This window comes from Melospiza melodia, chromosome 11, assembly GCF_035770615.1.
Source record: "Melospiza melodia melodia isolate bMelMel2 chromosome 11, bMelMel2.pri, whole genome shotgun sequence".
In the NCBI taxonomy this organism is placed as follows: Eukaryota; Metazoa; Chordata; class Aves; order Passeriformes; family Passerellidae; genus Melospiza; species Melospiza melodia.
In genome coordinates, this window is record NC_086204.1 from 22,050,593 (window position 1) to 22,284,550 (window position 233,958).

At 47.2% G+C, this 233,958-nt stretch overlaps 5 protein-coding genes across 6 annotated transcripts; 1 reads left to right on the top strand and 4 right to left on the bottom strand.

Annotated features, from left to right (window-relative positions):
• Positions 1–3,908: 3,908 nt before the first annotated feature.
• On the bottom strand, positions 3,909–99,168 carry EIF2B3 (eukaryotic translation initiation factor 2B subunit gamma). 2 transcript variants are annotated; one of them, XM_063165979.1, is made up of 11 exons: positions 98,926–99,168; positions 95,382–95,521; positions 80,553–80,712; positions 75,015–75,126; positions 52,064–52,153; positions 33,869–33,999; positions 33,015–33,208; positions 29,140–29,217; positions 28,281–28,429; positions 14,482–14,585; positions 3,909–4,125 (listed from the first exon to the last, which is right to left on the bottom strand). In XM_063165979.1, the coding sequence occupies exons 1-11, from the start codon at positions 99,071–99,073 to the stop codon at positions 4,073–4,075; spliced, it is 1,359 nt and encodes a 452-aa protein (XP_063022049.1). In that variant the 5' UTR covers positions 99,074–99,168; the 3' UTR covers positions 3,909–4,072. The 2 variants fall into 2 exon arrangements, with proteins under 2 accessions (XP_063022049.1, XP_063022050.1); XM_063165980.1 differs by lacking the exon at positions 98,926–99,168 and adding an exon at positions 96,431–96,526.
• A 746-nt stretch (positions 99,169–99,914) lies between these two features.
• Positions 99,915–108,706, bottom strand: LOC134423180 (E3 ubiquitin-protein ligase HECTD3-like). Its single transcript, XM_063165981.1, has 21 exons — positions 108,398–108,706; positions 108,160–108,320; positions 107,525–107,617; positions 106,335–106,470; positions 105,859–105,974; positions 105,483–105,596; positions 104,325–104,407; positions 103,922–104,087; positions 103,499–103,580; positions 103,060–103,242; positions 102,918–102,967; positions 102,733–102,797; positions 102,388–102,491; positions 102,027–102,146; positions 101,808–101,897; positions 101,509–101,715; positions 101,146–101,275; positions 100,734–100,808; positions 100,404–100,485; positions 100,238–100,309; positions 99,915–100,069 (listed from the first exon to the last, which is right to left on the bottom strand). Exons 1-21 carry the CDS (start codon positions 108,704–108,706, stop codon positions 99,994–99,996), a joined length of 2,514 nt encoding a protein of 837 aa, XP_063022051.1. The 3' UTR covers positions 99,915–99,993.
• Positions 108,707–113,638: 4,932 nt separating this feature from the next.
• Positions 113,639–123,375, bottom strand: LOC134423182 (E3 ubiquitin-protein ligase HECTD3-like). Its single transcript, XM_063165983.1, has 21 exons — positions 123,034–123,375; positions 122,806–122,966; positions 122,318–122,410; positions 121,925–122,060; positions 121,377–121,492; positions 121,001–121,114; positions 120,558–120,640; positions 120,010–120,175; positions 119,498–119,579; positions 118,411–118,593; positions 117,819–117,871; positions 117,451–117,515; positions 116,913–117,016; positions 116,481–116,600; positions 116,054–116,143; positions 115,506–115,712; positions 114,991–115,120; positions 114,518–114,592; positions 114,285–114,366; positions 114,094–114,165; positions 113,639–113,836 (listed from the first exon to the last, which is right to left on the bottom strand). Exons 1-21 carry the CDS (start codon positions 123,358–123,360, stop codon positions 113,752–113,754), a joined length of 2,544 nt encoding a protein of 847 aa, XP_063022053.1. The 5' UTR covers positions 123,361–123,375; the 3' UTR covers positions 113,639–113,751.
• A 69-nt stretch (positions 123,376–123,444) lies between these two features.
• Positions 123,445–127,247, top strand: UROD (uroporphyrinogen decarboxylase). Its single transcript, XM_063165985.1, is given in 11 exon segments — positions 123,445–123,552; positions 123,555–123,712; positions 124,599–124,711; positions 124,789–124,868; positions 125,067–125,129; positions 125,228–125,425; positions 125,668–125,829; positions 126,104–126,241; positions 126,384–126,484; positions 126,741–126,807; positions 126,975–127,247. Coding segments are annotated over 11 exon segments (1,338 nt in total). The 5' UTR covers positions 123,445–123,459; the 3' UTR covers positions 127,140–127,247.
• Positions 127,248–128,225: 978 nt separating this feature from the next.
• On the bottom strand, positions 128,226–225,817 carry ZSWIM5 (zinc finger SWIM-type containing 5). Its single transcript, XM_063165982.1, has 14 exons — positions 225,124–225,817; positions 159,309–159,665; positions 151,393–151,541; positions 150,612–150,762; positions 145,147–145,326; positions 142,725–142,901; positions 139,902–140,048; positions 136,869–137,006; positions 136,147–136,407; positions 135,614–135,749; positions 133,725–133,882; positions 131,447–131,610; positions 131,061–131,142; positions 128,226–130,641 (listed from the first exon to the last, which is right to left on the bottom strand). Exons 1-14 carry the CDS (start codon positions 225,800–225,802, stop codon positions 129,779–129,781), a joined length of 3,642 nt encoding a protein of 1,213 aa, XP_063022052.1. The 5' UTR covers positions 225,803–225,817; the 3' UTR covers positions 128,226–129,778.
• Between the last annotated feature and the right edge of the window lie 8,141 nt (positions 225,818–233,958).

Genomic DNA, 233,958 nt, shown 5'->3' on the forward strand with positions numbered 1-233,958 from the left:
ATTTATATACACACGTATTTTAACGTATATAAAATGTCTGTCTATAGGAGCTGGAGGAAGTTCCCGTCTGCCGGCCCGTCTGGGAGGCACAGGCGCGGCTGTGGACCTTGGCTCCTGGGAGATGGAGTGAAAACCGACAGGATCCAGAAATCAGCCTCCTGCCAGAGAGGGAGCGAGCCTCGGTGGGCTGGGTGCTGCTGAGGGAATCTCCACATCCCCAAATTAACTCTGCAGGTGACCAGTGAGAGGGCCCCGTGCTCTGCGCTCCCCCATGGCTCTGGGATGCGCCACGTCAGTGCACAGTGGGCAGCCTGCAATGCCAAAGGCCCCAGCCCCAACTGCCCACTGCAGTAATCAATCCTTTAAAACAGATAACCAAAGGCCACCACAGGAGTGCTGTGTGTGACGGGAGGGCGGCACTGCGGTGTCCTGGGGCTGGATTACACCACACACTGTGCAACGTGCGTCTGTCACAGCACTGCCGCCGGCACAGGCGGCTCCTCTGCGAGCCCCACGTGGGGCTCCATCTCACTCTGCCTTGGGCAAGGACCACGGCAGCCACTACTGGCCCTCACTGGGGACTTGGGCCAGTGTGAAGGCAGTAAGGCACCTCTGGAAAACAATGGTGCTCCCCAGGCCTGTGAGGCTTTATAAGGAAAATACTCATCTCTGGACCAGCGAAGTCCAAAGGGTGCCCGGGGCATGGTGAAAAGCACTCTTCCCAGGCAGCCAGAGGAAGGACAGTGGGGTGCAGAGACCAGCAAGGAAGGCAGCAGGAGCATGGCTATGCACAATCAACCTTGGAGACTGATGGCAGTAAAAGATTGTCAAGTCCTTGTGATCCCAACCCTGAGAGGTCCAGGAGAATCCTATTGCAAGGGCTGCCCACACAGTGTCACCTGGAGAGGTGACCAGGGGAGCCAGACCTCTGTACCTGAGACAATATGACTGCTCAGGCTCTGCTCCCCCCTTCCTGCCCACAAGCCAAAAACCTGTCCTAAAAGCAAGATCAGAGCTAGGTGCAAAGTTTTTGTGTCCATTTGAACACCATGGGGGTGGGAAGCCCACCATCCCTGGGAATGGCTGCCCTGTTTGCCTTCACCTCATGTGGCTCTCTTCCAGGGCTGCCAGGAAGATGAGAGCCATCTGCTTTGGTTTGACTGCAGAAGGGATCAGATGAGCTGCTGCTTCTTGCAAGATCCCAACAGCCACCTACAAAAGCAAACACAAACTGCTGAGGGAGGTGAGCCACGGCTCTGGGTGCGTGCAACTGCCCAACACATGCTCTTCCTAAATCTGCGTCTTACAAATGAGCTTGGCTGCAAAAATCTTGGCAAGCACTTGGCTGCAGAGCTGCTGCCAGTTGCACCCAGCTCTCACAGGAGCCAGAGTGAGGGGTCAGAGCTTCAGGTGCCTCTGCCATGGCGTGCCAGCAGGGCAGGACCCACAGGAAGAAGTGTGGCCAGGTGTACACACACACCAACCCAGCTGCCCTGGTGACAGGAAAAGCCTTTTGGGAGCAGCTGGCAAGACACCACTCAGGAAAGCCAGTGGTCCTGCTGGCCATCAGGACATCAGGTAAACCTCTGATTTACCCCATGCATATCCAGCATGTGACAAGCCACTGCAAGAACCTTTTCAGAGCAACCTGGCGTTACATCTGCCAAAGAAGTGTTCAGGACGAGTCTGTCAAGAAAGAGCCAGTGCCTACAGAGCTGGAGAACTTCCATCTCTTTCAGAGAAGTGTTGCCTATATAGCACCACCTTGACACCAGTAACACTGTGATGGGCAAGAGCCGTAATGCTCAGCTGCCTGGGGGTGACAGAGCAGCTTATTTGTGTCTGAGAGGTGCCCCATTCCTCAAAGTTGGAGAGCAGCCTGTACTAGTAACACCTTCCAGAATGTCTCTGTGACCTGGGACCAAACAGTCACATCCAAAACTACCTGGGAACAGAACCTGATGTCCTCAGTCACCTCCACAATTTTCTCAATGACTCTAACATCACTCGGTTTGTGAAGTTGCCTGACCCAACCCATCACATGCTCACCTGATGATGACAGCAGTGTGGAGGCCAGGTTAGATGAGGAAGGGTTAACCTCCCAGTGCCTGTCTTGGGATTCCTGAAGGCCCTATTATCCTGAACTATTTTTCATAATTACTGCCACACACGTAGACTACATCAAGAGTGAATCTTCACTTTGATAATTTGTGCTGTGAAATCTCACTTTGGGATCTACTTTTATCTCACACCAAACACCTGCAGGTTGTAAAAGGCGAAAAGGAAAAGAAAATGCCTCAAATCCTAGCCAGGTTTTCAAGTGTCAGAGAACACTAAATTAATGCTAAATTCTAACCGACACAGTAAAGAGCCCCCCACCCTCTTCTTAAATTAGCTAAACAAAAGGACTGAGACTTTAACATATAATTAAGGCACAAGGAGGTAAAGCTGTAGCTGCTAAAGAAGGCAATGCAGACCTTTCAGAAGTTAAGATGTATCCTAAAAACAGAAGAGGAGAAGGCTTTGTGTTTCAGCAAAAGGACTGTGAGTCAAAGTCCCTGCAAACCTCTCAAGGCTTTGCCAGCCTTCTGGTAAAATGCAAAGCCAGGTAATTACACTCCACTCTGCTTCTGCTTCTACACACCCAAAATGGAGCCTCTCTCCCTTGCCGCACACAGAGACAAGAACTCTCTTTAATTAACCTCTGTAAAACCTCTGCGATCCTTGGATGAAAAAGGCTTCGTACCTTAGGAACATGTTTGCGCACATACACGAGACAAAACCTCCAGCACAAAGCTGGAGCTGAACTGCAGTGCATTTCTTCTCTGCAGCTTGTCACAGACCTTGAAGCTCGTCCTTACCCATAGTTTCCATTCCAATCTCGTCCTTTAGAAGAAGGATTTTGTTTATGAAACTCAGGGAATGTCTGGATTATAATCTCTCTCCTGTCAAATTAACTAGGAAATGGTAACTCTCCTCAGGGGTCACAGATGCCCATGAAGCACACATTTAACATTTATCACTTCAGTTAATGAAATACCATCCCCGCCAGTTGCTGTAAGCACCTCTGGATGTCAAACTGCCAGGGGCAGATAAATGTCCTGTTCAATCCTACTACATTCTAATAAACAGCTTTTAGGTAGGAACTTGTGTCCAATTTATAAACATTAAAGAACAGTTTGTGTTTCAATCCCATCCAGGTGCTTTACAATCCTGGCACAGGCCCTGACCACAAGGCTGTGCGTTTCACATTAACACAAGCGACTCATCTGAGAGACACAGGTACAGTCATCCACGGATCATCCAAGTGTGGGGAGAGACCTCTTGTCTGGGATTAGGAACAGTGGACTGACAGGAAGAACCATCAAAATAAGGCAGGGAGTACCCACTGTTTACACCTCATGCCTCCTTCATGCACCAGCTCTGACATACTTGCTCTTGGGCAGAATTTCAAAGTATCAGACCAAACTCAGCCCTGATGGAAATGGGTGCCAAACTCTTTGACTGCATTACAGAGGGGAAGAGGCACAGATTAAATGCTTCTGTGTGGTGGGGCAGCATCATGAGAGACAGTGAGGAGGAGGAGGAGGCCGGCGAAGCTGCCGGGCTGCAAAGAGCAGCCGGCACGGCCGCTGTTCTCACTGTCCGCCCGCTGTGCTGATGAGATGCACGAGCAGCATCCTGAGCAGTTTCTCCCAGGCTCAGGGACGGTGGTGCAGGACTGCAGGGACGTGATTTACGCCGCAGGGAGGGCGGCTAAGTCATTCTTTGGAGTGGGCACAGTCTGTGTGGTCCCCGCTCTCCCTTCTGCTGGAAAAGTACAGTGCGCTGGCCGGGCAGGAGCGATCTCACCCGGCACCAACCCGCGCGCATCCCAATGAGGGGGGAGGGGCCCACGGACACTCCGCTCTGCAAACACTCCTTTATTAAGACATAAATATAAAGCTGAACAGGAAAGGAGCAATGACAGGGTAAACCATGCCAGTACTGATCTGTACGGATGATCTTACGATGCTTGAACATCTGGTTCTGCTGCTGGCTTCCATAAAATCATCTTTAAAAGCTACTCGGGTTATATCTCCATCAGCTGTTCGGTGCCCACAATGACTTCATTAACATGTTTGGCTGAAAAGAGAGAGGGAGGAAAAGAAGAGCAATTGAGTTTTGCAGCAGAGCTTCAGACCTTGCATTTTTTAAATCTGCAACTTTAAAACAAATGAGAAAAGCAGATTCTGGAGAACTGAAACAGAGATTTGCTGAACTCCAGCGTCTCTCCGACAGTATCCCACACACATGGTGAAAGCCTAAACAACTGACTAAACATCAGGAGATTTCTCTAATGAGAGTTTTCACATGTATGTGTCACTAATAAACAAGAGAGGCCCTACGGAAGTCACAGCTGCTACTGACAGGTGTACACCTAGGTCAAGGCAAGGAACCATCAACATCTAACATGGAGATTGGACATAAAATTAAAGAAAGTGATCCACCCTGGCCCTAAAGAGCACTGTCTACCCCAAATTGCTTGGATGCTGGGGGGGAAAAGGGCTGCTCAGCACCAGGGGGCCATCACCAAGGCAGTGTGAGATCCTCTCAGCAATCTCAACTCAGCCCTGGCAGCTTAAAAACAAGAGTTTTTTTGTGTTTTATTTTCTTTTATTCTTTTTTAAATTTAAATCTGACCCTCAGGAGCAAATTTGTTGGAGGGGCAATTTCTGCAAGGTCACTCCTTTGCCTGTTCCCAGGAGCTTTGCACAGCCCCAGTGGACACATTAATGTGCCAGTCCCTGCCCCAGCACTGTTAATGCACTGTACTGAAAGAGCCTTCCCTTTAAAATGCAAAAGCAGCTTGTCAGGGAAGGACTGCAAATAAAGGATCTAAAGCCAAAATAATAAAAACACGCAACTGAAAGCCCAGTGCCTAAAAAACCCAAGCATGTGGCCTCAGAGCATGACACAAAGCTGGTGTGCTCAAAGTAGGTGTCCTCGGGGTACTGTGGGGGAGGTGGTGAATCTAAACTGCTCTCCAGGAGCTGGACACCTATCCAGGTGGAGCTCAGGTGGTGTGTCCCATGCCCTTAGGCTCTTCATCTTACCTCCTGCAATTAGGAATAACAATTGTCTCTGGAGCCTGGGATAAAGTGTCAAGGCCTGTGAGGGGTTGGGATACACCAATGGAGGCTCTGGTGTCTCCCACACCTTACACAGCAGCGGGGGTAGATAGCCAAGGATGATGGAAATGATGAGCTGTGTTTTATTTACCTACAAAACTCCTCCCCTCAGGGGAGTGGATCCTGCAAGATTGCTGCAAAACAACAAATATCCCACCTTTGGCTAAAGGAAGAAATTCCTGGCAATTCCCAAAGTGGCTGGGCCAACATGGTGCTTCTCTTGGTTTAAAATTCAAGATGCAACCTTTTGTGCCATGCAAACCATTGCTCCAGTAAAGGTTTGATCAAATTGTGCTCTATAAACCTCTGCACTGTGGCAAGATAATTTCTCACTGCAACCTGAACCCCACAATCATATGGATCATATGCAATCTTCTCAGCCCGAGGGACAGAATGAGTGAGCCACATCACTTCCTTTCAGAGACCCTTCTTGAAGGCTAAAATAAGGAGACCAGAGGTTTACCTGCAGCATCAGATTGAGACATTCAGCTCTTTGCTCAGGGTATTTATTGTAAACTGGTAATTAGTCCTGGAGCCTCACATTAACATCCTGGAGCTCAGTCTCCAGCACTTTGGGCAGGATGAGCAGAGGTGGATGCAATGCTCAGGAAAATGAGGGGCTGACTGTACAAGTGCCAGGTGCAAGCATGATGTAGGTAGCACCACACAACTTCTCCAGGACAGCTCTTGCCAATAGCCCCAAGTCCAGCCTTCAGCACCTCTCTCCTCCCGTCCTGGACCCCACACAGCCTTGCCAAGGTACCTCAAATCCAACCTGCAGCATTTCTTGCTATAACATTCCTCACCCCCAACAACTTTCCCAATATATCTCAACAGGCCCTGTAGCAACTCCTGTGACTCCATTCCTGAACCTCCTCCAAGCAGACTATCTATCATGTTGATTTCTGTGATGTGAATAAGACCCTGGCTACCATCCAGTGAGAGTAATTATATTATGCCTCTGCAGATTAAACATGCCTTCATCTAGGCTTATAGAGAGCCATGTCAATTTATGGTTCTATATATAGGTTATCTGTAGCAATACTTTTTAATAAGGAACTTCTTGCTTCATTTCAGACAGCATCCTCCACAGTCCTAAATGTGCAGAGCTGGGATGGGTCCTGTCAGATACCTTGCTGCAGAGGTGGTACAGACTATTTGTATTTTGCACTGACATGCTTGCAGCAGCCTTATGGTGTCTTGTATTTTACACCTGATGAGTTCAAAATGCTTTTTGAGAACGGGTGAGTAAGAGCATTCCTGTTTTACAGACAGGGAAACTGAGGCAGCAGTGAGTTTAGGGAGCTTCAGCACCAAAGCCACATGGGAAATTGGAGCCTGCATTCCCTCATCTCTCACCCCTGTGCCTGTTTGATCTACTCCTTGATCCCCGTGGCCCAGATTCCCCAAAGTGGGCACACATGGTATGTCACTGCTACTTCAGACTCATATCACCAAACGTATATCTTCTTGTAAAGGCTTACAGAAAACACATGAATCTGCCTGCCTAAAATCCGCGAGAAAGTTTTTAAGCGATAAAGGGAATGGTTTTGCTAGAAACAAAGCCCCATTCCGCACCCCAAGGGGATGTGGTAGGCAGATAAGGATTCACCCTGCTTTCCTCTTCCATTCCCAAAGCCCTTCTTGAGGAGGGAAGGGAATTCAGACTCCAGTGTGAGTGCCAGAGAGCTGAGCTGTGGATAGTGTTTCATTATCAGACGTGGCTGCCAGTTGCCAGTGGCTCTGGCTGGTACCAGCAAGCTCAGTTCCCGCAGAAACTCAGCCTGAAACTCTGGGGGAGGAGGGAGAAGTACCTCACATGCTTTGCTGTTCAGCTCCCTTTCTCCTTCCCCAGCTCCCCATTACGGATTTCTTACCAGGCTGCCTTTTATCTGACACTGGCAGGGTTACAGATGCATTCAGCCCGCAGAGAAAGAAGACAGATTAGAGAAAGAACTTTGAGAAAGCTGTAAGAGTTGGACTCTTCAACCTTAAATCATGTTCAACTAGATCTTCTCAGATTGGGAGCATCTGGTGCTAAGCAAATCCAGAGCTGATCAACACATTCAACCTCCTGATTAGCACTTTGCTTCAAGTTGCTGACGCAGCCCAGCCTGAAGTCTGCCTGGGTGCTTGAACCGAGTGTCCACGGAGACTTTAGTGAGTGTAAATCAAAAACCTGTCACTCGTTATATACGCGTTCCTGCTTGGGAAGACATTTGTTTACACATACTGTACACTAGCCCCTTAAAAACATACGCACAAGGCGAGCTAGAGAGCAGAGCAGCTTTTGGTGCTTGGCTAAAAACAAATTGTAATGCAAATAAACAGAGGGGCGGAAATGACTGCGCAGCCCAGCACAAACCCCAGCAGCAGGCTGGGGGCCGGGGACCCAGCGCTCCCCAGCCTTCCTGGCAGGTTCCTGCCAAGCCACTCACAGAAAGGGGATGCCGGAGCATTCCTTTAAAAGCCATGTGAAAGCATCTCCTTGTTGTTTGCTCAATTAGCCCCAGACAGATTGCTGCTGCTGCTGCTGGTGGCAACGCCGGGTTGTAAAGGAGGAGGGGAAGGAGGGGAAAGGGAGGAAAAAAAAAAAAAAGAGAGGAAAAAAAAGGGTTAGGGCCTAGGCCCAGGACCACCACGAAGTTTCAGCCCTCAGGGGCTCCAGAAAACGTTCAGTTTACTCACTCAATTACATACACTGTTTTATAAACCCTTTAAAATAAAATAGAAAACAGTCCCTGGCACAGAATTACTGCTCTATTATACAGCAGTGATGAAAGCCACTGCTGTGTATTTGCTCTCTTTAAAGCAAGAGATAGTTTAACTTAAAAAACTAGGTGGGGGGGAGGGGTGGCTGCAGAAACGCATGCACGAAAACACGCTGTGGGTGGTTCCCACCACATTCACCCAGGACAGAAAGGATCAGAGAGTGGGAGAGAAGAGCAACTTGTCTCTGCAGTGATGGTTGGCTCTGGAAAAGCAGCCAGGTTAGGGGGGGGAGAGGAACTAAAGGGGCTTAAGGGGATGGGAAGCAGCTGAAGCTTGACTTTGGGAGGCTGGAGGGTGTTTTAAATTACATGTACAGATAAAGAAGGGAAGCAGGTGATGGGGGCTGATTTGTTTGTGTTTACAGAGCAGTGGGACTTTCCAGTCAAGGCCTGTTCTCTCCACAGCCAAGCTTTTCTTACATGATCACTGGAGACCAGGGTGACCACACTGTGGCCCCAAAGGCCAGGCGTGTCTCACGATTTCTCCCAAGTGCCAGGTCCGCCCCAATGTGCGGGCATCAGCTGAGCCCATGGGTCTCCAGCAATGATGATCCCCATGAGTTGAGTGTTCCAGCTGCTCCCAGGATTCCTTTATGCAGGGAATGAGGGATGTGCAGCTCACCCCAGGGGGGTTAGTGGTAGCTTCAGGCAGATCAGTTCTGGCCCACAGCTGGGGCCTCCAGCCCACAGAACAGACAGGCAGCAGGGAATCTTACTTCTGCCTTACATCCAACAACCACCAGTTCTCAGTGCTGGTGGCCCCATGGATGAGGATTTTTTCATAGTTCAACCAGAATTAATCCCTTTGCTCTCAACCCTTCTTGAGATGTGTCTTGAGAGTGTGAAGGTAAGAGTGATTCAGTGCCCAATGAGAGATGACTTTACTGTGGCTTGGAGCAGATAGATTGAGGGAGTGAAGGTAAAGGATAGAGCTGTACAGGGAACTGATCACACAGGGTCTTAGAAGAAAGGTTAGTAAAGGATAAAGGAGACCCAGAGCTCAGGATGCAACTAAGACAGCAAGCTCCTTGGGGAGGGGGACATGCTTGATGTCCTCATACTGGGACAGAGTCCTAGCAAAGTGTGTGAGAAGGGACTGGATTACATCCATCAGTGCTCCCATGGGCTATCACTCCCTCACAGCAAATGCAAGCAGGGATCTCAAAAACAGCAGTCTGACTGTCTACAACTTAATTTCCTGATATGATGGCAGAGGTGCCATATTTGCCTGGAGCACTGGACACAAGCCTTGTCCTTTCTCAGCATCTATTGGGTGTTCTTCCTGGCTCTTCCATGTGCCTGAGCTCTACCAGAGCAGAAGTAGTTATTTTCTCTGCGTGGAGCATGTAAAAATATTTCCACAAGGTTATGAACTGCTGCCTTCTGGGTAGACTTCAATATCAGCATGCTGTGAATGTGGCAGCACATTTAACCCGCTCACTCAGGAAGCCTGAACTTCCCTGGCTGGGAATGACAGTATGCACAAGTGTGGCAGTCCCCAGCAGCAGAAGGGAGGCCAAAGCATCGCTGGATGGATATTCTAATATTCTAAGGAAGTTTTGCGCCACTGCTAAGGCCAGAACTCATAAACCATTTTTATACAACTTGGAAAGGAGGCTTATTAGGATTAGTTAGCAGTATAGTCACTGCATAGTCACTGCAACAAAAATGTCAACTATTTAAGGGATGCCTGTTTTAACTGCCAACAATATCTTTGTCATGGGCATTCAGTAGTTAAACTACTTCAGGGAGAAATCTTACCAATCTCTCAGTTTTGCTATAAATTCACACCATTCCTACATCACCTCCAGCTCATTTTGCACCCCTGTGCACAATATACATGTGTGCACTGTTTAGTCTGTGTCTGTTCTTCATGAGATTTCCTAACTCCCATCTGCACAGCAGCATGCCTTCTGATCCCAACCCTGTGTCGTGCTAAGTGTTTTCAGTTCCTGAAGACTGCACCAGGAGGTACTCAGCATCTTGCAAGAGCAGATGCTTGCCCTTACTTGAATGTAATGAGAGCATCAGAAAGTCTCTCAATTCCTTTCTGTCCCTACCCTGTTAAATCTTGGCTCATGTGAAGCCTCCTCACAAGCAGGGAACCATTCACATGTGGAGGTTTCATAAAATGTACCTGCCTTTAGAGGATGACATTAGAAAAAATGTGCTCTTCGGCCCTCATTAAAATAAAACAATCTTATTCTGTTTCATTGAGAAGTCCTGGGACTCCAAGCTTGGAACAGGACTTGGAAAATGATTGGAAACGGGAGCCAGTCCTTACTGGATATGTGCCTTTTTCTCTTCTTGTGAGAAACCACACAGTTTTGGCTATGTGATAAGCCTTTGAAAAAAATCTGAAGTTTGCACATGTTCTCAGGAGGACAGCTAAAAGCTCCAGAGATTGCAGTGACCACTCCTGACCATGGAAGTGCAGGAGGAAGGCAGGGCTTCCTCCAAGCTGTATGGACCAGTGGAGCACTTGGCACAGAACCACCCCCCTCCTGTGCCCAGTATGAGCCCGCCTGGGCATGAGAGAAAGGGATGCATTCCAACTGAAAGCAGTCAGGGAATGAATGCTAGATGAAAAAAGGAGCATGGGACTGGAAATAGCAGCTATGGTCAGACCAGAGGAGGTGTCAGGTGGGTGTCTGGGAATAACCAAGTAAGAGAGAAAAACAAAAGTCTCTATGGGAGAAACACTAGGAGAAAAACCAAAGAGAAGGCAAGGACTGGGATGAGCCTGGTGCTCAGACAGAGCCATAATGGAGAGCTGGAGTGAAGCAGGAGTCAGGATCAGGTAGGACACAGATCTAGTTGGAGCCCCATGTATGATGCTAGAAATATGCAAATAAAACATCCCTGCCTCAATGACAACAGAGATGAAAGCAAGGGATAAGGTAGTGAATTTTATACCAATTTTGCCAGTTTTATACTTTGTGTGAATGTTTACTGCCTCTGCTCCTGGGTGTTGCTTTGAAGAACGGTTAGGCCACTTTACCTTGAAGAAGGGTTAGGCTGCTTTACCATACATGCTTGTCCCTGGCTAACTCATACCAGATGTACAATGCTCTCCCTGCTGAATCTGGCTGAGAAACTCCTTTGGGAGCTGTACTTGGTGACTCCAGGCTCATCTGACTCCTCGACTGGCCCATCACCAACACACCCTCTCTCTAGTCCTACTTCACTGAGCACATGCTGCTTTTGAGCTCCTCAGTAAAACCAGGTTTATCAAAAAGGCTGCAGTGTAATCTTAATAACTGTCTTCAAAACAGTGATTGAATGCTCTGTGCCAATAATGTTCTTTCAGAATGCTGTCTGCCATTTCCTATTCTTCTAAGAATTACTGCCTTTTTCTTAGGTACCAACATGTTTTTCAAACTGCTACCTGGTGAGGTAGCTTTCACAAAGCCCATCTGTTAATTCTCTGCTAGCAAATTCCTTTAACTATTAAAGAGAAAGGAAAGTGGATGCTTCCAAGGCATGGTAATAAAAGCAGTAGGAGAATAGCTGGGCTCTCAGGAGGCATGGCTTGCAAATCCAGAAGTTAAATAAAACTCCATACCTTGACTTCAACAGAGACATTTAAAAATACTGTCTCTGGCAGTGCTGTGACAGGGTGGAAGTCAATGCAGGACTGGGTCAACACTGCTAACAGTTGCCAGCACTCCTGGGTCTGCAATTTTCTTTTTAGTTTGAAAGTACCAGGTTGCCTCTGATCTACCCCTGTAACCAGTGGTGGAGTATTCCCTCTATTTAGGTGTCAAGAGATTTGCCAAGCCCATTATTAAGTGATGAGGTCTCCTACCATGTCCCCAGGGAGATTATCCCACAGCCTACCAGACCACATCGTTAAGAAAATGCTCCAGATAGCCAACCTAAATTGTGTTTAATTCAATCCCATTACTCCCAGCTGTACCATTTGGACCTCCCTAAACATACCCATATTATTCTGCAGAAGGAGAAGGATGAGAGCTGGTTTAAGTTACGTTTGCCTATCATTTGTGGTAGCTGTTCTCCTGCCATCCTCCTTGCATGGGACTGGAATTCATTTTATGAAAGGAGGTCAGTGCACCTCTGGCTCAAAGAGCTCTTGTACCCCAAGCTGCCTGGGCAGTGTGGCCAGGACTCATATGGTAGAGCAGGGAGCATACAGCCAGTTCTGCAGCAAAGTCAACTGTGGGATCTGCTTGGGGCTGTGTAGGATGATTCAGGGATATTTCTACCTTTGATGAATCCTGGCTGATGTTCTGGAATAAGGGACTGCTATATTTTTATTTTTTTACTGTTTCTGGGAAGGTGTATGGAGTTTTGCTGAGGAGGTTTCTACTCCCAGAAACTGGAATGTGTAACTCCCAGACTAGGGTCAGCAGCCAGCAGCTACTGCTTATGTCTGCTGAAGGGTGATCAGCTTGCAAGAAAAGGTGGCTCCTACCCAAGAGAACTAGGTTTTTTCTTTACCCAGCCATGGAAGCTCAAGTTTGAAGAAGGAAAAGTTACCAAACAGAAAAACACAGCCAAAGTCTTGATGAAGGGTGCAATATGGAAACAGACTTACAGGGCCACACCAAAAGCTTGGCACAAGATACAGGAAGTCTTGGGCAGGGGAAAGGAAGTCATGACATGCTTTCCCAGTGAAAAAGAGAAGACCCAGTCTACTATGGGATCAGTCAAGGTCAGAAGAGACATGCTGGGCTGGAAAGACTCCATGGTGCAGGAAGTAAGTCATGAACTTCATAGACAGATCCCAGACCACCAAGGCAAACCTGACCCCCAGCCCAAAGAAATTCTAGAATGGTTAGGAAACTGAGGCAGGAAAATGAACTGAGGCTTTACTATTTTTTCTTGCTCAGCATAATGGTGTATTTATAATCTACCTGAATATGTCTCTGCTAATGTCAATCATGCATTTCGAAACAGTCTCTAGTTAACCCAAGAAGTGGGTTTAAACTTTGGGGAGGGGAGCAGTAGACTCTCAAGAATAGGCAAATGATCCATGGGTACAGCTCTGTTATTCTCCCTGCAAATACATCTACAGACCCTAAAAAATATTTAGACAAGGATGACAAAGACAATCAAGAAGAAAAGACTCGTTTTCATACTACAATCAATCACCCTGGAAGATACTTCTGAAGTGGGTGTGATCAAGGTCAAAGGGGGATATTTCTGTCTGGTATCATCTACCAAAGAAATCAAATATATTCCTGTTTCCTAAAATATTAGCTAAATCTACACCTGGTGTCCTCACAGTTCACAATACAGGTTAACCAAACATGACCCAATTAATCTCTCCTGGTGATTCATGCAGATGTGTAGATGCAGCACTCAGGGACATGGTAGTTTAATGGTAGACTTGGCAGCGTTGGGTTTATGGTTAGACTTCATGATATGAAAAGGACTTTTCCAGCCTAAATGATTCTATGACAGGGGGCAATGAAACAAAGGACACCAATTCAGACTGGTGTGATGGGCAAAGCTATGAGTAGACACAGCCACACAGAGACCAAGACCACAGTGAACTCAACATATTACCTACAGTATCAGAGACTTGCAACTGCAAGATCAAGACTTTGTTTTCATGAGTCCTTTGTACTTTTAGTTTAAATTTAAAATTTGTCATATGCAAAGCTGACAACAGGTTATGCTGTACTACATTAAGTGCAAACCCTGCTCTGTATCAAGACACTTAGAACTGGGAATCCACCCACAAAGACAAAGCAAGCAAATAAATCTTGATCTGACTAAATAACTTCACATGAAGCCTGCAAAGGAACTCACTTTTGTCTTTGGTCTACACACTGGAGCAAGGATCTGCCAAACCCCAACCATAAATATTCATTAAAAAGCCTCTGCTTGGGATGCAGTCACTGAAACAGCCATTTCCTGCCCATTATCTCTTAGGGCAGGAAATCAACAGTTCCACTCATGCGGTTACCACCGAGCCCTCACCACGAGCACTCCCACTGGACAGCTGAACTTTGTATAAATGAGGGCCACGTAGCTGTGACTTCTCTGAAGCCCCAAAATAGTACTTCATGGCAGTGAAGCAGATCTGAATGTCTTTGAGCACATCAGGTCCTAATATGATGTTCCACCTCGAGTTTTTCCTTGGAGCAAAGTGAACACACTGGCACTGTGGGCTGGGAGCATCTACAAAGAAGGATGTTTGTGTGTTCAACAGATTTGCTTGCTTTGCCCCCGCCACTGACAAAGATTACTAGTCAAAATAATGGCCCCTTCTGCTGAGGACAACCTCAGGCTGATCTAATTGTGGTCTCTGGGAAAAGACTGTCTCAGCACCCAATCTTATTCCTTATAAGAAAAACAGAGCTTTTCTGCCAACTTCAGAGGAGCAATCCACTGAACTTATGCCAAGAAGCTGTACTGTCCATGAAAAAAAGTCCTGATATTATAGGACATCCCACTGTAGAACTGCCATAGTTTATACTATCATTTCATGAAGAAGCAGGAGGAAAATCTCAAGGAAAAAGTTCTGAAAATTATGACAAATGCACAGTAAACACAGCTTTTGTACTTACCTTTGGTTTCCAGCCTCTGATCACTTCCAATCAAACAGTCCTTGATGTCTGCACCCTTCTCTATCACAGCATTATGACAAATAACACTGCCCTGAAGACAGCATCTACAACATAAACACAAGCAAAGCAAGAAAATAATTTAAATGACAGATACAAAACAAAGGTATCCACTGGAATATCTAATGACTCTGTGACATGATCCTGTAAGTAGGTTCAGTTCAGCTCCTTTCTCAAAAACTCCATTTTTCTCTTGATCCTCACACCCAGTTGCTGGAAAAACTTAAATGCCAGGTGTCAGATTGGCTTTGCAAAAAAGAGTTTGCAGTTTTACCTCCTGCTAGAACAGCTTTCCTCTACATTTCCTCAACAGAATAAATACTTAACTGAATAAATAAAGACTTGGGACCTGGATCAAGTCTTGTATTTTCCACAGACAGTCTGGGTAACTGCAGGGGTGGCTTCTCTGCTCAACTCCCCAGCTAAAAACAGGAGCAGCAGCACAGTCTTTCTCTGCAAATTTTGCTGAGCAGTTTTATGCATTCCAACTTGTCAGGCACGAAGAAAAGGTGGAGAGAAGGGGCAGATCAATAGCTCAGCTGGTTGGCTTTGTTCGTGTTGCATTCAAGCACCCAAACATGATTATTCTGCAGTACTAAACCAATGAAACCCACACTACACCTACACTACCTGCCTTGGGTATCTTCAGCTTCATGTTGCCTTTGACATCACTAAGTCTGAAGTGCTACACAGGATGGAACTTTAGCAAAAGCCACTTTATTCCAAAATGTATTTGAATCTGTAATAATCAGCTTTCAAATCTGCTACTCCCAACGTCCAAAGAGGAGAAGAGATCAGAGTCCAACTGCTGGTTTGTAACTTTTGTGCTGAGAGTTTCTGAGTTACTGCATTTCTCTGAGCCCATTCTTCCAATAAGCTGGAACTTGTCAATCTTAACTAGTATCTGTGATGTGTCCTGAAATGCTATTCTCTCAGCATGATGTGTCGTGTTAAACAGCATTAAATGCAATTTCTTTCAAAGCTACAGAGAAGAATATAGCTGTGAATCAAATTATTTCTTTCCTTATTTTCACATGTGCAAAGGTAGATAGGAGTCACTGAAGGACAGAAAACACAGCTAAGATGTATCTAAAAATACTAACACTCATCAAAACCAGCTGATTGGGAAGAGTGTATAAGTGAGATCTATAACCCTGGAGAGATGCAGGTAATCTGCTCCCTCCAGATAGCTCAGTATTATTCCTACTGTGAACCACAGCATCTCATATCTGCTTCCCAGTATTTCTGTCAATATTAATTACAATAACCATGAATATTATCAGTCCAACAACTGATCTCTGTCAAAACCAGAAGTTTTTGGCTTCAATGACCTTCTGCAGAGTGAGCTGCCCAGTTTAATGACCTGCAGCCATTCCCCACCTTGGTTATGGGCACCACCACTACTCTCTGCCCTAGTGAAACACGGCTGCAGTGCACCATCAAGCTGGCTTGTGGACAGAACTGTTAGCCTGGAGTCTGAATTAACAGAGCAGTTTTGGTATCAGGTCAAAGCCCTGAGCCTCAATTCTGTATTCAATGGAGCAGTAGTCAGCTGAGGTCCTCAGAAGTGCGAAACATCGATCCTCACTCCAGACCGCTGATCCCAAAATTCATTCATAGTATTTTCCTGCTCATACAACACTATTATCTAGAACAAAGAATTTATCATTAAACATATTACAACTCTGTTGCTTGTGTGAGTCAGAGCAGAAACCATCTGCCCCACAAAACCACCATTAATTCTGCAGGAGTAAAGGCAATAAAACTGGACCTCAGTTGCAGTGGTTCACAGTTACAACCCCCCGTGAACAGGCTGTCCCTTCTGAACAATTATTCTTTTAACTCACTTAAACTCCCCCTCTGCTGACCTATAAGGAGGCAATATGAGCAATTATTCTACAAGCAACCAGCTCAGGTTGCTTTGGCATGGTTTTTACTAACATGTTAATAAGATAAAAAGCGGCAAAGATACACAGCAGACCCCTGCCTGTCTTTGCTCTCACACTGTCACGATCTGCTTCCTTTCCAATAGCCTGTGTGCCCACACAGCGGCTCAGGCCATCTCCTGTGCAACAGCAGCTGCTGAGAGCAAGAAAAGCTTGGCATTTGTGCTGGGCTAGGGAAGGGATCACTGGAAGCAGAACTGCCCACCGCTGCCATCCTGACTTAGCTTAGGACTAGCGAAGGGAATGGGAGAAGTTGCTCATTTCCCACAGAAATGGCTCTTATCCAAAACATGCACTCCAGCATACCTCCTCCTCCATTGCTTTGAGCCAGTTAGATGAAAGCTTTCCCCTGAAACTTTCAGGTTCCCACCATCTATCACTACTCCTGAGCATAAGAGCAGCTGTGAGTGCACTACACCTCTCAGCACTATCCTCATGCAGGAGGATATTCCCCAAAAGAGAGAGGATTTAAGCTGTCGGTCTGCGGCTCAGGCTGGAGAATACTGCATGTGTGTTCAGAGCCTACTTGAGCATTGGCTTTCAACTCCCTGAGAAAGAATAGCATTGTAACCAAGAAACTGCTGATGACATTAACATCAAAGATAATGGGGGTTCCTGCCAAACCATTTTTTGGGAGGGACAGGCCAGGGAACCAAGATGAACTTGTCTGTGCCAGGTGCTTGCAAATCAACCCTTCCCTGGTGCCAGGGTAAAACAAAACCCAAGAACTCCACCACCCCAGGAGTTTCTTAAAACTTATAAACCCAACCAACTGCAGAAGTTTTAAAGCCATACTCAATGCTCAGATTACCCCAATCACACAAACCAGCAGCAAATCCGGCTTTTATTGCTCAAGTGGAACAAAACTTCAAGAGATAAAAACACAATTTGTGGGTGTTCCCTTCACCCGCTGACAGATGTAACACAGCCATTTTGAAACCACTTGTAAATGCCTTTTTTCTTTAAAAAAAAAAAAAAGCTATAAAGCCTGCCAAGAGAAGTATTTTGTGTGTTTATTTAATTTTTACTATTTTTTTCAAGTTGAAGAGTAAGGAATAAACTTTTATTCTCTTACAGGGTAAATATCAGATCTCAGGGCACTGCTGTAGTCTCCTTGGCTAAACTGCCACCACAGCTCCTGCCTTCCATAACAATTAGGTGCTATTAGCCCTCAAAGGTGCTCTGACAGCATCCAGCTTCATCAGCTCTGGTGTGTGTGCGCATATGCACACATTGATGTACTGCTTTATAATGCAAACCATATTTATTTTTTCCCCTGAAAATGTAGTATATTTTTAAACTTTTCAGCACGGTGAAAACGGATATCTCCTGACCTTAAAATCCAAAGAGCATGTTCAAACCCACAAGAGGAACTAATTTGGGGCATTTGATTTACGGCTGAAATTTCAATTTGAATTTGTTTTAAGTGTAATCACAAACTGAAAGTCTGGCAGCTGGGTGTTTTTCAGAAAATAAATAAAAATATTCAGTGTACATCTGCATTCTAGAGAGAGCATTTTACAAGCCTAGTCCTGTAGTGGGAACAGATGTAGCTAAAGCATTAATTTGTTCTACAGGTACAACGTGTAAATGGGAGCATATGAGAGAGTGTGTGCCTACGTCTGTGTGTCTGTGTGTCTGCTACGTGCCTGCATCTGAGAGACAGAGCCCGACTTTGGGGTGGGTTTTTTTGAAAGTGAGAGAACAAGAGCAAAAGGAGTAGTGGCCAAGGAGGCATGGGGGGATTACAAGGATTTAGGTCTTTAAACTGCAGACCACCTAACAAGATCACTCTGAAATGCCACTAATTTCAGTTAAGGCCACAGACCTCCCTTCCTCTGCCCTCCCTCTCTCCCCCATTGTAAACAACTAATCCCAGCAGAAAACAACAGAGAGCAAAATGTACACACATTCTGCAACATTCCAGGTCCTTCTTTATCTTTTATTTATTTTTCTAAAAGGTCAGCGTATGTATGGAGGGAGGGGGGAGGGGAAGAAAGCCAAAAAAACCTCAAGTCCATCTCTTGTGTGGGCTTGAAGGAAGCTGGGAGAAAGCAAAGTCCAAGAGCACACAATATGGAGCTTTTATAGCACAGCAATTCCTGGACTCAGCTTACTTTCCCCTCCCTCTATTTGTGGCAAAGTCACATAGCTTTAAACCAAAGGACAGGGTGGTCGATTACATCTGAAAGAAATGTAAAGAATTGAGAAAAAATTCCATCTCCTGTCGAAATTATAAATAAGGAAGTATTAATCCCAGAGACAGGCTGATTTATGCAGCCCTGGAACTGCTGACTTTCAGCCCGAGTATCGGTCTATAAATCAAACTCTTAAATCAAGTGTGTCAATCGCTGCAGCACTGTGATACTCAGGCAAAGCAAGGCACCTACCACTGAAAGCAGGAAGACTGCCAGGGGACTGAGGTGCCGTACCCTTCTTAATTTTCTGAAGTGTAAATCTGAGATCAAACATCCTTTGGGGGAACGGGAAATCAAAATACGCAGTGCTCAGCACACCGGGAGCAGGCAGCAGGAGTCCAAGACACAACCCCCTAATTACAGGCTACCCACTGATTATTTAGGACTCTGTGATTAAAGTGATGAACGCTCCTGGGAGAAAGGGGCTTAAGTAACTGAGGTCAAGACCTCAACTGCAGCTCTCGCCCTGGTTGTGCAAGCTTAGGAAGGTATGAATGTCACAGGTTTGCCTTACAGCAAATCTCCTGAAATGCCAATGGAAGTTATCCAGGCCTGGTACTTTAATCCAATTGTGCCAAAACCCTGACATAATCTCTGTTGGGCAGCAAAGCAAATGAGGTGTCTATAATGCAATGCTTAAAACTGTAGACTCACAAGAAAGCAAGCCTGGAGCACAAAGCCTGGGACAGCCTGTTGGTACCGTTCTGCCCTGCCAAGCAGTCGGGTCTCGTGCGCCTCCAGATGAGCTACGAAACGGAGAGACTGACGCGGGAGTTAAAAGCAAAGGGTGACATGCCTCAGCAGCTACTTTGCTGACTGAGGGGTAACAGATGTGAATTCCCCTGGGAGCAACATCCCCTTCTGCCCCGACCAAGGAGATAACAGCCACCACAGGCACCTTAACAATTCTAAGATGTGGCAAGGAGTCAGGGAGAGTTCTAAAACCTACCAGCAACCCCTGAAGGAATTGCCTGCTAGCTAGTGAGCTGGTGGCTGGGACTCACGATCACAGGGGTGAGGCATAAAGACCATGGAAAAACAGGGGAGAGGCAAAAACACTAATAGAGAACTTGGGAACCTGAAATATTGCCTTTGCCAGCATGCTTTACACACCAATACATTTTTACACACAAACACAAGAACTCCGGGCACTATGAATCTCACGCTATACACTCAAGTAAATACCAAAGCCTACAACAGATGCCAGCAGTACATGCTATAATTTATAGATATATTTCAAAGCAAGCATTCGTAAGTGAATTTGGCCTTTGATCTCCTGTTTTTCCCCTTGGGGGTAACAAAATCATTCTACCCCTCTAAATTCTTCGCCCGTCTCTGAGGGTGTTTTCACTAAGGAACTTGTTTCATGTCTATTTTCTAGCCAAGCTCATCACTGTGGTATGGCTCCTTTACACTTCTTCCCCACACCCTAAACATTTTGCATTACATATTGCATATACTTGCCAGCACTCGTATTTTCCAGTGAAAGTTCAACTGACCTTAAAGGATTGCCTCAAACATACCTTAATGTGTTTTATTAAGTGAAACTTTGGGTGCGGGGGGAGGTCGCCAGGAAGGTCATGCCTCACCTCTGAAACTTCCCTTACATCCAGCTCATCTTGGAACAAACAAATTGGTGGCCTTTTATGTAGCTGTAAGCTCAGGGCTGCACACTTCAGCAAAAGAATGCTGAAAGGAGTTTACACTGGGAAACCCCACACAGAGGAAAACTGATCACCCTCTGGATTCTCTTTTGCAGAGTGGGAGGTGTAGGCCAGGTCACGATTTTACAGACACTTCACTGATGGCCAGGAAAAGCTACTTGTGTCTATGTGAAGGAAACAAAGCAGGAAAATTATATGTTCACTACCACCTCTAGGTTTGCTTCACTTTTCCACCAACTGAGACAGACTGAGCGAGGTAACAGGCACAGTAAAAGGAGACCTTCTCTGGGGTTCTGGAAGCACAGTTCTGAGTTGAGAGCTGTGGCCCTTCATAAGACATTATTGGTTAAGTCAGTTTCCATATCATGTGAGCTAGGTTGACATGGAAAAGGTTTCTGTAAATGTCACCCTTACAACTGAACATGGCTTCTTAGATCCAAGCTGAACTTGTTCAACCCTTGTCTCCTCAGGAACTCAAGAGGCACAATGTGATAATTTCTTTGTCTTCCATACCCAGGTGGGAGAAGATTTTAAAGAGCATCAGAGACATTCATACCCAGATTCTCACCAAAATCCAACAGCAATCAGCTGTTTGAAAAATCTCCATACTCTTTGATTAGACCCATGTGGTTAGCAGGAGACAGAAGCTTATTTATAGCTCTGAAGTCAGACATAACTCTGAAGAAGCAAATCAGCAGAATGAGAGCAGATATTTTAAAATGCCACTTTTCAGGGCTCATCTGTGCTTTAAGTTCAACATTTGATCTACAAGATGTTTCAAAAACTGGGATGAGCTCCCTGCACTATCAGGGAAACATCTGTATCTCAGATTAAAGAACAGGTGATTTATTTAAGACAGATTGATGTACCAGGAAGCTAGCCAGAACAATTTTTTTTTTTGAGGAGCTGCTAGTAATAATGTTTCAGACACAAGATAACAGGTATTATATGAGAAATTTCCTCAATACATTAGATACAGTAGAATCTTCAGTTGAAAGTAATTGAAAACCAGTTCTGCAAGTAGCTCCACTACTTCCTACTTACTAGTTTCCTACTTTGCACTTTCTTCCTCAATTTATCTTCCTGAAAGGAAACTCTGCTGGCCAGAGGTTGTCTCTATTCAGTATCTTACATAGCATGTGCAGTGAATTAAATAGCAGAATGAAAATTGTAATTCCTGACCAAAAATGCTCACAGTTTAAAACCTAGAGGTGTGACAGAAAGGACAGAACTGTTACATAATCAAGAGAAATAAGACCCCTTTTTACAGGTAGGGACTACAATACATATAGTTTTCTTCATGAATTTAATTTTTATCCATATCCATTATATAGTTTATCCATATATTTAAGATGAGCATGTGCTTTTTCTGAATGAAGCTCTCACTTTTCATCTGCTTTCTGCGATATCTATTCTAAACTCATTCTTCATTCCAGGGAGGCAGGGACCCAACTGGCAGTGCAAGATAAAGTGTCCAGGAGACAACAGCCATCTTAAAAAATGGTTCAAGATACAAAATGCTTGGGAATTTCAGCATTAGCAGATCTTTATTTTCAGCTTTGCAAGCTATGGTGCTGGAAACAACTTCACCTCCTCATTCCTTTTCGTGAGGTTAGGTACTGTAAAATATGTTGCCTTGGCAATAGGATCATGCCTTTGTACTGCCAGTGTCCAAGGGGACAAAGACTACTCATGCACTGAACCCCTACAAAGACTCAATTCCACCCTGGTTTTAATTACAACTTTCTTCAAACCACTGACTGTTTCTATGTCAGGTGCTGATTTGGCACTATTGAGGAAACAACCAATAAACTTCACAATCAATCTGCAGTTAGTAGTCAATCCAGCTCGCCCTGCTTGTTGTTTTCTTCCTTTGTACATTTTCTCATACAAAGTAGCAATAAATTGAAGACATGTGGTAAACTAGAGTAGCCTTAACCAGTCACATGTGGTCTCTCTCCAGTGCCCTCACTGAGCAGAATTACATCTGTCCATCTACTTTCACACAGGTAGCCAGAACACCTTTAACAAAATCCAGTGCATAACTTACTGTCTTCACATGACTGAAGAAGGATGATGCTAGTTTTGGCTGAAAAACCATTTTCAGTGCCAGTTCTTTCTTCACATATCTGGGTACTTTAGTCCTTCATACTAATTTTTACTCCAGCCTATTCCTCCTGCCCAGGGAGTCAGAAGCCCAAGGTTTACCACATCTTCCTGTGGTGCTCTTCTAACTCTCCCTCTGTCCTCAACACTCACATCACCTCCCTGCAGTTTGTAACTCAAGAAGCCTTCGGTGTCACCTCCCTCGCATTCCAGGTTTCCTGATGCTGCAACACTTTGTAATTTGCCGGCATCACAGTGCAGCCTGACCCAAAACATATCTGCCTTTTTAACCCCTTCCCTTTCCAAAAGGTGACCTTAGCTGTGTGCCACAAGGGGAACTTCAGCAGTTCAGTTCAGTTCTTTTGGGTAGAATGTTTGTATGTGGTTCCAATAAGATGCTGCAAACTTTACAAGTAAAGATATGAAGGTTTTGTTCAATGATTCCTACCCCTGCACAAACTCAATAACCTCAGTCACACCTGCAGACCCACTCTTACAGTTCCTGTACAAAATGCCCACTGCATCAAGGCTAACTGGCAAATATCTGCTGCAAACTCCTTTCTGGAGGGTACACTCTCCTTTTCCCATTGCTAATCCTGGTTTGGGATACAGTTTTTCTGGTAAAACTACAGGTGAGACAGGTTTAGCTTCCTTGGTTTCTCTGTGAAGATCTGGTATTTTCTTGCTGTGGAGGTGAAATCTAGAAGCAAATCTTGGGCCATTTGCTCTCTCTGATAATCAGAGCAGCCTATTTATGATTTCCATAAAAACATCATTTGAAGCAGAATGCTTTCCTGTATTTCCATGAAAAAAGCAAAGCAGCTAAATACTTAATTTCAGACTATATCTACCACAGAGTCCTTATGGTACTGACCATATCAACAAGACCTTTTCAAAGCATGGCTTACAGCAGACTCAGTATTTATCTGAGCTTTTCATGCTTGCCTTCTCAACTAACCTCTAAGTAGTCCAAAGACCAGATTTTTTTCTCTACTAAAGAGTCCCTTCTCCTGAATCTTTACCAGGGAAACATTAATTTTCCACGACCAAGGAAAAAGGATATAATGTGCACATAAAATGGCCAAGCTCCTTCCCGTAAGTGTATACAGTGGGATGGTTTTACTAACAAACAAGAGATTTCGAAATATTTATCTGCAGGGATGGAATAAAGGATTCAACATGTTTTTCCTGTTAATATTATTTGTAACGCTCAGAGCGCTTCAGCACAAGGTCCTGTATGACCAGAGCAATTAGATGTTCCTGCTGCCAGAAGGTAGCAAACTAAGTAAAACAACAAGACTGGTAAAAATAAAGCCAGTGTTTGATAAAAACCAACAAACCAACCACTGAATGCTAAAACAAAAGCCAGAACAGGAACCTGAAACTAAATGAATCCATCCATATCTAGGTCTCATTTCAAAACAGCTAAGTGTGTCCAAGTCTACCAAATGAAACAACATTATAGAACCATAGTGTAATTTGGGTTGGAAGGGATCCTTAAATGATATGCAGTCCACACCCCCTAAATGAGCAGGGACATCTTTAGCTAGACCAGGTTGATCAGGCCCCATTCAGCCTGGCCTTGAACATTTTCAGGCATGGGGCAGTCCCAGCTCCTCTGGGCAACTTGTGCAAATGCCTCAAAACCCTCACAGTAAACAATTGCTTCCTTATATCTAGTCTATATTCTTTTAGTTTAAAGCCATTAGCCCTTGTCCTGTTGCAGCAGGCCAGGCTGAAGTTGAAGTAAGCATCAATTTTATAAGCACCCTTTAAGTTCTGAAAGGCCACAATGAGGTGTCCCTGGAGTCTTCTCTTCTGATGAACCCCGACTCTTTCAGTTTTCACAGGAGAAGTGCTTCAGCCCTCTGATCAGTATAATATCTGATCATATATGTTGTGGTCCATAGAGTTGAGAGGTGTGGGAAGAGAGACTGACAGTGAAGAATGAGGCAAAAAAAGTGGCTGAGTACCTCAGCCTTCTCCTCATCTGCTGTGACCAGCTTGCCAGCCATGCTTATCAGGGGGTTAAATCTACCAGGCATTACTTTTCATTTGCCAAATGGCACAATCCCCTGGGCAACCAAGCTTCAGTCAAGTCTGTGGGTGTTACACACTGTCCCTTTGCAAGAGAGCTACAATGAGGAGACTCCTGCCCCAAAGGTGCAGCAATCCAGGGACCCTCTTGTGCTGCTCCACCCCTGATGAAAACAGAGCAAAGAGAAGGGGCAGTCCTGAGCCACTACAGGGACTAAGGACACACACAGCTACTGCAGGAACATCCACACAGACAAGGTTTTCAAGCAACCTATGATTTTAACTCGATTAGTAGATTTTTTCCAACTATGTTACTCAGTGTAGTCGTTTGTCACTGAGCTCTAGGGAGCCATCCAGAGGGAAAAAAAGAAGTGTTTTGCCACTGCAGCCTGCCACCTGGGCAGCCAGCATCTCTCAGCACTCGTGCTGTTGTATAAATTACATCCCTCCCAGCTTGGTCAAGTATGTCCATCATTCAGCACATATGTAATCTTTGCTATTTTATTGTCTCATTGATGGAAGAATTAGCTGCACAGTGGGAAACACATTAAGAAAGGACTACCAATTATTTTGCCCTGTTACTAGCTTCTTTAATCCCCTGTAATCTCTTCTAAGGGGGAATTCATATCTACTCAAATCACTTCACAGGAGACATATATAATGTAATAGAAGCCCTACACACCAAAGCAAACAAACTCAGCTTCTGGTACTCCAGAGTATCAAATGCACCAGCCATTGCTAGAGGACAGATCATAATTTGCAAACAGTATGCAATGGACTGTCCAAACTAACCCCAGTTACTTGATCCATTCAGTTGGGAAAGTTATCATCACCTAGGCCATGACCTCTGTTCCTCCAGTAACGAGATACCTGCCTAAGAAGAGATACCTGGTTTTGTTCTAAGCACCTTATGGTGTTCCCACCTACACAGCAAGAATTTATCCTTTTCAGAAGCTGGTGTTGAATACCAGCTGTGAAGTTATTCAAAACCTTTCTTCTGGTTTGGAGATATAATTTGTGGATCTTGATGCTGCAGCAATTACGGCACAGGACCCTCAATCGGATAGGAGAACTACCAAGAAACAAACATTTTAAATTTTGGTTTTGGTGAGTTTTGTTTGTTTGTTTATTTTGTTTTGCTTTTCCTATATTGACATAATGAACTGAAGCTGCTGATCACTTTTGCAGCTCAGACAGGAAGAAAAAGAAAGATTCAACCCAGAGAAGCTAGAGGTCAAAGAAGAGGCAAGGGAAATACTAAGGCAGTGCCATGTAGCTCTTGATAAATGAACTTAGAATGCAGAGCAATTTTTGCATTTGGTTGTTCCCACTATCCCAACTTTAAAAGATTTATCTGATCTTCCTTTCTTCTGAGTTATATATACACCTTTGTCTTTTCCAGAAGTGTCTCACTGCAGTCCTCTCAGCCTACTGCTTCAAGCTGGTGTTACTGCAATGAACACTCCTGGGAATGGCTTTCAGTTACCACTCACATTTGACTTGGGCACTTTTATACTAGACCATTAGTCTGGCTGAGCTGCTCATGTCAGTATAAAAAATGTATATTCTTTAAATGACCCAGTTTTTATCCACTTCTCAATGCAATTTCAGAAATTTCTAATATACAACATCTTAGTTGGTAAAACTGCCTTACTTGTAGGAAATCTGCTGTGCAATATAAAAATGAGTTAGATCTGTCAAGGCACTTTATTATGCTCATTTTGACCCATATCAGACAACACATATTGACTTTCCAATTAAAGATGAAGACATTTTCTGAAGTTGTGATTAGATAAAGCCTAAGTTGTTTTAGAGACACTTGGGAGAAGAGGTGTTTATAAGGAGTTGTCCACTGTGGACAGTTTAGAGCAAAACCACATATAATTTATCCACCTGTTCCAAATGGATCCATCAACACGAGTAAGAATGATTAGCATTTTAACAAAAATCCATCAAATTTAACCAATGTAATGAAAGAGAGTCAAAATACATTGAAAAATACATAGAAATCCTTCAGTGCAAGCAAGGCTTCTTTCAACAAAACTCAGCAGCTAGAGTACTTCTGTTTCTCACTACCTGTGTATGCATGACTTCATGCCCCTCTAATCTTAAGACATATCATGATGCAATAAGAAATAATTTATCAGCTCAGTATCTGTGCAGATCTACATAATATTAATTAGAGTATGCTTTGCAATAAAGATCCAGGGTCTATAGTCTTAATTCTGTCTGGAGAGGAATATTACAAATCTGACTCCAGTGCATCAGTGTTCAGTAACCACAGAGCAGCTAAAGGGGGTAAAACCCCTGGGACTGTGAGGTTTTTCACTCTTTGGTGGCTATATTGTTTTCACCAAGAGTGACTAGGGATCACATTGCTTTCTAGAACTCACAAAAATGTCACCCCAAAAGTCAGTTTATCTCTCTTAAAAATAATATATCACCAACTTTACAATGCTTGTGGAATTTTGCGAAATGCTTAACATAACAGCTCTGGGACCGATTTAGGATTTAGAGCACTACTAAATGCCAATGCAGACAAATACAAGATGATTTGAGACTCTTCATAAAAAAATAGTGCTATTTATACACTTAGCTGCCTCTGCTATTTAATGGTAGAGCTGCTGACCTCACATGCAAAACTAAACCATTATGATTGTGGCATCAATTCATTAATCAAAATGACAGAGGGTCTCATGATCAAATGAGAGAGGTTCCTTTACTTTTTATGACAGTAGTGCTTGTGATACAGCCATACTGGATCCATCTGTGATTGAACTGGAAACCAGCTATTTTCTATACTCAATGGAATTCTGATTTATGATGTGCTTGAAATTACTGTGGATTTCTATTAAAGACAAACACTTTGTGGTAAGGTACCATACTTACCTGTAATTTAGTTATGTAACAGTAGTATCCTCCATAGACCCCACATCCTTTGGGGTTTTATGTTTTTCAGATATGCAACTTTCAGAGCCAACTTGGCATTTTTTAAGAGTTTGGCCTTTTTCCTGAGGCCATAAGCAAACCTCAAGCCATGAAGGAGCAGAGAATTTATACAGGTCTGCACAGACTCAATCAGCAGTTTCCTTTCCACTGACATCCACAGGAAGCCAGCATGTATGGAAAGATGGGGGCATGCAGACATCAACAATTACAGACAGGCCACTTTTCCCACATTTGGAAATGTACAGCTCAAGGCTAACTATTTAGTCAGTGTCTTTAGTGCATGAGAAACCGCTACTAGTTCGCAGATTTTCTCTTTGAAAAGTTTATTAATTTATTCTATTACTCAGCATAGGCAACGGTAAAGTAAAGGCTGCAGGATGACAAAAGAAGGGCCAAAGAAAATGACATTTTAGGTGAAGCTGTAATGTTCAAATGTGAGAAGAATATTTCTAGCTGGCAAGCATACCACTTTAAAATATGCTTTGTGCCTCAAAATATTTTAGGGATACTCACTGATCCAGCCACTAAAATAACACTTGGAAGAATGACACACAAGCTCATACAGACTCATACATCCACTTAACTTACTTACACATTCTGAAGATGACAGGGTCTACTGTAAAAATAAGACATTTATGTTCCAAGACTCTTTTAGTTCATTTCACTTGTGCTCTTCTGGACTGCTTATAGAGACTTATTTATGACTTGGTCTTTGGAAACACACCCCCTGGTATCATCTCTTCTGGCTGAGGATTCTTTACAGGACAAAAATTACTCACTCAGGATCTATCTAGAAAAAGAAACTGCAAATTTAGGGAAGTAAGGTACAAAAGGTAACTTACCCTTCCTCAATTGTAACAGAATTCATGATGATACAGTTTGTTATCTTAACTCTGTCTTTTATGGTACACATGCTGCCGATGATGGAGTGTTTGATGGATGTCTTCTCTCCAATTTGTGTGGATGACCCAATGATACTGTCTGACCCAATCTAGGGAAGAAAAGAACAGAAACTAGCAAAAGTACATGGAGCTCTCTGATATGTGTTCTCCAAACACCTCTCCCAAAGCACGTCTTAAGCACTCATCAATAAAATTTACCCTGCTCTACCCTGAAGGATCCTTGGCAGAGGAAAGATCTGAAAATTTAGGGCCCATTCCGCAGACAGACAGTCTTCCCAAGGTCTGTTAGCCTGGTAAAACTCCTAAAAAAATCCAGTGGATCTGGCGTTGTAGGCTTCATGCAGAAAGGTAAGCACGGTAGGCACGTTCCTGCTGGTACTCACTGGTTTCACTCAGGTTTGCCCTGTGAGACCTGTTAAAGGGAGGCTTGAAGCTGGCATTCAACCAAAACACATTAGCAAGAAGCAAAGCTAAAATACTGATCCTTTCTGGGTTTGGTGTCCTCAGGGAGGCAAACTGCTCAACTACCAGGAACTGCCACGAGGGAACAAGAGGCTGCAGTGTCTGACGTGGCAGTAAGACAGACTTTTACCAAACATTTTAAAAGAGAGAGACTGAAGGGCAGGAACCCATGGGTGAGCCTATAGAAGACTCTGGGCTGCATCACCTACGTTCCACCATTCCACACTTCAGAACTTGGCTTCACTTCCAACAATGGGACTGAATTTTAGCAAGCAGTTCGTGAAACAAATGGCTGCAGACTACTGAAAGAACAGAGATGGGAAAAGGCAACACTTACCATGCCTCTGTCAGTGATCTGTGCAGACCCATGAACCAGTGACTCTTCCAGTCCCAGATTAAGCAATAATTTGGGAACCTACATGAAAAAACCCACATCACAAATTAACATGATAGTGCTGTACCCACAAGTTACATAAACAGCTCAAAGATGGCTTTGGTTTCCATTGCACAAGGGTATTTGCCACAAACATTTTAAATTATGGGGAAAGGTAGGTCACTGCACTTCAAATGTCCACCAGTTATGTGTGATTTATCATCTCTCACTTCTGTAAAGGACACAGGTACACTACTATCACAGTGCACTACATGTCTCCTTTCAGCTCAGCTTCCCACCTGTGGAGAAGCAGTGGCTCAGCAGCAGCAAGCAGGCTGGCTCCAGGTGAGCACAGTGACATCCTGTACATCACCACAATATCCAGCATCTGCCATTCCTAATGCAGCTCAGCTTGTTTTACACTGTCCAGTAAAGCCAGGGAGGGAAGCAAGTAATAACAAATATAAACCAGTAAACTGGCATAAAAAGATGACTGTGTCCAGCCCACTCCATAAGATAGCACTCTGAGGCATGGGCAACAAAATTGTATTTTGGATATTTAAGTAGAAAGAAACTAAAGATGATCAAGTGGCTATTCCAGATGATGGAAAGCTGCACAAGAAAAGGCTCTTGACAGGGAGAAGGCAGGTGTTAGATAAGCAGACAGAGCAGCAGTAGGTAATAAAGAGAGACACAGCCCATGAGGTAGCCAAGAACAAATCCATGGAGAGCAATTCTGAACTGGCTCCTGAAAGGAAGGGGAACTAGCATTGTAGGAGATGGGATATCACTCCATCATTCCTTCTTTTGTGGGTGAAAGAGCAGCCTGAGGCATTCTGCATCTCCTGGCTGAAGTCAAGGTCACACAGCACAGAAGAAATGATGACAGCAGGGATGGGGATGTCAGGGGTGATGCTGTGTATCATGTCTCTTGGTAGGACAGGAAGACAGCGATGTGGAACTCTGCACATGCTGCTTGGCCATCCACGATGTGGGCACTCACTGTCCATCTGGGAGGTCATCTGGAGTCTCAGCACAGTGATGGTGAAACTGAGTTTGTCTCAAGGGAGGAAGCAGCACTCATTAAGTCTTCCTTTTCTCTACCCAAGCACCTATTTTTACAAAACTCTTAGAAAAGCTTCTCTCTGAGATGTCTATTGCTCTGTTAAATTTGGCTGAATGTTGCCAGCAATTTCCAAAGCTGCTATTAAGGAACTGCTATACAGTACAGTTGTGTAAAATTATTTCCTTAGAAAGCTGGGATAACAAGAGCTGGTGGCTAAGGAATGAACCTCAAAAAGCAAATCTCACAGATCTGAAGAAGATGGGATCAGATGAGCTCAGATTTCTGAGCTATAATTTCAATTTGCTTGTTGCCCCAGTAGACATTTTCACATCTGTAGCTCTTTATACCTTGAAGTTGGCCCTTCCCACTAGACTTGGATTTTGTTTATTTTTTAAATGCAAGAGTAGATTAGAGCCTTCAGTCCAAGGTGCAGGCACTGCAGAAAACCACCAGGTTACCAGAACACCACAAACTAGGCAAATCCACCTGGATGATGCTGGCTGGGTGAAGAGATGTCCCAACATGTCACCTGACACAAAGATCCAGGACAGGAACACACACTAAAGCACACCTACAGCATAGGTTGGAAAGATTCCTACTGTCCAGTGTTGATCTGCAGGAAGGGAAAAAATGAAGAAAGGCTCTTGACCTCCCCAGTGGAAAGGTGCTGGGGTGAAATAAATAAAGGATTTTACTGGCCAGAGCAAAGGCCTTATTAGAATCAGTCAGTGGTAGTGCAGCCTGAGGGGTAACCCACAAAAGCTACAAGCTCAAGCATTTTGCTCTGAAAAGAAAGGTTAGACTGGGGGCAGGAGTCAGAGGGAGTGCCTGGGTCAAGGGAAGGTTTAAGATGTGTTTGGATTTAATTCATCTTACAAAGAAACTATTTCCTGCTATTGAAGATAACTCCCTCCTGAACCCACCTGCCCACACACAGGCTGCAGGCATCCAGAAACCCAGCTGGAAGTGAAATGATGTGAGCAGTGTTTCCTCACCAGAAGGGCAATGGGTTAGGATGCCATTCCTACACAGCTACTGGACTGGACTGCTACTGCTATGTGAGTCTGTCCTTTGGGATCTCAGAGTTATAGGTCCCGACTTTGCAGCAAGGGGACCAGAATCTGGTCTGTGAAGGCCAAGACAAGAGCAAACTAAACACCCAAAATCTTCCTTAGAGACCAACAAAACAGGTAACCCTGCAACCTCCCCCACCCCCCCAATCAAATTAAATGTGCATCTTTTATGAGGATTAGCAAGAGAAACAAAATGCAGTGGCACTGAAAAAAGGAACTGCTTTCTCACAACTCCTCATTAAGCTCCATTTTATGTTTTACCTCCACATAGTTGCCTTAGAAATTTTACCATCCTGAAAAAGTTCAAAATTCAAAGAAATCCTTTCCAATGTTGAAGGCCCCAATGTGACTTCAAAACACTAATTCTTTGTACCACCCAGGAGCAAATATATTTCCTGAACTAACCAAAATGTAGAATATTTAGGTTAAAAAAAAACCCAACCAAAAACAAAAAACCAACACAAAAAATCCCACACGGAGTCTGACTGGCTTAACTCAATAACTTTTTACTGAAGTGGCTGCTGCCAAATGTACACGCACACTTCCCTTAGCTAGTGGTATTCTCCCTTAACCCTTTGGACACACTTGCTCCTGCTATTTTTGGGGAAGTTTTCTCTGACAGCAGTGCTGCCTTTCTTCCTCATCTCCCTAACAACAAAGCAAATCACTTTAGTTATGTGTTCCTCTACAAACATCAAGGAGAAGGAGCTCCAGTGTGTAAACTCATGCTGCCATTCCACAATTCTGATTTGCATGAATTAATCCATTAATGTTGTCAAAAAGAAAGCAACTCAGTCTGAAAGCAAGTGCAAGGCAGTGACCACTTCCAGAATTCCCAAAACAACTTTTTCATCTTTCCAGCCCCACTTCGAGAAATACTGAGTCTTTCCTTACTGGTCTTTCAAACCTAGAGGAAACTGTCCATTCATGACAGCAATGAAGTTCATCACTACCAGAGCAAAGTACAGAGAACTTGTATATTGCATCAGCCAGTGTAGTAAAAAAACCCCCACAACCCTGCCCCACAAAGATATTAAGAGCTTTTAATCACCAGCTTGTTAGGTAGTACAGGATTTCCCTAATTCTCATCTGTTATTTTTTTCTTTTATGAATTCTCAGTAGTGTGAAAGTGAAAGCTGCAACAGATGCTGCCTCAGATCAAGAGTTCACCTCTGTGTGTACCTGGAGTCCCACAGTAGGAAAACCTGTTCATAAAAGAGTCCTTTTATAATGGAAATCATTAGGCAAATGAAATGAAAGGGTAGATTACATCGCTTTTCAAATTGTTAATAATCTTTGCTATTATCACAAACAAACATCTGCTAGAAAGAGTCCAGTCAGAACTGACCTTGCTTTTAGGGCATGGAGGACATTGATTAAATGAGCTATCAAAGTTACTTCCATTCTTATTTTCCACACTTTGTGGCTCTTTGGCTGCAGGTCTTGCCGCTCCCAAAAACCCACAAGAGTGTGCACGGTGAGGGTTTTCTCAGCCAAATCAAATCTAGAGTAAATCAGTGACAGAACTGTTTCCTGGCCTCACGTCCTATCCAGCCAGCAGCAGGATGATGTGTGCCTGGATAACATGGCTCTGGTTCAATTCTCACATTCTCCTCAGCTGTGTCACAGGCAGTCACTCCTGCAGGGTGAAATGTCCTGTACTGCTGGATTCCCAGGTGGAACCTCTGTATTTTCCTCACCTGTCTGTTGGCTTCAATGTAGAGCCCAAGAGTGTTCACTCGGTAGCACAGCCCCTCCTTCATGATATGGACGTAGCAGCGCACCTTCCCTTCGTGGAGAGTTTCATTCATATCTCCTCTCTGATCATTCCAACAAGAGTTATCTGGAGCAGGTTTCAGCAAGCTATTATCTTCCTTTATGAAACTATAAATGTCTGGAGAACACACACATGCATGAAGTTAGACAGGATTTAATGAAATACCTTCTGAAGAGGAATACTATTAAAATACTGTTGGTGAAGGGAAATATTCACCTCACCTCATCTCCATGGCTAGATACTCAGCAATCATTAACAGATTTTATCACATGTAGTGAGTAAGTGCTTATTTTTATTCTGCAGGTGTGAATTAAGGAATCAGGACAGATGCAATGTTTTGCCCAAGGTCACACAAGGAGACAGCAGAAATACTAGAAATAAAATCCAGAATCTGAGATCCTGTTGAGTTCCCAGTACAGGGTGGTTAAGGCTTAGTCTGTTGTCCTACCCAATTTTAGGAACTCCCTCCTAAAATTACATTTTCAATAATGCATCTAACTTTTTTCCAGGAAAAAACCCCCAAACAAACTAGAGCTCCTAGCTGATTTGCTAATGGTTTACACCAAAATAAGGGAGGACAAAAAATGCATATAGTACACAATACTATTTGAAAAAGAAATCCACTAGAATATTTGCTAGGGAAAAAAGGTTCTGAGGAAAAAAAGCTGAGTGTCTAAAATAGTGTTTCAGGCTAGTTTTGTACTCTACTCCATAGCTCAGCTGTAGCATATGGGCTTTAAAACTTCCATAAACCCAAATCCTTGATATTGTACTGACCTAGGGATGCTTGCTCTTTTTTCTTTTGGTCCTCTTCTTTGTTGTCTAGTCCTTGCTGCAATGATGCAGGAGAAGAAAACTGTTTCCTAACCAGATGTGGAATCAGTTCACTCCGGAGAGATGTGATTGTCCTGGGGAAAGAGACACGTGAGGTCTGTGAATGCTAAAAATTATGTCTTCATTTTCTTTGCATAACATCATCAGACATTTTGCACACTTCATGAGGATGAACCAAAATAGCAAGACATTAAGACAATGTCCACTAGTCACCTGCTTCCTTAATGCATTAAAATATAAAGAAATATTCAAAATGAGGAAAAAGCTTCATTTTCAGAACTATGTCCCCTATAGTTTAACAGATGTGACTATAATTTAATATGCCATTATCCTACAATTCATACTTCTGTGCAGATGGAATGCAGAAAGTACCAACATTGTAATGACAAAAACTGAAGTCACTTTATATGGCTTAAAAAGGGCATCAATTGACTGGAAAAGAGAGAATAAAGCACCCACAGAGGGAAAACCTAAGTAGCTCCTCTTCTCTGTGATAAAACTATGGAAATGCTCAAGAATATATGAAATATCAGATCGCTGAAGTAAAATTTTTATGATGCATTAATGATATTCCTGTTCAAATGACAGATCCAGAACATTTTAAAGACTCAATCCATTAACAAGAGAAATTAAGACATTTCAGTTTAGGTCCCAAGACCTTAATTTTCTTTAGATGCTCCAATATAAAAGGTGTAAGTGAACAGAAAGCTTCCAGAGGCTTCAGCTGACAATACACCCATCTTCTCCTTGTACAGAATTCCACTTTTATGGTATCCATTCTGATACCCCAATACTAGGAGGTGGGGAAATCAGGAGGAGTTTTATCCCAAATCACCTATGCCTTAAACAAGGGTCCCAATCACTAGTGTATCTCTACTCTTACATTGATTTATACATTGCAATGAATCAACAAAAAACTCTCCCAAAAGAGAAATATCAATGTAGAAAGTCTATTGTACCATGGGATTATAACCCTGCAAATTTAATTTTGACTATGAGAAGAAAATTTTATTTTTCAATAAAGTATGTGGGGAAAAAAACCAAATCAACAGTTTTTACAGTTGGAGTGCAGTCTTAAAATAGCTTTATTGTTGTTGTTTCATTATTTTAACAATCTCCATTTAGTTACTGAATTGTGGATTATTTAAAGTAGTACTTGGGAAAATCATGCGGAAAATGAACTCAAACTTGGCATGTGTAAGAGGAAGTGCTAAACTTCAGAGGAAGGGTTGGAGAACTAACACAGTGAATTTGGCTAGAGGAACTCAACAAATAGCAACCCACAAAGAAAGAGGAGTTGTTTAGAATAGAAGACAGCAAAACTAGGAACTAACTAACAGATTAAATTATGAAAGGCAAGTACTAGAATGAGTACAGTGAAAATTATTTTGGTTGGCAAAATCTCTAGCAAAGGGGGATCTTACACAGTTCAAACTTTAAGACCAGCTCAAAGCCCACCCAGGCCCCTGTTCAGGTCAATGATAGTGAAGCAGACCTAAGGACCAAAACAGCTTTTCCTGTCTCTAGCTTTGAAGGGAAGATTCAGATGTGATTGCCAGTTCAGCCCTATGAACAAATACAGAATGTTTCTTTTCCTTGACAAACTTTTTCTTCAGCCCTCAGTGCAGGTTGTGTCACATCCTCTCTCCTGCAGCCCACCTCTGAAACTTTGCTTTTATGTTTTATTACAGTCAAGGAAAAGCTCTAGCCTTTAGTCTCTCCTCCTGCTCGAAAATAAGATTATAATCACCTTCAGATAGCTGTATTTCAGGAACTAACCAAGTGAAACACTTCACTCCCTAATCACCGAATTTCTGCCTGCTAACCACTCCCAGGCGCGCTGGGCCGCGGCCGCGCCGCGCTCCCACACACGTGGGGCTGTGCAGATGGGCAGTTTACTAGCTCCCAGTGTTTGCCTGCAGCTGTGCCATTCAGCAAGGATTTCCTGCTTGGGTTTTATACTGCATCCAAAACCGACAATCCTCTGTTTCCCTCAGAGGCTGGCTATGGCATTTATAAGATATATTACCTATAAAATACCCAAGTATTTGGCAGTCTTAAATAGTCTGATGCAGAGGACAACACAACACGGTAGGAAATGAAAGCAGTGGAAAGGGGAAAAGACAAAGTTTCGCAGTTTTGCCTGGTTTTTGATGGTTTAATCTTTCTTGGCCAAACTCCTGAAGCTTTCCTGCAATTCTCTGAAGTGCTAGCCACATTCCTTTACCAAAGGTGGAGCAAATCTCTGGGTCATCCATAAGATGTGGCTCAGAAACACATCCTTCTTACTGGAAAAGGAAAACCAAGAAGGTTTGCCTCTGCTTGCTGTTGAAGCAATTTATATGCAACATTAAAGGAATTTGCCTTTGGAAAGTAATAAAAATACACAGTAAGGCCCTCTGTGAGAAAGATTTGGGAATTTTTCGCAACATATCTTGCAAATGAAGATATACAAAGTGATAGCATGAGACTATTATCTGACTGTCAACAGTGGGAGAAACCAAACATCTTGCTGGAACTAGGAAAGGAATTGAAATCAAAGGAAATGCAGAGGGACTGAAGATCCTTCATCAAAAAAGACAAAAATTAGCAGGAGTTTGGAAGAACCAACTGGCCTGTAACCTAGTGACTAAAGAAGACAAACCAAAAAGGTTTTTGATCTAGTGTATTTAAAATTCTTACAACTAAATCCCAAACTTCACATGACTATATTAAGAAGAAATAAATATAAGACTGTATAAGCTGAAGAAAGCACCGTTTTTATTCTCTTCAGGTTTTAAAACTTGGAGCACCCTGGTTTCTAAAGCTCCTTGTTTTCATTAGCACCAAGTGAAAATGAAATATGCACTGAGATCCACAGAAGGAAAAATCTGCTACAACCAGGAAAAAGAAAGTAAAAGGGTGAGTGGAAGAAGAGGAGGGCACACAAAATTTTGGCAGAAATCCAATTCTAAGCCAAGGTGGAGTAAGCATGCTCTTGACACCTCAGAGCAAACTCCAGAGGGTAGAGAGCATAAACATGAACCTGCCTTTGAGAAACATTTGCCAAAATAAATATGTTTTCATAAAATCTAGCCCAAGTGACAGGCCCTTTTTCATGACTTTTCATTCCCTAAACTTTGATTTTTGAAGTTCTATCTGTCTGTTTTCACCTCAACAGAAAGTTGCAGGTTTTTAATGAAACCACCAAAGATGGAGAGTGCTGTTAGATGTCTTCTTGTAAATGAAGAGAGGGGGACACACTAATCCCTGAAGCACCTTATGTGGCTCCAGAATCCCGAGAACAAGAGTTGGCAGCAATTTTGAAACAGGCTGAGACTGATCATATTTTAAGCATGCAAAAAGAAGTATCATCCCTGCCATTCATGCAGCAGGTCACAACTACAGGGGATGCTGGCAAGAGATGGTGCATAAATGGGGGAAATGAAGACAACTGGGCAGTTGAAATTCATGGTGCAAGTGCAAGAAAAAAAAGTAGGAATTCAAGTGAAGATGAAATAGTTAAATATCAAAAGAACCTCCTGGAAAATTCAATATTAAATGTATCTAAGAGATTAGAGCACACATCAGTTACTTGCAGTCAGCTATGTGGATTGCAGACTCAGACTCACACAATATAAACTTAGAATATTCAAGGTCAATTTTACTTAAAATCTAAAACATTAAGGGACAAAAATGGCTATTTGGTCAGAGAACTGTTATTTTACCAGCAAGACATAATTATACCTTTAGAATCCCTTTATCCCTGGTCCCTGTGCACTCTCTGTATTCCCAGTGTTTCTGGGATTTTTACATCTCATTAAAGGCACAGATAAGGTTCATGCTAAATTAAAAAGTTTTACTTGTGAAAGAACTTTGGGTGAAAACACCTCACCTAGGTCAATAAGCTTAACATTTAAACACAGCTATGCAGAGTGTTTCAGAAACTTTTAACTATAAATAAACTTAAAACAATCTACAGCATGGCAGAATTCAGTTTGTATCTATGTATGTTATATTATATTACATTACATTATGACCCACAGAGGGCCAACTTTTACTTGTTGCTGAAAAGCAATTGCCTCTGGGATGAAGCTTATTGAAACTTCAGCAAGAAATTAAGAACAATGTAGCCAACTGAAACACAAGAAGAATTTTGGGGGGAAAAACTCATACTGTCCCCTTAAAAAAAGACCCAAAAAAAGGACAAAAAAAGATTTCACAATTATGCTTTAATGGGCTATGATTTCTGTTCTTTGATATATGTATTGCTGGAGACTCTGTCATAAGACATAGAAAATAATGGTTCTGACCAATGAAGATAAGGAAAGGAATCTCATAAAATATTTTACAATACAAGAGTCTATTTGAATCTAAGTTTAGGTGACCTTGCACAAGTCTAGGTAACTGTAAGTGCTTTTTGGCTTGATCCACAGCAGGAATAGGAGCATCCACAGCAGGAACAGGAGCATCCACAGCTTCTGCTTCCTGCAGCTAATTCTCACCAGCTTCAGACCCTGAACACAACTGTCAGTTCCATTTACCGGCTGTCATTCATTTTCATTTTCCATGTTTAATGTTAAACACCATAAAATAGTATTAATGAGTATTAGCATTCTAATATCCTCCCTGTTTTATTAATCTGTGATGAAGCATGAAATCTACTCTTGCTGCCAGCACCCACCTGTGAAATCTGCTGTTACCCACCATGGGTAGCTGCAGGGGGCTTCCCTTGCTATCACTGTCAGCACAATCAGCTACATCTACAGGTGCAGATAGTGTTTGTGATTCCCCACTACAAACAAGCAGATCATTAGCCCTTTCATACCTATTTGTATCCTTTTTTTTTTTTTAAACAGGCAAATGTTAGCTCTTGTACAGCTATGCAAGTGTACACTGGGTTGGGTTCTGATCTTAGCTCCATGGCCTTCAACAGAGATTCTTCAGATCACATCAAAAGAACATGAGGCTGTATTTCAGACTGGTGCTCATAATTAATGTTAGAAATGTACACATAAATACAACTAAACAAATCCTAAGGCAACTTACAGTTTTGGCCAGAAAGGAGTTGCATGTTTATACAGAACAATAAAGATGTAAGAAAAAGGGAGGGAAGAATGAAAAAAAAAGAGGGTGTGTTGGACGAAAAAGAAAAGTTAATTCTGAACCCTGTAGGTACATAGTTCATGGTTCTCATCGTTTAAAGGATAAAGCCAAATAACATTTAAAAATTCCATGTAAGCTGGGAGCTCTCTTGTTGAATCTCAACGTTATTTTCTCCTGATCCTTTGATGGAGATTAAAAATTTCCATGTGAATACAAAGAAAGAAACAACAGTTACTCTGAGATTTTTTTCCCTGAGCATTTAATGCTCCAAACTAGAGCAGCCAGCCACCATTCCCATCTCCTCCCCCTTCCTTCAAGAAAAAAAAGTCAACTCACTTTGAAGAAAAGACAAAACAGACAAAACAGGGTCAGGGCAAGGGGGATTAGGGAAATGATATTTATATCATGGACCAAATTAAAATGTCAATGCAAGAGGCAGGCAAACAGCCCATGCCACATATATACACCAGGCATGTTTCCTCAAGGAAACAGGAAAGAGATTTGAAAAGAGTTAATGCAGTCCTGAGTTAATACCACCTGCCTCAGACTCAACACCACTTAAAAGACAGTGTTTGGGTCCATTTCCCACAACGCCGTTTTAACAAGCACAATGGAAAAAGGAATTACAGGACTTTTCCCCTTCTTCTCACTGATTCATTACTAAAAATGCTGGAATTTCTGAGACATGCTAAGAATGTGGAGAAAGCAGAGAAGGACTACATTAAAAAGGGAAAAAAAAAATCAAGTGATAAATCTCAAGGGTGTGCCACATCTCTGCAGAAGGCTAATTCTGCCCTTACATCTTGCAATAATCCTTTTGCCTTTGTTTGGTGTAACCAAGACCAATTATAATAAAGGAAAATTCCAAAGTAACCAGACAAGCCAATAAATTATCAGGCAATTAATTGTGCCTAATTTAATAACCTGCAGCACTTGTCACAGCATTAAACATCTGTTATATCTTGCTATGTTCTATTTCTCCTGTTCTACTCTCAAAATCTGGACCACAAAAAGAGCAAATACATTTCTCACACCCTGCCATAATTTCATATTAATTGTCAGTGTCTCCTATTTTTGAAGTTAAAAGCCTAGGGAGAAGACAAGGAAACTTTGAGAAATGTTCTACTAAAAGGTAATTCCACATGACTGCATTTGTGCTTCATTTGTCTTTCCATACTATTTTCTAACTAAAACCTTCAAGTCTGACAGCAACATACTCCCAAAGCTCACAAGAACGTGCATGACTCATTCAAAAGCCATTACACAGCAAGCCAGTAAAACTGCACAGCTTTGCAGGCTCAAGTTTATGAATGACTTCCCAAAACTGCAGAATCACCACCAAAACCCCACATTCTGGACGATGGAGGGAAAGCAGAAGACACGCAAGTGACAGTCACAGGCACCATAACACGGAGAGAAACCAGATCAAAGTATGAAAGGGATGGTATGGATGCAAACCACATAAAAGCTGTTCTCAAGTTCCACCAAGTCTGGATGCAGTTAAAGGAGCAGGGATCTAACTTCCACTTCTGCCAAAAAGCCCTTTGGGAAACAAGGCAGCTTTCTGAAAAATTGACCACAGAAATTAAAACTCCTCAATTACATACTCAAATCCTTTGAAAGCGTGTGCACACTCAGCTCAGGTCATCTAAGTAACCTTAACTCTGCCCACTTGCCAAACAGCCAGCAACACCCCACAGCTCCCAGCTAACACAGCTTTTGCACAGGAATGCCAGCAAGTTTAGACATTTTTAGAACTTCGCTCTGACCAAAAGTCTCTGAGGCCGTCGGAGGCCACCCAGGGTGTTTGGCAGGTTGTACACACTGCTGAGGAATGGATCCCATTCATTCCCAGACAGCATCCCATTCTTCTGAAACAAGCGCACCTGCAACAAATGGGACTCCTTGCCAGAACTCATCTTTCCCGTTTCTCTCCCACCTCTGCCTTTGCAGCCATCTGTGTCTGACTTACCAACTTTTTTCTAAGTGCCTTTGAAATTAGGCTCCTTTTCTGAAAAAGAAACAGGCATTCTGACAATTTGCCTAAACAAACACATATATATGATGCATTTGATAAGGCTGACATGTATCCATAAACTGATGAGTTATGTAAACTTTAGGTGCATAATTATGTATTTAAACACTTCAGACTCGTATAAAACATGTAAGTGTCAGAAAATCCAGACATGGCTGTAGCTTCTCCTGGGCAACCTCTTCCACCCCACACCACTATTGCATCACAGGCACTGGAGATGCCCACGTGACTTTACTCATTCTCCATGCAGATACTGTGTTTGGTGGTCTGCAATCAGACAGACCTATCCTCAGTTTGACTAATTTCTCTCAGCAGTCTGGGAAATAAACTGGAAGCTCTGATGTGGAATTCAATCCTGCTTCCACCTATACAAGTACCATTTCTATACCATTCTCCCCAGCAATCACTCTGCCTTAACTCCCATCCTCTATACTCATTGCTAATCTTTGCTCCCCGCCTCCCTGCAGGACAACTCTTCCGTTCTTTTTACCATGGCTTTTGCAACATGATCTTCTGTCTGTGATAAGACTAAACTTTTTTTTTGTCTTTACTTTATCCTTTCTTGGAAACTTTGAAAGCTTTTTGGCCAATGAATCCCATCTCCTCTTTTTCACAAGACAGCTTTTATTCATAATGTTCTTTCCAGGTGGCATTAATCCATAAAAGTTTGGTGTAAAATGCTGTAGGAGCTACAGTTCATCTCTGCATCTTTGATTTAGGGGAAATATCACTCCTTCTTCTCCATTCAGCTCTTAGACTTCTTCAAAACCAGTAGCTCAACTAGACAGCATTCAGCATTTCCCATAGACTATTGAAAATGTTATACTCCTTTCTTTTTTTCCGTTTTTTTCACTTTAAGTAAAGAAATTCACAATTGCTCCTCTTTGATTCAAGATTGTTCTAAGATCAATCCTTACCTCATGCTCTAGGTTCCTTATCATTCAAAATGGAACTCAAGAGTACCATTACTGATTGAATGATGGTTCACTAACTTAAGGAAGACACTTCTTAGCTACTCTATTCATGTATGAGTGCTCTATCATCAGTGGTAGCATTTACTGTCCCATCTATAGGCAGGAAGTTAGATGCCTAACTAGGCAGGAAGAGTGCTAGAGACATATTTATGATTGTTCATGCTTCATTTGCCTTGCTAAGGCACAATGAAATTTAACACTGAACACCCAGAATAAAAAAAAAAACAAACTATAAGAAAAAGCAGAATACTAGTAAGACAATAATTGTTTTCTCTCTTTACCCAAAATTCAACCTGTCAGTAAAAGGGGACTCAGCATTTCAGAAGGATATATCAGTGACTGAGGAGTTGTGGAAGAAGAGATTTAGACGCAAAACAGAGAGGGACAGAAAAGAAAACATTATCTTGAAAATTGTACATTCAGATCACCTGAGTGAAGAATACAAGGGCATTATATTTTTCACTGCAAGAGACACATATATGATATCATAGTATAAGGATTGTATCCTCACAGGGAGATGCCCAGTAAGGCAAGATAGTAACTTTACCCAAAGTATTACCTTACATGCAAGTAGTGCTGGGTACAGAAAATGTACTGCATTGATAAAAGGAATGTTTAGGGTGATACTGCCCAAGTGGCAATGATTTAAGAAGAAAAAAATCAATGGGAAAAAAAGCACACAAAGATGGGTAAACTAATTACTTCTTGGCTCTGAAATCACATCTTGTGTGAAGACAGAAGTCAGCTTGACTGAAGGTTACCCAAGGAAACTGAAACTGCATCAAACAGTGGAAAAATAGTTAACCATTTTTAATGTTTATTATCAGATCAGAACAAGCCCAGCTGAGGCCACCAAGAGGGCCAAGAGCACATGACACAGGAGGAGAAGCTGGGGGAGCTGGGTTTGTTCAGCCTGGAGAAGAGAGGGCTGTGAGGGAATCTGATTACATTTTCCACTACCACAAGTGAAGTGATACAGAAGACAGACAGAGTCTTCCAAGAGGTGCACAGTGAGAGAGCAAGAGGCAACAGATGCAAGCTGCAACAAGGGAAATTCCAGCTGGGACATAAAGAAAATAACTTTTCAGTGAGTGGTACAGTCCTGGGACAAGGCCCAGTTTCCATCCTCAGAGATTTTCAAAACTCCACTGCAAAAAAAACCCTGAGCAACACACGAGTTAGACTTGAGCAGGAGGCTGGACTAGATCTTGCTAGACATTCCTCTCCAATCTAAATATTTCTATGATTCTATAATTGAATGACATCTTTCATGGCCTTCCTATATTTACCTTTTTTACAGAATCCAAAGGGTCATAATATGATGGTTTAAGTCACAGTTAGAGAACAAAACTGACATATTTTAACATTTACCTTAGAAAAAGTGTGCATTAGGAGCAGCATTAGCTCCAATGCAGCATATCCAAAGATATGTCTACTCCCAGGTAGTCTGCCAACAGGAAAAGGAATTGTATGTCTTACAGAAGGCATTTGCTGAAAATCATAATGTGTTTAAATCTAGTTTGGATCATTAGGGCTTTTCCCCCTGAGGTTTCACGAGTAAGCTTGATTGGTACCATGGAAAGATGATAGCAGTAATGACACCCTGGGGGATGAGGACATCAACAAATTTTAAATGCTGGCATTTCTAGTAAGGAGCAGGGAAAGCTCCAACAGCTGGATATGTTTGACAAGGAAAGGAAATGGGGAAGATGAATTGCCATTTCACACTGTAATAGATTAAATGCACTAAGGAGGAGCCTGGGCTGGGTTGATTGCGGGGTGTTTTTCCCCCTTTCTCTCTTCCTTGTTTGAAAAGCTACAATCTATTTGCCCTGACTTCACACAGTATACTTCCTGTAGGAGCTATTTGTTTATTTATCCGTTTTAATCACAAGGAAAGTATTCATTATAAAATCTCTCCTTACAGCAAAGGAGAAACCTTCCAGCCACACGGCTGACACATGTTAACTTGCAGGTATTCACAGAGCAGGTTCTGTTTTAAGCCATCTTTCAGGCAGCCACACAAAGACCACCAAAGCTGGGTGTTCAGCTCTGCCAGACCTCCCCCAGCCAGCAGCCCTTGCCAGGAAACACAGGTGACAGCCTGAATGATAAAAAGGCATTTAGAGGGGAAAAAGAAAAAAATGCACTGGTTTAGTCTGGGCAGTACCTTAATATAAACCTGCAGGGGCCTTTGTGTACAGCAGAGCACACAGCCATCCAAGCAGGAGCTCCAGAGACAGACACTCACACCTCCAGTTTCCAAAGATCTCACACTGCCCTGCCCTTTAGCGAGGGAGGAGAAGGGTGGCTCTACTGCAGCTCTTTTCATGGCCACAGATCTCCCAACACAGCACTGAGACAGCAAACCCTCCTCTCCCCTCCTGGTGCTGGCCCAGCAGAGGCTCTCTGTACACAGCAGAGGAGAGCTGAGCAGAGAAGTGTGCTCTGGGATTGCAGCTGAAGCAGTTTGGAAAGGCAGAGCACTATGACCTCACACAATTTGCTCTTATTTAGTTTAAAAAAAAAATACCAACCCAAACCCCAGTGTTTAACTTTGTAAACAAATCATACTGACTTTGGCTATAAAGTTTACTGCAAATTTGCTCAGTTCAGAAAAGAGTTTCTCTACTGGCAGATTCTGGCAGGCGGCTCTCCAGCGCTGGAAGAACTGCAGAAATCTGATTTGTTTTCTTAGCTACAGCTCAGACTCTCACAGGGTGCACCCTGAGAGGAGGGCTCCCCAGGGAAAGCGGGTTTCCCTGGTGGCAGGCAAGATGGTAGCAGTCAGCATTCCCAGGATAAGGCACTGTGAATTGCTAACTCAGACGTTTTGACCTGAGCACAGTGCTGCTGTTTGTCATTCTTGCCTTTCCAGTACCACAATTGATCCTTCTGGCCACAGGAAGAGCTGCCCACTTCCCAGGTGACTGTACCTGGGAAACTGTGGCATTTTCTACATCCAAAACTTCAGAAGGACTAGATTCTGGACAAAATGGTGATTTTCAAAACACATTACTAAACACAATAAAATTTTACGTGGTTTTAGGAGGAAGAGGGGTGGGGGAAAAAGGGGGAAGGACACCATAAAAGTATGTGAAATGTCCTAATATGTAAGAGGAATACATGTGTTGTCAATTTTGTTTTACGTATGCCTACACAGTCTTTAGAAATGAAGCCTGAAGATCTTATGTCACAAAGTGCATGTGGCACTCAGGTGGAGAACAGAGAACCCAGAACATCTCAGCAAACACACAGTGGCATCTGCCTCCACCAAATCTGAAATGACCACCATTCAGAGGTGGTGCAACTAGGGTGCCTGAAGAAAAATTGCCCAGAATTTCCTATTTTAAGTTTCTGTTTTCATCTGTTTGTAAATTTTGCCAAACTGTAACTGTTTTGGCTGAAATTACCCATGCCAGGTGTTTCCCTCAAGCTGATTATTTTTTGGATAGCGTCATCAAAAATATCTCAGCTATTTCCAAGAACAAAATTATGGAAAAACCCCTTTGTTTTGATCATGTTAAAAATATTTCATCTGCTGTGCTGAAAAGCTCTTGCATTTCCAAGCTTAGAATTTGGCACAGCACAGGGTTGTCTTTTCGTCTGGGCATTACATTTGTAAACAGGAAAAGTGCCCATACTACACCAGGCTCAGTCTGAAAAAACACTGTTTGCACAAGCTTGGAAGAGACCTGTTTGGTTTGGGGTTTTTTTACCTCTAAAAGGTAGAAGTACTTCTACCTTGGGCATGCTCCATTCTCTCTTTTCTGCAAGGCAACTGAAGTACTTGTGCTCTGTTCCACAGAGAAACAGATATGCTCTGGGCCAAGGTTATAAATGCTGAGATGGATATTCTTTGAAGTGTAGAGCATCCCATCTCCTTCTGGTGGCTGACCTGAAAGGTGATAAATCTATGCTGATAACAACTAGTCCGTTAGCAAGAGTCACAGCAGACTCACTGATTAATTCTAGAAGTGTCACATACATAAATACATATACACACACTTAAAGAATATCATGGTAACAGTCTGGGCACTCAAATTAAGAAAAGCAAGAAGCACGTTGTTTATACCTCAATTAAGACCCTGTGTGTTCACATTATGATACAACCCTTAAACACACCTACTTTTCCTCTCTCACCAATCTCAATCTCTTCTTCAACAAATGCAAAGATGGACTATGCCCTGGGGATGGATCACCTTTGTGTAATGAGGCAGAAGAATGCCTCATTTGTTAGAACATGTGTGTTAAATGTACAAGGCAGAGGGCTGCAAAAGGAGAAAAGAACTGCTAAGATGTAAGACAAATGAATGATGCCTGAAGAACTGATTTTTATTTTTTTCTGTAATTCCCTTCTGTCAGAGGATTTTATGGATGGTGCTGCATGCAGAACATAAATCTGCAGGTTGCCACTGATTATTACCCTGCAACAGCTATCATCAATGGAAAAGACTTTTTCAACATTACAAGCTCCCTGTATAACATTAATAAGTGAAAAATGGCATACTTAAGACAAAGATGCTTCAAACCTCAGCTCTTGTGTACCCTGGTTTCCCACTTTCAGAAGGGGAAAGCCACAGCTTCACTAATAGATGTGTTGAAAAGAGTTAATGGGCATTATAGAATCAGTGATGAGCACCAAGAGGAATGTATTTACTTTTACCTTTCCAAAAAAAGTATTTGACTTATCTTCAGAACATGGTTTAAACAGGGATTAAGGCTGGTGGCCTTCACCTGAACTACAGAAGTTATGTAAAACACTGAACAGTGTCTCCTTCAGTAAACATCTCAGGCAATAAACGATGCAATGGTCACATATAGGAAAAAAAAAACCCAAACAAGGTACAAAGTCATGTAACTGAGGCTGTAACGTAATATGTGGGGAAAAAAAGCAAAAAGTTGCAAAGGGAGCCTCAGCTGTGGCATTTATTAATTGGCAAGTGCTACAATTAACAAAGTTAGTATTTTTAAATGTGGCTTTTTGTATGCTCAACCTGTAACTTAGGTTTGATTAGTATATTCCTAATATACTAGATAAACTCTGCACTGATGAAATTTGAGAAAAGTATTTTGGGGACCTTATTGATTAGGACCACATACTGCTTTGCTTTAGGCAGCCTTGATCTGGCTTTGGACTTTGTGGTCTACCTCAATGAGGGGTGAATTCAGCAGTCCCATATGCCTACAGGTTTCAGCTGTGAGCATGGTAAAATTCTAACAAATATAACAAATGCTGCCATGTGTACCTGCACAACTGACTTTGGGCACAGTGCCATTCATATATATATGTATTATAAAAGCATATTAGGTATGTTCTTAAGCATATTCATAGCATATGTAGAGACATATCTTCAAGACTTAAATTTCCAAAGCAACTTTGAATTTTCCATGTTAAAACTTCACAAGGAAAGGGGCTGCTCTATACCTATCTCCCCTCTGCCCTCCTCTCAATTATGTATCTTACTTCACCAGACCAAAGCTTTAGAAATTTTCAGGAAAAGCAGAACACAAGCTACCATGCAACTTCCCTTTGATCACATTTCTCCTGGTAGCAGCTTTGCTGGGATTGCTAGCAAGCCAACTGTCAGCACACAGCAAAGAAACAGCAGCACATGTCAGTGCAGCACGCAGGCTCACACAGCACATCCTGCCCTCTGCTCCTCGTGAACTTCAGGGGAAAGGGAATAAGGACTCTCTTCTTCCATCTGCTCCGAATGCAGCAGCGAGGCAGGATTCCAACCTAGCACTCAGGAGAGTGCCAAAAAAGGGACTGGCTACTGTGCTGGCTGCCACTGCAGGGCCCCAGGGGTGTGAGGCCCGCCAGCTGTGGGGTGGAGCCGTGCCCCCAGCCAGCTACAGCCTCTGCTGCTGTCTCGCTGCTGGCTCGGCGCGAGCAACGAGCGCTTTAAGAAAAGCAATATTGTGCAGTTCACCGTGTGGTGCAGGTGTTCACCTTCCACTGTCCCTGCCCTGGGCTGCCAGAGCAGCTCCAGCAGCACACACAGCCTCTGCTTGCCTGTCTTCCCACGCCACAAAGTGTGGCAGCTATGAGATCCCTGCGCTGGCTTTGCTCTGAAAGAGAAAATGCTGCGGAAAGGAAAGCTCTCACCTAAATACAAACAGCTCATGTTTTTAACTGACTTCCCTCCCATGTGGAGGTGTGATACAACTCCACACTCTCCACCAATAGCAACCTCAGCAAGTCTAATTTCACTGATGAAGAAAGCAACCTGGTAAAGAATCAAAGGCCTCCGCTGAAATAAACCCCGGGGCCAGGTACCACCAGCAGAAAATTCAGCCAAACAAGAGCTGCTTCACACTGAGGTCACAGATCCTGTTCAGACAGCATAAATCCAGCTGGTAGCAGGGTATGGTCTGTGACCTGTTGTGAATCTCATGTGGACTGCCCCAGCAGTCAGCAGTGACTGGGTACCCACTGCAGATGCAGGGATGGAGATGCTCACCCCAGTCCCATACTGGCATCCCTGTGCAGAGGCTGCCAGTGCACTGCAGCTGATTAAAGAGCATCTTTTAATCAACCTACCCTCGTGAAGCAGAAGTATGGAAAGAAGAGGAGGAACAAATTGCAGCTGCAGGAAATAAACTGCTATGGGCAACAATTTCTTCAGCTGTTGCCCAAGCCAGCATGGAACCACGAGTGTTTGAGCTTGGTAGATTTGGACAGGGTAGGACCCTTGCACACTTGACTTCACTAGGATCCAATGCTGAACTAGAGGATGAGTGATAGATGGAGATTTAACTGCCAAAATGCATTTTTTCCTCCTAGGAGAGGAAAGAAAAAGTATTTTCATTCCTGAAAAATAAATTCCCCAGGTTTAAATTACATTGGGAGCATGGTATTTTTTATTTTTGTCTGGACATACATATTTGAGGGTGTTCTAATAAACAGAATATTTCCTCTGACTTTTATTCAAAGGCACAAGCAAGTTCTGCCTTTTAAAACTCAAGAATTTGATTTGCTGTAGAGCAGTAAAACTTCAAGCAGGATAATCATAAATTCAGGCCTTTAAAAATAGTTCATAAAAATGTATTAAAGGACTACAAACTGAGTTACAGGCTACCAAACAGTATTTTGACCTCTCCTAACATCTCTCATCATAGAATCTCACTGCTGCCAAACAAATACTGATTATTTTGCAAACAATCCCACCCAGAAGAGGAAACAAGTGCATAGAAAAATCAAAGGGTCTGTCTAGTACCACAAAGCAAGACAGTGATAAAGCTAATGAAAAACCCTTGGTATCATGACTTCATCTTGTAGTTGAATATTCAGCCTTTTTCCAAAGCAGCCACTCAACAAAGTTGTTCCAAATCCTAAAGCAAGATTTTTATAGTTAGACAGAACCAAGGTTTAGCCATTTCATGTTTTTTTCCCCTCTGTTTTTATATTAGTTGCTCGTGACTTTTTACTTTATTTACAGCACATATATTAATCTGAATGCCAATTATTCTTACAGGTACAGCTATAAACAAATTAGATTCACCCAGGCAGAGCTTGTTCTTGCCATATCTTTGCAGCTAAGCTGGGACTCACTGAAGAAGAAACAGATCCCACACAGATAACCACATCAGTTTTCACATAATGCTTCAACCTGGAAGTAATCATAATTTTCCTCTACAAAAGCCAGTTGTAGCAACTGAATTTTTTACTGCTGGGCAACATCTTTTCAACTTTTGTATGTCAAAAAAACATTTGAAAAAATGTAAATGCTTCACTGAGCTACAAACAATGAAAAAAGGTGTTCTGCCTGCCATCAAACCCCGCTGTTAAAATATTAACACAATGTAAATATTGTAATATTGAGGAAGTACACTGTGTCAGTACTTCCTGGCACTGTACAAGAGCTTCACTGTTCCCTTCAGTCCCTGCTGTTAGTTTTAAACACGCACAACTTAAACAAGGCATCTGAGCTTCTCCAGTCCTACTGCAGAATTGCAGAGAGGCAAAATCTTACTGTAGGTTCTTTCTGGACTAAAAACCAAAGTATTAAAAAAGAATCCTTAAACCCAAACAATTCTGTAGATGTCAGTACTTTTGAGGCAAAAAAAAGAAATCCCGAAAGTCTTTCAAAAGTCTTGGCATATTGCTGCCAAACATGGAAAGATCCTTGGGTATGCACTGTCCTCCCCTTCCTCAGAGAAGAAAAACAAGCTGCAAATGCCCACCAGTGCCAGAAGTCTGAAAGCTGAAGTTATTCCTCATGGCAAAAGTCCCATTCCCCAGATTTGCCAGTTAAGCACATTACTTGCAATTGACTCTCTCAATTGACTGAATAAGCAGCATTTGTGTAATAAAGAGAATGAAGCAGCTATCTACCATCAGTAAGCCAGATGTTGCTATCAGGTCTTAAGAAATGCTGTCTAGCTGCTGTAATGATCTATTTGTCATGAAGTGTCACAGAAAAGCAGCACTGCTTCAAAAAATAGTGAAAAAAGAGAATAACCTCGCTATAAAAACAACAAAAAAACCCTCCTAGTCATACCTGCAAAAAGTCAGTAGTTTTCTTCTATGGGGATCTGAGGGCAACTAGTAAAGTTTTACTCTACTGGCTTTGGTTAATACAAGGCAAAATCCTGACTGATAAAGTCAAAAGTCTCACCAGTTTCCACTGAAATAGCATTAAAAAAATTGAAATCTGAAGTTACTGCTATTTACACCTCTCTGAGTAGCATATCTGACAAGGACCATCCTTGTCCCACAGATCTAAATTCAAAACCAGGGAAAAATAACTGAATGTGTGAAATGTCTAATATTCCAGATATGTCTAATCCCAGCAAAACTCGGTGCTAGGATTTCAAGAAATGAGTCCTACATGCTGTATTATGACAAAAGAAAGTTGCAAACACTGCTTCATGCTACCACAGGAAGAACGAGAATTCCAAACCCTCAACAACTTTCTAAAATACACTAAATAAATGGTTTATTCCAGGTTTAAAGCATCTGCTGCTCCTGAGCTCTTACCTTTCACAAGTTTCTGTACACAAGTGGGAACTAAAATAACTTGTACAATGCCCCTGTGTACCAAAGTGTTGGCTAAGCCTTATTCTTATGCGTGGTAAGGAACTGCCCTCAGGGTTAACACAGATTTTCCACTTAATTTTAACTCACTCACAGACCCTTATTCTGGAAGAGCTCCTTCAAGCATGTATCCAGCTGTATCACCAGATTTGTATATGGTCAAGACTAACATAAATCTCCCACCCTCAATGTTTTTTCACATGTCAGTTTATCTGCTAAGAAAATGTACTATGAACACAACACTTAGCCCCTGTATCTTTTATCTTACTTAAAAGGGTAGAAAAACTCTTGAGAACCCAGTGAGCATTCAGTATATGTAATGGGCATGAGAGGGCTATAAAAAGTCTAGGAACAGGACATAATTCCAAAACTGAACTACTTACTGTGAGGGGGAGTGTTCATTTGTTTGTTTTTAAAAGACAAACAGGGTTTTTTTTTGTCTGTTTCATGAAATATTATAGCTAAGATCCTTCTCCGCTTCCATAAATGGATGTTTTTCTTACTCTCAGTGGGTGGTCTCAGAGTTTTGACAGAGGAATATCACAAGCTAAAACATAGGATGCTACAGAGATAGCCCACCTGCAGTGGTGGTGGATGTGAAGGGGCAGAGGGAAGGTGATTGCAAAAGACCAAAACAGACTGTGGTGGGGGAAATCAAAGGTCAGAAATGTATTCACAAGCCTAACAATAGGGAAGCCCTGGTAAAATGAGCAGCCAAAAAGAACAGATACATTAGAAAAAGAAGGAATGCATAAAAGAGACAAAAATGTTACTGTTCACTTTTGCTGGGATTTTTGTTTTGTTTTTTCAAAAAGATCATAATAAGAGACTCAGACATAATTCTTGGCACTTCTTTTAGTATAGTTAAAATATTTTAAAAACTGGTTTCTTTTATATTTCTATTTTATGCTAGCTGATTTAATAGAAAAAATTTCCTCTGGTGTAAATCATGGGTCAATGCAAACTCCTGCTACTACCTTGTGTGTTGCTTGGTTTCTTACCTGTTTTCTACCAGAAAGTCTACCACATATTTCTTCAGACAGTAGAGATGGGCATCCATCAGCCCTGTTCTGATGTGCATTCTGGGGTGCCTGGAAAAGAATGAAAAAGGGAAATCATGGAGCTTTTGCATGGCTGTTTACAAGAACTTGACTTTGCAATGAGGTCAGAGGATAGTGACAAGTGTGCAAAGGTTTGTTCCTTCCCATGGAACAGGATTGCTGGAACAGAAGAGCTCAGGCTGCCATTATTGGGCTGTGTCTATAAACTTACACCTGCTGGCCCTGGGCTGATCTGCTGCAAAAGAAAACACCTCCTCCAAGGAGTCATTACTCCTGCTACATCTTCTCATGTAAGTGGAAATTGCACATTACTGGGCAGGAAGCCAAAGTAATGGGCCCAGAGTGCTAAAAGTTACAGTGGGTAATGTCAGGGTACAATAATTCAAAGCTTCTGGCTAAGTGCCTGCCTTAATATATATGCAAGGCTGGGCATGTTCTGCTAGCAAACACAACAACACTACTGTATTTTCTCCAACACTTCCTGGAGGGGAAGAGGGGAAGGAGATGGGGTCTGCTCACTTTTCTTACACTAAACATTACAAATGATTGCCACAGCTCAATTACAAAGCACCTGGCTATCCAGCCCAGTAAGGTGGGAAAGATCAGTAAAACTCCCACTCATTATAAGCCAAACAGGGAAGTCTTTGCTTTTGGAGCAGTGTCAGGTTAATATTTCAGAACCTCAGGAATCTCTGGTAGCTTCAAAATTTTAAGAACAAAGTTTAAACCATAAAGACTCATTGACTGCTTCTATTGCTTCTCTTTATGCTTTCTCTGTTCTTGGGTAATGGAAACCCTTTTTAGAACCTGTTTCAAACCAGCTAGATATTTTAGGCCAATATTACTTTCCCTTCCACAAATCTGTGGCCTCATTTGAGACCATTTTGGCTGCCTGAACATTTGCCACTGTTCTCAGAACAAAAAAGCCACAAGAATATTTAGCCTGCAGATTAAAAAAGACAAAACATAACAACAGTCAGGGACTATGCTGAGCTGTTCAAGACATCCATAACTGCACTCACGGTCAGAGGCTATTAAGGAGAGAAATTTCAATCCACACCTGAAATTGTCTTTGTTTTCATTTTGCTTCCTTTGATGTCTGGATTTCATAATTAAGCTTGAATGAACATATTTATCAGTGTACTCTATCCAACTTGGTTTGCTTATTCCAGAACATGCTAAAGTCAGATGTTTGTGATCATGATCACTTTCATTATGCAGTTAGCTCAGCAGAAGGATCACTCACAAATTGGGCATGCACATAAGTATAAACAGTAAACCAACACCACCACACCAAATATTTCTTAATACCAAAGTTACCAAGAACATCAGGTGTTCTAGTAAGACATTTTTCAGTGTATTTCTCAATTAATTCCTTGAACTACCAAAGTATTTAAGTCTTAACATTTCATTACTTTTGTGGCATTTCTCAAGCATGCCATTCAAGCTACGCATATTTTTAACTATAACAAAATTCTTGAAGTCCCATTTGCAAAAGGAAAGCTCCTATAATAGCAGTACAACACTTTGCAGTGAAGTATGTGGTACTAGAAAATGATATATGCACTTTCAGTAGATTACTTCATTAACAAAACATGAGCTCACCTAGCAATGCTCCAGTACTGATGTTATCAGTGGCCCAGATGTTGCTGTGGAAGGCAGCCCAAATAGCAATGTTCCTTATGCAAAGAGGATAGGGAATCCACTAATTTTAATGAGATCTTGTAGTTGGAAGTCAGCAGATTCCCTCCTGCTCTGCATCCTGAGAATGGTTTCCTCTTTTTGCGTATGTGTGAAAGGGACAAATTTCCTATCTTCTCTGAGAAAGGTCCCTTTGTATTTATGTATGAATATAATAGTTTACTGGGAAACTGAATAAATCAATGGAACAGGCAATAAACATGCAAACATAAAAAAGGAGAGGCAAAAATGGGAGGAAAAAATCCAATTCCTAACCTGAAGATGACAAACAAGACAAAATTTCTTTAGTGCCAGAATGCCAGTTTTTTTCTCTTTCTATTCAAGATTTTTCATACACTCCCCCTTAAACACCAGGCAGAGGAAGGCTGCAGGGGCTAGGCATCAAGCAATGCTGTAAAACAGGAATTCCCCAGTAAATGCTGGTTCTGTGGCCAGTGTCTGTGTGGCTCTCACACATGCAGTCTCCCCACCTGCAAACTGGAATAATGCTATTTATCTACACCACAGGACACTGAGGATTTGTGGGCTGAAGTTTGTGTCTGCATGCAAGCATTGTACCAAGATTTTCTGTAGCTATGCAACTTTGTTATAAAGTTATACAAAATCAGTGGAAGTGGACAAATAGCAGCACAGTGCTATCCCAGCTCCTCAATCCCACACAAAACAGCCCCAACAAAAAGCAGCCAGACAGAAGTAGTACTGAAACACCAGTCTGAGTTAGCTTTCAATGTAGAATATACTAACAATAATGGAACATGATGCTGGACAAGAGGGAGGTCTCACAATGAAATCCTCTAAAATACAGACCACCTAAGTGATTTGCAACAGAATAGTCCCATAGATTAATATTATAATCACAGCTTCAAAGGTCAAACAGGCAAGTTTGGGCACATGCATAAACAAAGCTGTGATTTCTGTAAACCAGGCTCAAGAAGAGAATAGCCACACTAAACCAGACTGATAAGAGCACTCTATCATAACAAGCCACTAAAGATGATGCTCATTTTCATTGACTAGTGCTTAAACCAGTTTATCTTCAGGTAAAAGCAAAGGAGCCAAATAATCTAACAGATAACAGCAAACCCCATCACCATTTCAAATGAGCATCTGGTTACTAATATTGAGAGCCACGCTCCCCATCTCATGCCTCTGGTCTCCCACTCCATCAGCTAATCTTTACAACATATGAAAAATGAGCGTGTCCAAGAACAGCTGATACAGAGAGAATCAAATAACAAACAATGCAGGAGCTGACGCACCTAGACTTATTGCTCCGAGGGAGATAATACAGAAGGCTTTTAATTATATCATCAAAGCCAGAGAGAAGGTACTAGGAGGGGCTGGCTGCAGATGGTTAAGTGTTAATGAATGCCGGGTTGGGTGGTTTATCAAAAGAAAAAGACTGGATATGTATCTGAGAGGGTCACCCTTGAGATGAAAGTTGCAACAGCCATTGTTGGAGCTCTTTAATGAGGGAGGAATGTCAAATGTGTACCCTTTAAGAATCATACCAATTACTAAATGAACTTCAGTTCAATCTAGCAAATGTAATCAAGCACAAGTCATTAAAATACACAGTAAAACTCCCTTTGGTGCTGCCACTATAGTGTCTATTACTGTCTGTGCTCCCATGCAAGGGAGGGGGCTGCTCCCACTTATAAGCTCTGTGTGTTAACTGACAGCAGATTTTAGTCCTAATGATGAGGCAAGGAGGGCTCCCTGGCAGAAAGCTGACAATTAGAAGGCTAGGAGAGATCTGTGGAGAAGTCAGGGAAAGATTAAAAGAGCAATTTCAATGTGTAAAATTAGCTTTTATTAGCACATAATTCCACAAAATCCTGACTCAGGATGAGAGTGCATAAAGGTCTGCAAGAGTCCTTAGAAAAGTCTGTGCCTGTAATTCCTGACACGCCATTGTGAAATAATAAGCAGTACTAACAGGATTGATGCATGCTTCATACATGGCATTGCTTTGAAAGTGGAGCCCAGAGCTTTTCTTTCCCTGATAACCCCCCTCAGGATTTCCTCCCTCAGGGAAATCAACCACTGATAGAGCAAACTTCCCTTGTTTAAAGGGAAGAAGTTGGACAATTGTTTCAACTGTAAACTAATTAAGAGAGATTACCACCAAGAGCTGGAGGTTCCAACCAGCTCCATACTCCCACTGACAGTGTGATAATGCCAGGCTGGGGTCAAAATCATAAATCTGAAGGGAGCACACACAATGCTTAAAGCCAAAAAGCCTCTCTACTAAGCATGGGATATTGCCACATTAACCTCACCACCTCACAAATAAACTAGCTGAGAAAGAGAAATCCCATGGCCTCCCTTTCCCTAACTTCATACAGCTGTTGACGGAAAATATGAAGGTCTTTAAATAAGCTCAAGGACCTGAGGCTGTCCGTACTCTAACACTAATCCAGGCAATGACACAATAAAAATCTAATCATACCTGCTATTAACCTGGCTCCTAAACCTACACCTGAATTACATCAGGTGGGCTCATGGGTATTAGTTAATCTTCCTCCCCATCCTTCCAAAGTAAATAAATAACAGCAAGCTATGTGCAAACTATGCATTCCAGACTTGCATCTTTTCTAACTAATGGCATGTAGCTTACACAGCCCATATAGCCAAACACTCTGTCACATTCTTCCTGTCCCCACACCATGAACTGTGCTCTTGCATGAAGCAGCGTGCGGTCCAGTTCAAACACAGTGCTGACCCCTGCCTGTCTGCGAGAACGCGGTGCTCTCGTGTTGATACAAAGCCAGTGTACAGATCAACATGAAGAGAAGTCTCACAGCAAAAGCTGCCAGACCACCTTTAATGTCTCAAGCATTCCTGCTTTTAAAGGAAAAAAAAATAATCCCTAAATCGCATTGCTCATTTACGGGACAGCTCTTGGCTGTAAACTCACTAATAATAAAAGACCACTGTTACACTGGCTCTTCAAAAATCCCAGACACCTTATGACCTTAATTTTTTTTTTTTTTTTTTTTTTACGCAGTGCTTTTGGCCAAAAAGATCCCAAAGCACTTATCCCCATGAATGTCCCCACTGTGTGCCGGGGCTGCTTTGCCCACCGGTGAAATGCTGCCACCTCTGGGCTGCAGAGCCGCGGTGGCGGGGCCGGCCGGGCCCCTCCCGCTGCTGCAGGGGAGGCTGGGCAGAGGGGAGGCACAGGATGCGACTTCTTGGGTGGGACTGCTCCAGTGCAGGCTGAGGAACACACCAGCAAGGGGGCCCCGAGAGCTCAACACGGCACAGGCTACTATGAGGTGTCTCCCAACACATGCCATGAGCCCTGGACGCCCCTGAGCTCTGTCCCCCTCCCTGTACTTTTGTAACAACCTTATTTAAAAAGGCAAGTGGGCAAAATTTGCTTTGGTCCATGGAGGATCTCGCAAGGGAGGACAGGACACTGCAGTTCTGGTAACAACTACCCACCATTCATCCTCACAGCTGCTGCTGCTAAAGAGACACTGCACCAGAAATGGGAAGTACTTTCCAAATGAAAATGTTTTATTGATCTGGTGACCTAAGTTGCTTGAAAGCCTTCTGAATAATAAATATTTTTCACTTAAAACCTTCACCACATGCCATTTTTCTTTGTTGTATTATGTTATTAATATACCCATGAGACTATAATAAAAACTCTGAACTTACTTTTGACAAAAACATGCTGAAAACTTTTTGGTAAAGAAACTAACCTTCATGGAAAGCCAAAGATTAAATCATTTTCTCTAGTATAAAGAGTATAGGTTAGCAGTCAGAACTCAGGATTAATATTTGCTCAAGGTCAGTAATGGTTTAGAACAAGCCAGTGTGACCTCTCTGTAGAAAAAGTCATTTTCTTGGCAACAACGCTGTGTTTTAAAGTTAACATCTCTTGTGACGTTGATGCTGAAGAGCAAGGGTGCCAACGGCTGCACAGCCACCCCATCACATGAACCTATAAAAAATGTTTTTCTTCATCCTGCTTCAGCTTTCCCATATGAAAACAAGAACAACAGCCACCCCAAGTCAGAGGAGTGCTCCCTGGGGGCTGCACAGCCACATTGCTGGATGTGCACGTGCATCCCCCTGGGAGCACAGCAGACACAGCTGCCTGTGAAAGCACTTCCCTAAATTTGGTTCCAAGGGTCTTCTCCACCATACTGAGTGTGAACAGCTGTAGGAAACAACGCAGGGGCCAGGCTGCCCACAACACTACCACCCCTTTTCTCTTTCCCTGTCACTGGAAAAACAGAGTTCATGCAAATATTTTATACTAGACACTTTTATACTAGATACTAGGTATTCTGCTAGAATAGCCTGATTGCTATGTATAAACTGGGAAAGCAAAGAGAGAGACCAAAATGATAATAAGCCTGGAGTTTGGTGTGAACAGAAGAGAATACACTGTGAAGGAGGGCGGGGACTGCCAGAGACATTATTAATAGGTTTTACCCTTGAGCTCTGGCAGCTACTTGTTCTATACACAGAGGAAAAGGATTAATCAAGCCTTGCACGTAAAGGTTCTTTCTATGGTCTGCCAAAATATTTAAAGGGCTATATACAAAGTGTAAGCCTTATTATTATACACATTCAATGTAATCATCTTATGCTACAGTTAAGGCCAGGATGACAATAAAGTAGATTATTGTGTGCTATAACCAATTCAATTCCAACACAACGGGACATGGCTTAGGCACTTCGTTCAGATCTGGTGTTTGAGCTTATTTTTCTTATGCTGGGCTAAACTGTGATTTAAGAGATTTAATCGAGCTTTGGGAAATGCTTTCTTTGCTGAAGAAGGAGAAAGAGCTAGAAGTCTGCACCTGGCAACCCTAATCATTTCCAATTTTCAGCCCATTTTACTTTCTGCTTCATGGAAATTCACCTTAGTAAATAATTGCTCCCTAAAATCACCAGGGCTGAAAGGATGACAACACTTCAGAGGAACAAGTTTTAAGAAAACAATTGAAGCTGGAGGATTGTATAGAGACTACTGAAGAACAGCAGCTCCTGCTGATCCCTCCTACATCAGTTCCCTAAGGGCTAAGCAGCAGACATATGATATATTTTTTTAAATCAAATAATTACAGTAAATGCATGGGAAACCGAATACTAAGTCAAAGCTGCAGGTCACTAGCAATATGGAGCTTAAACACAGCAAGGCTGACACAATTTCTTCGTGCCACTGGCCTGGACTCAAAGGCAAATAAAACTGTACTTGCAGCATGAGCCTTGCATAACAAGGCTCTAAAGACCTTCTGCACCTCCCAGGTGAGGTGGGTCCTACTTAGAATATACAATCTGCAAAATTTGGAATTTAAGGTAAGGGCGTATCTTTGGGCTACTAAAATACATAGGCAAAAAGAAATTCTTCCTTCCCTAATTTTAAATTGCAAGCAAAACCATAAGCAAAAAAAAGCCTCCAAAGTTGAAATAAGCATAAATGTTTCCCTTGTATTTCACAAGGCCCAGGAGCAGAACAAATTGAAGTTGTCAGACATATCCCTGGTGTTTCCCACTGTGAGTTGCTGTTCAGGTACCTCATGAGAGTCACCTACTTCTGGATCACCAGTTTATTAAAATTAAAAATCTCTCTTTAAACCTGTTGGTATGCACAGGACATAGGCTGATCACTCACTTCCCTTTGCTAGGATCTTCGCCTGACAAGCAAATGGGCTCTTCATGACAGAAGGTGAACCTTTGTGAGTCTTTCTGTAGAACACATTTGCATTCAAGAAAGTTAAATTTCACCAGACTGAAGAAAACCTGACAAGAGCCTGACAGCAGGTCATTAGAGTTGGAAGAAGACTACATATTAGACAAAGCAGCATCTGGCTCCCACCAAAACTTGCAGTCCAGAAAGCAAGAAGACATTGAACTTTGAGTCCAAAGATGGGGAAAATTTAAGTGTTTTTATTACCAAAATCTACTCAAATCCAGCCCAAGTAAATGCAGCCTTTCTGCCTTAAACCTGGCAATGCTAATTAAGTGAATTATACTTTGTTCCTGCTCCTTGATGGTCTGTAGCTTCCTTAGCTGATGCTTTGACCTGTGGGGGTTTTGTTGATTTTTGCAACTTCTGCCTCAGTTTTGGTTCACAGTACGTTTTTAGTACCATATCTACTCACATCTCAATTCCACTGGAACCTCAACACTTTAGCACTTGACATGGTAACCACTCCTCATACTGACTGCAAGTGTCAAAATATTCAATTAGGTAATGAGAACAGCTTTATCTCAGGCAGAATTAAAGTGGGCACAGAACTTGGCTCTGCAGCCACTGTGGAGGGAGTCTGGCTGTGACTGCCAGGGCACAGGCTGCTCCACACCTTGGCAGTGCTGTAAAGGTACATTAAACAAAAATACATGTTGAGGAAATTCTTCTAAGGAATCAGCACTCAGACTTCATGAATCCTGCTTTCCTACAAGAAAACAGAGGGGTTTCCTGACTGGGTTATATGAAGTCATGACTCAGCCTGGGTATTCAGATACACTCTCAGAGACATGATAGCTCAGACTTAAGGCAGCATCAGCCTTGAGCTGTGAGATTTCAGGACAGTGACAGAGCCATCAGAGCCTGGGACATCAACCACTACAGAGTACAGCCCAGTCCTGCTGTGAAACTCCCCGGTGATATGGACATCACAAAAGAAATACAGATATACTTATGCTCTTTTCTAGTTTAAAATAACCTATACATTTTATCAACTAATATTTTGAGAGTATCAGAAAGAACTTAATTAATGCCTTAAAATTAGCAAGTGTAACATTCTTTTTGCAGAGTGACAGCAGAATTGAAAGCCAAAGGAGAACTGAAGTCAGACTGAAGCCACTGACAGACATCACTCATCTTTTCAGCCCAAAAGAACCTTATGATTACTTCTTTTAATAGCTAACTGGCATTTTACAAAATACTATTAGAAATACCATGGAATGAGGAATGTAAGTATCAGAGGGGGAAAAAAACGGAAAAAAGACTAGATACAAGAAAGTATCATCACCACAAGATGACCTTAACATTCACCCAAAGTCTAAACTTGCATTTTTTTTAACAAGTAATTACAGTGGTTACAATCACACTGGATTAGTTTCTGGTTAGACCAGATTACTCATGATTTAAAATTTTCAGACTTGTTAATAGCTATAACAGAAGTTGCTGCTTCTTATTACTACAAGAAACTGAACCTACAACTAAAACACTTTCAGGAAGATGCTAAAGTTGGAGCTCTATAGCATTGAGCCCAGATGAACAAAAACATACTGCACTAAAGACAGAGCTGGATTTCCAAGAATCTCTCTCACCTTTCACCCCCATTAGTAGCACCTGAATAAAAGTTTAAGGTTGAGCTGGATGAATTTTGTTCCTTTGGAACAGTGATCATACAGCAATTAGAATACTGCAGAAGAAAATCCAGGTGAATTCAAAGCAATGAGAAGGTACTTTGAGCAAGTTTCCTTCCTCCTCTGGAGCAGTTATTGCTGACTGAGAAACTTCACATACACTAGAGTGTTCAGCACATGCTAAGGTGGGAGCTGCCTTTATAAATAGTAGGCAAAAAACCTCCAAACAAACAACAAAAAAAACCCCAAAATACATTCTTGAAAGAAAAGTTGTCAGGACAGCTAATAAAACACTGTTCATGTGTGTATTTTCACAATTCCAGTATTAACTTTTGAAATTTTCAGCTGCAGTTTTGAAGTCCAGTTTTTGGCTAGAATTACCACATATTTTATTGCTATCACCCCAGCACATTACTTGTCTGGAGATAGGGTGGCTTCAGCAATTAAATAGATAAGAGAAACATCATTAATCCAGACTTCAGTAGTCCCTCACAGTGAAAGCAGCGGCAGAGAACCATTTTCAGCACAGATCACAAGTTGGTATTGAAAAGCAAGTGAGAAGACAGCAATTGAATCCTCTGTTGTTTATACCACCTGGGGCAGTGAGTTTAAACCTCACAGCCTAGAAGCAATAAACTGGCCATGGCAAGTACCAGAGCTCAGCTGTTCCATCATTTGCTCTTAGAAGAGCTCTCTGTACAAAAAACCAGAGCAGCAACAAATCCAGTCCCTGTCCTTTGCAAGGCTAAACTCATGGTAGGACAATTGCCTCATCTTGAAACATTTAGCCTAACAGAAAGAAATGGGTAGTGGATGACCTGAAGATTATCATTTACAATTTTACATCAACCTCAGATACTATTAAAACAAAACAACTTTTATTCCCTTCTTGCTTGGAAAAGACTGGGACCATTCTGTCTGTGGTTGTAGACTGTTTCAGTATTATCCAACTGCATAAACGAAACTAGTGTCAAAATTAAGTTTTAAATGGCTTGAGGTTTATAGGAATTAAAGAAGGAAAAATTAAATTTGAAACTCTGCTTGTTTACTAGCACTAATTAAATATGCCAGATTTCTGGGCAAGCTTCCTAGCCTGTGGCTACTACGTTACTGGCTTGTAAAACAGTCAACAAGTGCATGAGTACAAAGCACAAATACAATAACAGATTTCGTGTACAGTCCTGCCCTTAGTTTATAAAGAAAAGAATGTATTAGAACCAATCTGTAACTATAAAGCCCTGTGCTAACCCTCTAGACTGTGCTAGTAACATTAAAAAGGCCCAAGTCTACAATGGCTGCTTTTGCAGAGACAGTTAAAAAATGTAAACACAGAGAGAGGTAAGAAGCAATAAATACAACAAAAATTAACAGGAAGCCTTAAAAGACCATGAAGAAGCCAAATTTTTACTTCTAAAAATTCCATGCTTCTGGGCTCTGCTCTCAAAATAATTTGCTATTAAAAATAAAAGGGAGTTTTACTACTGCAACAGAAGAGGTGGGTCAGATTCTTCACACCACAGAAGCTGCACTCTTCACAAATAGATTTTATTATTATATTGGACTTCACTAGCAAATAGCTTTATTCTGGAAAGCTGGAATTGCACATTTAATGGCAGAATGGACCAGATCTTCAAGTGTACAGTCCTTCACGTTCTGTACTTTTAAGACAGGTAATATCTTTGTGTTCTACATTTTAAAGGAACCAGCACAATGAGCTCATAGTCTGTGAGGAAACTACAACAACCAAGAAACAACAAACTGAAGCCAATCTCAGGAAAAAAAGGAGTCTCTGGGAACAGAACAAAATGCAGTGGCAGTTGTATCACCCTTAGGTAGGTAGAGAAGGAAGGAGGGACAGTAAGAGCCCATCAGCTAAACTGTTCTTTGCACACCCTTCTTTCAGAAAAAGCTCCCAATTTACTTTCTGTGCCTGAAGCAGCTGTTTCTACAAAAGCAGCAAACAACTCTTAATAAAAAAAACACTTGTGGACAATTTGCTGCCTTGACAGCTTTAACGTGAAAAGCCTTTCACAGCAACTCAAATTAATGGGTGTTCCCACTGTACAGTAGTCCTGCTCAGCTTTAAGGAAACCAGGAATTATGCTTCAATAAAAATTCAGCCACGCAAATATTCTGCTGTAAAAAGAGGCATAAACATATAAGTCTTCAACTTCCAGAATCACGTACATGAGGCAAAGGGAAATGATATAAAAATAACCAGGCTTTTGTTTACATCTCTGATTTAGAAGAGCAATTCCAGAAACTAAATTGCTTCCACAGAGGCATTGATTTAATTAGTCTGCATAGCATGCTTTATTTGTGTTCAGACCTCTGACGTACATTGATAAAAAAAGAAAAAAAAATACACGGTGGACACACACAAAATAATTGCCTAAACTTTTCTATGCCAGATGCAAGTAGGAATTCTCAAACACACTTTCATGGGCTCTTCCCTACATGCAAATGATCCTTTTTTAATATACACAATCTATGCATGTTTTCAATTAAAAACATGACTGGATTGATTGGATCATATATTTTTGCAAACCAGCCAAAAATCAAACACAAACTGAAGCCATGAAGGAATTTCTGGAAGTACAAACCATTCTACAGTTCTAATTCTGGCAAGGAGAAACACCTCTCATTTTCAAACAATACTAGAACTGACATCAGTGCACAAAAATATGCTGTCATTCAGCAATGAAATAACTACATTAATGAGCAGTGTTCAGAAGCCTAAAAACCCCCAAGTGGTCAAAATCTTAGCTTAGCAAATGATAGCCCACTATGATCAAGTAACAGCAGAACACTGGCTTCTTGCTTTTTGGTAACTCCTAATCTCAATTTTGGGTCCTACTATTCAACAGGATGACAATGGTCCTCAGAGATGTGAACAATGGATTCTCTTCAGGACACAAGCAGTGGCAAGGAGGGTGACAATTTTGTTTAAAGTAACAAAACAGGACTACTGAGAATGGGCTCTCATACACCTTTTTTCCCCCATTGCATTTTGATCCCCATGAGTACAGATATTGCTTATCCTTCCTCATTACAGATGTAAAAGCCAAAATATGCCAGAATTTTGGGAATGAAATTCAGCTATGTATGTAAGTAAGACATTATTCACTTTTAGAGACAATATCCAAGTTCAAGTCAGTGCCTACCTTGAATGAATACTTCTGAATCTCATAAAATTTTCTGCTCTTTATAACCTCATCTAATTTTCCCTATGCACGCAGCAATCAGGGATCAACAATTCTGACACAGAGAAGTCAGATCAGCCTTTGCAAAGACACATCCACAACACCTTTCCCTGGTGTACACTGCAGTTCTCTTCAACTCTCCTGTGTGCACAGCATCCAGCTGGTGCGGCCTCACATCACCTTCCCAAAACCCCTGCTCATTTCAAGCTTTTGGATGCTGAACAATTTGGTTCAGCTTTCACCTCTTCACCATACAATAACTTTTCAGGCACTGCCCAATGATAAAAACATTCACAGGTCAGTGTATCTAGAACTTATGAAACAGCCACATCCTAAGATACCATATCCTAAGACTCTGGGTATTTCCACTGAGACATGCATTAACACTCATGGCCAATTTTTTATTGCCATTGGAAGAGCAGTGAAATCAGCAGTAGATATGCAGACATATGGCAGGTAGCAGACTGAAGCCTTCCAGAAGTCTTGACTGGAACTTGTGAGTCACTTCCACTGTGAACACAAACACGTTTCCATGTACGAAAATTAAGAGGGCAAAGCATAGATATCAAAGTAAAACGAACTTTTAAATTATTGTGCTGCAGTTTGCAATGATCTTTCACTCATACTCAGTACCAGACACTTTTCTCATACTGACAAGTTCATAACCTTTCATCCACTGTGTCCAAGATAGTGAATCAATCAGCTAGAACTTGAAACACTGAAATGAAGGAACAGGTAAAGTGACAGATTTCATTGCAGCAGGCTACTGAACTGCAAGGTTATTTCAGCTCTGGAGTCTGGCATTTCTGCTGTTTGTGGCATTCTTGATTTACTGGTACATTATAACTTTGTTTATGCACACAACCTTAATGAAGCTGCTATTCAGTAGGGCGGTATCACTTTGTTTTATTACCATAAGCTGTCATTCAGAAAGCATTCACTCTTTCTCCTTATGGGTAAAACTGACAAGAGAAGAAGTAGATCATACACAGCTGCCCAAATCAACTGGGAAGGTGTTTTACAACAGATTGCTTGCAAAAATATCTGTCACGTTTTTAAAATGTTTAGGAGAAATGAAAGCAGTTAGTCTTCCAGGCCTTCATATGCAATAGGGGTATGGTCACCCCTATCACATATGAAGGCCTGGAATCTACATAATATCCCTAGCGTTGTAACATTTTTTTCTAACAACTATCAAGGAATACAAAAAAATGCTAAAGTCTGTTTTTTTTTCCAGTATGCTTCCTGCATATAGCAACGTAAATCAGAGAACACATAGAATCCTGTGTTCCAAAGTTACACTACAATGGGAGTACATCTAAAACAAACACATGCAAAGGCCATATTCCTTAAATCTGAAATATATACTATTTTCTCAAAGGGTAAGATATAGAAAAACATACCAGCAAGCACCAATTTGTCTCACTGATCTATCCCCTCAATAGCCAGAGGCTACTTTTAAGTATGCTGACTTAACACAGGAATCTGAATTGTATAAATCAATGTCTCAATTAACATTTTGTTTAGGAAGAGTTACAGAAGAAAAACAGAATGTAATGGTTTGCTAGCATAGTGGCTCCAGAGGTCTGGGACTGTGTGCAAGAAGAATGGAGCTGAATGTGGGAAGGGTCCATTATTCTTTCAATAGTGTCTGGTGCTGCAAAGTATGCACTTGCATACTTTCCTACTGGAAAAGCTTAAGTCTTCAGTAGCTCCTTGGTCTGGGAAAATGGCAGGCACCCAAATGCTAACCCAGGGATCTAGGAACAAGATCTACCTGAAGAACAATATTTTTCAAGTGGCCTTAGAAGTGAAAAATGGCCATAAAAAGAAGTCTCATTTCCCAAGGGATTTTATTCCTTCTGTCTGGCTGCTGTTTGTCAGGTGCCGTTCCCCACACACATCCTCAGCACATTCTAAAGCAAGAATGGAGTGAGGGCCTCTCTAAAAATAATCACACTTGCTGAAAGACCAGCCCTGCATAAATATCTCTAACAACAGTACAAACAGAAATCAGACTTCTTGCCCAATACTTTAGTTGAAATTTATGGCACCACTGGCCATGATTCTGTTATTACTATTCTACCTGGCTAAGGCTCAAAGTCACAGAAGTGGGAATTTCAGAGGTATTTTCAGAAATGATGTAGCTCATCTGGGGAGGGAAAAAAACAACAAAAAAACTTACTTAGTTCTACAAAATGCTGTACCAATGCATCAGTGAACAAAGCTATATATTACACATATATGTATACATATATGAACACATACACCATAAAGATGGGACAGAGAAGTTAAGGACACACACAGCCTCTGAAATTATATTTAATGCTACACCTTGGGAATAATAAAGCAAAAGGGGGGAAATAAAATCAAAGGGAATACTAGAAGACAGTCTCTGGTGCTCTTGCAAATTTCACCAGCTGCCGGATGATTTACATGCAAAAAAACTAGAAGTTGAGCTTTAACTTAAATTTCCCTGCTTTCTTACTGGTTTGCTTCCAACCCTAGGAGTTTAATTAAAGTCCATCAGCCAAATTTTTCTGAAGGACGTAAGTTATTCCTTTTTAAAATCTTCCTGTACTAACTAACCCAGATTTTTTAAACTTTTGAGCTTTCACCAACATAATTATGAATACATACACCCTCATTTTTAAGAAGGTTAAAGAATTTCAAGATGATCAACCCAAGAAATACCAACAGCTGCTGCTGGCCAATATGTAGGTATGCAGGTACATGCAACTTATACTAAAATGAGTAATGGGGCAAGATACAGCATTCTGTATTGCCAGTTCACATGTCAATATCTAACAGCTACCTCCTCTTCATTCTTAACAGAGTACATAGTATTTGGTGACTGGGGAAAGAGAGTTCTACAAGAAATCTCCAGGAAAAGTGGATAAGCAGTTTTACTGCTTGTAAAAGGAATCTCTCTCTCATCTTCTCTAGCTTTCTCTAGGGAAATGGTGCAATAAATTTGATGAAGAAAGGAAGGATTTAAAGCCAGAGAAAATTAGGATTTCTCAAAGCAGAAACATGCTGCCCTTAGGAATAGATCTCCGCTATTTACTTGATCTACTGGAAGAACTCCTGGGGAGCATGACTTAGCAAGAGAAAGGAAAGTTTGCTATGCTCTTCATTTCCTGTGTAATTCCAGAAACTGCCAGCACAATGCTGTTTGGGGAGAACCACACTACAGCTATTCAACGGGGAATTCGGCATTGTATCCTGAATGAATGGAAACTTTCTCAAAGATATATATTTGCTGCAACTAAAGTAGAATGCAAACCCAGTAAGGATGTGAGCCCCTATACACCTTCAATCAGCTAATTGCAAATTGTGACTCTTTCCATTATGACTTTCGCAATTCTTCGCAGTGCGAAACATCACAGTAAATCACCCGGGTTAGAGTTCACAGGAGCCACGAACTAAGTGCAATAAATCAACACTAAAAATATTATGCAACTGCAGTTCAGCTGATACCAAGTGTAGCTAATTTAATGGAGAGGCTATTATTTTTATGTGTCCTTGCAAGTTAGTGATTTGGGTCTCGGTGACCAGGATAAAGGAAAGGCTCTCTGAAATCTGGATTTCTTGGAATAAACTAGATTAATGGTTCCCTGCAAAAATCCCAAGGGTATTTCCCTCCTGCCACTGCAAAAACCTTCTGCTAAGTATGAAAATTTAAAGGACTGAAAATGCATCAGTAACACAGAACAGTAAGAGAACCACAAACTTTGGCTGGGTTCATGAGCCAGAACCTCATCCCCAAGCAGAATCAGACCTTTTAACTGAAGAGGAACAGTCACATGCCTCATTTCACCCTTACTTTGCTTTAAACTAGGCTGTTTCCTCCCCCGCCATATTCCACATTGGCTGATAAATTCCCCAACGGCGGGTGTTAACTAACTCTGCATTCCAGTCTGCTCTGCGTCATGGAGTTCCACATCCCCCTGATGAGGAACACATGGCGGACATGTGCTAGGGGAGAGCCTGACAGCGCTCGCACAAGCAGGGATAACTCCTCTGACCTTTGGCTTTTTCCTCTCTGTACCATCCAACTGCACAATGAGAACTCTGTGCCCCTCTGTCGCCTACTGGTCACTCCAGGATCATGGACACAGCTGAAACCCTGACATTCCAACAGGCAGCTACACTGAATACACGTTGTGGCTGAAAATCTACATTGAAAGCAAGCAATTGATTGTTCTGTGTCTCTGCCCTACACAAACCGTCCAGAGGCATTTTCAACCACACAGGTTACATCTGGATCAACTGGGGTAAGTATTTCACAAAAAGAACTATGGTTATGCTTCCTCATCAACTCTGTGAAATAAGGTAACTCACAGCCTTGCTAAAAAGTAAACAGTGGCAACTGTACTAAAGCATTAAGATGTCTTTCTAAAACGAACAGACCATTTATCATCTTTTTAGGACCTGAGCCTGGCTTAGAGTAACAATGAGCTTCAACTTCAGTGTTGTCCAGACTGAATGACTCATGCAGAGTACTGCATTTACCAAGTCACATGGACTCGAGGGTGTCCAAGCAATACAGTCATCCCTTCCTCCTTCGAAACCTCTGAAAAGTAAAACCCAATCTCAGGCTAAGTGCTGGTCTGAGACCGCAGCAGACAGACAGACAGACAAATGACTAATGGCAATCCATGCAACATACATTTACTGCCGATTAGAAACCAAATGCTGAGCCTCAAGCTCTCTGCTTTTAGTCTTATGTGTACTAGAACACTGGCCAGAATCCTGCAGTAAAATGAAAGCCATTGACAATAAGCCTTTCTATAACTACACTCAACAGAAGCTCCTGCTAATATTCCAGATTCCGTGATTCATGACCTCTTACCTGTCCAAGCTGTCAAGACACAGCATGACCTTTCTTTTAAAAACAGGACCTGGATATGCTGCACCTTCCTTTCAACCCCCCACCAATGTATGAATAAAATAACATGGCAGCAGCAATAACATGGAAGCAACAGTATTAAAATCAGAAACAGCACTATGGTCTTTAAAATATAAAGTGAATGTTTCATGAACTGCTTTTATACTATGTTCACATTCATTGTACAAGTGTAACATATAAAAGCATCAAATTAAAGAGTTTTCATGATACTTTGCTACACTCATTTTAGAAATAGTAAATAATTTTTTTAATACTCCATTCCTGAAATTAAAGGCTACACTCATCCCCAAGAAATTTACAGAAAAAGCAGATGAAGTAGAGTGAAGTTAAATGCATAATAAAAAGGGCAAACTTTCTGAGAAAATGAATGCCTTCTAGCTACAGCAGCTACTCTTAGTGAGCTGAGAAACTAAACAGGCATGGAAATCCTACTCAAGGCATCCTGAGAACATCTACTCCATGCTCAAGTCTCAAACAACAACGACTCTTGTGTCAGTATATTTTTCTGAAGTGCTCAGCAAAACCCTCTTTTCTAAAGAAATATGATTGAACATTTTTAAAGTGTGATTATAGTTTGAGAAGTTAGTGTGTAAAAGTCACACCCTTTTATTCAATAGACTTATTCCCCTGGTTTTGATTCAGTCACATCCATTTGCTTTACTGGCTAAAATAACTTTTTACAGCTTTCTAAATTCCTATTAGTACTGTTAAACCAATTCAATTCTGGGAAGGGGAACCAGATTCTTTTCTGGCTTATGCATCTGTAAAAGGATTATTACCTAAATCAACACATACAATTTCTATTTTTTGATAGAGGAGACAGAAAGAATGTTACTTATTTTCTGGATGATAGTCAGAAAAAATTTATTTTTATTTGCGAGACGACCAGACCTGGACTAACTGAAAGAAGAGATTTGGATCAAAGAAAAGACATCACTCTATAGAGGTCATATTTAGAGAAAATAAGTTATATCCAACAACTTTCTATGGTATTTCTCAAAACACCATTTGAATGCAAAGGAAACTTAGTCAGAAAACTTTGCTAAGAGTGAAAACTCCTGATTTTTCAAAGAGAAGACTGCCACCAAAGCTAGAATGTGTATTCCTTCAGTAGGCAGCTAAGACCAGCAAAGAGTTTTTGCTCCCTGGTCTGTCCTGAACTGCTCCTCAGGATTTTCCTATTGAGTTGCATTTCTGGATCCCCCTCTTCCCTGCCAGTGGCACTGCTTGTGGGGACATCTGCCAACTGCACAAAGAAAACAGAACTGAGTTACCAAAGTCCTGCTATTTAATCTATCAGAAGTCATGAAGTATTTTTGACACATGTGGCTTATGGAGTTCTCAACTGTATGTCCAGCTGGGCATAAGCTCAGGGTGCTGGCCCCCTTCACCAGCACAGCTGGATCTGGTACAGGACATCTGCCCATGATTCAGTTTAGGATGCTTCATACTGTAGAGCATCTGCCTATACCAGCGTCATTCTCAGCTTTTCTAACGGAAATATATTATAAAAGAGAAAATGAACCACCACAGGAGCAGCAGAGTATTTCAGAGATGCCAATTTCCCAAGAACAACAGTTTTAGAGAGCAGAAACATTAAGGAAGTTGCAGCATGCTTATATATGATTCACTTATTTAAAACCAATTATCAGCAGGAAAAAAAAAAAAAAAAAAAAAAAGAGAAAAAGGATGATATCCCAAGGCAGCAGAAAGGAAATCAAGTGTATCAAAGCTGTTTCTGAGCTCCCTTTACCTACCTACTTGGCAATGCTCACTTTCGAAATTATACTACACCATTCATTTTTACTTTCATGATGCAAGGAGAAAAGGAAGAAAAAACTCCCCAGTCTTACCCCCTCTTTTTACTAAATTACCTTAAAAACAGATCTGCATTGTTACTTCAAGGTTACTAATGTTAGTACTGTATATATTTATAGATTCCTTTCTGTCTGAAGCACATGAGGTAATAAGTAGCTGGAATTGTCATGGTGATTTATTAACATATTCTCTGGGAGAAGCCCTGCACCTGCATCTGTGCAGACAGAACACCCACGAAGGCTGAACTCACCCCTACACAGCCCACAAGATCTTAAAAGGAAATGCTCCAAATTTAGACCTGCTCCAACAGGTGTCTTTTACTGTTTCACTTTGCATGACCATAAATATCAGAGGTGGAGCAAAAAGCTCCCTGTCCATTGTAATCGTGCTTTGAAAACAAATACCTTTGCCCCCTCCCAAAGCAGAGGCAGCAGCTATGGAATTCTCATCATTTCCTCACTCCTTCATCCTGTCAAGAACCAAGTCAGAGAGATGTCACCGGCAAAACCAGGCTCCAGGGATGAGCACATAACTTTATTTTTTTCTCTTCAAAGGGCCCTAAGCTGGCTCTGAAACATCCCCAAACTGTATTTCTTTCATTCTAGTATCTCATCTTGCAGCTATTTGCCAAAGTGAATGACATGCACAGGCTGTTCATGGCTTTTTATAAGCTCTCATTACCCAAACAGGGAACCATTTCCTTGAAAATGCTTTCCCCAGCAGCATTAGTCTCTCTAGGCACCACCAATAAATTTGTCTTTTGGCTCAGCCTGTTGCACTCCAAAACGTGCCTGAATAGAAGTATTTGATATTGTTTTCCACTTGTTTACTGAGGGAGGATGCTACCTGTGGGACTTGTCATCAGGGTGATTAACAGCACAGGGAAAATAAAAGATAATTTTACCCGCCAAGTTGAAAGCTTTGCCAGACTTGCTCTGGCAAGCAAAGAGCAAAATCCAGACTCCTTTCTGTGGTGTAACAAGGAGATGCAATCCCAAACCCAAAATGGCTATCCACGACTTACAAAACCACAACACAAATCAAAATAACTAATCTGGAAAAGAAATCCTAACCAAACTGAGAAAGAGAATAATAGGTTACACCATGAGCTTAGAAATTCCACTAAAATGTTTCATTCTGTAACACTTCCACTACAAAACACCCAGGTCAAGAGCAAATAAATATTTAATACTCAAAAGGTACTCAGGAGAAGGTGTGTTTTCCCCTGTCCCTCCTCACCAGCTGCTCTTTTATGGCAGGAAAGTGAAGAGCATGAAATCCAATGATAGGAAGAAGGCAAAGGTCAGGAAAAAGGTTTTTATTCAAGGATTTAAATTAGCCTTCTACAGTTTTGTGTGTTTTGTCAAAACAACTTCCCTCCTGTGAGGAGGGGAAGCCAAAGGGCCTTTGAACCATTTCTGTATGGGGTCTAGATTTTTACCAGTAACAAGATTCCTAGCTTTAAATAAAAGCTCATCTTCCCTCTTCCCATTCCTTTCACCACTCCCTCCCTGTCCCTCCTTCCACTCCCCTCCTTAAAAAGAGACAGGAAAAAGAAAATAGACAAGGGATCTGAAGAACAAAACAAGCACTGGAGGAGTTCTAGAGTTCATGTAACGAGACCACTATAGCCCTTCAAAGGGACCATTAAAAGCAAAACAAACAAAAGCAACACCCTCAAGATGTCTATTGTATTTTACAGAGGAACAAATGAGTGTACTGGAAATTCTCCCACCATCGTGCCACAAAGTCTGTTATTTCATCAAAACAAAGTCCAGAGATCAAGAAACAGCCAACATGGCAGCTGAAAGTCAGTCACATCAAATGATCCATGAAGAAAATGAGATAGGGCTTACTTTTTTCTGCTTTTTTTTCTCTTTCTTTAGTATGATGTATTAAAAAAGACTTCAAAGACTGTTTCAAGAGTTGCTTTTGTTTCTCACATGAGAAAATCAGGGGTTGAGCAGGTCTAGACAACTCAGTGGTTAAAACATCATTAGCTGCCAACACTTTGTCTTCCTAGAGCTCCCACAGTTGTTGTTACCCTGGATTTGCCTGAAATGAAATTACTTGATTTCCATATATATTTTGCTTCCCTCAGAGCTTCCCAAAGATGGCAGCTGCAGGACAGAGAACACACAAACATCCACAGTTGGTGGTTTCAGCTGTCAGAGGCTCATCCACATGGGTATTGACCCAATACTTCTGCTTGATACTTCAAAGCATCATTTTTATTCATTTTTTATTATTTGTAACACTTAGCAGATCTCTTTTTGTTCTTCTACACTATCCTAGCATCTTTGGGCTTTACTTGGAGGGTGGTAAACACTTAACATTTGCTTTCATAGCTGTGCATGTAAGAACTACAGGGAGACAGACAGATTTTTATCCCATCTGTACATCATCAACACTCCATTCACCAAATCCCAAACAGTAATGCTTAAGATCTGCTGAAGACAATATAACTGAACAGGTGCTACTGAGGGCAAAGTTTAGCCTGCAGGATAAAGCCTGATAAATTTAGCTATAGGAATGAGAATCCTCTGGTTAGATGAACCTGTAAAATCAGGGGTCAACTAAGATCACATATGTTACAGCAATTTCTAAGTCATTATACCACAGCCACCCTCTAGTGCCAGGAGGAAGCCATAAAGACAAGCTTGTCACTAACAGTAGATAAAATATTCCTCCCCTAGCCCAAAATAGATCTATTAGTCTTCATGTGCACAAACCCACAGAATGCATCAGTGATGAATTTCCTACTCCATACAAATCAGCTGCTGTGTATGTTCAGAAGGCTTGCCTGCAGCTTGGTCCCTGCCATGCCCAAGATAAGCCCAGGAGAGCACCAGTGGAAACATGCTGGGACAGGCTCCTTCCATTACAACAGCTAACAGAACCCACTCTTGATCACCTTCCTTCTAGGATAATCCTTAAACTCAGGCAGAGGAGGTGTCATCTTTCCATGGGCACAGAGCATCTCCCTCACATCTGGTAGCGGGATGTTCAAGGAAAGACTGAGCTGTGGCCTACAGCACACACCAGAGGCATTTTCACAGCAGAGATTTATCTGAGAGCAGACCCCAGATGTCTGCATCCTTGACTTAAAAGGTCCACATGGATGAATTCCCAGATCTCAAATGGCTGTTCCACAGGTGTCTCATCTCACAGAGGTGAAAGTCTGACTGTCAGCCTGGGACAAACTACAAAGGTTGGCCTCTCAAGGAGCCAATACAGCTCTGCACAGAGCACGTCAGACAACGTGTGCCTGAGAAAACTAAAATCACTGTGCTGGAGAGCATAAAGAACAAGTCATCTTTCCTTCTCCTACTAATGGATATGAATTACACAGTGCAGAAAGCTCAGCTTGTCTGGCATATTTGATAAATTTATCCAAGTCCCCAGTGAAGTTTAATGGTGGCTATAAGCATGGTTTCTGTAATGAATCTTTTGGGGCTGGGAAAGAAAGCTGAGATTTTGTGCCTTAAATGCGTAAGAGGGTCATGAAATCCTGAGAGCCTCTCATGGACACTCTGCAAATCCATTTGGGACTCAACCAATGAGACTAGCATTTCATTTATGGAACAGGACCTATTCCTTTATAGGCCTAACACTTCACAGTCTCTGAATCTAAACTGTATCTGACCTATTGCAATATAGGTTTCATTTCAAGAAGAGTTACCTTTTCATGCATTTTTTTGCTTTCCCTGGATTTTTTCCTAATAAAGGTATAAGACAAGCGTATCAGTTGGTTCCAATGATGTAACAAATAATAAAATACTGCTCCCAGAATATGGCAAAAGTGGCTTTTCCTCTTCCCTTCTCATTCTACTTTGTCTTTAACCATCTCTCCCACTACACAATGATTTTACCTCATCCCAAGTTCAGTTTCTATTACAAGGACCCATGAGCTTACTTCTGAAGGATGGATCTTTTAATGACAAGTTCTTCATCCAAGTCAGCTTCATTAGCCATGAAGAGCAATCTTTTTCCTGTGTCATCCACTCCAATGAAGTCGCGCTGCTCCACTGAAGTAGAAAATCAAACACAATCATTACGTAACCCCATTTTAATGCAGGCTGGAAAGACAAATGGCACCACCAACCACCCCTAAAATACGAAATACAACTACCCCAGCAAATCCATGAATTTAATAAATATTGTTGATAACTTTTTCAACTTCTTGTCAGTTGGGGTAGCTGATATATATCATGACAATCAAAACATTGGCCCTGAAAGGTTTGTGAATCCTTTTCATGAAGATGCAAACTACAGGTCCTGACATGCAAACTCAATTTTGAGCTGTGCTTTCCTTTCCTTTTTTTTTTCTAAATAGGAACCCCTGCTACCTGAATTAAACCAACAACAAATTCAAGGCAAGCAGTGAGTTCTTCAAATCCAACTGCTTCTTCTTATAATGTCACTCCACACTAGAATTAAGGGGTCTGGAGAGGATTATGATTTCAGTTGAGACATAAGCATTTTGCAAGTCATCTATTTTAGACAAATACCAATACATGAATCACAAACACACATAAAAGTATAGATTCTAAGACTTCTACCATGGATGTTTCTGGGTGGATTAACTTGGTTTAAATATCTGTTTCTAAAATTGTCCACCAAGAGAATATCTAGCGCTCACATGTATTATTGTGGCAGTCTGTATCTCCTGCAATCAGTGACTGTGCATCAGCAAGGACTCTGGCCTACTGAAATGTAAAGCTTTTATTTTTTAACAGTTTTCCACAACATCTGAATACAGTGGTGGCAGCTCATTCTAATTTTCACTCTGTAGTTGAGCCATCATTCTGGTGGCAGCCATATACTGATATTTAAAGACACAGGCTGTACAAGTAAGCCATAGCACAATTTAACAAAAATCTTTTTTCTCCCAGTAAATACTGTAATTTTGGGCCAAACTGGTACATATTTGATCTCCTAAGTTCTATGCCTTTAACTATGCTGGAGTAACAACATACCCTACAAGTGGCTAATTCTCTAAGATCATTTTCAGACAAACTACTTTTAACTTTATTTTTCCCAGTTCAGGCCCATCCCTTGTTTTAGCTATATCTGTTCTTTCAGAGTTACCACAGTAATAACTACCATTAAAACAGTCAAATCTATGCAGCTGTTGAAAGTTCTCCTGTGCAATCTTTGATCCAAGTGATCAAGCATACCCTCTTCAGAAAACTCTCAACCCTTCTTAGAAATTCATTACACAGCAAAGAAATATGAAAATAGGCCTGAACATCTAAAACCATGACAAAATAAGTACAATTACAATAAAATTTACTTGCTGTAAAAACTCAGAGTAAGTCTTGAAAGCAGTGCCTATTTTCATTCTGTGGAGGGCTGTGAAGTTTGAGATTAGGGGTGAATGAACCCTCACCTCTGCCACCTAAGGGGGGTGTCCTGACAGGCTGGAAATACAACAGTGACTGACTTTCCTCCATCAAGGCACCAACACTCCCCTACAAATTCAGGTACAGGAACATATCACACTGCTACAGCAAAACTCTATGCAATAGGAAGAAGGGAAAAACCAACTGAGAGCAGGACCAAGCACATGCCTGACACCAAACCTGCTGCTCTTGCTTGTGTGGATGGGTAAGAAACAAACAGTGAAGTCATGAGAGTGCACTGTGGGATTTTTTGAAGCAGATGCAAGGTCAGGTTTCTCCTTGTATACTGGCAATAAAAAATATTACTTCAGTAATTTAAAAAAAGACAAAACTTTTATATTAAAAACAATTATCCAGAGGTACAAGAGTGCTGTTTCAAATCCCACTGGCATCACTGGAAGGAAAAAATAAATGGAAGAGCAAACACATAACTAGCTCACAAAATCCCAGCAAGAAGTATGAGAAAATTGTTAAAGTGACAGAAACTTAAAATCATTTCAAGTATAAAAAAGAAATGCAGGATGTGTTTTGCCTCCTCACAATAGATAAATGAGGACTTGACACTGCTATTGCAATATATTAATTATCTTACAAATTAGATCCCCATCAATTTTAAGGGCTTTAATTATATAAAGAAATTATGACATCATAAGAGAATGTTAAGTACTTTAGTGACACAAAGAAATAAATTTCTGTCATATATTTTAAAATGCTTTATAATCAATCATAATTAACTGAGTCAAGAAAAAGACACCTCTGTTAAAGACTCAGTATCCCCACCCTTTCAATTAAATGGAGAGGATTTCACAGGATGCAGCCTTCAAGACCACCAAGAGGTCTTCTGGCAAACGCAGAGAATACCACTGATGAGATGCTTGCTGCTTTCAAGACAAGAAAAATAAGCAGGAAAGAGTCACCATCCCCATCTTTTCTGCCTTTCTTTATACAAAGAAAAGTTCAGACACTATTTTCCACTCAATCCCTTGCAGGTCATCTTTAAGCACACAGCTCCATTCTGGGTATCTGAATTCCTCTGAATTCCAAACACTCTCTGTTTATTTGGGTTACTACCACTGACTAGCATTTTCATGTGTTTTTTTTTAATTGCCATTGCTCTTACTGCTCAGTTTAAAAAGCCAATGAGATTATTATTGTCACAATATGACCCCCTAAATATAAAACTCAATGAACTAGACCCTGTAATTTGCAGCTGAGTCAAACATTGCAGGAAACCATCAGGATGAATTTATAGCACTTAACACACTGCAATTCTGCTAATTTAAGAACTGTTCTTTATATCACAGTTCTTGAATGTTCAATAATACCCCAAAAGCAACAACTTTGTATCAGATTCCATGACATATGCGAAATAAAATCCTGTTGATACTTCTCAAAAAAAGAATTGCTTTGTAGGAACAGTGAAAAAATAAATCTAGTGGCTTGTCATGGGATCAATTTTCTAATACAAACACTTGAACAGTAGAGTCCAAGTACATGAAAACTTGTATGTGTCACAATTTAGAGAAGGAGATAATAGTGCCACCTACTATGGCAAACTGCCTAACATACTCCACGTTAATATCTTGTCTTTGGGTGCTTATAAGTTTCACCAAGTTTTAAATGTCTGGGATGAAATTTCCAATGCCAAGTGCTTGCTTAAGAGGAACATTTGAAAAACTTCAGCAAAAACCATTCAGCGGGTTCTAAGGCTAAGGAAAAAGAAGAGTTTAGCATAAGCAGAAATGGTTTGGTATCCCTTCCCTTGAAAAGCTCTAACCAATTCCTGGAAAAGTGCAGCTTTACATGCTTTATTCTCCTCTAGTCTTCTATTTTTGCTGCTAATATTTCTGGATATTGAATTCTTAAGGATAGATTGTTCCAATTTCTGAAATAGCAGGTGCTACCTAAGGTTTTCTGTACCATCAGGAGGTAAAAGCAAAGCACACAAGCCACGAGGCTCCACAGCCATGCTGCAATGACTGTTCCAGGGGAAAGAGTTTAATTTGTCTTTTTGTAAGCTGTTTTTTACAAGGAAATCAAAGTCATAAACTCATGGGGGTGAGGTTAAAAAAAAAAAAAAAAACATTAAAAAATGAGGATTCTACAAGACAGGCTGGAAGGGACAGAAAGCAGCTCCTGAAAACTATTGTAAACTGTGACTGCCTGTTAAAGGACATTAGACAGGACAGGAATCAGAAGAGAACAGGTGACTGTAGGTGGATAAATGAACCAGATGAAGACAAGAAGTGAGAAACAGGACAGAAGATGGAACTGGCAGTTCCATCCATCTTCAGTGAAAGAAAAGAGTAATAGATGACAAAGAAAAGCCAGGCTCTCAACAAGGATCCTTGAGGAAGGAAACTAAGGAAAGAGAACAGGAATGGAGGCTGGTGGCAGCAAGAAGCCAGCACAGGCAAAGGAAGATAGATGAGCAAAGATAATGTTCACAGCAATAAGGTAGATTTAGTCAAGCAGGAATGAAAGCCAGGAGGGTCTGGTACTCCCTAAAACACACTTCCCTCCCAGAACCTGGAGAAGAAGCTAAGATTCCTCTCTTGGCCCTCCCCTGCTTTTAACAAATGACTGAAACAGGCCAGGTAGAGTTCACATCTTATCAGAGGCAGTTCACAGGAAACCTGTCACTACTGCTGTCCATGGCAGCTCAAATGGTGCTTTGCATGGGAGATCTGAGCCTCACAGAAAAACACCAGGGGTGACAGAACACTTCTACATAATGGAATTTTAGTCTTTTCAAGTTTGGTCTTTTACAGATCTGAAAAAACACACACAAATTTCAACAAGTCATGTAGGAAGAGATATGCTGCAAAGTCAAGCACGCTAACATAAAAAACAAGCAAAATAAGAATGCATGTACAATCTGATGTGTTTATATTTGAAAAGAGCCTTCAGATAATCTTGTTTATCCTCACAGACCTCCTCACCCCCACCCTGTGTGCTCAGAGCTCACATGCTGGGAAGCTCTATGATGTTTAACCACAGACCCATTAGTTTACAAGTCCTGAATGCTCAACTCTCCGCTGTAGCAGCGCTCTTGACAATGTTTTACGTGCCATTAGCACTTAGATTGCCTTTTCAAAAATAGGGGAGTTAGATCTGTTTGAGAGTCCAAGTACTAAATGCTTTCAGCCCTACTAACCTTACACGTTGCTCCAGAAAAATCTTCATGCAGAGCCTAAGAAGTTTTCTTTTAAAAACATATTTCCTCCGCTTTCAGACAACTGTTGGCTTGCATTTCACTCCTCTCTCAAACAGTTTGAAGCTACATTTTCTTACTTGTAATGCCTCTGAACTTTAATCAAGGACCCACTAAACTGCCAATAGTCAAGGCTCAGCATTTTAAGAGATATCATTAACAGAAAATGAGAGGTATGGTGTGGGAACAACTGTGTGGTATTTAGTACTTTTAGCATATAAGTAAAATGGGTATAATAGCCCTGCTCTGCCTTACAGCAGTGTTGTGAGAACAGACACATTAAAGATTACAAGGCACTAACTAAGATATTATGGTAAAATGGACAAGATAAGCATCTAATCAGCTCCTTGAAATCAGTGGGAGTTTTGCCTAGCAAAAGGCTCCTGGATGTGATTTCAGAAGAGTAATTCACTACATACTATGAGAGGGGAGAATTTCTAGAAGTGCTTGTTACCCACCTAGTGCCGGTCCCTACAGTCAGTGTAAAATTCCCAGCTATAATCTGGCTGATGCTTAGTGCTCTTGAAAAACCTAACGGTTTTAATGCTCATATGTAACAAAAATTCAGGGTTTCATCCAAAACTCACTGAAGTCACCTGGAGCTTTTCCCTTAACTCTTGTGAGCTTTGGATCACAGCCTGCAAGATTACACGAGTCTAATACTTAATTCTGAGCTGGAAAAAACCAAGTCACACCCTCACCAGGGAATCTGAGGAAAAATAGGGTATCTGTGCCTTTTTTATTTCTTTTGCTCTGGGACTGATAACTAAACATATCATACATACCAGTGGTTTCTCGGTAATTTATTAATAAATATGTATTCCTTCCTACATACCTGGCTTTTTTTTCCCTTTCTGTCCTGGTACCCCTTCTGTTGGTTCATGAGCTTTCTTCATTAACATGGAGAGAGAAGCATCATGTGTTCGAAAGAGATCCACAACTTTGTATAAATCAACATCTGTGATCAGATCGCAGCTCAACACCAAGACATCAGTCTGTCAAAGAAGAAAAAAAAACCCATCAAACCTTTCAGAGATACAAATTACCACATATGGACTAGCATTTGAACACCCAAAACCAAATACACACTTTAACCTTTTTCTTATTTTTTAATTTACCACTGCCAAGAATAGCTCCTGGTTTTTACCAGTGTGCTTTTCTTGAGTGCTGCTCTTACTGTTGTTTGGTTAATGCTTATCCAGATCTGCACCATATACAATATGTGACCATCTGAATTTTCTTCATCTGCTCCTAAGGACACAGAAGCCATGGCTTTCAAAACCAACGAGAAATTCTGCAGTTATTTCAACAGCTACTTTTAGTTATATAATGAGGTAGAAAAAAAAAATCTTTCTGAAGAACTCTTTTTAGCTGACTTTGCATCTGGCAACAAAGTGCTGGAAAAGATATTTAAACTATGTTATTTTATTGGGGGACAAAAAAACCAAAGACTATCTAGGATGTGATTTACTCAGTAATTGCACTGCGATGGTGGGCTCAGTTTAGAAATACATTTCCTAAAACCAGCAGTACTCCATATTATAAGGAAAAAAACCAAAAAAGGATGTTAGGTCCTATTTAATAGGAGGCTTGTACTTTATTTTGATCTCAAAGGATTCCAAAATCCCTTATGTAGTTTTTAAGAGAGCTGCTGCACAAGTCACAGGAACATTGTCACATATTGAGCAAGACACAGCAGCTTCATTAACAGTGGACACTATCAATATAATCCACCCAAAAACTCTTATTTAGAAAAAATTTTCTGTATTTCATGTGGGTTCTGAGATAAGCTGCCAAAAACCTATGAGTTCAGCAATTAACTTAATTTAAACTAATCCTAACATAATATTTGTACAGCATGGCTGACACAAAAGTAGCAAATTTCCACTTTTTGTTAATGATCAACCTTCTAAAGGCCTCTCCAGAAGACAGTGTTTCTTTTCTGATAGTTACCATTTTCACTTTCTCTGCTGCCATTTTCCATGCTAAGCCTCCCTGCACTGTGACATGGCTGCCTAATTTTATCTTTTTAAAATACAATATTTAATGAGAAGGGCATTAGACAATACTTAGAAAAAACCTGAGTTAATCCATGGAGGATCGATCAGTAATTCTACTCTTACTTTTGAAAACTAACTTGGTTTAAAGCAAATTGTTTCAGGATTGACCTCTCATTTCAGAAAGGTTGATTAAAGAAAAGCTTGCTTTTTTATCTAACACGAGGAGATTCCACATTGTAATTGAGATTAGCTGAGGTCTGGTATTTACATCATTTGACAGGTTCTCCTATAACTGCTAGGCAGTTTCATGTGTTTACCAATAAGGTGTTGGAATTCATCATGTCACAAACTGTTGGAGATGCTGATTTGGCATGCTGTGCAAAAGGTCAAGCTCTTCCATTTTCATGTGATTTGTCCCCACTTTACTAAGAAACACCTGGCCACTTTACAGGAAGGAACAATCGGCAGGTTGAGAATTTTACACATTCAAAATCTGACTTGCATCACTTCTTTTAACATATTTTCAAAACGTGTATTTTATATTACAGTTTTGCCCAAGGAAAGTGTTTTAATTAGCACTTCTCTAAAAAAACCCAACATGCACACATTGGAAAAAACCCCAACAACCCAAGCCACTAAAGTGAGTTGCCCAGCACTCTGGAGCAGCCCTGCTCCAACATTCCAGAGTGCACATAGAAAATAAGAAAAAAATTCAGCTTGGTGTGGAAGCAAATCTCCCGCTTCACAACTGTAAACTGTGAAGAAACACATATTAAATATCCTGGAAAATCCTGCAAAATTTTCAGATATTCTGTTTTTACAAGAGCACGAATGAATAACAACGTTTACAGAAAAGACCAAAAGGAATTCAAGACCCATATAAATAGACCTGTACTTTTCAAACTCATTTTATAGAAAGAAGAGATTGCCAGCTTCAAATCTAGCTGCATTCGCTCCAATGGTGAAAATAAGAAATAATCAAATGAGAGGGACTGACACCCCAATAGTCTTATACTAAGGAACGACTATCCGGACTTGTAAAACAAACCTTGTAATTATTTCACATTTTACTAAATGCTTTAATCTGTCACTAATGCAAAAACCCAACAAGCATTTCATAGTTCTGAGCAAGCTCCTGGGTTTTTTCTCCTCCCTATAGGACAAGCTTTTTGCAAAAACTGAATGCAAGACCCCTGAGGAGCATACGGGAACAGAACCACCAAATGTCTGGTTGCCATCTGTTCTACCCATTTACTCTCCCAATATGTAAATAAACGTCAGTGAGCGCAGGGACCAGTGAAACACACAGTTGCTCTGTAAAGCCCACATTTCTGCCTCTCCTCCTGATGAGCAGAGCAGTGGCCTCAGAAGCACGCTGAGAATACACCATGAAAGGCTCTTTTGGGACTTGACAGCTTCCCCTTTGAAACACCACCCCCCTCATAAATAAAGCCCTCACTGTCTAATGGATGCACTTTTTTTTCCCAGTGTACAACTCCTGAACGAATAAACTAATGGCTGAATGAAAAAATAAACTATCCTAGAACCTTAGCAGAAGCGTGTGTTTTTCTTTACGTTTTCGAGGTGGGTGTATAAGAAAGAAAATAAATGGTAGAACTTGTGGGTTTTTTACATATATACACACCAAATAAATGCAGTGCACCTTTCCCAATGAACCACTGATACAAAGAAGAGAAGTACATACTTAGTACATGCACTCACAAGGGGTATGTGAACATACTTGACTTCATGAATTATGCAAACGCCTGAGTACACGCACATCTCTTAATGAAATACATGTAACAATGATTACATCAACCCCAAACTATTATACAGATGATAAGAATCAACACGAACTGATTAAAAAAAACCCCAGCAAGCACACACCTCAAGCAGAACAACTGCAAAGGGAAAAAATGCACTCACAAATGCACTCTCCACGCGCATTACAACCACGGGCAGGGCAAGGCAAAGGTCTTAAATCAAGAAGGGCCATCTAATGGATGGAGCATGAGACAAATACTTGGAATATCTGGTATCTTCCAGCTCTGCCAAACTTGACACATTTTGTGTGCCATTTTGTTTCTACTACTTTTATGACAAAGAGCAGGCCTCATCACAGAGCAGGGCTCTGCCACAGAAGCTGCTACACGGAGCAGGTGAAAAGGCCACCAAGCATAAGAGAGCAGCAAAGGATTTTGGGTTGAGGAACACAGGAAAACACTGCATTGCTACTCTGAGGGACAGCAGCCCTGCCCTCCTGGTAGCACAGATCATGTTTTTGTGAGCATCACAAGAGCCACAGCAAAGACAAGGAGAATATAATGCTCCTTGGAAATGTTAACTTGGGCCTTAGCAATCCCTTTTAACCTCAAATTTGCAATTTATTCACTCAAATGAAAAACTGAGACTAAGCTACTGACCAGTGGAGAAAATTGGGATTCTGCAGAGATCATCCCACCTATGATCCAAGTTTCAAGAAGATCCTTCTGCATCCCTACTGACTTCATGAATTATTGTAGCTCTGGCCTTTCAGCCCAACCATCCCTGAATACAGAGTATTCAGTTAAGTCAAGTATGAAAACAGGGCACTAAGGTCCCCACTTCTCCATTCTACCTTTCTAATACTGGCTAACAGCACGTCACCATCAAATGTTATAAACTGTGAAATGGTCAGGTATTAAATAAGTTAAATACTTGATCCAGATAAATAAAACAGGGTAACATAAAACATGAAGAGATTTATACAAAATAGAGAAAACAGTAAGGAAAAAACACTGAAAACCAGTATGTCAACAACTATATTAAATCCAGCACAATATGGAAAATATACACAAAAACAAGGCCAAAAAGCAGATTGTTTCAAGAACTCGGATCAAGACAGCCGATTTAAAAATAGAAAACATGTTTTCAATGGAACTAATTCATACCACAGATCAAAAGATGGATGCAATTATATGGTGTAATATACCAGCATAAATAAAAAGCCTTGGACTTTCTCACACCCTGCATACAAATGCAATGCTAAAAACCCTTTTATATTCAGCAATTATTGTTGGAGCCCTTATGATCAAACAGGAGATGTCAAGGTTACCACAGATAGCTGGCAGCAAATTATGAATTTTACTATTGGTATTTACTATGCTTTTTCTATCAAGTATAGACAAGGACAGGACCTCACAGCCTAAACTGCTGATGGCCTCAAAAACAGCAGACTAGAAAATGAGAAAACATGTGTTGCAAGGAAACTGTAATATGAACAAAATCAGCCTCAAGAGAAAGAGGAAAACAAATGTCAGATTGCATTATAAACAGAAAAGAAGCAAAACATCCACAAGCAGTAGAACCAGCTTCTTAACAGAACTGAAAACAGACAAAACACTGAAGCTAAATGTTAAAAGTTTCTAATTGCAACGTATTACAGCTGAGACTTTGACAGGAAAAGAAAGAAAATCAAGAGATTAGATATACTCAACCTAAGTTAATACATGCACAAACAGAGAACTTTGCATCACTTCCTGCGGTGTCACCAAACAACAGGGGAGAGAGAGAGGAACAAGTTATAATTACTGCTGGAATTAGGACTGAGTTTTATACACAATAGCCTGGAACTTCACCCACATGTTGCATTAACAGTGGGGTTTGTGTGTAATGCTTTTTATTATTCTAAAGAGTGGAAAGGGAAAAAACAGTTTGGCTGTGGGCAAGCATTTTGATTGCTTGTTAGCATTCTCTAGGCAAAGTCAAAGATACCTCCCAGCAATTGCATTACTCACCACTCTTCAGATCAGAAACTTACATCCAAGGCTTTAAATAATCCCTTTTTATCTCAGTCTCCATTAAGAGACCTCCAATTTCCACACCTGTGACCTCTTTGAAGCTCTATGGCTGTTGCTGCAACTGGAGCAGGGAACCTCATTTATTTTTTGATGTCTGTAAGATCTTGTTAGCTACAAACTGAACTGGCCGCCTTTGGCTGGGAATTCCCACTCTCCTTTTGTAATGTCCTTGATGGAGAGATTCAGAGGGAAATCATGATTTAGTACTTTGCTAGCAGACACAAAGCATTTACCTACTCTGCTGTCACCCTGCAGCAGAAGTTTGCTGTAGACCAGCACCTTCTAAACTATTCTGAGGATAGAGGACAGTGGAGGCACAGAATGTCTCTCAATCTGAAATCCAGAAGCAACCTTTCTTCATTAAAGGATGGAAGAATTAATTTTTAAGATCTGTGTAATGTGAAAGGAGCTTCTTAGAGACTTATTTTTCCCTTTAAAAAAAAAAAAAAAAAACAGAAAAGTCTGATGGGGGAGCCAAGGGAGTCTCTTCTAATTTCCTGGATGGCCCTGAATTCATCAGGTGAGGATATCTTAAGGCAATGTGAATGCCTTCACATACGTAACCTGTCAACATCACAGTTTATCTTCCCAAAGAAAGCTGCAAGAAAGATGCCAGAAGCTGGGGAGGAGACTTAACCCCAGTCCCATCATATGGCTCATCCTATGTTTTGTATCAGATGGGACCATACAATGAAAACACCATTTTAGGTTATCTCTTCATCTCACGAGCTACCATCCAAAATCAATATTTTTTAATTTACATACATATAAGCTAGGAACAGGAAAGATATTCAAGCCTAGAAGGCATCCTGTCTCCTCCCAGAAGGAAGTCGTGTTACCTATGCTCAAACTGACATGTGAGTTGGAAAAGTGTAATTTACAGTTCTCAGCAACCAAACCCAGAACTATAGAGATGAACAGAAGTTCATACACTTATTAAAGAAATTTTCAAAGCAGGACATTGATATTATGACACTTACTGAACTGTAAAACTTCTGGTCTGGAACATAAGCTTTGCAATCCACCTTTTTCTCTGGTGTCAACTAAATCAATCTTGTCCTTATACAGTACTCCAAAAGTCATTTTCTCAGCTTATTCCTCTACCCCCATCACCCTTCTTCACTGGTTCTGTTTTCTGTCACATGAACCACAAGCTGTTTACTGTCCTTTTAAAAGCCTATCCCGACCACTTGTCATGCACTTGACAAAACTACGTCTACCGCACTTCAACACAGGATGACAGCCCTAGTATCTATTTGTATCTATTCTAAAGGGTGTGGCTTCAGCCTCTGCTGTCTTTATTTTTTTTTTTAGTAAAAGAAATCCGCTACCCTAACACTTGCAGGACACTGACAGTTGTCATCCTATCAGTATCCTGGGGCACTGGACTGACACAGTTGATTCTGTAATGGTAGGCTCTCTCATCTGTCTGAGATCAGGGTCATCTCCTGGGTTTATGTCCCAGTCCTGAGTGATGTGGTTTTCTCATCTAAAGGCATCCAGAAGTGTGCGCTGTGCCTGCAAAAGCTCAGGGGAGCACCCCAGACCCTGCATTTTCCAGTTCATGGAGGGTAAGCCTGGCAAGGTAAATTCTCTCATGGCTCAATGCAGTGCATGGACAAACCCCTTCTCCACAGGCACAATTCCAGAAACAAATGGCACTCTCCTCATCACTCCTTTCCTGGAAGGCAGGTTTCCAGGACTACCTGGATGGCAGCACTGCCAGACCTGCTGTGCAGCTGATCTGGGACCCTGCTCCCATGAACAGAAAGGAGAACGCAGCAGTCGGGCTCCAACCTCAGCAGCAGCAGCGCAGCAGGAATTGCTGCCAAAGCCCAGAGCTCAAGCCCAGGCTTAACACTTAATGTAAGCAGAGCCTTAGGCAGTCAGGTGCTGCAGTCATACATACAATAAAAATAAAAAGTAGTCCTAATGGAGCTCAACCGGCTCAACTTATTGAAGGGAAAGAAGGCCTTTGCCCACAGCCAGCAAGGAGCCCAACTGCAGATCTCTCAGCAGCACAACAAAAAGCAGGAATGACTGGATTCAAGGGCTAGGAACCAGTGATCAGCAGAGGAACAAAATGCAAAGTGGTTTAAGAGGGAGAATAAGTATAAACTGGAACAAAATATTGAAGTATGTAACAGACAATTCATACATTCTAGTAGAATGTCTAGAAAAGTCTTGCTATATTTCAAAAACGCTTTCACTAATTCACTCCTAAGTTTTGGAGTTAACAGACCCACAAGAGTGGGTGCAAACTCCCATAAAGACTAGAGGATCATAATGGTTCCTTGCAGTCTCAAACTAGAGACTAAATAAAAAACCAAAACATACAAGCATGTGTCCTCAGGAATCATTCTGCCATCCTGCAGCTAGTATCAGCACGATCTTAAATTAAAAAAAAACCCTTTCCAAGGTCAAAACAAGCCATTACACAACACCCAGTTTCAACACTGCTTCAAAAGAAAACCCGAATTCTGATGTACTCTGCAAAGCAGAGGCTCTGTGAGACAGCTCAGTGAAACTGCTGCTGTGCACCAGCCTGCACAGGAGGGGAAACCACCTGCCTGAAACCCCGTCAGCCTTGTTCAAATGTTGGGGCTCTTCTCTAAACACTTTTCATGCTAGGGTAAATAAAAACACTATTATAAACTGTACATCCCTAAACTAATCTTCCACACAGGATCATTTTCTCCTCTAGCACCTTTCCAACTTTTCTAATGGTGTTTGGTCTGCAGCAACTGCTGTTGTAAGAAAAATGTTACGAAAACTTCAAGACCTCCACTGCTTTTTCCAGCACTATTAGTCTACATCCAGAATTTTCATCATCTTCCCAAAGAAGCTGATTGAATTTATACTACAGAAGAATATCTAAATTTGCTTCATGAAAAATCTAAATGCAGATTTGCTTTTCCATTTTCAGCACAGAACCAAGGAAAAATGAGATAACCTGTTTGGGTTTCCCAGTTAAGACAGCATGACAAAAATGCAAAATTAAATTCCAGGCATCCTAAATTCCACTGATCTTTACCATGGCTTTCACCAAATTAAACAGTGACAGAAAACCAGTACTGAGAAGAGTGACATTCTCTGGGATAGCACGTGCTGTTCACAACACCACATTCCTATTATCAGTGTTACACAACTGTACCAAGCTGCAAAACCAGACACAGGGGAAAACCCTCCCCAGCACAATTAAGTCCATGGGCTGACATTTGGCATCTCCTTCCTCCCACATTCCCCAAAAACTGGAACTAGGTACTCAGGCTCCAACAGATCAGCTGTGTCTGATCTGAACAATTCCATTTTCTCTTTCAGGGGAAGAATATCACCTGCAATTATATCTTCTTTGGACATTTCTCTGGAAGAACATTCCTTCCTTGCTGCCTGCAGCCTTTTTTGCTTTGTTTCTAGCCTGTGGGATTTCTACTTGTGTATCTTCCCCATGACTGGATCGTAACAGATCCTCCCTCATACAATGTTTGGGCTTTTCATGGCAATTGTGGGCACTACAGCTGTCACAGTATCATCCTTAAAGCACAGTACGTTATTTACACAGGGCAGCTGTATCTATTTTAAATAGGGAAAATGAATGAGGATTTACCAAAATGAACACTGCTATTTACTCCCCAGAAATGAAAACTAGTAGTGGCTGACAAAACCAGGAAAATATTTTTACCAGGATGCTTTTAAATAAATTACTTCAGCTATATGCCTGTGCAAAGAGCTTGCTGTGTCTGCAAGTAGAATAGGCTGAATTTGTGTAATTCATCAGAAACCACAGAGGCCTAAATGAAAACACACACTGTAATACAGGAAAAGCAATGACCATTAACTTCTACATGGGAACAAGAGGTATTGGTTAACATAATGAGCACAGGCCTGGAGTTCCCAGGAGCATGAAAAGGAAAAGGACATGCAGGGGGAGATGCAACAATTGAAGCTGACAGGCATCTCAGGTCTGTCAATGACTCTTCTTGCAAAACACCTAAGGTTTTGCAATCTCTATAATGGAAGGCATCCTCTTTAGAGGACAATGGGCAGAATAGCAAATGCCCTAATAATCATTCTTGATCCAACTTTCACAACTAATTGCCTTATTCAAACTTCTGGTGTTTAAGCCATTATTCATAGTAAACCTGGGCAGCAAAATAATTTAATTAGCTAGAGTCTTCTAAAGCTGAGTAACATTAGAAAAAATAAAATAACAAACAAACAAAACCCCCTCAACAACTGCTGAATTCTCTCTTACCCTGCCAGAAAAAATAATGATCAGCTGAAAGTCCTGAACACATTCTTCAAGCACAGAGTCAGGCAGTGGTGTATTGTTCCTCCCAGCCACCCAGCCTGAGCACCTGCCCATGTAGCTGCTTTCTACAAAGACCATCAGCTCTGCTTTGGGAATGGGATTTGGGCATGCAAACTGTAATAAGTGTTTACAAAAACAAAAATAATGTTGGCCAGTGCCTTCAGTTGTGGCAGTTTTCAGTATAAGAGGCAGAGAGAGAGAAAAAAGATGCTACATACCCTGTGAACTGCCATCTGATACATCTGCTTTCCTTACTAACAACATTGTTAAAGGCAGAAACAGAAAAACCACCAAGACAGCATTTTTATTTGCTTTTAAACACTTAAGTAAAAAATGTTTGCTGTCAGCTGAGCTGGAAGAAAATTATTAAATTATTTTTACTACTTCAAAACAGATTAACAGAATATTTAGTTCAGCCTTGCTATTATACAGACCTTGTCTCATACAAATGAATTTAATTTGGGTTTATTATTTCCACTGACAGTACAAAAAAATAACTCTATATTATGGAGACCTAAGCTTTTCTTTCCATGCTCACCAAACTCTGCTCAGTCGTACCAAAAGGATTCATATTCCATCTTGCAGCCGTTGCAGCAAGCTTCCTTACATCATGTGTTTGGAAAGGAGATTTTTCAGCAGAGGAAGCCGAGCGCTTCGCCGCGCTGGCCAAGACTCCACGGATCAGTGACCCTCAGCAGCACACGGACCACCACCGTGACATCACACTTTCCACAACACGGATCCCAAGGATGCACATACCAAGAGAATCTGGAGTTTCAAGCTTTGTTTATTTGCTCAAAGAAAGTTGGTTTTCCTTCTTCTTTTTGGTAGCTTTTTAGGGTTTGTTTTGCTTTGCTTTTAAAGAGCTATATTACTTCGTAATCTTACTTTTTGAAACTGAGAAGACCAGGTGGACCACCTGAGATGAAACATTTCTCTCACAAGCACTCAGCAGCGATAGCAGCAGAAGACAAGCTGATTAATTCACACCATATTATTCAGGGCTTCCATTAACACAGCTAAGGGCTCATCAAGGGAGGAAAATACGAAATTGTTCCATTGCTGTTACTCTGCTGGAACGCCACATTTTAATCACTGTCTGGAGTATAGTTGGGTGACACAAGGGAGAGAAATGCTTAATAGAAGATGAAAATAATACAGACACAGTGAAGACAAATGTTTGATCCAGGCACACCCAATCTACCCAAAACACAGATTCATGAGTTAACCAACTTTTTCAACCTGCTGCCTGGAGAGCCCCAGCCTGGGAGGGGTGCCAGACAGCAGCTGTGTGGGTCTGGTAAAATTTGGCACAGGAAACAAAATGGTCAAATATTAGAGATGCCTAAATTTCAGAGGAGCTCTGAAACTACAGTGACACCCCTTGCCATTTATTTTTTTCATCAACAATAATCGACAATCCACAAAAAGGGCTTTAGCAGCCTGATGAATAGTACAAGCAGAAGGTCACAGAAACACAGTCCTCAAAGGGATTTCCTGAGTCAAGAGTTCTGCCTTCTGTCATTTCAGCTATTGATTTATTTAGTTCATTTAAAAGCAAACAAAAATGCAAAAAACCAGATTCTCATTCTAGGAGGAAATTGAGGGATTCTTATCTTGTTTACACCTGGAAAACTGTCTCACAATCATATTCTGCTCTGATTAAAACTTTTCTGCAATTTTCAGCCTGTGTTTTCTCACAGCTAATTTAAACCCATTTATACTCCACTCTGAATATCTTATCTCCTTTTCTAGTGTTTGTCCCACATTTGATACATTTGAGTTCCACACCTGCTCAGTATTCCTGGCAAACCCTTCTCATTGCCTTAAGCAATACAATTAATTTCTCATCTCTACCATAAAGAATACTTTACCTGATACATTCCAGTTTTGTATCAACCTTTCCTTCCTCCATCAGAGTGGCTGCTTATCATCACACTATTTCAACTAGTATATTCTGAGACACTGCAATTTACTCTTGGGCTTCTAGGTCCTACCACAAATTTCTTGTTACTATTCCCCAAAATCACAAGTTCTGTGTTACCAGCCAAACTCTAGGTCCTATAACATGAAGGTCATGGCACACATTTTGCATACTGGTCCTGTGAATCAGCCAAACGAGGTCCACTGAACTGAAAAAGAGAAGGCTTTTAAGAATGGCAGCAGAAGTCAAATAAATGAAGACCTATTTCTGGACTGCAAAAAACCATACTGGATGTATCAGAAGACTTTACAATATGACTTGGAAAAAATCGTGTCCACTAATACCAGCTACAGAGGAAAAGCCTCCCTAAGTGAGCCAGGGGATTTCATTACATAAAATTACAAGGAACATCAAAATAAGTTCACATTTTAAAAGGCTGTTCCCCATAATAACAACAACAACAAAAAATTACCACTGAAAGACAACCTGCCTACAAAACCAAACTGCATCATCTGCTACCACAGCCTGCAGTAGACAGCACTCAATCTTTTCTCTTGCTAGAAAATATTATCACATATCATCACTGAAATGGTCAAGACTTTTATGATTTCCCTATTACCCAGATTCAACTCACCTGAATGCTCCAGCCAGTGCTGCTTACCAATGAAAACCAGAAACAAGGACTAGCAATAGTTATTGAGGAGAAAGCAAGTATATATGATTTTAAAGAAAAGCTGAATCTCTTCACCTAATTATGCCTCAGTTCTCAGTTGGAGAATTGTGAGGCCAAACTGATTAATGGTGTTTGCTATTCAGACCCCAGAACTGAATGTTTAATAAAAACAAACAAAACAACCCACTAAATTACTGGTAAAGAACAGGCCAGACTGACACCCAGGCCTAGGAATACACAAAGTGAAACTTACAGGACCAAGTTTTCTGGTGTTCACTACTTTTCATGCAGGTACCTTAAGGACTCAAGTTTAGCATAATATTTTTATTGTATGAAGGATCCAAGAAAAGGATACATTCAGACTTGTAATGAACATGAAAACCCTAATGAAGCTGCTACCTTGTCAATCAGGTGTAGGCTGAGACAGCCAAAAATAACAGGAAGGCTTCCAATAGAGCAAAGAACTTGCATCTAGTATATCAACTTTCGAAGCAAAATTGTCAAAACCATTATTATGTGTGCAGAGTGGGCAAACAGCAAACCAAAACTTTAATGAGTTTCCTTTGCTCTCATGAACTTCTGAACAACTTGCAAAAAGTAAGACTGGCAGTCAGATGGTTGTTACTGTGAATGAAAAGTCAGTCTTCCCTGCCACCAAAAACACCAGCAACATAAAGAGAGAAAACAATGGAAACTACACTTCCTTAGCCCTTACAGGTTTTGCATGTACATGCTCTCCTGCTACTTCTGAATGCAATTCTGTAAGTCTAATCTTGACATCTAATCTTTAAAGTATCAAGCCTCATTACCCAAGGAGCAAACAACAAAAAGGCCCAAAACTGCAGGCACAGCAAGCAGCAGTGAGACTCCTTCAGTCAGCGCTGGACAAGGCAGCAAGTCATGAAGTGTTATGCTTTAGAGTGTTTTATGCACATCTCAGAATTTGTGATCAGCAGTTCTGCTACCCTTAGACATATTTCTTACTGTGCATTTATAATCTTGGCTCTACTCCCTGTCACTTGCACTGCACACAAGCAAGTTGTCTATGCTGCGCCACGTTACCTCGCTTTCACTGAGCATACTTGCTCTTCTGTCTGTGGGCAATTAACTCAATTTGTGACAACTAAGTTTCAGCAACCAGTTTAAACTTCTCATCAGACTTTTGGCATGGGCTGCAAAAAGCCTGCCAGCAAACTATGGCCACAAGAAGCAGTTGTTTTCACCAGGGAAACTCATTCTTCAACGAGATCACTCTCCCGCTGCACCGCAAACACAGGCAACATACAGCAGCTTTTCAGCTGCCTCTACTGAGGAGTTCTCTCACCTCTATCACACAGGAGAGGGCATACCCTGTAAGAGGTGCACCAGTGGTATGCATTTACTACAGGAATGACTCCAAAGTACACAGTGCAGCAATCTGCTCAAGAACTTAGTATAGGCTTCTTGCAAATAAGAGACCACTTTGTCCTCTGTGCCCAGGCAAGCAGACATGGAATAAAAAGGGCAGAAGCAGCTGCTGCCACTCATACATAGCATCTGACTTAGGAAAGCTTGTGTGGTTTTCAGGACTACCTCACATCTTCTCTAAGCCTTTTTTCTGGAAAATAAACAGAAGATCAACACTGCCGCCTGTGAAGACACACTATTTTCTAACTCACAGACACTCTACTTGCTGCTTCCCAGGGCCACTAAGCAGACCTGGCTGGATTACCAAAAGACAGACACCCCAACATTGATCAGACAATAAAACTGTAAGATCAGGGTTCCAATTTGCAGTGCAGATACTTCCTTATTGCACACATGTATTTAAAACATACTGCCAAACTGAGTTATGACAAAAGTGATTCTCCACATGATAGAAACACTCAGTTTGGTTAAATTAATTTAGTTAATTTTGATTTTCTTTGTTATATACTCTCTTCACCCTCTAAATACTAGTCTGTGCATTAATCCCTTGCCAGATCTGTCTCCTTGTGCCATCTACACATCCATATTTGCCTTGAAGTTTCACCTTGTCTCAAATGAAGTCTTTCTCTTGGGAGTATATAGCCTGTAACATTGCACTTTATTAGCTTCAAAAAGAGCTTCAAAAAGAAACCTCAGGACTTAAGCACTCATTGATGTTCTGTTGCAACATTTATTTAAACAGGCAATTTGGCTAAGATGGCCTAAACAGACAGGGAACAAATCCTATGATTAAGTCTATGACAACAACAAAAACAAAATTCCGTCCCAGATCACAGCAAGAGCTCCAAGCAGCGTTTCTGCCTTACATGGGAGTGTTTTAATTATGCAGCTGGAAATTAAAATTCTGTAAACTGCTGGTTTTATTCAAACAGCAGCCCTTTATCACATCTGGGCACTGTTTACTGAAGAGCTTACTGTAAGACCAAGGGAACAAAAGCAGAGGAAAAGCAGAAAACTGAAGCCCAGCACAAGTCACTGACCCAAGAGTGCAGGCACGCCTGTGTCATGACCAGCAGTGAACACAAACTCTCTGGAGCACCACTGCTCTGCCTCAGGCAGCAAAGAACATTTGTGCACAGCTACTCCCCCAAGCACTAGGTAGACAGACAACAACTATCACACTCTGTATCAAAAATCATAGAAACAAATACAATTTGTTTTAGTTTTTTAATTTTTTCACTTTTAATTCCTTGCCAGAAAGCTAAGAGTGACCAAGACGCAGGCAGAGCCCAGCCTGAACAGGCTCCAGCCTTCCCAGCTCTCAATTCCAGTCATTCAGAGTCTTTGTGTGCGTTCCCTTGTGAGGTGACCTTTACAAAATTCAGCTCTTTTGAAGACCAGGAAGTTCAGTTATTCACAGTATTACTACATAGAACACTCCTTACAACACAACAAAAAAAAATTATAAACAAATAACTTCCAGTTAAGTTCAATAAAAGACAGTAATACCTTAATTTTCTGGTGAATATGCCTCAGTGAATCTGCTGTACCCATGTCCATGTTGTCACTGATGCATACAAAATCAAGCTTCATTTTTGTGTCCAGGTTTAGCATCTTCTGGATTTCCTTCCTTGTAATCACAATGACCTCTAGGACAAAGGAGAGTGAGATGAGACGAAGCAGAAAAAAAATCTAAATAATATTAATCACAAATAGGATACACCCACTTTTTTATTTAGAAAGGCTGATGGAACTGTCAAAAGGCTTGAGCAACATAACTGGGTTCTCCACCCAGTCAAGCTCTTTTGGCAACAGTAACTTTTCAAGAAAAGAATTAAACTCTAATGACTGTGAAAACAATCTCCCCTGCTTTGCTGGGGGGAGGCTGTTACTGAAAGGGACACATGCATGTGTGGCATGAGCTACCAAGACAGAACAGACACTTCTTGTATCACTAACCAGCAACTTCAAACCATATGTCCTCAAACAGACCAGTGAGACCCCGTGCTCATGCCACCAACACTTTAGAGCTTTGTCTTTTGCTGCCCCAATCCTGTGTAATCCTCTGTGGACAACACCAACCACACTATTACAATACAATGGTTAAACTATTTCTCAGCATCAGCTTGGCAAGAAAGTGGAGTAATATATGAGCAACAAATTCATTCCATCTACAAAAGAAAAAGGATAAATGCATATTTGAAGGAAATCAACACTGGCATGAAAGCATATTTTCCAAAATGAAGAATGTGAGAACAGAAGCTCTGCAGAGAAAAGAACTGAGGAAAGAAGATGACAAGAAACCTTTTCCCCCAGTCTTAAGAATGGGAAGGAAAAGCAACAATCAAATTTTCCAGTTAAAATATCCCCTCAAAACACCTCAACACTATAACATTGTATTCCACATGGAATTTTAACAGAGAATTATGGGAAATAATAAATAAGAATGATAATAATTGAATAGGCAAGATGAAAACACAGGAATAAATCTGCATCAATCAAAACTCAACTCATCTTGAATCTATTAAAAAAAGAGAAAGGAACTGTAAATATGGGACCTGTGTGGCATTTTGGTGCCAGAGACATGGCTGCTCTTCCACTCCCATACTGGATGCCAGTGTGAAACCAAAAGAGGCTGAAGAACCTAGAGAAAAGGACTGAAAGCACACCTTGAATTAGGCAAAGAATTAACTGATGAAGGGGGAACTGCTGTCAGGTGCAAGTTGTAAGCTCACACAGTTCAGCATAAACCTGGTGAGCTGGGCAAAGGCCTCCTAAATATTAGGAGAGCTGAAGCACTTGCAGTTAGGGCAAAAGAGACACAGTGAGTCACCCATGGAACACCCACTTACTTCCACAGCAAGTATGAGGAACTAATCCTCCAGGGAGAGAACTGATGCCACTGGATCATTTAATGCAGGGCTGGACAGCTTGGTCACAGAGTGAAGCACAGAAGGAGCAGGAAGGTGGCAGTTTTCTTACTGAAGCTGAATGCATTTGCTGAATACAACCCTGCATGTCCACACTTTCACTGGGGACAGGTAAGCTGAAGCACTACGTGTGAGAAAGGAGAAAGATCTGACTGCAGCAGTGTCACAGAGTCACAGCAGGGTTCAGGGTGGAAGGGACCACACTGGGTCACCTGAGCCAACCTCCCTGCTCAAGCAGGGTCATCTCAAATCACATATGACAGGACTGTGTCCAGATGGCTCTGGGATACCCCCAGTGAGGGAGATCCCACACCCCCTCTGACAGCCTGTCCCAGGGCTCAGTCACCTGCACATTAAAGGAGTTCTTTCCCATGTTCAGGTCAAACCTCCTGGGAATCAGTTTCTGCCTGTTTCCTCTTGTACCATTGCTTGGCACCACTGAACAGAGCCTGGTCCGTCCTCTGGCACCTCCCCTCAGAGAGTGACAGATATTGATTAGGTCCCTTCTCAGTCTTCTCTTTTCACCTCTGACCAGCCCAGCTCCCTCAGCATTTCCTCGTAAGGGAGATGCTCCAGTCCCTCCATCATCTTTGTTGCCCTCCACTGGATCTGCTCCTGGAGCAACGTGTCCCTCCTGTGCTGAGGAGCCCAGGACTGGACACAGCACTCCAGATGTGCCTCACCAGGGCTGGGTAGAGGGGCAGCACCTAGTGCTAGTGGTCAAGAGCATCAAGTGGAAATGGTTATTTCTGAATAAAGAGCCAGAGAAAGCACAATACTGATTACACAGAAGATTTTAGCTATCTAAATTTCCATTGCAGGATAAAAGTATTGGGAGAAAAAAAAAAGGAGACAGGAGAACAGGCAAAGAAGGGAGACATTCAGAATGCAGATTTCAACAAACAAAAAACAAATCCAAGAAACAGAAATTCTTTAGGATCTTCTAATGAAACAGAATAAAGGCAAAGTCTGCTCTTAGTTTTGTTACTTCCCACTGAAATAGTAAGAAGCTAACATGGATAATCATGAACTGATCTTTACATCTCCATAGAATACAGAAGCAGTCAGGGAGAAAGCCACAGACTCAGGATGAAGTGCAGGATAATCACAGAGACAAAATGGAGAAGAAGAAACACAAAAGACAAACATAAACATAAAAACCTGGATGCTTGAAAGGTGTCAGGAAGAAGCTTTAGAAGAAGCTGGGGGGATGCCACAGAAAGATTTGTCCAGCACTCAAAAGGTGAACAAAAGCTTAACCTCAGAAGATACTGAAGAAGCTCACCAGGTACTACACAGCACTTTAGTCCCAGTGTAAACAAAGCCCACAGGGGAGCACCACGAGGGTGCCACTGTCCCCACCCTGCTGTGGCCACACGGACTGAGCGCCTCAGACAGAGCCAGCAACCCTGAGCCTGGGCCAGGCTGAAACAACAAAGCAGCAGGCACCCCCGGGAGATGGCACTCCTCACACTGCTGCCATTAATGACTGAGAAAGGAACACGGGAGACTCAAGGTTAGTGAGCCAGGGAATGACATCAGAGCTGGGAAAGGCCTCGAATCACAGAATCGCTGCAGCGTTGGAAAGGAGCTTGAAGATCATCAAGTCCAACCAACCAGCACCACCACCACGGTCACCACTAAACCACGTCCTCAAGTGTCATACTCTCATGGTTTTTGAACACTTCCAGGGATGGTGACACCACCACTACCCTGGGCAATCCCTTCCAATGCTTTAAAATCCCTTCAGTGAAAAACATTTTCGTAATATCCAATCTAAACCTCCCCTGGTGCAACTTGAGACCATTTCCTCTCGTCCTGCCACTTGTCACCTGGGAGAAAAGACCAACACACCCCGCTCTACAACCTCCTTCCTCGGTGAGACGAGGGGTGCAGGCACAGGGAGCGCAGCCGAGAGGGCCCGAAGGGATGTGACACGGGCCAACAGCACAGCCCCAGCGCAGAGGGGACATGTGCTACAGCACCTGTACCGACAGGGCACCTGCGACACGGCACTGGAGCGGACGGGAGCGGCGGCGGTGCCCGGGGACAGCCCGCGGTGAGGTGAGCAGGGGCAGCCCGCAGTGCCCAGGTCGGCACACCCAGAGCCCGCCGGGCCTCACCTTCGAAGCCGGCGCGCTCCAGCAGGTTCAGCGGGTACCAGAGCAGGGGCCGGTTCCCCACCGGGAGCAGCGGCTTCGGGATGCTGGAGGTCAGGTCCGTCATGCGGGAGCCGCCTCCGGCCGCCATCACCACGGCCTGGAACTCCATCGTGTGGCGGAGTGAGAGGCAGGGCCTCACCGGGACAGGCGGGACGAGGCCGGGTCCCCGCTCCGCTCCCCGCGGCCGCTCCCGGCACTGACAGCGCAGCAATGGCGGCGCGGCCGCGCTGCGCCTGCGCGCGGACAGCCGAGAGCGTCGATGGCGGGCGAGCGCCGATAGAATCGATCCGCCACCCCCGGTGGGCTGCGGGCGGCCTCCACCCAGCCAGGACGGCGAGAGGAACACCGAGCGAAGGGACCCCGCGCTGCCGAGCGCCGAGTCATGGATCCCTGCCCAGCGGCGGGGGGCGCTCGGCGGAACAGCGCCCCCAGGCGGCCGCGGGGAGAACTGCGGGGGGCAATGGGGGACACCGGGGGGACACCGGGGGGACACTGTGGGGTGTACCGGGGACACTGGGGGCTCCGTGTGTGGGGTGTACCGGGGACACTGGAGGGCTCCCTGTGGGGTGTACCGGGGACACTGGGGGCTCCGTGTGTGGGGTGTACCGGGGACACTGGGGGGCTCCCTGTGGGGTGTAACGGGGACACTGGGGGCTCTGTATGTGGGGTGTACTGGGGGCTCTGTGTATGGGGTGTACCAGGGACACTGGGGGCTCCGTGTGTGGGGTGTACTGGGGGCTCTGTGTGTGGGGTGTAGCGGGGACACTGGGGGTCAGTTTGCAGCTGTGCTCCCCACACCATGTCCAGAGAAGGGACAGGACTCACAGCACTCCCTGCCCCCGTGCTCTCCACCCCGCAGGAGCCTGTGTGGGCAGCACCCAGCGTCCAGCGCCATGCTGACCCTTCCAGCTGCAGTCCCAGACCTAGAGAAGCACAGACACAAACAGGGGTAAGACAGCAGGATCTGGGCCTGCTGTTTTATTGAATCCAGCGTCCCTGAGGCTCCCACGGCGTGGGCACAAGGGGGTCTCATTCATCCTTGTCGGTGTCGATGGACATGCAGTTGTACACGGCGTAGCGCAGCATCTCCTCACAGATCTTGGCCCTGGCAGGGGGAATGCCAGGTCACAGCCATGATGGCCACAGAAAACCTCAGGCTTCCCTCCCCACACCTGCCTGGACACCCCCCAGGGGAAGGCCTGGGGAGTCCTGATGGGAACCCCAACACCAGCTCCAGGGAGCGGGGAGCATCCCTATCCCCAAGTCAACTCACGTGGAATAGTTGGGCAAGAAGAAGCTGCAGGAGCATGTGGAGGACTGTGGCATCACGTCCCACGCTTCCGAGCTTGGGAGAAAGGAGAGTCAGACCCCAGCACAGCAACTTGATATCATGTGGGGACTCCAGCACGGCACAGGGACCCCAGGCAGGACGGACTCACTTCGACCTTTCTGGGTAGACGTTGATCTGAACTGGGAGGCGGCTCCGGCCGGTGGCAAACTTGAGGAAATGGCTGAGATCCTCTGAGGGGAAGGACCGAGCACAGGTCTCAGGGACAGGGCTGTCCCAGCAAGATCTGCCTTGCAGAATCACCCCAGGAGCATGGGGCAAAGCTAAGGGATCCTCTCGGAACCCCAGGAACAGGTATGACCCCAGCCGCTTCCCAGGGAAGCACCTGGTGAGCACCCCTGGGGCACAGGGCAAGGGGAACCCCCTACCCTACCCCGTCCTACTGCACATGAAGAGCAGGTAAAGGTTTGGGGTCACTCACCACTGGTGAAGTTGTTGAGTGCCTCGAAGAAATACTTGATACGGGTATCATCAGGGGGGAAGTCCTCAAACTTGACTGCAACAAACAATGTGCAATGAATTAATTAGAAACTGCCAGCAAAGCAAAGGAAAGGAGGAGACCCTCTGCTTCTCAGCAAGCCTATGAGAGCCCCTGGCACCCCTGAGTGGGACCAGCACCTTGTGTCATGGTGGGCAGAGAAACAGTATGCAGAGTGGCCACTCAATTCTGCCCTGAAGCATCCAGGGACCTGAAGCATCCAGGGACCCTCCAACTAATCCTCCCCCAGGCTCTCAGGCATCCCATGACCAGGATGCATGTGCAAGACAAGCATTATCAAGGGGATCCCCTGCCCTTGTGGAGGGCAGGGAGCAGCTCTGGGCCTGTGACTTACTGAACTTGCGCAGCTCAGCCACTGTGATCTCCGGGTCCCCACAGATCCTCCTCTCTATCTGCTGCCAGGTCAGCAGGTCCAGCACGGGCTGGGGCACCACACGGAGCAGCCCAGCACGTATGGCTGCAATCTGGGGACACAGCATGGGCTCCATGTCACCACGGTGGGTCTGAGCCCTGGCAGCCACCTAGAGCTCAGAGGACAGCAACCACAGGACCCCATAAGGGACTCCCCAGGGCACACAGACATCCTGGGCATGAGATGCACAAACAAACCGCCCAGCTGGAGCTGGCAGTCCCACAAGTACCAGGACATCTTGCCACAGGAGCAGGGTCCCCTGTGAGCCCTGGGGGACAGTGTCACCTGCTCCTTGCTCTCCTCCAGCCGAGCCTTTTGCACCAGGCGGATGAACTCCCTGCGGTCCTCGTAGCGCACGGCGGTGTTGCTGCCGTTGGGGATCAGCTCCACCACGCGCTGGTCGCTCAGCACCGTCGTGTAGGTCAGCTCTCTGCCAAACATGAACTCAAAGCCTTCCTTATCCACCCTCTCCAGCACCTCCAGCAGCTTCACCTGCAATCCAAATGAGGAACAGCCACCACAGTGGAGCCAGAGCAGCCATAAGAGAGCACAGCGCTGCCCTGCCAGCACCCGGCCCTGCTCACCAGCTCTGAGTCCACAGTGGCAAAGTCCCTGCTCCAGCTGACCTCTTCCCCTGCCAGCTGCTTCCACACCAGCGCTGGCAAAGACAGGATCTGCCAAAAGGAGCAGACACAAGCATTCTCCTCCTGCCCTCTTCCTCACTCACACGCAGCCCCTCTGCCCAAGACAGGGGGGCCCCTGCCAAGCCCCCTCACTGGCCAGGAAGGCTCTGCTGTGCTCACCAGAAACTCCTTGCTCCTCAGGGCTGCTCCCATCAGCTGCCCGATCCACTCATACTTGGGGAAGTCCTTGCAGGAGGGGTTGGGGACATACCTGTCCCTGGTGTCACTGCTGCTGTTAGCCTGTGTGAGACACTCTTAGGACACAGAGATGTGACAAGCCCAGCACGGTCTCTCCTGCAGCCTCCCCCACATTCACCCCTCCACCTGCCTCTCCTGCCCTTTACACCCCTCCAGGAGATCTCCCAGGTGCAAGCACAGCTCCCCCAGCCAACAGCCCTGCAAGCATTAAGGTAGGGCTGGCACCCCAGGCGCTGCTGACTGACTCCCCCGGCCAGGACAGACAGACTGTGGGATGCCAAACCTGGTTGGAGGTGCGCACAAAGAACGGCAGGGGCACCGGGACATCGCTGGAGCTGGGACACAGTTCCTCCGACACATCTGTCAGGCTGTCCCGAAAGCCACCACCTGCAGGGGGGGCAGAGAATGGTCAGTGCCTGACACACCAGGGCCAGACACGGAGCCACAGTATCTGGCCAAGCTGCTCCCCCGCTTGGGGCATCAGCAGCAGCACTGGTGGGGTAGGGGAGATACAGGAATGATCTCATGTTTGCAGAGCAGGGGGCTGCAGCTCCCAAAGCAGCTGGGACACTGTAGGCACCCACTGAGCTGCACCCCAACACATGAGACACCAGGGGAGAGCTCTCACCACCGTCAATGATGCCCTCAGTGACGAAATCACACTCCCACCACTGGCTGTAGGTCAGGGGCCACCTGTGGGGAAGCAACAGCCCCATGCACATTCTTCCTCTGAGCATACCAGCAGCACCTGGAATCTCCTTGCACCCTGCTCGGGGGAAGTGACACCCCACAAATATGACACTGAACACCTACCTGTAGTCCAGGGGCTGATTGTTCTTGGAAGAGCTGAGGCCTTCATACAGCTGGAGAGTAGCAGAGCAGAAAGGGGATGAGATGGGGGCAAGACAGCTGCTGAAGTGACAGGTACCTGGCACAGGGCACGGCGGTGCCGTACCTGGGTGAAGATGGCGTTCCTGCAGCTGGGGTCCAGCGCGGGGTTGGCACGGTGCTCCCGGGCCAGGAGCCGGTTGATGTAGAGCTTTGGCAGGCAGTCAGGAGCAGAGCTCTCTGAGGACTGCAGGCAGTGGGCAATGAGGGCTTCACTCTGCTTGGACAGCAGCAGGAATGGCTTCATGCTCTAGCAAGGGACAAGCAGGGATGGTTAGAGGTCTGATGCTGCCACCACCTGCTGTCTTTTCCACTCCTCAAGTCTGCCCTGGTGTCACAGGGGATGCTCCTCCATCCCTCAGGCAATGCCAAACATGGCAGCTCTCAGCCCTGAGCTGGTCTGTCCCCACTGGATAAAGAGGAAACACGACAGCCCCCAGAAAACCTGCACTTGTGAGGAGATGCCCCTACTGGCACCATCCCAGGGAAGCCTGGCACATGCTCACCCTGAGTGCATTGAAGGTGCCGATGCTGTCCTCGGAGAGGGGGATCAGGTAACACAGGACACTTTCCAGGAGCTGGACAAACCTGGAGACAGGAGAGAAGCAGTGTGAGGCTGCAGGAGAGCGGCATTTCACCACAACCCCTGGGCACTGTGCTCCCTGCACATGGGTCCCCTCCAGCCCATTGAAAGACATCAGACACCAGGGGAGCACCCACCCTCTGTCCAAGCACTTCACTTCATTTCCCCAAAAAAAATGCTGCAAACAAGAGCAGCCCAAGCCATGCTGCTGCACTGCAGCTGAATCACTGCAGAGGGTCTCTGTGGGGCCAGTGCTGACTCCAGCCTGGGGCTGCCCTGCAGGTCAAGGCACGCTGCCTTTTGGGACTGAGATCACTGTAGGAATTGTGGCCTCCCTGTGCCGTACCTCTGGATGAGCACAGCTCGCCGGTACAGCACGTCAGCTTCCACCCTTTCCAGGAGAGGGTAGCGAACCAGCCGGGCTGGCTGGAACATGCCAGCATTCAGGACCAGGTCCCACTCCCAGAAGGACACGATCTTAATCCCCTGCAGACGGACGTTGTACCCGTGGGCTGCCGAGAAAGAACGGCGACGCTGCGTGTGCTGCAGCCAGCACGGCCCCGATGCTGCAGCGAGAGGCGAGGCGCCCCCAGCACCCGCAGCATTTCATTTGAAGCTCATTCCTCAACCTCCCCACCAATGGATCCCAAAAAGCAGCAAGTGTGGTAGGAAGAGCCGCAGGGTCAGGATTGGCTGTGGGTTTAGGGCCAGGCTGGGCTGGCAGGCACAGTGTGGGTGCACAGGCTCACCCCGGCACTCCAGGAAGCGGATCTCCAGCACGGGCACGTGGGTTTTCATGTCGCGGAGGATGCAGATGTTCTGGTAGCTGTTCCTGCACACGGCATGGAGGGAGATGGCAGAGCCATGAGGCACAGACCATGGTGAGGTGGCCAGCAAGGCACAGGCCACTCTGGCTCCCCAGCCAAGGATGTGCTTCTACCCATGCAAAAGCCCCCACACCTCACCAGGGCTGTGGCAGGAGGTGCCCAAGCAGAGAAGAGGCTGTCAGAGGCACAGAGACGTTCTGGAGGAGGTGGAAGCCGCATCCAAAAAAGCCAGAAAAGAGCACAAATTCAAAGCAGTATAGAAAGACAAGGCGGCTGAGAACATTCACTGTTCTTGGGGGTCCCAGCAAATCTCACAAGGGCAGAACTATCCTTCAAGCAGAGTTGGTCATGCAAGGGTGGTGTGTTTTTGAAAGAAACAGGGATTTGTGGAAATGAGCAATTTACTAAGTGTATTTTCAACGCCTTGTCAAGGTCCCATCAAAGTCCTGTAAGCCCATGGGGAAAAAACACTGCAAGCATTCAGAGGAAGTGAGAAGCTGGCTCCTGCCACTGCAAAGGACACCTCTGCAGTCTCATGGGTGCTTCTTCAGAGACAGATTTCACAGCTCAACCAGAGAACATCAAACAGGCACGTTTTGAGGGAAGGCTAAGGAGACCTTTGCACTCCTATGTAAGCCCCTGGCTGCCTTGAGAAGGGTGTTCAGGGCCCGGGTGAAGATGGAGAGATGAAGCACCCAGGACTTCTTGGCTACAGCATGGCAGAGATGCTCAGGAAGGTGGCAGTGGTGGTGTGTGCTCCAGAAGTGAGGAGGAAGAGGCAGAAAGACCACCAAAGTCACCAGGCAGAAGGAAGCACACTGCAGACCAGCTGCTGCAGCGTGGGTGAGGAGCAGGAGAGGAGATTAAGGCACTTGACTGGCACATGGAAGCAAGGGACCACCACACTGTGGGAGCAGATGTAGCCTGTACTCAGAGAGCTCCAACCCTCGGAGAGCCACTGTCACTGGCAAGTCACTCAGAACTAACCCCAGCCCCATCCTTAATATCTGCTCAAGACATAGAAACAGCTCAGGAGTTTGGCACAAGCTGGGAACAGGCTGCTCCTCACTCATTACTCACTCGTTAATTAGGACTGTTCTCAGGTGCTGCAGTCTGCTTAGTGTTCCCCCATACACAGCCACTCGCCTGGGTATATGGGAGTTGGACTGCCCATTCAGCATCAGCCACAGCCTCCTGGGGGTGAGAAGAGCAAGAAACAGCATTGTCCTCCCCTCATGAGCTGCCTGAGCCCAGAGGTGCCCCCAGAGTTGTCCCAGGCCTGGGGCAAGGTTGTGTCTTCCTGGGGTGCCTTTGGCAGCAGCTGTCCCCCACCTCTACCCCAAACCCCAGGTGCAGCAGGGGGAAAGCTGGGTTGAAGAGGAAGATGGTGCTTTGCCCTGCACTCTGTCCTTCCCTGGCACAGCTGTTGGCATGGAGGGACACCCCGAGGTCTCACTTGACAATGGCTCCTTTCTTCATGTTGAGCCGCACCCAGTGCTGCCCCGGGGGCCCGTTGCTCTCCCAGAAGGTGTGTGTCAGGTTGTCTGTCAGATGGGCTGCAGCACAATCCTCCTGCAAGTGAGCAGAGGGAGGGAGATGAGCATCCTTGGACACGCCATGGCCTCCTCTTAGATGTGTTCTGTGGGTCCAAAGGGGGTCAGGAACAGGCCAGCCCCTTGGTTTGCTAGGCTGTGGGTGGATGGTGGCTCCTTGACATAGCAAACTGGGCATGGCTGTGGACCCCCAGTGCCCCAGAGACACAATGGGGTTTTGATCCCAACTCCCAACAGGTTTGCTAGAGCAGCAAAACCCCCCCACCATGCCCTGCCCCTTGCAGAGGGGACAGCCACAGCTGGCCACTCCACCCACATCTGTGCTGACGCTCACATGTCTTGTGCTGCTTTGAGGCTGCAGAGGAGCCCCACTACGCACCGCGTGTGAGGAGACCTCGATGCTGTTGATGTGTTCCTTGACGCAGTCCACACTCTGCAGGTTCTTCTCGCTGTGATCGTACAGGAAGCGCCCCAGCTCCATGTCGTGCTCATAGGTCCAGCCTGGGGGCACGGACCTGCAGGGAGTCTCTGTGTTAATAGGATGAGAAGACCAGGCTGCACCCCTGTAGGTTTCTCGGCTGTTTTAATGACCTGGAAAGGCCCGGGGTGGCCTTGGGCAGCCCACGCTCCAAAGGACGAAAAGAGACTTCAGGTTTTTCCTCGGTCTTCAGTGTTTATTGGTTATTTATCTAAAAGATTTTCTCTCGGCCCGACAGAGGTCTGCACAGCAAGCCAGCCATGAGCACACTGAGAGCCCCCGGGGCGGTCACTTATCTTTATACTCAAAACTACGTATACAATATTTACCTATTTTCCCCAATACCTTTTACCTTTATTGACCAGTGCACTTTTAGTAATAACCAATCCCAAAATGCCAACATCACCACAGAAGATGGAGGCTAAGAAGAAGAAGAAGAAGGACAGGACACGCCCCAATTCCTCCATCTTACTTCTTTAGACCCCCCTGTACAGAAATCTTAAACCCTGTGTTTCACACTCTAATTAACTTATCCCTTCACCATTTACCCCAGTGAAATCCTCCCATCCTCATACAGGTGTCGTCTCCCATGTAGGATCAAAGTCCAGCCACCAGACACTTCTGGCAACATTCCAGGACCTCCGAGCCCCCCAAGGGTGGTCTCGGTCACTCTGCACATCAGTCCTAAGGTGCTGAGATCCCACACACCCCAAACCTGCCCACCAGCAGTGTGCAGGAGCCCCAGCCCCAGCTGAGACTGGCTGCAGGGTCTCATGGCCACCAAACTGACATGGTGCCAGGTCACTGTGCTGCAGCAGACAGATGGCACAGCTCTATCTCATCATCAGCACACCAGGTATTAATGGCCACTCCAAGCCAGTGGAATAGCAGTACACAGCCACTCCAATAGTCTGTGGAGCAAAGGCCATCTTCACTTGAGCAGTGCTGAGGTACCAATGTCAAAGGCATCTCGTGGCAGTATCCTCCCCCCTCCAGACCCTGAAGCCAGTCTTGGCCCTGCAGGCATGTCCAGGCCCTGGCCAGCAGCCCCTCAGGATGCTGCAATCCCGCTCTAGGAAACGCATTCATACCGAAATTTCTGCACGGCAGCCTCATCCTGCTCTACGAGCCTGGGCATCTCTCCAAGGCATATGGAGTACGTCAGGTCCACCACTTGTTCCCAGCTGGAGCAGCAGAGGCAGAGGAGTCACACAATGGAAAAGATGTGTCAGTGCTCAGTGTGTCCATTACTGCCTTAGCCTGAAGTGTAGTCAGCAGCAGTGGGGCACTGGGGGTGACACCCAGCAACAGCAGTGGGAAGGGTGAGTGTCCCTGCACCCGAGTACAGTCTGGGACAGAGCAGGGGAATCCCGCCGTGCACATGACCTTCCATCAGGAAAATAAAATTTGAGCTCTGATCGCTCCACAACCTCTGTGTCATTTGGGCTCAGCCCAAATTCAAATGACTCAGAAGATTATGACGATACCCCTGGTATCATCTTTATTCTGTGCAGGCGCTGCCACAAGCAAACAGGATTCATCTACAGGGAGGACCCACCTGCCCGCCGGTGCTCGGTGGGGACGGGTCCCACCTGCGCTGGGGCTATAGAGGGGGCTGTGCTGGGCGTGCCCAAGGGATTTGGGATAGTTGGGTTTCATGTCCTCTGTGAGGACCGGCCACACGCGTTTCCAGCGCCCAGAGCCCAGTTCCTGCCCGGGGCCATACCTGACAGCAGGTCTGTAATCCACGCCCAGCGTTTGGTGCTGACACTGGATCCTCTCCACGGAGTCAACCGGGACTAATTTATCTCCTCCCTCTCCGAACCTCTGCGCCAGGACCCAGCCCTCCGCCAAGTGACGGGTGCTCGCGTACTCCTCCAGCTGCTCCTGAAGGCACATCCCGTCCTGTCACCGCCGTGGGGACCCGGCATGCCCGGCTGGTTCCCGGCGCCGCCCCCCGTTACCTTGCTGAGCTTGACCCAGAGCCCGGCGCTGTTGCAGTACTCCTCGCCGCTGGCGCGCAGGCAGCCGCCCTTCCGCACCTCGATCATGGCGGCTCTGCCGCCCCGCGCCGGCCCCGGGCTGTCCCACACGCTGAGCAGGCTGCGGGCGGCGGCGGCCGCGGGGTCCTTGCAGATCTTGTACTGCACCTCCCGCGGCACGTAGCAGAGAGCGGCGGGCAGCGCCCGGGCACGGCGGAAACACTCGCTGCACTGCAGCAGGAACCGCAGCCGGCCCAGCACCTGGTGCGGCGCCTCCCCGCCCGCCTTCATCGCGCTCCGGGCACCGGCTCCGCGCCGCTGCGCTGCGCCCCGGGCTGTGCCCCGACCGTGCCCGCCCGGGAGTGCCCGCCGGGCCGGGGCGCCTCCGGCGGGGCCGCCGTGCCCGCCTCCCTGCGGCGCCGCCCCGCCTCGGGCAGCGCTCACTTCGCAGCTGCCGCCTCCACGCCAGGCAGGCGCCGCTCCGCCCGTGCCCCGGGCACGCCCCAGCGCTTCTTCATCACTCTCGGGCCGCCGGCGCTCCCGTCGCCAGTTCCGGGCCCGCTTTGCCAAAAAGTGACTCTGTTACGCCCACTTCAGTATCTGCTCTCTCCCGGCCTCCAACATCTCTGTCATTGCCTGCATTCCGACAAGCAGAGAGGGAGTCCTGTGCCATCAGGGCACAGGGCTACATCTCCAGCCTGAACAGGGAAAAGAGGTTAGTGGGAATTCTGGTATGGGAGAGCCAGCTTCTGGCTGTTATATCCCTGCCCTGGGCAGGCCTGCAGCAGGTGGAGATGCTCCAAGCACTGCTGGGGAGGAGGACAGGCTTCCCTGCTCAGAACAGCTTTATCCCAGGTGGCAGAGGCATCCTGGCAGCAGGAGTGAGGCCATTACACCCAAAAGCGCCCAACCACACCTCCCCCACCCTGCCCTGAACATGGGGTGTGACACCCCGTGTCATGGCTGCTTGTTGCATTCCACAGCAAGGCGATGGCAGAGAGCAACTCAGCTCCACCCCATGCTACCTTAATTTCTTCAGGTTGGGCACAAAGGGTTGAGTTGAAGGATCATGAAACAAGCAGATGGCAGAGCTCAAAGGTCCCTGGTGCCTGCCTGCTCCTCCTGGCAGGTCAGAGTCCAGCTCCATCCCTGCCTGCAAAGGCACAGCGCAGGAGATCCAACAGCTGTTCATCCCTGCATTGTCACCTGTTGAACAGGCATGACTGTGCCTCACCACAGCAATGGCCATCTGCCTTGCCATGAACCACAATGCAGAAGAAATGCAGACTTGGGCCTTGCTTCTACCTGCAGTAACTATAGCCAGGAGGGTCCTGGGCCCTCCTTCTGCAGCCAGTCACCCTGTACCACTGGTTTGCAGAGCTGCTGTAAAGGGTTAAGCCAGTTAGGATTCTGAGTCACCTATGTGACACTACTTTGTGTGCAAGACATGGCAGGCATTTCTGCTTCACCTCCAGCTGCCTCTCACAACACCAGTCTTCATTGCTGCTTAGAATCACAGAATCATTTAGGCTGGAAAAGACCTCTAAGTTCATAGAGTCCAACTGCTAACCCAGCACTGCCACGTTTATGACTAAACCATGTCCCCAAGTGTCACATCCACTATTTAACCCAACAGAAGGACACAGGAGCCCCAGACAGACCTGAGAAATCATCAGAAGGCCAGGAGCAGTTAGTTCATTCATTTTATTCTGGATCCTACACGAGGCAGGGACAGACAGAACCTGTCAAACTACTAAGGGTTTGTCATACTCCAGGGTAGCAGTAGCATAACAAGAACAGCTAACTACATGTGCGCTATTGATCACCTGACACTATTCTATCACAATCCAGCAGTTGAAGGCAGAAGAGAGTGAGTGGTTACATGGAACCATGATGGCATCACTCCCTCCCCCAGCTCACCCCTACCCACCCTGTAGAGCTGCATTCTGGCACATGGAGATGCTCCTCAGCAGCGCAGAGACACCCGCACCTTCCTTAGGATGGCACTGGCTTGAAAATCAATCTCCACTGAATGAGACTGGTTCTTGGGGTGAGGACACACAGCTGCTGCTTCCTGATAATCAGCACTCTTGCCCCAAGCCACAAGCAGCAGGACTCCAGGGCACTTGATTTGTGCCTCGTCAAACACAACAGAAGACAGTTCCTACCCACAGCTTTAGAGATCAGAGAAGAAACGGGACCCAGCACTGACCTAACACCTATTTTGGGCCCTGAGATTGGCCAGAGTTGAGCCAGGCTGACCTTTTCCACAATTCGCTGGGCTGTCACAGCAGACATTCAGTTTGTGATTGGCTTTAAAATGCTGCAGATGAGAGTATCATGCAGAGGACATCCAGGCCACTCCCAGCTCCTTCTTCCCAGCTTACCTTTGCACAGCAAACTCAACAGCACAATCAGTGCATTATCTTGGCATTGTTCAACAGCTGCCATGTTTTTCCAGACCCTCTGACCATGCACCAAACAAACTCACTGCTGCAATGGGCTCCTCTCCCCTACCAGAGGGGCTTTCACGGGTCTCTCACCCCAGTACACCACCACAGCAGCAACTGCTGCGATTCTCCAACATGTGTATGGTGATAATACAAAATAGACAGTAAAACAATGGTTTATATGGTAAAAAATTGGTTTTCTCAGTATGCTTGTAGGAGTTAAATCCAGACCATCCTGGGTGATTCCCTTTCTGCTAGGGCCAGAGTCCTGTTACTACAAGTATCTTTTAAAGAGAAATCCCTGACACCAGCTAGATCCTCTCCCCAGAGTCCAGCAAGCCCTTGGGCAGGACAGAGTGGCAGGAAGTAAGAGGTCTCAGATGCTAAAAGACCTTGCTGGAAGGAAGAGTAGAGAAATGCAGGAAACGTGGGAAAAATCTAGTTGATAACTCCATAGTCATCAAGTGCTTCAGGTTAGGGAGGGCCTAGATCTAAAGCCAGCAGGATGAAACTGGAAGGTTGATCACAGTGCCCAGGGCTGTAAAAGAAGTCTTGAGCATCTCCAAAGAGAGAGGTGCCACAATGCTTCTAGGGAAGGATTCCACCACTTCAGCCAGGTTCTGCTCTCTGTGTTGCCTTGCACAGCAGCCCTCTCCTCATCATGCAAGGCTGGAGCTGTGTATGTGGATAATGAGAGGGAACAGCGCTGTCTAAACACATCTCAGTGAGAAACCTGAAGTGTTCTGGGTATATGTCTGTAATAGCCTCAGCTACTCTCCTTCAGCTGCAGTTGCTTCCAAGGGTAGGGGAGCCAGAGGTGCTTGTTCCCCTAAAACTGATCACCCCAAGCAGCCCTAGCTGACTCCTAACCTGCCCATTCCAGCAGGTGACATCAGCTCACCCTCCACCACAGACTAGGGCCATCCTATCCATCCCACCCTGAACTACTTATCAACCAACCCCTGCCCAGCAATAAAGAGAGGGGTCTATTTTATTGCTGCTTATAATTCTGCTCAGTTAGTAATGTGGCCTCCTGCTGATGTCCGGTAGAGGTAAGAGGACAAAGTTGGAAAAAGCAGTATAAATTCCATCCCAATGTCTGTCCCTTTTCAGATGGCTTATTTCAAATCCCAGCTCACTGCTGCAGGCTTCTTCCTCAACACTCCTGACTGAGGGCAAGCCAGCAGACCAAAGTCCTTTCACCAGCTTACTCATGCCCATTTAAAACAGACACCCTAGGAAGTGACTCAGCCACCAGCACAGAAAAGTATTGCACTGGTTCCGCTCCTGTTCCCATTCACACTGCTGGTTGAAATCAGCCACAAAGCCACAGAGATCAATTCTGGAACAGCTCTAGGATTTACAGAAGACCTCCTCCAGCAGACAGGACTTCACACCCACCCAGCTGAGCATGGAAGACCCTGCTGTAGGCAAGGGCTGCCATAAACAGCTTCCCTAATTCACCCTATGCTCTCTCCACTCACCACGATGCAGATGGCAGCACATACTCCTTCCTGCTCCTACATCCCTTTTAGTAACAACCCTCCTTGGCAGTTCTGGGAATACATGTTTCAAAAGAAACTCGTGAAGGGAAGGACTTTGTTTACAACTGGAAGTGATCTCTGGATGACAGACTTCTTCTACAGAGAAGAAAAAGCCATGAAACATTAAGACAGGATTGATCTGAACTCACAGCATCAGCCCTGCTCCAGTGCAGCCCCAGTGATTCTGTGACTCACAGTAGTGGAGGTCCAACAGAGCACACAGGCTGAAGATGGAGCTGGAGGTATAAATGCAGACTAACATCGAGCAGCTCCCAGTGCTAGGCAATGACCAGCCCTGCCCAGAGCTGGGAAGATCCACAAACACTTCCAAGTAATTGTGAAGGTTTTATTGCCCACTCCTCACTCACAGAGCATGTGTCCATCTGCTCCAGGAGCTCAACTCTTGGTATCCCGTTTCTGTACTGCCCTAGGGCAAAGGCTTTTCCTATTCACCTGAAACCTCAGTGTCCCTTCCCATGGATGACAGGGGGGAGCAGAGCCTGGCACTGCCATGCCTGCTACCGCTTTAACCTCTGCAGTCTGGAAGATGAATTTGGCCCTGACGGCAGATCTTCATGAGAACTAGAAGAGAGTAGCTGTAATACTGTCATTCAGGGGTAAACTGAGGCTCAAAGAGCCTGGAGAACAGCTGCCAGGCCACCAGCATGCTGGATGCAGAACTAAAGGGAAGCAGACAGTTCCCACTCACTGTGAGGAAGCAGCTTCCCCAGCAGTCGCTGCTGTGTAAGAGGTGCCAGGAATGACAGGGACTCACATTCTGTGTGATGTAAAAGCATGGGAGTCCCTTTGGAATCTCCCACAGTCCTGCTGTGCAGGTCTGTTATGACACCTGGTGGCCAAAGGCACCCCTGCAGCACCTGCCACCAGCCCGCCCCATTCTTCTTAATCCTAGATGAATGATCTAATTTCCATTGACCTCATGTGAGAGTAGGAACAAGGCAACAGAGTATGAGCAGGACACACTGAGCATCTTGGCCACCCCCTAGTCTCAGCAGCCGCTCACAGTTCTCTGTCCTGTGTGCAGCCTGGAAGGAGTGACCATTGTGGAGCTACAAGATGTGGAGAAGAAACTCATTACAGAAGCCTAGCAGCTTTTTGATGCAGGAGGGCTCAGCCAGGGTTCCATCATCACAATCACATTTACAACCCAAGCTAGCTCCCAACCCTGTTGAAGACCCAACCCTTCATGTCAACTGCGGGGAGCCAGGTTTCACACCTATATATTTATTATATATATACACATCCCGTGGGGACAAGGGAATGCTTCCCACTGCATGGTTTTCTTGAACAATTGTCCATGCTGCTTGGTCAGGCTGCAACATCACTCTTCCCACGGACTCATATCTGTGTCAATGGCCACACAGTTATAGGCAGCATAGCGCAACTTCTCTTCACATACCTTGGCTCTAGGGATGGCAGGAAGGAAAAAAAGATAAAGGTAAGGAGGAGCTGCCACTGCTGCATGTTCCAGTTGAGAGGACAAGATGCTTTCTGAAATGGAGGATATGCTTCACCAGGGGCTCACAGAGAGAAACTCAGCAGCCAGGTGGGACAGGCAGGGGATGGAAGTGTGGCAAAGTGATGGGACCCAACAGGTCAGCACCAAGGTTAAGAAGAGACCCCACACACAGTCCTCCAGACACAGGGAAGCACCCAAACTTACGTGGCATAGTTGGGCAAGAAGAGAGTGCTGGAGCAGGTGGATGACTCTGGCAAAGCATCTGTTGTCTCTGAGCTGGGGAGAAGGTGACAAACTGGTTAGAACCACCAGGCCAGTGAGGCAGGGAGCCCAGACAGCCCACCCCTGTGGTGTGGGATCTGTCAGCCCTGCAGCCTACAGAAGAATGGACTTACCCCATCTTGTCTGGATAGATGTAGATCCGTGCTGGAAGGCGACTTCTGCCAGTGACAAATCTGAGGAAGCGGCTGCGATCCTCTGTGAAGGAAAAGCAAAGACATCAGCAAACCCAGCACTAGCGAGCAGTCCCTTCAGCCTAGCTGCTTGCTTTCCTTGAGTGGTTTCCCTCCCAGCCAGCAGGCTGGAGCTGTCATGGCACAAATACACACGGACAGAGAAAATTGCTCACCATTGGTGAAGTTATTGAGTGCTTCCCAGAAGTACTGAACACGGGTATCCTGTGGCTCAAAGTCCTCAAACCGAGCTGTCACAAAAGGAGATAGAAAAGGGTTTAATAAAGATCTGAGCTCCTCCCTCCTTGCAGTAGGTGCCTGCAGGGTGTGACCACACAGACCCAAGGTGCAAGAAGCATAGTTGGTCAGGCCCCTCCCAGGAAGCCCAGCCAGATCCACATCTCAGCTCCACAGGGGCTCAGACACTGGCAGCCAAGGGATGACCCAGCCTCTCCCATGAGGCTCAGGACAGAGTCAAAAGGACACCCCTGTCCTCATCAGCACCCAGCTAAAGGCAAGAAGTACACAGGACCATATTCTCACTGTAAGAAAGGCTAATACTGGCCTCCCACACTTCTCCTTGTGCCAGCACAGACAGAAGACAGTTTTGCTTTCAGGAAGAGAGTTTTCAGCAAAGCCCTTCACTTACTGAGCCTTTTCAGGGCATCCACTGTGACTTCAGGGTCTCCACAGACCTTTTTTTCTAGCTCCTGCCATGTAAGGAGGTCAAGGACAGCTTGGGGCACCACCTTCAGCAGCCCAGCCTGCATGGCCATGATCTGAAAAGGAGACAAGGCAGGTAAGCAGCATGTCTTGCCCATTTCCCTGACTCAAGGTTGAGCCTAGGGACTCTTCAAGCCATGTGACTGCTGAGCACATGCTGCAAGGAACCTGAAGGAACAGGACAGGATCCCAGAGAGATGCACCCACCCGTTCACTGAGAAAGCTTGTGTCAGAGCTGTGAATAAAACCCCAGTATCACCAGTGATCCTAGAAGCCACTTTGCTTCTCAACAGCTCCATAGGCTCCAGGACCCCACTGAAAAGGTTGGATATCATTGCCCTAATGAGCACAGGAACACTAACCACAGTGCATTTTACCAGAAACAGGCTGGGGGCAGGTGTCTGGGAGTCAATGACCAGCCACAGGGTGGGACAGTGTCACCTGCTCCTTGCTCTCCTCCAGCCGAGCCTTTTGCACCAGGCGGATGAACTCCCTGCGGTCCTCGTAGCGCACGGCGGTGTTGCTGCCGTTGGGGATCAGCTCCACCACGCGCTGGTCACTCAGCACCGTCGTGTAGGTCAGCTCATTCCCAAATTTGAACTCAAATGTGTCTTTGTCCATGACTTCCATCACCTCCAGGAGCTTCACCTGTCCAGGCACCAAGTAAGTCCATGTTAGAGAGATGGCCAGAGAGCAGTTATGTGCCCAAGTCCTCATCTTCTCCCTTCCCAGACAAGCGACAATGACACAACATGTTGCCCTAAAGATGTTTAGCAGACCTTGGGCCATTGCATGCTTAAAGCAGCAGTTCAGCATGGCTGCACCTCTGTAAGAGCATTTGGTGCATCCTTATAGCTGAAAGCTGCCCTTTGTTGTGTTTATTTGACACATCATAGGAGGAATCAAGTACATGAGGACAGGGACACAAATCAGCACCTTGCTGAGTGCCACAAGGAATAGGATAGGCACAGCCTCCCAGTCCCTCTCACCAACACGGAGTCCACAGCAGGGAAGTCTTTGCTCCAGCTGACCTCTTCCCCTGTTAACTGTTTCCATACAAAGCCAGGAAGAGCCAGGACCTGAAGAAGAAAAGAGATTTTGAGTCTATGCCAAAATGAGACCTCGCCAAAGATGGAGATAGGACTCAACAATGCAGACACAAAGAGCCTTCCCTACTTCTCCCTCTGCATGCAGAACTCATCATAGCTGAGCAGAGACCAAACACTATCTCCTGAACTCTCAGCATCATCCCCCAAAAATCAGACTGTGAGTTCTCCAAACTAGTTTGCCCCAAATACCTCTTTTCCCAGTATGTGACCACAGAGCCTTTCCATGCTCTGTTAGACAGGCTGCAGGAGAGGGCTATCAACTTGCTTTGTAGCAAATCTTCTTAGAGGGATGGGGCTGAAAACTTACCAGAAACTCCTTGCCCCTCAGAGCTGCTCCCATGATCTGCCCAATCCACTCGTACTTTGCAAAGTCTTTACAAGAGGGGTTGGGGACATACATATCCCTGGCTTCTCCAGTGCCATTACCCTGCAGGAGTGAGAGGCAAAACTCCAAGTCATAATTTCAGCACAGCATGTAACACCACAAACTACTCCTGCCATGCCTCTGGGCACTTCTCACAGCAGGAGTGGGCAAAACCCCCCACCCCCTTGGCAAGATTCCCAGTGACAGACCAGTATCCAGGCACTTGTCAGCATATGCTAAAATGAAATGCCACAAAGCAAACCCCTCACAAAGAAAAGCTTAGAGTAGGTATGTCCCTGGCATGCAAGGGGACAGGGACAGCTCTGCATTGCCAGGCATGGAAGGGTTTGCCCCAAACACCCCAATGCACAGCACCTGGTTGGATGTGCGCACGAAGAAGGGCAGAGGCACAGGGGTGTCTGCTGAGCTGGGGCACAGCTCCTCTGACATGTCTGCTAGGCTGTCCCGAAAACCACCACCTGCAACCCCAAAAGAAGGGCATTCTTAGTGATGTGAATTCCCCATGTGCTGATCTTCAGAGTTATGGAGCAAAGATGAGGATTTCTGGTCCAACCTGGCCCTGGGTTGAGCAGAAGGCTCCTACTAGAGCCTTATGGCACTGGAGAAAGTAAGACAAGAGAAATAACATCCCTGCCTGTCCTGTGGAGAACAGCCAGAAGGATCACTGGCACTGGTAAAGCTGCTGTTAGTGACTAATGGAAATTTGGTCCCTCTCCCAGCAAACAGCACTTTTTATCTGGGACACAGCCAGAGGTGGCAGGACAAGGTAACCTGCCTTCCCTCTCTCATCCACGGGAATTAACACTGTAACCAAACAAAAGCACCTACAGCAACAGTCACCTCATCAGCCCCCGACTGCTCCAGAGGAGCTCTGGCCTCCTGCAGCCCCTACCTTGGTCGATGATGCCCTCTGCGATAAATTTGCACTCCCACCACTGGTCATAACGCAACGGCCACCTGTGGAGAACCAGGCATCACCTGAGGTGCTGCTCAAAGCCAAGGAGGTACTGGGACAGTCACAGCAAGGACATCAAGGGACTAGAGTGGAACAGTCTGAGTTTAGGACAGGACAACATTTTAATCTCCAGAGATAGCTGCATCCTCAGTAAGGAGATGACACCTTGGGGTATGGGCCCTGATCTTGTGGCTCCTGTCCTAGTAAACCCTCTCCAGAGTAGAGCACATGGGCTTCCCAAACACCCTGCTGAAACAGGACACAGCTCCCAGCTCTGCATGGTGCCTCCCCGAGACACTGCTTACCTATAATCCAGAGGCTTTTCAAACTTGTCTGAGGGTTTCAGACCTTCATATACCTGCAACAAGCAGAGACAATCAAGGTTGGTATCCCCTCTCCAGGGGAACTGGTGCCACACGAAGGCAGGTACATCAAACACATCAAATCTCACAGCAGTTTGGGGTGTTTGTGCCTGCACAGAGCCCCAGATCTGCTGGAGGTGGGGAGAGAATGCATACAGGAAGATCAGCATTGCTGTGTGTAAAACCACAACACAGAACTCCATGCAGCTACTTGACTGTTGTCACACAAGAATTCTTTGCTGCCTTTTTAGTGCAACAGGACTGTTACACTCTCCACAAACAACATGCCACAGAGAGCATCCAGGATAGAGTACAGATTTCAACTCAGAGATCCCAAATCCCTCATAGATGTTATTCCTTATGGGACCATCAGCACCTGTAATTACGGAGCCTGTGAGTCACATGAAGAAGCCTTGAAGGCTTGGTCTGTCTCCAGCTCCAAGCTCTCCCTTCCACCCATCCTAATGCAGATAATTTTGATTTTGGGATGCCCCAGTCTCCCCAGACCAGCAGGGACCCTTGCAGGAGGGACTACCTGGGTGAAGACAGCATTCTTGCAGCTGGGGTCCAGGGCAGGGTTGTCCCGGTGCTCCATGGCCAGGCGCCGGTTAATGTAGAGCCTTGGCATGAAGTTGGGCTTGCTGGTCTCCGAGTCCTTCAGACACTGGGTAATGAGAGCCGTGCGCTTCTTGGACAGCAGCAAGAACTGCTTGATGTGCTGCCAACAGGGAGCAAAACATGTCATCTACTTTCTGCCGAAGCCATCACACCTCCCTTTCCCAGGGCCTTCCCACACAGAGATATTCTCACTGACAGTATTTGCTTCCCCTCTGCCTCTGAAAGATTCTGCACTCTGGCCTAAGGGAGATAACAAGCTCAGCCCTCAATCCACCAGCTGTCATCTGATGCTCACACTCCAGTGTTGCTTAGAGTCTCTTTTACCCTCACTCTCACCAGAACACTGGTCTTACTATCCGTTTTAGTTGTAATCAAATCCAGCTCCTCTAAACAAACAAAAACCCCAAATGCTATGGGTCCATGTTGACCTGGCACAGGAATTACAGTCCTTTCTCACTAGGCTTTCTGACACTAGCCCACAGAATAGGGCTATCCTGGTAATGTCCAGCATGTGTATTCTTGGAGAGGATACAAGGAAAACAGACAACTGGAGGGATGAACTCAGCACTATGTAAAGGATGAAAAGCAAAAGCTTATTAAAGCCAGGAAGAATGTTACTGGTAAAAGCCTTGATGTTTGGACAAGCCAGCTCAAAGCTGCTGGCAGGAAGTGCAGGAACAGAGCGTCCTGGGCTGAGATCTTGGAGGGGATGTGGATCCAGCTTGCATGCCCAGCGCTGCTATGATCCAAGTCCCTTGGATTTGAGGGTGAAATGTTCTGGTTTGAATCCACTTGTTAGCCCACAGCTACATGCTTCTACATCAGCAGTTTAGTAGGAAAATAAACAATATCACCTTTCACAGTCTTAGTGACTTGAGCTCAGGAAGGTATTTCCCTCCAGCTGCTTTAAAAGCAACAAGCCCTGGCTGCCTCCCCTACCACAACATGAGCACCATCACCCTGCCAGACTGAGGCCCCAACAAGACACAGGGCCAACTGCTCACCTTGAGCTTGCTGAATGTGCCAACAGTGTGGTCCCAGGCTGGCACCAAGTGATGCAGGACACTGTCAAGGAGTTTGATGAACCTAAATCCCAAAGAAGAAGGTATTGAAACAAGGAGGGATGGGGATCTGCACAGATCTATTCTAGACCATACATCCCTGAACACAAGCAGAAAAATAACTGATCCAAACCAAACCCAGCATAGTTTTTTACCTCATGGAACCTTTGGTACTAAATTCCCACTCCCTGGGCACTGCATCCCTCTGCACATACCTGCCCCCCACACTGCACAGATATATTGTGCTTGTGACACATAAGACACTGTAAACTTGAGCTACAGAACTCCTCTGAAAGCACGAGGGAGCCACCCCAGAGAACCCACTTTGTCCCCAAATGGCTGTCATTTTCTCCAGTGTCCAGGACATGTCTCAAGAGGAGTGTCATAGTTTTATAGCTTCCAGCCATGTACATGCTGGAGATGGCATCAATCCCTGCATGCAGTGGCACCTGTACCTTTGAATGAGCACAGCCCGTCGGTACAGCAGGTCAGGGTCAGTCCCTTCTAGGCGAGGGTAACGCACCAAATTGGGCAGCTGGAACATGTCAGCACTGAGCCCCAAGTCCCTCTGTCGGGAGGATTTGATTTTGATGCCTCGGATACGAACATCAATCCCATCATCTGCCAAGGAAGACCATAAATGATATGCCAAAATCACAAGAAAGCAAGCCTTAAATAAAGTGTAGGAGGTCTATAAGCAAAAACAGTAGGAATGTACCAGCTCCACCAGCTCTGGGGCTGGGCACTGGGAGCTTCAAATACCTCTGTGAAGAAGAAGCAGGGTATTTACAGGAGAAAAATAATTAAATTATTGAAGGCAGGGAAAGATAGGATGAAAGCTGAGAACTTGCAAAACTTCAGATCTCCCAGGAGTTTCCCATGGTTCTTTTGAATCTCATCTAAAACAGCCCACAGGGAGAAGAAGTACAAGTCACAGCACAAACTCTTAATGTACAGTATTTTACAGGTGCATTATGGATGTGGTCACAACAATCAGCCCTACCTCTGCACTCCACAATCCGGATCTCAATGACAGGCAGGTGTGTTGTCATGTCCTCAAGGATGCACACATCCCCAATATAGCTCCTGCAAACACAAAACAGATGAGGATTAAAGGGTTGTTCCCTCACCCATCCTGCTAAAATCCACTTGGATACTTGTACAGGAAGACAGTTTACATCTTTTGAAATGGGAGCCTGTGGCAAGAACTCAGTTCTTGCTTAGTTACACCTGAATGCCTGAATGTGCTGGTGACTCAGATCCAGGTACCATGATTCTGATGTGTCCCACAGTCGGATGAGGAGAGCCCTGATGACTGTACCATGCTCCTGCAGGCAGAGTGAACCCACATCCCAGAGAGCCTGGCTTGTACTGCATGCCTGCTTAAGGCCAGTGTTCAACAGCTTGGGCCCCTGCAAGAGCCACGTGTGCACCTCCACCACTCACTCATCAATGCCGACATCGTTCAGTTTCTTCAGATTGTCCCCCTCGCCCCCATACACAGCGACACGCTTGGGCATGAAGTTCTCATCAGTGGTATCCACTGTCAGCAGCAGCTTCCTGCAGAGGGAAGCAGGACATTAAGAAGGCAATTACATCTGAACACCTGTCACTACTCCCTCTCATCACTTGGTCATGTTGTTACAAGCTGGGATTCCCAAGTACCTGTGACAATGCTAAAACCACCTTCAAGCCCAGAGCCAGTGTAAGGGCAAATTTGGGCCGTGACACTCAGGCAGAAAGGGAGTGGCAAAACTTGCCCCAGTCACTAGCCAGCATGTAGAGCAGAAATGACTCTGTAGGGCAGAGAGAGATGACTCACTTGACAATGGTGCCTTTCTTCATGTTGAGCCGCACCCAGTGCTGGCCCTGGGACCCATCACTCTCCCAGTATGTGTCGGCGTGGCTGTCGGTCAGGCATGACACATTGAAGTCCTCCTGGAAGAGGAGAAGTGAATGGAAGGATGGAAGTGAGTGCAGGATTAACTTCTCATTAGTGGTTACTTTCATCATGAATCTCAGTGTCAGAGGGTATCACATTGGCCTGTTCCCTTTGCTGGGCTGTGGGGAGACACCGGGAGTGCAGAGCACACAGGACACTGGGGTTGACTCTCCGAGGTGCTCTGGGGTCACACACACAGCACAGAGTATCAAACCCTCCCTAACATCAGCTTTGTAGCTAATATTAGCACTGGCTTCTCAAACCACTGTCCCTCCAGGGGCTACATTATACAACATGTTGCATGATACTCCCCAGGTTTTTCTCCCACATGCTCAAACAGAGTGCAGTCCAGGCCAGAGCAGCACAGCAGGCAGTACCCATGCTCCCCAGCACAGCGGGGCTGATGTAGCCCTGTCCCTTTAACCCACCGTGTAGGACGAGACATCGATGCTGTCCACGTACTGCTTAACGCTGCCCAGGTTCTCATCCTCCTTCCCAATGTGGTCATACAGGAAATGCACCAGGTCCTCATCACATTCATAAGTCCATGTTGGGGGCACAAACCTAGCAGGGAAAAAGGATTACTGGGTCTGGAGAGCCAGAAGCAGCCAGGCTAATGGGTCAAAAAAGGAAGGTCCACATCCTGCTTGCCTTGCTCGGTTTCCTGCTTTTTTGCAGGCATATCTAGGACAAGACTGTGCTGTGCAGAGATGCCTGTCTTCCCCCCTCTCCCCTAAGTCTGCAGGAGACAGCTGTGTGGGCAGTCACAAGAGACAGGAGCTTGTCCCCCACCACAGCAGAAGCCAGGAAACAGTTCATACCGAAGCTTCTCTACTGCAGCCTCATCCTGCTCCATGGGCCTGGGCTTCGCTCCGAGGCGCAGAGAGTACGTCAGATCCACCACCTGCTCCCATCTGAAACAACACAGAGAAGTGGAGTGAGAACATCCCAGAGGAACAAGAAATTGGTGATCGAGGAATAGTTGTAAGGGGAAGATTTGCATTTAAAGCCCCACCGTGTTCCATCCTCCATCATCTCCAGCATCATCTGTTGCCCTTTCCTTTCCAACTATGTCTACTCCTTTCACACCCCGCTGGGCATGTGACAAGCACAGCGCCCGAGCCAAACCCATTCCACTCCACATCCGGCATCCCTCTTGCCTCACTTCCATGAAACCTGTCCAAGCAGGCCGGGGGTTCCCTAGCCCAGGGCAGGAGGGGCCGTGGGGAAGCATCCCGAGCCCGCATAGGGGTGAGCGCCTCGGCGCTCCCGGGGAGGGACCCAGCGGGACACCGCGGCGGCCCCGCACCTGATGACGGGTTTGTAATCCACCCCGAACAGCTGCTGCTGTCGCTGGATCCGCTCCGTGGACTCCACGGGCACCAGCCGGTCCCCGCCGTCGGCGTGCTTGCACACCAGCACCCATCCCTCCTCGAGATCGCAGCCGCTCCGGTACTCCTCCAGCTGCTCCTGTGGGGACAGCCGGCGGTCAGGCGAGGCCGGGCCGGGCCCTCCGCGGACCCAGCCCCCCTGTTACCTTGCTGAGCTTGACCCAGAGCCCGGCGCTGTTGCAGTACTCCTCGCCGGTGGCGCGCAGGCAGCCGCCCTTCCGCACCTCGATCGTGGCCCGCGCCGCCCGCTTGCCGCCCCGCGCCGGCCCCGGGCTGTCCCACACGCTGAGCAGGCTGCGGGCGGCGGCGGCCGCGGGGGCCGAGGGGTCCTTGCAGATCTTGTACTGCACCTCCCGCGGCACGTAGCAGAGAGCGGCGGGCAGCGCCCGGGCGCGGCGGAAACACTCGCTGCACTGCAGCAGGAACCGCAGCCGGCCCAGCACCTGGTGCGGCGCCTCCCCGCCCGCCTTCATCGCGCTCCGGGCACCGGCTCCGCGCCCCTCCGGTTTACGGCGAACCCCGCCCGCCGACAGGCAAGATGGCGGCGCCCGGCGGGGCGGACGTAGAGCAAGATGGCGGCGCCCGTGCCACGTACAGAGGAGCTAGCAGCGGGGCAAGATGGCAGCGTACGGAGGGGCGGGGAAAAATGGCGGAGTGAGGAGAGGCGGGACTACGTCGAGATGGCGGCGTGGACGGGGCGGGACGGAGACGGGGGCGGGACGGAGACGGGGGCGGGACGGGGATGGGGGTGGATCGCGCCGCGTCGGGAGGCAACGGAGAGGGCGGGGAGCGGCTTAGGAGCATGGCGGGTGGCGATCGGCTCCTGTGAGTAACCGGGACCGGGCAGGCCTGCGTCCCTTCCTAATGTGGTAACGGGGCCGTGTTCCGGCACTTGCTGGGGGATACCGGTGTGCCTCTAGGAAGGGCGATCTGGCACTGTGGGAGCACTGGGGATTGTGCTTTCGCGCTGAGATCCGGTACTGGGGACACTGGTGTGGCTCTCGGACACCGGCCGAGGCGCTGGAGTGGCTCTGGGATTATGGTGCTGGCACAAGAGTCCGCTACAGGGTCACTGGAGGGGCTTCGGGCAGGGAGGGAGGGAGGTGATCCTGCACTGGGAGGGATCAGCAGGGCCGCTGGTGTGCTAGTTAAGTCCCTGGTCCCAAATGGAGGTTTTGGGGACTTTGTTCCCATAGCTCCTGCGGTTGCCGGGGTCCCCCTCCCCGGTGCAGGCCGGACTCGAGCAGCCGCACAGCCCACGGGGAGCTTGGGGACGGGAGTTTGGGGACGGGGAGGCTGGGGACGGGATTTTGGGGACGGTAAGGCTGGGGACGGGAGTTTGGGGACGGGGAGGTTTGGGACCGGGAGGCTGGGGGCGCGTGGCCTGGCACAGACCGGGGAGAAATGCAGGACTGCCCGCCCCGCTCGTCCCAAATCTCTCCAGGAAGGAACAACTGGTGGCCCCGATAACTTAATCTCGCGGGCCCTGGGCAGACCTCGCCTCTCTCCCGGGGGGCCCACGGTCCTCAGCAGGAAGAAGTCCTGGGCTGTGGTGGGGACAAGTTATCGCACTTGTCGCAGCTGGGCGCAAGCCGCCTCTGCGGTCAGGGAGTGGGGACGAGCCGCTTACTCTGGCACGCAGTCGTGGGGGACTGGCAGGGCTCCCGGACCCCTCGTGGGTGACACCCTGTTCCTGCTCTTTGCTCCGCAGCCCCAAAGGCTTCCCCAAGCTGAAGAACGACACGTTCCTGCGCGCGGCGCGCGGGGAGCAGACGGAGCACACCCCGGTGTGGTGCATGCGGCAGGCGGGGCGCTACCTGCCAGGTTAGCGGTGGAGGCGTGCGGGGGTAGCGAGGGAGCCGCAGCAAGCACCCGGTAACATTTGTGGTGGTCCCTTGTAGAGTTTCGGGAGACACGGGCGTCGCAGGATTTCTTTGCCACTTGCCGGAGCCCAAAATTGTGCTGTGAGCTGACACTGCAGGTAAGCATCACTCAGGGGTCTGTGTGTCCCCTCTGTCTGCCCAGATGGGGATGGGGAGAAACCTTGGTTCTGGTCATCCTGGATGGCCTCAGTAAATTGTGCAGCCCTTGGGGACTCCGCTGCCTCCTGGGCTTGACCATGTCCTCCATGGGAAGGGAGCTGCAACCCCTCACTAACGTTTCCTCTTCCTCTGTGCAGCCACTAAGACGATTCCCCCTGGATGCTGCCATCATCTTCTCTGACATCTTGGTGGTGCCCCAGGTAAGAGCCATGGCCAATGCCACAGGGAACAGCAGCTGGTAACAGGGCAGAATTCAGGGCTGCTCCATTCCTGCTTCTCCATTTTCCCCTGTCCCCAGGCACTGGGTATGGAGATTGTCATGGTCCCTGGCAAAGGACCCACATTCACAGAGCCCCTGAAGGAGGTGGAGGATCTGCTGAAACTGCGACAGAAGGTGGATGTCACTGCAGAGTTAGGTTACGTCTTCCAGGCCATCACACTGACACGGCACAGCCTGGAGGGCAAGGTGCCGCTCATCGGCTTCTCGGGGGCACCGGTAAGGAGTGTGCCTCCTCTCTGTGGGTTTCCCTGATGGGCTCCTGTCCTCTCTTGGGGTCAGATCACCTATGGCACCCCCAGCTGTGGGTGCTACATGGGTATGTAACAGGGGGCATTAAGTGCAGGAACAGCTGTGCCCCAGGCTCTGGGGTGCTCACAGGTCCTACCTTCAGCACCGTGACTGGGACTTTGTGTCTTCTTTCATCTCCATCACTCTCCTCACTTCACTCCTCCCCACAGTGGACACTCATGTCCTACATGATTGAAGGTGGTGGCTCCACTACAATGGCCAAGGCCAAGAGCTGGCTGTACCGTCACCCCGAGGCAAGCCACCGTCTGCTACGCCTGCTGGCTGATGTCATCATCGACTACCTGGTGGGGCAGGTGGCTGCTGGAGCGCAGGTGAGTCCTGGGGCAGTGTGGACAGGGCCAAGAAGGAAGGCAAGGGATAGGGAGAAGAGAGGATCCAGCAACTGGAAGGAGGAGCAGGGACTGAGTTGCTGCTCTCCCAATCCCATGGGAAAGTGGTTGAGTCACCATTCCTGGAAGTATTTGATAGACAAGTAGATGTGGCACCAGGGGACACACTTTACTGCTGGATTTGGCAGTGCTTGCTTGTTAGACTCAATAATCCTAAAGGTCTTTTCCAGCCTAAAGGAATGTGTGTCCCTGGCAGGCACTCCAGCTGTTTGAGTCCCATGCAGGGCACCTGGGCCCAGAGCTGTTTCAGGACTTTGCCCTGCCTTACATCCGGGACATTGCCCAGGCTGTCAAGAGCAAGCTGAAGGAGGAGGCACTGCCCCTGGTGCCCATGGTGAGTCAGGGCTGCCTGGATTGACCCTGACATCTGGGCACTGCTGGAGAGGGGTGCATCCCCTGGTGCTGGCTTCCCTCAGTCCAGTCTGTGGAGAGGGGTCTGAGGCACAACAGTGGGTGCCCATCTCCTCCCTCCGCAGATCATCTTTGCCAAGGATGCACACTATGCCCTGCGCGACCTGGCCTACGCCGGTTACGAGGTCGTTGGTCTCGACTGGACCATCCGGCCCCAGGAAGCTCGGTAAGAGTCTGACTGAGGGCTCAGGTGTCTGGGCAGGATCCCAGACCAGGTACTCTGACTTCCTCGTCTGCCCTGAGACATCCCAGGCCTGGACATTGCTGCTCCAAAGGTGTGGATAGTTGGGCCACCATGCTGCAGCTTCTAAAGGCTGTGCTGAGGGGTCCTAGGTGTCCTGCAGTGCGGGCTGCAGGCACACCTGGCTGCCCTCGGTCTCTCTACCACATGCAGCAACTCACCTGTTTCCTCCCTGCTGCAGTGCGCAGATAGGAAAAGATGTCACCCTGCAAGGGAACCTGGATCCATGTGCTCTCTATGCACCCAAGGTGAGCCTTGGCTAGTCCCAGCAACTAGGGCTAGTTCTAGCCTGTGTTAAAGGCCTTCTACCTCAGCTTTGCCACGTGCAGCACTGGCTCATGTCCCAGCGTCCCCTCAGGCTAGCTGAGATTCGTGTCAGATTGGTCTGACACATGGTTTCCTACCATACCTACAGGAGAAGATTGGCGAGCTGGTGAAGAAGATGTTGGAGAGTTTTGGGACCCAACGCTATATTGCCAACCTGGGCCACGGCCTCTACCCTGACATGAACCCTGAACATGTGGGTGCCTTTGTGGAAGCCGTGCATGCTCATTCCCGTCATATCAACAAGCACAGCTGAGCCTGGGGCCTTGGGGACAGGACTCTGGTTTGGGCACAGTCACCCATGTTGTCACAAGGCTCACTCTAGGCTGGGCTGCAGCATTAAACCAGGACCTTCTGTGCAGCAGCCGTGTGGCTCTGGCTGGGGGATGGGGAACTGGACGGCCCTGAAGGAGATGGGACGTCACGGCAGGCTGCTAGAGGAGCACGTGTGGTGAGGGGGAGCCCCTGAGCCCCATCCTGCAGGTCCAAATGGGGGAACAGGGATGGCAGCAAATTGCGGAGGATGCCTCTCCCTGCCAAGCTGCAGCGTCCATGCTTGCAACAGAGGATGTGAGCCCAGGGCACAACAGCCATCTCCTGAGGATGCATTGCTCAGCCCTGCTAGGGAAGGTGGGTGCCTGAGCCTTGCAGGGTCACAGCCTGGGAGCTTGGGGCTCACAGCCCACCACTGGCAGAGACTCGGCATCAGCTGTCCCACAGTCCTGCTCAGGTTGAAATGGGCAATGTGTCCTCAACCCAGGCTAGTCTCAAGGGGCTGGGAGAGCCAGCAGGACTCACCTGGGAGAGACAAAAATGGCAGGAGAACCTTTGACACAGCACCACCAGCCCCCTACCACACTGGCTGGGATGGCAACAGAGGCACCATGGCCCTCCTCCTCCAGCTCCCAAAGCCTCTTCAGGACCACCCCCCTGGTCCTAGAGTGTTCCCCCATGCACACCTCCCCCTCTTCTCTGATCCTCAGGGCCAAGCTTGCCTGGGGCTTAGCAAACCCTGCAAAAAGCAGCCCAGGAACCCCAAGTTACAACTCCTTGCCACCCCATTCCACACTGTAGCACACTCACTGTGGTCCAAGCTGGCGGCAGGACGGATCAAGACACGGAGAAACGCTGGTCTAGCTGGCATGGATAGGGCAGTGTCTCCAGCAGGGGCAAGGACCTACTAACATTGTACATGGCAGGGAGTTGCACCCAGAAGCAACCAGGGTGCCCTGTCCCTGCTCTGTCCCCCTCTGTGGGAGCTGGCTACCACAGGTGGCTGCAACACTGCACAAGTGTGGTGACCCCCCCCAACTTCAGAGAAAGGCAGGAAAGACACAGGCGGTAACGTTCATCCCTTTTATTATTAAACATCAGATGAAGAGGTCGCACACACACATACACGCACGCACGCAAGAAAAAAAAAAAAGGGAAGGAAAAAAAGAGAAAAACAGACTGGTTGAAGACCGCTATTTCGGTGGCGACACAGACCGAGTACAATTGGGTTCCTGGCCAGAGCGCGGACACAAGTCACTTGCCAAAAAATTAAACCAGACAGCAGATAACTAACGCGCGTTCCCCAACTACAAGTCACCATCCAGGCCGGCCCTGGCCCCCCCCAGCCCTCCCAACCTGCTGGCAAAGAAATGAACCAAAACTGAAGAGCCACTGGCCCGGGGCTGGAGTGTGGCCCCAGCGCCGGGTGAGCTGGGAAGGGCCGAGCCTTGGCTGCACCACGGAGCTGGAATGAGCTGGGAACGGTGCAGGAAGGTGACGCGGCTGCCCCTCCCTCCCCCGGAGCCGCAGCCCCTGTGCCCGCCCAGGCACTCACACCCTGCACCTGCCCTGCGATGGGCCAAGTCCTCCATCGCCAGCATCTGCGTGTGTCCGAGTGAGCATCGCCCCGAGTTCCTTCCTTTGCTGGGCTGCTGCTCCTCCATCCATCTGTCCGTCCGTCTGTCCCAGGGCTGTGAGTCGAGTAGATGTTCGCCTCCCCCCCACACCCTTCTTGCTGCTGACGATGCCATGGGAACCTGAGAAATGTTCGCGTGCCTCCTCCTCTTTTTGTCTGTGGTTTTGTGTGGGTTTTTTAAATAATAGTTTTAATAATAATAACAATAATAATAATAATAGCAATAATAAAAATAATCGCCCCAGCCCACAACAATTTCAAGTATCCCCCAAATAAAAGACAGAATTATAAATAATTATAACTTTACAATTTAATAATTGACACATATACTATAATATTTACAGTATCATAAATGCTTTTTTTTTGTGTTACTTTTAGTAAGCAATCCCTGAGAACAGTTACTTTTACTTGTTTTTATTGAAGTATCTTCACAAATAGAGGAGTTTGCATGTCTCGGGCGGGCGGGAGAAGCGCTCTGCAAAGCCATTGCTTTTGGTGACGCATGAGGTTCTAGTGTCGCAGGTTTCTTTGCTTGCTTTTTTTTCCTTTTTTTTTTTGTTTTGTTTCATTAAATTCCCCACATAATTGTAAAGATTTTTCACTTTGCAACCTTTGTATCCCTCTAGCGACCACATCCTTCAGGAAAGAGGTATTAGATTTCCAGGTTAGCTTTTGGTATTGGCAAGGGAGGGCAGGGGGCTGAGTAAACCATCCTTTTTCCCCGTGGTTGCCTTTTGGTTTGTGCCCAAGGAATCTCTGGATCCTCTCAGTGTGTAAAATGGTTAAATCCAAGAAAGAGTAACACTAAAAGGAAAAAAAAAAAAAAAAAAAAGAAAAGAAAACAAACAAAAAAAAAGAAACAGAAGACCAGAACAGAGCAGCCTCTGCCGATGGGGGGAAGCTGATCTCCACTTTCCTTCCTTCTTCTCTCCCTAGTCCCCGTGCTGCGGCCAGACCCTGCCAGTGAGCATGGCAGGAGCCGGGGCTCACCCAAACCGTTCTCGCACCAGCAGCATCAGTTTTTTCTTGCCTTTGTAGATTTGTTTAAGATTGTCAATGAATTGGGCGAACTGTATGTGCCCGTCCTGTGCCAGGAGGAAGGTCTCCCTGGCCTTGCTGAGGAACTCGATGAACTCCCCATAGTGCCGCGGGCTGATGTGGGTGAGCCGGGAGTGGGTGGTGTTGATGTAGGCGCTTATCGTGGCGTCCAGCAGCTGCCGCAGGGGGGCTTTGTCAGTGGACATCAGCTTCCCCGAGTTCCTGCGCCCAGGGATGCCGGCCAGCCCGGGCGCTGTCATGGTGCAGCGCCGAAGGATGTCCGAGAGCACCGTGGCACAGTGCACGCTCTTCACCACCAGCGGGATGATGGCCGCCAGCTCGTTTTTGCCCAGAGAGTGGCTCAAGGCGCAGGCCCAGAGCACATCATTGATGGCTGGGTGCGTGTCCTGGTTGTAGGCCAGGTTGAGATGTGTCATGGCCAAGGAGGCCAGTTTGAAGGCTCGCAGTGGGTAGCCCCGGTGCTCCATGTAGCGGGCGATGGTGAACAGCTGGGTGTAGGTCATGCCGGTGGAGGCGGCGTCAATGACGATCTGGTAGGCGGTCTCAAAGGCGATGTGGTCCTTCTCGCAGAGGGTCAGGGCAGACAGGGCGCAGTTCTGAGGGTCCTTCATAGCGCACTGCAGGGCCAGAGTGCGGGCACAGCTGGCCAGCTCTTCCCGCTGTGGGTAGTCCAGGCTCAGGCGCAGGATGGTGTTGTGGGACATCACTGTGGCCGCCACAATGCTGGTGGCTTCCGTGGGAGTGAACAGTGAGTACCAGCTCTGCAGGATGCTCACCAGGGCCCTCACTCCTGCAAGAAAAGACCAGGGTCAGAGCATATCCTTGAAACCTGACTGAGTTCATGGGGCACCTCTGCGACCCAGAGACAAGGCAAAAACAGCCCACAGCAGTGCTGAGCTGCTGCCTCTGCCCCAAGAGACAGGGCAGAGGGGGACAGGCAGAAGCCCACCCATACTGCCATGCTGCAGGGCACAGAGACCACCACTGGCCTAGGCCAGGTACAGGGAACCCATCCAAGTCTCAAAACCGGCCACTGCTGCAGTCCCAGCCCTGTCAACTGGTGCTCTGAGGTAAATTCAGTTACCCAAAAAGAAATGAAAGACTCAGGGGAACTCAGATGCTCAGGGCTAGGCATGACCCAAGGATCTCCATGCCCAGCCCTGCTCCCACTGCACGCAGGCCAGATCCCCCAGCGCACATGGAACTCACCCACTTCAGTAGCGCACGTCACCAGCCACCTCACCATCTCCCGCCGCCGCCAGTTGAGCGTGGACAGCGTCATGCGCATCACCTGCGAGGCAAACCTGGGGTGACTGGCTGCCCTGCAGGGCTCTAGTGAGGCCACCCAACAGAGCAGTGCTCCCCAAAAATCCCTCTGGTTCAACTGGCTACCAACTACCTGGCACTGCCTCACCTCCACCCAAACCACAGTGAGCACAGGGGTTTCCCAGGGCTAGGTCCCCTGCTCAGGACCATGCAGGGATCAATTTACTCCATCCACAGGGGACACCCTGCTTGGTGGAAGACCATAACCAGCACAGCTGCCACAGCAAAAGGGGCTGAAGGGCCACAGCATCCCCAGCATCATCCTGTACCTGGAGCCCCAGTTCCAGCGCCACATTGAGCAGGGTCGTGTCAGAGTTGCTGTCTGCTGGCGTAGCAATCTTGAATGCATCCTGAGCCAGCTTGAAGATCAAGGAGGAGGAGTGGATGTTTTTCTGGATGGCCTCCAGCACCGTGCGTAGGCGCAGCATGTCCCCTGGGAGCAAGCAAGAACGGTCAGATGGCTCAGGCACCCTCCAACTTGCCCTGGAGGCCCATGTCTTGCCTGCACCACAGCCAGCCCTCTGGACACACACACAGAGGGACACACAGTGATGCTGGATCAGGCCCTGCAGTCCAACAGTCTAAAATGGAGCACCCTCCCCAGGAAGTGATACAGCAAGCGTCCTCACTCAAGTTCATCCTCTCACATAGAGGACAAACAAACCTGAGTGATCCCAGACACGTCCTGTCTTTAGCAGACATCTCCAGGCACCTGGACGTTCCACCCTGGCTTCAAGTTTGACAGCTGTACAGCAGCTTCTTCCCAGAAAAGGAGGGGTTTGGGGAGATGCCTAGCATTGAATGGCTGCAAAAACATCAGTCTTCATCCAGGAACATTAGGAAGAAGAGGAAAAGCTGTTTGCTGCACACACACTGTCTTGCCCAGCAATTTCCCTCTGCAAGGCTGGGCTGAGGTTACCCAGACTTGCTGCACCTTGGTCCTTGATGTCCCAGGTCAGGCACACAGCACTCACAACTGAGACAGGCTGAGCTATCCCCAAAGAAGGGAGTTCATGACACAATACCCAATGGTGCTGCAGTACTTCTGCTACAGGAGGTTGTGGGTGCTAGGATATATGATGGCACCAGGAGATGGGGCAGGATCTTGGAAGAGGGACACACCAAGGCATATTAATATCATGATCTGCACCTATCCTCCTATCAGTGCCTGTGGGATGCAGAGTGGGGAGTGGGACCTTTGGGATATGTGCACACCAGAGGTGCTAACATGCCACATTAGGTTCCAGCTTCATTTCTACTCCTACTCATAGACTTAGCAGATGAACCTCATGCAAAGACAACCAAATCATGCACAGCAGTGTGAAAAACCCAGTGCTGCACCTGGACACACGGAGACATCTCGGGTGACTCATAGCTAAAGATATCACCTGCCACCCACCACAGCCACTTGCACTGCCACCAAAATCCAAGCCTCCCTAAAATGGCTCGTAGGGGCGTGGGCAAGAGAGGCTGCAGGATCACACTGGGACATGCTGCAGCAGGGGAACACCTGAGGAAGGGGACAGTTGGAAAAACAAATGCAATCCAACAGCCCTACATCCCCAACATAAAAACCTCATCCCATTAGGCACTGGGAGAAAAATACCTGAAGGATAAGCCAAGTACCAGCTCTTCATCTGAGCACTGCAAATCGGGCAGAACACCATCAGCCCTGGTAAAGCAGCCTAGAGGAGGAGGCTGGAAGGAGAGAAGAGGCTGCCAAGGCAGCAAGGTTGGAGCTTTCTGACAGCTCATTTCCCTTCCCTCTCACTAAGAAAAAAAAACATTCCCTGTCAGGCTGGCAGCACCAGGACATCAGAGGGCAGTGGTAACTGCTTGGCTCACTGACCCTCATGGGACACAAGACTCTTGCCACCCTGATGGGGTTGGTTTCTGGTCAGGAGGATGTCTAATGAAAAGCCTGTGCTCTCCTCCGTAACAGTGCCTGGGCAGAAACTGAAGAGGCCCAAGAGACCAGTGAGGTGTTTCATGAGCCCCTTGCAGCTGGGACCAAAGTGTCCTACTCAGCACTGCTGATTACATGTCCAGCAAAAGCCACTTTTGCTTTGGTGCACAGGGAGCCCTTCTCTCTCCCACAGCCTGTGCAGGATCATCACCACAGGGTGGAAGAGACAAACCAGACGTGAAAGGATAAACAGCTTCAAACTAAACCATGGCATGACCTCATGGCATGCCTGGCAGGGACTGCTGGCCTGGCAGCTGGCTGTGCTGCTGAGCAGGCATGGTCCTGCATCACATGGGGCACTACCCAGGACCTGCAGCACCATGGCTTCAAGGCCTGCCTGCACCTCATTGGAAATTCCCATCCTGCCCTGCTGGACCACAAGCCCTTTGGGACAAGAACCCAGAAAGCCCAGATTCTCAAGGCCAGCTCATCATGCCCTGCCCACAGCAGGTTGCTAGTGGGGCACCACTGGGGCCAGTGCCAGCAGAAACAACAGCTCCCTCCTCTCTCCAGGCAAAACTCTTCCATGCTCTTGTGCACCATCATCCCACCAACCCTGTCCCAAACTCCCTGCCACCAACCTTTGGCTGCCGTGAGCATGGTGGAGGCGAGCTCGCACTGCTGTGACTCCAGGTGCCCCAGGGTGAACCAGCGCGGGTACCTGCTGGGCACCACCGACACCAGGTGGTGAGGGTGGGTCACGTCGCCGGATGGGGCCGTGGTCTCCAGGACAGGCAACCTGAAGGGCAAGCAGGAGGAGGTACCATGAGAGCCCAGCCCAGCCCCAGCCTCACCTCCTGTCCCTGAGGTGCTGCCAAGGCGAGGCAGGGGCTGCCTGGAGGCAGCTGCCTGCAGCAATGCCTTTGAACACATCCTGCTGCCGTGCACGTGTGCGGCTCCCCGGGCTGCGTGCTCAGCACATGGGCACGGGGATCAATCTGAGACTGACTTGAAAGGGGGGAGAAAGATCCACGGAGTGATTTATAAACTTGTAAGGAAAAGCACAGACCTCAGAGAAAAATAAAAAGGAAGAAAAAGAAGTAAAATCCCTCCTCCCCTCCTGCTCCTTTCATGTCAAAGCACCCGGCAGAACTCCTGACTGTATCATCTGGTTCTTCTTAAAATGCTTGGTTATGATCAGAAGCAGCAGCACATTTCTCCAGGGCCTCTGCAGCCAGGTTAGGTTGCCTATTTTTGTGGGCACATCCAAAAGCCTGGAAAACCTGGGGGAGAAGCAACCCTGAAGAAAGGGAGCAGGATTCTCAAGTCACCAGCCATGGTGACAAATGCTAAACCCCTGAGTTGGTGCTGGTGTTGCTAACTTGACAGCTAGTTATGCAGAAGGGAAACTGCAGCCTGGACATGAAGAGCATCCAAATGTCTCTGCTATCCTCACTCGCAGGCTTGAGATAACCACAAGGCAGCAGAAGCCCAACTTTTCCAGCCCTGGACACAGATACCCCAAGACAGGGAGTCCTAGCTGGGAGCAGGGGATGGGCATTAACAGATGGCATAGCTGGGGCCCTCAGTCCTGTTCAACAGCCAGAGGTCTCAGGTTTGCCAGGACATGGTGCTTCTACACAACACAGAGGCCCCTGGCTGCTTATTAGGACTGGTTGTCCTCCTGAGCAGCTCTTTCCAGAATACGGGGATTTCAAACTTCCCCCCAGTGCTGGAGAGAGATGACCCATTCCATTTCACTGAGGAAATGCTGAAAAAAGGCAATGCTCTGTGCCAGGACTTATAACAGTGGTAGAAGGAGAGAGCACTGGGATGTTCTGGAGTTGACAGTGCTCCAAGCATTGACTTGTTTAGGAAATTCCAGCTTTTTCAAGACCCACCCAGTCCCTGCCAAAACAATACACAGGGTGATGTTTGAAGTGTGTCATGGACTGGGGAAGGAGATAGGGCAGCTCTCAGCATCAGCTGTTTCCCCAGTCCCCGAGACAGAGATGGGTTTTAATGGAGAACAGGGTGGAACTGTGCTCTCCACCTGGCTCTGTGACACCCTGGAGCCCAGGGCAAACCATCCACCCATCTGTGCCAGGATAACAGCCCTTGTTGCAGGCAGGGAAGGCTGCAGGGTGCCCGAGGCCTGGCAGACAGAAGGCAGATGACAGTCCTGTGTGTGCCTGGGACCTGCTCTGGCAGAGGATGCCCCTGTCACAGGGGCAGGCAGGCCCAGCCTGCAGCGAGTGGCTGGGTGGAGGGCTGGGCCAGCAGACATTATTGGACCCATAAAAATCTGTACAAATGGAATTTATAAACCAGGAATCACCCAAATGGAGAGCAGGAACCTCTCTGCACTGCTGCTGTGCCCAGTAGTCCTACACACTGCAAAAGATCCCATGGACAGCAAGCCTGTCTCCACTCCCATCCCTGCTCTAAAGTTGCAAAGCATCCCAGCTTCCCAACAAGCACAGGAGAGAGGCAAAAAGGGGAGCAGAGACAGAATTAAACATGCACCAACCTCATGGCCCGCAAAGCCAGCTTGTATGCCAGGTCAGCATCATGGGGCAGCAGGGCAGAGAACAGGTATTTGGCAAAGGTGTGCATGGGGACGCTCTCCCGGTGGATGACTTCTCCCAAGCCGCTGAAGGGACCACCTAGGCAGAAGCAGAGCCCATCAGCCATAATTAGCCCAGCAGGATCTGTGGCTGGGGTCTGCACCACCCCAAAGCTCTGAGGATCTGCTGTTCAGCTCCCTGGAGTGTTACTCAAGTTGGATCCAGGGAAGCTCTTTCCTTTTCTAAAAGAAAATAAGAAACTAAAGCCATGTGCTCAGTACCCTTCTCCATATTGCCTCTGACTTGGTCTTTTTCTAGGGATGCCAACAAACCCTTGCTTTTCCAGGTGATGGGGCAGAGCAGCCATCCTACAGGCTCTGCACCACATCCAGAAAGGAAGAATCAGGATGTGCATAAATTTTGAAAAGGGCACCTCAGAGACGTTACCAACACTTGGCTAAGACACAAAAGTCAGCTAGATGAGCCAAGGCCCCACCTTCCAGCAGCAAGATGCACTGCTTCCTCAGGGTCTGCACCAGCACTGGGTCCAGCTCCAGGTCCTGCAGGCGGGCAATGATCTGCTCCTCATTGCGGCACACCTTGTCCTGGGCATAGAGACCTTCGGGCATCACTCTCTGCTGACCCATCCCCATCAGGGCCACCTCTAAGGCCAGGGACAGGTAGGACTCGTCACCGTCCTGGCTGCCGGTCACAACGGGCACGTGTTGATACACTGGTGGTTTGGAGTCCCCAGCGTCTGAAAGCAGGGAGAGGAGATGCAGTGGGGTTAGAAGAGTGATCCCAGAGAGCAGAAGCATTGCAGAGAAAAATCTCTCACTTCAGAAGCAAGACCCACACTTCCCTTCCTGCCTGCTTTCAGTTACCCAGAAACAACAGATGAAAACTCCCTGAAGGAGATGTGGGCTTCATCCTCCCTTCCTGCTCTCACAAGGAGATGCAGGAGACCCAAGACATGTGCAACAGGGTGCACAGCTGACACCAGAGCCTTCCCTTGGACCTGCTCTGCTCTGGCTGCAAACCCTGGGGCTGAGAAAACTCTATTTCTCTCTACTCACTACCTTCCTTCTCTACAGCTCTGCCCTGGTGCTCCTGCCAAGGTGGAGAGGGAGCACTCAGAGTCCAGATGTCCAGAGCCCCAGATCTGCACCCACCTCAGCCACAGACACCAGGAAGGGATCCAGGAGGAACACTTGGTACCTGAAATTTCAAGGCAATTTTCCTCTTCTAATCTACAAGCTTCAGTCAGGGTGAGAAAGAGGCAGCCGATGGGGTTCAGAGGGTGGCCTACCCAGCCCTCCAGGTTGGTGATGGTTGTTGCTCCTCTCTGCAACAGTTCTGGATAAAATAGAACAGAATAATGGTAAAAGTAAGCAATTTAAAGGCAAGTTCTGCACCCAGAGAGGCTTCTGAGACCAGAGGACTTTTCTTATCCCACAAATTGCATCACAGAAACCTCTAGGGCCAACTCTGGTGTGGTAGTTCATGAGGGCAAGGAGAAGCCACTCTGCACAGACAACTGAGGGAGCAGGCACAGACACAAAAGAGGTGTCCCTAAGGCCACATAAGATGCAGCAACTCATTCTCAGTTCCAAGGGGACATGAGGGTCTGCAGAGTCCCAAATAAAAGGTCTATAATGCCAGACCTGCAGCTCATGGACTGATTCGCAATGGCAGCCTGAATGTTCTGGAAACACAAGCAGAAATCTCTCCTGAGATGACCAAGACTTCCAGTGATTCTTAAAATTTCATCTTTTGGTGATCTCAAGCTGGCTGAGCTGGCAAGGACCAGGAGTCGCTGACCTTCAGCAGCACTGCAGTAACTGACCCCGGCTCCCTGCCAACTGCAACTGCAAAAGGAGGAACACTGGGCTTGTCTCCTGGTACACTGACTCAGGAAATGCAAGGTGGAAGTAGCACACACAGCCAGTTACTGCTGCTCTGCAGTCAGGCAGCTCCTCTTTAACGCAGGCAGCTCTTGCCTGGGCAACCCTCACAGGCAACCAGACACAGCAACAGTGGGTATAAGAACATCCCCACTGCAGCAGCCTGAAGACAGCATGTGGGCAGCTCTGTCCTTAGTATATGGATATCAACTCAGCTTGGCTCAAGCAACTCAGTCTGTCTTCCTAGGACATAAGCAGTCCCCTGCAGTGCTGCCCATCTCTGCCACTCTGAATGGGGCAGCACAATTCTGTTATACAATCACTAGGCTGGAAGAGACCTTCAAGATCACTGTGTCTAACCCATGCCCTAACACCTCAACTAAACCGTGGCACTAAGTGCCACACCCAGTCTTCTCCTTAACACATCCAGGGATGGTGACTCCATCACCTCCCCGGGCAGGCCATTCCAGAACTTTATCACCCTTTCATAAAAAACTATATGAAAGTTTAATAATACCCTAATACCCAACCTGTATTTCCCTTGATGCAGCTTGAGACTGTGACCTCTGGTTCTGTCAGTGCTGCCTGGAGAAAGAGAACAACCCCACCTGAGCACAGCCACCTTTCAGGGAGTTGTAGAGAGTGATAAGGTCAGCCCTGAGTCTCCTTTTCTCCAGGCTAAACACCCCCAGATCCCTCAATTGTTCCTCACAGGGTTTGTGTTCCCAGCCCCCCTCCAGCCTCGTGGCCTCCTCTGGACACACTCAAGGGTCCCAACGTCCTTCCCAAACTGAGGGGCCAGGACTGGACACAGCACTCAAGGTGTGGCCTCACCAGTGCCAAGTACAGGGGCAGAATGACCTCCCTGCTCCTGCTGGCCACACTATCCCTGATCCAGACCAGGAGCCCTTGGCCTTCCTGGCCACCAGGACACACTGCTGGCTCACGGTCAGTCAGCTGCTGACCAGCACCCCCAGGTTCCTTTCTGCCTGGGCACAGTCCAGCCACACCATCCCCAGCCTATAATGCTGCAGGGGGTTATTGTGGCCAAAATGCAGCACTTGGCACTTGGACTTATTAAACTTTATCTTATTGGACTCTACCCATCCATCAAACCATTCCAGGTCTCTCTGCAGAGCCCTCCTACCTTCCAATACATTGACACACACTCCCAGCTTAGTGTCATCTGCAAATCTACTAATGAAAGACTCAATCCCCTCATCCATGTCATCAATAAAAATATTGAACAGAACTGGCCCCAGCACAGATCCCTGAGGGACACTACTGGTGCCTGGCTGGCAGCTGGATGCAGCACCCTCACCAGCACTCTCTGGGCCTGGCCATCCAGCCAGGTCCTAACCCAGCACAGAGTGCTCCTGTCCCAGCTGTGGGCTGCAGCTTTTCCAGGAGAGTGCTGTGGGAGACAGTGCCAAAGGCCTTGCTGAAGTACAGGTACAGAACATCCACCAGGAGGGTCACCTGGTCATGAAAGGAGACCAGGTTGGTCAAACACAACCTACCCCTCCTAAACCCCTGCTGGGTGACTCTGATACCCTGGCCATCCTGTGAGTGCTGTGTGATGACACTCAATATAAACCTTATCAGGTACTGAGGTCAGGCTAACTGGCCTGTAATTACCAGGATCCTCCTTCCTACCCTTTTTGTGAATGGGTGTCACACTGGCCAGCTTCCAGACATTTGGAACCTCACCAGTGAGAGAGGACTGTTGGTAAATGACAGAGAGTGGCTTCACAAGCTCATCTGCCAGCTCCCTCATCACCCTGGGGTGGATCCTCTCTGGTCTCATAGATTTATGAACATCCAAGCAGGTCAGCAGTTCTCTGACTCCCTCTTCCTGGATACCAGGGGGCCCATTCTGCTCCCTTGACACCATCTACCAGCCCAGGAGGACAGCTGTCCTGAGGACAAGCCATCTTCCCACTAAAGACTGAGGCAAAGAAGGTGTTAAGCATTTCCACCTTCTCCTCATCTGCAGTTACTGAGTTCCCTCCCACATCCAGTACAGAACAAAGGTTGGTCTTACCCTTCTTTTTGGTGTCAGTGTATTTGTAAAAACATTTTTAATTATCCTTTACAAAAGTTGCCAAATTAAGTTCGAACTGAGCTTTGACATGTCAAGTTTTTTTCCAACATACCCTAGCAACCCCCTTAAATACTTCGTGAGACACCTGACCCTCCTTCCAATGATGATACATCCTCGTTTTATTCCTAAGTTCCCTCAGAACATCGTTGCACATCCAGGCTGGATATTTGGAAAAAAGACATTTCCAAGAGAGATACCCCAGCCAAACGTCACAAGGCACTTGTCACATAGCTCTACTCATACCTTTCTTCTGATGCTTGTATATTTCCAGCTGCCTTTGCTGCTGCAGTCGCAGGGTGTTGATGATGGCAACAGTGAGTCGGAGAGCCTCTCTGGGGTAGCCGTGGGAGCGCAGCGCATCCACCCGAGCGCAGGCCGTGGGCACGTGCTCTGCAAGGCAAGGAACAGGGCACGGCTGAACCACAGGCATTGACAGGATGGCTCTCATAGGCCACCCTCTACTCATGTTCCCCAGAACAGGGCATGGCTGAACCACAGGCATTGACAGGATGGCATTCATGGGCCACCCTCTACTCATGTTCCCCAGAACAGGGCACGGCTGAACCACAGGCATTGACAGGACGGCACTCATGGGCCTCCTTCTACTCATGTGCCCCAGGAACAGGGCACGGCTGAACCACAGGCATTGACAGGATGGCATTCATGGGCCTCCTTCTACTCATGTTCCCCAGAACAGGGCATGGCTGAACCACAGGCATTGACAGGATGGCATTCATGGGCCTCCTTCTACTCATGTTCCCCAGAACAGGGCATGGCTGAACCACAGGCATTGACAGGATGGCATTCATGGGCCTCCTTCTACTCATGTTCCCCAGGAACAGGGGCACAGCTGAACCACAGGAGCACAGGCATTGACAGGACGGCACTCATGGGCCACCCTCTACTCATGTTCCCCACACCTGAGCTAAACTCTTGCTTCCTGTCTTGAATTCATCCCTTTCTCCCTGCTCCTGGAAAGGATGCCTACCAGGAATACTAACGGGACTCCTGCCACTTTCAACCCACAGCAGCCACGTCAGTACCTAAATCCCCACCTCCACAAAGCTTATCTAATGGCAGCATTTCCAACACACCATTGCTGCAGTACCACAGCTCCAACGCTGCCTGTTACAGCCCTGCCACTCATTTCTCCTAAAACCTGCATGGCTTATCTCGATTTCTCTCACTGCTCTCAGGGCACAGGGTGAGGCTGGGCATCCAGCACTGTGCTGGGGGCACTGGCAGACGTGGGGTGATGCTTAGAAGTGACTCCCTGACACCTCCATGGATTGAGCTCTGCAGACATCCTGTCTCCTCTGCAGTTCTCCTACCTGGTGTTTTATTATTAGGAACAGTTGCACTAAACCCCCTCCCAAGACTCACAGTTGCTTAGGAATTCATCTGCTCCCGCTGCTTATTGCTCACCTGAAATCACAAGCAACTGTGGAGAGGATTATGACTGAGTGAGAAATTAGCAGGAGCAGATGACATGACATGCTGCATAACAAGCAGCAAAAATCCCATTTTCTTTCAAAATGTCCTACCAAGGGGAGAAAAAAACCCAGGCAAACACAGATGATCTGAAGTTATCGTAGAGGGATAATTTCTATTCCTGGAAGACTTCAGAAAGCTCTGGAAATGCAGACAACCACCTCCACAAATGGGGTATCCATATCCCAAAGGTCACCCACCACAAGGAATACATGAGGAAGAGATTTCAGAACAAACACATCTGTAAAAGAGCTTCTTATTGCTCCCTCTATTCATTTGCTAAATGGATGAAATATTCATCTTCTCACTGAATTCATCACTGGAAGTTGCTGACAAATCACCCTCCTCTCCCAGCACTGAGTCCCTGAAGAGGTGCCAAGAAAGCAAAAGCGCAAAATCCAAAAATCAAGGCAAATGCATCAGAAAAATAGCATGCACCAACCAGCTGGGGAAAAGGGCTCACCAGAACCCAGACTAGGCTCAGGAGAGGGGAGCTGTGGCCACCACATCCCTTCTAGATGGAGTCCATGGATGCACTAACCCAGCACTGCTGCCTGTGGCTGTGTGGGACGGGGATCTCCTGCCTGCAGCTGCCCAGAACTCTTCCCAGAGCAGAAATATCCTCTCCTGTTCCAGCTAAGGTGTACCAACAGCCTAGATTTGAGCCCTTCCTATCTCCTGGCATTAACAGCAACCTAGTGCCTGTTACTCCAGAAACTACATCTCTAGACAACTTTAAATATTCTCTTTCCTTGTGGCAGACCCCAGCTTCTGGAGTGGACAACAGTGCAATGGTGGGCTCTGACCTGTTTTGTGTTCATATACTCAACTCTTGGACTGCAGGGAATAAGTAATTCCCCCTTCCTGAAGGTGGGTGGGGACTTGTGTCTTCCATTTTGGGGTCTGTCTTAGGGCTGACAGCCACATCAGGTTCCCCCCCAAGCCCTTCATGTCACTCATTCTCATCCCAGGCAAGTAACTGTTGAGGGTCCACAGATCTGCCTGGGGTGATGACTTTGCAGGAGAGAAGAATTTGTATGGCTTGAGGTACTTGGGCTAAAAGCCTACAACACAGGAGGCCTCTGGGCTTGCCTGGCCCAGTACACCTTAAGCTCCCATGAGGCTTAATTGTACTGACGCCTAGTTGCCTTTAAGAGAAGATTAACAAGAAGGGGAGAGGAGGAAACAGAAAATCTGCAGGATACAGCTGTGCTTTTGCAGTCAATTTTCAAGAGACTTTAAGTGTCCAGACCCTCTGTACTGGAAACAGTGAGAGGTTGCTCTGGGGACAGCTAAACACTGGCAGGATAAAAAGGGACATGATGAGCTTGGTCCAAACTGCCCGAGAGAAGGCCAGACTGTAAATATGTGGAGATTGCTCTAAGGATTGTGGCTGGGGCGTGGGTGGGCACTGAATTCTTCTGCTCCCCCCACTCCTCAGGCTAAGGGCCAGGGCAGCAATTTCAGTCTAAGATGCAGGAATTGCAAGGAGCCAGGGCAGCCTCAGGTGACTCCTCTCCACTAGAAACCCAACCCACACAGGCCATGAGAGGGGCTGCTGCTTTGGATGCTCACCCAGCCACAGGGGCTGTCCCTGGGAGTTGAAGAGGAGGCTCTCCCCCTCCCGCTGGTAGGAGGGGGACACGTAGAAGTCGCTGCTGATGATGCGCTGCAGGTGGCTGTCCTGCCAGTGCAGGTCACAGCCCTCGATGGCCCGCGTGAACACCGTCCGTCTGGGCCTGGCCAGGGAGTCTGCAAAGGGAAAAACATCAGTGCCCTGCTGGGGCAGGGGCAGCCTGCTCCTCCTCCCAGACACGACCTCCCTGGGCACAGCTCTGCCTTTACAATGACAGCAAAACCTGGTCTCACCCCAGTAGTTTCTGGGAGGGACATGGGCTCTGGCTTTGGATACTTCTGCTGACTAATGTCTCCTCAGACAGCATTGCTAAGTCATTTGCTAGAATAGCTGACTTGGTCAGAGAGGTGAGAAAAGAGGCAGGCACCACCCACCCATTTGCTCTGTGACCACAATCCACTGTCACACACCAGGCTGATGCCTTGAAACCTGGTAGTGTGCTCCCTCCCCTGTGACACTGAGCATGCAGGCAGCTGCCCCTGGGTCAGGACTGGGCTTCCTCAGCATTACTGCCCTGCAAGCACCATGAGCTCTCCTCCTCTGCTCCAACACAGTCTCAGCTGCACTGAACTGCAGCTTCTTAGATTAGCAGCACATGAAGCCACGAAGGGAACCACACGAGTGTGTCTCAGCTGCCTCCCAGTGACTGGGGGAACCCACCACCCCCAGCAGCCTCTGTGGGCCATGTGAGAGGGCTGGAACGGAGGAGACAGCATCATCTGAAACCCCACTGCTGCCCTGCACCGGATATCTGCTCCTCTTCAGAGCTGCTCTGTAACTTCACGGGCCTTTCTGAAACTACCAAATGCTAGATTAGCATTTTACCCCATCCAGACCAATCAAGACAAATGGTTTGATATGAGGAAAAAACCTGTCTGGAGCAATCCCACTATCACTCCAGCCACACTGGATCATGAAGGCCAAACACAGCTGGCAGGCTGCAAAATGGGAAGCCCCAAAGGGGGTGCAACGTTCCATGTTAGGTCCTGCAACCCACAAGAGCAAGAGGGGCTGAGCTAAAGGCATTCAAGGGTGGAAAACAAAAGGCACTGTTCAAAGCTGATCCAGGGAGGCTGGGTAAACATGCTCCGGAAACGATGGCAACAAGCAATTAGCCGGAATGCTGCAGGCACCCTGAGGTGGAGAGAAATTAAACAGGTGTTTGTATGTTGAGAACCAAGGCTGCTCACTTTACCAGGAAGGATTTCAAGAATCAGCTGTTCTTCAGTAATAAAAGAGGCTGTCAACAATCTGGAGCAGTATTTGCATATGCACAAACATGAACCCCAGGACACCTCCAGGATCTGGGCTGCTTTCAGTCCCCTTCTTGGAGAGGCAGGAGCACAGGGACAAGAGAAAGAGACATCCCTGGCATGTGCTTTGGGAACTCCCTGAAGGTCTAAAACAAATGACCTGTTCAGCCCTAGCAACCTTCCCCAAATGCCAGAGCAAATCCTTGGGAGAGCTGGGAACATCGGGGGGCAGTCCTGGGACTGATGCAGGACATGGAGCAAGGCCAGGTTAAATTAAGCTGCTCCCTGAGGAAGAGCATAGGGAGGTCGGGCATGTGGTCCTGGCCATGGCTGGCATGGTTGGCAGGACAGCCACGCTGCCAAACTGCTGCTGCAGGACCAACCCCACCCTGAATAATGAAGTTTCCCCTGTGGCATGGCTGCTGTCCCCCTCTCCTCCACCCACTTTGGCCACACATAATACACCGAAGAGCAATCCAGTGCAGCAGACAGAGGCATGTGAAGAGCAATAACTTTCAATTAAAGTCTACTTCAGGCAAAAGGAAGGAGAAAGAGTGCTTAAACTTAAAAGGATCAAATGCTTTGTCAGCGGTTGAGAAACTATTTTAGCACTAAGGAACAACCCCTTAACTACATGGCTCTGTCTGTGCTCTGCACTTGAACTGCGTTAACATTCCTAGCTAATGACTTCCCTAGCACCTGAATCACAGCCTTTAAGTGAGGCTTAAGGGCAGGGAAATGGGCTCTGCACCATCTCCAGCTCCTCACTCTCACATTACAGCCAGGACTCCTGAGCTCAGCTCTGCTCTGTGGCAAGCAGCACTGTTTTCCTGTATTACCCCATGCCCAAACCCGCACTAAACTCCCCCAAAGTCAAACTGCTTTAGAACAGTCCCTAAACTCAAAACACGGGCAACTTTACCCTGTAGCAAAGAAGCAAACATTTATATATAAACCAGAGGCTGTGAAGACAAATATTTTGTACTCCTACGACTTGCAGAAACATAACCAGCAGCTGAAGCGAGTTCTCTCAGCTTTGGGCTGAGTTCTGACCTGGACCCAACCCCTGTGGCTGTCAGCTGGATTTCCACTCCCTGCCCAGACTCACCTTGGCTGTGACCGGAGCTCTGCGTAAGCGCGTTAGTGATGTTGGGAAGCTCGTTACCATAATTGCCATCTTCCAGGGGACAGACGTCCATCTCACCCCACTTGCGCAGCTGCCGGAGCCAGCAGGATTTCTCTTCCAGCTTGCAGTGTGGGTTTAACACCACACACACCCACAGGGCCCCTAAACAAAGCCAAGAAATCACGGAGGTGCCACCGCCATGCGTGCGGGGCAAAGCTCTCCGGCCGCCCCGAGAGCCTGCGAGGTTCCATCGAGGTTTGTAAACTCATTTCAGCATAATGCAGAGACCCAGGAGGGGGATTTACACAGCTTCTAAATAAGGAGGAAATTAACTCTATCCCAGCTGAAACCAGGACAAAGTAAAACTCCTTCGTAATGAAGCTAAATTATAATCTCATGAGATGGGGGACAGTGGGGAGGGGGGAAGGAGAGAGTGGCTGTGTATGAATTTGTGAGTGCTTCTGTCTGCCAGGACAAATCTAGTGTTTGAACTACACATCAAAGCATGCTTAAAAACACCCTGGCAAGCTGCAGAGTCTGCATCTCCAAAGACTAACCTGATTTTGATCCTACCCACGTTCCAAGCGCTTTAAAACCCGCTCTGAATGCTATTTCATCTGCTATTGTTCTTCAGGCCATTTGCATTCAACTATTTAAAAAGGAGATTTGGTGTATTTTCTTTCTTTTTTTTTTTTTTCTTTTTCAATCCCTACTAGCCCCAAGCCTGCAGAGGAACCAGCAGAGGAACCTGGAGCTTGGCCTGATGTCTTGCAGAGCCCTCCCTGATGCAAGCCCTTTGGATCTCACAAGTCAAGCTGCTCACCAGCAGGACACCCACACTGACACCCTCTGGGTCAACCATGGGACCTCACATGATGCTGGTGATGCTGTCTGCTGTGTGAGAGACAAAACCAGAACCAAGGACATCTGTCATCATTAAGATCCAGCTCATCCTTTCATAAAACAGGGCTGATGCCGGTGCTGCTGAGCCTTGCAGACTATTCCGAGTCACTCACTGCTCCGGTAAGGGCTACAGCAACCTGAGTAAGTGTAAACCCGTTGATTTTTCTTTAGCTAACTCCATTTCTACCCAAATTTCCCTGCATAGCTGCCAGGATGTAGCATGTCCCCTCCCTTGTGCTTCCCTGCGGGGTGGGATGGCTGTAGGCTGACACAGCTGCAATATGAGGTATCCCCAGGGATCCCCTCAGGCTGAGCAGCTCCTGCTGCTTCTCTCTCTGTCCATGTCAAATCCTGTCACACGCGTGGAACAGCTCAGCTTCCTGCAGAAACACCCTCCCTGCCTCTCCTCCATGGGCTCAGCAGAGCCCTGGAGCACCTTCCTTCTCCCTGCTGTCCCTCACCTCTCCATCACTTCCAGAGCCAAAGTTCCCATCCCAAAGTGACAGCCAGCAGCACAACATCACCCAACATGCCTCCACTGCACAACAAGGAGATTCCTCCACAAGCCCCAACCACCTCCCTCGCTGGCTGTGTTTTGAGCAGCAGCTCCCCAGCCCTGCCATTGAGCCAAACAGCCCCAAGCAAGGCTGCAGATCCAACGGGAGCCAGAGCAGCCAGTCCCTCTGCCAGACAACATGAGGCAAACCCAGGCTGAGCAGCGATGTCCTGGCCCTGGCTCCACTCTGGTGCATCTCTGCTCCTCTGCATTACAGCTGAGCTTTGGTGGTGCTTCTGGGGTGCATGGCCCCTGACCAATCCTTTGCCAGCTGGAACTTGTGGACATGTCTGGTTCAAATCATTAGTAAGGCGTGGAGGCTGTGCCTGTCTGGCTCCTTGGAGCAGCCTGGCTGGGCAGGACAGACGTCACCACGTCACAACGCAGATGGTGGCAGCAGCATCACATCCAGGAATGGGCATGGGAAAAGCAATTGCAGGCACGAGCACCAGCAAATGTCCAAAGCAGCCCTTGCCCAGTTCAGCTCAATCTCTGCCCCCAGAAAAGCCCACCAATACCTCACTTTTTTCTGATGAACAGAGGGGATTAAGATTTTTGAGCTGCAACATCAGCAATTAATTAATGTGTAAAAGAGGTACCTCCCTGGGGGCCCATCCTTACCAGAGTAGATCTATGTCACTCACTCACAGGCTCCTGCAGGCTCCATGGGGGATACTCAGACATGGCATCTTTATAAAAATCAGGTCTCAGCTCCAGAAAATGAGTCTTCCTTAAGGAAGGGGATAGAGCTTCCCACCTCCTCGGGTGGCCATGAGATAAAACCTGCACTCGACTCTGGGTGTCGGGCATTCCCTTCCCACCAGTGCTCCCCCTGTTGTCACTGCTGTTGCTGCTCTTCGCCCACTCTGGGGGTGCTTGTGTCAAAAGCAGCCTCGGGCAGTTTCAACTCACGCCTCTGAGGGTGCACAGATATTGGCTGACAGGCAGTAACAAGGCTTGGTGCTCCAGCTTCACCGCCCCCAGGAATGGGATGCACCCGCTGGATTTTTGGCTCCCACAGCTCTGCTAATATGCGTTCCTCGGAAGCCTCATGACTTTGCTGCCTATTTTTGAGAGCCCTCTGAGGCATCCTTTGCATGCCAAAACATTATGCCCCTGGGCTCTCCTGCAGAAAGAACGATGTGGTGGGGAGGTGGGAACTAGGAGGGAAGTGAGATTTGCATCTGTCTCAGTCATGATAATTATCTGGGAGATATAACAGAGTGGTTTTCTGAGCCCTGTGGTCAAGTGACATCAGCTGACAGCACAAGTGACTCCTGTCCTGAGCCGAAATGCCACACCAGGTCAGACTCCATGTCTCTTCACATGCTGCAGAAACCTTCATCTGAACTTTCTGATAGCAGGAGGTTAAGTGGGGAACAAAGCGGCAGATCACGATTAAGCTAAGCCTCTAAACAAAAATGCTTTTTGATGACGGGGCTGGGTGCAGGGACAGGGGGGGTCAGAGCCTTCCCAGCCCAGTGGTCCTGGCTGCAGGCCCCAGAGCAGACAGGCGCTCCGATCCCGCGCCCAAGTTTCCCAACCATCAAAGAAATTCTCCCGTTTCCCACAGGGTCGCTCCCCGGCTTAATCTGCTGAAATTCCCCACTGTAAACAAGTGGCCGAGATAAATAAACCCGTCTCCAGGCAGATTAAGGTCAGGCTGCACTTCAGCTGGTTTTTCGTCTATTTTTTGTAATTAGGCTTTAATCGTAAGTACTAATGCGCCAGGGCAAATACTCCCACGCTGCTGAGCTCCCCATCTAGCAGGTCCTTCCTCTGGCTCCCCAGCAGACGGGGCAATAGAGGTTCAGTTGGCAGCACAGGCACAAGCAAACCATCCCGTTTTTATTTTCATTTCCTTTTTTTTTTTATAACTCTGAAATCCTGCAAAATCCTTTACATTTTCCCCAGCATAAATCCACAATCTTCTTTAAGGCTGATCTTCTTCCAATCCCACGCAAGTCTGTGATGCAGTCTTTGCTAAAATCGATGATTAATTATTAAACACGTGCCCAAAATAATTTCCAAGAGGCCCTTTTTTTGCTTCTAAGTAGTGGAGGATTGTGGTCTGTGCCAGGGCTTCCCGTGGCAGCTGGCAACAGGCTCCTCATCCCTCCCTTCAGCAGTAATGATAATACTGGCAGCTTTGGCATCCACAGCCCACAGGCAGTGGGATGTGGTGCTTCCACTGCCCCATGTGCCCTGGCTACTGTTACCCACCCAGGGATGGTTTAGGACACTGCTCTGCATTCCTGATGTTTGTTACTGGTGAACACCCCCAACTCCGAGCAGCTCTGGTCTCTGTGCCTCCACACCTCCTTCAGAGATATGCTCTGCTCCAACAGTAAACACTGCACAAGGCCAAATGCAAAAGGCTTCTGTAAAACGAAGGAATAATCCCTGCTTTGAGTACATTCCATGCCCTTCTGGAGTTGCTTCTTGGAACATCACCGTGTCCTCTACAGGAGCTTCTCTTCAGCGTGGAGATGCCCAGACCCTCACGTGTGACGCGCCTCTGCCAGGCGAGCTGCTCTGACGTGTGTTGGCTGGCACCACGCTTCCCCTGCTGTCGTGTTGATCCAGCACTGGAAGGGCCCTGACATTCCCCAGCCACTCTGCCATCTGCCAACGGGGACGTGCTGCCACCTCCTCCCACTCTGCCGACCAAACCTGCGTGCACCAACCTGGTCCTTGTACAGTTAAGCCAGGACTGAAACCCAACCACCCTCGCCTCTCCTGTGCTCCCGCTTGGATAGCAGTTTGGAAATCTGGCCAAATAATCTGTAATTTTAAACAAATTGCTTCCTGCGTCCAGGCCTGCTCACACACCCATCCATTCATATATCACCAGTGCGCTTGCTTTCTTCCATGTGGAAATTCTGGCTTGGTGGACTTGGCCACCTCTCCGGGCTCCTTGCATATCCAATTGTCTAGCTGCAGCATCCCAAAATCCTGGAAATATCTTCTTGGCAAGCAAGCACAGATGAGCTCTCCAGAGCTGGTGTGGTTATTTCCATCCAGGAAACTTCATACAAAAACAAGACATCCCACCCCTGCCCAGATCTTGTCTGCATAGTTTGGCCAGGCTTCCCAGCCTCATTTCTGTTTGCATTTGTTGGGCACTTGGTAGGTGGGTTTGTGATTTCCAGCTGCAGTTTCAGATGTTCCAGATCCCAGACCATCCTAATCCTTCTTCCAGCTCTACCATATCCCTTTGGTGCCAGCCCATCCGCCCCTGCCCTTGGCACAGTATCTCCTACCAGCAGGCTGCAGAGGAGCTCAAACTCACTCATCAAACTATGGCTCAAGTCAAACCCAAGATTCCATATATCCAGGACAGCACAGAACTGCAGGGTTAACTTTGCCACACAACCCTACTCCCCAAGCCCACGTCATCTAAATGTTTTATTCTAATGATATTACAGTGTCAGCCAGCTGAGCTGGTGTCTAAGGTGCTTAGCTAGAATTACCCAGAACTGCATTTCCCTCACAGCCAGGCTCTGTGCTGCCCATCCTGCCCCCCTCACTCTGGAAACGTGCACCACAGCAGGCAGAATCTGTTAGATGTGATGAGACTTGAGAACCCGCATTCCCATCTCTGGATCAAGGTTCCCCCAGGAACAGAACTTCCACATCCAGGCTACATCCAGCCCCTGGGGCTCACCTGCCCTGTGTCCTCCCTCACAAAGGCTTTGGGGCAGCTCACCAAATACCAGCCTGCTGGAAGCACAGGACCAGCAACACACTGCACACCTATCATCCTTGATCCTTTTGCAGGAGAGGGGCAGGTTTAAGGTTTTGAACTGTGTGGTTTGGGCCTGATCCAGCTGTCTCACAGTGATTCCCCAGCAAGGGATGCAGTAAGGTCCTGGCATGTCTCAAGGTCTCCGTTCCCAAAGCAGAGCCCCACAGAGCCTCTGTAATGAAGCCCATTGGGCCAGCAGACAGGTAACTCTGCTCCTCTCTGCAAGGCAGTGACCCTTACCCAGCTCATCCCAGAGCTGCCGGCACTTCTCTGTTATGCCTGTCCCCTGCTGCCTCCAGAGGGAGAGCCGAGGATCAGCCATGAACTGCTCTGTAATCAACGTCAGCATCCTGGCGCCGTTGGAGTCCCTCATGCGCAGCATCTCCCGGACCTGGAAAGGACAAAGAGAAAGCCTTGGGTGAGACAAACCATGGCCCCTCAAAGGTGCTTAAGACACATTCACCTGGCTGGCAACCCACAGCTTCCTCAGCCTGAGGGTTCAGACTGTATGTAAATGCATACATACATATATATGTGTGTGTGTATAATGGACAGTCACGCATTATAACCCTCATGCAATGGCTGTGATGAGGCTGACGGGAGCCCGGTTGAGTAGCAGCCACAGCCAGGCTGTGAAGGAGACTGAGATTAAGAACATGAAAGCAAAGCCCTTCTGCAAAGAAGGGTGGTGAGATCTGTGGGTTATGGTTCCACCTTCCCATGGTCTTGGTAGGCTTTGCAGGGTTGGCTTTTTCCCCACTGCGCTGAAGGGGAGATGGGGGAATGCCCTTCCTTGCACAGGGATCATGGTATCCATGGGAGGAAAGGACCTGCCAGGACAGCAGGTGAGACAATCCAGGCCTGACCCAGAGCCTGGATTACAACTGCCTGCTCTGCGACAGGGCGAGAAGGCACTGGAGCAGAGATTCCCAGCTGTGATGGGCACCCTTCCAGGGCAGCCAGCGAGTGCCAGCTACGTGACACGCAGAGCAGAGATGGGAGAGAGCAGCCGGCTCCTCACCTTGGCAAACATGGAGTTGAGCTGCTTCCCCGAGCCGTAGTACCCTCCCTGAGATAGGAACAGCTTCACCTGCTCTCGGACCTGCTCCTCGTCCAAGTGCCAGCAGTTCTCGTCATCGATGCTGGCCCCAGCAGTGGGGTCAGGAGCGCCTGAGAGGATGGGGGAGGGGAGAAAGAAGAGAGACAATCATGTTTATGGCAGCAGGGTCAGCAGTCCCACTAGCAAGGAGTGCACCTACCTCTGTTTTATTAGGAACCCACCTTTACTTTATCGGCTCAGGTGACAGAAAACCAACTTGATTCCTCAGCAGTGAGCCCAAGTGGCAGCACTGTGCTGTCCTAACACAGTACTGGCAGCAGCCATCAGGAAGGATATCCTGACCACAGGGCTAACGCTTGCATGGCCCCTCACCCTCTGCACTCCACATGAAATGAGGCTGAGGAAGACCAGGGACCTGCCTTCCTCCCAAGCCCCAGGAGTGCAGGCAGCACAGCTGCAGAGCCCGCAGCGCTCTGCGGCTCCAGGGAGCGCCCAGAGCTCCTGCTCCACATGGCCGGTTTGTTAAAGCATCAGTAAAGCTCCAATTCCTGCAAGCCCTTCCCCATGTCTGGAACAGTCTAACAAAGGTACTACTGCACTTGGGCTCCAGAGCCCTGGGTTAAACACCTGGTCCTGCCCCTCACTTGCTTTAGGACAGGGGACAAGTTATTGGGCATCAGTGTACCTGCCTGAGAGAGACCCTCCGCGGGAAAGAACAAAGGATCAATAATCCTTCAAAGAGCAAGCTGTGACCAGAGCAGGGCCTTTGGCAGGCACACATATGCGTTCACACACTGCATTTCATCTTCCAGAGAACAAAAGAAAGAAAGAAAACCCACAATTGATTTAAACAAGTTGGATCATACTTCCCTCACCTTGCCTTTTCAATTCCCATTTTCCTGCCCAAACACTATCCTACATCCCAGCCATGGGTTCCAGGGCTCACAGGACAGGCAGTAGCACAACTCCAGTGAGCAGCCAAGAGCACAAAATAGAACAGAAAGTAGAATTTTCAGCTGTCTGCTTTTGGGTCCTGCTCTACAGAAACTCCTTAGGGAAAATCAGTACCAAGGAGGGGCTGCTGCAGCTGGAGGATCCTCCACTCCACTTTGGTCTGCTTCTCCTGTCTCCCTCTCAAGAGAGGAAGAGGGTGAGCACAGGAAGAGCAAGGTGCTGCATGAGGAGCCATGGGATGCTGTAGCTGACACATTCCCAAATAAATCTTCATGATGTCTTTTTCAAAACTGGGATCTGGTTGGGGAGCAGACATCACTTTCCTACAGAGACAGCCTGGGATGCTGTGCACACCCCAGCATTGCTGAACCAGGAGCTCAAATACAATTCATGAAAATTGTGCTCCAGGATGCCTGCTCAGCAGGGCAAGTGTCTCTTCCTGGCTTGTAAGCAAGACAACATCAACCTCAGGGGTTCTGCTCCTCCAGCAGGCTGAGGACACTCCTGACCCGCTAAGATACAGTTATTTGTATTAATGTCCTTTACAAAATTACTATAATTTCTGCTAACAGTCACTGCCTGAGAGAAGTTCCAGCAAGCTCTAGGCATGCTGAAGGGACAGGATGCTGCTGCTCCCTCTGCAGAATAATTTATAGTTGACAACCACATAATTGGGACGAGAGCTGGAGCAGCAGAAAGGAAATCACAGTTCCTGCATGAGCATGAGGCCTTTTGCCACATATGCCCTGATCCTGATCCCACTCCCCTGGAGAAGCAGTTAAACCCTGAGCCCCCAGCAAGGGCGAGTCCTGCTCAGTGTAAAACCAGAGTCAGCTCAGAGTCCTGTCCTAAGCCACGAGGGACAATCACAGCCAGGGACAGGGACAGTCTGTGCGGGCCCTCTGAGCTTTTCTGTGCCTTTTCCTTCCCTCCCCCAGCCTCATCCTTATCTCGCAGATAAAGAGCAGACAAGCCGGTGATTATCCCCTATCAGGAACCGATGACTAATCTGTCTACCATGAGCGCTTATCCCGCCCCATCGCTAGGTATCCCAGACGCTTGCACTCTTAATATCCTCCTCCCCACCATCCTGCGTGCTGCAGCCATCCAGAGCGGCCTCCACTGCCTCTACAGGGTCACCTGTCTGTCTGCAGGCACAGGAGAGCACGGTCACCTGGGCTGACCCATCCCACCAAAGCTCAGCTCATCCCTCATCCCTCACCACGGCCGTGGCCGCTGTGACAGATTAAGGGGGAGGAGGAGGTCACAAAATGTAAAAAGTAGGTTTGTTCTTTGGGGGTTCCCGGGGCTACCCCGCCGTGCCTGCTGCTCACACGTAGTGTTAGCAACGGAAAGCCCGAGCAGCGAGGAAGGGAGCGTGCAGCTAAATAAAAACCTCCTCCTCCCACGCAACACATTGAGCACTTCGCACGTTGGGGTTCGGGCCGCAGCCAAATTAGCAACGCGCCTCCCGCGCCTCCAAATAAAGCCCCAATTTGCTTGTAAATGTATTTTTCTCTCCTATAAAAGATTCAGAGAGAAGGCTGTAATAGCGAATTCCCACACGTGCAGCACAACCCGGCAGATAACGGGCTGCCCAATTACGCTGGGGAGCTGGATAAACATTTAAGAGCAAACAACGGGATTTGTGCTGGGTTTAAATATTAATGGCAGGATTTGTCCACTTCCCCTTGCCAACGTTCACACCGTGGGGGCTTCGGCAGCGGCACGCCGTGACGCAGCTGATGAGTGATTCCATGTCTCAGCTCCAAAGGAGCTGGGAACGGCATGTAAAACAGCCCGGCGCCTGCATAACACATTTCTCATATAGCAGCATTCGTGCTCCAAAGAGCCCTGGTTCAGATGTGCTGGATCTTGGTCCTGCCGGATTCAGATTTAAGGAAACACCATTGCACATCTTGAGTGGAAAGAGTGTTTCACCAGCCCGTTTACACTGGCTGTAGAAACTGAGATAAAAATGCAATCCATCACACCCCGAGCTGGGCTCCCCCCTCACTGGGAGCTTGGGGGTTTAACTGTTTGACAGCCAAGTGAGACTTGGCAAATACAATGACTGAGGAAAAAGGACTGGAAAAATCTACAAATTAGAAAACAGAGTGAAGTCAGGCATGGAAAATTCAACTCCTTCCTCAGAAATTAGCTGCCCAACATGAAGAAAACAAAAGGAGCTCCTGGACTGGGAAGCTGCAGGTTTCCAGGGCTGAGGAGGCAGTAGGACCTTCTGGGTCACGCCAAAGCACTGTCACGTCCCAAACCCAAGCTCCTGAACCCAAGAAGGGGAGATACATCAGCTGAGTAGCGTGGAAAGCACTCCCAGAACATTTGACTCGAAGCAGGATAGATGATACAAAGAAAAAGGCATGATTATAATTTTTAACCAGTACCTGGAGCTGATAAAGTGATGCTAAAAGCCACCCAGTGATAAGGGTGGCTGCTCCAGCATCTCCCTTATGGTCCTTTTACCCGACTGTGCCCAGCACCCAGCAGTGCTCTGGGGCCTGGCCGTGCCAGCCCCGGGGTCAGCGGTGCCTGGAGCAGGGCTGGCTGTCGTGGTGGCCATTCACAAGGGCCATCTCATGACTGCACATGGTGGTGTTGCTGAATGCCTCCAGGCTCCTCCCCGGCGTCCAGAGAGAAAACAGATGTGAAGGATCAGCTCAGGGCGGGGGGTGGGGAGGACATGGACAAATAAGCAAACGGCAGAAAACCTTGAAGAGAAAATAACCAGGCACCAGAAAGGAAATGAACTCTAACAAGGGATTAAAAATAGCAGCAAAGCAAGGAATCCAGCTCTGCCAAGACTCCCAGCTCATTTTCAAGAGGAGGCAAGTCAGAGGGAGCTGCCAGGGCAGCCTGAAGATTCACATACACCTGACAGCATAGGGACAAGGGAATCCAGACTGGCTCCCAGCATGGTGGACAGGAGCAATGTGGTCCAGCTGGTACCAGTACCTGGTGCAGCCAACTTTGGAAGCTGCTTGTCAAGAACCACTTGTGCTCTGGAGTCATTTGGCAACCCCAGCTGCTCTGCAAGACAAGGAGAAGAGCTGCCTTTCTCTCCAGCACTCAGGTGTGCTTTTTCCCTTAAATCCACCACAGCTCAGCAAACAGGAACATGAATGTCCTGGAGATCTGACCTTCTCCTCCTCCCCTGCGGGAAGGCAGAATTTCAAATAGATTTACTGGTGCTGCCCTCCAGACGCTGTCTCGAGATGACCTGAAAGTCAAAGAGTGCCCGAGGACTCCTCAAACATCAGCCTTGGCTCGGTGTGACAGGACAGGCAGGGACTTGCTGCACACTGACCTGGCAGCCAACTCGCCGTGCACAAGGAGCAAGGTGGGACAGTATTAGCCCAGGAGCTGAAGGAAAGCTTAAGGTGGTCAAGAATGCATGTAGGACAAAAGGGAATGGATGAGGCAGCAGGCTTCTTATGGCTCTTGCATGGGGAGATCTGCTTTTCCCATGTCAAAGCATGAGGGACCATTACCTCTGAGGGTTTTCCAAAGGTCCTCTCCTCCAAGGAAGCTCCCAAGACCCTGCAGGACCACGGAGGCCCCTTGGTGATTCACATGGCTTGTCCTCAGAGGGAGTTGCCCCTGCACCTTGCAACAGCAGAGGTTTTGGGGCTTTTCTCCCTTCTGGTTGAGAAGAGCATCCCAAGCCCTTTGATGGCGCCAGCTGAGCACCACAGGTACAGCATCATCCACTGGCATTGCCATGGGCCAGACAGACCACCCCAGCCACAACTCCAGGACTGAGGGCAGCAGCACCCTCTCCCATGTCCACATGCTGCTCAAGCTGGGTGAGTTACAGAGCTGCAAACATGGGGTGTGCCAAAATCTCCTGCTCTTTATGCAAGGAAGGGGGAGAATTCATCAGTGATGCATGAAGGGAACCTCTAAGCCCCAAATCTGGGGCCACAGGCACCGTGCCATCTTTAAGCTCTCAGAAGAGCAGACCGAACAGGGTGCCAAGGTGGCCACCACCAGATGATCCTCATTCCCATGGAGTCCCAGCTGCTGGACCCAAGCTTTCCAGCTGCAGCTTCTGGCTGCCCCCAGCATTCCACCCACCAGGAGAGACCAAGCACCCACGAGTCACTTTTGCTGGCACAGTGCAATCCTTGCAGCCTTGCTCTGTGCCAGGCAGCCACACTGCTGGCTTTGTCCCCTTGGGGAGGAGCATTGAAACCTACCCTGGTGCCCTCCCTCCAGCTGCCACTCCAGACGCCAAGCGCGGAGGTGCCAGACACGGGAGATGCTCTCGCTGGCACACGCTGCCCTTCGCAGCCGAGGCACAGGAGCAGAAACGTGACCCACTTCAGCAGGCAGAGGTCAAGTGGGGAGCAGAGCTGCAGGCACACCTAGGCTCTGCTTGGCCTGAATCCTCCGGGAACACGCAAGCGCCTTGGCTGCGCTCCAAGCCTCCATCATTACTGGATAGTTTGCATTTCCTTCTAGGAAGGCAGCCGGGAAGATCGGCACGCGGTGCGCAGCCCGCGGCTACAGACTCCGGCAAGGAACAAAGCTCCAGTGCCCGGAGCTGAGCGCCACAGACAATGGACAGTAATTTTCTCTGCCATTCGGGCTCTGCAGGAGGAGAAGGAGCATCCCTGACAGCCTTATTTTACAAAATCAGACAACCCCCTTGCACAAGGGGCATTCCTCAGCCAGCCTGGTGCAAAAACAGCTCCTCAATCCTACAAGCTCGCCATATAAACAAGGAAAGAGTGACCAGAGGCAGGTGAGGAAGACCTGATGCTGATACAAAGCTCAACAGACATACTCTCAAAAGAAGGAGGGACAGGGTAAAAATAAGGACATTCTTGCTCCAGGGTGTAATAACTTCAGGTGTCCAGTGCACACAGTGGGTTTCTGTTTGGGTTGCAGAGGCTGGCCTGCCAAAAGACACCTTGGCCCCAACCCCAAGGCTGGGGTGTGACCCCAAGGGTCAAGAAATACACATAAAGCTCTATGTAGAGCATGGCTTAAAGAATTACAAATCCCAGGATCGGTGACCCACTCCAAATGCATGACTGACATCTGGGAAGGACAAGATGGTGGACAAATTTGGATTCACTTCATTTGGAGAACTCAGAATGCCTCTCCCACAAACAGACCCCCATGGTTGCAGCCCTTCCTCACCCTGGGGTCAAGCAGGTCTGCAGTGTAGTTGGTTGCACTGTGGCTGTGCTTCTGGCAGGACCAAGAGGGCAAAACTTGCAACATTGTCTGGGATCAAGAATCAAAGCCCGGGACAGCATCACCATGAACTTGAATGTGAGGGGTTTGGAGTCATCCTTTTCACAGGAAGCAACATTTATGAGCTATGGATCACCTTAAGAGCGTGTCAACATATGAAGGCAGACCTGCATCCTTCCCCAGGGTGAGACAAGGCTGCTCTCCTGCTTGCAGAGGTGTTTACTCACTTGTGACCCGCCGGGCAGCCACAGGGGTGTCAGGTAGGTGCCACCCTCTGTGGGGTGACCATGTTTCTGTTGGTTTAAAATCACACACTGGAGTGTGTAAATTTGCACCAAGTTTGAAGGGAGTGAGAATTTTTGCTTTGTTTTTTTTTTTTAAACCACTTGTAAAAACAAGACGCAGATATTGAACTGGAGCCAACAACTGTATCTTTGTAAGACTCTCAACCACCAGCCTTTTGCTGACTCTAGAACAATAAATATTCAGAGCCTTAAAAGCTTTACTTCAATCTGCTTAGGAGAAAGCAGCCTCAAACAATGGCCAAGAAGGGATCTTGCCCAGCCTCAGCTTCAGCAGATCAGTTCAGAGAGGGAATGGCCCTCACCAGATCCTTGCAGCATCACAGCTCCTCGTTCTTTCACAATGCCAGAAATTGAAGGCCCCCCTGCAAAAGCCAGTTAGTTAGAGCACAACCACCCATGCAGCACATGTGGCCCAGCAGAGGAGACAAAGGCCTCTCCCAAGGTAGGAACAGGAACTACCAGATTGAGAGAGATGAACACATCTAAGATCAGAGCTGCCATCACCCCCATGGTGACGGTGAACCTCCGGCCTTACTTCTCTACATGTGGATTCAACTAGTTCAGATGGTATTTTAGGCTGCATATGGGGCTTTTCATCTTCAGAACACTTAACAGGCACGTGTTAATCCCTGCAACGCCCTTCCGTGGCAGATAAGTGTTTATTATCTCTGCTCTACAGCTGGTGGGATTGGCACAGCGGGGAGCTGCTCATTGTTGCAGACCCTGGGCAACTTCAGCTCCTGGGCTCCTTGAAAAGACACTGTGGGAGATCCCCAGGAGCCTGGGCCACATCCTGGGCCAGTGGAGCAGGGCTGGGCTGGGCACTATCCCCCAGATTTTCAGGAGAGGAAGTCAAAAGCATTTTCCAAACACAAAGCCCCAGGACACATCTCCACTGCCTTTGTGCGGTAGGTAAGAACAGCGGCGCTCATTTATTATGGGCAAATTAACGCCCATGGAGATTAAAGCTTTATCTCCTACCAGCTCAGCCACATCTGACTTAGTGCAGGGCTCAGGCTGACACTGTGTCCCCACGTGCTGGAGTGCCTCATCCCCACTGGAGCTCCCTCTCCACAGGGTCCCAGCACCACGTCCTCAGCTTTTCCATTCTACTCTGAGCTGTCCTTGTGCACCACCAGCCTGTCAGCTCTGCCTCTTCCTGCCTGTTGAAGCCCATGTTTGACAGACAAACACATAAAGAAGAGGAGAGGGCAGGCTGGGGACACCCCAGCCATGCGGTCCCAACACCCATGCATTAACATCAGTGTGACACTGACAGCTCTTTTCTGTGCATCCAAAGACAAATGTAAAATGAAGAACACCACCATGGGCACCAAAACCACCACCCCAGCCCCAAGCACAGAGCCAGGGTCACAGTGAGGAGGGAGGAATTACCGTGCACTTGGTTGATCTCAGAGTTGGATGACAGGATCTCATCAGCCAACTTTTGGGCGGTGGGCAGCACCTCGGTGTGGTGTGCTGTGATCAAATACTGAACAAACTTCTGGAGCTGGTCCCTGTTCATCTGGAAAAGGGTCTCTGAGATGGGAAGACGGAGTTTGACCTGGTCTGGCTTGCGGATCCTGTACAGTGAAAGCGCCACGACGTGAGCGCAGTAAAAAATGTCCTTGTTCCCACAGCCACACGTCACGGAGGTGATTTTGCAGCGGTCGAAGCTGATGGCCACCTTGTAGGTCATCTCTGGTTCTGTCGCAGTCGCTGGCTCCGTTACTGTTCCACTGAGGTGGAACCCTGGAGAGGGAAAGAAGAAGAGGGAAAGGTCAGGTTAGCTTCTCTCTGACCACAACCACCCATGCCAGCTGTGGCAGGAAGGAAAGCCAAGACTGCTTGTGTCTCTCTCTCATATACCAAGGAGTGCAGCACCCAGCACAGCTCATCCCCGTGGCTTACACCCAGCAACACCCAGCCCGTGTATACAAACACACTTCTGCACCAACACACACACACACAGCCAGACTCATCGGCGAGTTTATTTAACAGCCAAACCCTCAGGGGAAGAGCAAAGCTGCTCGGTTCCCATTTGTTTAAGTATCTCAGACTGTTTCTCTCCTGGGAGTCATTTCCATCCACGCCTCCCTCTCGCTGAATTTGCAACTCACATGAGTGAGGGCTGGTAGAAAAAGACCACGTTTGCTTTTCTTTGATGAGGCAGACAAAAAAAATCCACAAACTAAATGCAAAGCAATTCCAGCTTTGGTCTCTCGGCCAGGTAGAGTGCTCCAGGGCATGGTCACAGCTCTGAGCTCTTCCACACAGTGGAAACAAAGAGCAGGGACAGGAGCTATGCACAGACCAAACCACAGCTGGGGGAAAACCGCTCCCTGAGTTCCACAAATCGTTCACACCAATGTTATGGGGCTCCTGACAGTTCCTACCATGCAGAAAGTGGGTGCAGCGCCTTCAGGCATAAAATGTGAAAAAAGCTCCCAGAAGAACCAGACACATGAGGAACATGAAATGGGTTCAGAAAGTCCCATGGGTCCAAAGAATTATGGATGTACCAAGCAAGTGAGGGACTAAGTCAGTGAGATAAGACTGACTGATGGATGCCTATCAACCTCACTTTGAATGGGAGCATCAGGGAGTCCTCCTCATGATCCAGTTGCTGAGTGGGTGCAACACCAACACTCTGCACTTGCTCAGCCACCTGGAAAAGGGATATCCTTGTTTCTCACACTCATCTACCTTGTTCCTCCAAGAGAGTGAGGCTGCACCAGGAGGTTAATTAACACAGCCAGGGCAATCTGGTGTCCCCCTGTCAGAAGAACATGGTGTGGGACCTGGCACCTCACAGTGCCCATCCCAGCCATCCTCCCTGAGGAGGATGCTCACTTTTCTCCGTGCCACTGCAACCTTATTAAGCCTGTGTATGTACAGGTCCCTGCAGAGCCTGCCATCCCCTCGGAGAAGGCAGCAGACAGCTGAGAGCCCTACAATTAGCGACAGAAAAGGAGAAGGGGTGGGGGGGGTGAAGATTAAAATACATTAACTGCATCAAACCCTTGTGCGTTTGCCAGCTCTTACAAAGGCTTTCGGAGACAAATTCTACCAGAGGTTTTTAATAAATGGCATCAAAACCAGCTATTCACTGCCAGTCTCTTTAAAGCCACGCCAAAAACCACATTCAAATCTGATTAAGCGTCAAGGAGGTCTGCTTTTACTTTAGTGCCGGGGCGGGGGGAAAAGCAGACCTGTTCTGCTGCCATCACCCAAAAGCCAGCCCATGTGGCCAGCAGAGCAGGAGGGAGGGACGCCCAGCCCTGCACTGCCCTCCCTGCTCACGGGAGCAGGAGCAGCGTGGCTCTGGAGGCGCTGGGCTCGGCGCCGCGGCAGCAGCACGGGCAGGGGCTGACGAGCCTCCCCCTCCACACAAGCCCGTCCCCTGGCAGCCAAACTATATAAATCCAGAGGATAAACTCCAAAGTGTTTATGTTTTACCACTTCTCTGGTTTGCAATGCTTGGCAGGCGGCTCCGACTCACTGCCAGTTTCTCCCTGGTTTACTTTTTGAACAAGTTAAAGGGACTGGAAACCGCGTTCCTAAGCAAGTATGTACGTATATCCTCATATGTGTATGCCTGCACACACATATATAAAACACTCTAGGACAAATTACTGGCCATAAACACTGCCTTGAAATGCTTACTTTAACACGACTGTGGGCCAGACCCCACTTGGGGCTAACTGGTGTAAGGCTGGAAGAACTCATTTAACCAAATTATCTGTTTCAGACAGGTATAAGTCTGAAAATATATCAACTGTGGTCTGATCCGGCCTCTCACGACAGAGTATTTGTCCAGATATTCCTCAGGATATTCTCAGGCATCCCAAAAGCTGTGCTCTCCCATCTGCTCCAAGAGCTGGTCTTCACAATTCAGATCTGATCTGCACATCCAACAGGACCATCCATTATGTCAACGACTGCCAAGTTCATCTGGCACTCGAGCCCCAAGTCAAGTCTTGGTTTAGATTTTAGCTGTGGTGACAGCAGGTCTGTAGGATAAACTAGGAACTCTACAAAACATTTATCAAAAGTTGAGTCAGAAATTAAACACGGAGGGGTGGAAGAGAGATGAGCTGGCAGGCACAGAGGCATTATTTGTGGATATTTACATTAACGTGAGGTCAGACTGCAGCTAGCACATTGCAGCCAAGTCTGCACCCCAGCACCACGGCTGCTGAGCACACGAGCCCAGCAGTGATGGGTATCACAGTCCCAGAGAAGAGTGGTGGCTAAAAGGTAGGTTTTGGTGTGGTTACTTCATAGTCCATCGAAGCACACATTCCTGCTCCACATAGAACACTGGTGCTATCACCAAAAAGCTGTAGGTAGTCCTGGAAAAGTACAGCTGTCACTGTACCCTCCTCTCTGCTCATCTTACATCCTAGAAGAAAGAAGCATCCTAGGAGCTGAGATATCAACACTTCAATAGAGAGAAACACAGCCCTGATCACTGAGAGCAAAGACATACTCTGTGTCCTCCCTGTACATTCAATTTAAGATATTCCTACAGCCCAGTGCTTATCTAGGACTTCATCTTCTGTTCTTAACATAAGCTAACTTGGTGTTTGATTTGCTGCCAGCAAAGTGACAGTGCCAAGGCTTGAAAACCATGGAAAATAAATAATTAAATACCATCTTTGTAACTACAGACTCATTATGCCCCTCCAGAGTCTAGCTTTGTCCCAAGATCTTCACCTTTCCCCTGCCCCAGAACACCCTCTCCTACTTTTACCACAGAAGCTTCCCAGTGGATGGCTCTTTGATCGAGGTTGTAAAAGGAGCTGAGTGTTCACAACTGCCCCAGAAAAAGCACAGAAAGGTGCCATGAATGTTCATGGGCACACAGGGCATGATGAGCTCATCTCTTTCTAATCCCAGCTATCCAACCCATCAAATGGGGACAAAACACTGGAGGAAGAACCTTCCTTGTTTTTCTGCCACAGGACATTGCACCTCTGATTTAAATTAAAACAGATCCTAGAATTGTTTTCCAGAAGTTTGTGAGTTCCACATTACAAACTTGTCATCTGGGCAGCACTCTCCTCTTCAGAGCTGACAAACCCTGCAGGCTGGGAGGAGGACGGATCCACAAAAAATAAAATAAAAATTCCTGGGCTCTCAAACAGCTACAAAGGATCAAGCCTTTAGCAGGGATCCCAGTGCAGGAGACTTTGCTATTGGGACAACAGTATTAACACCTCAACAGAAGTGTTTTTAACCAAGATGGTGAATTCTTTGATTTCTAAACCTACTTGACCAAAAGAAGCTGTGCAAACTCTTCCAGTACTGCAAGATCAGAAAGCCTTTCAACAGGACATCTTTAACCCAGATATCCTCGTGCCAACCACCAGGAGAAACCACTAGCCTGTCCTGCAGCTCCAAACTACCATGAGGCCAGCTGCAAAGACTCTTTGCTTTGTGGCCTTCAGCAAATCACTGAAGATAAAGCAAACATATAGGCTGGTAATATTGAAATATCTGGAGTCTGGAGACAGGCAGATGCCCAGATGGAAATTTAAACCCCGAAAGCAAGCAAAACCCAGGCATAGCCCCTTCCCTTCTCATAACTGTGGCACCAACACTTGCAAGAGAGAGGAGGACTCCTCCACACCTACCACACTAGCTGGGAACCCGAGTGCTCAGCTCTGCTCCCTCTGGCAGTTGCTGCTCACAGCCATCCCTCGGATTTCACACTGCAGCCCAGACTGAAGTCACAGTTGTCATTTGCTAAGTTGTGCCATTCGGAAAAAACGAGCTCTTCCTTCCCAGGCGTGGCAGTCGCCCGCCTTCCCCGGAGCGCTGGCACAGTCCTGCAGGGGTGGAAAGCACCACAGAGCTGCAGCCACCTGCAGGACCCTACCCTGAGGATGCTGCACTGGCACTGCTGCGTGAGAGGGTGATGGCCAGTAACACACAGGTAACGTGGGGAACATTTCTTCATGGCACTGTGGTTCTTTTGTCTCCTCCACAGCCTCTTCTCTGTCCTTATGACAATTCTGAAGCAGGGCAAGGAACGGCTCAGTAGAGGGAAATGTGCACCACATCCATGCCATGAGCATGGACCGCTGGACCATGTACATAAAGAACTCACAACCACACCTAGCTGTCAAAACCTTAAGTAACCTCCCAGTACCTGAGGCTGATATTTTGGGCAGCCTCTGTTAGGAGCCACGTGATGGAAAGTCCATCCACGCAGCTTCCTGAAGGCACCAGCCACATCCCCTTGCATCACAGCCAGAGAGGGGTGGCTGTGGCTGACAGCAGCTTGGCTGCTCACTGCTCTTGTACTCTGTGCTCAGCTCCCAGGATTCTCCACCTCTAGCCAGATTAACCCCACTCCAAATCTGTGTTTGGGGAGCTCTGTCTTCAGGCAGGCAGGAGCTCTGTGAAACCAAATGGAAAAGAATAGATGGATATTTATGGGCCTCAGCAGATGTACATGAGGTAAACTGAAATTCTCAGTGCAAGTTGTATACACTAGGTTAACATGACCCAAATATGTTTTTTTTTAAATTTCCAAACCACAGCGGAAAGTTATTTTAAACTAAAGTGATTCCAAGCTCTTTAGTGATTAAACGGACTGCAGCTCCAGCTCCTAGTGGAAAAACCATTTGTTTTTCCAGTGTGTGAAAGCCATAACTAGCAATGAATAATAATTGCCGCACCCGAGTGTTATTTATAAGCCATTCTCAGTCACATTTCCATGCCTCGAAACAGCAGCTTTCTAAACATGAGCTCAAAATCGGTCAATATTTGTAATGTAGACAACACCCACGGGAGGAAGGTGTCGGTGTGCTCGGGCGGTGGGAAGCGGAGGTTAGTAAAATCTCCCGAAGCTTTCCAGCTTCTAGATCAATTCCTCCAGCCGGCTGATGCTGACAATTGCTCAGTCCCTGACCTTGCAGTTGGAAAGGAGATGGGCTCATGAACTCATTTGCACATGACAATGCTCCAGCAAAGTGAATCATCTGCCTCCGATAGTAACGAGAGTACGGCGTGCCCCAGCCCTCCCGGGCTCCATTCAACCAGCACAGGGCTGGCCTTTTGTGCTGCCAGTGCAAGAAAGACTCTGCTGAAGATGTGTGCAATTAAACCCACTTTTCTTGTTGCTCTTTTGATTCAGCGGCTCAATGAGAGGCACCCTAGGCAGGTGTTGTCACACACAGATAAAATGTGCCTTTTCAGAGCACTGGCAGACAGAAAGAAAGAGGGTAAGGCTGAATCAATTGCCATTTCTCCCTTGCAAAATAGGGAATCCAGGCTTCCAGCGAGTCAATGAGCAGAGCTGCTATGAGTTTCCATCCTCCCTCCTCTCCAAAGCTACTCTGTTTTGTGACCGCAGGCAAAGGTGCTGCTGTTGAGACAGACTTTGGCAGGGATGAAGGAGGCAGGCGATGGCTGGCCAGGAGGATGCTGCCCCAGCAGCACAGAGCCACAATTCTGCTGCTAAAAGATTCCCCCCTGCAGCCCTCCTCCCGGTCCCTACCATGCTCCTGCCCTTGCCCAGTCATTATCATCCTGGAAAAGCACCTCCACTTTCACAGAGCTAACAAAGACCATTAATATCACCCCAGGAAGGAGCCATGCCCGCAGCTGAGCTGCCGCAGGAGGAGCCGAAACAAAGGGATATGGATGAGTTGGAGAGCATGCACCATGCCTGCAAGGGTCCCCACCACACACCTACGGCCTCAGGCACCCACTACCACAGGTTTGGGAGAAATACTCTTCTACCACCTCTCCAGGTAGGCCAGGGAAGAAGCAAGAGCTGCATCTGTAAACAGAGGAGATGGAATGGGGCTGTTTGTGCTGGAGGGAGCCGTAAGCTCCTCTGAGCAGCTGAGTAAGCTGGAGGGACGCTCTCTCTGCCATCTGCTCTGATCCCACAACACCTCCTGCAAATGAAGAGTCAATCCGCTGGTTTCTATCCCTGTTAACCTCTAATCAGCCAAGAGGACCGGCCTCTGCCTTGCTCTTTATCCGAGCCAGCTAATGCGTGAAGCACACCGCGCTTCCCATCTGCTCCAGCATTACTAGAGTTAAAGGACAAAGCCGTTTCCCTGTCCCGAGCATTCACTTACACAGATGCCCTTGTATTAACTCAATTTCTCAGTGATTTCCATTATTACCCTTACGAGATTTCTGGTGTTTGTTTATCTAGGAGCCTGAAATGGAGGTTTTTCCCCTCCCCCTACCCAGCTCAGGGGCTTGGCTGGCCCAAGGCCATGCTCCAGACAACCAGTCCTAATCTGTGATTTTACCCAAAAGTATTACAAAATGTTCTCCATTTTCTCCCCAGCCTGGAGTGCTCTTTGTTGCCCATATCATTCTTAAGAACCAGGTTTTTTGGGTCCTTGTTGCCAGCCCCAAAGCCAAGACCATCCCTTCCAGCATCACCTTCCACAATCGTCCAACACCTGCCCACAAATGGGTTTTTAATCTACGCAGATGTACAACCCTTGCTCTGAAGACATACGGTTTGGGCAAAAAAGAAAAAAACACAACCAGTTTTAAAGCTTGGACTGATTTCCTCTGCTAAGGTGTAGCCTTGCAAGCTGAATTCCCCTGCTAGCAGGTCAGATCCAGTCAATCTAAATGATGGTTCTGAAGCAACAGAAAGGGCTTGAAGAGACGACGACTTCACTGCATCTTGGTTAACATGTGATGCAATAACTAGTGGCAAAATGCTGTCAAGTCTCCGTTCTTTACTGCTACAGTGTAACTAACTTATAGGCATCTTGAATATAAAGACTTTTCTTACAAAAACCAGAAATGTGAGAAAGGTGAAGATGTGCAGTACATTTTTAAGCAGAAGCAGTGAATGCAGCATCCTTACAGTCAAGGGAGAAAACGCGATGCATTTTTGTGACCATCCCCAAAGCATCCAGCCCTCTCCTCTTCTCCCTGTGCCTACAAGTGGCTATACCCGAACAAGGAGCAACATGGTTCCTTGTTCAGGTGTTTGCTCAGCAGATGCAAGGGTGTTTTTAAGCATGAAAGAAAATATCCACAGGGAGGAAATTCACTTTTGCCGCAGCTTCCGGGCTCATGCGTGCCATCAGTTGGAGCTGCCACAAAGCAAACCCAGCCCCGCGCTGTCACCACCTCGGCTGCCTCAAGGAAACTGATGGGAGATGCCAAAACTCACACACGAGACTCAGATGGGGTCATCTCCTGACTTCAATGAAGCCACCCAGATTTCCAACAGCTGAGAAGCTGGCTTCTAGCACATAAAAGGGTTCTAATTAGGAACTGCCTCTTATCCCTTCATGCAAGCTTCACCATGATGGGATCACTGAACTTCATCACAGTCAAAAGCAAAGGGAGCAGTGCTCTTCCCTTCATCGCCTTTTTAATGTGGTGATTCACAGAGCTCTTAGCGCCACAAAAACATAATCCCGGCCCTTAAAGCAAAGTGCCTCCTGTGCCAGAGCCCTTAACCCGTTGCTCCTGGTTTAAGGGCTCCTTCCATAGGGCCCTCTGCTTGTGCAAGAAGTTGATCCAGAGCCATGGACATGCTTTTCTCTCGAGGTATCTGCTCGCCTTGCTGACCTGTTTTTCTGAGACACAACCTCCCTCCGGAATTGGCCGCTTTTCCAGGACTTACCCTGAGGCTGGGGAGCAGCTTTGGATTTTGTCTCCAAACATGCAAAGATAAATTGCATTCGATGCGTATTTTACCATTTAAAGCTGCCTCGGGAGTGGGCCATCTTCAAATCAAAACACAAATTCAATTTACCAATATTGAAAAACAAAAGCAAAACCAAGCCTGAGAAGCTCCTGACTTGTCTTCTTCCCACATTTTGGTCTTGTATAGGGCAGGACTATCTTAATCAGAATCAAACCAGGGCATCACACAGTAATGGAGGGAAGCAGGACACCACCCTGCTCCTCCCTGAGACACCAGACCTTAAAATAGCAGCTCTACAATTTATAGGGAAGTTATTAGTTATGATTTTCCTGGCCCTCAGACGCCTTCCAAGGGAATGAGGCAGCCTAGATTCAACGTGAAAATCTGCTCCAAATTCTTCCCCAAAAAGACACTTTTTCCACTAAGAATAGCTCTTTCATTTTTAAGAGAGCATAAAGTCTGACTTTCTAAGTCACTGGCAGTGTTGTTAAATGAACACTGTATTTACAAAGCATTTCAACAGCATTTCTGGTAATGGTCTCAGTAACAAATTTGTTGAAAAGGTCAATTAACTTCCTTCCGAGAACCTCACTTCTAAACACAGAAAATGGCTTTGCATTAAAACTGCCTCCCCAAAGTGGAAAAAGCTCTAAGGTGACACCATTTTGCCATTTCCGCCCTCAACTCCCCATTCAGGAGCTGAGCAAAGACCCCAGGAGAAGGCACCAGAATGACTCCCCTCTCCTGCTGACTTTTAGAATAAACCCACCTTTTTTTTTTCTTTTTACACATACATATATATAATTTCACTAAGGAGACCACAGACACACACTTTATATTGCAGAAATATTATTATACTTAAACAGCTTAGCTCACTTCAGTAACTTCATGAAAACTTTGCCATTTCCTCCCCACTCTGGCCCCCAAACCAATAAAGCTTAAATTCTGGAGCTTATTTGGGCTGCTCCATGTAGGGAAATTATCTGCTCATTGCAGAATAAATTATTCAGCAATTGCTATTCCAGATCAGCCTCCTCTGTTGACATTTTATTCCAGAATAATTTTTGGAAACTCTTTGAGTAGATTTCTGAAGAAAGGGACCTCAATTCCAGGACAGGGAGTTATCCAAATACCTGCTGGCACACCAGTGGCTGGGCTGGTCATCATCCCATGGAGAGAGCCTTGATCAGAGCCATCTCAGAAGAGGAGATGAGGTGGTATCAAGTTTGGGAAGACTGACTGCTGTATTTCAACATCCAGCAAAAAGTGAGGTGAAGGAAAGGCACAGACCTTGATTTTGTGTGGAAATAAATGTTTTTTTGAGCTTCCTTTCAATCCATAAATTGCAAAGCAAGAGGAACCACCCAGCAAGAGGCTGGTGGACTTTGCATCACAAGGTGTAACATCAGGAGGGTGGCGCAGCTTTTATCCATCATGCAAGGAAAGCGTTGAGGGTATTTGAGAAGCACCAACTCTGACAGTGGAGAGCCCTGGCAAAGCATCTACGTGTGCTGTGGCAGTCTCCAAGCCCAACTCAGCCTGCTGGTGGATGTTTTGTGCCTCTTCCACACAGCCCAGGGCCTTTTCTGGGTATTCTCCAGTTCTACCAAATTATGCATCACATCCAACACTACTCAGAGTCGGCTCCATGGAGCCCAGAGGCCGTGCCTGAGCAGCCAGACTCATTGCCATTTCCTGGGTACAACCATTTCCACAACTCCCACAAACAGCTCCCTGGTACAAACACCAGCACGCACGAACCTCAACACACTTCAGAGGGCAACAGCAAAGCAATGTGTTCATGCACTGCAAGGAAAATTAAAGAGGGATAAGACCAAGCCAAGCGAGGCAACCACATAAAAGCCCTCAGTTGCCAGTATGTCCTCTCTGGTGAGACCCCACAGCGAAGTTCTGGGTCATGGCTGACAAGCAGTGAAATTTCCCGATTCTGCAGGACCAAAACCCTCTGCAGAACAGTCAACATGCTTTAAATAACACTTTAAAAACCCTTTTGATCACATTAGTCTTCACATGACCTTTCTGAGAAGTCAGGAAGGCAGCGGGAGGTCTGCAGAGCAGAGAGTTCCCCAGCAGCCCTCCTTGCTTGAAAGGAATGTGGTTGGGAGACAGATGCCTGACAAAGATGCTCTGCTCTCCTGCATCAGCAGTTTTCACCATCTTTAGCATGCAGGCATTTCAGGAAAAGCAGATTCCCGTGCAGTGATTTTAAGCCCCTCAGTACCACCCTTTTTCCTTCTGGACACACATTGTGCCCAGCATCTCCCAGCCACACATCACAGAGCTTGGCTTTAGCAAGGAGCACGCAACTGGAAAGCTGTCCCGGAAGATCCACCATGCACAGGAAAACACCAGCCCCCTCCTGCTTTTCGAGTCCAAGATGACTCCACAGCTTCACAGCCTTCAGAAACACAAAGGGCCACAAAAGCTGATATCCAGGGAAATAGGAGCCATCGCTCTTGCTGGGTCGGGAGCAGTGTACAGGCTGCCTCTGCGAAACTCATGTTTCTCATTAAAAACTTCACAGATTTTTTTTTTTCTTCCCCTGGAAAAACATTGTTATTCAACCCACAGCCTAGACTGCAGGCTCCTCCGTTTGCTTTTGATGCAGTGCAAACATCTAAAATGACACCATGTAATGACAAGATCTGTCATCGGGATGGCTGGGGCTACAGTAGAAAGAAAAACAAAGGAACGATCCTTTCCTTCTCCCTAGAATTCAACACAATTAAAACAAAAGGAAACCTATATTGTGAAGTTAATGCTAAATACAAAGGATTGAAGGGAAAAGGGAAAAGCGTGATGTGAAACATTTAGTGATGGTTTTCTTCCATTATGTGACATGAGGCCCCTTTGGCAGTGGATGGAGGGTCTCCAGCTCCTCTAAACACAGATCTATTTCAGTAATTAAGTTCTCTTACAAAGGGGGAGAGGGAAAGGGCTGCAATATCTCAGATAACTATCTGTGGGTGAAATTCCACCTCTGCAGCCTCCTGAAGCTCCTGGTTAGCCCCCATCCTCTATGGGACAAGCCAGGCACAGCTCCCTGGCAGCAGACACAGTAGGTACCAAAGGGTTATCAGCACATTCATCACAATTTGGAACTGGAAGCAACCAAAAACGCAGTCAGCTCAGCATAATGGGAAAGAAATAAAGTAAAAAGCAAAACCAGATGAGCAACTAGGAACTGACTCCTCTCTTCCCTTTGAAAAGGGAAGCCAGTAATTTGAGAGAAGGTGGTTTTACCCACAATCTCAGCAAAGGGTTTTAGGAGTTGCCCTAATAATCACATACCCTAAGTATTACACAGTACTCCCACTTAAGAGATGGGAAAACATGGTGGGGAAATCTTCCTGACCCTTGAAAGCAGGTCCATAGGCATGCCCAGAAAAAGAGGAGCAAGTCCCACACTGTAGGTGACATGTCCTGGCTTGGGGAGGTCTCTCTTCTGGGCAGATGGCAGAGTGCACCTGAGGAGCTGCACCCTGCTCTTTTTCCTGCTCCAGGATGAGCAGGAGCAGAGTCCCCCTTCCCCTGCCTGGGAAACCAAGACAGAGGGGTCTGGCAGCAAATTCAAGGCCAGGGAGCACTGGCTGGGAAGTATGCAAGGAGTCCGTGCTCCACTGCTGTGTCTCTAGAAGGAAACCTCCAGACCTGCCTTACCCCCAGACATCTTCCTGGGGCTCAACTTGTAATATCTGCAAGGTTTTAAGTAAACTCCCATGTCTGGGCTTTCCAGAAACCACTGCCACTAACTATATATGGTACTTCACTGCAAAATTAATTGCCCTAATGAGAGTGGTCAGGGCTGATGATGCTCTCACTAAAATGACACCTGCAAATGTATCTGTGCAGGTGGATTCCATACTGCCCTGATGCTGGGTGTTGCTAACCCCACTTCCACAGCTGCTTAGCAACTCCCACAGTTTGCTGCACCGACTGTGTGTACACCATCAAGTACCCTCACATTCAGGTTTTGCAGGTGAGGAACGGACAGGAGATAACACAAAGGCCATTTTCTCCTACAGGAGGTGCCACCTCAGCCTCTGCTGGACCTCTGAAAGTTCCTCCAGGATGCCAACGTGCAGCACACACCACTGAACAACCACTATCAAACAATTTGCCGTGGAAAAGCCTCAGTCTGTGGAGCCACATCAGAACCCTGGTTATCACAGGCACTTCGAGAAGATGCAAGCATGATCTTGAAACCACCAAGGTACAGAAATAAACTCAGTTTGCTTTCCAAAGCTTGTAACATTTTAAGCAGATACAACTGCTTTTGTCATGGCTTATGGCTTCTGAGTAACTTGAGCTGCTCAGAGAAGTTAACATCAGCCTGATGCACAGCCAGACTCCACCATCATACCCACACTCCCACAGAGGGGGTATGCATGACACTTAGGCCAAGGTCACCTCCAAACCAAACACAGCACCACCTCAGGTGGGTGTCTGAAGGAAGCAGCTGTGGGTTTCTGGCATCTCCAGGGGGCTGAGACCTGACTGGCACCACACACCGAATGATGATGCTCGCCTGGAGGAGCAACACTAGGATTGCCCAGTGATACACAGGGAAGATGTGTCTGTCCAGTTGTGCTGGGTTTCAAATTTACCCAGAGCTAAAAGAAATGAGAACCTTAAAGTTCCCAGCAAGACCAATTCAATTCTCCCTGAGCCCTTGCTCAGAAACCTACTTGCAGAACTTCACACCCACCACTTGTGTGCACAGGGAATGGTCAGCCTTTACAGGCTCTGACACTGATGCACTCACCTCAACAGCAAACAGTCCTTCAACAACACACACGCCAAATTAAAATGATTCCAACCCTCAGCAGCATCTCTCTCTGAAGAGCAACTGCCATTACTTATTAATTTGCTTCCTCAAGATAAACATGAAATTTATTAAAGTCTGAAACAGACCAGGAGCACACAAGGCAGCAGAGGGGCAGGGGGTTGCCACTTGTCTTTAAAAAAATAAATACTTCTATGCTAGATTACACTTTCCAGTTGCTGTTTCCCCCAGGAACCAGTTTCCACTCTGTGGAGGATGGAAACCCCACAGACTACTATGTTATGTTGAGGGCTCAGTCATGTTTGGGGGGAGGAAGCACCAAATTTTGGACCTAGCAGGTGAAATGGAAATAAAAATAGACATTTTAAAATAAAAGCTAAATGCATCTGAATGATGAGTGCATCTGTCTACAGGCTGCTCTCACAGATCATGACCTTGACATCTTGCAGAGGAGGTGCAACCTTTGACAATCAATTCAGCTCCTTGTTTAGAGAAACTGCTCCATTAAACCTAGAGATGAACTCAGCATGGATGAAGAGACCAACACTTCCCAGGAGAGCTGAAAACAGTCTCACTCCATTCAGTCAACAAGCAGGTGATGCTCGTGGGTGGAACTAGAAGAACAAAACTCTTCAGTACAGTTTCCTACGTCATCTACAGTGAGGAGAAATGGTTGGAAGGATGATGAGGAACAGAGTTCCCTTCATGCTCACAATGTACATTTGCAAAAGCAAAACATCATCTGTGGATTTTCCACCCATGCAACAGCCGCTCCAACAGCCTTGCTTTCATACATCCCCCTTGTTTCTCCAGTCACAAGGGAGGAATTAAAAATGGCTGTTTCCAACCCAGTACAAGTTATCAACTGCATCACTACACCAGCACAAAGGAAATTATGTTCACAGTATATCCAGCATTTGTGCAGACAGGAGTACATAGGAGATAAAAGGGAAAGAAAACTCACAGCAGGTAATCAGGACACCTAAAATACAAGTGGCAGGTCTGCAGTCATGGCTGCCTTCAGTCCTGGTGGTTTGCTAAAAACCAACTTGATTTAAGTGATCAGTGCAGAGCAACAGCACTGAGGATACCCCTGGGGCAGTCACAATCTTGGGACCTCTAGGATGCCATGAAGCCCTTATTCCTCAGCCTCCCCCTCAATGAAGGTCTGAAACCCCACATTAGCTTCCTATCATCTCCAACCACACTACTGTAAGAACCACAGCTTTGAGAGCTCTGTGCCATCAAGAGCTGCATTCAGGCCATGGGTATGAAGTGTGCTGGGGTGAGACACCCCCAGACCCATAAGTCTGAGTGAACTGAACTAAAAAGAAATGAAAACCAAATCCCCTGAGACCATCCCAGACTCGATGAAGTTCAGCCAATCCCAACTGTTCTCTTCTCCTACTGACCCCTGGACCACAGCAGTCATGGGACTGTGGTGGTCACACCTTTGCAATCCTCAAGCCACATGCTTGGGAAATGCTATTCCAGTTCAACACCCCTGGGAGATGTGATGACTGAAGGGCCACCAGTGTTCATCCCCAAGCTGTCCTGCAGCAAGAAGACAGATGGAACAGCATGGTGGAGGCAGGCACAAGTGACAACGCCAGCTTGGGGCAGCCCAGCCTCCTGCTACTCTTCACCCATCACTGTTCACCCAGCTCCTCCACATCCAGGGTGGGCTACAGGTATCACCCAGTATCCAAAGCAGATGCTGGATCCAGCTACCACCACTGAAGATACCAATTAAACACACCTTGAAATTTTTGGCTTCCTGTATCTGTGTCGACTGGATAGTTAAGCTGACACCTTTGCACATTCTCTTTGTCTGGAGCCAACAGATCAATCTGCCTCAAATACAGGAGATCTCTTTTTAACACTCCAAAGCTAATGAAAAAAATCCCCTCTGGTGAAAGGAAAACACTGGATCAGAGAAGTTTTATTAGCCCTTAACCATGTAAAGTTGGAAGCTCGTCCCCTGTTTAATTCTAATACTCCAACTCTGTTAAACATTAACTGTATAAATAATCAAATACTTCACATGACAGAGTCATACTTCCAATATGGGGCAAATAACCCAGAGGGTAATGAAGGGTGTAGTCTTCTGGTCTGAAGGATTTCCAGCGCTCTCCAAAAAGCAGAACAAAGACAGTCCCTTCCCCCTCCTCTGCCTTCAAAGCAAAAGCTTTGATTCACTTGGGGAGACCACATCAAGCCAGAGCAGAGGCATGCAAGTGATGTATCTCATCATTCCCCTCTGCTCCAGAGACACACATGAAACCACCAGCCACTGTGTGGTCTCAGCCTTCTCAAACAACTTGCATCCACTCCTACAACACCCAACTCTCCCTGGTCGTGCTGGCTGGCAAGCTCTGAGAGCCCTTCTCACCCTTGCTCTGCACTGCTTGGGGAGGTGATGTGGCACCAACCACCCAGCCCACATCAGTCCCAGACTCAGACCATCCACCAAACCCCAACGTTGCTTCTTCAATAGGAGTGTTCTCCTGGCAAGCAGGACTTAAAGCAGGCAGGAGCTCCAGCTCTCCAAAAGTCTGTGGTCTTCCACCTGGCTCAGAGGGGCCACAGACCCAACCCCACTGAAAACATCCCTGGTCTCCATTGCTTGTAACATGGATCACAACCACGTGGTGTTCTTGAAATTAAGCTCTCACTTTCCTTGGGCTTTGGTTTCCCTGACTGCAAAGCTGGGACAATGTCCCTTCTGGGGTTCATAGGGGTATTTAAAGGAGCAGGCTGAAGTTCAGTTCCTCAGGAAATGACTGGTGCATTTGCTGTGGAAGAAAAGCTCTACGAAGGAAAAAAAAAATGTTTGAAAGAAGTTAAAAATTAAAAGCTGCATTAAAAGTATATAAAAGTGATGCTGACCATTCCTCTCATCCAAGACCAAGCTAAGGTAATTTTTTGAAATATGTAATCATCTGATGCCCAGGACTGCCCCAGTTTAGACTGATGCTCTCACTTTAATGCTAACTGAAAAGCTTCAAGTGATGCTTGACAATCAAAGTATCAAGAGCCAAACGGAGAATGGTCTGACCCACAGCCCTGCCTAAAACTGCACTTTCAGTACTCCTGAGCTGACTTTGGAAAGCCAGTATTGGCTTTGGCAGAACCCAGGAGAGCCATTGTGCATTAATTATCACTCTTGCTCTGCAGATAGACATACAAAAGATAAAGACAACAGTGAGGCTTGTTCAGAACAAGGGATCCAGCACCATCTCAGCACAAGTACCTTCTCCTTCAAGTGTTATTCAACCATCCAGATTTTGAAGACAGCCCTTGACTGAAGGCTCTTTACCTACACTGTAAGGTAAAGCATGGACTCACCAAAACCCATGTGATTTTTGTCCACATTGTTACGTTTAGGTTCAGCACACCACCTGAGCTATACAAAAAAATCACCTCTCCCATGCACAGCCATTAGACCAAAATCTGCATTGTTGAAGGAGTCAGCAGGACTCCTCTCTATCAGCTGCATGGACAAGAAGAGACCCACTTCCACCACTGCACCCCCACAGCACAGCTGAGCAGAGCTGCATGGTCCATCATGACACCTACATAATATTTCAACCAAAATTGGACTGTTCTGGGCTTCTCCCAGCAAGACCCTGACTTATCTCCTCCTCCTGCTGACAGCTGAGAGTGCAGCTGGGATCGACAAGAACAGAGAAAGGCTCTTGGTTTCTAGAATGTCAGCTGTGGAGATGGGGGAAACCAGGTGTTGCATTCTTGGGGAAATGTTTTTCCTGGTCAGCCCATCATTTTCTATGTGCTCCTCTCAGCACCCCCAGGAAGCACACACAGCATGTACAAGAGCATAAGACACCCCTCAGGGGCCCCCAACCTACCAGCACTGACTGGAATAGCTCAGGCTTAAGCCCAACTCTTTGCAGACACAGCCCATCCCACACACAGAGAGTCTGAGAATGTAGAGAGTGAACATGAAGGGGAGAAGGGTCCCAGATCCTTGGAACTTGGTCCCTTCAGGAAGCCACATTGATAAGGGCTTAGCATGGCTTCACAACATCTGTAAGGAGGTTTCAGCACGTAACTCAGATGTCATTCAAGTTACTGGTGCAGCACTGGAGGAAGGACCCTCTGAGAGCATTGGACACGAGCATCTCAGTCCCTCCTGGCTCCCTCACCCACGCTGACACACTTCACAGGCAAGCTGCCCACGCCTGGAACAAGCAGTCTGCTCCAGGGCCGATTCCCACTGCATCTCCCATCCTCGTTTAAAATGAGAGCTAGATGGTTTCCCTCTTGTACATGGTGCAATGCCAGCCACACTGAACAGGCTTCATGTAAAACACAGCCCACTGCCTTTCCAAGCCAAGGGGGAGACATTCTCCCAGTCTGCAGATAGCAACTTCTGACACCCTTAAAGCCAAGCTCTTGGTCTTGCTTTCCTTCATGAAGCAAAAGCAGAAAAAGCACCACAGCTCCCTGAGTCCTGCTTTTTCTGCCATCTCCTTCAGCAAGATAGACATACAGACCTCCTCCAGCTCTGCAGCAAAATCTTATAAACAAGTCACACCCGACAGGGACATGGAGATGCCAGGGACATTTCTGAAGGACAGCAGCCATGATGAAAGCCAGAGCTGAACAGATTTCCTATCAGAAAGGTTAAATCTTGAAGATCACTCCCTGAAACACTCATCCCAAAGGGAAAGACAGGTTTTAAGGTGAAACCAAAGAAGGAAATTCAGCCAAAAGAACCACGTCCCAGCCTGTGGTGCCACGACTGATGTGGCATCCAACAGAGCTGCACAGCCCTCGAGCCACTGCCTGACCCATCCTTCTCCATTCCCGCAGTAAAAGCACAGAGAGCCCAGGAAAAGCAGGTAAGGCTCCTTCTGAGGAAATGCAACCCTGTTCCTCATGAAGCTGATGGAAAGGATTATGTCCGATGGCCAGAGAGCTCACTCACACTGAGGGCTCTGGGCAGCACCTATGTAAGCTTTTCTGGCATGGATGCTCTCCCCCAGACACCTGCCATCACTCTGCTTGGAGACACTCGGGTCACAGAGCAGCTGGAGGACACAAGAAGCCCCAAAACAAGGCAGAGTCACCAGCATCACGCTGCACACCTCTGAGATGCAGAACCTAGGGGCTGGAGGCACCAAGGCAGCCAGGATGCTGTGGCAGAGCTGCTGCCACCAACCTCCTCCTACACCAGCCACCCACTACTCCAGCACCACCAGCGGTCCAGACCTGGAGGTAAAGCCACGAACCACAGCAGGAGAAGGGCAGACACAGAGGCAGGAGAACCAAGGGCTCTTTGCCTCCCATGCAGCCCTGTAAATGCAGCCAGAAAGCCTTTTGGACCTACAGTTCCTTATGCTGACAGAAAATTCAAGCTGAGTTTTACTCTTGACTTGCAAATCCTGAGGAGGAGGAGGAAAAGGGATTAAAAAAAGCCAGGCCATCTGCTCAAGGGCCTTGCAGCAGAGAAGAAGGCTGCACATGGTGATTCTCCAGGTAGAGCCCTGGTACAACTTTCAGGTTGACTTGGCCATTTGATTTTTTTAGTGCAGTTCTGGACCCAGATGTTTCATAACACACACTATCAAGTGTGTACATGTGAGGAAACTACCTCCAATCTGAATATCCCTGAGAGCACATTGCTCTTATTAAACACTGCAGAGCTATTGCTCCATGCAGCATTAACAGTACAAGACGTTCTGGTAGACTACAAAAATTGGCCCATAAAAAATAAACACTTCTGTCTTACTAAGGGCATCTGGAAATGACCCAGAGAGCTTGTCTATTTTCATTGGTAGCATTTTTGTGCAACAGAAGAAAGAAACTGGTTGTGAGTTTTGAGCAAATGTTCCTCAATTGCTTACAAGGAATCCCTGAAAACACCAGCAAACACGCCACCCACCCAGCTCCCCACAGGCAGAGCTTGGAAGACCACAGTGTGGTCCCATTTCATTCAGGCTTTACACCACTAACTGTCCTTCCTGTTGTCTCTCAGTAAATCACATCCTTGAGGAAAGAAACTTGTCCCGTACACAGGACCCACCCACTGCCACAAGCATCCAACCCCACCGCAGCACACACGTGGCAGGGACAGACAGGCCAAAGGAATGGGCACGCTGCCCTTTACTGGGATGCTCCTCTGAGACCAAACTGTAAGAAAGAAAGAACCTGAAAGAACCTGGCTCTGAAAGAAAAACCCAGTAACAACGTTTGAAGTTAATACCTTTGCACTCCCCAGGGCTACAAACCTCCACCCTGGCAGCTGGACATGCAAGAAACAAGTCAATCCTTGGCATTTAGGGGTGCAAAGCTGAAACCTCCCTTTGTGTGCCAGAGGCCTGTGGTCATTCTTGGAGCTTCAGCACGTCAGCAGACAGCAGCATGACTTGCCATGCTGCCATCACAGCACACCAGCAAGTCGGGAAGCAGGAGGTCCAAGAGCGCTGCTAACCTTGTTGCTCTGCTGCAGAAACCAGCCAGAAACACTCACATCCCATCAAGGATGGGGTCCCGAAAGAGCAGACAGGAATAAACCACAAAGAGATAGCATCTTCCTCAGCAGGCTCTTGTCTGGAGATGTATTGCTGGTGACTGATTTCTCAGGGCTCTTCAAATTCCTGCTCCAAGCTCAGAGGACAGGAAACAGGAATGGTGGAGTCACCCATTCCAGATCCTACCCAGGAACTGCTCTGATGACTGCCTGGCTCCTTCCTTCACAGCAGAACATTCCAAAACTGAACCAAAACAAACTCTAGAGTCATGACACTTCTCACAAGGCAGACTCCGGGCTCTCCAGCCAGGCCCAACTGCAGACGCCACAGAAGTGTATTTATTTTAAAGACTATTTGAGCTGGAGTTTGCGAGAGAAATTATGCTTTTTCTGAAGAACTTGTGGTTTTTGTAAAAACCGATTTTAGCAACAGTCACATTTCAGGCTCTCTTTAGAGAAACCATCTGCTGATCTCCCAAACGTGGTGCAAGCATTTCTGCAGCCCTCTGCAAGGACTGTGCACAGGAGACACAGCACCCGGTGAAGGGCTGTGACTCCAGCTGCACAACTGGGAAATATCAGAGACAAACTGACCTGATGTGTCCTTGCACAGTCCCATCCCATGCTTCTCCCGGACCCTGGGAAGTCTCCCTCTTCCAAACACTGCCATTTTCTGCCTTTGCCTAGAACAGCCCGGTATTCCAATGTCTCCTGCCAGGCACAGCCCTACCTGCCTGCCCTGCTGTGGTTACGGACACACTCCCCACTCTGTGCCTGCTCCCCAAAGCAGCTGTGAGAGGACAAGACACTCTAGTGACAGGAGCCACTGGCTGGGAATGGCCAGCATCCAGCCCTGCCTCCCTGGGGAGCCATGTGGGAAGGAGCTTTGCCCATTGTGAAGGCACTTGGGTAATTACCAGCTGCCAGAATCAAAAAGTCTCTGCTGAGAACATGCAAATCCCAGCTTTTCTTGGATTTGACCACATCTGCAAAGGGACAGCAAAGACATCTCACAAAATAGGCACCTCCTCCCCATTCCCCTTGCGCTGAGTCTCGCAGCAAACTCTGAGAAGTGCTCTCTGGACTTCTGAAACAGGGTGAACACAACATCTTACTCTCCAAAATGGCAGGACCACTTTATAATTTTTTTCCCCTCCCTTAAAATCAAACCATTCAACATCCACCATGAAAACTCCAAGCACAGATGTTGAAAACCCCCAACAAAATTACAAGCCAATCAGAAAACAGGATCTTATCTCATGAACTGGTGGACAAAGCTTCATAATAGCTGGCACCACCAACCCCACCCCCAGCAATCCCCATCCTGAGGCACACTGCTCCCAGACACCTGCTTGGCAGCACAGCAGTGCCCATCTCCGCTCCCGCCTCGCCTCTGCCGACGCTGAAATTGAAGCAGACTGACAGCAGGATAATTCGGGGGAAAATTGCATTTTCTATATAACTTTCATACGTGACTATATTTAGCAGATGGAGAAACAAAGTACATGTATTCAGTAAATATATATTTTTATAGCTGTAAAATTATAAACACATATGTATGTTCCAAGGAGATCTGAAGTCTATTTTAAGACGCTCTTCACATGCGGATCATTAAAGCCTACAATACAGTTCCTTTGCCATATTATAATAAATATGGAAAGTGAATACACACTTCTCAACTCTTGTAGGTCACGAGAGACCTAAAGATGATCTTGTTTCTCTTCTGGTCGCCCTCTTTAGTGCTGCTTCAAAGGGAAATTGGTTTCATATGTGGGTTGACTGTACCTCACAGCATCATTTTGCCTGCAAACCTAATTTAGTGAGCTGCTGAAACACTGTTGCATAGGCAAGCATCGATTCCAGACCTCTGCAAACCCATAGGGTCAACATTGGAAACTAATTCCTCGCCTGACAGGCTGCTGGCCTTGCACGAGTAGCAAAACTAGCATCTTGCCACCTCTCACATTCAGGAGGCATTAATCACACTTGCATCGCTCCAGCTATTGGAATTTCTGATCCAGGCTGATTAATTTCCTCCCCATGCCCATTTCAAGCTGCTCACAGGCTCAGGGCTCTGCCTTTGGGGAGGGATGCTGAATTTCTCTTCCTGCTCCCTGCACGGCCAATGCCAGGAAAGAGGACAACTTTCTCCACCTTATTTCCTCAAGACTTCTGCCCCTGGGGAGTCAACAAGGTTTTAATCAGCACCTGGCACTGTATCTATCAGATATGCTAATAAGGTTCCTTACCTTAACAAACACCCTCAAGAGCAGACTCATCTATCTTAATTGGTAAACGCTTCATTAATAATGCAGCTGAGGAGTCTCAGAGCTAGAAATATAAATAGCAAGCTCTGATGCAAGGGTTTTTGTTCTCCAAGTACAGATTCAGAAGGAAGGTCTCTGTCGTGCCCTGCTGCAGACACAAGAGCCCTTTGCAGCGTGCACAAAAAGCCTCTTTTCTTGTCTCTAAGGGGTCCAAATTCAGAGCATCCTTCCCAAAGGAGAAAGGCAGGCATGCTGGAAGGCATTCCTGGGCTGGGAGGCACCCAGCAGGACGGGAACCCATCAAGCACCAGCACAGAGGTCAATGTGGACACGCTACCGAGACAGTGGCTTGCAGCCACTGATCGATGACAGGAAAAGCATTAAAACGCCTCTTTGGTTAAGTCACAAATTCCAGTCCTATGATTAACGCTGCTCTTAGCCAGGGAGCGAAGCAAAGGCTCAAACACCACAACCAGAAGGGACGCCTGAAGAAAAAGATCTTGTGTGTCTGGGACTGCGCATTCTGCAAAGAGATGACCCCAGGCCCACCACGCTAATCCCCAGATCTCCATTTTAAGGACTTAGCCAAAACAAGGCAGGAGTCTCTGAAACCCAGCTCTACTCACGAGCTCCAGGCATGTTAAAATAGTAGGCTTGGGTTCTCCTTTTTCTTATAAACTCATTCTGCAGACAAAAAGCCAGACAATTAGGGATTTTAAGTATACTCAGTTCAGCCAGATACTTGCTGATCTTAATCAAGTTTCTCAAAGCAATGGCCATAATTTCTATACAAAACCATTTTTATTGTCCTTTTTTTTTAAAGCTCTGCTTATCAGTCCCTACAAAGTCACAATGGATCAGACTGGGAGTTTAAGCCTAAATGTAGAAGAAGAAATTATTGAGGTTTATGGATGTTAGGTCTAGTAATTGTTGATAAATATCTTCCTCCTCTGATGATATCTGGAAGATTTAAATAATAATGAAGGGTTAGATCAAATATCAGATAAACGAATTTTGGCAAAAATTTAAATATTTCAAGCAAGGAAGTTTCAGACACTTTTCTTGGGGAAAAAACTACCAAAAAGTAGGAAAAAAAAAAGAACCAGAAGTTTTGTTCCACATTCTACCACCACATCCTCATCTTGATTTTTTCTAAGCAACCCTTCTCTGACACCATCTCTGGTCTCCTTCTGCATTATTTATGAAATCTTTCTCCAGCAAATGACTCTTCCAAATAGTAAGAGGTTTTTAAAGCACCAGGCTTGGAGAGCGAGGCTGCTGTGCAAGTCCAACTCAAACTTCCAATGTTACTTTGAGTCCTGTGCTTAAAGCTCCTTTGGAAATGGCTCCTGGGCACATGTTCTCAATTGGAACAAAAAGGCAGGCCAGAGATTATATTTCCAAAGGATCACAAAGAGTCACACCTGGAAACACTGTTTTTTTCCCCAAGTCCCATTTAGCAAACTTAACTGGATGCTTGCCAAAGGTACATAACTCCGTTTTGAGCAGCTCAGCAATGCTCCCTGGGACAGCAGCATCAAGATGGGATTTTGCAATGGGGTCTGCATGGCCACAACACCCATATATCCCTGCACTGATCCCAGGCAGAGGGGCCTAGTGTTCCCCATCCCACAGAATGCCTCTGGCTACAAGTGCCTCATCCCAGACAAACCCACCATTGTGCAGGATGCTCTGCAGCGCCAGCCCGGCAGGACACCAAGGACACTGAAAACTGATTTCTCCAGCCAGCCCGAGCTCCCGCCCCACTGATTAATGGTCCTCTGCCACAGAGGCTAATAGGATCCTCTTTGAAATCCAAATAACCAGCATTAGTGACCTCAGAGCCCTGTCTGCTAACTGGACGTACAGCCTGCTTTTAATTCTCTTGATTTTCCACTGCATCTTCCCTACCAAAGCTTCCCTTCCCACAATGTTCTTTCCGAGCTGCCACAGCCCTGCTCTGCTGAGTGCTCCCCACCTGCCACCCTGGTTACACCCCGTGTGTGGCTGCACAGCAGCATCAGCCCAACCCAACACATCCTCCCCTGACCCCCTGCCCTAGGGAAGGGCCCAGGTTAGCTGCTGCAGCCCCACAGCATGTCCGTACCCAGACAGCAGCAAATGCTCCCCTGGCACAGCAAACAGCTATCGAGTGTACCCCAGGGTTGGTTCTCAGCAGCCAACAATTTAAAGCTAAAATCCACCAGGCTTCCTTGCCATTCCCACACCTAGCTCAGCAAAAGCCTGTCTGTAAGGGACATTTAGGCAACCAGCTCTGACTACAGTAAATCTCCTTCTTTCCTCTCTCTTTTTTTTTTTTTTTTTTTTAATCCATAACCACCAGCTTTAAAGCTTTAAATCAATATCCCCTCTTGCGATCTGCATTCAGCAAGGAATTATTCACATTGAGAGCTTTAAAAATTAAGCTAAACCCTGCAGGGCCCAGGCCAAACTTATATCACAGCAAAGCTTTAAACACTGGATCAGGGACACAGCGTGAGCCATGTCCTGGTCTTAGATGCAAACTAAACGTAGAAAACAAAGCCGCCGTCACTGTGTTAAAAGGAAAAACCATAAATGGTCCATGCTGTGGCTTCTCCCAGGGACATAAGGGACAAAGGCCCTCCTTCCATGAAGAGGGGTCAGCCCATTCCAACCAAACACCTCGCAAAGGAAAGAAACTAATTGTCCCTGCAAAGGAAAGAGACTTATTGTCACTGTTTGAAAGAGAAAATGGCAGCTGATCTATCCACCCGTCTGTAATGCTGGCCAGAGGGAGGTCTTTGAGGGATGATGTGAGGACAAAGAGGGCAGTGCCATGTGCTCCCTCCACAGAAGTACCCACATCCATGGGAACAGGAGGTTCTCAGCGCTGCTCACCCACTGCTGCTCACAGCCAGACACAGCTGGACCCGAGCTGAGAGCACACAACATGCCTAGAGGAGCCAATTTTAAGGTGCAATTGAAGAAGAGGTGGGAGAAGAAAAACTCACAACTTAAAAGAGCTCCTGTTAGTGCCCCAGAGGACCACAAAGGCAGGAGAAGATGGATGAAAGAGCAAAGATTCTCAGCCTCACCAGTAAGAGAAGCCCCCATCTTTAATCTGAGGAGATGTCTGATCTGCTCAATGACAGGCCTGATATTACAGGGAAGACACCCCACATTCCATCTCTCCTCCTACCACGGGGACAAGGGGCTGCAAGCACATCCCTCTGCACTAAGATCCCTCAATCCCACCTGATGCTGTGATGGTGGCAGAGGGTTGGATATAACCAGTCCAGGAAACAGCTGGATTTCCACCACCCCAACAGTGGCGTCTAAACGAGCACTGAAATCTTTCCATCTTCCCTGCCTGAGGCATGGCATGAAGTCCATCTGCACTGTGCAGAGAGAGCATCCTTGATCCCACACTCACCAGCCTCATGCAAGACCCAACAAGGACTGGCAAGGGTCAAGGAGCTAGAACAAGGCTAAGAAATTGGTACAGAACAAAGCAAATCAGGAGGCTCTCCTGGCCCCAAACATCCTCATGGTCCCACACACTGACCTCTTAGATGTACGAACTGCCCAGAGAACTCGAGGCTTGAATCCACCCCAGGGCAGAGATTATGCCTCAAGCTCTTGAGATGCCCACACACAGCCACTTCTCCAGCTCTCAGCCATGGGGGTGACTGCCCAGGCCTCAATATTTGTAAAGTCCTTAGGAAATCCTTGGAAGGAAAGAGTAGAGTATTATTATGAAATAATAGCTTTTTATTCTGCTCCATCTGAAAGCTGCAGCTCTTTGTTCGGCCCCACGCTGTCTAAGCCAAGGGTTAAGGCTTGACTGGCTGGGCTGTGAGAAGCCATCCTCCAGGGTGGGGGAAAGGCAGACTTCTGAGGGTCTCGAGAACAAGGTGCCTTTCTAACCCATTCGGACTCCAATAAGCAGCTTTGGATGTAACAATAGGGGGCTGAAAACCCAAATGCCCAAAGCCTGCAGACAATCAGGACTGTTTAAGCATCCACAACTGACATTTCTAACACCACCTGAAATGTGTATTTTCCTTTCTGTTTCAAAGCGTTATTTTCCAATCAGATTATGTGCAGGATAAATACCCTTATGCGGTGACAGCAGGCACTGCACAAGAAAATTGGGGATAATGGTAAATGCAAAGATTTACAGATACTTATCTCAGCATCTGCAAGAAATATTAGCTTTGAACGTGGTGTTCAAACACAACGTCAATCACTAGAACCTAGAAAAGTGCAAACTTGCTTAGCTGAACTTAGCTCTAAAGTAAATTAAATAAATAAAATATAACTAGGCTTTTAGAGCCCATCTCTCCAATGGGAAGCAGCAGCCACATGCATGAAAAGCCAGGCTGGTCCAAGTTAACAAAGCACAGTAACAGATGAGAGACTGACACTAATGATCCTGGAGACACTGCTCTTCTCTGAGGTCAGGGACACCCAACCATGAGGGACACAACAATCAGGGAGGAGACCTGGCCATCACCTGCACACAGAGCAGGCACAGACACACTGTGGCTGCCAAGGAGCACATCAGTGCCACTCAGCCAGGCTGTAGGAATGGCCCCACAAGCACCCCAAGCTCACTGCAGCCACACAAGAGCACCCACGTGCTCAAGACATCACAATACACCCATGCCTTGGGGACAGGAAGGCTTGCTGGTTTCTGCTGTCACCATTCCTTCCATACCCCCCACCCAGGAAGAGGACCCCAAGCCCAGGCTGCTGCCAAGGCTCCCTGACCAGCACCACCCAGGACAACACTCCTACACACTGATTTGCCAACCAGCAGCTGTTAAATGCCCACACAGGTCCTATGCATTCCCACATAAATAATCCATGTAGCAAGGAGATCTCTGCAACACACTTGCCCTGACACTGACCTACGAGGAAAGGATGTGCAATAAGGTCCTGAAACTTTAATGAAGCACTGTGAAAAAGAATGTTACCGTCACCAGCTTAAAAATACACCAAAATCACAAGCAATTTCAATGGAGATAAAAGATGAAGCAGGAATATGCCACTTCAACAGCCCAGATCTACTTACCTTTAAAGGTCCAACACATACTGATATTTCTGGAGATGTGGCTGGACTTCCCCTGGCTGGCCAGACAAGCTCTGAAAGCACAGGAACCACTCTCAACTCCTCAGCTCCTTCCCCTGCACTTGCTTTCAGCACTGAACATCGTTCACACCCCCAAAGCTAGCCAGACACGCAACTGATCCTCCAGATAAACAGCCCGACATCTAACAGCGCTTCTTGGGCTACAGCCACGGACCATCAACAGAAGAAGCGAAGCTGAGATCTGAAATCTTATCTGGTCGCTGCAGAAAGGCGGCGGAGAAGGTCAGCTTTCCATCGTTCAGCAAAGCCATTCAGCGCCAGCACACAAACACTAAAAAATATCACTGGTGAGTTAAGACAACTTTGGGGTTTCTGCCTTGCAGCCAAGTATCACTCAGCGGCCATTAAACAGATTTTTTAGCCATCAGTGGAACATTAGAAATTCCATGAATCTGAAGTTTATTAATTCCACAATACAGTTTATACTTTTTACAGGATTTATACTCCTTGGCTTCACTCTTTCAGCTATAAATAAAACCATTTGCTAAGTTGGCTGATACATCGCAGCCCATGACTGGCACATTTATGCAAGTTGGCTGAAAAACAAGAGGGTTCAAGGAATCGCCAGAAACACTAAATCCAGTTATTTCAAATCTATTTTGAAACATCTAATAAATCTGCAGGGATCATTTGAGATACAGAACTGGCTAAACTCGAGTAGCCATGCTTCTGAACAGCATCCCTGACATTTATGGAGTGGCTGATGTGCATTTTACAGCTTTCTCTCTCAAGTCCTTCACAGCTCACCGCATAATATTCATGTCCTTGGAAAGTCTTCAGAAGAGAAAGAAATGGAAATAAGAGAAAGAAATGGCAAAAGAGATCCAGCAGAACAGACTTATAGGATCCCCATGCCTTTCCACAAGCTTGAAATAGAAAAGAGACCTGCATCCACAGGTTCCCATCTTAGTGGAGTGCACCTGGCAGGGACAGGTTCGGGGTCTTTGTACCACAGGTATTCCAAGGAGGAGGCCTGTGAAGACAGGGCATATACAGGCTCAGCACAAGGAAAAGGTGGATCTGGTCTATCAAAAAGCTCAGGCAAGAAAGTGAGCCTGCATAGCTACTCCCCAAGTCAAAGGCAGTTGGAGAGCTCAGAGCCTTGTGAGGCTGGGCCAGTGGCAACTAAATCTGGGGTAGATGAAAATTCTGAAATCTCCCCAAGTCTCAGAGTTTCCCTGGTTAGCAAGAGACAAGTGATCAAAGACCTGATCAGGAGAAAAAAATAAAGATACTCAAGTCAAAATTTTTATCGTAGCGCTCGTAATCTGTGCCCTGAAAACTACTTGTGAACAGAAAGAGACTCTGGCCTCAGGATACATCAACAGATCTTACCCCAGAGCACCAGGGGACTGACAGCAGTTTTGCTCCTCCAGTAAGATGAGCAAGCCAAAGGAGAAGGCACAAAAATAATCTCATAGGGAGAGGGCTGTGTAGGAAATCCTGAGCTAGAGGTGGGGCCTTAATATTTAACTGGAGCTTTTGCATGCTTATTTCCTGAGCAAAACCAAAAGCCCTGGTGATGATTAGCACTGCAAAACCAAGGCAGGCTCTCCAGGACCTCAAGGTGTGCAGCGCCCCCAGCCATGAGAGAGCAATTTCAGCCCTGGGGAAACTGCAAAAACTTTTAGACAAACAGAGATGTGATAAAATAAATGGGAAGGAAGGAAGCCAAGGTCCAGGGCTTCCTTTCCTGCCTACCCTGCTCCAGGCAGGAGTTGATTTTTCTCTCAGCCACCAAAGCCAAACTTCTGAGTGTTGGTTTGGGGCACTCCAACCTCCAAAACTTACAGCCAGGGTATGCCCCCTGATAGCTACATGTTGGGTTTTCCTTCCTGAAATAATCTCTATTTCTTGAAAGTCCCTCCTCTCACTTTGTATCTCCCAAACAGCAGCAAGAGATAGTTGCCAGCAGCTGTGTTTCATCCATGGAAATACCAATCATTCTGGAGCGTGTAACACTTGATAAACACGAAATCCAGTGGGACGTTTTTATCCCTGTGCCCTGTCTGGCTGACAGGTGACGAGACTACAGCCCCTAACACACACTGCAGTGTAATTCACCTCCCTGCCACCCCCAGCCCTGTCCAGAGAACACTGCAACACCCAAGGCACAAACCTACTCCAGAGGTTTCCCCGCCTCTGCTTCGCTTGCTGGGAGCCAAAAAGCAAATAATTCATCATTCCCTGCCCCTCCCTGGTGCAACTGCTCAGAAATTGCTGAGTCCGACCTTACTTATCGCTGGATGTAGTGCAGTTCTGTTTTCTAATCCCCCACATCTGCATTTTGTACAGCCTTTTTCTAAGGCTCTTCACATTTGCTTCACAGTTTATCGCCCTGCTCAAGCAAGATGACGCATCTTTAAACTTTCCACTCAAAAGAAGCGCTGAGGAATGAAACCATTCAAAACCCAAGAAGCTGCCTCAGAAAACAGTCCCCACAGAAAACGGCCAGCAGGAGTTTTTTTTTTGAAGTCATAAACTTAATGAGACAAGGGATTATCTCTTCTGTTGGAAAGACTCCTTGTTCCTGGTATCATAACAAAATAGCGAACTGTTTGAGGGCTTTTCTTCTTAGTTTTGCTCAAAAACTAGGACAATAACAACTGAACTCAGAGGAAAAAAAAAAAAAGTTTCCCTATGTGAAGACAGAAAAAGGCTTCCCAGCACAGACTTAGGGAACAGCCCATTCTCTATGCCAATTCAAGAAGTCCTTGCAACATGGATGACCCTAAAGCAGTATAGGTCCTATAGGTCTACTCCAAAGTTCCCTCAGTGATACATCCCAGCAGTCAGAAAAGGTTTACCATGGTCTCCACAAGCTCAAATACACTTCAGAAATTTTAGGACTCTGTATGCAAATAAGATCAGTCCACTCTGGCAAAGTTGTTTGTGCTGGAAAAGCCAAAGAAGAGCCAGGCAACACACAACACAGAGAGAACAAGATCTAAATGCAGAGATGCTGCTGCTGCCTGGCATCCCATGGGGTTGACCTTTACATTGTTTCCCCCTTAAATAAACCTCAGCTTCACACCCATCCACGGTCTCTGGGGACCCCCATGTCACAGGAGACAGCATTGGCTCACTTTATCTGGGCTTGGGGATCTGCAGGGTCTGGCAAGCACACATACACCAATCCAAACAATAAGGACACCATCAACAGACAGGGAATCATTCCATCCCATGCCTTCAAACCACCAGCCCACTCCTCCTCTCTGCCCTCAACACCACAGGAAGCCTCTGATCCCAACCAGCTCCCTGAGCACAGCCCCCAGCACCTCGCAGTTCAATAGGGGGGCTCTCTGCGGGGGTCTGGACTGGGTTTCAAACACAAAGCATTGCCAGAAGAAGAAAACCCTGGATAAGAAACAAATGGGCAGCTCTGTAGCTCTACATCAGGCCTGCAGGAAGCCAAGGATGACTATGAATACCCAATGGACACAGTCCCCCAGCAGGGGTGCTAAACCAGAAACCACATGGCCTGGCGGCCCCAAAGAGCACACGCTGCCTCCCACGGTGGAGCCTTGCAGGGTTATTTGCACACGAGGCCATGTTGAGTCAGGGCAGCCCGAGACTGCTGTGGCTCCAAGGAGAGGCACACACACGGCCTCCCCTCATGTTCTTGACCAGCTCAGTCAAGAGCAGCATCAGGCTGAGCAACAGCCAGGGCACTGGTGGGGCAGTACCTTCCATGGGAGGGTTTGGGCAGGACAGAGAGGAGAAGGGAAAGCCAAGTTTCACTGGGCCCAGCAGCAGGCTGGCACTGCAGACGATGCCTGGCCCAACACACAACCTGCTGGGAGCAGAACCCAATGCCTTGCTCTACCGTGGCTGGTCTTACGGAGTTGGTGCTATCAGATCAAACCCCTGTGGCCTCAGCCGAGCCTGGGAAAATGTTGGGAATATCTGCTGTCCCTTTGGCTTGGTTTATCATCTGGAGAAGGCAAGACCCTCCACAGCGCAGGCAGATGCTACAGTCAGTGCAATTTCAGAAGAAATCTTGTGATGCTACATGTGTAACCATTTTTCTGCAGTCTGCCCCAGTGATGTTCCCACATGGTGCAAAAAACCAGCCCAAACACTCTCCTTAATTAGGTTAAGTTAGCTGTTTTTACAGCTTGTAAGGTTCAAGCCAGACCAATTATCTATGTACCCATTGCATTAGCAGGGCTGGCTGCCTCAGATCTGAATTCTTCTTCCTTAGATCCAAAGAAAGGAAAGGAAAAATAAGAGTAGCTCTAAAAAAGAAAAAATGCTTTTGGTCTCCCATCAGGTGATTTCTTACTCTCACCTGGGTTTGTCACACAGATGCACAGCACCTGGGCTGATGGGAGAACCTGTTCACACCACCAGCAGAAAAAGAGTCCTGGGCCTCACAGTCCAGCACATCTCCTCCTCTGGGCAATGCTCTCACAGCACTGCAAGTTATTACAGATGGCTACACCAACAATAACCAAACATGACACCCAGTCACCTCGAGATCGCTTGCAGCCCAGCTGTCCTGGAGAAGGGACAACCCATCCCATCACTGGGCTAAGGCACAATCAAATATTTAAATGAACGTTTCTGCTTCAGGTCATCTTCGCCTCCCTCCTGCCGCCGGCTCCGGAGCGGAGAGCGATCCCCTTGCATTGCCCTGACAACCTGGGGATGGGTTACAGCCACGGCTGGGCTGCTCAATGGCAGCGCCGGGCACTTGACATGCGACAATGGGATACGTTTGCCTTTTTTCAGAAACGAGAGGCTGACATTGTGAAGCGGTTAAAGCCAGACATCCAAGTGAGGCCATCACCATACACGGGCTCAAAAGGCTTTGTCTGCCCTTCTAAGAGAAATTTCATAATATGCGAGGGTGAGCAGTCAGCAAAAGGCTTGGATAGCTCGACTTATAATCATCCCCAGCTTCCTCACAACGGCCCTGAATGCATCTTTGATTGGTTATGTATGAGAGGAGCCGTCCCCAGCGTGGTGCCAGACATGTGTGACACAGACCTGGGTCGGACTCCTGAACAGGAAGAAGAATTCTGTTCAGCAGCAATGCTTAAAGGGTGGGAAATAATAATAACAACAACAATAATAGCAATAGTAGTAATAGCAATAATAATAATGAGATCACATTATTAATGTGAATTTGGACTTATTATTGTAAAACGTGGCAATTATTTAATCCCAAATGGTTTCAAGATATTATTGGTTCAATTGTTGTTCCCCCTCTGCAGGCAGGGTGAAGAGCCAATAACAGCCATGGCTGCTATTCCCGAGATGGGCACCTCCACGCACCCCTGTGCTCCTGAGCCCAAGGGGAAGGGCCACCCATCCCCAGGAGCGCCCTGGCAGCCCCAGCACTCCCCCAGGACCCCAGTGCCAGCCCCTCAGAGGGGAGGGGCGTGGATGCCGTGCTCATTCACTGCACAAGTGACTTTCCTGTTGTTCCCGGCGAACAAAAGCCGAGCGGCGCAGTGGGCCCTGAGAAGAGTGCCTTCCCTTTAATAAACGTGATTTCAATCCCAGTGAATATTCATACAATTACCCTAGCTCTAATTTGTATAAAATGACAGCCTGCAAACCAGGGATGATTGAAGAGGACCAAAATCATTTTGTTTGATTACAATCTCTCCTCCCTCCTCCCCCCCTCCCCACCTTCATTATCTTTTATGTCTATTTAAACTCTGGACACTGCATATTCATCTCAATTCTCCCTCCATCTCTCCTTCTGTTTGTGGGTTGCTACTGCTTTTATTTTTTCTCCCCCCTCCCATCTCTCTCTCTCTCTCCTTTCATTGTAATTTTCTTCTTGCTTCTGTTGTGCATTCAGGGATTTGAGGAGGTTTTCAGGGGGAGTGGGGGTGGACTTCATTTCATAAAAAAAATACTGTGTTGTCTGGATAGAAAATTACATTTGCATGCTCGAGGGGCCTGAGGGCTTCTCTGTGGGCTTGGCAGAGATCCTACCTCGGGGAGGGGGAGGGAGGTGGAAGATGCTGATTTGATTTCCTCCTCTTCCCACCCCTTCCCCCTTTCCTTTCCATATTATGTATGTCTGCCTGATTTTTCTTTTCTTTTTCTGCATGTGCAAACCACTTGAAGAACAATGGCACAGATTAGAGGCCTTCCTTAGGGCTGTTTATGAATGCAGTTGTGGAGTTCAGCAAAGCAGAAACATTACGTACAGTAATTGGACATTTAATTACTAATGAAGCTAGCAACTGAATTTTTTTTTCCAAGGGTCTGAAGCAATGTGACAGACCCTCCAACTGCAGGTTTAATTATGGCTGGAGATGGGCTTAATACTCCCCATCTTGCACTCTATTACCCTCTCAAAAGCCCTTCTGCCTTTTATTTGTAATTTTTATGCCCCTGCCACATACACAGGCAGAAACATCCTGATGCTCCATCAGACAGGATGATGCTTCTGCTGCTGCTCTCAATTGCTGTGAAGCCAAAGAAACCAGTCTTGGGCAGGCTTCCTACAGAGTCAGCTCTCTTTAGAGCATGGAGGGAAGAGACCTGTTTTGGTAGCCAAGAACATCCAGAACAAATCTCTCCTTGATTATATTTCAGTTTTGGCCCAACCTAATTTTTGACATCTCAGGTTTCAATCCCTCTTTTTAAGAAATCAAATACTCAGGTTGTTTGTCCCCACATGGGGATATTCAGTTTCCTCCTAGAACTTAAAGCCTAAGTTTTCTTTTCCTTCCTCCCCCTCACCCAGCCATGCCTCCTCCAAACACCATGGGACAACTAGAAATAAAGACAGAGGAACCAGAGCGGGCTCCAAGCAGTGTGAAAGCAAAGGTTTGCCCCAGAAAGTTTTGTTTCTGTAGGGCTACAATCAGGCATCAGTACAACACTGGGCTGGCTTCTGGAGGGAGAGGTGAGCAGGTCATGGGTCAGGGGGGAATTAGGTACCCGAGATCTCAGTCCTACCACTGGCAGCACATCACACAGGACCCCAAAATGACAGGCCAATGTGCACTGGATCAAAGCTTTCACCTCTATCTTGTCTCTGACAGGGAATGACAACCCCCAGAGACAGTTTCTCCCTTGCTTCTATCAAGAAGCAGCTTCAGAACTTCCTGAGCTGGAAGCTGCATCTGAACCATCTGGTTTAACACCACTGAAACAGGGCTGGAAAAGGGTTAACAAGCTTTCTTTGGAGTTTTTTCATCTCATTCTGCCTCACTGAGTTTCATTCATTGCAGCTCTAATTTCCTTCTCCAGGTGAAAGGAGACAAGGTGCCAAGGCAATCCCACCTCCTCGTGCAGAGTGCTAAGCTCCAGGGAACTGAACCTCCAGCTTCTGTTGATCAAAAAACCTTCTAATTGATTACAGATGAATGCTGTACAGCAGAACTGCTGGATTTTAAGAGCAAAGAGAGCACTTTTGTAAAATGTCATATGCATATTGGGATTTTTTCTTTTCTGGTTTTAATGACAAAGTGCAAATTTGGGGGTTGGGGGGAGAAAAGACAGGAGAAAGAGTAACAGATGTGAAAAGATGAAAAATGTTCCTAAAGAACAAATCACCCATTTCTTCCTCCAGATCTCCCAGCACATCACATGGAACTGTAGGCTCTCAAGATTCATTCACACTAATCCTCATGTGTGTTACAGACTGAACGAGCAGCATTCAGTCAGACCCATGGATTCAACTGGCCTGCACATTCTTACACCTCCTCTGGTCTCAGAAAGGACTCGCATCTATGAGAATGTTGTGCCAATGAGCTAAATTCACTACAAAATGGAGCAGCTGGTATCCTACTCATACAGGTTATGATGGAATTCTATCACTGAGGGGACTAAGCCAGCAGACAAGGCTCCTCTAACACCAACTGCAAGAAAATCATCTACACACCCCAAAGGACTGGGACAGCATCATCTCCAGGCAGCACTGATGTCTCCACTGACTATTAGAGATCTTGGAAGACTATACTGAAAAAGACACACAGCTTTTAAACAGTGGACAGCAGGCAGGAGTTCCTCCCTAACAGCATGTGCCTGGATAATAGATGCAATTTCCCCCCTGGATTTGCCTTCCAAATGTGGGATTCAGCCAGCAAGCACATCAAAAGTTCACTGGCACCAGTGAGAGGCCCTGCTGCTCTGCTGCCGACTTGGATCCCAGACAACTCGCCCCTGGCTGTTTTAGAAGCAGATACCATATTCCTTGGATTAGGAGCAAGAGTCTGCACCAAACCTCTTCCAAAACTTTGCCCAGTTCCTCAGCTTTGACTGAATTCAGGACTTTTTCTGCTGCATGAACAGTTGGGCAGAAAGTCTCTGGTAATACAGAAACCTGGCCCTCATTCACCTTCCTTGCCCAGGGAAGCAGCTTAGAAGAAGACTATTTCCAAGAACTAATTCCATGTCCCTTCACGTGATTTTCAACCTGCTCTCCATGGACAGATGCAGCTGAAGGACTCGGTCAGTGCTTTAATAAGTCCTTCCACAACCTTTTTCAGATCAGGCTAAATAACAGGAGGCCACCACAAAGCAATATGGGACATGGGAGGATTCCATCCATGGGGTCATGGGAGGATCCCCCAGCCCTGGCAGGGCTGAAGGCTGTGTTGGATGGGATTTTGAGCAGTCTGGTCTAGTGGAAGGTGTCCCTGCCCATGGCAGGGAGGCTGGAACAAGATGATCTTTAGGGTCCCTTCTAACACAAACCATTCCATGATTCTTTAATTCAGAAAGGACAAACAGGCCATACAAGCTGACATCTCTAACCAAAACCTGCTACTGAAAACTGGATGCAGTCAAGAAGAGAGATCTAGTGACCTGGGCTCTGCCCTCACCTCCTGTCACCTATTTCAGCATGTGGTGGCCACCTCATGTTTCAAAGGAATGCCAGATTTCACCCAGGGGCATCTCCAGGAACACTTGCAGCTGACTAGCAGCAGCCCCTGCCCTTTGGGAGATCACAGTTGCCAACTCAGTGCTACAGAAACGCTGGTGGCTACACTCATCTGCCTTCCTGCGTGTCAGAATTACACGACCCATTGACTTATCTCACTGCCTCCACCTTCTCAGAGACCTTGTGGCACCATGAACACGGTCACCAGGACCCAAACTTCCAATCACACTCATCAACCTCTATCAACATCAGCTGTATTTTAAACTGTTTTGAGGCAACAGTGGTGAACATAAAACACAACCTAAATATAGACTGTATGACAGAATGTAGCCCTGGTGTGAGCTGCCTTTGACCAGCACAGCTCCATGCACCCCTCACCATAAGGAATCACTCTTTGCCCAAGTGACCTGCAACTGCTGTTGTCCATCTGAGAGCCCTTAAATGAGATCTGCTTTACAGAAAAGGATGAACACCCTCCTGCTGAAGTCTGGGCCTCTTCAAGATGTCTCTAGTCAGATATTCAACACTTAATTGCTTTTGAAGACCAAAGAGCCCCTCTTCATTCTCCTCCCATGTGTTTATCTTCTGCAGAAGTCAGCTGCTGAGTTTGCGGGAGAAAGATCAAATAACAACTAAAAGAAGTTTTAAGATGCACACCCACTGCCATTAATCATAGTTGTAATATCTTCCTTCCCTCACTGCCTTAAAAATGCTTATTTCCAGACCCTGGCCAGCCTGCTCCCTACAAACACAACTGTGGTGCCCATCAGAGAAACAGCTCTGGTGGCAAAACATGCTACCAGGTGTGAGAAAGTATTCCCTTACTCAACATACCCACTGATGCTGGGCAAAGGTGCCAGCAGGAAACCAGGAGGACACGGAGGGTCAGCCCTGCCCAAAGTAGCTCCAAGGCTGGAAAGGAAAGGAGTGCAAGAGCCTTCTCCAGGGCTTGGCCATCGGAAGTATCTGTGGGAGGGAGCTGGCTTCTCTGGCAATGCTGGTGCTCCTGTGGAGACCTGAGCTCACACAGCAAGAACTACCTGAGATTCTGGGGCCATTCACATCCACAGGAAGCTGCACTTAGACAGAGCTTCCCTGCTTTAAGGGACAACAGACCATTCAAACCACTTCAAAAGGGACACATCTGCCCAACAGTTGCCTTTTTACCAGCTGTCCCATGGTCCAAAATATCCATCACCTTCCCACACATTGCCATACGCCACACAGACTGAGATGTCCCAAACACCCTCCAGATCCTGCCATGAAACTAGTTCACATCAAAACCTGCTCACGTCAGAGTCAAGATCAGAGGGGAGCCTGATCTCCTCCAGCTCTCCCACCATGCTCAAAATGGCCTCCCAGTACCCACTCGCTCCCAGGGATTTTCAAGCTTTAACTCATCTTTGCTCTCAGTTCAGGGGGTTCAGGGTGCAGGGCAAGGCTGGGAAGGCAGCCCAAGGCTCACACACAATGAAGGAGAGTAGAAAAGCAGAGTGCAGAAACCCACACCAAGGACATTTGCTCTCCAGCAAGACCAGAAACATCAAGCCAGCACCACAGCATTGCTCAACACAATCTGGATGGAGACAGGGAGGCCCTGCCTCTTACTCACCATTGGGATGGGGGTAAACAAAACAGCAGGGCCCCAGGATCCTGGCTCCTCCTGGGGAATGTGGCACTCAGACCCCATCCCAAACCACCCCTGCTTTGAACCCTGGCAAAAACCGGGTTAAAAACAACTGCCCCTCCCCGAGAGCCTGCTGTCATGCTGGACAAGGACACTGCTCTTGAGCTGGACTCCCTTTCAGCATCTCTAACTTGACACAGCTGTTCCCTTCAACTGCTAAAAGCCAGTGTAAGCTGATTTTGCAAAGAGCCCGTCTATGTAAACTGCGCTGTTCCTCCAACATAAATAGTATGATCCTGGCTTATAATTTCAGCAACTTGATGTTTTCTTGGCCAAGAGTGAGCCCAGGCAACTGGAGATGGAAACAACTTCAGAAAGTGTGGCCAACCGCACAAGAGAGACTGAAAAAGCCCCAAAGAGGACCTTGCTCACAGCTACATGGCTGAACTAACACTCCATCCCTGCAGGTCACACCCACGTGCCCCACAGGCTGGTGAGTGCTTTGCACTGACACACTGCACCCTGCAATGTGCTCCTGTCAGCCATGGGGTACCAAGGGAGATACACAGCAAAGCTGGCAGAGAATCAAACCACTTAGGAGTCAAAAATATCCCAAATCTAATCCTGTTCCTTGTAAAAGCAGGTCCTGAAGTCTGCATTTTTAGGACAAAACGTTCTTGCTGATATAACACCTGGGAAACAGAGATGAGGCGCGCATGTTGGTGAGCAGGGTCTACAGCCTCCACTACCACCATCCCAGTTTCTCATGCTTCTGTCTCAGTCCCAAGCAGCCAGGGCAGCTGGTGACAGCCAGTGGTGGTCCTGACCTCACCTGGATGAAGCTCAGGATGCTGCATGCCCTATTTACACAGAACCCACATCACACACAGCATGGTCCTGAGGGACACAGGGACCTGCACGCCTTCAAAACCACAGCACGGTTCTGGCCATGCTGTCTGTGTGGAGTGCTTACATGTGTACACAGTCACACACTGCATGTAAAGCAGTCTTTACATCCATGTACTGTCCTACTGAAGCAATGCTGCTTCTTTGTTCCCTCGTGCAGAAAGCACCCTTTGAGCTAAGAAGATTTCAAAGCTCTCCACTCCTCACTGCAGCCAGAGATAAATACATTAGGATGCAAGGAATTAATAACTTAAGACAACAATTCTGAGTTTAATAGAAAATGTTCCTCCCACCCCTCTCTCTGAAGAGGAGGATGGCTGTTAAACCTGTGCAAAACTTGCATTAATTCACCAACTGTTTCCATGGCAGAAACGGGTGATGCAGTGAAGTCAGTGACTTCATTTCCTGAGGACACCAGATCTTGCTCTATGCTAAAAATAGAGATTTGTATTTTAGGTTGGCAAAGAGATGCTGATTTTTAAGCTTCCTTGCAAATCTCTGTAAAGACACATACCTGAGCAGGAATCAGTACCCAACATGATTTGCCACCTGGAGTCAGCAAGACCAAAGTTGTCTGTCGGCAAAACCAGCACCTTGCTTCCTTCACTGCCCATCAGAAAAACATGATGCCCACACTGGCTGCTCATGGTTTGACACCAAAAGCAAGGAGATGCTAATGCAGCCCAGAGAGGAGATGGGCCGAAGTCTCAGGAGATTAATCTGCCACACATGGAAAGCGACTGTCAGCATGGAGCTGAGGAGATGACACAGACGGTAAACACAGGCGAGAAATCCACAGCGCTGTTTCCTGGGCAGTCGGCGTGAGACAGTGGAGCCATTTCACACACCTGAGCGATTTTAGCAGCCTGCTGACACTCACTTCCCTCCCCTCCCAACTGCGCAATTTGTTTTCGGAGTTAATTACAAAGAGAGATCAACATCGACCTGCAGAAATCAGGCAGCACCTCAGCTATTTTTGGAACAAAAGGCACAGGACAGAAGGTGATCTCCTTTGATGAGTAGAGAAGATACCCAAAATAAATCTTTTATGCTTCTCTATAATTTTTCCCTTTTGTTTTCATTTAACATCTTTGATCGTTTTAAAACAAGACCCACTCTCATGAATTCTCTCCTAATTAAATGTTCTAATTAAAATGCACCACACTCCATAAATTCACTCTCATTTCCAAAGCTGGGTTTTAATCTGGAGGGCAAATAATTCTGATCTCAAAGTTAAAAGGAGGGGGGGGGGGGGGGGGGGGGAACCACCCCACATTCAACTGATTCAACAACGTTTAAAAAAAGAAATCTACCCCAAGACCCTGAGGGTAAACAGGCACATTTGCACCCACTTAACGTTGCCAAGATGACACTGGCAGGCAACATGTCTCTTCCTGAGTTTGTAGATCAGCTGGCATAATGGCAGGGTCTATCCTAACACAAATATTTACTCTGATTTCTATTTATGTAAATACCTGGAAGGCAAGGTGGTATTTACAGATCACTACGATCAATTTAACCACTGTCCCACCTGTCCTGCCCAGCATGTCTCTAGTCTCTGTGCTGAGAATCCTCACAGACCCAGAGAATTCAGGCATCTACTTAAGGAACAAATGGACAGTACAATCAAGTAAAATTCCTCTTGAAAGTAAAGGCTCCAACAAGAAGAAAGCCCCTGAAGCCACCAAACACGAGTTTGCCTGTTGTTGGGATGAGCACCCCACATCAACCCCAGGAGACAGGAAGGATGAGTCTTGGCACTGTATATTTTCCCCTGGTTATTAAGCAGGACACCTTACACAACCATGTTGTATGCTGGACAGATGCTAAGTGTCAAATATGCAAACTTAAGATGCAGACCACTGTACATGAGCTCTTCTCCTGATTGGAACAAGAACTCTGCAAAAACCAACTTCCTCCGCTCCCAGCTGGGACACACGCTTCTGTTTAGTTTTCTGGAAAGGAAAAGGATCAAACAGGCCAATTTATGACAGGAGCAGATTTGTGCATGTGTGATGACATCCTAACAGTGCAAAATGGCATGGATCCACTCTTCAGCCCTCAACTGGCATTCTTCCCTCTCTGCCAACGTACCTCTATGTATTTTATAGCAGTTTCACATCACACACAGGCAAAGGTTCTCCGCCAAGGGTTTTCCATTCCAGCATTTAATTGGTTTGTCTTCTTTCCCAGTGATTTGGTCCTTGTGAGGACATCAGCTGAGTTTTTTAACACTCAATCTACATCTGCAGGAGAAGAACATACTTTCTCACAGCCCAAAATAGCTTAAAAATTGGTTTTGTTTGGATGGGCTTCAAAGAAAAAAATATTTATATGCAACCAAGCCTTTTTTCAACCCCAAGTGTCTTTCTTTCCCCCCACTCCCAGAACATTATGGTCACGTAACATAAACATTACCAAGGGCACTGATGGTGAGGTAGGTATGTGGTGGCAAACAAACAACCAATTTCTGCTTCCTGATACAAGGGTTGCTATGAATCTTGCACCCATTCAACGCTTCACCACAGCTTCACCAGCAGATAAAAACGGGGCTTTAGGGAAAAAAGCCTTACTTTAATCACTGATCTTCAAGATGACAGCTACGCTGCAAAAATAAAACACATTCATGAAGCCCTACAGGAAAGATCAATGGTTTTAGGTTTCAGGGAGATTAGACTGTATATTTTTTAAGTTCTGCAATATGAATTTGGTTTAGACAAAAAGAAGAAAGTGCAGGAGAAGCATAATCTATAACACTTGTTCATTCCGAGTTTCAAAGCAGTTTATTATTTTGGAGACACTATTGCATCCCAATCCCCAAGCGACCAAGAATGTGATTTTTACAGCAGCATTAACCATCACAAGCAGAAAGCCAAGCTCCTGGCTTCTCCTCAGCTCTCCTGAGGAGAACTGGAACCACCTGGTACTGGTCTGCTTGGAAAGGAGGAGATGGTATCTTCCACTTTGTTCCTGCTGTGGGGTTTGCCTGTGTCAAAGTAGCCATCATCTGACCCACAGAGGTTCACCACACACTGTCCTGGAGTATTTGCCATCTTCTGAGCTTCTGCATCTTAAAGAACATATTGGTGCAGTTCTGGGTTAAAGCACAAAGATTTCAGAAAAAAAAAAAATCCTTGCTACGTTTCTGACGTGCTGGGTATTTTTCAACCTTGGTGCCACTTCAGGCAGCCCGTGTCCTTCCCACTTTTCAACAGGGCTATTCCCTGCACTGCCCAGCTGGATTGGTCACCATGGGAAGCTAAAGAGACAGGAGCAAAACATCTTAACTCTTTGATGTTTGCAGATCTCTGTACATTTTTCCCATGGAGATGGGCTCCCACAGCATGAACATCAGCCACCTGAAAACAGGTCAGCATAACTTAGCCTGGCTGCTTCTGCAGATCCTTTAGGGTAACCCTCCAATCTTCAGGCCCTCAGACCACTGGGACAGGACAGACAACACAAATATGGCAAAGCTGGAAAAGGAAGGAGGTGGGGAACAATAAATACATATTCAAAAAAAGAAACCAAACTACAAAAATAAGCAAGCAGGAAGCAAATGAAGGAAGGATACTAAATCTCTGCCACAAGAGCATCAGCAAAACATGTCTGTGTTCCTCTGATAGCTCCTGCCAATCAACAACTGACAGGCCAAGCTAAAAGGTACTGCAGGAAGTTGATGTTGGAGACATTTGCAACTTCTTGTCTTCTAATATTCCTGCCAGGTGTAGCTTTTGTCTAAGCTAACATGGCACAGCAGGGATGCATAATTACAGGCAAGTTCTCAAAAATAGCAGGAGACAAGGTTTTCATTTTGCATTTGTACAGGCTCCCTTTCCTTGTCCAATGGCACAGAGTAGAATTCCAGAGCAAAATTCACCAGCTAAAGATTGTGGGGAATGGACTGTCTCCTCCAAACTGTTCAGTCACCTGATGGAGAAGAGAGCAGCTGGGACACAAACAAGTCCCACCAGAACAAACATCCCAACCTTGAAGGGCAAAGTCCACCCTCCCCCCAGCTCTTGGGTGGCTGCAATTAATAATACAAATCAGAACATCAAGTGAGCATTACATCAGAAAGAAACAGTTTCTACAGCACCCCAAGCCACAGTATCCCCACTGACTTTTAGTGGGGCACCAAATATTAACAGTTCATTTCCAAAAAGAATGAGTTTCTCATAGAAATCCAGGAGGAGATCTAAAAGGTGAGAAAGAGAAGCCTTAGGAAAGGCAGAGCACCTTCTCTCTGCTCACAGACTAGAGCAGAAAGAAAAGGAGCTGGGATCTGCATCAGCCCCTAACAGCAGCTCACAGCCAGGGAAGTAAGCTCCAGGATGCTTCCCCCAGCCCGGCAAAGACACATCACAATGGTCAAAATGGAGAAGAATTATTTATCTTAGCTGCTGTGAAATGTCTGCATGGCAAAGCTGTTTAGAGAAGGGATGTCTCAGCGAGCTAGTCTGCTATTCTGCTGGCAAGGGTGAAACACCAGCTCTGCTTGGCCTCCTATTAGGTTTGCTGCCCAGGCATCATCTAATTGTCACTCCAGTTTACGAGCTGAAGATCTGCCTTCAGATAAGACTGGATGAATTTTTGGACCCAGAATGAAGGAAAACTAATTCCATCACCCTGAAGTGCCCTTCTGCCCACTGGCAACGGCAGATCGAGAGAAACAGGATAGAGCAGAGAGGGTTGTTACGGGTTCAAACAGGCAATTCAACCCCAAATATCAAAAAGCCTGCTCACTTTGAAATAAACATACTTGTTTAAAGTGCCAGATGGACCTCACACGCTGATCTCCTTTCAAAGCAGTAAAGGCTGCTCCGGCACACTGTTTATGTGAGTCTGGGGCCAACACCAGGGTGGATGGTGCTCCCTTCCCACAGCAAGTGGACTTCCTCCCCTACCTAGAAATATCCCTTTCACACTCCAAATCACTCCAGCTGAGGGATCACAAGATTGAGCAGAGACAGTCTTTGAACTCTTGTGGGTCACACAGACAGAAGAAGTCTTGAAAGACCAACCACCCTGAGCCACCTCAGTCAAGACTGATCTTCTCCTACTCTGGACTAAAGCAACAAAACCCTCTGTCCTGACTGCTCAAGGACCCTCCCTCTCCACTTAGATCACCCCTGAAGTGTCCATCTTCATCCTCAGCAAAGGGAACACGGACACAGACAGTCTCCAACCAGGTCTGGAACTCAGCATGAGCCCACCATGGACATCCCCATGCACCTCACACGCATCCCCATCCCGCTGACAACGTGCTCCAAACTGGCACACTGAGGGGACTCCCCAAACAGCCCACACACCAGCAGGAGGACATGACCTCCCTCCCCTACGGAAACACACTGAACTGTTGGACCAGGTAAGGCCACGGTTTAGAGAAATGACCACTTTCACTGAGTTCAGAAACAGCAAAGCCACTGGAATTCAAATTTTAGAAATCAAGCCTATCAGACTACTGCATATCTGTTCTTGCTCTAATTAGACTTCTTTCCTTTAAAAGGAAAAAAAAAAACAAACCTCTGACTGTACAGTGCCCTAGCACCCCCACTCCATCCCAAACTTAGCAGGCATTTTTCTATGTTACAAATTCCAAAGGCAGCTAATTAGTCAAGACTCAGCAAACTCAGGTTAAAAAAAGAAGCCGCTCCAACTCCATCAGGGAGGCAGATGGCAACGGCGTGTTTCAGACACTGCAGGCTGCATCAGCACTTTCTCCAGCCCATGGTGTCTGAACAGGGAGGGCTGCAGACTGGAGGCAGCACAGCAGTCCCTCTGCCAAAGGGCCACAAACAGGTGACTCACTGCTGTGAAGAATTCTTCCCTGGCCCGCAACACGCAGCCTGGAAAGGCACACCACTGATTTATTAACTTGCAAGAAGTGTTCACCTGCCATGGCTTGACCCTCAAGCAACAGTGCCAGCCTCACACAGACACAAGCAGTACTTGGGTACCCAAAGCTGGGCATTTCACCCTGCCCCAGACCTGCTTCCCAACTCATCTGCTGGGATGCAGGAAAAGATGGGCAACTGCAAACAGTGGGGGGAAGTGAAAACCTGTGCTGGGCACAAGAAGCAGTGAGCCCAGAGCCTATGCAGCAGAGATGACTCTTCAAAGTAATCCCTTATGCCAGCAGGATCCAAGCCAGGTAGGCACAATTTAATTAAAATGACGTCAGCTCACACACAGGAGTCAGAGGTCCCACTGGACATGGTGCCCAGAGGTTCAGATATTGAGCAGAGACAAGCAGAGGTCAAACTTGCTTGGACTCCATCCATTCATACTCCCTGCTTTTCTTTTCTCTTGGTTTTAAGCAGGTCTTCACTTCAGACACCCTTCCTGGTACTGTTCCCAATGCCCTGAGCTCTCACCAAAACCATAAGCCATCAGGCTGCACCGTGAGCAGCATTTTCTGTTTGCAGCATCTCCTGCTCCTCTCAATCCTGTCCCACTCTTTCAGAACCTTGAGGCATGTCTCAGCTGAGGAGCAATGGAAAGGGCACAGCAGCAGGGGATACTTTACACCCATTGGGAATGTCAGCAGTCTCCCTTGGACCAGGCATAGGAAAAAAAAAACTACACAGTCAAGGTGGGATGCTGGATTTACAAGATCACTCAGCCTCTGCGCCTGAGCAGACCACAGACAACAGGAAACTGTTTTTTCAGATGGCAAATTCAGCATTTGCAGGTTCTCCTGCTGCTTACAGACACTGCTACCAAAACCTGTACCACCTGCAGGCTCACTGCTACCTTACCTCAGTTATGGACTTGTGGCTGCACAAAAACCTCTGTAAGGAGAACACACATCACATTCACAAAGCATCTACGCAGAGCAATGAAGAGCAGGTGACCAGTTTCAGCTACAGCATGACCACAAAAGACCAAGTTCTCCAGAAATAATACCATGGCCCAGATCCATGGCAGCAAATGTTCTCCCTGCAGCTCTCCAGTTCACTTTGCACTAGGGATGCAAAGAATCACAACTCAGGGAGTTCAGTGGGCAAGGAGGGTCCCACTCACTTCACTAGGATGCAGGACGCATTGCTGACACGTTCACACCCCTGTGTGAGGAGACCCTGACTGTGGGCTAAGGTCCCTTCTGTGCTTCACAGTGCAGGCATGGAGGGCAACTTCCAGCTGAGAGGGCGAGGGCACCCATGCCCAGCACACTTGACTGGGTCCTGACTTGGCAGGAACAGCCTGAATGCCTTATCTGTAAGCTTCAAAAGAGTCCAAAAGATAAGGAGGGAGCAGCTGCCCTGTAAGCACTATTAAATCCTCTTCAAAACATCCGGCTGGTGCTCCCAGACTGATGGATCAATAGCAATCAATTTCTGCTCACCAGCGGGATTTTGCAAGTGGCTGCTGCCCTCTGGAATGGGGCCATTAGCACCTACAGTCTCAAACTAAGAGCCAGTAATGAACATTTTACCTATGCTAATAGCTGGGTGATGATAAACAGTGATTTCTCTAGCATTGCTCACTGGGGTGAGCAAACCTTGCCACAGCAAAGGAGAGAAGACAGAGGAAGAGATGGTGCTGGCACTCTGGGAAGTTGGCTATTTAGAGGAACAAGGAAGAAACGGGTACCCAAAGAGACCAAGAAGAAGAACCAAGAGAAAGACAATTTTGTTACATATAAGTAAATTACTAACAGGGGAGTGTCCAAGACAAAAGGGACTGAACATAATATAGCAACCAAACCCAAGAAGAAATACATCTACCCTATCTTTTAATTTAAAAACCTGAGTATTTCCACTGGAGAAGCACAGTTCCTGGGAAGCCATATCCTCACATGTCTGCTGATTTTGAGTAACAACAGGAGTTTTCCCCAGCTGCACCATTTCCCTCCCAAGTGGATACTCTAAAGTGTGGCAGAAGGTCTGGGCTCACACTGATGCCGCTTCTCCTTGGAGACCTACCAGGGCCAGGCTTCTCTCCCCTTGTGAGGCCATACACCTGCTAAGAGTTAAACTCCAGGCTGGTTCCAGCTCCTGCTTTGTGGGTTTAATACGCCCAGAGCTGTCGCAAGGGTGTTAAACTCCCACTCTTCCAGTTCAAAGGCAGCTTTGCAGAGCTGAGCAGTCTTAAAATGCGCAGCTTTTCACAAGTGTGACCTTTCCACAAGGTTTCCAATTCAGTAAAGGTTTGTTTCCTCCCTCTTGAAGCACGTAACTAATGGTAGTCATGAAACACCTCCTCCAACAGCAGCAGGCAGGCGGGCCAGGCTCCCCACCGGCCTCGAAATGTCATGACCGGTGTCCTTTGGTTATTGCGATGGTGCTTCTGCAAAGGCTCAAGGGCACAGAAAGTCACTGCACCATCATCAGGCACCAAGCCCTTGCACACATCTGCATATCTCCTCCACCCTGCTGCTGTCCCCACACAGGGAGATGCCAGTGCAGACAGGGAGGGCAGCAGGGAGATGGACCTGGATCCACCACATTGCCCTGCACAATGCAGGGTCGGTGCTGCCCCACACACACAACCCCCAACCATCCACAGCAGGAGGGGTCTCTCAGAAAGCTGTTCGAATCCCTAACTGCCCTCCTCAATAAATCCACACATCTTTTTCCTGCAGATTTCAACCTGAGAGACCTTTCCAGCCCTCCTCAGCACCATACTGGGGTCACATCCACAGGTTTCACTGGCCATCTTTCTTCATTCTTGCTTGCCCTAGGGTTTCTCCAGGCAGAAGAAGAGTAGGAGGAGAATTTTTAGGCATTTGCACCAACAAATCCTACAGCACACCAGAGGGGACACCTTCCACTGCATACCAGCCCTCACCCTATGCTCATTGCCCAGCTCATGGGCTCCTGCTCTTGCCCCTCTCCACCAAGACACTTGCAGCTCATGACAATCCAAGAATAAAAACAGCTGCTGGGCAAACAAAGCAACACTTCATGCTGACAGGATGGACTCCATTGCCACCCAAAGGGACTTCTCCATCCTAAATTCCTACTAACCCACAAGCCCCCAAAGAGCCTTGGCACAAGGTGCTGCTCCTGGCTCCACCTGCACTGCCATCCCTATCCTTCATCCCTAAAGAAAACTAAACCCCTGCACACACCCTGTCGGTCCTCTTCTTCCTTCTCTGTTCATGCTGCCTGGAAACCTCTTGGCGTTCCCACACAGAGAGGGAGCTCTTGGGGGCAGCAGACAGTTTCCCCACATCTGGGAAGTGCCTCCACGTGCTACCTAGCTATGCATGAACAGAACATTGTACCGCTCTGTCAGACTCCCTTCCACATGTCATTTATTTCCCTGCAAATGAACTCAACATTTCATATTTTGCCCCCTTTTTCCCTGTTTACACTACAGGAATGGGGGATGTGCTGTTGTCCCCTTGGAGGGCAGCAATCCAGCTCTCAAAGGCTACCAATCCCACTGAAGGTGGCACTACACACCCCCACCAAAACCAAATCTTTCCCACAGCTTTGTTGCTACGTTACAACCAAGAACCTCTCCAGTTTCACTCTTATTCCAGGGTGCCCAAGTTCTCACATCAGCAAATAACCATACATGGGTTTCTTTGGAGAGAGTCTGTAGAAATATCCACACAGTCTCTACAGCTCAGGAGGTTTATGTTACCTTAAAATATCTGGGATTAGTAATCTAAAGGCAGGTCACACACTCTGGAGAGGGCAGTGCTACACAGACTGGCCTCAAAACCAGGCCCAGTGAAGTCCAGTGCCATTAAACTGCTGAGAGTCACCAGCACTGACGTGCCAGGTACTTCTGAGCAAACTGACTGGACACACCACTGCTCCCAGAGTTTACAAACTCCTAATCCAAGCCACTGTCAACAATGCAGCTGATGTTTGGAAGGAACACATTGTTTTTATGCTGACGAAGTTTCTCCACATGCAAGGCACAACATCACACAGACCAAGTTCAGAGTTTGGGTTACGTGCTTCCGAGAAAAACTTTGGGCCAACCAAGGGGGAACTCCAGCCTTACACCAGACTCCATAAACTTGTCACACAGCTCCGAGGCAAGCTGTGGCTAACCTGCATTTTGGCATTGTCCCTACACAATGCATATTTACCACATGGGTTTGTTTGGATGTGTTTTGCTCACGACTTGCTCTTTGGAGCAACTCCAAATCTGCCTCCCTCTTAAGTTGTGCTACAGTATAGTCATTCAAACTGATTGCAAACATCAGAAGCGAGGGCTGATTTCTTCATGTGCACTAATTCTAGACTAGGTCACCAAAGTATTTTCATAGTTATGTCAGCACTGTCTAGACAAACCATTAAAAACAGGATGCAATGATCATCAGAAATGCAACGTCAAGTTTGTGCCCAGAGATACTGTGGGAGCCACAGGGAGAGAAGAAAAGCCAAACCTGTCCCATTCCCACAGGTTTGCCAGAGTTGGCTCAGTTGTCACGTTTTTGTTTAAGCAAAACTTTACCAGAGATCACCAGAAAAACATATATTTAACTGCAATTTAAAATAAATAAGCTGACATCAACAAGCCTGGACAGCAGCAGGATCTTTTGAAGGACTGCCAGTGCAGTCACAAACCCATCCAAAACTGGCTCCTCTGTACTACTGGATGCCCACACCTCGCTTCCAGCACCAAATTCTCACCAAACCACATCAGAATGCTGAGGGCACCAGGCAGAGCACCCTGTGCCACGAGTCCCAGCACGTCCAGCAGGGTTTGGCTGTGGGCACTCACCCTCACTGACCTCCACCAGGCCCCCAAGCTGACCACCAAACCCACGGAGAGCTCCCTGCCAACGCCGTGCATCCCAATGGCTGCCTCCTGCTCCTTGCCACTCCTGGGCAGGGAACTCTTCCAAACACCAAGAACACGAGCTGTAATCTCAGCAGAAAGGGACGTGCATATAAAAATCACTAGTCTGTCAAAACAGAAAAATAATGCAGGAGCTGATCTGTGCACATTAATCCGCTGCAGTCATGAGGAGACAATTTCCCTGGAGAAAGTCATACATTAAAAGAAAAAAGGAGAAAAAAAAGGGAAGAAAAAAAGATTAATGTGACTTTGAAATATCACAAGCACCGTTTATCTTCCTCCTACCACCACAGGTTTCTTGTCTATTTTTCTCTTTTTTTAATACAAAGAGCCTTAAAATTCCCTGTGAATACAGCCTTTCTGCCTCCAATGTACAAACATAGGTGCATTACAGTATAGTAAAAATATAAATATAGTACCACTTGTTCTCTCAGCATACAGTATTAACATTTTTAATTAATTCAGTTAAAAAAAAAAAGCATTATTGCTTTTCAGTGGCATAACCTTCTAATTACACTCAGAATAGATTCATGCTCCTCCTCCTACTTATGCTTGCAACTCAGTCACACACAAAGTTCAGCCCTTGGTGCTTCTGTGTCAGCATGGAAGCTGAATGCAAAGCACTGCTCCCCAATATACATTTAGGCACAGAAAGAAAGCTCAGGCTGTGTCATGGGCATGACCAAAAATTCAAGAACACATTCCTTTTCTAGGGCAGGACTAAAGGATTTTTGCAGCTAAAAAAAAAATAAAAATAAATAAGGTTCAATCCACGTAACACAAAGATCACAGACATGCTTAAAACCGAGGTGAATTGCATGAACTCAGCCTTTGGCGATCCTGAAGCAAATGAGCTCAGCATACCGTTTAGATTCTCATTTTCCCTTTACACATATCCCATAGATCATAAATACACATTAATAACTGTAACAGTCAAAGTTTACATTCGGCTGTAACATTTAGGATCAATACTCTTCAAATGACCTTTAGTAGTAATGAGCTGCCATAACACTGTCTTGAGGACATTAAATTTTTATTAGAAATACTTTACTACAAAGGTTCAAATCTCTCTATGCACTTGTGCACCCATACAAATATTCTCCTATTATATTTTTCCTTGACAAAAATAAAAAGCAGGTCTTCGAAGGTTTCCGAAAAAATGTGCAGTGTGGAGGCTTTGAATATTTCACATTGTCAGATGTGGGGGGTTTCTTTCTTTGTTGTTTTTTAATCAGAATCCATGAGCCAAGGGTTGGAAAATCAGCCACTTTTCAAAGTGATAAATAGGAATTGTTCCCACGTGGCTCAAGCAGGACAGGACTGAGCTCCTGATTACCATAAGGCCTCAATTCGATGGGGGTGGAGGAGGCGAGAGAAGCTGGTGCTCCACCCGTGGAGGGGTGATCCAGGGCAGCCCTGGGTATGGCCCTACAGATCACCCCCAGGTCCCCAGGGAAGCCATCCAGGGGCTCAGCTCTGCTCCTGCTCCTGGCTCACGGGGGTCCCGACGGGGACCTGCCATCAGAACACATCCATCTCATCCACCTCTGGCCAACTGAAAAGCAAAAAACTGAAAGGTGAGGAAAAGCAGCTAGTCAAGATCCAGCCTCTCTATTTCTTTTTAAAAACAAGTCAAGTTCAAAGTCAGATCATGTCCACGTTTCACTGTCTATTTTAAAAATTACATGTAATTCACAGGCTGGGGGGCTTGTAGCAATTTATTTCTTCACCTGCAGGTCTCCTGGACTCAAACTAGAGAGAAATCTGATTTTAGCAGAACAATGAAACCGAGCGGATGGAGGTAAAGTCAAACAAAGGAGACACAGGGGAAAAAAAGAAAAATATTTCCCTGCATTGTTATTAGATGTCACCTCTAAGAGTTGCAAATTAAACACATTCAAGGCAGCACCATATACTGCAGTTAATGTCCTTTGAAGAACCTGCCTTGGCTCAGCACATCAGCAGGATGCTACAAAGAGCACAGACCTGGCAGGGAGGGCAGCACGAGCACATTCCCACATTTCATTGTAAATTCCTCAGGTGTCTTGACTTTTAAGAAATATTTCAATCTTTCCTCTTTTGTTCACACTGATCTTAGTCTCTAAAAAACAATTCTGTTATTTCCATACTGCTTTCTAGACAGCAGTGATCACACTGAAGGGGGCACCCCTATAAAACCATCAGAAAGGGGCAGAAAAGCTGACCAATCAATATTTGCACTCCCTAGCCCCTTGATTTTTAGAAAGACACTCTGAAACCACAGCACGTATGTTCCCATGCCTTGGAGAGCATCCTTCTTTCCGGGGGAAGTACCAGGAGAGCCAGCAGCAAGCCGGCAGCGCGCACCCTGCCCACAGCACCTCCTCCCCTGCCTCAGCAGAAGGCAAATCACATCCCCCACCCTCCCAAACCCCTTATCTGGGTCATGGCAGTGGCAGCCCCTCACCACAGCCCCCATTTCTCCCTCAGCTCCTGCAGTGGCTCATTAGGGTGGAGAAAGGCTGCAGAGCATCATCTCTGCGGGCCTGTGGAGGGCTGATCCGAGACGGGCAATTCCCACTGCCTAATGACCTGAGACCGGCCCGGGCAGAGGGAAATGGGAAAGGGAATCTTCTCATTTGTTACCCATCCCCACATCCCGATAAAAAGAATGATTACACTTTTAAGTTTGAACAATTCCCTGCAGTTGTAGCCATGTCATATCTAGATTGTCTAATTTACATGCATATTCATAATCCCTGTGTATTTAATTAAATTCTTCAATCCCTGGAGTGTCTTTCCTAAACAATAGTAATTTATCTTGCACAGATAAGGGTGCCCTCGATTTATTCCACTCTGTAGCTAACAGCATTTTCTTCTGATCAAGGCTAGGAAGCAAACTTAAACAGAAGGAATCTTTAAATATATTTAAATTGCAAGATTAGGCTGCTTCTCTCTCTTTCTCTGTCACCCCAAGTTACCCTTTTAAAGAAAAAACGCTTTCTTTTCTCCTGAACTCCAAGGAAAACCTTTCACCCAACCTCCTGAGAGCGCTGCATGTTCCAAATACAGTAATGCTGCCCAAAACCAATGAGGCAAAGAGATCCCACAGGATCTACCCAGCACCAGCTCTTCCATGCAAAGCGGTCCATGGGACATCCTCTGGATGCATCTTCCACAGCAGGCTACAAATTCCACTGCAACCCACAGCAAACAAGCTACACAACCAGGAGGCTGATGAGCTCTCCTTCTTTCCAGCAAACATCCCTACACATTCCTCAATGGATAACCTTGGGCATCTCAGAGAGGACCAGACACACACAGCAGACACCCCAAGATGAGGCAGCCCTTCAGACAGCTGCAGCTGCCTCCAGACTGCTAACTCTGTTGAAATATTAGCACTGGGAATTTAACTTGTCCTACAATTAGAGAAGTGCTAAAATATTTAGCAAAGTCAAACCATCTAGAAGATTGTAATAAGAAAGGAAAAGAATAGATACTGGTGCTACTGCACGTTTTTTTTTTACTACATATTCCTCACATCCTGTTAAATCCACAGCTCTTAATACCTTTGCTTTGTCTCCCAAACCTCAGCCTGCAGATCCAGGATGGCATCGAACTGGTCTCTCCAAAAGCCTCTTTAGCCCCAGCAGTGCCACTGCACCACTGCTGCCTCCCAGAGCAGTGCCAGCAGTCCCTGCCAGGGAGGGCCATGCTGACACCCACAGCAGGGATGCTACGCCCCAGGAGACTCAGGGATAATCCCAGTACTTCAGGAGATGTGGGGCCAGGCTGCTGTCACAAACCATCTCCTTCTGCATCCACACTGCAGCTGAGAGCCAGGGCAGCCCTTTGGCTGGAGAGACTGCTCACACCAGGGAAGAATCCCTCTGCTCCAGCCCTGCTTCTTGATCTCCTCCCCAAGCATCTGCTGCTGACCACTGCCAGACACAGGGGAACCCGGCCGTTCTGTTCCCAACCAAGCCCTCGAAGCCTTTAGAGATGCTGTTACTATTTATGAAAATAGGGTCAGGATCCTGCTGTCACAGCTCCTTCCTGAGCTGCAGCGTCACCCGTGCTGTTGAGGCAGCTCTAGGAAAGCCCTCAGGAATGTGACCACTGGGACTCAATGACAGACAGGCTCCGAGTCCCAGCCACTAACACAGCTCTGGAGTAAAATCAACCTCCCCCCACCCGTGTGTGCCTGTGCCCACCTCCCTGGACAGCCCCATCTTCCAGTTCCACACACACTGCAGCCACCAGGTCATCCTCTGGGCCACCCCCAGAGCCACCACACCCCTATTTCACTGTGCCACCACACCACAGCCACGGCTGAACACAGCCCCACACAGCCATGTCTGGCTGACACCACAGCCCCACCTTTCCAGTGAGGTGTCCTCCCCTCACTGAAGAACAGAAGAAGCAATGGATGAGGAGGGCAGTGCTCTCCTTCAGCACTGGAACTGGGCCTGGCATGTCCTGAAGAGGAAGGGGCTGGTGCAGCCAAGCTGCCCTGCCAGCACCCGGCTTCCAGCAGAGCCCACGGGACAGCGAGGTGCATTCCCCAGCCCCAGCGCAGAGCCTGCCCACAAGACATCCTGCCATTGCCAAATCCTCTTCCCCAGGAACTCATAACTGGATTCAGACATTCCCAGCCTGTTACTTATTTCAATGCTTTCAGCTCTCTGGAGTAAAGGGACATCCTGTCTTAAACCTGCTGAGCCTCACGCCAAAGCAACATCTGCTTGGAAGGCAGACCCAGCCCTGGAGGGTTGCCTTCCCATCTCAGCAAGATCCCAAACATACCCTTGCACCCACAAAGCACAGCCAGCTCACAGCAGAGCCAGAAGCACAAAAAGTTGCTTAGGCAAACCACAGCTCCCATTCCCACTTCAGAAGCGTTGCAAGATTTTTAGGCCTTGGAAACACTTTCTTCCTACTCAGGGCATTTTTAGGTTAATGGTTCATCAAACCTCAGTCCAGGAAACCTTGGTGTGGCCTACCTCTGTGTGGGTGTGGGAATGGGTGGGGGGGAAAAAACCCTCCTGGGCATCAGGCCTTCCCACAGTGTTTGCACCACAGGCTCTGGGCTGAACTGGGAGCCACCAGAAACAAGCCAAAAACCAGGCAGGCAAGGGAAAACATCAGCAGAGCCGCCTTCAGATACAGGGAATGTTCATCAATCCCCTTTAAGTCATCCTTACACATCCCTCTTTTCTATGGGGAATGTTGAGAAACTGAGCCATGACTAGAAACAACCACCCATTCATCTTTATCCTGTCTAGTTTTACTAAGTTTTTATGACTTTTCAGAGCCTAAGTCACAGAAAATTTTTATCATAACACAGAAAGATAACAGAGCGAAATTTCATCACTCTGCACCCTTTCCCAGCAAGTACAGCAGCAGCTGTAAAACACCTCCAGTTCCCTTCTGCCTCTGAGATACCCCACAGGGAAGGCAGCCCACTGGCAAATAACTTCCAGCTTAAGCAAAGCACAGTACATGGGAACCTTTCAAACCATGGCACTGCAATGAATTTTAGAGACAATGGATGCTCGAGCTGTGTGAGGGCTGTGACTCAAAGCAGACAGTGATGCAGATGAAGATACTCGCTCTTTCCATATGCCCCCAACAACATGGTCAGGATGAAATCAGCAGCCTCATAAACCACTGAAGATACTCCTCAATCTCAAAAAAGCTGGCTGCTATCAGAGGAGGGGGCATCTTCTTCTTAGCCAAAGAACCTGAATGTTATGTAGTGGGATGGGTCCCTGGAAGCTAAAGCAGACTGAGTCAGGCTTGAGAGAAGCAGGAGATGAAGAGAGCTCCACAAAGGGGAGGCAATGTACCCTTCCATGTCACCCAGGGGTTCAGGGAAAGAAGAGGGCTAAGCTCCACTTTGCCTCATTTCAGAGAGCTTAAAAGTACTCTAAAAACCCCACTGCTCGTTCTTGGTCACCCTCACAAGCACTTGCTTTGTGCCCGTTGTGGGTGAGTAATATTTTCCACAGAGGTGACAAGTGAGCAGAAGCAGCACACTAGAAGCCACCCAAGTTCACCATCATGCTCTGTCACACACTGGCTTGCAGTTCCTCTCCACCAAAACTTGCCAGAGCTTTTAAGGTCTGACCTCATCATGAGCCAAAGGGGCAGAAGGGCACACTCCATTGCCCCACCCATCACCTTTCCTAGAAGGTATCTGCTTAAAACAGGCACTTCTTCCCTCACTCACTTTCCAGTCTGCAGAAGTCATCTCCTAATGCAACAGGAGGCCAATCAAGGTGAAGCAACAGGGCAGAAGCCACAAAAGGAGGTGACTGGGGACACAGGGACTGGAGCCTTCTGAGTGCACTAAAAGCATCTGTCAGTGATGCCAGCTAACCTCAAAGACAGCCTAGTGAGACCCTCAGCTTCTCAGTCCAAGTCTTCAGAGAACTCAGCTGACCTCAACAACTTCCCAACACACCATGACAACATTTCCAAGTGGAATTTACAGCCTGATTTTTCTACTTTCAGGGCAGATGCTCCTTGTTTTAGCAAGTACCTTAAAGATGACAAGTCCACATCTTACAGATGAAATAATACAGGCTTAAAAGAGGGGAGGCTCAATACAGAAAAGATACTTCCCAACAGGAAAAAAAAAAAAAAAGAAGTAACTTTTGCTTCAAACATACCAGACACAAGGGACAAATTAAAACGGAAAACCATAAAATGCTTGCCCAGCTCCTTTTTTTAATCCTTACATCTGCTGCTTTACAGTAAAGTTCCATCTACTGTGTATAATTAGATATATGTTCCATGATTCTATTCTATACAGATTTGAGACTTATCCACACAGTTTTTAACTCCAAAGAAGTTTTAACTGGACCAAAAGCTGCAGTTAGAGCACTGCCTCACTCAAAGTTCTAAGAGGTGCTGGATGAAAGTTTCAGCCCATGATCTAAAGACTTGTGCAAGGCAAGAGGAACACACCAGCTTATTGCTGCCCACCTTAAGCTCCTGGAACATTTAAAGGCTACATAGCATCCCCTGACTACTCTCCAGATCCCACATTCAGGATCACACTGAACTCAGGGCAAAGGTTCCCCCGAACAGCCCTGTGCTCATCCTGGTCCAACCGCAAAACACAAACCAGCCTTTTTGTTGTTTGCTGGGAAAAAGATGAAGCTTGGTTGGGTTTTCTTCATTAGTTAAAGGGTTATTTCCTTGGAGCTGGGAAACCAGACAGATAGAAGGCCACCAATTCCAGTGTCAAAAATCCAGCAGGCCAAAGAGATACTGGTACTGACCTTAAGAAACTCCAAGAGCAGCAGGTCCAGGAGAAGGACATGACCCAGATACCCAAGAGCAAGACAATGCCACGAGTGGGAGAAAGGGACAGAGAGACGAGGCAATGGGGATGCTCTCAATTCACAATCATTGCCCCATGCTAATTGCTTTGGCATGAAGGAGATCTCAATCTCATGCCCCCCACTTTGTAATTCAGCACATAAAATGTGCACAAGGATGGAAGGAAACTGTCTGCACTTACAAGGGAAGGCTAACCACCCCATGTTTTACCGGGGCAGGGAAAACAGCATTGCTACTGCAAAACACCCAAATGTACATCCCATTCCACTCATGACCAATGTTGTGGGCACTCCTGGGAGAAGCTGATCTGCCAGCATCTCCAGCAACCGTGACGAAAATCAAGGAGATAAGCAATGCTAGACATCCACCAGCTGAGCTAAGAGGATGAAGCATTTCTCTGGAAACAATCGGGTTCTCTAATAACAGGGCTGCAGCAGCGGCGTGAAAGGGAGGGAGGAGGAGCAGGCGAGGAGAAAGGGACTAGCTGGATATTTATCCCATCCTCATCTTTGTGTTATCAGTACCCCGGTATCAGCATTGTTCAAAATGGCTGCTTAGATGGTTGCCAGCAGCAACAACAGAATCGGTCCATCTGCTGGCATTCTCCTTAATCTATCTCAAACACTCGTCTTCTTTTTAAATGCACACAGGGGAAAGAAGGGGGAAAAAAAGTCTGCCTTGTACAAAGAAACAGAATCCTCCTATAACAGAGCCTTTTAACTAGATTTTATGCCACCCCTGTTTCCAGGACACACAGACAAAAGTTAATTTTCCGATAAAAGAACCAGTGTAAGGTGCTTTTTTGTTATGAGATCAGAAAGCAAATGGAATTTGAATTGTCTGCAGTGGCATGTATCTGACAAAGATTAATTTAAACAGATATTGTCTCTGAAACCAAAGTCCATTGAGCGGCTTCACAGCCTATCAACCATGCGAAAGCATCTCCTTAGCAGCACTGCTGACTCCACCACTTTCTTTAAAAATGGCTTAACCTATTTCTTGTAAGATAAAAGGTCATATATAGTTCTATTTTACAAACCCATAATAGCCAAAGCCACACCAAGCGAGGACAATCGGGAGAAAATAATAACGGGGGGGGATTTCCTCCCCCTTCGCAGACAGATGCTTGACACTTGCTGGGCATTTTTCAAAGCACGCCGGTAGCGAGCGGCTGCAGCAGCGCCAAAATGTTTCGACACCCTCAGAATAGAATAAAAACCATGGGGCCTCTGCAGGTCACTGGTGCAGGGTGCAGGAGCCCACCCCAGGGTGGAGATGCTGCAGCAGGACAGCCCATGAGCAACAGCACGGGATGCTCCCCTCGCTGGGATACAAAGCCACAAGGCTGCAAGGACAAGAGCAGGGGCTCCAGCTCCCTTGGTCACTGGGCCAAGCAGGCAGGGGCAGGCAGGAGGAAAGACCTGCTGCTGCCTGGGTGCTCACTCACCCCCCAGCCCCTCTCTGAACACTGGGGTATTATTTCTCCTTTTAAACACAAGAAACAGATCTGTGCATGCCATCAGCGAGCGGGCTGTGCGGATGGGGACAGCTGCTCAGACTTCAATGGGACACACGCACACACACACAGAGGGGGAAAAGCTGCAGAAATCCAAATCCTGCAATTTCTTCCCTTTTTATTTCCAGTTTATACGGAGCACCACAGGGAAAACGCTACCAGACAGTTTCAGAGCATTTGATATAGCAACGATCCAGCTTTGGGAAAAGAACGAAGGAGAAGCAAAATAAAAGATGACAGCCAAAAGCACTTTTAATATAGTTTCAGTACTTTCAAGAGAAAGCTTCTATACACAGAGCAGCCAATGAACTGTTACCAAAATAAACACAACTGGCTTTAAAAAAAAATTAAAAATGTCTTTCTGATGATAAAGAAAATCAAAAGAGATGAGAATTAGCGAGTGAGACAGAAAATGCATTTATTTTTCATCCTCCAGACACACTTCTTTTAATTTGGCACCCAAAGCCATTGTAGTTCATTAATGGAAATTTTACTTATCTCAGGAACTATTTGTTGCTTTACCACTCCTTTGACAGAGCACTCATCTTCATCAAGGCAACCACACAAGGCACAGCACAAAATACCTCCTGCCACCCCAGCCTTTAAACACCACACAGTGACTGGTGTCCCAAAGCAGTCACTAACATGCTGGTATCAGTCAAAGGACAGAGGCCAGGGCCACTGGTCAGCACCCAGACCAGGGGCACAGGCTGCCCTGACCTTGCCAAGGTCCCAGACACGAGGCCTCCGGCGTTCCCACGGGGAATCCCCCCGCTCCAGCAGCTGCGGGGACACTGGCACCGTCTCCAGGTGCAAGGACAGCAGCCAGGCAGATACCACGCTGCATCCTGCTGAGCAAAGCTCAATAATGATTAGCAGCCCCGGTCAAACGAGCTGGGTGGTGAAGGTGCAGGCAGCTCATTACAGGCATCAGCGACAAGCAGGGCATGGCAAGGGGGACACAGACCCCCCTGCCCCATTTTAACCCGGAGAGACAGCAGCAGGACAACTGCAGACAACAAGCTGCACCAATATATCCGCATGCAACCCTTCCAAGCCGGCATCCCAGCAGATCTGCTTCCTAAGCACATTCATGCCTTTGTTTTTAATGAGAAAAAAAAAAAAAAATGAGAAGAGAAGAAAAATCCCTGGCAACACGCACCTACAATGCGACAAGTAAAACGACAAGTAAAGCCCAGGGTTTTATTAATTTGTGCATTACTTTAAATGCACCATTTTACAAGGACTAACCCCAATCCTGCACAAAATCCTAAGCCGTAAGCTTGAGACAAAAAAGCAAATGCTCTTAAAACGCAGCGCTAGAAAATCCATTTTGAGAGAAATGTGGTGGTTGTTGCACAGGTGAATCCTCAGCATTTAATAAAACACACCCACCATACCAATCAAGTGGAATCTATTCATATTTAAACATCAGGATTAAAATAAAAGAAAAAAGCCTTTGAAAAAATGCATTTTATTTCTGGGACATTTTATTTTAAGACCATGAAGATGCTTTCCTACCCACATGCCCCAAGAAGGGGTTTCGAAGGACCTGTGCCTGTCTGTGAGATGTTATCAGGACCTTTCCCAACTCCTCATGGAAAAGCACAAAAGAACTTGGGGGTCAAGCCCAAATATCAATCCCTTATGAATACAGGTGAAAAATGAAATGGGCTCAGCACTTCTCTCCTAAGTGTGGAAGACAGCATCCCCAGGGCCTTGGCAGCTCTGGGGGCAGACAGGGAGAGCTCTCCACTGCCATCCCACATCCTGGCTCCAGATGCTAGATTTGTCCTATTGCACTTATTAGCACAGCCAAGGTTTGGTGTCTTTCAGTTTTTGTTTTCATTGGAAAACAGATCAATTTCTATTGATGCTGATGCCAGAGAAAGCGAAAGCTCAGCAGAGGCAGGAGCCAGTTACCCAGAGAAGTCACTTTCCTCCCCTCCTCTCATCCCCAGAAGACCAGGACTATGACAATGCCATAACACAACCTGTTCAATACAGCATCCAACATACAGTAGGACATACTACAAGTTCATTTTTAACACCTCCAAGATATTCCACACCTCCACCTACTTGCAAAATGAAGTCACTGGGATCAGCCACAAATGAAAAGATTGACAGAGAAGCAGGTTCAACCATCACCTGACTCCTGCTGAGCAAAGAAAGGAGGCCACCCCAGTACCCACCTGTCCAGGTGTCTTCCATTGCCCCACCAGCAGAAACAAGCCCTGAAAAGCAAAGGATCCTTCCCCAACACCTCACCCAGGATGCTACACGCAAGTTTGGCTCCTCAGAGAATGGCCAGAAGAACAAAGTCAAAGCCTCATACCCCTGGGAGAAACCCCCCAGCCCCAGAAGAAAGCCCTCAAACTCTTCCATCCTAATACTACCAAGATTATTTTTTTTAACTTTTTTCTTTTCAAAGAAAATTAAAAGCTGACACACCACAAGACAATTCACAGCTGAATGTGACTTTACAGAGCTATCAGACAGACAAGCTCATTTAAGTTTTCCAAAAGTCCTATCTGAGGTTTGAGGGACTAATCATAAAACATCTAACATCAAAGCAAGCGTCAAATAACAGCAAAGCACATTCCCTCACACAAAGCTTCAAAAACAAAGCAAGCAGGCACATGTGGTTTATGTTATTGCAGTTTTAGCACAGTTAAATATTTCCTAAAATATTCTCCCTAGATGTGAGCAAAATGAAAATCTGCTGTGAATGACACGCAACTTGGAAGCTCAGGACTAAGCTTTATAAAGCACAGGTGAGCTGAGAACAAACTCCTGCTGCCAGCTCAAGTCAGAAACTAGGACTCATACTCTGAAAAATGTTTCAAACCTATTTATTCTTAAAGCCAACACTAAATATTTTATTTCTTGTGCTTTATTTTTCAGGTCTCTGGCCTCCAAGTTAGTATCATTTAATTAACCACCTAGTTCAAAAGACATCCCAGCCTCAGAGGATCTGTTTATACTCTTTGAAAAAGACTCAAAAGCCAATAAATAAATCTGCTTAAAATAAAAGGTTAAAATTCCAGCTGTCATCCCAGCTCTCCCTGCACTACCAGCAAGAAACTCTGGTGGTTTTCATCATCTTCTTTTTCAGTTTCTATAATACAGTCCAGAACAGGCTCAAGAAACACCTCACCTATGAGGGAGCAGCAATAAACAGATTGTAAGTTCTAACGCCTAATAATACTTTGTTGTAATTATATATGTTAAGAAAAAGATAATTAGAAACCTAAAGAGCTTAATGTATATTTAAAATGTACAAGAGTTTCCATCATGATAGGGCTAATGAACCTCCGCCAGGTCCTTTCATGTGGTTTAAAGTATTTTAATACATAGGGTAGGATCCAGTAATCTACCCATAAAGAAAAACAAAGTAAAAATTAATTAGCAAATTGGATACATGTTGTACAACAAGCATCCCACACAAAAACTATAAGGATACAGAAAAATTAAACTCCCTCAGCAGCACTCAGACACAGGACACCAGGATTTAACCTGAAAAAACCTTTCACATCCCATGGCGTTCCTTCCAAACCTGCTCCTGCCGGATACAGCTTTAAACCCAGACCCAGGAGGAGACCAATCTTTACACAAAACAAAAGCAACCACAATTCGCCCTAGAGAGCCCCATCAAAGTGTTTTCCCCAAAATAAACAGCTCTATAAAGCAACACACCACTGGATATAAATTTATACTCTGCTCCGTACCATGTCACAGGGGCAGGAAACCAAACGCTTGCCTAAAAGTGAGCATTTCTAGGGGAAAAGAAAAAAAAGAAGCTTAAAACCTAAAAATAGTTTGGAAAAAAAAAGCTAGAAGTGGTTTCAACCACACTGGAAATCATCAGTATTTTTACCTCTGAAGCTACATTTCAACAGGCATCATTACAAGCAGACAAACACAAGCTGAAAACTGAAGTGTAATAAAAAGCTTCCAAATCTGAACTCCTCCAATTAAAATGCATTTACAGATATCATTTACAGGCATCAGGTCTTGCTTAACCTCTGCCCAGTCAGAAGGCTGTTGAAGCAAGGTTAAAAAAACGCCAGCACCTACATGACCAGCATAGATACCAGACAAGGAAACATGGGAAGGTACTCATGACTGACCTGCAAAGCATCAGATAAAATATCCAGAATTAATTGCAGGTTTGAAAGAAACAGGCTCCTTCCAAGTGTTTACAAAGCCAGAGCATTTTAAAGCCCTGCTTCATTGTTATTCTAACAGCAAAAGTAAATTCTGCCTATGTACTTATGGCTGGACCGCATACCTTCCCATCAGGGCACAAAGGCTTATCTGTGGGTAAGGAGCACATACCGTGTAGGTTCCTAAGCGGCTGCTTACAATCCAAAGAGCAACACAAAGCTCGATGCTTCCTCTCCCTAAGTCATTGTAAAACCAATGAAAAAGCAGAATTCCCCCCTAAAACTACCCGGGACATTTGCCCACCCATCAGCATCCGAGACCACTCGAGGGCAAACCATATTATACCATACTGGGGAGCACAGGCGAGAAACATGAATTTGTTCTGCCAGATCACAGCTTACTGTCAAAATCCACCAAAGGTCTTTTCTCTCTCCAAAAACCCAAGAGATAATAGTGTAAAAACTTTTGTTCATAAATATTTATGCAAGTGAACTTGTTAAAAATTAACTGCTGTCGTTAAAGGTTTTGTATCCTTTAGGATTCCCGGCATGCAGTGCAGTTGCATGCTTTATATTAAGCCTGGCATTTCTGCATTCCTTTCCTGCATGCTTTTGTCATTTGTCTAAAAATTAAAAGAAAAAAAACCCACACACCACACACACACAAAGACGGGATCTGTACACATAATAATAAAGCAGTTTTTAAGAAGACAAAGATGCCTGTGTTCAACATCCAAGATCTTTCTTTGAGCAGGGGAAAAAAAAAATCAATTTAATGACTCCAGTGAGATCAGGGTTTAAGCCTCGTTTAAGTTTTACTAAGCATGAAGGAATTATTGGTTGATAATGTGGCACATATATTTTTTTCAGACCTGCCAGCTTTATAAGCACGAAGGAGCCAGAGCCTGAAGCACTTTGTGCCCATAAGCACAACCCTCACCCCTCCACACTATCCTCCATTGCCAGAAGGTCATTCCTCCTGGATTTTGTCTGTCAATTTTTTAAAAGGATTTTTCCAACCACACAGAGAAGGAATTTCACATCTGTACTGTCCCTATTTTTTTCACAGGTCTGAGTCAGAAACACAACTGTATAAACATCTGATCTTTATTAACAGAAAATCTCAACTGTGCAAACCTCAGGTCATGGCACCGGGAGCCGGTGGTGTCCGTTAAAGGGATCCTTAGAGGGGAACAGTAGTTTTGATTTACTGCTGGAGAGCATCAAGGAAGCCAGGGTTGGAGTTTTTATTTTTTCCCAAGACATAATGGTTCCCAAGTTCCTATCTTAATTGCAAACACACACAGCCACAAAGTGTTTGTGTCTCTGGTGGCTGGAGCTCTTCCACCTCACCTTCCAGAGGCATCCACAGGATGGATGTGGAAAGTTGGCGGAGGACATCTCAGCCTTGCCTCCCGTCTATAAACACACAGCCCTTCACAGTCTTTTGTTTGATGTAAATTTTCCTCCTCCAGCTCAGGGCTGCAAGGCTGTGACGTGGCTGCTCCTGGGACAAAAACAGAGGTGTCTGACCCCGCGTCACCCACCCACTGCCATGTGAAGAAGAGCCACACCACAGCCAAGACCCAAATCTTCCCCCCGCCAGCTCCAAAGGCAAATTCCCATGGCGAGCATCCCGCGCGCCCCTTTCGGGCTGTGGAAACGGGAGATAAATCACCCACCGACTCTGCAGCGAGCGCTTCCAGAACGTGCTGCTTCATCTAAAAAGCTGACGGCTCCGAGGACAATGAGCGCGAGCTCTGGTTTCAGAGCTGGGGAGACGGTTTGGACTTGTCAGGGGGGACATGGAACACCAGAGCCAGGACCATCCTCTCCCTTCTCTGGCTCGCCCGGAGCAGCAGCAGGAAGTGCAGGGAGATGGGGCAGATGGGATGCTGGATACCAGCACTGGACATCGCTTTGGGATGGGACTGCTCTGCTTCGTGTCCTGCATGCACCTGACCCCAGCGTTCACCCACATCCTTCACAGAACTGGATAAAGGCTCATCAAAGCTATGTTCCAAAGACAAATAAATTTAAAATTAAATTTAAAAATTGATTTTAAAAAATTCCTTTGTACTGAACCAGTCCTGGGCTTAGGCAACCATCACCTCAGTCCCCCACTCCCACACCAGCTCACTGCATCCACACCTTGGTGGGCAGGTCATTAAAACAGCACCCTCAGCAAGCTATTATCTTCCCTCCCCCCTAATTTTAAAGTTCCTGAAGAGCTACTCCTCTCCTTCTAAAAAAATAATTTCGTTTTGAGTTTCACAGTATTTTAAACAGAATAATTAATCATCTTAACGCAGCCCTTACAAAATATTAATTCACGCCAAAAAAAAGGCTATAATCATATCCTCAGAGAAAAACCTTTTGTGCTTCAGGAATTTTCACTGCATGTCCTCAGAGGTGGGAGGAGAATTCTTCTGCTGCCTCCTATTCTCACATCTCAAATGGAAAATGTTTTGATAATGCTCTTCTGAATGTAAACTGTACCAAATGGGATTTTTATTATTTTTTTAAGCAGCTTTTTTTTCCCCAAAAGGAAGAACGGCTCTTTAAATAAACAGAGCGAACTACCCATTCCTTACAACAAAAACCACCCTCCCTTCACTCATTCACGCCATACCCTGGCACAAAATGAATTTACATTTCGCATTTGCAAAACAAATTCTCGCCTAATGTCATTTTAATGGGAACGCGCATTTCAATCCCTTCCAATAACAACGAGGAGCGGCTTATTCTATGTAAAACACCCCAATTTGTTTCTCTTTAAATATATGCGGATTTCAGACGGGGACAGGGGCTGGAAGGACAGGGGAAGAGGAACATTTCCTCTCCGGCAATCCCCCTCCGCCAGCGCACACAAAAGCCACCTGCCCATGGAGAGAAAACACGATGCCATTATTCCCATCGTCATTCCCACGGCCCCTTCGACACCGAACGAGCGTGAGAAGGCCGTGCGCCTCCGTCCCCGACACGCGCATCACGCCAGGTCACCGGTGCCACCCGCGGGTCCACCCAACTTGTCACCCCCGCCGCTCCCCTCGCTCCCCCCGAGCCGGCCCCGCTGGACGAGCCCTGCAGGGGCTGCGAACAGGAAAGCGGGGGCTGATGCCACCCGTAGAGATGCTCCAAGCAGGGAAAGCCCCTGATGGAGAGGACAAAGAAGAACGCTCGGAGCTGCTGGAGAGATGCATTATGTTTATAAGCCCGTCTCCCGGTGGAAAGGACAGGACCCCCGTGGGAGCGCGGGTGGGGGTGCTCAGGCGGGAGAGGGACAGCGGCTGAGGGGTCGGGGAGGGCAGCAGGGCTGCGTGTCCTCCGTACAACCCCCCGACGGGCACTTGGCGGGGGGAGAGGGGGGGCGAAGAGGGATGGTCTTTATTTTCCCCCTCGGATGGACGGACGGCGTCCAAGCTGCGGGCAGCTGCCGGTGACCCCCGGGCAGACGCACCCCAGGAGGCGGGGGGAGGTCACCCTCGCCCTCCCACCCCCTTTAAACCCCAAGCCGGCATCTTCCCGAAGGAGCGCACGGCAGTCCCTGCCCCCGGGGCAGGATTTTCCTGTCAAACCACAACCGCGCCAGACAAAAGGCTTAAGTGCAGGAGGGTATGGGGAGGAGGGGACGGGGACGGACACAGACGAGCCCCCGGGGGCCCCGTCCCGGCACTCACCGACTTGCAGCACGTTGTCCACCGCGCCGGTTTCCAGCAGGCGGATGCCGCGGCGGAAGGGCAGCCCCTCGCCCTGCGGCGCGGCGGGGGCGGCGGGCGGCGGGGGCCCGGCGGCGGGGCTCTCCTCGCCGGCCGGGGCGGGGGCGGCGGCGGCCGAGGGTCCCCCCGCGGCGGCGCTGGCGGGGGAGGCGGCGGCAGCGGCGCGGCCGGGCTGGAAGCTGGAGTACATGCAGATCTGCCGCTCGCTGCGGGGGAAGCTCCAGTAGACGATGCGGCGCTGGACGGGCTCGGGGATGCGCTGGAAGCGGCCCTCCACCCGCTCGAAGGCCCAGCTGCCCGCCACCCGCTTGGCCGCCGCGTCCAGCAGCGACTCGGGCTGCAGCAGGCTGCCGGTCCCGCCGCCCCCGCCGGCGCCCCCCTGCCCCGCCGCCGCCGCCGCCGGCCCCGCGGCCCCCGCCGGTCCCGCCGCCGCCGCGGGGCAGCAGCCGGGCAGCGCCGGAGGGGCCCCGCTGGCCCCGGCGCCCGGCCCCGCCGAGCCGGCCCCCGCGGCTCCGGGACGGGGGTGCACGGCCCCGGTGCCCCCCGCCGGGCAGGCCCGGGAGCACAAGCGCTTGGGGCCCGGGGCGCCGGCGGGCAGCGGCGGGCGGAGCAGCTCCTCTCCCTCTCCTCCCTCCGCCATGGCTGCGACCGACTGAGCCGGGCGAGGGGAGGAGAGACGCCGAGGAGGAGGAGGAGAGGGCGGGGACCGGGAGGGGTGGTCCCGCCGGCCGGGAGCCGGCCCCGCCGGGGCGGGACGCTCCGCAGCCCCCCGCCCGCCCCCGCCGCCCGTCGGGGCTCCGCCGCCTGTGGCACCTGCCCGGCTGCCGCATGGGTGGTGAGGGCACGGCCCCGGGCACCGCCCGGTGTCCTCCTGGCCGTGTCCCCGGGCGGGAGGGGGACACGCAAGGGACGCTGTGTTCCCCGTGCTCGGAGAGGAAGGAGCCGCGGCTGAGGGTCCCCGCGGCGCTGGTGGGTGAGGGGCTGGCGCAGCCATCCGAGCGCCAGGAGCCTGCGCTGAGCCAGCGGGACAAAGGGGCACGGCGGCGCTCCATGGAGGGGGCAGCGCTCCCGCGGGGTGTCGGTGGGATCGGCGCTGCTCCTGCTGCGTGCCCGGTTCCGGCGTCCAGTCTGACAACAAATCAACACTCAGCCTCACCCGTAATTCACCTGCGGTTTTACATTGAGTAGCAGAGCAGACAGCAGTACCCTGCCCTTCCATGGACATCAGGGTTTGCTTTTTATTTTAAAGCCCTGTAGTGAAGATGCTCGTCCCACGCATCATGGCAGGGTCCTCGGGCACAGGAACCGCCAGGTCCTTTAGTACACACGGTCTTTGGGGGAGGAGATGAAAAACAGGTACTGCTGGCTTCCAGGAGCTCTCTTGTGCTCTCAGGTGGGATTACATTAAAGGGACATATGAATATATTCAGCACATACTGCCTGAGTTGGCATCCCAAAACCCAGGGAGCTGACCCCTCACCATCCTCTGCTTTCAGCCAAGGGTGATGGCAGCTCCCCTGGGACCAGCACAGGGTGGGGCTGATGGGGGGAGGGCTGTGGCAACTGAAGTCCACTTCTCTGGGCCTCTACACCCTGCCATCACTTTGCTGCTGTGTCCAGCAGGACACCATTCCAAGATTTTCCCCAGAAATACATTCCTGGTTTTGTGTCCTGTCTAAATTTAAGTGACAAACCTCTGAGGAAGAGCAGAGCTCACAGGTCTCTGAGTTCAGTTTTCTTGCTATTATTCTCAGTGCTTTGAGAATCCAAGACCAATTCCTTCCTATCTGCAGTTCAGTCACATCTGAACCATTACCGGTTACTCCCTTGTTGCAGAGATCTCCTATTTATTCTTACTGACAGAGCAAGAGTACATTTCCTGGAATAACAGGGCGATGCAATTAGGGAACAGGAAATAATTATGCGCCTTTGCTCTGCCACGAGATACCTCCAAGCCCAAGGTCTCCTCTGCAGGACACGGAGGGAAGGAATCAGGTCTCAGGCAGGCGGTGAGAGCAGGCAGAGCTACTGCAATGAGAAATCTCCATTTTAGAGAGTAAGCCACAAGCTAATCGATGAAGGTCAGGAAGAGGTTTTCCTTGAAGGCTGAGGTGTTCCTTGCTGCTGTTGGTCTTGTTCAAAGTAATGAGCGCTAGCAGTGGCAGGGACCGGCCTGGGGCAGCAGCTGCACACAGATTTGTTTACGCACAGATTTTCCCCAGGAATCACATCCCCATTTCTTTAACCCTGAAGGCCATTTTGCTCTCTTTAAGAGTTTGCTGCAACAGGAAGCACTTGCCACAGAAGCACGGCATTTTTGTCCATCGCCTCTGCTCACTGTTGTGGTGACAGGTCCTGGGGCAACAAAGAAGGGCTTTGTCCACCTCTGCCCCTCTGTGGCTGCACAGAGGGACCTCACAGGGCCATCCCAAAGCACCCTCCGGGCCCGAGGTGGAGCACACCTTCCTGGCAGAGAACAGCCCAGCCATCTCAAGATTTTTCCCATGCTGAAAGCTGTGGGCTCTGGTGTCACAGAATTTCTGCTGTGTCTCCCTGCAGCTGCCAGGGCTGCTCAGGCAGAGGGTGAGGCCACATGAGAGCTGGGACGTGGCACCCCAGCTTGTCTGGTCCCTCTGTCACCAGTCTCTGCAGAGCTCACCTAGTGACAACCTTGAGTGTCCTTACTTACGTCGTCCCCAGACAGTGCCAATAAAAGGAGTTTAGACTCCAGACCAGCAGGGATGTTATTCATTACCAATAAGCTGACTTTTCATTGCATAAAACATATAATCCAGTCTCAAATCAAAGCAAGGTTGGTGCAGTGGCTGGCCAGCCTGTCTCTGGGGGGTAAACATGTTATTTCAAAGAAAAACCAATCTATTTTTCCTCTCTCTTCATTCAGAACATTTGTTGCTCCCCATTCCCCCCTATATTTCCCTGTGCCTTTCATCACTGCCTTGATTTTGCAAGGGGGAGAGCTCTCCTCCTCCCAGGGAACATGGACAGACCTCTTCTCCCTGGGGAAGGATGCAAAATGTCAGCCTCCAGCCCAGCCCCTGATGCTGCTCATTCAGAGCCTGGAACCAGGTACATCAATAATTCACTGCACGCTTTCCTGAGCCCAGCCATTTGCTAAGCCACTGGCAGCCCTGGTTCCCCTCCTGTTCTCAGAACTGTTTGGTCAGGGTCTGCCTGTGCTGCCACCCACCAACTCCAGCCCTTCTGGCCTCATCACTGGTGCTATCCATCAAGTGCTGAATTCTCCTGCTGGCTCCAGGAAGTATTTAATTTTAAGTCCCTGGCTAGAAAATTGATTGACCAAGGCCCTAGACCACAGTCAGGCAGCAGTGCAATGCAATATCTTCAGAAATTTTTTGGGTGCCAGCTCAATCAGAAGTCCAGCTTTAAGGTGCAGGTCCTGTGGAGTAAGAAAACTGCTTTCATCTTCCTAGAAATTAAATTCAAGGACTATAAAAAGGAGAAAGGACAAAGGTGCTGAAGAGATACCTCTCTGGGCTTCCCAGCAGCTGTGCTTTGTTTTATGGCAGTCAAGGTAAGTGATGGCTGGTGCCACATCTCAGCCCAAGGGGATGTCACCTCCTTGGCTGCTCCCACCTGCACAGCTCCATGTAGTGCTCACCTCTCTCCCCATCATGCCCAAACTCCATCCTCAGCTGAAAGACTGCCTTTCTCTGGGCATCCTCCCCTCTCTTGGATGCTCCCATGCTGCTTTGACATTGCTGTGACTCTACCAGTCAATGTTGTGCTCTCACTAACACGAGTGACACTGTGGAGCCTTTCAAGATGACAGCAGAGCTTTGCAAGGCCCAGGGAGCGCCAGGGAAGTCGTGTGGTGACAGATGAAGGTACACAAGGGCAGAAGAAGCTTTATGGGCAACTAATGATGGGAAAGGAACAGGATAGAGTGCAGGCAGACACCAAGCTCCTGCTCCCGCCATCCAGAGGATTTGCTGCTCCAAAGCTGTCAAAGACAGGCTTATCAGCAGCCATGCTCCCTGCTACAGCCCCCGTTGTACAGTACTCACTGGAAGTGAGGCTGTGTCTGCCTTTCCTATGTTGCTGATGCTGTTCAGAGCAGAGGCAGAAAGGAAAGGACACAGGGAGTAACTGCAGCTCCCCTGCCTTAATGCATTTGGGAGCAGAGGAATCTATTGGCCAGGACAATTTTATCCCTTAGCACCCCCACAGATCCAATGTCCAGGACGAGACAGAGAGCGCTGTCTTATGAAATATTTGGCCTTGCAAGCAAGAGGAGGGACACCTTGATTTGGTTGCCCATGGAGTTTAGCACCATTTTTAGATTTTCCAGTGCCTAGTAAGGTCTCCAAAAAAGCACAGACTGGAGTTGGAGCTTTTTGCTGTCAAACTGTTCAAATCCCCTGTGGATTCTCCACTGATTCATTAGCGCTGAGTTATTGCTGTGCTCCTCTTCCAGCAGGGACTCTAATAAAGTGGCTTTTTGCTAGCCAGCCGGTTACTTTATGAAACTTTCCAGAACTGACAAGCTCAAAGATCTCCTTCAGGTGTGACTGCAATTGTCTGTGTACTCAAAAGAGAAATGCAAGGACTGAAAGTACCATCTCTCCTCTCCAAGCACAGGCTGAATTCCAAGATCAGGTGTGGGATGGCTGTTCTAACCCTCATGTCAATCCAGGAACAGCTCTACTCGCCTGTGTGTCCCTGTGGTTGCTCAGGCTGGGATGATGCAGACCCAGACCTCCCTTGTACCCAGACAGAGATTTCTGGTTGTCAGAAGCTGTTGTTCCCTTTCCCCCACACATGATGTTACATCCCTGGTTTGCCAGGGCTGCCTTCCCCCAGCCCCTGTAAGATTAACAACATGCTGAGCTTCTGTCTTGCCACGAAGATTTCAGCACCCTTCCAGCAAATGCATTTGCTGTGCAGACAGCAATTAAGCACAGAGCAGCTGCTGGGTGAAGACCCTTGGCTTCCAGGAGGAACAGCCACCTCTCCAGCATGGAGTCTACAAGCACAGGATGCTCCAGAAAGTTACTCAGGCCCGCACTGGAGAGATGTCCACCCCAGGCAGGCTGGCTGTCTCAGGGCTGAGCTCAGCAGAAAACAACCCTCTTGGGCCACCACCTCCCCCTTTCAGCCACTGAAGTTCCTTCCCCTGAATTAGGGATGCTAAAATAAATGGGGGATCACTTTTTCAGGCTACAACAGTATGAATAAATGATGGCAAAAGCAAGGGGTAAACAATGCTTCGGTTAGCCTTTATTATGGGGGCTTTGGAACACGAGTGGATCACAGGGTCCAGCTGGATGGGAAGTTGGAGTCAGGCATTTTGGCAGCTCTACAAAGCTGTGGTTCCTCAGGTGCAGTGAGTGCCATCACTGTCACATCTGCCATCATCCCAGGCTGCTCTCAGCAGCGGGATTTGGGAACCCAGCATCACAGCCAACCTGTTTCCAGGAGCGGCGTGTGGAGACACACACGGCAAATCACCCCTCACACGGCAGAAAAGGATTATCTTGCTGTCTGCTTTCCTGGCAGGAGGGCAGAGGGGACCCTGAATCTCAGCAAAGCTCCTACAAACACAAGGACCAGGGCAAGATCCAGTCTCAGGCCTGGGCACCTGCACGCACGAGCTGGCCTGGTGAGATGCGTCCCTCCCAGAGTGTGGGTTGGGCTTTTTCTGCTCACACTGGGCTCTTTCAACCCCCTGATCTCAGCTGTAAATAACAGAACCAGACTATGCTGGGCAGACAAAGAGAGGAGGTGATGCCACAGAAAGGAATGCAGGGGTGAGAGCCTTGGTATCCCATGGGGCTGGGGCTCCAGCTCTGTGTCCCCCAAATCACTCTGGACCCACCAGGAGGGAGGGAAAGAGCTGGGATATGTCCCTTGTACGTCAACAAATGGCCATGGAGTGGCTTGAAGGCCTTTGGAGGAGGGAGAGAGGTTACAGGAGGAAGCAACAGGAGAGGCAAACCTGTTGTATGCAGCTTTGCTCTGAAGTCAGAGGCATCTCCACCCTCTGTCCCTGGGGACTGCTTTGGGATGACTCTGCTCTCCCTCTGCCAGCAGACAGAAGATGAGGCATGCCAAGCAACTGGGCTCTGAAAACCAGGGATTGGACTCTGCCCTGCCCAGCCTGGTCCCATGGTTGATGCTGAAGAAGGAAATGAACGTGGCCAAAATCTGACTCACTTCTGCAGCCCCTGCATCACTTCCATCAACCCCCCTGCACTGGTGGCCATGCAGGGACCGTGAGACCCTGCTGCTGCCTCATCCCTGCTGCTGCCTCATCCCTGCTGCTGCTTCTCTGCTCTGTCCCATCTCCTTGGGCAACACTACACCAAAATGAATCTGGGCCTCTTCACCAGGGTCATCAGCAAGCTGGCCAAAGCCACGGATGACCTCTCCAGGTCTCATTCCCCAGCTCCTAACCCACAATGGAGATAGATGGCTGCCACCCCCAGGCAGCAGCAGCCACCCTGACCCCAGAAAAGCCAGAGGGGCCCGGCTGGGCTGGACTTGGGGGACAAAAATGCAGCCGCCTGCATTTATTTTGCCTAACAACAGTGATCCCTCTGTATATTTTCATTCTGTTTTCCTAGGCTCAGCTGCCTCCTCAATGAAATGTTTCCAAAGCAGCCTGGCTTGGCAGCACGCCAGCCCCGGCTGCCAGATGAATGGGCGGAGGAGGAGGGACCCATTCCTCTTCTTGACACAGCATCGCTGCACAAGAGGCCTCTGTTGACATCAGAACTGGCTGTTCCTCCTTTCCCGAGAGGATCTGCCCAGCCCTCGGCAGGAGCAGCACACAGGGCCAAGGCTTCATGTGACATCAAACTGACATCTGTCCTCCTCCAGGGTGGTGGCACACCCATGGGTACCAGGGTACCATGGTGCACCCTCCTCCAGGGTGGTGTCACAGGCACAGTTAACAGGGTACCAAGGACTGCTAGAACCTGAGTCAGCCCTTGTTCCTGGCCCTTGGCCCCTAGCTGAGCCAGCCCCCCAACAGGTGAGGATTCCTTGGAGCTCTCTGACTCTACTTACACCATCACTCTCCAAGACACTGGTGATGTACAGAGCCTGCTTCCTCCCCCAAAACCCCTCTCCACCCCACCCAGAGCAAAGCTCTCCCTCAGCATCGCAGGAGTACAGACACTGACACAGGATTTGCAGAGCTCCAGGTTTCTGGCATCTTTCAGGGGTGAATCCTGTCACAGGGGCCCCAAGTGTGGCACCCCAAACCCTTTAGGTCTTTGGACAGTAATATATGGAATAGGATCAGTTTCACCCTAAAGCCTTGCCCCTACTCAGTCATGTAGGACTTCATCCAAACAATGTGACAGCTCTTTCCCACACCTCAATGCCTCTACCCAGAGCAAAATGCCTGCCCAAGCTTTCAGGGCCAGAAATTTGTCTGCTGGGAGGTAACCAAGTGGTAGCTGTTGCAGCGGACTACACACCCAGCACCAGATGGGATCCCCCTCTCTGCCATGGCTAATTGCAGCACTGGTCATCAGTGAGGGAATGCAAATCCATGTATGCCCCACCCATCACCTGTCACCTCCTTGGCAGGGACACCTTTAGGAGCTGCACAAGGAAAGGATATGGAATTTAATACAAGTGCTGATAATGCATCAGAAGGCAAAAGAAAGAGATGAAAGTAATCAGCATCCTTCCAATCTGCACCTCTTTTCATGATTGGCTCCTCTGGCATCTTCTGCTGGTGGCCAGCACCCAGCTGAGGCAAGGCAAGGACCAGGGGCTGGATGAGAGCAGCACCCAGCAGCAGGCCACAGGAACACAGTCTGCTCCTAGCAGCTGTGGCAGGGAGACCGCTCTGCCTGGGTCTGGTTGGAAAAGAGGCCAGCCATGCATCGATAAGATGAATTAGTTGTCTCAGCAGCACCAGCAAAATGAGCGAGAGGAGCCGAGCCCGTGAGGCCCGGCCTGCTTTGTTTCAATTACAGCAGCTGCCAGAAGAAAAAGATAACCTCAATATTGATGGCAGGAGCAGCAGACAGAGGTGCCCTTGCAGGCTACTGGGAGCAGGTAGAGGAGGAAGGGGGAGGAGAGATGGAGGAGGGGGAGCAGGGTCTCAGCCAGCACACTGTGGGAGAGCCTGGCTGGTAAGAAAGACACGTCTGATCCCATTGCTCTCACCCCTGTGAGGAACAGCTCCTTTTCACACTGGTTCTTGTCCCAGTCACTGTGCAGAGCATCCTCCAGCAGAGACAGGGTGCAGAAACCCAGCATTGGAACACAGCATGATGAAAACACCGAGCAGAAAATCATCTCTCTGCTCCCCACTCAGGCTGCAGGGCCTGGAGAGGCACTGAGCAGGGCTGTGTGGGATGATGGATGGAGCTGGATAAAGGGCAGAGACAGGCATGAGTGCCTGCCAGGGGCACAGCACCCACCTGCCTGAGCCTGGGGAGCCCCACAATGTGCCTGCAATGGGAACTGCGCTGGGGACAAGATGCCCACGGTGACTTTGGAGTGCATGTGGGAAGCAGCAGCAGCTTGGGGCAGGCACCCCAACATCACACCTACAAGCCAGGCATGGAGGTGCCGAGCCAAACACCCTCCAAGCAGCGCAGTGTTAATGTCCTGGACTCCCATCCTGGGAGGCAGCCAGAAGACAGGAAGAGATGGGGGTCTTCTCTTGAGGAAGACTTCTCTTCAGTCTTGAACCCCTGTACCTCCAGCTCCTGCTCAGGGCATGTAAACCATCCCTGGCTGCTGCATCTTGGGGTCTGCATCCAGCCCTGTGTCCCTCCCTGTGCCCGGGGC

Excerpts from the sequence above, each read along its gene's own strand:
- EIF2B3 (XM_063165979.1), bottom strand. The coding sequence starts at position 99,073 with ATGGAGTTCCAGGCCGTGGTGATGGCGGCCGGAGGCGGCTCCCGCATG. Across the intron at positions 80,713-95,381 it reads ATATTCACCAGAAAATTAAG|ACTGATGTCTTGGTGTTGAG; the intron begins GTATTACTGTCT and ends CTTCTTTGACAG. Across the intron at positions 29,218-33,014 it reads ACATTGAAGCCAACAGACAG|GTTCCCAAATTATTGCTTAA; the intron begins GTGAGGAAAATA and ends TTTTTCATGTAG.
- LOC134423180 (XM_063165981.1), bottom strand. The coding sequence starts at position 108,706 with ATGAAGGCGGGCGGGGAGGCGCCGCACCAGGTGCTGGGCCGGCTGCGG. Across the intron at positions 105,597-105,858 it reads AAGAAAGGAGCCATTGTCAA|GAGGCTGTGGCTGATGCTGA; the intron begins GTGAGACCTCGG and ends TCTCACCCCCAG. Across the intron at positions 100,486-100,733 it reads ACTCAACAACTTCACCAGTG|AGGATCTCAGCCATTTCCTC; the intron begins GTGAGTGACCCC and ends CCTTCCCCTCAG.
- LOC134423182 (XM_063165983.1), bottom strand. The coding sequence starts at position 123,360 with ATGAAGGCGGGCGGGGAGGCGCCGCACCAGGTGCTGGGCCGGCTGCGG. Across the intron at positions 116,601-116,912 it reads TCGTGCGCACATCCAACCAG|GGTAATGGCACTGGAGAAGC; the intron begins GTGCTGTGCATT and ends TCACTCCTGCAG. Across the intron at positions 116,144-116,480 it reads TGAGGGGCAAGGAGTTTCTG|GTCCTGGCTCTTCCTGGCTT; the intron begins GTAAGTTTTCAG and ends TTTCTTCTTCAG.
- ZSWIM5 (XM_063165982.1), bottom strand. The coding sequence starts at position 225,802 with ATGGCGGAGGGAGGAGAGGGAGAGGAGCTGCTCCGCCCGCCGCTGCCC. Across the intron at positions 140,049-142,724 it reads GGGACAGCCCCTGTGGCTGG|AGCACGTGCCCACGGCCTGC; the intron begins GTGAGCATCCAA and ends CTTGCCTTGCAG. Across the intron at positions 131,611-133,724 it reads CATGCTCACGGCAGCCAAAG|GGGACATGCTGCGCCTACGC; the intron begins GTTGGTGGCAGG and ends GCTTGCTCCCAG.